At 37.8% G+C, this 285417-nt stretch overlaps 5 protein-coding genes across 12 annotated transcripts; 3 read left to right on the plus strand and 2 right to left on the minus strand.

The window, feature by feature from the left end:
• Window positions 1-34006: 34006 nt before the first annotated feature.
• supt3h (SPT3 homolog, SAGA and STAGA complex component) lies at window positions 34007-164719 on the minus strand. Of its 4 annotated transcripts, none has more exons than XM_079631901.1 (12): window positions 156559-156683; window positions 151314-151420; window positions 92217-92301; window positions 73543-73629; window positions 72738-72831; window positions 67910-68037; window positions 59335-59410; window positions 56473-56585; window positions 56074-56184; window positions 54448-54615; window positions 52122-52232; window positions 34007-34479 (listed from the first exon to the last, which is right to left on the minus strand). In XM_079631901.1, exons 2-12 carry the CDS (start codon window positions 151418-151420, stop codon window positions 34438-34440), a joined length of 1122 nt encoding a protein of 373 aa, XP_079488027.1. In that variant the 5' UTR covers window positions 156559-156683; the 3' UTR covers window positions 34007-34437. The 4 variants fall into 4 exon arrangements, with proteins under 4 accessions (XP_079488027.1, XP_079488026.1, XP_079488028.1 ...); XM_079631900.1 differs by lacking the exon at window positions 156559-156683 and adding an exon at window positions 164568-164719 and having other exon boundaries at window positions 34012-34479; XM_079631902.1 differs by lacking the exons at window positions 52122-52232; window positions 156559-156683 and adding an exon at window positions 164568-164705 and having other exon boundaries at window positions 34019-34479.
• Window positions 134782-205878, plus strand: runx2a (RUNX family transcription factor 2a). Of its 2 annotated transcripts, XM_079631898.1 has the most exons (8): window positions 134782-134898; window positions 135054-135168; window positions 164603-164850; window positions 166350-166506; window positions 173022-173126; window positions 192313-192489; window positions 194958-195119; window positions 204845-205878. In XM_079631898.1, exons 2-8 carry the CDS (start codon window positions 135111-135113, stop codon window positions 205339-205341), a joined length of 1404 nt encoding a protein of 467 aa, XP_079488024.1. In that variant the 5' UTR covers window positions 134782-134898; window positions 135054-135110; the 3' UTR covers window positions 205342-205878. The 2 variants fall into 2 exon arrangements, with proteins under 2 accessions (XP_079488024.1, XP_079488025.1); XM_079631899.1 differs by lacking the exon at window positions 192313-192489.
• Window positions 205879-224582: 18704 nt separating this feature from the next.
• LOC307008771 (chloride intracellular channel protein 5-like) lies at window positions 224583-257180 on the minus strand. Of its 3 annotated transcripts, XM_079631916.1 has the most exons (9): window positions 256506-257180; window positions 253937-254796; window positions 251177-251347; window positions 245595-245818; window positions 236085-236194; window positions 230513-230638; window positions 230324-230430; window positions 229922-230100; window positions 228343-229174 (listed from the first exon to the last, which is right to left on the minus strand). In XM_079631916.1, the coding sequence occupies exons 2-9, from the start codon at window positions 254760-254762 to the stop codon at window positions 229010-229012; spliced, it is 1908 nt and encodes a 635-aa protein (XP_079488042.1). In that variant the 5' UTR covers window positions 254763-254796; window positions 256506-257180; the 3' UTR covers window positions 228343-229009. The 3 variants fall into 3 exon arrangements, with proteins under 3 accessions (XP_079488040.1, XP_079488042.1, XP_079488041.1); XM_079631914.1 differs by lacking the exons at window positions 245595-245818; window positions 251177-251347; window positions 253937-254796; window positions 256506-257180 and adding an exon at window positions 238856-239068 and having other exon boundaries at window positions 224583-229174; XM_079631915.1 differs by lacking the exons at window positions 245595-245818; window positions 251177-251347; window positions 253937-254796; window positions 256506-257180 and adding an exon at window positions 238565-238638.
• Window positions 257181-257278: 98 nt separating this feature from the next.
• On the plus strand, window positions 257279-266131 carry fam167aa (family with sequence similarity 167 member Aa). Of its 2 annotated transcripts, XM_079631919.1 has the most exons (4): window positions 257279-257387; window positions 257545-257584; window positions 261408-262094; window positions 263351-266131. In XM_079631919.1, exons 3-4 carry the CDS (start codon window positions 261714-261716, stop codon window positions 263609-263611), a joined length of 642 nt encoding a protein of 213 aa, XP_079488045.1. In that variant the 5' UTR covers window positions 257279-257387; window positions 257545-257584; window positions 261408-261713; the 3' UTR covers window positions 263612-266131. The 2 variants fall into 2 exon arrangements, with proteins under 2 accessions (XP_079488045.1, XP_079488044.1); XM_079631918.1 differs by lacking the exons at window positions 257279-257387; window positions 257545-257584 and adding an exon at window positions 261222-261293.
• A 174-nt stretch (window positions 266132-266305) lies between these two features.
• Window positions 266306-271710, plus strand: LOC307008772 (ras-related protein Rab-39B). Its single transcript, XM_079631917.1, has 2 exons — window positions 266306-266642; window positions 269570-271710. The coding sequence occupies exons 1-2, from the start codon at window positions 266422-266424 to the stop codon at window positions 269991-269993; spliced, it is 645 nt and encodes a 214-aa protein (XP_079488043.1). The 5' UTR covers window positions 266306-266421; the 3' UTR covers window positions 269994-271710.
• The last annotated feature ends 13707 nt before the right edge of the window (window positions 271711-285417 follow it).

Raw genomic sequence — 285417 nt, forward strand, 5'->3', positions numbered from 1 at the left:
TGTCTGCAGAGGGACGCGTCTCGATATTTCAGAAACTGTTTCGAGGTGTACAGAGTCCCTGAAACCAAACTTGTAACGTGTAATGGACTCATTTTACTCAAGTCGCCAATTCCAATACGACTTGAGTAAAAGTCTTAAACGTCTACAGGCACTCACAGGGTTTCGGCAGGTCTTAAAGTCTTATTTTGCCCTTTACACAAATTAAAAAGTTCTTGTATTCAACATTTACCGTGACCTAATGAATTTATTGCAAAAAACTAATAACCTCTGAATATCTTCCTGTTTTCCAATACAAATATCTAAACATCTTTAAATCAAGATACGTTTAAGTCACATTTATTGATATAGCGCTTTTTATAATACAGATCGTTTCAAATTTGCTTTACAGTGATAACTAGAAAATAATGCAACAAAGTTTGTTTCTGCTGCACAGCAGATCTAAAAGGAAATAGCGTCATAGTCCAGCTTAAGTAAGTTCAGTGATGGTTATTTTTTAAGTTATTAATTTAGTTCATTTATATATACAGCCGCTCTGGAGAAAACCTTGATGTCATCGTCCAGCTCATAACAGTCATATAATTGTCAATGCAGGCAGATCAATAATATTGTTGAATACTAAGTGTACCCATAGACAGTATATAAACTGGACACAGCGACCCCATAGGTTTCAACGGAGAGCAGTGAAGTCAATTAGAAGCACTTACTTCCTGATCGCAAGGCGAACTGCGCAGGCTCAAACTGAGCTTGACGACGTAGATGTGACGTGAGCAACCTGTAGGTCTTCTAGTAGCTGTGCCGAGAGAAATCTGAATCATTCCCTTCCGAATCTCGCAGAGACGGAGAGCGTGAGCATTAGCTGTCCATGAGCTAGTAACGGGAGCAACTTTATCACTCTCCATGGGCTTCTCCCTTGACTTTATGCCTCCACGTCCTCCCGATTGCTTGCGAGCTTCTCTGCCTGTCCATACGGTAATTTTTCGACTTGTGCGACAGAGTCGCGCGGGTATGACGCAATCGTTAGCCTGTTTTTACAAAAACTGCTTCTACGGGGCCATAACGTAAGATACAAGGTAATGGAGCTTTTTATACATTTTCGTGTTTCTTTAGAAATAAACAATGGACAAACGGTGTCTTTAAACGCCTCAGATGTAAAGTTATTCGCTGTCAAAGTGACGCCAAAATGAATGGGAGTCAATGGAATGCTAACAGCAGGTGGGGGTCCGCTAGCCAATGGCGGCGCCCAGGTCGGCTTCAATATCTTTCGGAACACTGCCCCCCTGAGTGTACCCAACTAAGAAAGGCAAGGCAACAGTGGCAAGGACCAAAACTCCATCAGGAGACAGATTGGAGAAAAAACCTCGGGAGAAACCAGGCTCAGTCGGGGACCAGTCCTCCTCTGGCCAACGAGCGAACAGTATATGATTATGATTCGGGCAGCATTACAGGTCAGAAGTCAGATTGGAACATTCAGAATATTATCCAGTTCCAGCTGGTTTAAGATCAGAGTCATCACGCCGGTATGGAGACGGGTTTGTTGAGGATCGGTGCCGACGAGGCCTTCACAGGGGAGAGTCTAGTTGACACAATCTCTGCTGACACTTCAGGCGTTGTGGTGTCTAGGTGCAGGTCCTCCATCTCATCTGGATACAATCATTCACTTGAGATGCAAATGCAAAATAAAGTCTTGAAAAATTAAGTGAGTTTATCTTTAAAACAAAAACAAATATCTCTCAGTGAGTTATGGAAACTTCCCTTTGAAGTCAGTTGATTTTTCCGAGCCCATTGGCAGATATTTGTTCTTGTTTTAATCATAAACTCACTTCATTTTGATCAGTTTCACAGAAAACAAGACTCATTAATAGTAAAAGTAATTTTCAGAATTGGTTTAAGAATCTTTAGACGTTTGCACTGATAAACAAGACAAAAGATCATCACTTTTTGTTGCAGTGTGATCAGCAGTAGAAGTTATTTCCATGTTGTGAGCAGAGCGATTTAAGCCTTTTTTGTTAAATTAATTAAAAATGAATGGTTATCTGCAAGTATTTTCAAACACTAAAATGTTCTCCCGATACAATTACATTTAGAGAACATACTGATGTATTGAGTTTCCTTCAATTTATTCCTTAAATTTTAAAGAAATCTGAAATGTACCTCCATAAATCCTGCAGAAAGTCCCAGTTAAGGTCAAGTGCTCAAAAAGAGCTAAAAGTAAACCAGTAGCCTTCAAAAAGGTCTCTTCAATATAACAGATAAATAAAATAAGTAAAAATGAAATGGTCAAAGCCTTCTTGCACTGTATGCTGGTTTCGGCCTCATCAGCGCCTGTGGTCATGTCCTCATCTCATATATAAAACACTGATTCACAACTACCTGCTAATAATAATGCACTCGCAGTGTTCTAGCCTTGTTGAGTAAGGGTAAAACGCACAAGATATAGTTCCTTCAATGACCTGTAGATGGCGATATCATTTTTTGTAGCAGAAATAAGCTGCTGCAGAAAAAGTTAATGACATGCAAAACATATGACGTGTTTCTCAAACGAAAGGCAGCATATCTCTTATCAAACGTCTCAGTTTGAAGGATCTTTGGAAGGCAGCCTTCGTTTCGGGTCCTTCATTCAGCTCATTTTGAAGGATGCATCAGATGTATCCTTCACGGCCTTAAATCACCCACAATCCTTTGCACATATTCCAATTCACGAAAATGAACTGATGGAAAACGAGTCGGTACTGAGCTTGTCTGAGTTTATGATGAAATGTAAGAAATAAATAATGTTTTCGGACACGCAAGCATAGATGTTATCTTTAGTTTTGGTGTAAAGTAATAACACTAAACTAACAACCCACTGGGAGACACAGACGCCTGTCATTCACTGTATTGCGATAATAAAAGCCAGTTTAAAATGAAGTTTTAATAGTATTTTCGTTGAATGGGATGACCACACCTGTGTGAACTTTGAACTTCATATATCAATTAAAAATCACCAAATCAAACATACTACAATGTCAAAAATGGTAAAGAAAAATGAAAAGTGAAGAGAAAAGATTCTGCAGCATTTGAGAATCAGATCTAATCATATTCACACGTTTATCCAAATACTTTTGGGTGTTTCTGTTCTCGTCCTGTGATTGGTTCCCGTTCTCTGCTTGTTTTCTTTAATAAGCGGTTGATTTGAAATTGCTGAAATGAACATGAAAGAATATAAATGAAATTGTACCATGTTCTTCTAGCGCTCTTGAGGGTCCGTGAACTCATGCACTTTACTTCATGTTGTTCACTTCATGCAATCTGACATTTATTCACTTTTAAGTCTCATTGTTCAAATAGATTGAAAAATATAGAGGAACACTTGAGTTGTTTTGGAAGTGAACCGGTCTGAATGAAAGTCGAGTGATTAGAAACAGTTCTGCCTGGAAACGACACAACGCTATCAGATGTCTCTGAGACTCCGCTATTGTCTCAATGCCATTGTTTTCAAACGTTTTTAATAAATGTGGAGGGCATAGACATTGTTTTTCCCGTTCAGTGCGATATGAATATTTTCAACAATCTCTTCACCTACAACCCACGAGCTTCATAGCATGTGCTGGCATTTAGAGGTTCTGGTGTGGCATTGAGTTTATTCAGTTAAAGTATACAATTACAATCACTCTAAAGCATTTAATGACCACATGTTTTGCAAAAGAAGTTCACAGTGAGCATCCTGCATTTTTCTTTGTAAGGAAAAGAGTGTGACATTTACATTTATTCATTTAGAAGACGCTTTTACAAATGAGGACTACAACAAATCTATTCGTCCTGAGGCAATAACATGAACGTGCTTTCAACATTATGTAGAAAAGCAAGGGGAATAAGAAAGAGTGAAAAACATTTTAAAAAGCATTACTCTGATAAGAACAGAAAACATTTTACGTTTTTATAACTCAGTTTGTGTTCCATGGGGCAAATTAATCCCCGCATTAAATACGTATTACATATAAAGTAGTGGCCAAAAGATATGTCTGGCCTATGAAAATTAACATCTTCACCCTTTATTCAAGTATTATTAAAAATGTCTACATATGTATGCATATTGCGTGATAAGGCATTGAAACTTTAATCATTGAATCATTGGATAATTTTTGGCCAGGCTGTCAAACAAAGATATTATGAACACATGCAAAAACAAGAGAGAACCAACGTAAAATTGATAACTGATTGTTGTATTCAATGTATGCTTTTTCCTATAAGCTTTTTGTTTTTCTATGTTTTAAAATAAAACCTGTATCTGTAGTTTGCCTTTTTTTTTGCCAAATAATGTGATCAGATAGCCTACCTTAACCAAGTTTAGTGTTTTGTTCTTCCCTCATATTTAAAATATTTTAATACTTTTTCCTCATATTTTGATGGTTTAATCAAACTAGTAGAACAACAAACATCGCTAACACTTTATTTCGATAGTCCACTTTAGACATTCTACTAACTATAAGTAACTTTGCAACTACATGTCAACTAACTGTCATTAGAGTATTAGTAGAGTATCTTAATATCTGATATCACTTTATTTTGATGGTCCCCCAACAGAAATTCTACTGACTAACTTGGCAACTACAAGTCAATGTATTCTCCTAACCCGAACCCTACACCTAACCATAACCTAACAGTCTACTGACAGTCTATACAGTCTACTAATACTCTAATGACAGTTAGTTGACATGTGGACTATCGAAATAAAGTGGAACCCAAACATCTCCTCCAGACATCACTTTTGGCCACTACTGTGTGTATACAGGAGTGTGTATATGTTGATGCAGGAGAAATGGGCAGGAATAAAGATCTGAGCGACTTTGACAAGAGCCTAATTGTTGCAAGGTGAATGGGTCAGAGTATCTCTGAAACGGCAAGGCTTGTGTGTTGCTCCCGGTCAGCAGTGGTGAGAATATACTACCAACCGTTATCCAAGGAGGGACAACCCATGAACCAGTTACAGGTGTGTTGAGTTGCAACCCAACGGCAAGGAAGGCTATCCCGTCCGGCCCGAGCCAACAGAATGACTACTGTGGTCACACAAAATTTAAATGATGGTTACGAGAGGAATGCCACAACACAGTGCATCATTCTTCTGTGTAGACGCAGACCTATCAGAGTGCCTATGATGACCCCTGTCCACCGTCGAAAGAGCCTACAATGGGCACGCGAGCGTCTGAACTGAAACTTGGTGAGGTGGAAGAAGATCGCCTGGTCCGATGAGTCCTGCTTTCTTTTACATCATGTGGACGGCCGTGTACGTGTGCGCCGTTTACCAGGAGAAGTGACGACGACAAGCCGGTGGAGGGAGTGTGATGCTCTGGGCAATGTTCTGCTGGGAAACCATGGGTCCATAATGTGGTTTTTGACAGGACCGATCTTAAACATCCGATCTTAAGCAGACCAGGTACACCCCTTCATGACAGTAGTGCCTCTTTCAGCGGGATAATGCACCTGCCACACTGCACACATCGTTCAGGAATGGTTTCAGGAAGATGATTGTAGAAATGAAAGCTTTAGCATAAGTTCTGCTGGGAAGACTCAATCGTTACGTCACTTATTACCTTCTCATCTATCCAAACAATACTTGTGTTATAAAAGATCAGTACTTACACACATCTGAGTTCGCAGATGCTGACGCTTCCATTCACCTCCATCCTCCCCACCAACACCAGGATGGTCTCTTCCCTCCATCCATCCACCCCACCACCAACACCAGGATGGTCCCTTCCCATACCTCGCAGGGGGTCAGCTGCGCCCTTGCCTTCGTCTTCAGGAGTCTGGACCCTCGGATTGCAAGCTACGGACGGGGCCTACGCCAAAGAACTTGATTGCTTGCTGGGCTGTTAATAAATGTTTAATTGTCACAGTATTTATTCTGTTTCCCTGGTCTAAAAATTCCCCAGATCTCAATCCAATCGAGCATATGTGGGATGTGCTGGACCAACAAGTTCAATCCACCTCATAACCTACAGGACTTGAAGGATCTGCTGGTAACATCTTGGTGCCAGATACTACAGGACACCTTCAGAGGTCTTGTAGAGTCCATGCCACGGCGGGTTGACACTGTTTTGGCATCACATGGACGACCAACATATTAGAAAAGTGGTCATAATGTTTTGGCTCATCTGTGTATAAATCATGATTCTAGTCACATTGCATACTAAATAATCACACCACCAGACTGTCATGTTTCTCAGTCATGTAAACATCAAAGGACATTCAGAAACAAGACCAAAGCAACCATTAAAAAAAAAAAATTTGACAAATGAGGCCATAAATGTATGCTTGCCATAATGAGTTACTGTGAATAAAACAAAGAAATAAAGTAAAAGAAGATGAACAAATGCACTGTTTAGAAAGCTCTTTTTGTCTGACCAAGTCTGGCTCCATGAGTCGGCCATGACCAAAATCAAATCCAAACCATAATAAGTCTAAATTTAAACATATTGCATATGGCGACATCGAAAAGCACACCAACACTGTATAACATATGGTAAATGTCTGAAAAACATTCTTACAATTGCTCATTAAATGACTGAAAAACTATACTTTTTTGTACCACCATACTTTGTGTAAAGGAGTTAATGACCGGTATCAATTGTATTTTTATTCTTTGACTACAGAGACAGATCTGTTTTACTCCTGAGATTTGAAGAGCCTCAGTGAACAGAAGGATAGTCTGTTCCCGTATGGTCGGGTTTGGTTTGGACTCTGCTGAATAGCATTGTATGATGCATATAGGAAATTAAAGATGCAGGGTTGTAATTTACAGGAGAGTGAGATGGATTTAAAGGCTCGTTTTGCTGCTCCACTTCCAAACTTCCAAATATGTCACAGATGAACGAGAAGCAGCTTTTTCAGGCCGGCCGCTGCCAGCTCCCCTCTGTGCCAGTGTCAGATTGACCCGCAGGCAACACCGTTTATCAGATCCAAGTCCTGCATTGTAGTTTCAGTGTGTTTTATAAAAGCGAGGGCCGGGGTTACTGAACTGATCAAGGGTTTGCTGAATGTAATGCTCAATTATATCATCCGATCCTTCATGTTCAATATCGCAAGAGGCTTGAGTCTGGTCAAGCAGGTTATATCACATCTGTTTCAATTTGTACTGTCTACTGTGCTTTCTTGGAGGATTTTAGTGCTTTGGCAGGATTTAAACAGACTAAATGATTGGAGAAATCGTGCATATGTCACTACAGTTTGTGGTTTTCACCCGAGGATCCAGTTATGACTTTTTGATTAAAAATTAAGATAAATTTTGATAAAAAAAAAAACTATGGATGAATCATTCACAACAAGATATATAACATGCATTTAGATGGAACATTTTCAATAGATGAAATAGACTGAAATCAACAGACAACAATGTTCAAAACGCATTTACTGCAGAACATCTCCACATATCCCAGTATTAACATTATTATTTAACCTTTATTACATTAATGTTGACCAGCTTTAAATTACTACTAACAAGTACCAATATTTGCATCACCTGCTACAGATATTTGACTATTGGTAAATTAACCCACATTTTTGGTGTTGTCTGCCAAAAAGAAGTTATTTCATTTTGATGTAAAATTACGACAAAAAATAAAAATAAAAGGCCATTTTTGCCACATAAGGTAAAAAAATCTTGTTTTTGTAAATCATAATTATGAAATAAAAAGTCAAAATTATGAGATGAAATGTCAGTTGTGCAATAAAACGTTCAAAACTGTGACAAAACAACAACAACTAAAAAAAAAAAAGTTGTAATAAGAGATTAAAATCAAAATGATGACAAACAGTCATAAGTGTGACAACAGTTCAAATTGACAATGACACGCAAAGTTGTAATTATGAGATGTGACAGTTGAAAAAAGTCACAATTTTTGACATTATAAGATCATAACTTATTTTATAATTGGGACTAGCATGTGATCATTTCAACTTTATCTGTTGTAATATTTATTTCTACTTATCTAGAGTAAAATACCTTCCATAAATGGAAGCAAACAAATAAAAATGCTAATCATTATCATAAAATAATATTATAACTGCTTTTTTATTACTATATCGGTATATTTAATTGTATTCTTATTTCCAGATGCATGACATATATCAAAATACATGTTCTGGAAATAAGTTTGGTGCAGTCAACTCAAATGTCATTCTCAGCAGCAGAGCGCATGTTTTGCACAGAGGTATTAGTGTATTCTGAACACACACCGCCTAGCCATTTCATGAGCACTTTGACTGTGAACTGTGTGGCCGTGACATGAACCTGTAAGCCCTCGAGTGCTGTTGTGCAGTGACAGCTCGACCTGTCTTTGGCCTATACCTGGCCTGGGACACGTGCCGGAGAGGGTCAGTGGCCCGCGTCTGGGGACTTGAACCGCCTCTCATTTGTGGTCTCTGTGGTCTGTGGAACGAGTCCAGAACTATTGGGTTCCTCTCATGACCGCCAGAGCCTGGCCCGCCTCACCTCAGACCGCTGCCAGTAAATAATATCTGCCTGTTACAATCACGAGACACGCTTTGATGACGCTGAAACCTGATGCCAGTCAATAGTGATGAATTGCATTTGTTCAACTAGATTTTTACATTTTCCACAAGGTGAAAATTGTATGTTTGATCACTTAGAAAAGTAACATCACACCTCGCTTTAACCAGCTGCATGATTTGAGAAATAAAACCCCCCAAAATATGAGCTATATGCATTATGATGCTTTCCGCAGAAAAAGTGCCATGCACTAATAAAGCACCATCAAGTTTAGCTCAGTGTGTCCAATAGGTGGCGCTATTGTCCTAGTCAGAACATCCTGACATTGTCCCTCAATGCATGTGGTAACTGGGTTCAGCCAAGCTCTTAAACTTTATCTGTGTGTAAAATATCTCATGAAAATATTATTTCACCGTGTCAGCAATGTATTATGTTAATTCTGAACAAAAGGAAACTGATGGGCAACGTTTCAACAGCCATGCAGCGTTTTTACGAGTATTAATTAAACTTTCAACAAGCAGTTTAGTTGCTTTTGAAGACAATAATCTGAGTGTGTTCCAAGTCAACTGTGCTGCTGGTTTGATTTTGATCTCATAAACACAGACGCTTCAGTAGTAAGTCAAACGGGCTTTTAGGGAATATACAGATACTTTAAAATGCTTTTAACATTTTCAATGCAGTCATTTCATGTTTAAGGTATTTCTGAATAAAAAAAAAATCATATTCCTGGAACAAGATTTAAATAAATCAGTCCAGTATAGTTTTTATGGTAACACTTTACAATAAGGTTTAATTTGTTAACATTAGTTAATGTATTAACTAACATGAACTAACCATGAGCAATACATTTGTTACCGTATTTGTTCATCTTTGTTAAAGAGATGGTTCACCCAAAAATGAAAATTTGGTCATTATACTCAACGTCAATTTAAACCTGTATGAGTTTCTCTCTTCTGTTGAACACAAAAGAAGATATTTTGACAGTTGACGGCACCCATTGACTTCCATAGTATCATTTTTTCCTACTATGGAAGTCAATGGGTGCCGTCAACTGTCCGGTCACCAACATTCTTCAAAATATCTTCTTTTGTGTTTAACAGAAGAAATAAACTCATACAGGGTTGAAACAACTCAAGGGTGAGTAAATGATGACAGAATTTTCATTTTTGGGTGAACAATCCATTTAACAAACATTAATAAATACAACTTTTGATTGTAATAATGTATTAGTAAATGTTGAAATCAACATTAACAAAGATTAATAAATGCTGTGGAAGTGCAGTTCAGTATTAGTCCATGTTAACTAATGTAGTTAACTTATGTTAATGAAACCTTATTGTAAAATGTTACCGTTTTAATCTACATCTGGAATCTGTATTATGAGGTGTTGTGAAGCCAAATACAATTTGCTACATTGTGGGCAAATAGTTCCTACATTAAATAAACACAAATATGAACTCCAATCATTTTGAAGGACTCTTAAAGATCAGCACATCCAGAATCACTGGACTGGTTAACCAGCCTGGAGCATATATACAAACAAGCAATAATCAGCATTCTGATATAACCAACCACAAGCCAGCACAGGCAGTGAAAACACAGTTAAACCCTCAACACAGCTGTAAAATAGACTTAAAACTACTTAATGGAAGTGTTAGCCTCAAAATGACATTCCCCATTTTGGGAATAACATATACTTGGTGTCGTTGAGCTGTGTGGTCTTTGCTTCCTGAGCCCTTACAGGGCAACATTTGGGTTAGTCGAGAGGGTCTGTGGCCAATGCTGGTCAGAACTGCAATGGAAACGTGCTCCGTTACACACACACGCACACACACGCACGCGCGTCCTCGCAGAGAGACGCATAGATTTGAGTCTGTCTGTGCGCGCTTCCTCCTCCGCCAGCACTGGCAGATTTACCAGCTTTAATCATGTAAATCACCTTCATCACACTCCCCTGATTTGAATATCTGAAAATATTGTCTGCGTCGTAATGGATCTTCAATATGTTCACACTATTTTATGGCTGCATTTGGAAAGCGCGCGCGTTTTTTTGCTGGAAGTGTCTTGATGTATTAGGTAGATGAAATGAATACAACTCATTCACGGGACATGTAGACTCCAAGATGTGAAAAACACACTGTGTTCGAATGTAAACACGTGAAAACATATATTTGTTCTGATATGAAATATGCTGAGTCTACATGGCTTGAACTCTCATTGTGGGTATTTAAGAAAACAGCGTCTTAAAATACACGCTCTCTGTTTCTGCTTAAGTCATCATCGCTGGGAAAGCGCGAGTTTCACTTGCCATTTATAATTACTAAGATGTAAATCTAATACAATTTATCTGCGACAATCAATGTAACTGTATTTAACAAAATGTCAAAAGCCAAAATATGTCCACTGGAAACCAGATGGGCCTTTTTTTTCTTTTTACATTTGATAGCTATTGTCAACCCATGTGTCATCGTTAAAGATCTAATAAATCAGAACTTACGTTTTGTTTATGTCTATTAGCTTTGGACTCATATATGCTTGTATAATCATAACCGTTCCCTTTTAGCAGATATTCACATTTCAAATAAATAAAACCTATCCATTCATCTATCTATTGGTCTGCCTGTAGGCCTATAAATGCATTTAGTATTAATCAAATACATTTAATCATATAATAATTATACTAAATAAGTATTATTAAATTAAATTAACATACAAATATAAAATGTATTTATAATAATTATTAAAAAATGTATTACAATTAATATTATTTATTAAATATAAAAAGTATGCCATATATATATATATATTTCTGAGATAAATTTAGTATTTTTAATATTTAATAAATTATGTATGTATATATATATACATATATATATATATATATATATATATATATATATATATATATATATATATATATATATATATATATATATATATATCATAATCTATTGTATATGGTAGGCTATTGAATATTATAAATATTTTTATATTTTATATTAATTTAATAATTGAATAGAATTATTATACAAATGCATTAATAACAGACAGAGATGATAGCTTTATTAAATTTTGATTTTATTTGAATATTTTTTTACATTTTATATTATTTGAACGATACTTATTTACTAGAACTACTTAATTATATTTTACAAATAATACATTTAATTTAATACGTTTTATTAGTATTCTAAGAAAACATATATCTGATATATATCTGATAATATATTAATATATAATTTTTATAAAAGCAACTGTTCAAAAATCAGAGAAAAAACTATACAAATTGAATGCATATTGCTTCATTAAATATTTTGTTCTAATAATGAATAGCATATAGACAACCATCAGCTAATGAATCAATAATGACATTTACTTAAAAAAATATTTCAAATTTCTCAAAAAAAAAATTGTAATAATAATAATTAAGTATAAGCTCCCAGCAGAGACAGTTCAAACATGTGTTTCACATCCATCACATATCTGCTGAGGAGAGGTATTGATGCTAATGATGAGTGGGGTGGAGTGTGAGCTTGGCTGATCTAAACACTGAAGAGCCAGAGCAAACAACCGCCTGTCATTACAACAGCCAGAGACACAGAGGACATCAAACCGGTGCCCTGTCTGAGAATACATCTAGGTAGATGCTTTAAGCAAACAGTTAGTGGTGAATGAGGGACACAGGCCAGAATATCAGAGACTTGATCATGGGAAACTCTCCATAGCAACCATACAATAGTAATGTTGTTGAGGAGGTGGGGTATTTTTCCACATTAGGCCTGTCATCAGATAATCTCATTAACAACTGCTGTTTTAAAACTACAATGATGATGATGAAGATACTTTTCCATCTTTTTTTGTTCCATTCATGATGAGTAACCCATTCACACGAACCAGTGGATGGCTTATGTAAAAGTAAAACAGACACTGTAGCCTATATATCCATGTTTTTATTGTTCATCAGCTGGAAAAAAATAATAATTCTGACAGTAATTACGATATGGTTCCTCTTTCATGATTATTGTTAGGCTTTAGTGTGGACTCCCCTATCACCATATATGGATTAGAACAATTATTACAACTTTGTATAGGTAATGTTACAGTTATGGCCTTTGGTGTGAACTGTGTTGTGTCCCAAGCGGATGCGACTTCAATCGGTAAAGAACAAGAGCTGTTAATCTTACGAAAGAACGCATGCAGTCTGAAGACCGGGAGAGAGGAGAAATCTCCCAAATGATTCACGTTACTTTCTCTGATTCATATGTTAATTTTTTAAACATCTACAGATGAGTCATTTCATTTTCACTGATTTTAATGAGGAACATTTCATTATAATGAATGCAGTGTGTTGTGTGTTTCTTTGATGTTCATAGTAGAGAAACTATCATATCACACGTGCTTAAGAGGAATCACTTTAATGAACACTGTTCTGTGAAAACAACATGAATAATAAAAAACCTATTAATATCCATATCAGATGTGGTAGTTAAAAATACAAATAAACATCAGCATAAACTGACAAACATATCATTGCATTTGCTTATTAACAAATTAGAGTTATGAAATTCTTATTCATAAACTGTAACTTGTAGAATTTTAATATGCAACATTCATGACCTGATTTATTTGGATGAGTATTTTAAAGTGACAAGCATGATAACTATTGGTCATTGCAAGCATTTGAGGTTTTTGTATGATTTTGGATAGTAATTCCCTTTGAAGGATTTGGTAACACTTGAATACTTACTATGGGTTACCATCTTCACTTTAGAATTCTGATCCAAATAGTTTACAGTGACTTCTGTCGTTATTATCATACTTTCCATCTAGAATGCTCCTCCAAACCATTAGTAATTCCTTCTGAAGGATTTAGTAAAACTCCAAGTCATTATAGTGAGCTGATAAACCATGATTTATGATGTTACTCCACTCTTCTACAAAGGCACTTGCAAGTTCTCAAACACTGGAGGACACATGGTAACACGTGGTTTGGCAGTTCAGGAACGATCAGATGTCCTTCTTGTCTCCCTGTAGCACTGTCGTCTTACATTAAGGACATTGCAGTTTATTTCACTGTTCACATCTGCAGTCCTCATGATCAGGACTATGGCACGTTCACACAGGTTGTCCCAGACCAGAGTCAGCAGAAAGGTCTCTTTAGTGTCCTAAGTTATTGCAACTGTGACCTTAATTGTTTACCGCTTGTAAACTGTTAGGACTCAAGTTACTAACAGCTTGCGCCAGCACAAATCTCTTTTGGCGTAAACAAACTACTGTCAGGATTTACTGTACTAAAGATGCAAACTTTTAATGTAATGAATTACATGATGTGCCGATTAACAGTTGTGTGCCGGCTCTCACTGACTAGTTCATCTACTGAAGGAGTTCTCAACATCACTTTAAACACGGCCTGTCCCGAGACCACCTGTTTAAAGAAACAGAGGGTTGCTGAGGGCTTTTTTCTTCTTCTTTAGGCTGTGGTCTGTTTCTTGTCAAGCATTAAGACACCCAGGTGCTCAGTGCTGTATTTGTGCTCTGGGCTTTTGGACGCGGCTACGGTTCAGTTTGGCAAACTACTTCTCAGAGGTGTCAAATATCGAGAAGCCGTTTCAAATGCCAAGCTAAGCAAAAATCCTCCTTCTTTCTGAAGAAAAGGTATGCTGTTCCATCTTGGCTGTTATTTTCGTATAATTAGTCAGGCTGTGGATGAAAAAACATATTCTTTGCCCCACATGCTTTGATAGTACTGGCTACCTCCAGGGTCCGGTCATTAGCGTGAGAACGGCGCTGTGTCACTATATACGCGTCACCCTCTTTGTTCAGTTTGCAATTAGCCGTGTTCACGTTCGCATATTTTTACAAATCACTGATCCTTAAAATTAAATCAGTACTAAATCCTTTTCTTTGTTAGTTTCTAAAAGCTTAAAGGTTAAACACCAGGATAAGCTTGCTATTTATTCAATTTTTAATGTTCATAATAAACACTGTTCAAGCTGTAGCTACTTGACGTAATATTTCAGTCACGCAAAACCAAGCGACAACCTCCCTGTCTCTCTCTTGAAACCAACACGGAAGTGAACTAAACGGCAGTTCATCGACTGGCCGCTTGAGGCTGGCTGCAGAAGTGAGTCAAATCTGTATCTCCCCCATGTTAAAAGGCCCAACTTTACAGCAGAAAAAAACATGTTTACAGCCTGGTTCTCTCTGTGGCTTTGGTCTATACAGCTAATTTTGCCCTTCATAACAACTGTGAGGGGGGTGAATTTTTTTATAACTCACCCGTTTAGTTGATTAATATTTAAAGTTCTGCAAAATTAAGGGTGTGTCCACTTTTGAGTGACAGACGGATTCCCAATTATGTCAATGCTAGCCGGTTAGCTGTCACTTCACCTCAGCAAATTCCAGCTGCTGAACTTGCTATCTCTGCCGTGTTTGTGCTTTTTTCGGGATTATTTCATATAATTTAATACGCCCACGCCTTTGGATTCCGTCATTGTCGTCGAGTATCGTTCGAGAGAACAACCAGCGCTGTATCCAGTTGTTTTCCTCTGTGAACATGCATATGGATTGCACAATTGTGGGTGTCTGACAATTTCGTTTTCAGATTTAAAAGCGTCTATAGATATAAGTCTACACTCGTTCTGCGGTACCGTTGCACTGGAAAAGATTATAACATGATTATATACCGTCAGACGAAATCCTGCAGGTGTCTGTGTTTCTCCGTCCATGCAATAAATGCACATCCTTGAATGAGCGCGGATTTCTAGCGCATTTACTTGAACTTCATAGGTAATATATCTATGTTTTGACCATAGACTGTAAAAAAATACAGTAGGTTTCTGAAGAGCATTTTTGAAGCCTAAAGTGGGCGGAGTGGGCGCTCGTCACTCCCGGATAACAGAATATGGGCAAAGAGGCGGAGCTGAGGAGCCTGGCTATTTGAAACCACGCCCACCTAGCGCGACGTTATGGAGTTAGCGCAGGCTTGGGAGCTAATGCTATTTGCTACTCACAGTAGCCTACCAAGTCTGCGCAATTCCACAGGGCCTCGCGCTAAAGTGACAGTTGATGATTAAAATCAGAATGCCAATTTAAAAAAGCTTCTGTTTTTGCCCTTTGAAATATTATAATAGTTAAAAGACATAGCTACAAGTGAGACTGTGTATCTTTATTATGTACAGCTAAGTTATTCTGCTAGTTAAAAATGTATTATGCAGTAACTTTACAATATTACTCTGAGAGTGTGTGTGTGTGTGTGTGACCGTGATTTATGTGCATACATGTCAGTCACTCTTTATTACAGTCTATGGTCCGTCAGCGCGGCATCGCTCGTCAAGTTCGTAGAGAGCTTTATTATTCAGTCCATTTTAAATTCAGATTTTGGCCGCATCTCAATTCTCTTACAGTCTATGCGCAAAACTGGATTTATAAATACAAGCACTATTAAAGTTTGCTTCACTTCGCAAACACCACTAATAATCAAATTACACTCATCCAGGTGTAACATGTTAAATAACTGGCAGCATAATGCATGTTATGGAAACGTAATATATCAATATGAAGAATTCCCGAGAATTAGAATTCACTTATGTGGTAATCGTAAGTTAGATCAAACCGTAAGTTATGAATGGGATACCTATATGTGGACTCTGATTACAACCAAAATATTAAACATTTAATTCCCCTCATGCATAATCAAAATAAAGCTTTTCCAAAGACATCAATCTAGATGGTCATTAAACATTTCAATGGCATCAATGTGTGTTGGTCATTGAAGATTTGAGCCTGACACAGATGGCCATATGCTCACATATCCCATCATGCACTGGGGCTCCACGCTCTTGCCTGGACTGTTCTCTGTGTTTATATCAGCACAGTCCGTTCTGCTCCGAGATCCTTATCAATCCGAGCTCTGAGAAAGACGGCTTTATTCAATAACTTCTGTGTAAATCACTCCACTATCGGCCACATCACTTCAAAACAGAGAGAAAGTATTTTAAAAGCCCGTTCTCATCTGTGACTCTATTGAGACATGTTTGGACATGTTTATTAGACGGTCACATGACCCACCATTGGCTAAAGAGTGGAGGAATCCTCCGAAGGGAGTCTCTCCTGGCCTGTTCCTAAACTAAGACAGAAACATATACAGTATGCAAGTAAGCAAGTTCAGAATGCTTTGCCAATGCATTGCAAGTGGACAGTCCTGTTGTACATACTTTTGCAATGCAACAACACATTGCATCAAACTAGCATTACTTAAAACTGTGTTCATGTACTTACATAAGTAGTTCTCTACGGGTTTTGCTCCATAATCCAGATTTTACAGCATGCATTTGATTTAGGGATGAACAGATTTTAAAATTCTGCCCAATACCAATAAGTCATAATAGTTTAATGCTATGGTTACTAAGAGAAAAATGGCTGAAAATGTGCTAAAAGTTATACTACACTGCAAAAAATGTCTTTATTAGTATTGTTTCTAACTATCTAACATTTTAAAATGAAGATACATTTACGGTAATAAATACATTTACAATAAGGTTTCATTTGTTAATATTATTAATGTTTTAACTAACATGAACTTATCAATACATTTGTTACTGTATTTGTTCATCTTTTTTAATATTAGTTAATAAAGATACAGCTGTTCACTGTTTGTTCATGTTACCTAGTGCATTACAGTAACTAATGTTAACAAATACAACACAATACAAAAACCTTTTGATTTTAATAATGTATTAGTAAATGTTGAAATTAACATTAACAAAGACTAATGAATACTGTAGAAATGCAGTTCATTATTAGTTCATGTTAACTAATGTTAACTAATAAAACCTTATTGGTAAAGTGTTACCACTTTTCAAAATGACAAGATTTCTGAAAAATGATAAAAATGAATTGAGTTTAAGCTTGAAACAAGAAAAACAAACAAACGGAAATAACTTTTTTTAAGCTTAATTGTTTTTTTTCAGAAAACAACTCAATGTAATTTTGCTTCACAAGTTAATGTATCTTGATTTAAGAATGTTTGATATTCATAAAAAAAAATACTAAAAGAAAATCCATTTCGCAGTGTATTTTGTTTAAATAAAATAAACAATAAATTGTATCAATATGTTATATCAACGGGGATATTAAATTATGAGTGTTTTTAAAGGTTAACAAGGTGAGATGCAATTGCGTGTATACAAATAAATATACAATACCGACCGATGCTGATGAATAAAAATTGGGTCCCATTTTATGTTAGGTGTCTTTTACATTTAAATTAATAATTTGTTACAATGCACTCATTATGTACATACATGTTTCTGCATTGTACTTATTATTCTAATTATACCTGCATGTAATTACACTGTTGACCCTTCCGTTACCTTTTAAGCCCTTAAACCAAACCGTATCATTAAACCTGTCCCGAACCTTACTGCACCTGTATCCCAGCTCAGTAGCACCAGAAGTGGTTTGTAATACAACATGAAGACAATAAGTACGCTGTACTAATTTTTTGATGTAACAATTTTTTTTTTTTTTTTTTGAGCGTGACCAAATTCTCTAATACTGGCCAACAACTAATATGGTAGAGATCATGCCAACGCTATCTCACGACCAATTCATACGAATTCGTCCAAGTGAGTAAAAGGTGGCTAATTCGTACAACCTCACTCTTACATTCTAAAAAATGCTGGGTTGTTTCAACCCAAATCTGTGTCAAATATGGACTAACCCAAACGTTGGGTTAACATTTTTTATAAAAAAAATTTAACCCAACGGCTGGGTTTGTCCATATTTCACCCAAATTTGGGTTGAAACAACCCAGCATTTTTTAGAGTGTACGGATTCTTACGATTTGTCTAAACCCCAGTGATGGGTATAGGTTTAGGGGCAGGGTCAGGGGCCATTCATACAAATTGGGCAACTCGTAAAATATGTACAATTTACCAAAAATCATACAAATTCTTGAGTGAGGTTGTACGAGTGAGGTTGTACAAGTGAGGTTGTATGAGCTAGGTTGTATGAATTTGTACGAATTAGCCACCTAATTGCTGTGAGATCGGGTTGATCATACACACTTAATTTAATGTACTCAGGGTCATTTTGTTTTAGTTGAGAACCACTGAATAGGGGCCCTAATAGTTGACCTTCTTCTCTGCCAACCGCTGCTAACAGGAATCATGTGGAACTGTGAGGATGGAGACGTCAAAACCCTTTTCACTTTTCCCTGCACAATGCTCAATTCAGCCAGTTATTCTTACGGACCGGACAACATGACCTTACACAGAGCTCTGGTTGTGTTTGTTCGGATTTGATATGTGACAGCGAGCCTGGAACCTGCAGATCGTGAACTCTTTTGGGACACAACGTGCTTGGAAACGTGAAAACCCAGACACCTGCTCAGGAAGTCTGTCCTTCTCCCAGTCTGCCAGTCGCACAAGCCAGTTGATTTAGCCACTGAGGTGTGAAGCTCCAGTTGTCTGCTGTTGCTGCGTTCCTCTACGTGAGTCACTTATGGGAAACTCGCACCCACATTGGGAAGAAGTGCTCGGGTAAAAGTGATTGTGCAGAACCAGGCAGCGAAGAAAGGGAAAGGCCGCCCCTTTTCAAGAACTTACTCATTTTACGAGCCCATAATTAAAGTCTTTGCAGCTTTTCCCAAACAGCTTTCCACCCCCCTTTGAGACTCCATATTAGTCAATACCTTTCCCAATGATTTATGAGGTTGTTGCAGGAATCTGCTTTGTGTTTCAAAGCTGAGCTGGCATTTAAAGACACTAGTCATAATCATGACCTCAACAACATCAAATGGGAATGTTCAAGAAATTATATTGCTCACTTCGCTTTGAGAAAGAGCATTTACTGTTGCCCAGATGATTGTGATGACTTCATGGCATCGTGACGCTCCCGATTCAAGGGGCCAGACGCAACTGGAGACGACGTTCATCATCTTTTCTTCCCCAGCTTCTCACATCTGTAGTCATACAGAAGTGCATAAGATGTCTTAAAACAACAACTAATTCGTAATCAGAATGGAAACTGACCCGTGCAAACCGTGCGGTTAATATCTGGCAGGCTGCAGTAGTCGTGATGTCCAAGGCTGACGGGAGCCACGGAGTCTACTGAACATGGAAACGGATGAAGTTCGCAAGAAAGTCATGGTGAGACTTGGTGCATTTGAGCGCAACCTAATAAAAGTCTGGTGCAGGAAGTGCTCTGTTCATTACTCAAAGCCTTTATTGGGTCCCTGATGGAGATCATCCAAATCTGGGATTTCAACTCGTCTCTGCAGTCCAACCACTCTGAGCTGACGTCCCTGAAAATGAACAGAAAAAAAGTGAAACGCACACACATCCATTAAAAACCCTTTTGGCAATGATATTCTTACTAAATGGCCAAATAAAATGTTCTTGGTTTGAACAAACTTTTATCCTAAAGTATTTACAATATCTGAAATTGTGCAGCTTGTTGAGGACTTAAATTGACACATGGCAGACAACTTTATGTATATATACAGTACCTTGTGAAAGTATTCAAACCCCTTCATTTATATTTTTTGTTTGTTAAAACCCCCCCAGATCTGTTACAACTGAAAAACTGAAACAAGTATATTGCATAAGTATTCAAACCCTTAAATGTACACTGTGTAGAAATATCTCCCATCTAGCGGTGAAATTGTATTTTGCATTTAAACGAATAGTGCTCTCTAGCGCCTCGCTTTTTTTCAAATGCGTGTTGCAACTACGGTAGCCGTTATGTACCAAGAAGCTATGACAACATGTCTTCCAATAGCACTTCATCCAGTTTTCTTTCGGGTGATGAGGTTCGTTCTTTATTTCAAACAAACTGCAACCTGAAACGAATGTTACCGTATGAATCACAGACTGTAAAAAGGTTCTCCTGTAGCTCGGCGATGAGTATGAACTATGAGTATGAGTATGAAGTATGATCCTTCTTTATGAAGTACCGTGAAGTGCAGCCTTTCAAATTTGCCGGGACAGTGACAAGTGCCTCTCACTGATCTCCTTGTCCGCTTCTGCTGGTTTCAGTCACGTGATGCTGGCTCTGAACGAAAATCGCGTTGTAGAAACGCATTGAGGTAGGTTAGTGCTTTTCGTCCCTCTCTGCTATTATAGTTTTTCAAAATGGCGGAACGACATGGAAACCTCCATGGACTTACCAGTCCAATGTAAATAAAGATAAGAAATTCTTCGCTTATGAGGATAAGTCAGATCATTGGCAGAGGTAATTTTACACCAATGAGGACATATTTATGTATAAAGACATTGATTTCAGCTAATAAAATACTTTAAATTACCTTTAACTCAGTACTACCTACCCCTACCTTAACAGCCTCAAGTATTTTTGGGTATGATGCGACAAGCTTTGCACATCTGCATTTGGGGATTCTTTGACAGATCCTTTCAAACTCTGTCAGGTTGGATGGGGACCGTCGGTGGACAGATATTTTTAGGATTCTCCAGTCAAGTGAAGTCACCTTCATTTATATAGCGCTTTTAACAATATAGATTGTTTCAAAGCAGCTTTACAGTGATAATAAGAAATTAAAGTAACAGAGATTGTTTTGGCTTAACAGCAGCTCTAGAATAAAGTTATTGTCCAGCTAAAGTTAGTTTTGATTGATTCACTTCTGTTGCAAAGATCATTAGTTATTAACTTAGGGGCCGCTTACACGACACCGTTCTAACAGAAAACCCTTAACATGCTCCGACTCACTCATTCGCGCGACAAAAGTGCCGGCAGCTCGAGAACGCAAACCCCGAAATAGGTTCCGAGGTGCAAACCCTGAAAATAAATAAATAATTTGAATCTCTGTGCAAGCTTTAAAAACGCAAACCTGTGAAAACGCTGGCAGCGTGCACATGCGTATTACGTGTTTAGTCTTGTATGTACGTTTGAATATATGTGTATGTGAGCAGGCGTGTAGTCTTTCTTTACAACTTGACCTCAACAAATTACTTGTCTGGCCTTAAAATGTAATAATACAGAATTTTTTATCGCTTCCGCATAGTCAATTATCCCGACAACGTTTTATCTGTACAGAGGTAAAGGGAAGGGAGGGAGGCCTTCACAGGGGAGAGAGTAGTTGACACTTCAGGACTGCGTTGTCGTCGTGTCTAGGCGCAGGTCCTTCATCAGATCCGGATACGGCCTGGATCCGGCGGACTGCGGTAAACCTCGGGATAAATAGAGAGACTAATATTAGCGTAGACGCCATCCATCTTATAATGTAACGAGTACATCAGGATTTATGGGAAGTGTTCCCGGTTCCGGCTGACCTGATCTATGCAGCCTAACATTGAATTAAAGAGGTTTATAATATGTACGCTATTATAGATGCATGTATGTGTTATGTGTATGCTAGGTCAAAGTGGTGTGTTTTTAGTCTAGATTTCAGAGTCTAGTTTAGTCCAGAGATGTTCGTTTGGGTTAAAGCCCAGACTCTGGCTGGGTCACTCAAAGACATTAACAGAGATGTCCATAAGCCTGACATTGTCTTAGCTGTGTGCTAAGGGTCATTGTCCTGTTAGAAGGTGAACCTTCTGCCGAGTCCGAGGATCTGAATGCTCTGGACCAGGTTTTCATTTAGGATATCTCTATAGTTTGCTGTGTTGAGCTTTCCTTCTACCCTGACAAACCCCCCAGTCCCTGCCACTGAAAGCACACATGATGCTGCTACCACCACTTTACTGTTGTGATGGTGTTGTGCAGGTGATGAGCAGTGCTGGTTTCCTCCAGTACATGATGCTTTGAACTGAGCTTCAGCAGACCTTTGTGTGCTTATTTGCAAATTTCCAGTGGGTTTTCATGTGTCTTCACTGAAGAGAGGCTTGAGTCTGGCCACTCTGCCATAAACCCCATTTACATGGAGTGTTGTGGTGAAGTTTGTCCTTCTGTAAGTTTATTTCGTCTGCATACTGTATATGATCATGGAGCTCAACCAAAGTGACCCTCAGCTTCTTGGTCACCACTCTAACCAATTCCCTTAAGGTCTCAGTTTGCAATATGTCGATTTGCTCAGCTCTAGGAAGAGTCCTGGTTGTTCAAAACCTCTTCCATTAAAGATTATGGAGGATACATGCTTCTGTGAACCTTCAATGCAGCAGTTTTTTTTTGTTTGTTTGTTTTTTTGTAGTCTTCCCCAGATCTGTCTTGACACAATCCTGTCTCTGATCTCTACAGGCAGTTCTTTTGACCTCATGGCTTGGTTTTTCCTCTGATATACATTTTCAGCTGTTAGACCTTCTATTGAGAGGTGTGTGCCTTTCCAAATCATACCCATTCAATTGAATTGAAGTTTGTTTAGCTATCCTTGTGATAATCGCTTTTATATTTTACAAACTGTATATTCTGTCCCCCTACTCTGCCCCTATCCCTAAACCTACCCATCACAGGAAACATTCTGCTTTTTTACATTTTTAATAAAACATAGTTTTTTAGTTTTTTTAAGCTATTTGAATTATGAGGACTCATGAAATGTCCCCATGAACCACGTTTAAGTTGTAATACCAGTGGTGGCGGGACAAAAAATAAATAAAAATAAAGTTGTAATACCAGTGTAATACACATGTCATTATACAAATTTGTGTCCTCATAAATCACACACACACACACACACACACACACACACACACACACACACACACACACACACACACACACACACACACACACACACACACACACACACACACACACACACACACACACACACACACACACACACACACACACACACACACACACACACACACACACACACACACTATATATATATATATATGATCAAAAGTGACAGTAAAGAAATGCCGTTCTTTTGAACTTTTATATATATATATATATATTTCACAATTGTTATCAAATAGTATAAGACAATTATCTTAAAACTCATGTACAATATTGAAAAATCAAATGATAGTTTATTCTTAGTAATTACAAACATCTGAAAACCATTACTTGGGTGGATTTTTCAGTTTTGCTACTCAAATTTCTGGGAGGGATAGCTGGATAATTTTTTTTGTTAAATGAATAAAAGATGTAGAGAGCAGAAGAGAGATGCTTTCTACATTCTTTCACATTTCAAAACAACAATTACACTGTCTCTACTGGAGTCGTGCTGTTCTGTAGCCAGTTAAAGATTTCCATGTAAAAATGCAGTCTGTTTGCTGCAGGACACAGGCAACATTCCTCATTTCACACAGCGTCCAATAAATCAAACGCCCAATCGCTGCGATCACGACCCTTTCCTGCTCAGAAACACAGACACAGGGCTTTTGATGAGTGCCGGCGCTCCCCAAAAAATTACTGTCTCCAATTTTATAGCCACTGCCGTCTGTGTGACGACACAGTCCCGATCAGACACACACTGAGCGCTTATGACAGACACTCATCTGAATAGAGCAGATATTCATGGAATGAGAAAAATGCAAAAAAAGATGAATGTAATTATTACCATGCATCAGCCAATCAGTGTGTGTTTAATGCCTTGTATTCTGGATGATGGGACACAAAGATCCTTCCAGATGAAATTAAACTAATCAGTAACTCAAGACTGTGTTCAATTATCACAACATCATCCAGACCAGAGGAATAAAACTTGTGACATTTAATAACATACCGAGGAAATTGCACATTATCTGATACACTGGTGAGATGTTTTCAAACATGAACTGGCAGAGTGTATGAATATTATTTGTTTTCAGACTCACCAGAAAGATCATCACTGGAGATCAGATCAAATCCATCATGCACTTAGATGATGAAAAGCCTGTGAATCACGTGTGAGATCATCTGAACAAAGAACAGAGGTTAGTTAAAGAAGCCCAGCTGAATTTGACCAGTGAAAGTAGTTGAAAGCATTAAATAAACATTTCAAACTCAAATTATGTTATATCATTTACTCACCATCATGTTGTTTCTGTCAAACACAAAAGATGGTTTGAAGATGTTCGTTTCCCAGTAAAATGGAGATGAGATTTCACAGCTGTGGTGGAGACGATTTTTTAAATGCATTAAATGTTTGCTTTTTTTTAAATAATATAAATAAAAATGAATGCATATTAAAGTATTAGTTCGCTTCACAATAAAAATAAAGTAATTTACTCACCCACAAGTTGTTTCAAACCTGTATAAATGTCTTTCTTCTTCTAAACACAAAATAAGAGATTTTGAAGAATGTCAGGAACCGAACAGTCGATGAACCCCATTGACTTCCATATTATTAAAGGAACACTCCCACTTTTTGGGACTTTAGCCTTATTCAACTTATTCAACTATATTCTCTGAAGGCAAAAGCACTGCTACTTGGGCGGAGTGATAACCGCAGCACCTGAGACGCGCCGTGGTGAGGAGCAGAGAGTTTGTTCAGAGCGCGTCTCAGGTGCTGCGGTTATCACTCCGCCAAAGTAGCAGTGCGTTGCCTTCAGAGAATATAGTTCCCAGTATTTATACGGTTAAAATATGTCTGTGTCTCATGTGACTTTGTTTTTTGTACACTCTGTGACTATACAAATCACAACATGTAAATAGGAAAATGTTTGCGTTATTTTGTCACTTATTTGGATTAGTATGCTAGCTGCAACCATTTACATCCAGTCTTTGTGCTAAGCTAGGCTAGTGGTGGGTGCGTCAAACAGACTTATAGCACGCACGGAGATGAAAAAGGTATGTATGGACTTATCTAACTCTGGGGGATAAGTTGAATAGGCTAAAGTCCCAAAAAGTCGGAGTGTTCCTTTAATTTTCCACTAATCATTGGTGTCCATCAACTGTCTGGCCACCGACATTCTTCAAAATATCTTCTTTTGTGTTCAACAGAAGAGAGAAACTCATACAGGTTTGAAACAACTTGAGGTTGAGTAAATGATGACAGAATTTTCATTTTGATACAGATTCATTTTGTTCAGATGTCTATTAGATGTATCCAGAGCTGGGGTTATAAGACCTGAATGGATAAACGGGACGTAAGCTCGCCTATTTTAAATACCCCCACCCCCTTTTAAACACACAAGATGCGTTTAAAAGGGGGTGGGGGGTATTTAAAATAGGCGAGCTTATGCTTAAAACAAGAATAAGCAATTCAAAGGAAAAACTAGTTTATTTTTTTCTGACCCAATACATTGGGAGATGTATTTCTTGTTTTAAGCATAAACAATTAATTTGTGTATAAAACAAGATTATTATCTCAAGTCATTTTCCTTCTCAGAAAAATGTACACTGTAAAAAATAATCCTGTAAAATAACGGTAAACTACTACCAGATGTGGTAGCCACACTGTAAAAAATGTGGCTGCGATTATTTAAAATTTGTTGAGATAACTTAAATATCCAACTTAACCAAACTAAACTTAAGTTAACTAAACTTAATATTTTAAGTCAAGCTTGAACACATACTTTTTAAAGTTGAAACAATGTTGGATTTTAAGTTGTGCTAAATAATCGCAGCAATTTTTTTTACAGTGGTAAAAATACATTGTGTTACTGTTTTTGAAATTAACAGCTAAATAGCTTTTTTTCTCTGCTATATACTGTTAAATTTTCAAAAACTGTAGCTGACAAAACGATATTTAGTTGTTCATTTAAAAAAAAGAGTGACACATTGTATTTTTACGGTATGATGCTGTAAACCACCACTGTAAAAAAAATATTTTGATTTAACTTAAAAAAGCAAGTTACCTTGTTGCCTTACAATTTTTAGTTTGTTGTAATTAAAAATTTGAGTTAATACAATGAAGAACAAGATATAATAATGTAGATGTATGAAGAATAATGTGTGAAGATAACATACTATTTTAAGTTTCTGTTTATTAAACAGAAACTCAAAATAGTATGTTATCTTCACACATTAGTTATCTAAGTTGATTTGACAAAAGATAAAAAGTTGTGATAACAAATCATGAAAATATATATATTTTTTTACAGTAGGCTACCGTTTTTCTTACAGGAATGTTTAGATCTTTATAACATAAGACAAGACAAACTTTTTTTTTTTTGCAGTGTAATAAACCTCCAGCCACTGAATTTAATGAGTAAAAGTTTGAAAAACTGTCAAAGGATCATATAAAAAATGCATATCAAACAGATCCCCTCAGTTTTCAGTGTTTGGTCATGAAGGTATCCTAATGGGATTATAGGTGATTAAATGAACCGGAGTCAGAGAGCTTGTGTTTCTGTCCGTCTCTCATGTGCAGCAGTTTATTTTCACAGTTTCTTTCTGTCCCGTCTGTCAGCTCTCATTAGAGCGCGGGCACTGCCACTAAACCCATCACGCCAACAGAGATCCAGCGACGCATGTCTTTTATCACTCGCGCTGCTCAATGCTTCGTTTGTGTGTGCACATGCATGCGGCGCTCAGATTGCACAGTTTACATAACGCTCATGTTCCCCTTCACACGGGACAAACCTCACAGCTCATGTTCATCCATGATCATGTACATTCAGGTTCACGCTTTCTGAGAGGCCTGCAACTTTTCCGAAATAACTGTATTCACGCGTACAACACATTAAAATACTCATGGGCATCAATGAGAAACATTCCAGATCCCACTGTGCTGGAAAAGCCTCTAAAAGAACTTCCCGTGAATGCTTGATGCAGCGTGCATGTTATTGCATCATAATTATTAAAAGCATAACTATAACTAGGCCGAAAATTAACTTTGACGTTCCAATGAAACATGGCAGCTGTAATTTCATGTTTATTCACATTTGACAGTAAAAGCTCAAAGTGTGGATGCTAGAAAACAGGTCCGAATGTCTGTTAATATAATACATCTGGCAGACGCGTATGAATAATAAACAGTTGTTGAACACTGCAAACACACAATACAGCGGTGCCATGCTTTATTGAGCTTGAACAACTTCGCTTTACTTGCGGTTGATAACCATAAACGCTTCAGGTTCGGGATAAAAAGGATCTGCTTGAATGGCTGAAAGGTTTACAGAAGAAAAGTAATTTGGGAACGGGGGAACATGATGTAAAGCAGGTGCTTATGATTTCATATTCATAAACAAGCAATATTTCTTCAGTCTAAATTCTCCAGTGGAGCTTCCTGAAAAGATTGCATTACAACACTAAACTCATTACATCTTTAATGTTCTGTGAAGCCTGTATATAATGCATTATAACAAACACTATATTTATATCATAATCAGATGTTATCTTAAATTATTGCAATCACAGACACCACAAATACTAGATTAGATTATACATTTTCTTAAGAAGTGTTGCTTGCACGTGCAAAACTCACTTAAAAAGTTTTTAATATTTTCTTAATGTATTTTTCACATTCATTAAGCTTGACTGTAAACAAAACATTCACAGTAACATTATAGCTGATTATTTGCAATAATCTGACTGTCTGCACTATTGTACGGCTTTCTCGGCGATCTGGAATGAGAATCATGGCATTACAGAAGCAGACTCCGGTGTCCTGTAACTCACAGCAGCGATGACCTGACGAGCCCCGTATCCGGCCCGTGGAAGCACACGCTGTGACAGGACGCACCCGTGGGGTTCGGCCCGCCAGGGGTCCGGGGTCACAGCGAGAGCACACACTGCTGGGGAACAGGTGCTTTCATGGTTAAAAAAAGAGGACTGAACCAAAAAGGAGATTTCAGTGCCACAAGTGGGGACAAATTGCTCTAATAAAACAGTAATCCACAGGAGGCTTGTTACAGTCATTTTATTTCGCCTGAGTAAAAGCATGCGGCCAGTAACTTACTAAAAACTGCTTAACGTGTTAAAAGTCACATATGTTCCATAAATCATTTGGTGTCTTGTAGTTGTTTACATAAAAGTAATCAATCAATCTTAGGCATAATCATCTTCATTATTATATAATCATCATGATCATCATCATCATTATTAAATAATAGTACACTCTAAAAAATGCTGGGTTGTTTCAACCCAATTTTGGGTCAAATATGGACAAACCCAGCCGTTGGGTTAAATTTTTAAATTACATTTTTAACCCAACGTTTGGGTTTGTCCATATTTGACCCAAAATTGGGTTGAAACAACCCAGCTTTTTTTAGAGTGTAGTAGTAGTAGTAATAATAATAATAATAATAGAACAAATAATATTTATAATAAACTAACTATTGAACATTGGTGTCTTGCAACATATTGTGGTTGTCACTACTAGATCCACTACTAGCCTATTAGACTAATAATAAGGGGAATGGGAAATTATTTTAAGTGCATTAACCCTATAAGAACCTGCAATGTGTCAAACGTGTCAATAGCTATTGATATTGATTAATATTATATATTTTGTTAATATATTGAACTTTGATCTAGGCGCATTGTGTGAATAAAACCATGTTAAAAATGGCATTTCTGCATTAAATTGTAGACCTGTCACAATTGAAGACTACACTCTAAAAAAATTATGGGTTGTTTTAACCCAATTTTGGGTCAAATATGGACAAACCCAACCGTTGGGTTAACATTTTTAATTAAACAAATTTAACCCAACGGCTGGGTTTGTCCATATTTGACCCATATTTGGGTTGAAACAACCCAGCATTTTTTAGAGTGTAGTCTTATATAGTCCTATTATAAAAATGTCCCATCTCAAATGAAGACATGACAAGCTAAACAGAACATATAGATGTAAACAGACAGGACCGGATCCTGGAGTCGGGATGTTCCTGGAAGTGGAGGAGCGGTAACTCAGTCAGCAGACGTGAGCGAGTATGTGAATAATAAAATGAAATAAAAAGCAGGCTGTCAGATCGCTTCAGCTCCCATAAATCTCTGTCCATCTCCTGTGAGAAAAGCTCTGGGATTTCACATGGCCGAATTTACGAGGATCTACACATCAATACGTCGAGCTGACGGCGAACACCTTGAAATATCATAGAGGATTTTACCGTGGGACGTTTATAAGGTGCTGACAGAAAAGTGTGCACACATTAAAGGCATTTGGGACGGGACATCAGTATTATCTGCTTAAACGCAACAGGTCAATACATCGAGACATCAAACTGGATTAAACTAAAGCAGAGTCGATGACAGATGAGTTAACAGGCCTGTATAAGTCAAACCAGCAACTTCTTGTATTGCCTATGACTACCGTATGTTCACTGTGGAATACTAGAATACTACTGCCTACTTCAATAGGATAATACAAAATACATTTAAAATAAATTAATGAATGGAATGAATCAAATAAATGGATTCACAGTGAAACTATATATATATACACACACATAGTGAAACACATAGACTATACAGTGGGGAGAACAAGTATTTGATACACTGCCGATTTTGCAGGTTTTCCCACTTACAAAGCATGTAGAAGTCTGTAATTTTTATCATTGGTCTTCAACTGTGAGTGACGGAATCTAAAATCCAATCCAGAAAATCACATTGTATGATTTTTAAGTAATAATTTGCATTTTATTGCATGACATAAGTGTTTGATACATCAGAAAAACAGACCTTAATATTTGGTACAGAGACCTTTGTTTGCCATTACAGAGATCATAGGTTCCCTGTAGTTATTGTCCAGGTTTGCACACACTGGGGATTTTGGCCCACTCCTCCATACAGACCTTCTCCAGATCCTTCAGGTTTCGGGGCTATCGCTGGGCAATACGGACTTTCAGCTCCCTCCAAAGATGTTCTATTGGGTTCAGGTCTGGAGACTGGCCTGGCCACTCCAGGACCTTGAGATGCTTCTTACGGAGCCACTCAGTTGCCCTGGCTGTGTGTTTCGGGTCATTGTCATGCTGGAAGGCCCAGCTACGACCCATCTTCAATGCTCTTACTGAGGGAAGGAGGTTGTTGGCCAAGATCTCGCGATACATGGCCCCATCCATCCTCCCCTCAACACGGTGCAGTCGCCCTGTCCCCTTTGCAGAAAAGCATCCCCAAATAATGATGTTTCCACCTCCATGCTTCATGGTTGGGATGGTGTTCTTGAGGTTGTACTCATCCTTCTTCTTCCTCCAAACACGGCGAGTGGAGTTTAGACCCCCCAAAAAAGCTCTATTTTTGTCTCATCAGACCACATGACCTTCTCCCATTCCTCCTCTGGATCATCCAGATGGTCATTGGCAAACTTCAGACGGGCCTGGACATGCGCTGGCTTGAGCAGGGGGACCTTGCGTGCGCTGCAGGATTGTAATCCATGACGACGTAGTGTGTTACTAATGGTTTTCTTTGAGACTGTGGTCCCAGCTCTCTTCAGGTCATTGACCATGTCCTGCCGTGTAGTTCTGGGCTGATCCCTCACCTTCCTCATGATCATTGATGCCCCACGAGGTGAGATCTTGCATGGTGCCCCAGACCGAGGGAGATTGACCGTGATCTTGAACTTCTTCCATTTTCTAATAATTGCGCCAACAGTTATTGCCTTCTCACCAAGCTGCTAGCCTATTGTCCTGTAGCCCATCCCAGCCTTGTGCAGGTCTACAATTTTATCCCTGATGTCCTTACACAGCTCTCTGGTCTTGGCCATTGTGGAGAGGTTGGAGTCTGTTTGATTGAGTGTGTGGACAGGTGTCTTTTATACAGGTAACGAGTTCAAACTGGTGCAGTTAATACAGGCCATGAGTGGAGAACAGGAGGGCTTCTTAAAGAAAAGCTAACAGGTGAGAGCTGGAATTCTTACTGGTTGGTAGGTGATCAAACACTTATGTCATGCAATAAAATGCTAATTAATAATTTAAAATCATTATATATATATATATATATAATGTCAAATTGAAAACATGTTCAATTCATAAACAATTTGAGTCACTCTTCTTAAAAGTAATTTTAAAAATAATTAAAATACTTCTAATCTTTATGCAAAAATAGCTCATTTAAAATATTGACATATATTACAATTTAAATATGGTAAAGCTGACAAATGATTTCCTTAAAAGTAATACCATGGTATATTTCAATATTACTGTATAAATGAATTTACTGTATGCATTTTAGGCCAATTGAAAAACACACTCAACAATTGTAAAAGTCATAAATAAGATTGATATAGTTGCATTGGATTTTAAATCGATGCATCAAGAAAATGAACATAATAAATCATCACACCACTAATATGCAATAAACAATACACTTTAAAACTAGTACTTTGATGCATTGTTGTCACATGGCCTCGTCACATTGCATGCTTAATGAAGCGAGTCATCATTTGTCACATTGCACATGGAAGGTCAAGTATTGCATGCTGGGATGCATTGCTATAGCATGACATGCGGCACTGCATATTATTTAGCACCACAAACGATTATATACACATAATACACAATGCAATGCATACTAGTTTCTTTCAAAACCCGCTGTAGGCACTATGCAGCAAGACATTCTGAAGAAAAAAGCAGTCTGTGCACAAATCAAGGCTAAGAGAAGCTGACAATCCTCAGATAGGCAAACCCTTTCCAATGGGCCATGTGATTAGATCAGTTTTCTGGTGAACAGAACAGCTGTGATCCCCCAGAGGGCATTACCATCAAACACAACGCAAACCCGTGGCGGGACACTGACCCCTGAGGTCACGACAGTAATCTGCAGTCCGCTCGTTCATAACTGTCAGCGGGAACTGGAGAAAGAAACAATATGACTGGTGTTTATTTGATACCTATGCTGGGTAAAGCTCAAAGTCAGTGCGTCTCACTCGAGGAACTGCTGGAAAATTAGGTCATGTGCTCGAGTGCTTTATTTATGTTGTGGTCTTCTAAGAAGCTGGAGCTCTGATGTTCTCCAGTTGATGCAGGGCAACATGTGACGCCCACCTGAAGCTGGCATCTTCAAAATTACTTACTAAAATAAAAAAAGAAACCAAATCTATCTATCTATCTATCTATCTATCTATCTATCTATCTATCTATCTATCTATCTATCTATCTATCTATCTATCTATCTATCTATCTATCTATCTATCTATCTATCTATCTCAGAATACCGTTCAAAAGGTTTAGATTGGCAAGATTTTTTAATGTTTTTAAAGATTTGTTTTAATGTTTCAAAGGTATTTCTTTGTATTTTGGATCAAATAAATGCAGCCTTGGTGATCAGGAAAGACTTCTTTAAAAAAAAAAGTATATAATAGTGTGTGTGTGTGTGGGTTAGAAAACAATTGAATACCATTAATTTTTCTTGTAGAAAATGAGAGATATAATTTATAAAAAATATAAAAAAAATAAAAATAAAAAAAAAACTATATATAATTATTATTTATAAAATAATTTATAACATCTTACTATCACATTAGGAATTTATAATACTTAATCACAAAAAATAAAAACTATATATGATATATATATATATATATATATATATATATATATATATATATATATATATATACAGTCATGGTCAGAATTAATGGCACCCCTGGTAAATATGATCAAAACTGGCTGTAAAAAATAAATCTGCATTGTTTATCCTTTTGATCTTTCATTAAAAAAATTGCCAAAATTCTAACCTTTCATTGAAGCAAGAGAATTGAAAGTGGGGCTAAATCACAGTCTGTTAGGCACAGTCTGTTAGGTTTCGATTTTTTATCTGTTGGTATTTGATCCAATACATGATGCCATGTATCTGAACAAGATGTCCAGGACCTCTGCTGTATATTTAATGCTCTGGGCCTAATTTTCTGCCAGAGTATTTCATTTTACACATGGGGTACTTTTTTTATCCCTGTGTGCACCAAACCCATCTTAAAATGAAATACTCTGGCAGAAAATTAGGCCCAGAGCATTAAATATACAGCAGAGGTCCTGGACATCTTGTTCAGATACATGGCATCATGTATTGGATCAAATACCAACAAATCTAAACCTAACAGCCGGGGCTAGAAATCTTAAAACGGGCCATGTTTGGATCTTCCAACAGGACAGTGATCCAAAAACAAATATCAAAATCTAAACAAAAATGGGTCACTGAGCACAAAACCAAGATCTGCAATGGCCATCCCAGTCCCTGCCCTGAACCCTATAGAAAATGAGTGGGCTGAACTGAAGAGAAGCAGCACCAACATGGATCTGGGAATCTGCAGGATCTGGAGAGATTCTGTGTGGAGGAATGGTCTCTGATCTCTGGTCAGGTGTTCTCCAAACTCATCAGGCATTATAGGAGAAAACTCAGAGCTATTATCTTGGCAAAAGGAGGTTGCAAAAAGTATTTAATAAAGGGTGCCAATAATTATGGCCGACGTGTTTTGGAGAAAAACATTTATTTCATAATGTGATTTAGCCCCACTTTCAATTCTCTTGCTTCAATGAAAGGTTAGAATTTTGGCAATTTTTTGAATGAAAGATCAAAAGGATAAACAATGCAGATTTATTTTTTACAGCCAGTTTTAATCATATTTACCAGGGGTGCCATTAATTCTGACCATGACTGTATATCTCGCTTTTTTGTGATAAAGTGATCTATCAGCTAATAGACTGAAATAGGAATTATTAAACGTTCTTTTTTCTTCTTGACAAACAAACAAAACATGGTTTTCACCATGGTTTTGTTCTAAAAAATAAAAAATCTATAAAAGTAAATACATAAAAGTTTAAACACAGACCATACTTTATTTGAAGGGAATTTGGAACCTCTAAATCCAAACAAAGATGAATACAAAAGCAAGATATTACACTTGAAAAATAAAGTTTTACAGCATCATTGATGATGGGTTTCCTTATCCAACATTCCAGATGAAGAAAGACAATTCAGGAACGGAACTTCCTGAGCTTCTACACATCATCTTAAAAAAAAACAAAAAAAACATGAAATATTTTTTATAACCAAAAAAATAAAAAAATAAAAAAAATTAAACCCGTTTACAAAAGAGAACACTTTCACTGCTAGAGTTTACATGAACACAAACAAAACATAACACGTCCAATCCAGATCCAGATTCCTGCCAGTCCACAGTGTTTCCCATCTAAACGACCCTGCAAACACACACACACACTCGCTCCTCGTTCTTCACGTCAGCAGGCCAGGAAAGTCATCCCGTTCCTGCGGTAGGCACTCTGTCGGGGAACAGCAGAGAAAAGGAAATGTGTTATGAATTATCCCGGAGTTCCACAGAGCTCTTGTTTTCCGGTTTCGTAGACGACACGGGCTGGAATGTGCAGCCCGTTTTTTCTCTTTAATGTTTAATCGAAGTATTTCTGGTTCTGCGGGTTACGAGACACCGTCCTCGTCTATTAGAAACGCAGATACAAAACAAATGTGGTTAACAAGTGGTTTATGAATCTATTTGCGGAAACGGCATTCTGATCTGTTGAAGGCTTGACTTTAAAACTGTCACAGGGGTGTAATTGTGAGGGTCCACAGAACTGCAAAGTAGTTGTTATATGGTTCACATATTTTATTTCGGAACTGTATAACAACTAGGTTGCAAATATGTTTTATGATTTAAATATTTTGGCCTGAATGTTTAAAAGAGACTGAAATATTAAAATAATCATGTAGAAATATACACTATCATTCAAAGGTTTGGGATTTAAAAAATAAATACATTTGGGGATGTTTTTGAAAGAAATCTTTTATGCGCACCAAGGCTGATTTATTTGATCAAAAATGCAGTAATGTTGAATTTTCAGCATCATTACTCACATGATCTTTCAGAAATCATTATAATATGCTGATTTGCTGCTCAGGAAACATTTTTATTATTTTCAATGCTGAAAACAGTTGTGTTGCTTAATATTTTTGTGGAAACTGTAATAAAAAAACTATTTCCAGGACAAAAAAAGCATTTATTTGAAATATAAATATATTGTAACATTAAAAATGCCTTTGCTGTCACTTTTTTATCACTCGATTGAATGTGTCTTTGCTAAATAAAAGCATTCAATTATAAAAATAAAATAAAAAAATCTTACTGACTCCAAGCTTTTGAACGACAGTGTATTTTGCAGAAAATTGGTTGTGAAGGACGGCAAAAGTACTATATGGGTCAATGGGCTTCATTTCTTTTGTGTTGATTTATCTATTATAATTCTATTCAATTATACAAAATACAAGACATGGTTAAACAATAAATTGCTCATGATGACCATGACCATTTTTAATATTATCTCATTAAAAAATATTAGTTTGTGTTTACATAATATATGTGTGTACTGTGTACAATTATATTGTGTACACACACACACACACACACACACACACACACACACACACACACACACACACACACACACACACACACACACACACACACACACACACACACACACACACACACACACACACACACACACACACACACACACACACACACACACACACACACACACACACACACACACACACACACACACACACACACACACACACACACACACACACACACACACACACACACACACACACACACACACACACACACACACACACACACACACACACACACACACGAAAAATGTTCTATAGAATATAAATATTTATATATATATATATATATATATATATATATATATATACACATAAAAATATTTCTTATTATATACATGCATGTGTGTGTATTTATATACTCAGTACACACACATATATTATGTAAACACACTTTTATTTTGGATGCGATTAATCGCGATTAATCATTGCACAGCCCTAACAAATATATATGTTTACTTCTAAATGAAGGATTTCTTTTATTTGGATAACCATGTCTTTTTTAGAGACATTCAAACAAACCTTTGTTAAAAAAACGGTATAAACCAACATGAATGTGATGTTCTCAGTTAGTTCATATGAGGCGTTTAATGTTTAACATCATCTGTCATTCGAGTTACCATAAGCACTTGGTTGGATGGTAACAAGCGGTCACACACAAACATCATTTTAATTATTTAAGACATGTTTCTGCCAACAGAGATCTGTATTTTATGAACGAAACCATCAGATCACCACAACCCCGGGGTGAAAGGCGGACGCAGTCACGGGCAACATATAAAAATAACAAGAGTCTTCATGAACTCAACACGGCAAACTCCTCTGACAGTCGGTTATAGCACTATTAATTATGATTATTCAACCACAGGGAGAAACCATCGCAAGAACAGGACAATACAGCGCACACAGCTGCATTGTGGGTAAAAAAAGGAAGGAGCCGACAGAATCCAAACCCAGTCTGGGTGGCAGATTATTATATATGTCATTTAATTTCCTCGTCATAAAAGAAAAGGAGAACTCAAACCAGATGTTGTGCTGTTTGGCCTCGTCCTCCATGCGATACAATTTGTTTTTTCGGATGCGTGTGTTTTCGCATTCGTACTCTCTTCATTTGGCTGGCATTTTAACGGGACACAAAAGCGAAATGGAGACGGGTCCCAGACGGTAGAGGAAAACAGACGACTCAAACTAGATACAGGCCTAGAAACATGAACTGACTCGAAAAAAAAAAAAAAAAGAGATGGGATATTGTGAAAGCTCTCCACATCGGACAACCTGGAACTTATAAAGCGAGATTCCCGCATATCAAAGCTCAAAGGTCGAGGCTTGATTTGCTCGCGACTTCTGTTTCTCCGGGTCATTATCTCGGATCAGCACACTGGGAAGCGGATTGCTAATCAGGAGAACATGCGATCCTCCGGTCAAGAATCCGCTTCTGCGTTTACACCTGTATCTGTTACACTGGATGTGGGAAAAACTGCATTCAAATTGAACTTGATACATCGACAATGCCGTGATAACCATTTAAAACATAACATATATGAACAAGCATTTCAAACTGCAAATGTTTGAATGAAATACACAAGTTTTGGCTCACTGAACTGATCGATTTAAGTTTCAGTGAATTCGGTTTCACTCAGCTTGACGGATCGAGAATGAATGGCGCTTTATTAAAAGCTGGATTTTTCCAGCATGGCGGAATTCTCAGTTACATTCGGCCTTGCACAACATCCCAGGCTTATTTTCCAACATAAAAATACACATCCTCAAGGAAGCTGACCAAGAGGAGTTCCCTAAAGATCCTGAAAAATAAATAGCCATGAAATCCACCCTGATATATGTATATAATGTGCATGTTTCAAGGGGAAGCAATGGAGATATATCTCAGGGAAGAGTTCCTTCCTGTATGGAATATATTTTCATCCTGACGTCTGCACATGAGTCCTGTCGCAGCGGCTCAAGCCCTGTCCTCCCCTCTGAGAATTATTTATTTACTTTGCGAATGGAAAACAGCACAAATTCGACTCGTACAGTGTCTGAAATGATCTGTATTTGAGAAATGTATTTGTTAAAATTTTAACCAAACATATGCAGTTATTGGTTTTTCTCAAATATTTCTCAAACTGCATTAAAACAAACGAAATAAATTACAACTATGAACAATTATGGCTGTTACCAGTAAATAGAAAAGAAAAGAAAAAAGTCCATAAAATCTAAATTTAAAAAGAAAAGAAAAAAAATATTTATACACACGCGCATACAGACACAGACACTCACACACACACACACACACACACACACACACACACACACACACACACACACACACACACACACACACACACACACACACACACACACACACACACACACACACACACACACACACACACACACACACACACACACACACACACACACACACACACACACACACACACACACACACACACACACACACACACACACACACACACACACACACACACACACACACACCACTATATGTTGTTATTCGCTATAGAAAATGGTATTAAAATATGACAATAACTTAAAAGTTAACAAGAGTTATCAAATCAGTTGATATTTCACTGGTTTTGGCCATTCTTCTGTTAGACTGTCTCACTCATGAGTTAGGTTGAATATCTGTCAGCTGATAAATTTAAGTATACAATTAGATAATAACTTTTCAGGTCAACAAATTACCAAGCAATGCTTAATTTAGTTCAGTCTGTGGTGTAAAACGGTCGCATTAACAATTAAGCAAAAAAAAAATGCTTAAGTAAAATATTGTCAGGTGTCTGAATAAGTGTCTGAATAAATTTTGGTCCCAAATTTTTATACATTTTACTTGTAGTCTTAATTTTCCCGTATAATATGTCACAGTTTAATTTATTTTGCTATCCTCACTTACACATATTAACTATAGTGTCCTGAACCCATAGTAAAAACATAAATCCCAAATTATATCCGTTGCCGGATTTTTTTTTTGCTTTGACTGTATATATAAATGTATAAATACATTTCGAAACAGCTATTTCATCTAACATAGAGACCAGAAACTTATTAAACATGGAATTTTTTTTTTATCATAAAAAGCCCTGATTGTACAAATTTAGAAAAAAGCCATGATATATATATATATATATATTTTTTTTTTATATATATTTTTTTAAATATATATTTTGCCATTTCCGTTGCTTGATTAAAGCACTCCATACTGTCTAATGTCAGAGTAAACTGCAGTTTCAAGTCTTAGGAGTGTTTTCTTCATGTTTCAGTGTTTTCAGAGCTGATTTTAGGTCAGTCAAATATCCCATTATATTAGCCCCACATTTAACAACACTCAAACTGAAACAGCCGGGGACTTTTAGTGGCATTTTTGTGCTGAATCCGACTGAATTTCTGTTGAGGAAGATATCTCACAACTTTTTAACCCACCTAAAAAGTCACATCTGTTTCTGTGAACAGAAATTATGCTGTGAAAGAGGAAATCAAGGAGTGAATTCCCCAAACACACTTGCACAATGCGTTTTAGCACCTGCAACTTATTCAAGCTGGGAAACGGTGCGGTGCAAAGAGCAAATATAAATGACGGAGTCAAATTGAAAAGGACACTGATGAAAGGGAGGCAGAATAAAAGAGCGCTTCTGATCTCATTCTGTCCTCTTTAAATTCCATTAACTGCAATATATAAACACAGGGCTAACTCAAACGCGGGCGAAACATTCCGCCTCAAACTGCCTCTGCTCGACCATTCATAAATCTCCATTTTTGCAGATAAATAGTGCTAAGTAAGACCTGCGCTCCCCCCTTATGGAAACACTCCGCGGAGGTCTCCGGGTTCAGGCCGGGCTCATCCAGGCCCGTGGCCTTGGCAGTGGGTGGCACCTCTGCCCACGGGGTCCAAGAACAACTCACGGAGAAAATATCTGCAACATGGGCAGAGGAAGCATCTGTGTGGAGAGAGGCTTTCTGATGAAATATCGCCTGCTGACAGTACAAGAAGGAAGAGAGCGTGCGGTTTCAGAGTCCTCGTACAGAAGCGCCGCTGTAAAAACGCATTCCAGTAGCCCAGCAACTGACCCTCGCTGCTTTTATTGCCTGGATATATATTACGGGCTCTGCTGACACCCATGGCGTATGGATCAGAAATCTGGGATCGGTGGATACGGAAGGCTGGCAGGGGTCTGGAAGGCTTTATTGGACGCGCGCTCGTGTCCTTCACTTCTGTGAATGAATGGTCAACACATGTTGGCGGTTATCCGCGCAAGCTGTTAAATTTGCATTGGTGGCATGATGTGAATTAATGATTTTCTCCAACCGTGTGAGCCTGACACAATATCTAAAGAGAAATAACAGTGTGGATTTTATATTCATGAGCAAGATTATTTGCTCTAGGATTGGACTTGTGTACACAACGGTCAAAGGGGTCACACACACACATTAATTGCTTTTTTATTTATTTACAATGTATCATTACAGACAGCCCACTGTCACAGAATAAAAAAAAAATATAATGATTTACTCGCAGCGGGAGAAATTACCTATTGTACTGATATAAACCGATAAAGTATATACACATTAAATAATATATAAATAAACCTATTCAAAAGTTGCAATTAAAATTTTGTATGTTTTTGAAAAAAGTCTCTTCTGCTCACCAAGGCTGCATTTATTTAATCAAAAATACAGTAAAAATAAATATTAAGGAGGCGTAATAAAGTAATATTGCAAAATATTAATACAAATTTAAAGAACTGTTTTCTATTTGAGTTTATATTAAAATGTAATGTATTCCTGTGATCAAAGCTGAATTTTCTGCATCTTTACTCGAGTCTTCAGTGTCACATGATCCTTCAGAAATCATTCTAATATGAGGATTTGATGCTCAAGAAACATATCTTATTAATATTTGTGCTGTTTAACATTTTTGTGGAAATGGTGATACTTTTTTCAGAATTCTTTGATGAATAGAGAGTTCAATGAACAGTATTTATTACATTTATTTAGTAAATGTATTTAAGCATTTATTAAATAGAAATCTTTTGTAACATTATAAAAAAAAACATTTTTTATTGTCAATTATTGCATCATTGCTGAATAATATAATTAATTTCTCTTCTCTTTTTTAATCTTACCACAAATGCAAAAATTTGTTATCAACATTGATAATAATAATTTTTAGTCCCATTAATTAAAAAGTTTGGAGATAATAACTATTAGTTCCACTTATTCATGTTTTTCTTAAATGTTACTATGTGTCTTGTTATAATTATATGTGTGCACTGGAAACACGTTGTGCTTTCATGTTTTATGGGGAATTTCCATAGACATAATGATACTGTATAAACTGTATTCTACCTTCTTAACTCTACCCATCACACAAAACTTTCTGCATTTTTACATTTTCAAAAAAAAAAACATCACTCATTATATTTAAGCAGTTTTTCTCATGGGGACCAAAAAGGACAAGAAAATGAATATATGTGTATACATGCAGTATATATATATATATATATATATATTTGGTATATATATATACACACACACACACACACATTAGTTATAAAGAGGTGAATTACTCTAATATTAAACACAGCGTGATTGAATCGCCATTACAGGGAGAGAGCAGCTCAACTCATAAAAGAACTCTCCAGTGCTTCGGCCGCTTTGGCAGGCAAAAACCGAGCCAAGTTGAAAGAGAAGCTTCTTTGGTCGTCTTGTTTGCGTGAGGAAGGAAACTGTTTGCACTTCTCTTTTCTAGCCTGTTAAGCTGCATCTCTGCCAGGATTGTGCAGAAAAAAGAAGGATGACCCCTGGAGAGAGGAGGTTTATCTTTGATCAGCGCCGCGGTGTCCTCTCGTTGGCCGTCGAGTCTCAGGCGGACGCGTAAATGTGAGAGACAAACTGTCTCCTCTCCGCTGAGAGATGACACTCCAATTATCAGTCCTGCACTGAGAACTCGCATATGCAACTCATTAGCTAGAATATCATTCTGTGTTCCTCTCATTTTTATGCCAAATATAAAAATGGTGGCCATCAGGCATTGTTTACCGCGTGTCATAAACAATGTGCCACGGGTCTCGTGTGTGACCGTTTCAGACAGTCATTGTTTTACGGTGCCTGGCCGGTTTGACGAACACAGAAACATTGTTAGTGTCAATAAACAAAAACCGAGTCCATCGCACGCACCATAAAACTGAGTGGGTGCATATTTCAGCCTCCAACACCTCCAATAGTTCGCTTCTTGTCATTTTTACACAAGGTTCGCAGGCCAAGATACACATTAGACAAAAGGTTCAGGAATACATTTAAACACTTCGGTACAAAAAGAACATAAATACCAGCAAAGAAAAACAAAGATCTGTCACAGACTAAGCCTGGGCAAGGAACTTCACCCCAAAGACTGGACGAGAAAAAGACAGGGATAGTTCACCCCAAAAACGAAAGGTCTCTCGTCATTTACTCACAACAATGTCGCTCCAAACTGTATGAACACTTTCTTCTGTGGAACTAGGGCTGTGAATCTTTGGGTAGACAGTGAATCGATTCGATTCACAATTCATAGGCTTACGATCCGATTTTTACAAATGCAGAAAGTTTCTGTTTGAAACGATCCACAATAAGATTCAATTAATTCTGCATTTTTTAAGTTCATTCATAGAATTATTTAAATGCTTCCCCTAAAGTCCAACGTTAGTTCATGCTAGTCCTTAATGATGTAACATCACTTCAAATTATTCAATGTTTTATAACCTTGACCATCACAAGTGCCTTATTAGTGCCTAACCCCAACCCTTCCCTAACCCTAACATTAAACATCTAATAATTTGACCAACAGTTTTTAAGTTTCTACCAGCCAATGATGATTCTGAAAGAAAATAACACAGCCATGCAAATTGTACGCTATATTTTATGTCCTCTAAAATTAAACGATAGCGTTGCGAGGAAAAGGCTGTTGAAAATTTCCCAACAGCTTAGCTCTTAAATCTCATTCACACTTTTGTATTTTTAAACTTGAAAGTGAGAGCAAAAGGGATTTGAGAGTTGAAAAGGCACGATTTTCCAACAAATGACTTTGCTCTTTTCCTAAAACAAAGATATCGTTGGCTCTATTTTACACCTTGGAACAATATGAGGGTGTGTAAATGATGATGAATGACAGGACTTTCATTTTTGGGCGGACTAACCTTTTACAAACGTGTGAATGAAAGGTCTGAGAGGCATGTAAAGACAAGATAGCAGAAAGCTGCATGATTGTGCATTTCGCTGACCGTAATGAGACGTTACCATAAGTGTAACTCCTGCTCGTGCATATTCATGAGCAGCATAAGACAGATGTGGGAATGTGTGCGAGCTCTGGTGTGAGTGTGTGCCGGCGCCGAGAGCTCCGGGAGGAGGGAGAGGACAGGGATACGCGCAGTGGTCCTGTCTGCTTGGAGCCGACTGAATTGGATCAAGGCTGCGGTCCGTACGAGATGGCGTATGACCGGGACTTCCCCACCGTCAGACTGCCAGCGCTCAAGTCTGCCTGCAAGTTCAACTGTATCAATGTACAGTCGTCCCGGGTCAGAACCTCCTTCAAACGCCTTCGATCTGAAATCCAGAGGGCTTGGGAAAATAGACAAGGCTAAGTGTGGGTTTTAATGCAATAACGAATTTCAGACCGTCTACCCGCTCTCTCTCTCGAGCGTATCTGTGTCTGTAAAATCATCAGGTCCAGGTTTCATGGGTAGAATGAGCAGGATGGTGTGGATGCCGATTACTAGTAGGGTTCTAATTTAACACAAATCAAAAATATATTATTAATATATAAATGAACAATAATTATATATAATCTTCCGCCATCCAACTTTTATGTCAAATAAAAATAGTGATATATATATATATATATATATATTTTTTTTTTTACAAACACACAATTTCTCTTTTTGAGGACCCTACAACCTTGACCATCACAAGTGCCTTATTACAACTGCCTAACCCCAACCCTTCCCTTCCCTAACCCTAAACATCTAATAATTTGACCCTTGACAACTCTTTAAATGTTTATTCTGATGAAAGTCATTTTAAGGCAGATCAAGTATCTGACTTTAGTCCAGTGACAGTTTTAGAAGTTAATATTTATTTATTTGGTTAATATATTTCATATTTTTTTGAAGTTGGCAGTTGATTTCATTGCTCCACCATTAACATATCTTTTTATTCTTTCTTTATCTACGAATGAAATCTTCTATCTGGAGATAGCTGCTTATGTTAACAGCTTATGGTCTGCCATTATTCAAAGGGGTGATCCAACTGTACTAAATAACCACAGGACTATCTACAAATTGTCTATTTTAATTAAGGTTTTGGAATCAACTGTGAAAGATCAATTAAAAGAGTTTCTCCTCAAATAAGGTTTGAGGAAAAAATATAGTACAAACAAAGCGAATTTAAAAGTATTAAATGACCTAATGGTTTAACTAAGAAACGCTGCGTCACTCTATTTTAATCACATTATCTAACGCTTTTGATATTTTAAATCATGAAATACTGAAGCAGAGGCTTATCAGTGTAGGTTTATCAGTGAAAGCTGTTGGATGATTTGTGAACTATTTATCGGGTATAACTCTATGTATATATATTGGGGGTGGGATCCCTTTGGAAACCTTGATTGTGACGAAAGGCGTACCACAGGTATCGGTCCTTGGACCACTCTTATTTATTTTATATATTCATAATATTGGGATTAACATTAGACATTCATATTTTAATTTATATGCTGACGATATGGTGATTTATTCCTCTGCAACAACACTAGATAAGGCCCTGAATGATCTTCAATACGTTTTAATGTACTGAAGTTCAGCATACATTGAGGGATTTAAAACGAAACTAATGATGTTTTCAAATAGGAAGTCTCTCTCAAGTCCATGTTCAATTTTCTAAGGTTCAGTGATTTAAATAGTTTCTCAATATATATTTGGGGGATTTTTAATTGATGACTCATTCGGCCCTATGTTCAGCATCTTGTAATGAAATTAAAGTTGAAATTGGGCTTTTTCTTTAGAGTTAAGTCATGTCTTTCGTTTGAAGCAAGGAGGAGATTGGTAGCTGCTACTTTTTTGTCAGTGTTCGATTATTATGATATTATCTATCTGCAGGTACCTAAGCATTGTTTAGGCATTGTATTCAGTTTATCATGGAGCTTTAAGGTTTATTACCAATTCAAAAGCCATCACAGCACTGGTACATCTTTATATATAAAACTATCCTGGTTTTGCTTCCCCTTTATTTTACCATTAAAAGGTGTAAAGATTTATGGTCTTCGTTCACAAGAATATTATCTTTTAAACATCCGAAAGTCCAAATATGGGTAAAAAGGGCGTTTAGTTATGCTGCTCTGTCTGATTGGAATACAAGATAAATTATCCTTTAAAGAGTTGGTCTCTCTAAATGAATTTAAGAGTATTTTAAAGGTCCTGTTCTTCGTGATCCCATTTTTTAACTTTAGCTAGTGTGTAATGTTGCTGTTAGAGCATAAACAATACCTGTAAAATTATAAAGCTCAAAGTTCAATGCCAAGCGAGATATTTTATTTAACAGAAGTCCCCTTTCAAAGCATAGAGCGAACGGCCGGTTTGGACTACATCCGTCTACATCCTGCTTTAATGACGTCACTAGAACAGTTATTTGACTAACCTCCGCACACAGGAATACACAAAAAAAGGGGGCGTGGTCTTGTTGCGCTCCTACAGAGAAGAGGAAGAGTTGCGTAGAGTTTTTGTCGCCATATCGTCGAGAGGCTGTTATTTTCATCCCAGAGTCAAATCACCTTTGTTTGGCCATGTTAACAATAACTACTGAGCGCATGCATCTCCACGTTATGGTAAGAGGCGTGACCTTTCCGGGCAACATGCGCTAAGCTGCTGTCGAATCACAACACAGGAACCGCTGGCACAATCAGAACTCGTTACGTATTTCTGAAGGAGGGACTTCATAGAACAAGGAAGTCATCAGCCCGTTTTTAGGACAGTGAAAACAGCGGTATACAGATAAGTACATTTTGTGAAAAATACTGAGTTTTTTTACACGCGAAACATGAACATGTTATATTGCACACTGTAAACACAATCAAAGCTTCAAAAACGAAGGAAAAACAGGACCTTTAAATGATTTGGTCACAGGTTTACCTGACTGTAATTGTTTTCAATTATATTGTATACATTTTTCATATATGTAATTCATTATTTTGTTTTCATGTTTAAATGATTTTTCATGTTTAACTAGTGTGCTGCCTGTCTTGGCCAGGACCCTTTGGTAAAAAATAATTTAAATATCAAGAGTTTTTCTTGTTTAAGCTTATACAAATAAATAAATGAATAAATAAACCTAAAACTAAGGCGTAAGATAGTGAGAACTGGTCAAAAGGTCCTTAATTTACCCACTTCGTCCTCAATCCAATGGTCTAAACTGGTCCACAGAAGTACACACGCAGCCACCCACCCCCCCTCCCCCACTCACACACACACACGCACGTACACACACACACACACACACACACACACACACACACACACACACACACACACACACACACACACACACACACACACACACACACACACACCACACGTGTATGTAAATATATATCTGTGTACATTTACTTACTCCACATCAACTGTCAGTCTGTTCTTTCTTAAACATGTATATAACATCAACATAATGTGTATAACATCAAGAACAGACAGACAGATATACTGTAGATTATTTCTAGTAAATATATGAGGTCAAAGGGTTCAGCTGACCAAGCAAAGTTTGGGAATCCCTGATCCAAGTCATGGCATAGCCACAATCAGTAAACATAAGTGATGGCATCATAAAACCCAATAGTAATAAATTATATTGCTTAATTTCTTTTGGAAATACCCAATGAGGGTATGTTGTAAACAGCGCTATTATAATCAGAATTTGAGCTTTATCCTCAAGTCTGAACAGAAGAAATGCTAAAAGTGGCGTGATTTAGAGTAAAGCGGCACCTTCGAGAGTTCTGGGCAAAGGATTAGAGTTGTTATTGTGCTGCGGAGCCCCGTTATTTGGGGAGTCGAAACGCAGCCAGATCCAGCACACTCCAGCGGGGAAGTGCATCCCCAGAACTCTGACTTAATGGGCCGTACTGTACACCACCTCGCTGTGAAGTGGGATTTGGGGGTCAGCATGTGGAAAAACCCAACGTAAATCAATAGCATCTGAAACAGCCAGGAGGACTCGCAGGCAGCACTCCGCTCTCTCGAAGCCTGAAGATGAGACTTTATTCAAAAAATAATAGCCAGTCTGTTTACTGCGCCACGAGATGGATTACATGGCACTGAAATAAATACTTCCAGATGCGGCTCAACAGAAATTATACTGAAGGAGAGGGGGGAGAGAAAAAAAAAGCGACTCCATAAATCTAGAGAGAGAAATAGCAAAGCGTTTTCTGGCACCAAACACTCAGCTTCATGCTTCTAATGGCATAGTATTTTTATATCAATGCTTCAACAAATAAGAAAAGATAGGCCGCCATTGCCAACACTTTGGCGTAAAATAAAAACAAATACAGTTCTTTGTGTTCAAGGCTCATAATCCAGGAAGTTGGACATTACTGTAGAGTGCTGTTCTTTCTCTGATAAACGTATTTCAAAGACAAATATTACGCTTTACTTCAAATGGCGCCAGTACTTGGGCTGTATTTCTGCACTGGGAGGTTTGAATATCATTTCGATAAAATATTGCCTCTTTGGAAGACTACCGTATGCCGTTTTCCCATTCCAACTGACCCACTTCTGTACGACTCTGCCAGTCCGACTGTTCACTTGACATCCACAAAGCAATTTCATGGAGTAATAACAAGCGATTCAAACCACAGGGAAGAATGTCTCTACTTGTAAATGTGTAATTGTTAGGGAAGGTTTTCAATGGCTCTGTAGACACTGAGCGCAGGAACTGGCGTCTGATGCCAACACGAGGGACGCAACTGGAATTCAGGGATGTAAAACCTGGTCCAACGGGCCGTTTATAGAGCAGCATTTATGAGGCATTGAAAAGGGCACAGAAACAGAGAGTTCTGTGGATGTCAGCAGCCCGGTACAAGACGTCCATCCTCAGATATAGAGACGATGGGGCAATAAACAAGAGAGGAGACGCATCACTCCCCCATTTGTTGTCTCTGGCAAAAAGTCGTACGTAAAGCGAGGCCGGTGGAAACTGTAAGTAAGGCACAAAATATTGCTTTCACAGCAATTTCTAAACATGCATAATGGCCAATGGAATTTGAACACATCTAGCAATGATGAACGTATCTCTAGCTCTTCAGGATACACTTTTGTGCTTGTCTGAAGCTTTTGTTTAGGCAAGATTTACTATTTATATCACTATCAACCTAAAACAAACATGCAACCACATAGCAACATGCTAAACCACTTAGAAAACCTTAGTAACCACCCAGAACCCCCTAATAACATCCTAGCAATGCACTGGGGAAAACTGGCCATCAAACTACCTTAGTAATGGCATAGCAACGCCCCAAAAATCAGCTAGAACTTCATAGTAACCGCATAGTTGCACACTAAAAACCACCCAGAACACCCAGCAACCACATAGCAACGTGCAAGGTAAAAACACTCAAACCACCAAAGCAACAGCATAACAATGCTCTAACAACCAATTAGAACACCTACCAACCGCATAGCAATGTACTTAAAACCACCATGAACACATAAGCAACCCCTTGCATAGCAACACCTTAGAAACCACATAGCATTGTGCAAAAGAATTACTCGAAACACAATTGCAACTCCAAAGCAACACCATAGCAAATTAACTCAAAAACACTCAAACCTCCTCAGCACTGGCATAGAAACGCTGTAAAAACCAGTCAGAACAGCCTAGCAACAACATAGAAACACCCTAACAAGCACATAACAACATGCTAAATAAAAACACTCAAAACATCACAACTAGTTAGAACACCTAGCAAACGCAAAACAATGTACTAAAAAAACACCAAGAACACATTAGCGACCACATAGTAACACCCTAGATACCAAATTCCAATGTACTAAAAACTACTTAAAAACACCAACACAACATCATGGCAGTGAGTTTCACATGGGTTTCTCGCAGTTTCTTAAAGGAGAACTCCGGTCAAAAACGGAAATGAAAAATGAAAAAATTTCTCGGAATTTTCAAGAAAATGAAACGTGCCCCATTCAAGTCAACAGGGTGCAAATTTTAAAAAGAGGATAACACGGTGTAGGCAACACCGATTTTTGTCGTTGTTCTCTGTATTGACAGCACTCCAAATTTACTAAAAATTGAGCTCAATGTTAAAATTGACCGGAGTTCTCCTTTAAGAAAATAAAAAAAGTTTTAATTATAAAAAAGCAGTGATACAGTGCTTTATAATTGACCACAATGTATAACAAGTCTATCGAAAAAATTGTATTTTCAACAGATGCAACGCTTTGAAAATGACTGACAGGTGAATTTCTGTGTACTAAAATGAAATCCCTGTGGATATTACATTTACACGGCATGTACTGGTGACACAACAACGCACTAGAAAGTTCTCCTCGCTAGCTTCACATTAGTAGGTCAAAGTAAAGTGTTAGTTCACCCAAAAATTAAAATTATGTCAGTAATTACTCACCCTCATGTTGTTCCAACCCCTTGAGACTTTCGGTCATCTTCGGAACACAAATTAAGATATTTTTGATGAAATCTGAGAGCTGTCTCACTCCTCATAGGCTTCTATGTAATTTCATTCTGCCGGTCCAGAAAAGTTATTAGAAACATTGTTAAAATAGTCAAAGTGACTACAGTGGCTCAACCTTAAGTTTATCAAGCGACGAGAATACTTTTTGTGTAATGCAATGTTTATAGTCTCAATGTAATGTTTAAAATGGTTCTAAAGTGTGCATTTCCTGGATGTCCGAATCGTGAGAAACCAACGAGAAACCGTAAAAGTGCCTTACCAATGCCGCAAAATTAATGGCTTACCTTTCACACTTTCCTATCAAATGATCGTGAGCGTCATCTTCTTGTGAACTCACTCAGAGCCCCACACAGAAGGAAATTAATAGTTGAATAAAGTCTTTATTTTTATTTTGTTTTTCACACAAAAAGGATTCTAGTCGCTTGATAAACTTAAGGTTGAGCCACTGTAGTCACTTGGACTATTTTAACAATGTTTTTACTAACTTTTCTGGACCGGCAGAATGAAATTACATAGAAGCCTATGAAAGAGTGAGACAGCTCTCAGATTTCATCAAAAATATCTTAATTTGTGTTCCGAAGATGATCGAAAGTCTTACGGGGTTAGAACAACATGAGGGTGAGTAATTACTGACAAAATTTTCACTTTTGGGTGAACTAACCCTTTAAGCATCAGAAAAGGATGTTTTCGCCAGGCATCTTCAAAACTGGCAGAAACAAACACAAAAGGAAAAACAATTCCATCTGATGAGCCGATTTTCCACAAGAGCAGACTCTGGAATCAAATAAAAGTATACTTCTTCTTGGCCGGTGACTTACTGTCCTTGCGGACGGGGGAGGTAATCGCGTTGCCCTGTGCGTGAGTGTAATCTAATGATCTCTGAATGATTCTAGGTCTTGCATTACCCTCTTAATTCAATTTCAAAGTTAATAATCTCACAATGACTTGATTTTGGTAATTTGAGGCCGATAAAGCCTCCAACAACAGTCACTGGGGCAGACATTTAAATTACATAATGCTACACATCCACAATGGTGAAACTTGAGTGAAAGTGAACCGTTTCCAGATTGGCTATTTCTCTTCGTTTCAAGCTGGGGGAGTGTTGAGAATCTCATATGCATTTGAAGTCAATACGTCGACTTAACGGTTGGCTCATATGTACAGCGCAATCTGGAACGTGACCGCACCACCGAGCGGCCCAATAGATAACCGTACACGTTAATGAGAAATTGCCTCACGTCTGTCAGCGACCACATATACGCTCGACCTTCCAAACAAGGGCTTACTTCTACCTTTGTTTTTTTTTTAAAGACCCAGAGTGAAAATTGCTTATTGGTGCAATTAATCATGGGTTTAAACTGGCTCCAGTCGCAATAAAACCAAGCCAATTACATGATAACTCCGTTCTGACGGCACTCACTCAGTCACTCGCATCCCCCCGTCTAATTATTCCAGTGCCATTCCCAGTAAGGAGCTGAGATTTACTCATCAAAGGCGAACGCAAGTGGCACTAGAGAACATCTGGAAGTCTTCACTCAGCATCATACCCTGGAAAACCATATGACACCTGTTTTATATATTAAACAATACACTGCGTCCCTGAGCAACTCCCAGTTTCCTACAGTTATACATGTCGTCTTCGTGTTCATGCCATGGAAATGGCCCTATCCAGTCACAGTTGTCCTGCGTTGCTTGGTGACACTGAAACTGTAGGACTTTTAAGTTCATTTAGAGATGTAATAAGAAAGTGCTTTGATCACACTTTGGTTTGCAAAGGCCTCTTCAACAGCAGAGCAATTCTTAATGAATATTTGGCCAAACAACATGGAAGAGACGTGACGGAAATATCCCAGGATGCTGTGCATTACCATGGAGGTCCTTTGGTAAAACACGAGTTAAATCTGCTGTAAAATGAAATAAAATAGGAATGCCCTGCCAGCAGCTGATGGTATTTCCATGCCAAGAGCTGTGTTGTACATTTTCTACCATTTACACGGTTGTATGAATACAATACAATAAAACCAAATAAAATAAAATTGAAGAATACAACAAATTAAGCGCAAGAGGTTTTGCGTGTTCTTGAAGGATCTTATTGAACAAGTCCTCAAGAGAACAAACAATCGTTGTCTACTAGCATTAAAAGCAGAACGGCCCATGATCTAGTGCTTTGCTATGTGATAACTGTATTACATCATAATGAAAAGTAACAAATATCAGTATTTAAAACACAAAGCAGCCCTGCAGAACAGATTTTGCCAGGGCTTCTGGCGGCTGTTGGCTCGGGAACGATCAAGTAGGCCGTCAGTGGTAAATTGCTCATTACCTGTGAATTGCAGATTGACCACAATAGCAAAAGCCTCCAAATTGGCTGTGAGAAAGCCTCCAAAAGCCATTTCTCAAATGCAGACTAGCACTTAAGACTCCCACACTTCTGCGCCTGATGGAAAATTATAACTCGCAGCCGGCGAGCTGCAAAGTCGCATACGTAAGTGCGCGGAATAAGCAGGCATTTCTCAGCCGTAAACAGAACTTACGGAAAACAAAACAAAATTAAATCTCCTTTGTATTTCCAAAAAGGATCGAAATTCCGCTTATTTAATTCTCCAGTAGAATTATGTGACTTTTATGAGGAAAATTACACTAACCACAAATTGCGCTAAACAATTCCAATACTTTAGGGCTTGACCACTTTAAAATGGGGCTGCGCTGCGATTATAAATATAACTCTTTTACGGCTCTGTTATTACGTACTGAGAAGGGGGAGAGCGGGCCAATCTTGTGGCTGTAGCGCCTGATGGCCTCTCTGATGTGGGCTGGTTGGATGGCACTGCTCTGAGCCTCCGCGCCACAGGCCGCCGCGCTCTGCAACCAAGAAGACAGAGAAAATACAGCTCGTATTATTGCTAATTCAAAAACACTGTGGGAGTCCTGCAGTTTAATGCACAAACACAGCCCGGCAAGGACACGGCACACACACACACACACACACACACACACACACACACACACACACACACACACACAAATGCACGCTTTTCGGAATCGAAATCGGAGGATGGGCCAGAGCTTTACCTCCGGAGAGATTTAAATGCTATGTGTCATTTGATGCTTTATGAACTTTCAGCACTGATATATAGAGGTTTGACAGTAAACGTTAGTGCTGCGTGTGATTGGCTGTAATTGCAGTGTCTCTGAAGTCACTTGGAGGGAAGGGAACAATTTCAACTCTGTATTAAGTCGGATGGGAAAACAACTTCCCTGTTTGGATGTTTGCAATAAAGATCAGAGAAACTGGAGTCAGTAAAACAGGGTGAATAGGAACATATTTAATATTTAGACTCATTCCTTGCTAATGTTTCTAGTGCTTATGAAGAGGCTGGAATCTATAAGAAATATTAGAATAACCTAAGGGTTTCTTCTAGTGTAAAATAAACAGTGTCAGGGTGTTTTCTGAGTGGCCCAATGCTGTGGGTTGGCGCAGGATTATCGGTTCGTCTGACCAATGGAAGTCAAGGGATTTTTACAATGCAGTCATAGGTTGGACCAGCTTAAAATGGCACATGAAAGTGAGCAAATTTAACATTAATTATAATAATAACAATAATAATAAATAGTGTATGTAACACACACTCTATAAATGTATTTATTTACAATTTATTATTAATGTTATTATTAATATTATAGGTATAGGTTTAATAGACACTATAAGGAATTAAATATTATAAGGTATAATATACACTATAATATATTATTATTTATGATTTATATATATATATATATATATATATATATATATATATATATATATATATATATATATATATATATATATATATATATATATATATATATATATATATATATACACACACACTACTAGTCAAAATGTTTGGATCTGTAAGATTTGTAATGTTTTTATAAGAAGTCTCTTCTGCTCACCAAGGCTGCAGTATTTATTTATTTCCTTCAGAGATCATTCTAATATGCTGATTATTATAATCAATGTTGAAAACAGTTGTGTACATTTTTTTTCAGGATTCTTTGATGAATAGAAAGTTAAAAAGAACAGCATTTATTTGAAATAAAATATATTGTAACATTATAAATGTCTTTACTGTAACTTTTGATCAATTTAATTCATCCTTGATGAATAAAAGTATTGATTTATTTTATTTCTTCCCCCCCCCCAAAAAAAAAATCATAAAAATTCTTACTGACCCCAAACTTTTGAACAGTAGTGTTTAATGTTACAAAAGCTTTCTATTTCAGATAAATGCTGTTCTTTTGAACTTTCTATTCATCAAAGAATCCTGAAATAAAAATGTAAATAACCGTTTCCAACATTGATAATAATAAGAAATGTTTCTTGAGCAACAAATCATCATATTAGAATGATTTCTGAAGGACCATGTGACACTGAAGACTGAAGTAATGATGCTGAAAATTCAGCTTTGATCACATGATTAAAATACACTGTACTATATATTCACATAGAAAACAGCTGTTTTAAAAAAAACACAATATTAATAATAATAAATAATAATTCATTACATTTATATAGCGCTTTTCTGGACACCCAAAGCGCTTTACATAGAAGGGGGGAATCTCCTCAACCACCACCAATGTGCAGCATCACCTGGATGATGCGACGGCAGCCATATTGCGCCAGAACGCCCACCACACACCAGCTTATTGGTGGAGAGGAGACAGCGATGAAGCCAATTAGTATATATAGGAGGATGATTAGGACTGTTACTATTACTGTTTTTTGTTTTGTTTTGTTTTATCAATAAATGGTGAGAGGAGACTTCTTCTAAAAACATTACAAATCTTACCAATCCCAAACTTTTGACTGGTAGTGTTTGAGTTTATATATAAATAAATAAGGGAATAATTAAAAAATATAATAATAATAATGGTTGAGCCACTCTTGTTATGTCCAATATGTCTGCAATTCCATTTAAAAACCACTAGTGGTGCAGTAATCATATATCATAATAATGTCTGTAACATATAGTTAGGACAATATTATCATAAATAACAATAATATTATATAGATGCTAAAATATTTGTGTACCTTCTTCCTTTTCCTCTGTTTAACCTTACTGCTGCCATCTTGGTTCGGCCCACCGTTGCCCTGGGCCATGGAGTGCATCTTCCCCTGGTGTCCTGCCGTCAGAGGGCCGCTGGGAGTGGACGGAGGGGTGTTTTCTGGAGAGTCCGTTTCCTTTTTGGTGCTTGCAGCCTTAAATTAGACCAGAAAAATCACATGTACGTGAACATAAATTATTGATAATTTTTCTAAGAGTGATGTTAGACGACTGCAACTCATATGAAGATCACAATGTGCTCAACCTTCTCACAACACAACACTCCTTTTAGGCAACACAAAAGTACCAATCACGTAAAAAGGTCACGGCTACAAAACATTTCAACACAACCCTGAAAAACATCACCTGCAAGTCTTACGACACGTCTCAGTCCTATCGCTCAAACCACAGGGTCATTCTGTCACTCTCGCCACATGGGAACACCATCGACCCCCAAGGTTTAGGAGAAAAACAATACTGGAATTCAGGCTTAAAAAATACCATGTGCGCTTCCAGACCCGGAGTGGCCTTGGCTGAGTCCGAAAAAAAGAGAGTAAGAGAGACAGATGAGGTTTTTGTGGTTTCAGTGACAGAGAAGTCCATCCATGGAACGGATCCCGCAGCTCAAAACCACCTTGGACAAACTTGGCGGCCCTACTTGGCGAGAGGTCAAACCCACGGAGCGGGACAGTCTTGTTTTCTTTTCTTTACCAATGGACAAGCGCTCGGAGAAAGCTGTTGACACATCCCTACACATACATTTACGCCACTTAAACTATTCTATAGACTCACCAAACTGCAACTAATCTGATAAAACACATTTTAACAGTGGATTACAACATACGAACGCATTGGTGAAGAATATCACTTGCATGCAGCTTAAACCAAATAAAAAACACATTACTGGCACAATAACTGGCTTTCCTCCTGAGAAGAACTAGAAAACAATGATCGACTGTCATTCTGTCATCATTTACTGTTACAAACAAAAGATGTTTTGAAAAATGTTCATGGTGGTCTTTACTTTTATTGCACAATGCACATGTATGGTTCTTTTGTGATTTTAGCAGCTTGACCGCATCCGTTGCCATCCACTTTCATTGTTTTTTGCTAAACTTCTTCTCCACAAAAGAAAGTCAAACAGGTTTTGAGCGTCATGAGGTCGAGTACATTATCATTTTTGGAGGGAACTGAACCTTAAACAACAGCTTATAATTTCCAAATATCATTCACTAACAACAATGTTATTTTAATATTATGTATATACTGTTATATTATTTAGAGAAAAAATATTTTGAATTAGCTTTTATTTTTTCAGTTTTCTTTTTAATGTTATTTTATATTTTAATAATTTTGTTGTCATTTTTATCAGTTTTTGCTTTTTATGTATTAATATTTAGCTTTCATTTATTTTCATTTGAGTTTAGTTTTAGTCATTTTAGTATTAAAACTTATTTATTTTAGTTAGTTGCCAAGCCAACATCTCATTTTCATTTAGAAAGTTGTTCAATTCTCTTTAAAAAGTTTAGAAGTTTTCTTAAGGTTTCATCTCATTTTAGTTAACAATAACAACAGTGACTAACAGAGAGTCAACTAAAAATGGTTTTGTTTACCTCAGCCGAGGAGTTGCAGTACTGGATGAAAGTTGCTGATATGGCGTGTTGAAACGGATCGCCCGTTTTGGGAGTCATATCTTGTTTAACCAACAGGGCAAGGTCGACAACCTAAAATATAAAACCATATCAGCTTATGAGCAATGTCACTTGATATGAAAAACAAGATGATGATCTTTTTTTTTTCTCCAGGAAACATCATATTAAACAATCAAAGCACTGGAACGCTTCAAAAGAGGTTATTTTCAGGGGTCTGATTTCATGTTGGCTTTCTGGGTTTATTGCATTGGAAACAGAAATGGAGTGAAAGTAAAGTTCCAATTTACCAAATGTTAGAGTGATTTCCTAAAATGAGACAGTAAGATAAAAAAAAGAAAATACAGTGTGATGGCGGCTCACCTGGGCCACTGTCTCGTAGGCCAGATACGACAGGATCTCCATGGACATGGCGTTGGGCTTCACATCCAGACTGCTGCAGTCCAGCCACTCGCGAAATTTCGAGGCCTTTTTAGCTAAACAGAGCAAATCGTTTGAATTATTTTGAGTGAGAACATACAAAACTCATAAAGGGACATGGTGGTGGAAAAATAATATGAGATGGGACGAAAAATAAATGCTTTTGCTCGCGAAACCTTTGTGTTCCCCCAAAAAAACTTTGCATTCGCTTGCGAAACCTTTGCGTTCCTGCCAACCTTGCGTTCGCTAATAAAAACCTTTGCGTTCCCACCAGAAACTTTGCGTTCGCTCGCAAAACCATGGCGATACCCCAAAAAACGTTGCGTTTGCTCATGAAACCTTTGCGTTACCTCAAGTAACTTTGCATTCACTCACGAAACATTTGCGTTCCCCCGAGAAACTTTGTGTTCACTCGCAAAACATTTGTGTTCCTCCCAACTTTACGTTTGCTCGCAAAACCTTTGCGTTCCCCCGAGAAACTTTGCGTTCACTCGCAAAACATTTGTGTTCCTCCCAACTTTACGTTTGCTCGCAAAACCTTTGCGTTCCCCCGAGAAACTTTGCGTTCACTCGCAAAACATTTGTGTTCCTCCCAACTTTGCGTTTGCTCGCAAAACCTTAGCGTTCCCCCGAGAAATTTTGCATTTGTTCGTGAAACATTTGCGTTCCCCCGAGAAACTTTGTGTTCCTCCCAACTTCGCGTTTGCTTATGAAACCTTAGCGTTCCCCCATGAAACCTCTGTGTTCCTCCTGCGTTCCCCCTGAGAAACTTTGCGTTTGCTCGAAAAACCTTTGCGTTCCTCTGAAAAACTTTGCGTTTGTACGTGAAACATTTGCGTTCCCCTGAGAAACTTTGCGTTCCTTTGCGAAACCTTTGTTTCCGCGAGAAACTTTGCGTTTGCTCGCGAAACCTTTGCGTTCCCCTGAGAAACTTTGTGTTCCCTCACAAAACCTTTGTGTTCTCCCTGAGAAACTTTGTGTTCGTTTGCGAAACCTTTTTTCCCTGAGAACTTTGCGTTCCCTCACAAAACCTTTGCGTTCCCCCGAGAAACTTTGTGTTCGCTCGCAAATCCTTTTGAGGTCTTTGCGAGAAAAATCCAAAGTTTCACGGGTGAACGCAAAACATTTGCGAGAGAACGCAAAAGCATCGACAAATAATTTGTAAATAAAACGAATAAAGAAAATAAAAAATGTCCTTCACCATGTCCCTTTATGGGCTCTGTAAGAACATGATGTACCAAAGTGAGGAAATAACAAGCAGTTTGTCGTAAGAGCAAATATTTTCGTAGTACACAATGGCAAGATTTATAATAATTTTTTTCCAAAATGTGCAGTACAGAACGTGAGATGCTATAACCTACTAAGCAATACACTTGACTTTCCATTTTAAAAAAACTTCACAAAATCAACGATTTCTGAGAGATTTCTGTCCCTCCATTGAAGCTGTATATACAGTATACTGTCCATGTCCATAAAGGTAATATAAACATCATCAAAGTAGTCCATGTGACATCAGTGGGTTAGTTAGAAGTTTTTGAAGCATCAAAAATACTTTTTGGTCCAAAAATAACACAAAATAAAACTTTATTCAGCATTGTATTCTCTCCCGGGTCTGTTGTCAATCCTTCACAGTTACGCTGATGGCGTAAGACGCTGATGACGTGTTATCTGGTGCGCCCGAGCTTCATTTATAGACTGAGGGAAACGCACGCTGTAAAAGTGTCTCATCCGCGACATGCACATTTACGCACCATTAAAAAAATGATATCCACGCAAACAATGTAGAATAGCTTGAATATAGCGTGCGTCTTCCTCAGACTGTAAACGAAGATCGGGCGCACCAGATAACACGTCATCAGCGTCTTACGTCAGCAGCGTCACTGCGGAGTCCTGAACGCAGATTGACAACAGACCCGGGAGAGAATACAATGCTGAATAAAGTCTTATTTTGTGTTATTTTTGGACCAAAAAGTATTTTCGATGCTTCAAAAACTTCTAACTAACCCACTGATGTCACATGGACTACTTTGATGATGTTTATATTACCTTTATGGACATGGACAGTATACTGTATATACAGCTTCAATGGAGGGACAGAAATCTCTCGGACTAAATCTAAAATATCTTAAACTGTGTTCCGAAGATGAACGGAGGTCTTACGGGCTTAGAACGACATGAGGGTGAGTCAATGACATTATTTTCATTTTTGGGTGAACTAACCCTTTAATTCCAAACATATCCTATTAAACCAAAAACACTTTGTTGTGTTTACTCAGCATCAGTGTTATGTAACAGGGTTATTCAGACACATTTACTGCGCTGTTGTCCCAACCTGCAGCTCAATGCCAGTAAGACATCACAGCTACTGGAGCGGCACAAAGCCAGCGAACATGTTATTAGTGCTGAAATGTGGCCTTCAGAAGCCAGTAGTGGTGTGTTCACAATCCCACAGCTGCGTTCTTACAAGCCCTCGGGCGCACAACTGCCAACCGAACAACTCATCGGAGACGATTTCTGATGCAGGAGTTCTTCTGAGGAGTGATCTGCTTTACATTGATACTACAAACCACACCTGACCTGCTCCTGGAGCAACACAACGGATGCTTTCATGCAGTAAACCCCAGAGAAAATAATTATTGTAGCTCTGACACTATAGCATGTCACTAGCAACGCCAATGTCATGGGTTCGATCCCCAGGTAACGCATGAACTGATAAAATGTGTTCCTTCAATGCAAAGTAAGTCACTTTCGAAACGCAAAAATTAAATGAAAACAATCGTGTACAGAATGTAAACGATTACTCACAGAAACTCAGCTGTCGACTTTCACAGAAATCACTGTACAGACTGGAATCCATGTTTCTTGTCATCTTCTCAATTCTCTGTATAAAAAATTAAAAGAAGAACATTAACTATTTTCATGAAACAAAAGTCAAGAAATACACGCCCGTGCAAAACTCACTGCCACTTTGCTAGCTAGGGTTTTCCTGTCTGTGATATTCTGGTTTCTAGAAAGTTTGGGGTCAGTAAGATTTTTTAAGTGTATTTTATTCCTTTGATGCAAAAGCTGAATTTTCAGCATCATTACTCCAGTCTTCAGTGTCACATGATCCTTCAGAAATCATTCTAATATGAGGATTTGCTGCTCAAGAAACATTTATTATTATTATCAATGTTGAAAACATTTGCAAAACATTTTTTCAAGACTATTTAATGAATAGAACGTTCAAAATAACAGTTTATTTGTCACTTTTGATCAATTCATCCTAGCTGAATAAAAGTTTACATTTCTTTAAAAGATCACCCGTCATAATGAGCGTTTGAAGGTGAAGTGTTGGGTTAGGGATTTGCTGATAGGAATTTTTTGGATCCCATAATACTCTCTTAAATTAAGATATTGTGCAGCTCCTGTTTGATGTCATGTTTTAAACCACAGTTTTATCAGCTACTAAATAGAAATTTTAAGATAGAATGGCATAACATTAGAGAAGGACGGTCTCTGTAAACTTTAAGAGAGCCACGCACAGTAATGAACCCTCTTAATAGCAACCCAACAGGTTTCACTTGGATTTACAGCTGAGCGTGTTAAGTTGCAGGTCAGAACCTATAATTAGACATTTCCTCATCCTGGACCAATTTCATACCTTCACATAACAGTCAATTTGAGCTCTCTACCAGGCTGTGTGTCATAAAAAAAAGGTTCAAGGTTTATGACCATAACCCCCCCCACACACACACACACACACACACACACACTCCTGCCGCAAAGAATCTGTTTTACAGTCTAGAGAGAGACTGGTAAGCGGGAAGCGTCAAGTTGGAGACTGAGGACAGTCTGACATGACGCTCGGGGCTCCGGGGCCCGATGCGAGGCCGCCTGGATTCGTTTTCAGGCCACCCAAACCAACCGGAGTCTTTTTATTTAGTTAGCTGGCAGTCATTGGAAATTCCATCTTTGAAAATACATATTAATGATGCCGAGCGCCTTCTCGTTACACAGCGCTGGAACTGTGATTTCTATTAGTGTCGTTAAGAGCCGAACGGAGGTCTCGTTTTGCAGCTCGGAGGGGGAATTCGCAGCAGCCTCGGTGTCTGGGTCCCGCTCCAAATTGGGCCGCGAGCGATACGAGACTGGAGCCGCTGCACTTTTAAATAACTCTTGTCAGCCGGGTCGGCCAGAGACAGGAGAAATGTTTTGACTGTGGCTTATTGACTGAAAAGAGCAGCGGGGGGATTCGATGTTTGAATACTATATGTATAGCCGCTGATTAAATCAAAACGTTGACCCACCTGCTAATAGCCAAATTATACCCACAACTGACGCGGCGGCCGTAGAGGAGGACGTGGGCAAATATTTGATTTGGCCCGCTCGCGACTTTCATTTCATGCCAGTGTGGTCTGGATAAAGGGAATCTCAATTTGTAGCACTGCTAGCGATGAGATTTCCATAGGCTGAGGCCCAAGATATACTTTGGCTATCTAGTATATTTCAATGCGCGTCAACCCGCGCATCGGTGATTAACAGCCCGAGGCAGGCTATAATTAAATTTGTGGGGCATTTCATTCAGACGCACGGCTAAGTTTAGACGATCAAACAGAAATGAATTTAAAGTGCCGCTCGTTTTGCTCGTAGAAGCTGCTTGAAAGAGAGTCAGTGATCGCTGAGCAGTCATACGCGCTGGTTTAAACAAACCGTGACAATTACTTTCAGGTCGAAGAGAACTGAATATGACACCTGATGCCACTCACAAATCCCTGAAAGAAAGCAAAGAGCAAACTATTAACTTCCTGGACCTTTAAAGGGTCATAATCAATAATAAAGCATCCTCAGTTCATGTTCAATTGTCTTGCGTAAAGGGCTAGGCATTTTTCTTTATTTGTGAACCATTGTTTTTATTCAGTAGTCAGGTCAATATATGTAGAAATTATATAACATTTAGAGAGTGGGCACATCTACCTCCCAGGTAGACTTAGACAGTGGAAAAAGTAAAAAAAAATAGAAAATATACATAAATACGAAATACATTTTATATTAAAAAGTCTAAACAGGAATTAACATGGATTTTCTAATGCAAAACACAAATGCTGGTGCAGTTCATTTGGTCTGAGATCGTATTGCATTCATTTTGGTGTAAATGTGAACGCTCCGAACAATCTCAGACCACATTGAAGTGAACGAAGACAATCTCTGTGAACGATTCAACTATAAAATGCATTGTTAACCCAGTGCTCCAGGTTCACTGTAATTTCCCCATGCATGTCATTTCAAATATTTTTCACTTTTACGTTACCATGAAAAAAAAAGAAAGAAACTTAAATGTTTTTTTTTATTTTGTTTTCCAGACCCAAGTGGAATTTAGATTAAATATATTATATATTAAAGGGGCGGTTGATTATGATCACTTCTTCTTGAGTCTCTCCATCTTTGTTTGACTCATATGAACATAAAATACTAAAAGTTTTAGAAATTTTCAGTGCGTGTCTGTGTGAGGTAATTGAAGATGCTAACACACACAAGCTCTTGAAGCTCCGCCCCCTGTGCCGGGAGCAGCAGCTCATTTGCATTTAAAGGGACAGACACAAAAACAGTGTGTTTTTGATCACCCTCAAAAAGTGACAATTTTAACATGTTATATAAAAATATCTGTGGGGTATTTTGAGCTAAAACTTCACATACGCACTCTGGGGACATCAGATATTTATCAGTAATTTGCTATGATATGCTAAAAGTGACATTGCTCAAAACAAACAAACAATAAAAAATAAATAAATACTGGATCAAATTAACTAAAGCACTTTCAAATTCAGAGGCATTGATTTATGATATATATTATATTTTATATAAGTATGACATGTAAGGTAAAAGTGGTTTTATAATAATTAAATGAGAATAGAAAGTAAAAATTAATGAATTAACAAACAAACATGTACAAAAAAAGACTTTCAAAGCCAGGCACATTGTGAATTCATGCAAAAAAAAAAAAATCTATTTCACTCAAGTTCACTAAAAGACGTGTTTTTAAAGAGAGCATAACATCAGAGATGCTTTTACATTGTCTTCAAACTCAAAAACATCTAGTTTATTAACTAGTTTACTGATGGCATTACTTTCCTTTAAAGAAAAAATCTAAAGGTGAAAAAAAAAAAAAGTTTTATGAAGACCCAAGCAAGCGAAAGTACAAGAGTTTACGTAGCCGGTTTCAGCGTTTGCGATTTCCAAGGGAATTTGCAAAAGACAGATCACCAGTGTCCCAGAATAGCATCCTGCTGTCATCATGGCATTAAGGCAAAAAACAATGCGGATCCCACACATCATGACAAAAACACTTTTAAGCATTCCCATCTGAATGTGGCCGAGAAAATAACAGATTGTCAAGAGATCTTAGAGGGTCCTTGGGAAGATGGATGATCTGCCTGAGGAAATACAATCCACACACCACTGACAACAGAGAAGCCTGCATCGCCGGCTGATCAAGTGTATTATACCGGCTGCCCTGGCTGTTCACACGGTGTTAGAGGACTGGACATCTGACAGATGTTTGACCTGTAAGCTGTGGCTTTGGAAATCCTATGAAATAATGGCCTGAGTATTTACACAAGTGTTGTAGTTTATTCACAGCAGCGAGGAAATCTAGTAGCGAGTAAATGGACGATGCAAATGAGGTCATTGAAATAGTCAGATTTACTGTAATAGAGAGCTACTAGTATAGTGCTAGACTGATATACTGACCAGGCCAACGAAGCAGACGATATTTGGGCACTTTGCGCTATTTTGGCTATTGTTTTCAAACACAATTAGTCACAAAAAATGTGTTTGGTAAAATTGTATATATATATTATGTAAATAAAGTTATTATATGATATATGATATGATAGATATCATTGTATATAATGAAATACTACTTTACAAAAAACATTTGAATAATAAATAATTTATATAAGAAATATGATATAATAATAATTTATATAATTATTGAGTGCGCTACCTTCCAAAAGTTTGGGGTTTATTTTTATTTTTATATATAGAAGTCTCTTATGCTCAACAAGGCTTTATTTACTTCACAGATCAAAAACACCAGTACACAATATATATAATATTGAGAAATATTATTACAATTTAAAATAGCTGTTTTCTATGTGAACATATTTTAAAGTGTAATTTACTCCTGATGCAAAGCTGAATTTTCTGCATCGTTTCTCCAGTCTTCAGTGTCACATGATCCTTCAGAAATCACTCTAATATGCTGATTTGCTGCTCCAGAAACATTTATTATTATTTAAAATGTTGAAAACATCACATTTTTGTGGAAATTGGATGCCTTTCTTTCAGGATCCTTTAATAAATAAAAAAAATATAGAACAGCATCGATATGAATATATATTTTTTTATTATAACATTATAAATGTCTCTACTGTCGTGTTTTTTTGCTTTATTTTATCCTTTAATGTTTTTTACAATACAGATTGTTTCAAAGTAGCTTTATGGCGATAAACAGGAAAATAATGATTCAATGATGCTAACATAATTAAATTCTGCTGTAAAGCAGCACTACAAAGAAAAAGTCTCATTGTTCAGAGGTCAGTTAAGTATTGGTGTACATACATATATATACACACACATATACATATACATATACACATACACACACACACACACACACACACACACACACACACACACACACACACACACACACACACACACACACACACACACACACACACACACACACACATATATACTATAACTGTCTGTAAAGTTCATCAATTATAAAATGAGTTCAAGTATAAAAAAACAAAACAGTGTTTAATATATTTTTACATTGTACTAATTTCACATTTAATCTTTAAATTAATGTAGAAATAACAAAGACAGTAGCCTATATTTAAATATTTGTTTAATGGCATCTTTATGAAAGAAGCAGGCCAGTATCACAGATACCAACACTGCTACAGATGTCTCTGTTTTCTCAATTTTAGCCTTTCAGCATTACGGTATAATCAAAAGCTGTCTATTTCAAGTTCAAGCGCTGCCTGACACTGCTTCTGTGCGCACGAGTGTGTGTGTGTGTGTGTGTGTGTGTGTGTGTGTGTGTGTCACACAGACAGGAGATTCACAGACACACGTCAGCACTGCACCGCGTTCACTTTTGTCTTATCGTGTTTAAATGTTAAACGATAAAAGTATCTGCGTGATCACATAATGGAACACTAGCCAAGGAATAATGGTAAAAACGGATGCTGCTTTAATTGCTTTAAATATTTTTAACGTGTTAAACTGAAAAAAATCAATTGCATGCGTTAACACGTTAATTTTGACAGCCCTAATACATACATATATGTAACATTGTTAAAAGCTCAGGGAAGGCGGCGGTGGGAACTGGCAAATGGTGAACGTAAATTTAACGACAAGATAAGGAAAACCAACAAAAGTAAAGTAAAGCGGCAACCCCTCACGGACAACTGCCGCATAAACTAAAACAAAACACCAACATAAAGTCCAGGCCTGGCCCTCTCTCATCTCTCACTGTCGTCACTGCTCCTTTTATCCTTACGGAGCTCCTCTGTGAAAATGAAAATGTGGCGCGCAGGTAACGCTCATTAACACTTGCACCACCGGACTTGCTCCGCTCTCATGGCTCTCGGCCCCGCTCTGCTTGCCACAATACACTAACTATTAAAAAAATAATAATAATAAAGCTTTCAAATTATGAAAAAGTTGAGCAAAATGAAGAATGAAAGAACAGTTTAACATTATGCACTCATAAAATGCACATTTACAAAAAGTAAACTTGTGACAGACAGACACAAGTCGCGTTTCCATTACCCTTCAAAATGCGCAAATTGAAATTGCGAATTGAAAATACGCCCAATGGAAACACGTCAATTTCGTAAAAACTCCCATTTATCGCAAAAAGTTTTTACGCTTTTTGGTTTTTCAGGCAATTCGAAAAAAGTATATTTTGTAAAACTGCAATGGAAACAGTTTTTGCGCATTTACAGGTCACCTGACGTAGATGACGCGATGTGTTTGGACAGAATACGAGACAGAGATGACGCGATGTGTTTGGACAGAATACGAGACAGAGATGTTTATTAAATTCATAAAAGACAAAAGAATTACAGGGATACTGGATTCGAAACCTCAAAGAACTGCCACAATCAAGACCTCGAAGCAGATATGAGGGAGAAACACTCCCAGTATAAGGGTCTTTCCTTGCCATTAATGATTGGATAACACAATACGTCTCCTTTGATTAATAATAATGGCCAGTGCGGTGACTGGGATATACATAAACCTACCAACGTCCATTGCCATGATTTTTGTAATGAGAGAAAAAAATTCAGTTTTAGTCGCATAACATCGGTTAATGGAAACGCCGTCATTTCGCAATAGTTTTTTGTCAACATTTAGAAGAAGAAAAAAATAGCAAAAGTTTTGCGCAAATCTGTAATGGAAACGTGCCTACAGATGCTTCTACACTGGATATTGAAAAATTGGGCGGCCACTAGCTAGCTACTAGCAAAGAAATATAAAAAGTCAAACATAAATTTGAAATATGAAATCTGACAACTACATGATCACCCCACAACGTCTATATGCAACCGGTAAGGCGAGCAGATGGAAGAGCACAGGAAAAGCAGACATGTGCTCTCAGCCACTAAAAGAGCTAGTTAAAGAAGACAAGGGGGTGGTGGCGGGGCGAACAGGGCACTAGATAAAGCAGCACAGTGCCGTGTGGTTAAACCATAAAGCTCCTCTCTCGAGGACTTCATGAGAGGGGCAAAGTGGGAGGCCCAGAAGGATATGGTTCCTTATTCCCAAAAGGTTGTCCTGATAGCTAAAACATACCCATTAAAACACTCAGTAGGAACAAAGTTTTGGGGGAAACCGCAGGCTTTCTTGGCCACATCCAGAACAGACTGGTGCTTGGTTTTTAATTGAGACGGGACGTATAAAGTCTCATGGTAATACCCCCTTGTCCACGGTTCTTGCTTCAGAACTTTAATTACATCTTTCGGCTGTAATTTATTTATTTATGGCCATTTATTTCCCTTGGCACAGTGAGAACAAAAGGATGTTACAAAGACTCCTGTGTGTGTGCCACAAGAGGTCACGTTCATATCGCAGAGACTCATCAATGTCTGATCTGGACTGATAAAGACTGAAAACGCTCCTGTTGACTTCATAATGACGTTTTCCAGGTCAAATTCCCGCTCTCTAGATTCACTCGTGGCTTATTTGACATCACAATGGAAACCCAGATGGGATGTTAATACTATTGGAGGGGATGAAACCCAGTCGGACCTTCTGACAGGAGTTTGATCCTCGGTTTCTTGTTTTTTAAGGAACACGAGTCTCAAAACCACATTTTTCAGTGTCGTCTCAATATCAGTCTCTATGGTGCATGACTATATTCAACATGTTTAAACACCTTGTGTAAGTCAAACTTCTGTTACACATAAACTGCGCCTGTTCATAGCGTTATTTAAGGGCACATGTCTGCGTAGTTTTAGCTTCTGAGTCACTAAAGAAATTATACTGGAAATTAGTACTGATCAGTTTTTTCATGGATGTTCTATACAGAAACACATAAGGTTATTATGCACAATGATAAAAAAGGTTACACTTTAGTCCACTTTAGAAATTCTACTAACTATAAGTTACTTTGCAACTACATGTCAAATAAAAAAAATATTAAGACTGTCTGCTTAATATCTGCTAACACTTTATTTTGAAGGTCCCCCATGAATAGTAACTACATGTCAACTAACAGTCTATTAATTACATGTTTCTAACAGTCTATTAATACTCTAATGAGAGTTAGTTGACATGCAGAGTGACTTATAGTTAGTGGAATACCTAAAGTGGACCATCAAAATAAAGTGTAACCAAAAATAAGTATCCAATTTAGAAAAAAAAATAAAAATATATATATAATATAAAAAAGTATCTGATATCCTTAGCCATCCAAAAATAACTGTATATATCTTAAGACTAAGCACGTGAATGTTTAGGTTTTGACGTCACTATCAGAGACTTTAAATTCTTTCAAAATCTTGTGAATTCTTGCATTCCCAGTTTATTGATTTTATAGATTATTTGTATAATAAACTTGATTTTTGAGAGTTATTACATTTCTGTGCATGTGAGCACGCTTAAAATCTAATTTTAAATGTACATGACAAAGTGCTAACTGAACTGCAGGGTTTTAGTTAGTTTGGCAGTCTTTATCATAGAAGAATGAACCGAAGATTCCTCTCTTTCTCTTTCTTTGACCGCAGGATAATCCCCTTGAGTTTCGGTGCCGTCCACCCTCGCTGGTGTGTGAGCTCTGGGTGTTCAGGCTGAAGCACATTTTTAGGAGCCTCCTACTCACCTCCAGCCGTTCCTGCTTGACTTCATCCACCTCCTCTTCCTCCACCAGAGACAAGAATTCCCCCGTCTGGTCGATGGAGCCCAGGAAGTCCTGCGCCAGACGCTGCCTCTTGTTGCTGCTGTATTTGTCTGCAAGAGGACAGAAACAGGCACATTTGCTGACTCTCTGTCCTGAACACATCTGCAGGCCAGCTGGGCTTGTTTACACCTGACTCGAGATGCAGCGGCCCACTCGCCTACAGTGCTTTCTGTTCTTTACCTGAGTCATCTCGGCTCAGAAGCAAGCCAGACCTCTGAAGGCCAATAACTCTTGTATATATAACTCCAGTCTTGTAACTCTTAAAAATATAGGAAAACGTTTATTTGAAATCTGCTATTGAACAAAAGTATACACACTGTTTAAATAAGGAAAAATAAGTGCACATTATCATCAGAGGGATCTGAAGATTGCTGTTTAGTCAATCAGAGTTCAACGTCCAAATTAATGGATTTGAATGATTTGTTGGATATTATAGAAAAAAGTGAAAAAGAATGTTCTTCATGAAATAGTGCTCTTAAAGGGTTTATTCTTTGCCATAATCTATCACAATCCCTTTCAGATAGTGAAAAGTGATGATCTAAATTGATCCGATATTGGCAGATAATTATCCATATATGACTGATATAGTTCCAATATATTGTGCATCTCCAGGTAAAACTGTTAGTTGACAATAATAATACATTTTTCTTGAGCATCAAATCAGCATATTGAAATTATTTGTGAAGCATCATGTGACACTGAAGACTGGAGTTATGATGCTGAAACAGGAATAAATTACATTTTAAAATATTTTTTAATAGAAAATAGGTATTTTAAATTGTAATAATATTTCACAATATATATATTTTTTTTTTAAATCAAATAAATGCAGCCTTAGTGAGCAGAAAAGACTTCTTTTAAAAAATCGTACCGATCCTAAACTTTTGAACGGCAGTGTATATATACACCATATTGCCAAAAGTATTGGGACACACCTCCAAATAATTGACTTTGGGTGTTCCAATCACTTCCATGGCCACAGTTGTATAAAATCAAGCACATTGCATGCAGACGCTTCTACAAACATTTGTGTAAGAATGGGTCGCTCTCAGGAGCTCGGTGACTTCAAGCGTGGTACTGTGATAGGTTGCCACCTGTGTATTAAGTCCATTCGTGAAATTTCCTCACAACTAAATATTCCACCGTCAACTGTTAGTGGTATTATAACAAAGTGGAAGCAATTGGGAACAACAGCAACTGGCCATGTAAAATCACAGAGTGGGGTCAGCGCATGCTGAGGCGCACAGTGTGCAGAAGTCGCCAACTTTCTGCAGTCAATAGCTACAGACCTCCAAACTTCGTGTGGCCTTCAGATTAGCTCAAGAACAATGCGTAGAGAGCTTAAAGGAATGGGTTTCTATAGCCGAACAGCTGCATCCAAACCTTACATCACCAAGTGCAATGCAAAGCATGGGATGCAGTGGTGTAAAGCACGCCGCCACTGGACTCTAGAGCAGTGAAGACTTGTTCTCTAGAGTGACGAATCACGCTTCTCTGTCTGGCAATCCGATGGAAGAGTCTGGGTTTGGCCTTTGCCAGGAGAACGGGACTTGCCTGACTGCATTGTGCCAAGTGTAAAGTTTGGTGGAGGGGGGATTATGGTGTGGGGTTGTTTTTCAGGCGTTGGGCTTGGCCCCTTAGTTCCAGTGAAAGGAACTCTTAATGCTTCAGCACACCAAGACATTTTGGACAATTTCATGCTCTCAACTTTGTGGGAACAGTTTGGGAAAGGCCCGATTCCTGTTCCAACATGACTGCGCACCAGTGCACAAAGCAAGGTCCATAAAGACATGGATGAGCGAGTTTGGTGTGGAGGAACTTGACTGGCCGGCACAGAGTCCTGACCTCAACCCGATAGAACACCTTTGTGATGACACTGCAAGCCAAGCCTTCTCGTCCAAAATCAGTGCCTGACCTCACAAATGCTCTTCTAGAAGAATGGTCAAAAAATCCCATAAACACATTCCTAAACCTTGTGGAAATCCTTCACAGAAGTGTTGAAGCTGTTATAGCTGCAAAGGATGGGCCAACTCCATATTAAACCCTACATATTAAGAATGGGATATCATTAAAGTTCATGTGGATGTAAAGGCAGACATCACAAAACTGTTGGCAATATATATATATATATATATATATATATATATATATATATAAAACAGAGCTGAAAAATAGAAGCTCAAAGAGGAACCTCGAATACGAGTGATTTTTTTCACTATGTACATAATTCCCACAGCAGCATCATTTCAAGCTCTACCACAGCGAACGACTTTCACTTTTTCCAGCATGTTCATGTGGTTCAGCGTCAGTGGGCATTACAGGCATAAAGCTCCAGGGTGGGAAAATGAAAAAAAGAAGGAAAATGTTAATTAAATGAAAGGAAATACACTGATTAAACACACTTCTGTGAAGTAACGTCTGGTTGAGAATGACAGAAATAGCCCCAGAAAATGTTTAATCAAGGTTACTGAATTTATGACACCTAAATAACAGCTTGTTTTATGGGCTTCAGGTTCGCTGGTCCTGGCACGGCACAACCTTGAACAGACTGTAATTGTGGAGTTCCCATGTAAACGGGGCAATTCAATCAAACGGTAAAAAAGTCACTTTGTATAAACTCACTTTTTAAATGATACAAATATGTCGACGCACATAATTAATAGTGCATTCTGGCTTTAAAGAATCCTTCATTTGACATTTGATACAATATTTGCATGAATACCAGGCCTTGAAAAATCCTGGCTTGGACGAATAGTTAATCTAATAATGATGAAACGGTGCATTAAAATCTAATTAAATAAACACTAGTAAAAACATATTTGATTTAGTGGATTCATCCTTCAAAATTAGGAAGTACAAGTAAAAAATGGCTTTTTAAATGTGACTGTACCAGGGTGAGCAGAAGTGTTTCGAACACAGCAGATCAAAAGATAAAACTGTGAATAAAAACACATAAAGCTTTTCATATCACACATTTTTTTTACTTGACTTACCTACCTTAATTTAACTGAGCGTATGTTTACAGAACAATATGTCTAAATGTCTAACCAACCAACAGCGCTTGCAATTTGCTTCCATAACTAGGTAGTATTTCTAAGGGAAACAGGATATTAAACTCGAAAAAATGGGCGAGACTTAATATTTTAAACAGAGAATTGAAAAAACGATGAGACAATTCAACTGGACAAGTCAAATTAGGTGATCTAATAATGATGAAATGGTGCATTAAGATCAAACTAAATAAATACTAAATACTAGTAGTTAATTACTCAGTTAAATTAGTATACTTAATTTAACTGAGCGTCTGTTTACAGAGCAATGTGTCTAAATGTCTAAACACGACTAACCACTCAACCAACAGAGCTTGCCACCCAATTTACTTCCGTAACTATGAGTATTTCCGAAAAAGGATATTCAATGGGGAAAAAAACATGTAAGACCAATTTCTTTACACTGAGAATTGAACGCATGGTGAAAAGTGTCTCTAAATGGAAAATAAAAGAGAAATCATTTCAGATTTAAAAAAGGAACTTCTCACAGTAAGACCATATAGGAACACATAGTAAGAAAATAAACAGGATTTCACAATGACAATCTCAGGCTACACTATATCTCACCCCAAATCTGCTGAACAACCCAAAAAAAGACAATAGCGGTTGAACAGAAGGTCCTCATTTGCAGCGTAGTTTTGTTGTAGGGGTCACTCCATGAACACTGTATTGTATGGAAAGATATCAAAAACCCAAACTGCTTTACGTTGCCCTCTTTTGCAACCCTCCGAACACACCACAGCAGAGTAAAACCACGTCCTAACATAGGCCGGCTCCCACCGCAGGCCTCCCAGGACAGAAAGAGGCTGTTCTCTCCTCACAATGAAACAATTCCCTCTTATATTTGATATCGCATGCAATAACACAGATAATAGTCAGGGAACAATAATCTCCCGATTGAAAGCGTCACGGATAGGGTCACGAAGCCAAAACAGCACGCAAGAAGAGCCACACGTTAAAAAGAGTGAGCCATGGAAAAGCATCTGCGTTCAGACACAGAGACTCTCGGAGCGCAGCATTTCAAAGTTCTTCCATCTCTCAAGTTACACTCTAGATGAGGAGCAAGAGTCCTAATGATACTCCGCATGACATTACACGGGACGTCCGCCGCTTCTGCGGATGGTTTTCCTCCCTGGCGCTCAGTTTTCGGTGGTATTGATGAGGGCGGCGGAGCGCTGTTCAAAGCAGATTGATGCCAAAGCTTCTGTCTGCATTTTGGTTAATGACTCTCGCTGATTGACTGCGGCGTACAAAATGACCTCGCTCGACTCTGCTCATTATGCACGGCTTCGTCGTTTAAGGCAACGGCCGTTGACGGGGGGAAAAATGTTTTAAATATCTTATGGAGAAAATCATTCAAAAGGAAAACATGCTAAGCTGCAATATATATGAAAGTAGCATACGTTAACTTGGGTTGGGAGGCGCAAACTGGTTCTCGTTCAGAAATGGTTCCATTTTTAACCGGTTTTGGAAGCGAGTCATTTTCATGATGTTTGGATCCTTTAACGGTTCTAAAAGATTTGAATTCCTCCAAAATGGCGTAATAAAATACGCCGTGATGGCGATCTTATTTTCTCTCAGCAATACACGTGATTTAACATTAAAGTGCATGATTCATTGTTTGTTGTTATCAAAAAGTCAGGTTCAAAATATTTGTAAAAAATGAGCGGATGAATCAGAAAATACTACACATCTCATACCTGAATCCAGCGGGTCCTCATCGTCGATGGTTTTTAGGACTTTGGATTTGTAGTCTCTGAACTGCATGTACTTGATGAGCCGCTGTAATTTTTTCTAAGAGAATAAAATAAAAGAAGAAAGAAAGAAACTCAGGCTCAGATTTTAAACTAAAACAATGTCCATCCATCCATCCATCCATCCATCCATCCATCCATCTCACAGTGATATTTGAGTTCTTTTTCCTCTATTACATTCAAGATATTCAATTCTTTCTAGCTGGGTGATACATCCACAATTTTGCTGGAAATACTGAATTAATCAGCATTTTGCATATCGGGATATTGCAAAAATGAATAAACCTCAGTAGAAAAAAATATGTACGGTAGTTAATAGTGCTAAGTTGGATGAATTTCTGTGAATCAGTTCAGATTGTCCATTTCAATGAATCAAATCAAAAATTCCTGTGCATAACCATTCAAGCAAGTTCATCATGTACATTTTATTCAAACGCTTCGTAAAATATCCAGTGTAAAACCTTTATTTGATTGATTGATTCATTATACTTATAAATGCTTGTGTTTTAGTTTTTTCCAATAAACTTATTGAATCTACTTGCCTAATTCACTGAAATCACATGCATATCAAAACATAGGGTTAGAAAAGATTATGAACGATGTTTTATTATATCACCCAGCCCTGATTCTTACTTCCAACCTGTGATTGTAAAGCAACAGAACTACAAAAGCAATAACCAAACCAGTAGTTCATAAAAAGGAAGGGTAATGATTTATGTTGCGGTAATGTCTCATATTTGTGTGCTTTTACCTTGTCTTTCCTCATTAGAAAGATGATATCCTCTGGTGAAATGACCCTGGCCCCTCTCAGGAGGGCCACTTCGGCGGCCTGGTGGAGCTGAGGGAGGAAAGAAAGGCAATTCAATCAGCAAAGAAACAATCAGCGCTCGCTAACATCTACCGAAATATGTTTTTAAAATCAGCGCATTGTAGGCGACTGACTCACTGCATGTGCAGCCTAAAGACCTTGAGGAAACTGATAAGGGCTTTTATTTTGAGAGCAGGACTTATGGCGTGATGTGAGCTTCAGGTCTTGTGCAAGAACGTATGACTATTTCACTCAAATGTGACAGAAAATGTCCTTGTCTGCAATGTAAACACAGAGAAATGCATCAAAACAATGGATAAAAATGACCAGACCACAGCAAAATACCACGTGATGTTGGCCTGGATATGGAAACAGGATAAACAGCCTAGAAATAGGATTGATTACTTGTAGCAGTGTTTTTAACGTTTGTTGTGTGTGTCCTGGTTTAATGTAAAGATTAAAAAGACATCATCATCTCGACCTTTTTATCAGCCAGTGCATGAGAGGTTTATGCAGGAATGTCTAAATCACATGCAAATAAATCTTGAGAAGGACAAAAAAACCTGTAATGAAATATGTCTGGTGAAGTGCTATAATTTCACTTTGTTGCCAAAAGAGGAAAAACAGCTCATCCATCATGGTGGAAATGATAGCTGTTCTTATGTAAATCAACATATCCCATGAATGCTCTAGAATTATGGCAAATCTCATGGAAGGACTGTAGTGTTAACTTACTGATATTTTTAAACCCATTCTAACAAAAGGATAAAAAAAAGGAGGATTGAGTTTAACAAAACTATTCTTTGTAAAACTGCTTTGGAACCGTATATGAAAAGTGCTATATAAATATACTGAACTGAAATAAACCACAACTAATGATCTGTGACGTATATAATAACAAACACACAAAAATAGCAAGATTTGATTACTTGTGCACATGGCTTCCTTAGTTAAAAAGTTGATTTCATGTCGAGGACGCACTTATATATGAGAACAAAATACAATCTGAAAAATGTAAAACAAATACCTTCAAAGTAGGGTTGCGCACCGATTAATTGCGATTAATCGCATCCAAAATAAAAGTTTGTGTATATACTTACACACTGTAAAAAAAATATTGTCATGATTTGTAATCACTAATTTTTTTCTTTTGTCAAATTAACTTAGATAATTTATGTGGTTCAGATAACAAAATATTTTGAGTTTCTGATGATTAAATCAATCTACCTCATTGTATTAACTCAATTTTTCCATTTCAATGAACTTAAAAGGCATTTTAAGGCAACCAGGTTACTTAGTTAAACCAACTATTTTTACAGTGCATAATATCTTACATAATATACTGTGTATAATTATTTTGGATATATAAAAACACACATGCATGTATATACTTGAGAAATATGTGCATGTATATACTGTATACTATATATATATATATATATATATATATATATATATATATATATATATATATATATATATATATATACATATATATACATATATATAATATAAAGGACACATTTTTCATGTGTGTGTATTTATATATACAAAATATTTACACACACTACACACACATATATTATTGTAAAGCAAACTTTTATTTTGGATGTGATTAATCATGATTAATCGCGATTCATTGTTGCAGAGCCCTACTTCAAATAATAACTTAAAAGATTACATTAAGCATCAAAAAATATCTGGATGAATCACACAAAAACATGAAGCCTAAGCACAGTTAAGACTTTTTTCCATTTAAAAAAATCTAATTGTGATTGATTATTTATAGGATTTATATGCGTTGGTTTATATTTGAAAATGTGCACCTACAAATAAGGTTCATTTCCTTTTAGTTTGGAGAAATTAGTGAGGTTGGACTAAATAAAACTCTTTTTTTTTTCATTTTAAATTTAAACTGAAAAGGCAATGGAAAAAAACCTATCGACATGCTATCCTCAATAAAGAGCTCTTGTTGGTAAAGCCACTGAAGGGCCCTTGAAATATCCTCGACTCTGGAGTGTGGGGCCAATTAAACTCACAGAACTGACTACAACTCGTCCAAAAAAGAAAAAGATGCTATTCTTCATGAAGAGGTACAAACTTAATCCACCTTGAGTCCTGGAATACACACAAGCAATTCTCAGCGTCTGTAAACATTTGCTGGTCATAAATATATTTGCTCGCGAGCGTACATGTGAGCGTGAAGTCTGCGAGCGGAACGGACCCCACACATGCACACACAGGGGGAGCATTTACCGGCCCGCGCCAGAAGAGTTTAATATAGATCTCTCTGGCCTGGCATCACACCAAGGTTGACATACCAACTGCCATGTCTGTCCCACCGTTTCACAGAGGAATAGTTTTTAATAGACAAAAATGGCCGTAAGTATGCAAAATCTCATCCCTCACTCTCCGCACGCATCCGAGCCAAAATTCCCATCGTCCTCGGAAACCAGAACCAATTTCCAGAGGAATTATTTTTATAAAGGACAGTATTCTGATGTACTCTGCATTTTGACGTTGTACATTAACTTGTATGACCTATTCGACTTAATCTGCACTAGAAAACCAGGAATAAAAACACATTTTAATAATCTTTTATTTCCTTAAATGCACACAAATCCATTTTTAAGGAAAAGTTTATATTGAGTTTGGCCCAAACTGAAAAAAAAAAAAAAAACATGATCCCTTAAAAGTCTCACAGTACGGCTCTTTTCAGGCTTAAGGAAGGTTTTTCCGTACCATTTGCAATTCCTGGCTCATAAAACGGTCTTCTGCAAAATATCAGATTAATTTTAGTAATTGCTCTAATTTTACAGGTTGATCAAAGCCGTGAGGCTAAATGAAGTCGGTCCGGTTATTCCATTCGGGATGGCTCAGAGACTCCACGAACACTGGGATCTCTGTGGACTTTTTCCAGGCTGTTGACAGTTTACTCGAGCGCCGAAGGACTGTTTTACCATTTCTGAAATGCCTGAGTTATCACACTGCAGAGGTATTCATAAGATTGGGGGTGTTTTTACCCATCTCGATATTATCGTTTATGGTTCCGCTGAAAACACAGAAGGCTGAAACCGATATAAACACAGGAGTGGAGGGAGGGGCCAATGATGGTTTGATTGACAGCTGGCCCTGTTTTCACTAAAATCGGTAACACTTTACAATAAGGTTCATTAGTTAACATTAGTTCATGTATTTACTAACATTAACTAACAATGAGCAATACATGTGTTACAGTTTTTATTCATCTTTGTTAATGTTAAAATACAGCTGTTCATTATTTGTTCACATGTCAGTTCACAGTGCATTAACTAATGTTAACAAATACAACCTTTGATTTTAATAACGTATTAGTAAATGTAGTTAATATTAACTAAGATTATTAAATGCTGAAGTAGTATTGTTCATTCTTAGTTCATGTTAATAACTAAGGTAGTTCACTAATGTTAACTAATAACCTCATTGTAAAGTGTTAACCTCAAATCAAATGTATATTCTTGTGGGCAAAACCAAAGTTTGTTATCATTAACTCAAATGTAAGTGATTTTCAATCGCTGGAAGGGAAGAATTTCAGAACTCAAACAAAATGTTTCAAAAGAGAAACGTGTGCATATAATACAAAGGTGAGTAAATGAAGATCAGAAATATGATGCATCTTTATGGTACAGTATACAAAACCCCCCAAAAAGCCATATAAGAGCAGTCCACTGAAAGAGCTCAACACGACTATGAATTCAGTGCCAATGACTTCAGAGACAGATTCCTGGCCCGTGGAAAGCACACAGGTCTTGTTCCTTAATTAGACAGATCAATTTTAATTACAACACGTTTCCAAGCGACACTGGCCTCCGCGGGTCTCTGGTTCATGTCATGTTACAGTGCAGAGCTTTCATGCAACAGAATGGCAGAAGTCAAATAAACAAGCCTGCTGAAGATAATTTCCTCTCCTCTGCTACTGCGGCGCTCTGAAACCAAATCCATTATTTGATTACACTGGAAAAGGTAACAGGAAGACTGGGGAGAATTCCACTCACAGCGTCCTTGTAAAGATCAATTACACCATTTCCTTTTGAAAGACGACAAAATAAAACAAGCGCCGATATTTTTCAGAACTCACCTACAGCAGACGGGCAGATTTTAGGTTGCTTAAGCTGGAAAGCTCACTCGCGGCTTGATCACATCACCTGAAAATCGAATGTGATGGCTGAAAACTTCATTATACTTTCAACACAAACCTGAGGGCCACTGTTACGGTTTCTAAGGAATATCGCGATGGTTTAAAAGTGAGTGACATGGATAATCACACAACACCTGTCAAAAACACTCTTGGGTCATATTTTATCAAGAATTAAGAGAGTGAAATAAGAAAAAATATTTTGAATAAAGAATATTTTTGTATGACAATTAAGAACATTTCCCCCATATATAAAAAAAAAATGCAACAGAACAGAAATTTTATATATCATGAAATATATATAAATATATATAAAATGAGATGTATGTATGTATGTATATATATATATATATATATACAATAATATATATATATATATATATATATATACACACGTATATATATATATATATATATATATTATTGTATATATATATATATATATATACATACATACATACACACACCGGTATATATAATGAGAATAAGAGGGGGATGTGATTAAGTCAATAAAATGTCACAAACATTTTTTTTATATTATATTAGGTAAATAGGAGTGTTATTTTATTTTCACTGATATACTATTATAGGTTTTGTTAATATTTAGAATTTTTTTTTGACTTACATTGTAGTTAAAATGTTTAGTAATTTTGTAGTTTTTGTCATTTAAAAAATATGTCTATAGTTTTATTCATTTGTATTTATTTTTTAGTTTATTATTTTAGGTTGAAATGAGACAATAATGAGAAATGTTGCCTTTGCAACTGATTTTAAACAAGATATTTTTGCTTTATTTCAGTTAATGTTTATAGTAATGTTTTTTTTTTTCTTCTTTACAGTTTTAGTTAACAATAATAATGCTGGTGAATAACCCTAATAAATAGTCCTACATTTTTAATATTTACTCTAACATATAATTACTTATTTCTTTTTATTATTTTGGGGTTGAAATGTGACTGGCTCGTGTTTTCTTGTGATTCGCCCAATTACCAAAACAACCCTTCAATGTTGGTCTCCAAGCAACCTTGTGTCCTGCTTCCAAAGCAATGAGAAATCAGAGGGAAAACATTTGTCAAAAACAATTAGGGAAAAACAGCAACACGGCAGCATTATCGCCAGAACACAAACCCGTCCGGCTCGACAAGATGGAATGTTTTGCTTGTGTTTTGCGGTTAAATGGTGATGTCTTTATCAATGTTTACCGAAACTCAGAGTCCCTGTGAGATGGGCAGTTCGAGAAATAAAATAAGTGTTTCCCATTTACATCAAAAACAATTCCTGGTCTCTAGATATGGCTCGGTTCACCAGCAGGTGAAAATCTGAGGTAGAAAAGTAACCGGACGGGACAAGTTGTGCCAAAATGTAATGCTAAAGGGTTTATTCAAACTGCATCTCTTCTTTGTTCCAAAATGGTCCCAAATGACAATTATGCAGATGCCTCTTAAAACAAAACATGAACTTACAATATAAAAACCCCATTATGATGGATTAAAACGTCACTTTCCACAATCTCCAACAGTGCGGCCACAGCCAGGAGGTCTCGGTTTATGGTTTTGCTACGGTGTGAATAAGTAAACGTGTTGTCAACGGACGATGCTGCAACGACTTATTTCTAAGAACGATGAGACCACACATTCCTTCAAGCCTCGCTCCCCGTGGAAAAACTAGACCAAGGCCATTTATTTAAACAAAACACTTTGCCAATTTGTCCTCCCTGCTCGACACGACAGAAGCTAATTGATTCGGGCACCCGAACGCTTCTGACATATGTCAACCGTGAGCACCTGGACTGGAGGTGGCAGCCGTACTTCCACATCCCAACCCATTTCAAGCCCAAACATCCTGCAGGCGTCTGGGCTTCGGGACAGGTCTGAGTCTGGCTCTGGAAGACGTCTTCTAGCCAGACTCACTGCGGATGAATGGACGTCTCTTACATTAAAACCAGGCCGAGCACTGACACTTCTTCAATGGCTAAAAAAAGAAGTGAACGGTGAAATGTATCTCACTCATTATTAACAGAGACCACCTATCACGACAGAGTCCGCAAAGCAAACAGTGTAAACAAAATATAATATTTATAAAAGAGATTTATAAAAACAAAAACAGGTCTGGGAAGTGGAGTTTGCTGAGGGTTTTCTGGCAGAACGCACTGATCTGGTAAGATTAGGTTCTAGACCTCTCATGAACGAAAAGTGAAGTGGATAAATGAACTAGGAAGGTTGTGCACATCATAATATATTTAGTTTACTTATAATAATTGTGTTTGTTGACTATTAAGGTCCACGCAACTATGTCTCTTAACAGTTAACAGTACTTAACAGTACAAAATCCTAATGCGTTGTCTAAAAGCAAACCATTTATGTTAAGTAAAAAATTCTTACATCCAGAGGGTGGCAGTATAGTGCGACGCCAACTGCCATTTTGCCCTAACTTAATTTGATTGTGTCCAATCTGCTTAGATACATGTAAAATTTAAGTTTACTTAATCCATTTGTGATGGATTACATGATTGATTTGTGTCGCATTAACTGAAACTGGGCGGTGCTTGCTAGTTCCCAGCATGCTTTGCATATGGTTGAATTAAGAGAGAATAAATGTTAAAGTTAAGTGTTATTTTATGTGGGTTTTTTTTTAGAAAATGAGAAGACTTGATAGTGTGTAATTGTATTTAATGTTTAGTAATCTATATACTGTATCTATCCATATCTATCTATCTATCTATCTATCTATCTATCTATCTATCTATCTATCTATCTATCTATCTATCTATCTATCTATCTATCTATCTATCTATCTATCTATCTATCTATCTATCTATCTATCTATCTATCTATCTATCTATCTATCTATCATCTCCACAAATACCAATAGCCAATTATTCAGATTAATGATATGATTTTATTAAGGGTAAAAAACTAAATCTCTCCCAACTAATGCTGTAAACTCTATAGGGAACCCTCTAACTTCGTGCATTACTATAATATTAAAGATTAAAGTTAACAATAGAGCCCAAACTGTTATATTACACTGCATTTTATTTTCAGAAATAATAATTCAACTCGGTTTCAATTATAGTATACAACTCATTTGCACATAAGGTAGTTTCATAAACACTTGTCTTCATTTCTTCAAACATACATATATAATTACCAGTAAATGAGCTCATCTCTAGTGTTTTTGCTATAGTTAACTAACAAACTGTGAGGTAAACGTTAAGTGACATAGTTCACAAGCTGGTTTATTGGCATCTTTACGCGGTTGAAACAGTGATCGAGTGATTAGATGAGTTGTACTGTATCTTTCAATAAACCCTTTGATGTTCATGCATTTTTTTTTGTGCTAGAACTTGTATTCAGAGGTCAAATTGTAAAGAAACTTCAAAAGGGAGGGTGCGGGGGAACAGTGCTGAACAGTAGTTAACCTTACAAATGGTTTAAACATTTTTAAAACATGTTTATTTATAGGATTAAAGAGTAAAATAAAATTCTGCATTGACATTATTCACAAGATAATTTATGTGACTGTAGTATCGTATGACTAAGCACCAGACTCTCTCAAGACTCTCTATGCAGCGTCTGGCGTGACGCAAGTGTTTTTGCTAGTTTCAGCCCGACGCAGTTATCATTTTCACATCCTGCGCCACGTTTTTTAAAAAGGGAATGCATTTGCGCCCATCTGTGCGCCCATGGGTGTGCTAGTCTGAAAACGCGGTGTGTTTAGGCCCATTGATGGCGCGTTGCTATTTTGAGGCAACAGAAATAAACTGCACCATTTACCAACTGAAACCTGGTCTGAAGTCAATGGTGCAATATTTTTTTTTGTTATTTAAAGAGTGCGTTAGTAATATGAGCCTATAAGCAGGTCCACAATGCGCGTAGTGTACGCTGTGTTGTAAGGTGTGTTGTAAGTTTGTGCGTTGTAGTGTACGCGTAGTGCTTATTACACACACAGGGCAGCAGCACACAAACAAGCCAAATAAAAATAAAAGGATTACAATGTAAAATATTATTATTGTGTACATAAAGATATGGTGGAATCCGGCTTGTCCCGTAGATGGTCTGCTTGCACACACTTTAACCTCGCGCACGAGCAGACCCGTTTACATTCTGGAGAAGCGTTCAGTCTTTCCACTATCAAATTCCGCCATGTAAATAGCGAATCCGCCATGGCACGAGTGCAACTGGCTTTTAAAGGGAATGGGAGATGAGACTCTGATTGATTTATTGCACGTAAAGCCCAAAACACACCCATTACTCAAGAGAATAGGGACAACCCTTTTAGACCATGCGCCGGGTGTGCGGACCATTTTTCCCGTCGTTAAACTAGCAAAAGTGGAATACACTGTCCGAATTGGACAAATCCTAAGTGTGCTTGTGCCGTGCGCTTTAGACCATGAGCTTAGATCGTTAAAATAGGGCCCAATAACTTTTTGTTCATTTTAACAGGGCATGTAAAAATCTGAACATATCTGACTGGGCCAATAGAAAAATCGAGCCCTGATTTTGTTAATTTGGAGAATTTCTTAATTTGGAGATTAAATGTGAAATAATTACAATATAAAAAATATTTATATAAAAAAAAACATTTATTGTTAGGTGTGATATATATAGTCTTCTAAAGTACCTACAGGGACATCAATGGGAAAATATTTCCAACTTCTGGGAGACCAAAATAAATCCCTGAACTTGACTTCACCAGCTGGCTACTGGTAATTAAATTGATTGGTACACTGGACTCGTAAATATATTCATTAGAAGTACAGACTAGGGCAATTTTCATATGCACTAATCACATTTACAATGGTGGTCCGTACTGAAAGAGTAATACAGCAAAATAGCTGTCATTGCAAAAAAACAAGACCCTTGAGACTGATAGAAAGACTGGAATCAGGAAAAACTCCTGGGGAATAATGGCCTACGAAAGCCAAGCCTGCCAACATCTGCACCTGGTGCTACAGGAAAACGCCAAGTGAACTCTGTTTCACATGTCAGAAGAAACGTGAAGGCTTTTCACAGGCATGTTTGGTTATTCTCCAACCAGTCATTCCAGTAGGAGGAAGTCTGATGCTGGATTAACAATTTCCCACACAGATTACAGAACCTAAACTAATAAAACCCCATCATCTGTCTCTGCAAGAGTCATACACAGTCTTTAACTGAAGAACATCTTTAAATGTAGCTGAAGCTTCAATGGAAATAAATAAATGGAACTTCAGTTCTTCTACGGAACACAAAAGAAGATAATTTAAAGAACGCTAGGAAATGGAAGAAATAAATGGAAATATACAAACAACCCGACACCCACAGTACAATCATTTTTACAACTCATAATTAAGATAATCATATCAGCTCAAAACACCCTGATAATCTTCTCATCACTTTATAATCATGTTAAAAAACTGTCTGAGTTTAACCAGAGCACATTTATCAAAGTCTGTTGTACACTTATATAGAAATGCAACCTTAAATTACAACACAATCATATTTGTGTTTTAAAAACACTTGCAGAATGTGAATGACGCAGCTTCTAGAGGTAACATGACAGTATCTCACATACAGTATGGAGTCGAGCACTAGAGGTCACTGTAAGGATCCCGTAAACATCAGCTTGTACGGCACACAATGGAGAGATGCTCCACAAAAGACTGACTCATGGGCAGCGTCATCATTCCTGACCGTCTGTCAATGTACAAGCAATCAAAGTCCTTTAGTGAGTTAAACAAAAGGTCCTGACCAATCTGCTTTCAACTAGCGGCCGTCCTTTCTGTTCACAGAAACCTTCGCACATGCATGACTGGCATCGCAGGAGACTGTGACTCAGCAATTGAGTCACAGTCTCCTGCGAGCAAAATCGATGGATTTTGCTGAATCACCGTCACTCAGTTCATATTCTGTCCCAACTCAAGCTCCTGAAGATGGAACATTTCAGATCAGTGTTTCTCAACTGGTTTTACTCCAATAAATCAAGTACCAAATCTGTTTATTATAAAAAATTAATAAAAACTCAATATTCCTAGCACAAAGCACATTTTGTATGAGAGTTTGAATTGACACACAACTTCAGCAAAAAGATCTGGGAAGAGTTTTCTCCTCCTTTTAAAAGTAGATGACGCATTTTTATACATGATTATATTGTTAGTTGCATTTTTTTTTATGTAACATTGTTTTACATAACTCTTAAACTTTTTTAAGTTTAAGAGTTTAACTTCATACAAACTTACAACACACCTGTTGAGAACCACTGATTTAGTGGACAAACATGCCTTTCCTTTATGATTTATGCGTGACTTCATGAATAAATACTTCTTTTTTATTTACTTAAAGGGATAATTCTCTCAAAAATGAAAATTATGTCATCATTCGTGACCGGTTTTGGCACATTTAGTCAGAATGACCAATTTTTCAGAAATGAGTTTGGTTATTTTAAGGTGTCATTGTAATTATACATTTAAGTACTGAGTAATATTAAGCAACTACATGTACTTACTAAAGGGTTAGGGTAGGAAGGTTGAGGGTTCGTTGCATGTAATTATGCATAATTTACATAATTTTACTATGGTAAGTATACAGTATATATATAGGTATATATATAGGTATATGGATACAAGGATGTAACAAGGACACTGTAAAATAGAGTGTTACCATGAGTTCTTGTTATTTCCACATTCTCCATTAAAAACCTTCAAAATTATGTATAATTTGTTGGAATTTTGGACGCCATTTATTTTTATTGTACAGACAAAAAAAAAAGCGAGGCATTTTTCAAAATACCTTTTCTGTTTCACAAAATAAATTAAATATAATCTGTTCATCATATAAAGTGTAAAACTCATTTTACAATCTCTTAACTTTTTGAAGTGACAAAGTGGTAGTTGCGTGGACAGTCAATGGAGGGACAGAAATCTCTCAGATTTAAATAAAAATAGCTTCATTTATGTTTCTAAGACAAACTAAAATTATTTCAGTTTAGAATGACTTGTGAATAATTGATGACAATTGTTTTATTTAATTTTGTGGGTGCAAACTAGCCCTTTAAGTTCTTGTCAGATAAGAATGAATCGTCTATAGAACAATTTTAGTTTGATTGGACACATGACCTCTGGCATCAATAAAGATATAGGAAAAATTTATGTTAAAAGTATATTTATCTCTCATTACATGATTAGTTGTATTGTATTCATTTACTTGAGCATTGTTTCTCTACCAGAACAAACCTGTTACACGAAAGGTGAGATCCACAGTTGTACAGGACATAACCAGTTAGAAAATAATGTACAGCTTGAACACAATGTACAGAAGTGAGAAAATATTATTATTTATGTGTATAAATACTTTGGTGAAAAATTATTTAAATTATATTTTATGCATTAGGCAGCATGCTTTAATCCACAGTGACTTACAATGCATTCAAGGCACACATCGTATCAGTTCACGCATGACCTGGGAATCAAACCCATGACCTTGACGTTGCTAGCGCCATGCTCTACTGTTTGAGTAACAGGAACTATGATTAATATGATTTGAAATTCATATTAACTACAAGCCTAAAAATACAGTTTCTAACTGTTTCAGGCAGCAAACTGACCCGAGACACCATAAATCACAAGGCAGTAAGTCACAGACACCCGAGAGAGTATGTGAGGTGTAAAAATGTAACTTCATGTCTTCTGTCACACACACACACAGAGAGACTGACAGAGTGGTGTGCACTGTTTTGCAGGCCATCTGGGAAGGATTTATTGTGCAATTTGGTTTATTACCGCTGTGGTCTTCGACTAAGTAGCTTGCTCACAATTACAGTCCGAGCAGCGCAACACCTGGCCTCTCCTAACAATAATAAATCCACGAGGGAGGAAACCCAAAATTAATGAAAGGTTATCACCATCATGCCCTGTTTAGTGCTCACTGCTGAGACGAGCCGGTTATTTATAGTGCTGAGAAAATAAACACGAAAATAGTGCCGTAATGCCAAACAGACCGTGTCATTCTGAAGAATGAAATGAAGAAAACACAAGAAGATCGGCCACTTCGAGGAAATTACAAGGTGCTGAAGGGCGGATATGTGTGAGGCGTTCTTCAAAGCTCGATGTCTGGCGATCTGAAACATTAATCAATACTTTCTTGAGTTCATTCATTTAAAAAATATGCTGTAAATTACATGCAACACAATGTATGTCACAGCTTTATCATCTATATCTGTAGTTTTACATGATGGCATGTGGGCTCGATTTAGATTTTAATAACGTGATTTATAATACAACCAACTGATTGGTTGGTTATTTATTGTGCCTTAACATCATGCCAGCTTCCTTGGCTATTTTCATGGCGAGTAACAAGTTAAAATGCTATAACCTATATAATTTGCTTTGGATTAAAAACTCTGAAATGGTCTCAGGGTGGACTTTGTTTTCATCAAATATGCTTAAGAGATGGCATGAGGAACATAGCGGAGGATCTTCATTTGATATTAAGAAGTGAGCGAGTGATTCCGGGATGTCATATTCAGCATCATTTACTTATGATCTGATTCCAGCACTTGGTAAAGATGCTACTTTAACCCACATTAGAGTTCATTTCATTCAGTTTGTTGTTTGTACACTGATCCTCAGTGTTGGGGAAAGTTGCCTTTGAGAGTAATGCGTTACAATATTTCGTTACTCCCTAAAAAAGTTACTAATCACATTACTTAGTTACATTTTATAGAAAGTAATGCATTGAGTTACTTTTGCGTTATTCTTTCTCACCCTGGGCTGGGCTTGCTTATTTGATTTTAACAACAAAAAAGAAAAAAGAAATATATTTTTGCCAAATGTAAAGGCCCTTTCACACCAAAAGTAAAATGAATAAGCCTCAGGCTGAAGGAAATGCAAATGCACACCAGTAGAGTAAAGGGCACCACTTAAACAAACCTGTCAAGCTGCCATTCTGGATTACAGAAGAATAGAACACAGGAGAAGAACGTTAAACACTCTTAAAGGATTACTTCACCCAAATAATAAAGGATCCCATAATATACTCACCCTCAGGCCATTCTAGGTGTACAGTATATGACTTTCTTCTTTCAGCCAAACACAATCAGAGTTATATCAAAAAATGTATTTCATTTTATTTATATTGCTTGTCCTTTGTTATGTGTATGACTATGTACACATATATATATATATATATATATATATATATATATCCTGGCTCTTCCAAGCTTTATAATGGCAGTGAATGGTACCGTTTTTTTTATACATCATGTCAATACGCCATGCGTCGGATCAGAGTTCACTCGTACGGGCGTAACTGGAAGCCAGTGAATACAGTAGGGGTGTGCAGTGGGAATATATATATGTATCAATCGCAAAATTATTCGTATCTGTATTCAAATTAAACCGGAAGTGGGCGGGGCTTCACCGGGACAATTACTTGAGAAGACCATTGTGTCTTTGGTTTTACAGCTGATTTCTTCGTAGTTATCACTGAACAAAAATATAAAGTATATACCTGCATAAATGCCTTCTCCAAGAGAGAGTGAGACAAATAAATATCATGTAGCTTATATCATACAAAGTTTAAAACATTAAAAGAGATAGTAGAAGAAAATGTATATGAATCTTAGTTGATTATAGGCTACTAGAGCTGGTTTGGTTTCTTGCATAATGTCGTACTTTTTACTGCACTACGTTTCATATTGAATTGAATTTAATACTTAATTACATTGGAAATCAGTATTTTCTTACTTTTAAAGGTTCTCTGAGAGATCCTGGGTGACGTCACTTCTTGTTGACGTTCGAACTATTGTCAAACAAAACGGAGGCTAGCTAGACCCTCCCTCCTCCTCATCCGCGCTCTAACCCCCCAAACCCCACCCCCAAATCCTTCTTGTCGGTTATTGGCTGGAACACTGTTTGTTAAGTTTCGTGGTGCGGGTTAGCCCAGTTTGTTTTTGTTGCTGTTTGTGGAGCCTGGGGGGTCTACAGAGACCGCGTTTTTTTAGAGTGTGTTCAGGAGACAGACAGCTAGCGGATAGTGAGGAGATATTTGCTGTATGTGACAAAAAAAAGTTTGGCCTAAAAAATGCGTGACTTCGCTTAGAGCACCTTTAATCAAGTAAAAGTAATTCAAAGTTTTACTTGAATACAAGTAATAAAGTACAACATTTCTAATGTACTTAAGTATCAAATGTAAACAAAAAAAATGGACCATGGTCTTTTATTTATGAAATGTAGTGCAGTAAAAAAGTATGACATTGTGCTTTCGAATGTGGTGAAGTAAAAGGTTTCCAAAGAAAAACACTCTGGTTAAGCACAGACACTTGAAAAATGTACTTGAGTAAAGTAAAAATACTTCACTACTGTCCACCTCTGGGCTTCGGGCACAGCCCTAGAATATAGTTTAAAGGTCAAAGCTTAAAAGACATTAGTTAATAAATTGAGATAAAATACACAGCGCACACAACGCCTCTGCACTTACTCCCGATTTCTCTCAACATGGGGACAGCAGAGGTGTCAGTCAATAAATGGGAAAACAAAGTAACTTGTGTTAATTCTTTGAAAAAGTAACTCAGATATTTTGTCGTAAATTTAAAAGTAATGCGTACTTGAAAAAAGTAATCTGATTATGTAACTTGTGTTACCCCCAACACTGCTGATCATATCTGATAGGAAACGTGTGCATGTAGTCAGTGTCAGATATTAAGGATGTGCAGATGACAGTCAACATAAATACATAAAGTGAGCAAGACAAGAGCTTGAGAATCTGGTGGTGGGACGTTTCCTTTTTAGCCTGAACACAGCTGCTTTCTACAGCGGGAAGGGGAACATGAGGGCCCTCGTACTGCAGAAAGCGTCAGAACAGACTGCATTGATCTTCACAATAAAATGTGGGGCCTTTTGCTCTGCAAACTGCAATCCCCAAAGCGGTGTCAAAGAAAAATGGGTTGATTTTAACATTCTGGTAATAACAGGGTCTGAAATCTTTTGTTGCCAAAAGCGAACCAGCGTTGCGCAAATATTTAGTTTGATTCGGCATTCATATTCCGGCTTCTATATGACAGGCTCAGCCACTGTGATGGTTTGGCTCCGAGAAGAGAAACAAATGTACCACGTTTAATTTGAGCATACGAAATAAATGCATGCAGAACCTGAAGACCACCAGCTCGCCTGATTTAAGAGCTCTCCAACTCAACGGGCTAAAGGTTAAAACAATGAATGTTAAAAGCTGCTTTACTCCTTTTGGCGAGAGAGGGCACCGTGCAGCTACAGGGTGAAAGGTTAAAACCACCGCAACGTGTCAGAGTTTGCTACGTGACCCCTACAAGATAATTCTCCGAGTGAGTTTCCAAACTCAAGGCGCCCTCTGAGCGTAACCAATTATATCTGGAGTCAGCGTGCCAGTAAAGCGCAGGCTGCTTCCCGGTGATATTTGTTGGGCTCCGTTCAGGGGAATTCTGGTCTGTTACAGTCAGTGTTTTGATTTGCTTGTGGTAACGGCATGACAAGGTGTAAGCCGGGGAGGAACGGTGTTTATCCAAGCAGTGAAAGCAATTGGCTTTGTAAGCACAGTTATTTACTTAACTCGGCGCAATTCTCATATCGCATTGCAGCGGTCGGACTGAATGCGATCCATTTCAGAAGGCTGGAAAAGCCGAGGAAGCATTTGAAGAAGGTGGTGTTCCCTTTGGAGGGAAAACAGGCTGCCTCTGATGATGCTATTTATACTTAATTACAGATTTCAGTAAAACCGTTTTCCAGATGCAAATGTCTGAGCTGTGCACCAGGGTGTCATGCTAGTTACCTTAAGCTCTTATCAGCGTTCATGTTTGACCCCAAATGACCTGCTAAATGACTCTGGTTAACCCTATAGGACCAATTAGGTGTTTTCTGAATCATTATTATTCACGCCAATTAGGGCTGTGACGGAGGCAGTTTTTTTTACCATCGGGGTTTTAATGGACCATTTACCGGCAGTGACACAGTAGTGTTGGGCGGCTTAAAGGGAATATTCACCCAAAAATTAAAATTAGCCCAAGATTTACTCACCCTGAAGCCATCCTAGGTGTATATGACATTCTTCTTTCAGACGAATACAATCGTAGTTATATTAAAAAATGTCCTGGCTCTTCCAAGCTTTATAATGAGTGTCAATGGGTATATTTTTTTGGAAGTCAATCGAAGTGCAGCCATCCATGATTAAAGTGCTCCACACGGCTCTGGTGGATAAAGGCCTTCTGAAGTGAAGCGATGCGTTCGTGTAAGAAAAATATCCTTATTTAAAACTTTATCGACTAAAATAACTAGCTTCCGGAAGACGGCCGTACGCATCGATTTACGGCGAAAGAGTAAACCCTTGAACTTTACGCACAACGTAATGACGAACACGGTTGCCCAGCCCTGTTTCTTTGAAGTGTGTATTGATGTGTCAAAGCTTACGCTACTCCTACATCCTACGTCATACATCGTCAAGTGTCACTCTTTTGGCGCAAGTCTGCCGGAAGCTAGAACTATCCCTTTAAACCTCTTTTGTAACAGACGTGCGTGTTTATTTTAGCACTTCCGTCAGTGCAACACCACACTACAGCCAGTAAATATTGAAATAAATATCAGCAAATATTGGTAAGCTAAATAATATAAAAAAGTTACATATTATTTAAAAAACATTGATTTTATATTTCCCGACAAAGATGCGTCCTATAGCTTACCACTCTGCGCTTTGAGAGGGATGTGGGACACGAGCGATTTTTATCTTCCACAGTGTCAAGACATTTAGGCTATGTTTGATTTTGTGCTTGCTAGAGAAAGCGAAACTAAAATCCCAAGCGAGTGTGAAATGCGCTATACAAATAAACTTGACGCGCATTACCATAATAACCAGCACAAACTGTGTTAAATAGAATTTGATGTGCAAGCAAAAAAGGTATCAGGTCTATTACATGCACATTTTTACTGTGGTAAAGTAAAAAAAAAAAAAAAAATGCTATAGGACAAATTAAAAGTGACCCATAGGAAGAAACGTTTATAATCCTCTGCGAAAATGGCCGAGACGTGAGTGAAGATCTGGGAAAAGTCTAATGGAATATTGTTAAAGGGATACTCCACCGTTTTTTCATATTAAACTATGTTATTCCCTTAACTAAGACGAGTTGATACATACCTCTCTCGTCTCAGTGCGTGCACTAAATCACTCTGTCTTGCGGCGAAACTTTGTTAGCACTTAGCTTAGCCCAGTTCATTCAATAGGGGCCAAGCAGAGAAGCTACCAAACACCTCCACGTTTTCCCTATTTAAATACAGTTACTCGAGTAGTGTAACTCGACCTAGGACGGTGACACAAAACAAAACGTTGCGCTTTTCTAAGCGTGTAAAATGGATAACTATATTGGATGGCGAAATACCATAGCAAGTGCTTGGGAGCACTTCGACTTGGCGCAGTAATATCTTCACTCGTGAAAAATCCTCTCACCGGCCCCCGCTCACTCTCCTCCTCCCTCTCATTTCCGTCAATAGAACTAACGTGACTTTTACCACCTGTGCTATTAGCAAACTGCAAGAGATCATTTGCAATGGCGGACTTTGTAGATGATTATGATTTGTTTGTAGAAGACCCAGAGCCATATCTGTTTGAACCCGAGTACACGGAGGAGGAATTAGTTCTTATGGACCGTGAGCGGGGGCCGGTGAGAGGATTTTTCACGAGTGAAGATATTACTGCGCCAAGTCGAAGTGCCCAAGCACTTGCTATGGTATTCCGCCATCCAATATAGTCATCCATTTTACACGCTTAGAAAAGCGCAACGTTTTGTTTTGCGTCACCGTCCTAGGTCGAACTACACTACTCGAGTAACTGTATTTAAAAAGGGAAAACGTGGAGGTGTTTGGTAGCTTCTCCGCTTGGCCCCTATTGAATGAACTGGGCTAAGCTAAGTGCTAACAAAGCGCCGCAAGACAGAGTGATTTAGTGCACGCACTGAGACGAGTATCCCTTTAAGTTCAATGATAATCAGATGACCAGATCGCAAAACATAATACAAAGCTTTGTGCTTCACTCGTGTCATAATATTTACGTAAATCAGCGTTAACGTACAAAAAAATTTGTTTTGGCGGACCACCGCCGCTGCTACCCATGATACGGTTGTAAAGTTGCACGCCAATACAATATGTGTAGCCACAAGCTAATGTGCTCAACCATAAAGTTTATATTGAAATTATGAACAACATGAAACCAAAATAAATTCACTTCATTGCTTCAATGGTCTGCATATTTACTTGAGTACACTGCATTCTTCTAGAAAATGAAGAAAAGAAAAAAGAAAAAAAAAGTTCTCATAAATTCATACAAATAAAATAGAACTGCATAGCAGGGAAAATGAATATTATTTTTGCCTACTTTTCAAAAGCTAATCATATCCCAAAATATCTGTCACATAGTGGAAGTACAAGACGACTGATGTTTACACTTACGAGGTTGATGAGCTGAGTGTGCACTATGTCTTCCACCAGGGCGGCGGTCTCGTGCAAGGGTCTTCGAGAGTCCCCGAGGGCAAACCTGCAAGTCAAAAACATTTCAGGAAAATTATAACCCACTTTACCTTTCATTCTACGGATAGCACATGCCAACATGTTTCACAATCGCTATAAGTGAAACCTCATAATCTTTAAAAAAATAATCTAAAATAGATTCTGTTATTGCCATCCCAGCGAGTAAATGTTCATAAAATGGCAATTAACACACAGTTAAGCCCTCAATTGTGTAATAAAAAGGCATCAGTCATTCATAGCAAAAGCTGACATTCATTACAGATGGCTCGAGTATCCAATGCTAGAGAGCTATTTACAAAATCTGAAGGCCTTTATTCACAGTTTTTCCCACACTGCAGCTGCCAAAGCTTCCCACATTGTGCTTAATATCGACACAGCGGTTTCATCCAATAGTAGCGCAAACCACCGGGATGGCCACAGACTCTCGCCTTTAAAAGACGAACTTCCATGAGAAGCTCAACACTTTCGATGGAAGAGGCTTCATCAACCAACATGTCTGGCTAGAAACAGCATTTCACAAAAATCTGTGACAAATGATTTACACTTATTTCATTAGAAGAAGAAAAAAGCCAGTTTTCTTCAAGAAGTGAGATCATTCTGGTCGAAAACCACACAAGTTACGTCTAAAAGAGTTTTATCATTGGCTTTTATATATTTGGCCGATTGATTCCCCTCTACAAATTACACTTACCATCTTTTAAGAGTATATACATGGGCAAGATTAAAATTGCTAAAAACTAGTGTCTAATTACATTTTCATTTGCTTTATATGGTTGGGAGACACTTACTGTATAGTCACCTACTGCTCAAACTCTGGCTCCATGTGTCCGGTTAATAGATATCTCAACCATAACAGTCTCAATTAAATTTTATTGCACTCCTCTTTCTTTAACCTACATGCATTTTAATCCAAATGCCTCCCAGAGGAAAAACTGTAATTTACTGCAGAGTTGTAATTTATTCCATTTGTTTAAGCATTTCAGCTCAGAAACAGGACACCAGTAAGACAATATTGAGAGCATCAAGATGCTTCAGACAGAACCGTGAAAAAAAAAATCGGTCCCACTTTATATTAAGTGGCTATAAGTACTATGTACTAACATTGAAATTAATAATTTGATACAATGGACTTATTGTGTACATGCATGTTTTTACATTGTACTTATATTTTAAAAATACCTGCATGTAATTACAGCTGTAATTAAGTTATGTAATTAGATTTGTAATTACACTGTTGATCCTTACCTTTATACCTTAACCCACCCTTAAACTTACCCATACCAGCACACCTGTCCCTAACCTTACCAGTATCACACCGCAATAGCAGCAAAAGTGTTTTACAATAAAACATGAACACAATAAGTACATTGTACTTATTTTTCGATGTAAGTACATAGTACTTAAAGCCACTTAATATAAAGTGGGACCAAAAAATCAACTCAGATCTGGATGGAAGCTTAAAAACCCTTTAAACACTTAAAACATTTATAAAAAATAAAAATAAAAAAAATAAGAAAATAAGAAAACTAATAAAAAAATAAAATAAAACGTTTAAAAAAATGCTTTAGACTACACCATAATAAGTAGGGACATGTTTCTGTCATCCCTATGAAATCTTCCCAATATTGGTATTTTACAAATACATTTGATACACTGATAAATTTGATATATTATATACCACAAAATGGAGCGCAACTGGAAGAAAACAAAACTAGAGGTGTTTCGGATTTCATGGAAGGAGAGCTCGATTGCTTACAGAGAGGCTTTAAAAGCTGCTAGATCTGCTTATTTTTCAACCCTATTAGAAGAAAATAAACATAATCCTAGGTATTTATTTGAAACAGTGGCTAAACTAACGAAAAAGAAAGCTTCAAGCCCAGAAGTTTCCAAGCAACACAGCAGTAATGACTTTATGAACTTCTTCACTTATAAGATCGATAATATCAGGGACAAAATTATAACTATGCAACCGTCTAATACAGTATCGCATCAGGAAGTGCATTGTAGTCTCCCTGAGGGAAAATTTGATTCATTCGTTGCTATAGGAGAGGAAGAATTTTGCAAACTCATCAAATCATCTAAATCGACAACGTGCATGTTAGACCCTATACCAACTAAGCTGCTGAAAGAGATGCTTCCAGATGTCATAGATCCTCTTCTTAATATCATTAATTCATCTTTGTCTCTAGGATACGTACCAAAAACCTTTAAGCTAGCTATGATTAAACCGCTTGTTAAAAAACAGCAACTTGATCCTACAAAACTAGTCAATTACAGGCCGATCTCTAATCTGCCATTTCTGTCAAAGATAATAGAAAAAGCAGTATCCTCACAACTGTGTTCCTTTCTTGAAAGAAATGATATCTGCGAGGATTTTCAGTCCGGATTTAGACCGTACCATAGTACCGAGACAGCTCTCGTTGGAGTCACAAATGATTTGCTCTTATCATCCGATCGTGGTTGTATCTCTCTATTAGTATTACTTGATCTTAGTGCTGCATTTGACACCATTGACCACAACATCCTTTTAAATCGACTCGAACATTATGTTGGCATTAGTGGAATTGCACTAGCATGGTTTAAATCATACTTATCTGACGGTTATCAGTTTGTAGCAGTAAATGAAGAGATGTCTTATCAATCACAAGTTCAGTATGGCGTACCACAAGGCTCAGTACTAGGACCGCTGCTGTTCACTCTGTATATGCTACCATTAGGAGATATCATTAGGAAACATGGAATTAGCTTTCACTGTTATGCCGACGATACTCAGCTGTATATTTCTTCAAAACCTAACGAAACCTACCAATTCACAAAATTAACGGAATGCATAGCTGATATAAAAAATTGGATGACTTGTAATTTCCTACTAATAAATTCAGAAAAAACAGAGATTCTAATTATTGGACAAAAAACTTCCACACGTAATAACCTAGAGTACTGTCTAACACTTGATGGCTGCTCTGTTAAGTCTTCGTCGTCGGTTAGGAACCTGGGTGTGCTCTTTGAAACCAATCTTTCATTTGAAAATCATGTGTCTAGTATCTGTAAAACCACTTTCTTCCATCTTAAAAATATATCTAAATTACGTCATATGCTCTCAATGAATAATGCAGAACAATTAGTTCATGCGTTTATGACCTCAAGGCTAGATTATTGTAATGCTCTACTGGGTGGTTGCCCTGCACGCTTAATAAACAAACTACAGCTAGTTCAAAACGCAGCAGATCGAGTTCTTACTAGAACCAGGAAGTATGACCATATTAGCCCCGTTCTGTCAACACTGCATTGGCTGCCTATTAAACATCGTATAAATTTTAAAATATTGCTGATCACTTACAAAGCACTAAATGGTTTAGCTCCGCAGTACTTGAGCGAGCTCTTAACGCATTATAGTCCTTCACGTCTACTGCGATCTCAAAATTCCGGCCAGTTAATAATACCTAGAATATCAAAATCGACTGCTGGCGGTAGATCCTTTTCCTACTTAGCACCAAAACTTTGGAACAGTCTTCCTACCATTGTCCGGGAAGCAGACACACTCTGTCAGTTCAAATCTAGACTAAAAACACATCTCTTCGGCCTAGCATACACATAACACATTATAGACTTCTATAATTCAATGTTAGGCTTCATAGTTTAGAACAGCCGGGACCGGGAACACTTCCCGTAAATCCTGATGTACTTGGTACATCATAAGAAGGATGGCGTCTACGCTAATATTAGTCTCTCTGTCTATCCCGAGTTTTACCGCTGTCCACCGGAACCAGGCTGTATCCAGATCTGATGAAGGACCAGCGCCAGGACACGACGACGCCGCTGACCTGAAGTGTCAACCAGTCTCTCCTCCTCTCCACTTCGACTTCAACCAACCGGAACTGGACAAATACTCTGATTCATTCTGAACTTCATACACTGTTCACTCATTGGCCAGAGGAGAACTGGCCCCCGACTGAGCCTGGGTTCTCCCAAGGTTTTTTTCTCCATTCTGTCACCTGATGGAGTTTTGGTTCCTTGCCGCTGTTGCCTTACCTTCTGGCTTGCTTAGTTGGGGACATTTAATATTCAACAATATTATAGATCTGCCTTAAAGGTGGACGATGATGAAATTGTTTTTTGTATTTTTTCATGTAATCACTGTGAAGCTGCTTTGATACAATCTGTATTGTAAAAAGCGCTATATAAATAAAGGTGACTTGACTTGACTTGACATTAATGGACATTAATATGGATTTTGACATCATATAAATATGTATCATGCATCTTTCTGGTATGTTTAATTCGGATTCATCAATGAGTTTGTTTGTTTCCTGGTTTTGTATTCGTTTCTCCATGCCAGCCCAATGGCTATTTATTTTCATGACCAGAAAAAATTATGGATATTAACTGACAAGTAAAAGCTTGTTAAAAAAAAAAAATCCAAAGTGTTAATTGAATAAAAAAGTTTTTTTATGGGGCACAGTCTAATAAAATATGCTTTTTTTTTAAAGGATTTTGACAACAACAAAAAACATGTTGATGGATCTTCTAATATTAAAAGTTTCTGTGCCAATTGGTCAATCAGTCTCTCATTATTACAAAATAAACCCGTGTGTTTTGATGACCAGTGATGCGTTTCCCAAAAGCATCGTGAGCTAAGTTAATATAAAATAGAGAACATTGGTTGCAATGCTCTTCACAATCAACTTCGGCTCATGATGCTTTTGGGAAACGCAGCCTTGTGCATTAATCATTATTTCTTACACAGTTTAGATTGTTTCTACTCAGTTAAAAGGAATGATAAGCACAGAATGATAAAGATAAAGCACAGATAAGTTTGATAACTTCTATAGAAATGCTAATATTACTCAATATCTCCAAATTGAGTTGCACAACCATGATCATGCAAGCTGGATTTCAGTGAAACTTCCTGCATTTGAAATACCTTTGACCCCCCAGTGCTGTAACTAACATCAGAAGCGCTAAACCGAGCCCAGCCTCACGATAAGAATCGAGTCCTTTTCTCTTTCTAAGATGCCAGACAGCATCATCAGTTTTGCAAAAATAAGCTGAATGTTTGGATAGAGATTTTGTGTTGAGAGTGCACCGCCGATGTTTACACGCCTGCGGTGCGCTGACGGCCTCCTCCGCCTCTTTCCATCTCTCCAGCTGCCCGGGTTTGCTTAGAAACAGAAAGAGCAATGTGACTGATGTAAACACATTGATTTGACAGTCCTGATTCCAGAAAACAATCAATGTTTAAATGCAGTGCAGAGATCAGAGATGGTTACAGTAAACATCTTGTCCACAGGGACCCGGGGCCAGACGTCTCTTACACTCTGTGACCAACGCGATACAGTACTGTATGTCAACAGAGGAAACTAAAAGGATTAGCTTGAAAGTAAAACTAAAAAAAGAAAAGTTGAACCAGTTTACTTTCTCAATACTCCTCCATAGGCTTCTATTGTAATTTAAACTTGCCGGCCAGAAAGTTATTAAAGACATTGTTAAAATAGTCCAAGTGACTACAGTGGCTCAACCTTAAGTTTATCAAGCGACGAGAATACTTTTTGTGCGAAAAGACTTTATTCAACTATTCATTTTCTTCTGTGTGGGGCTCTGAGTGAGTTCACGTAGTGTAACAACGCAGCGCTTCAAAGCCAGATTAAAGACATCTCTTTGACCTAGCATACACATAATGCATTATAGACTTCTATAACTCAATGTTAGGCTGCATAGATTAGGTCAGCCGGAACTGGGAACACTTCCCTTAAATCCTGATGTACTCGTTACATCATAAGAAGAATGGCATCTACGCTAATTTTAGTGTCTTTGTTTATCCCGAGGTTTTCCCGCAGCCTGCCGGATCCAGGCCGGATCCAGGCCGGATCCAGGCCGGATCCAGGCCGGATCCAGATCTGATGAAGGACCTTCGCCTGGACCCGATGTCAATGCAGTGCTGAAGTGCCAACTAGCCTCTCCCTATGGAGGATCCCTTTACCACTCTACAGATAAAGCACTGTGGAAAATTTGCGTATCTCCCCCGTAGTGATAAAATAAAATAAAATACAATTCTGTATCAAATTTATAGGCAGGACAAGTAGTTTGTTTAGGCTTGGTTTGTAGAGAATTGCAGACATGCGCACATATATTCAAACCCACATAACTATATAATTAATTCTTGATGCGCACGTGAGCGCCATCAGCGTTTCTCACAGGTTCACATTTAAAGTCTGTGTAGAGAGAACGGTGTCATCTTAGCGGCCCCTAATTTAATAACAAATTATCCTTTCGACGGAAGTGAATCAATCAAAACTAACTTTAGCTGGAAAATAACATTATTCAAGAACCGCTATAAAGCCAAAACAATCTCTGTTAACTTAAATTATACGTTTATCTCTGTAAAGCAGCTTTGTCGTATACACGTCCAAGCTTGTTGAGCACACACCAGTGCAGAAGCTCGTACAATATATTTGAACACGCATAATTAAGCATGTAATAACTGATAATTAAGCACGTTCATGCGACACTAAAAAGTAATGATGCTGAAAATTCAGCTTCGATCAAAATGTATTCAAATAGAAAACTCATTTTAAATAATATTTCACAATATTACTGTTTTTACTACATTTTTGATCAAACAAATGTAGCCTTGATGAGCATAACTTCTTTATCTATATTCCCTGCCAACTTTAATCCTTAAGTGTAGGAGTTTGTATCAATCACAAACTCTAGTAGAAAAACAATGATAGTTACAGGATCACTAATTAAAACAACACAACTATTCGCTTACTCATTTGGTGAGTGGCCTCAGGTTTACATCTAATGATTCTAAATTTGAAACATCACAAAATCCCCAAAGTTATTGTTACATGGTTAACCGACACAATTATGATTGTGAATTCATTCAGCAGACGGCTGGGATAAATCTAATTAGGGTTGTAACCAAAGTTGTATGGCTTGTTTTATATAAAAACAAATTGTGCTCTCTTAGTTGCATGTGCTCAGCCCACGGGCAGCACACGCTGACTACACTAGCGTGGGCAGAAGGATAATATTTTCCTTTCACAACGGTAGAGTGTGTCTTACTTAGGTAGATAAAGAGAGTGGCTTTATCCCTGTTCAATCAGCAACTACTGTTATCCGAACCAAAGCACTGAATCAAGTCAATGAGGCAGTTTTAAGCCCAAGATAAACTGCAGAACGGCAAACTCTGTTTATATTTCAGGCTCTCTCGTGGGCCGTGGAGACGAGTGCAAGATCTGCACGGGGAGGAAGGAGGAAGTTTCTAGACTGTAACATGCCGTCCTTAAACACTGTCACGCAGTCTGGCTGTCTCACCTGGGCTCTGACATCACAACACCGTGAGAAAACATCCTCGTATCCTGGAAACAACTTCAGAACTTCACAACATAATACACTTTTGTAGATGTCCAGACCATTGACTCAAACTAACCACAGCCTTATTCTTCTGCAAAACAAGAAAAATAAAAGATAATAAAAAATTATAGAATAGAATAAAAAATAATCAAATAAATAGAATAGAATAGAATAGAATAGAATAAAAATAATAATAAAATAAAATGAATAGGGAAAAAATAGAAACAATAAAATAAAATTAATATAATATAATAGAAAGAATAATAAAATAAAATGAATAGGAAAAAAAATAGAAACAATAAAATAAAATGAATATAATATAATAGAAAGAATAATAAAATAAAATGAATAGGATAGAAGTATATAATAGAATAAATAAATACAATAAAATAAAATAGAATTAAAAAAAGAATATAATAGAATAAAATTAAATAAAAAATAAATGTATTTAAACAATATAGTTTTGCATTACAGCAGATAATTTGTCACATTCTTAATGGTCTGAAAAGTAGGCCTAATTTTCCTTGTGCTAAATATAATTTCTTTTGATCCAGGGTGAATTGTGGTCTGGAAATATACTGAGATTCACGTCTAGATTTTGACTTCCAACTGACAGTTTCAGCAGTATCTGCAATTTTCATCAATGACTTCAACATTGGGTGGCTTTCACATGAGATCACAGCACAAGGAAAGCATCTAAATATTGTGGGTCACTTTAAAGACACTGAAAGAAAAAAAAAAAAAAGCCAGTGTTTAGCTACAGTATAAACCGGAAAAAGTGAATATTTCCTGTGTGTGTGTGTGTGTGTGTGTGTGTGTGTGTGTGTGTGTGTGTGTGTGTGTGTGTGTGTGTGTGTATCTAATTTTGGCCTTAGAAACCTTTTAGTCCTTCTCCGGACCGTTCCATAACACTTTATGCAGGATTTTTCCACTTTGAAATGCATTTACAGCGTGTGTGTCTGCCGTGGAGTTTTCCAGGCTCAGAGGCGTTTATAGTGATAGGGTGGGGTTGTGCTGGACCTGGGCTATTTTCAGACAGAGGAGACGGCAAAACAGACGTCGAGCTTGATATGAGGGAACTCGAGTTTTATGAGCTCTGAATTAGTGCAATGAGAAAGTCCAGATTATCAGCATGAAGCATAAAAGGGACACACTTTAAAATCAACAGGAAGGCAAAATCGACATTATTGACTTCATCAGTGCACGCTATTCTATTCTGATTCTGAAATCATCATCCCTCTTACTTTTCAATCAAACCCTTTAACTCCATTTATCTTCTCTATTTGCAATCAGATCATTTTAAGCCGCTAAACTCCGGGAAAGTTTTCAGTCCAATAATCCAGTAAGTGAACGCATTCAAATCAGTCCAAAACAGTGCTAATGTAAAGAGAGAATAGAGACTCGCATTGCCTTTTCAGTGAATTATTCATTCCAGTGTGTGTTTCGAGCTCTGCCATATTCTATGATGTTACCGAAGAGCACCAGCCCTCACGTAAAAACAGACTAAACATCCAAACATCCCACCACTGTATGACCAGCAGTGTGCATAAATGTATGAATTATATGGGCTCCTTATATCATTTGGTAATCTGATGTCCCTTTGGAGTCTCCAAGAGTCCTTTTTTGGAAAGACACCTAATTTACCTTTAAAAAAAAAGCTTGCAGTTTTGTGAGAATCACCTTTTCAATCTGATGGTTTACTTTGCTGGATATAGCAAATGATGACAAAATGAACATAATGAACCAAGATAAATTCTCACCAAACTCACTCATCCATGTCTTTATGGACCTTGCTTTGCAGGCTTTACACCACTGAATCCGATGCTTTGCATTGCACTTGGTGATGTAAGGTTTGGATGCAGCTGTTCGGCTATAGAAACCCATTCCATGAAGCTCTCTACGCACTGTTCTTGAGCTAATCTGAAGGCCACACGAAGTTTGGAGGTCTGTAGCTATTGACTGCAGAAAGTTGGCGACTTCTGCACACTGTGCGCCTCAGCATGCGCTGACCCCACTCTGTGATTTTACGTGGAGTTGCTGTTGTTCCCAATTGCTTCCACTTAGTTATAATACCACTAACAGTTGACCGTGGAATATTTAGTTGTGAGGAAATTTCACGAATGGACTTAATACACAGGTGGCAACCTATCACAGTACCACGCTTGAATTCACTGAGTGCATTCACACGAATGTTTGTAGAAGCGTCTGCATGCCAATGTGCTTGATTTTATACAACTGTGGCCATGGAAGTGATTGGAACACCCGAAGTCAATTATTTGGGCTGTCCCAATACTTTTGCCAATATAGTGTGTATATATATATATATATATATATATATATATATATATATATATATATATATATATATATATATATATATATATAGACCGATCACACAAATTCACAAGTTACTAAACTCAACCATCAGTACACAGAGAGACAAAACTTCTATGAACACGCTTAGATTTGAATGGATATGAATGGAGCGCAAAGTCTAGTGTGACCTTTCATCTCGTCTCAAATTTAAGTGAAACCTCGCTGACTGCTTCTTTATGGCCGTACACACATCACTCTAATGGACACACACACACTCCCTGCTCTGTTTCTACCCGTCAAATGACACAAAAGCTCTGAATGTCTGTTTAAAAATCTGTGAAGTTGCTGGCAGACACTGTCTGGTAAAATAAACAGTTGTGGCAGCTCCAGTCGTAAGTGAAAGCACAGTTTGTTATTTTGTTCAATGCATTGGCAAGCGTTATTGAGACCTTCAACACTTATTACTGACCGCTTATTTGACTTCGTCCAAACAAATACAGCCATTTCATGTACGATCGAGGAACACGTTTCTAAAATATTCACAGCGGACATGTTTCAACACAGGTCAAATAGACAAAAGTAGAATGTTCTAGAATCACTCAGATGCTACTTTAGATCCTTCATTAACCATCAAACAAGTTCATGTTCAAAAAGCTTTGTATAGATGTTTTGTTAGAAAAATATATATTGTACAGCTATTTCTTTGAAGCACAATTCTGAAGTAGTCACAATGTTTGAGTACAAAAATGATCCACTTCTTTTAGATCCACTTCTTTTAAATCATTATGAATCAAACACATCTAAGGCTCAATCCCAATTCACCCCTTGGTCCTAACCCTCCGTTTTGCGCGTTGACGTCTAGGGGTAGCGTGTCCCGATTCTTTTTGCGATAGAAGCGTAGGCCTACATAGCCCTCGAAACTGAGATTTTTCAGAGGCACACTCCGAACGGAGGGCTACGATAAAGTTCCTAGAATGCATCGCGAATCACCGGCGAGATGGCTTCACAAACGGTGAAAGAAAGTCGCTAATTCAGCTGCTAGCATGTTACCTCGGTAACCAGGCAGTGTTGCTTGCTTCGTTAACGTCAATGAAGCTAAACTAAAGTAAAAAGCATTTGTTGTCACATGTCTTTATAAAGCGAGTGAATCAGTCCGGCATCGCGTGGTTATCGTGTAAACACAACAGTCAATAACTCAATTATAGCCATGTATTTCACATTGAAACATTTACTTTCGCTTTACACTACCAGCAGCCCATACGACAGAGATTTCCACAGTGGAGGACGGCATATTGGTATCGTTGTCAGTCGTTGTCATGGAGAAATCCTGTAAACCCTCGGCGCTTCCATAACGTCAGAGCCATCATCGACGACTGATGACGTACCTGGTTTATGAAGGGTTGTTCCATTTCATAGGGGAATATTTCAACACCTTGGCCATTGTAACTCTGTTTTAAGGGCCAAGGGGTACACTCGAAAACAAGGGGTAGGGGCAAGGGGTGAATTGGGATTGAGCCTTATAATGAAAAATAAAATGTGCAATGATGACAGTATAAAAAAAAGAGACCAGGGTTAAATGTCCTATGTATATTGGACAGAATATTTTGTATTGTTAAACTCAATTCTGCAGATTCAATGGCATTCAACATGCCCAAGAAAGACTGAAAACAGCAAAACGAAACAAATGGCACAGTCTACGATTCCTGTGTCTGAGTGATCAAGAACTCAGATCATTCATCCTAAGAAACCCAAGGCCAAAAGAAACTGGCAGGACACTTTCATTTGAGGTAAAAGTTGCTGAAAAGCACCTGGAGCTGAGTGCTGGACAACACGTGAACCCCGCTGCACTCGGCACAAAGCCCCGGAGAGTTCCTTTATCACAAACACATGCGACCCGCAAATCACAGTTTCTGCTGCCACCACGTAATGAAGATAAGTGAGTGATTATTGACGTGTGCCTTTTCCCTCGCTCCTAATCACATTTAAACCTCGTAGGCTTGTGGAGAGATAGGAGCAGGAGTCTAAGTTGAAAGGGGTTTGTGCTAATACTGAGAGAGTGTCATGGACATTTTTTGGTTCCCATTAGACTTTGTTACTCTAGAGAGATGCTCAGTATGACAGGTCTATTTTTGAACAACTAAAAACTTTTGAATAGTTTATTTAACAATGGAGATGATGGACAGTCCATGGCTGCCCCAGAATTATATCTAGAGAGCAAAATTTCATCTGCAGTTCCTGGACAGGAAGAAAGGAAACATAGGAACATATTGCAGCGTTAAGTCATTAATCAATAAATAGCATTCCAAACGTAACATTTAAACATTTCATTACATTTAAAAAAATACAATAGTGCACGATGAATGGAGTTATTGTCTCCTAAAACAACGAATCGATTCTAAACTGCCGAAACGAGTTGTCATTATTTCCAGTCTCACTTCCTGTTAAATGCCTAATGTAACAAATTTCCATAATGCCAATGTCATTGGATGCACACACCCTACTTTGACCCGCCCTCAAACACTGTAGCTGAGGCTGGAAGAGTTTTCATTCATGTTGGCGACATGTCAAGAATATGTCGTTTTCTGCGCTACAAATCCACTTTCAAAAGGATGAGGACTCGCGCTGGAATTGATAAGGGAAAAACTGATGCCATTGTTACTGTTCGCAAAACTGAGTATACAACGCTGAAGAAGCCTCCGGAGCTGAAATTCAGATATATTAGTTTCCGACACGCGCTGTAAGCAGTAACCAATCACAAGAGACCCGGCCATCCCACCAATCAGAGCAGAGGAGGCTCGGGGAACAGAGGGGTTTAGAGGGACTAAATCTACGAACAAACCGTTTTCAGACTCTTTGAGAAATGAAGTGATGTGCAATGTATATTATGAGAAAAAATTTAGTTTTTTGACCTTGGATAAATGTAAACCTGTTGTAGGAGAATGAATGAATGAATGAATGAATGAATGAATGAATGAATGAATGAATGAATGAATGAATGAATGAATGAACTAAAATATGAATTGAATGAATGAATGAATCAACTTAAAATGAATGAACGAATGAACAACAAAACAACTAAAAATGAATGAATGAATAAATAACAAAACAACTAAAAATTAATGAATGAATGAACTAAAAAATGAATGAACAACAAAACAACTAAAAATGAATGAATGAATGAATGAATGAATGAATGAATGAATGAATGAACACAAGGTGCGCCTTAATCAGCTCCCTATAGCCCCCGAGCTTGTGAATCAGTGTATCGTGTGAATCAGAATCAGAAATGTGACGTAATTTCCGGGAAGGGAGCACAGTGAACATCGACGCTCCCTGGTTTGTGCGGTGCATTGTGAACACTAATCACACACACCTGCATCTAATCACCTGCTCATTTCGACTTCCATTTATACCACTCTCAGGGGCTGTTTACACAACACCGTTTTCAACAAAAAAAAGTCAAAACTTTGTATGCGTTTCGGACGTTCGTTTACACGATAACGCCGTTTTAAGTGAAAGCTTTTGAAAAACGGTCTCCATGTAAACAACAAAAACGCGAATCTCTGAAAACGATGACGTCATGCACATGCGTATTACGTGTTCAATCTATAGTGTTGCATCGCCATCTAATGGCCTGTCAGAAGAATACAGTGTTTTTAGCCATTTTCGGTGGGTTCCATGTGACCGGGGATGGTTTTGAAACGGAAAACTCAAAAGCAAAAACTTCTCTGTTTTACACAGTCATTGTCTAGCCTGGTTTGTTTATGTTGGGAGTTATGTACACTATGCATGTACTCCAAGAAGGATTTTCCTGTGTTTTTGGATTTCTTGTCCTGTGGAGTGAGATAAGTAAGTGTTGACTGTGTTTAAGGAACTCTCCTGAGATATTACCTTTTTAGTTTTGGCTGAGAAATCCTGAGTTTTCCTGTGAAGTGAGCGAGTGAGAGAAAACTTTTAAAAATAATAAATAATAGTAATAATATAATAATAATAATAAAAAATTAAAAATGAATGAATAAAGTAAATGAGTGAATAAATAACTGAATGAAAAAAATATTTTCATAAGATAACTTAAGCAAACATAGAGCACATGTGATCATGAGTTTCCATTGGCTGTAAGTATTGTTGGCTCCTAGCACATGTAATGTGTTTGTTTTCCGACATGTCAAAAAGCAAAACTTCTTTGTGTGCAATGCCAATTAAACAAATATAATCATACCTATTGGAAATGTCAACCTCAGTGAAAGCTCTGGATCTCATCTGTTTGCTTACATTCTGGTGCAGCGATGTCAAAATTGCACTGTAAACCAACATTTGCAATATAATTCAAATGCATTGCTGACTAAACTACTGTAAATACTGAGAGGAGACACTGACACACTCACACTAACTCAATGACAGATGTGTCTGAAGATGGCACCAATAAAACCCAACAGCAGACAGCATGAGCTCATGGTGTTTGCTGTCGGCCCACATGCAAAACACAAAAGAACAAGAGAGATTAACCAGCAGTCAACTACAAAATAACAATACAACCCTAAAAGCAGGTGAAAAATCGCTGAGGGAAGTACAGTATTCCAAAGAATAGTCTCAATATGAGTCTGGTATAAATCACAACAGTTACTTTACCTCGAAATTCAGTGGCAATAATGACGTATGAATTAAAGGTGAAGGATCTCATTTCTGTGCCACAAGAATGACCAGATTTGCAAAAAAAATAATGATGGTTTCAAACTCTGCCATTGGTCAGCCAAACAGATAGTCCAAACAATACTATAGCATATACATAGTATACAAACCATACTATAGCATACTATACCATAACATACCATACCAGATAGTCACACCATTGGTTGAATCAGAATTGTTTGGTCTTAAAATATATAACACATGAGATGAAACAAAACTGTTTTAGAAAAAAGTCAAGTCAAGTCAAGTCATCTTTATTTATATAGCGCTTTTTACAATACAGATTGTATCAAAGCAGCTTCACAGTGATAACATGAAAATAATACAAAAAAACAATTTCATCATCATCCACCTTTAAGGCAGATCTATAATATTGTTGAATATTAAATGTCCCCAACTAAGCAAGCCAGAAGGTAAGGCAACAGCGGCAAGGAACCAAAACTCCATCAGGTGACAGAATGGAGAAAAAAACCTTGGGAGAACCCAGGCTCAGTCGGGGGCCAGTTCTCCTCTGGCTAATGAGTGAACAGTGTATGAAGTTCAGAATGAATCAGAGTATTTGTCCAGTTCCGGTTGGTTGAAGTCGGAGTGGAGAGGAGGAGAGACTGGTTGACACTTCAGGTCAGCGGCGTCGTCGTCGTGTCCTGGCGCTGGTCCTTCATCAGATCTGGATACGGCCTGGTTCCGGTGGACAGCGGTAAACCTCGGGATAGACAGAGAGACTAATATTAGCGTAGACGCCATCCTTATTATGATGTACCAAGTACATCAGGATTTACGGGAAGTGTTCCCGGTCCCGGCTGTTCTAAACTATGCAGCCTAATTATATAAGTCTATAATGTGTTATGTGTATGCTAGGCCGAAGAGATGTGTTTTTAGTCTAGATTTGAACTGACAGAGTGTGTCTGCTTCCCGGACAATGGTAGGAAGACTGTTCCAAAGTTTTGGTGCTAAGTAGGAAAAGGATCTACCGCCAGCAGTCGATTTTGATATTCTAGGTATTATTAACTGGCCGGAATTTTGAGATCGCAGTAGACGTGAAGGACTATAATAAGTTAAGAGCTCGCTCAAGTACTGCGGAGCTAAACCATTTAGTGCTTTGTAAGTGATCAGCAATATTTTAAAATTTATACGATGTTTAATAGGCAGCCAATGCAGTGTTGACAGAACGGGGCTAATATGGTCATACTTCCTGGTTCTAGTAAGAACTCGAGCTGCTGCGTTTTGAACTAGCTGTAGTTTGTTTATTAAGCGTGCAGGGCAGCCACCCAGTAGAGCATTACAATAATCTAGCCTTGAGGTCATAAACGCATGAACTAATTGTTCTGCATTATTCATTGAGAGCATATGACGTAATTTAGATATATTTTTAAGATGGAAGAAAGCGGTTTTACAGATACTAGACACATGACTTTCAAATGAAAGATTGGTATCAAAGAGCACACCCAGGTTCCTAACCGACGACGAAGACTTAACAGAGCAGCCATCAAGTGTTAGACAGTACTCTAGGTTATTACGTGTGGAAGTTTTTTGTCCAATAATTAGAATCTCTGTTTTTTCTGAATTTAGTAGTAGGAAATTACTAGTCATCCAATTTTTTATATCAGCTATGCATTCCGTTAATTTTGTGAATTGGTAGGTTTCGTTAGGTTTTGAAGAAATATACAGCTGAGTATCGTCGGCATAACAGTGAAAGCTAATTCCATGTTTCCTAATGATATCTCCTAATGGTAGCATATACAGAGTGAACAGCAGCGGTCCTAGTACTGAGCCTTGTGGTACGCCATACTGAACTTGTGATTGATAAGACATCTCTTCATTTACTGCTACAAACTGATAACGGTCAGATAAGTATGATTTAAACCATGCTAGTGCAATTCCACTAATGCCAACATAATGTTCGAGTCTATTTAAAAGGATGTTGTGGTCAATGGTGTCAAATGCAGCACTAAGATCCAGTAATACTAATAGAGAGATACAACCACGATCGGATGATAAGAGCAAATCATTTGTGACTCTAACGAGAGCTGTCTCGGTACTAGGGTACGGTCTAAATCCGGACTGAAAATCCTCGCAGATATCATTTCTTTCAAGAAAGGAACACAGTTGTGAGGATACTGCTTTTTCTAATATCTTTGACAGAAATGGCAGATTAGAGATCGGCCTGTAATTGACTAGTTTTGTAGGATCAAGTTGCTGTTTTTTAACAAGCGGTTTAATCATAGCTAGCTTAAAGGTTTTTGGTACGTATCCTAGAGACAAAGATGAATTAATGATATTAAGAAGAGGATCTATGACATCTGGAAGCATCTCTTTCAGCAGCTTAGTCGGTATAGGGTCTAACATGCACGTTGTGGATTTAGATGATTTGACGAGTTTGCAAAATTCTTCCTCTCCTATAGCAATGAATGAATCAAATTTTCCCTCAGGGAGACTACAATGCACTTCCTGATGCGATACTGTATTAGACGGTTGCATAGTTATAATTTTGTCCCTGATATTATCGATCTTATAAGTGAAGAAGTTCATAAAGTCATTACTGCTGTGTTTCTTGGAAGCTTCTGGGCTTGAAGCTTTCTTTTTCGTTAGTTTAGCCACTGTTTCAAATAAATACCTAGGATTATGTTTATTTTCTTCTAATAGGGTTGAAAAATAAGCAGATCTAGCAGCTTTTAAAGCCTCTCTGTAAGCAATCGAGCTCTCCTTCCATGAAATCCGAAACACCTCTAGTTTTGTTTTCTTCCAGTTGCGCTCCATTTTTCTGGCTGCTCTCTTAAGGGCCTGAGTGTGCTCGTTGTGCCACGGCGTTGGACTATGTTCTTTAATCTTCTTTAAGCGCAGCGGAGCAACTGTGTCTAAAGTGCTGGAAAAGAGAGAGTTAAAAGTTTCTGTTGCAATATCAAGTTCTTCTAAGCTATCCGGGATGCTGAGATGATGAAACTGATTAGGAAGATTATTGATAAAGCAATCTTTAGTAGCAGAAGTAATCGGTCTAACATATTTATAACACGGAGTCGGCTTTGCAGCCTTGGCTAAATGTAATTTACACGAGACTAGATAGTGATCTGAGATGTCATCACTCTGTTGCAGTATTTCAACGGCATCAACATCTATTCCATGTGATAGTATTAGATCTAGAGTATGATTACGACAATGAGTCGGTCCTGACACGTGTTGTCTAACTCCAATTGAGTTTATAATGTCTTTAAATGCCAATCCCAATGCATCTTTTTCATTATCTATGTGTATATTAAAGTCACCAACAATTAGTACTTTATCTGCAGCCAATACTAATTCTGATAGAAAGTCCGCAAATTCTTTGATAAAGTCTGTATGGTGCCCTGGTGGCCTGTATACAGTAGCCAGCAGAATTTTCAAACGTGATTTATCGTTTACACTATATATTTTTACATTAAGCACCAACACTTCAAAAGAATTATATTTACAACTAGATTTCTTAGTGGTTTTGAAAATATTACTATAAATTACAGCAACACCTCCTCCTTTGCGTTTCAGACGAGGTTCATGTTTATAACCGTAATCTTGTGGGGTTGACTCATTTAAAGCAATGTAATCGTTTGGTTTTAGCCAGGTTTCTGTTAAACACAGCACATCTAGGTTATAATCTGTAATCATATCATTAACTATTAGCGCTTTTGAAGTAAGAGATCGAATATTCAGCAACCCAAGCTTTATCATTTGCTCATTTGTATTATATCTATTTTTTATTTGTTGAAGATCAATTAAATTTTTAACCTTAGATGGGTTTGAACGTATTTTTGATTTCCAAGTTCGGGGAACAGACACAGTCTCTATATGATGATATCTAGGTGAAAGAGGCTCTATGTGATGGGATTTATCTGACCTTGGTGACGTGAGGCCGCTAGCAGACGGTCGGTTAAGCCAGTCTGTCTGCTTCCTGACCTGAGGCCCAGATTGTCATGTTTTATCTCTAAGACTATGAGCCAAATTACTAGAGAGAAGAGCAGCACCATCCCAGGAGGGATGAATACCATCTCTTTTCAACAGGTCAGGTTTGCCCCAAAAACTTTTCCAATTGTCTATGAATTCTATATTATTTCGTGGACACCACCCAGACAGCCAGCCATTGAGTGAACACAATCTACTAACTATCTCATCACTCCGGCGAACAGGAAGGGGGCCAGAGCAAATTACAGTGCTTGACATCGTACTTGCAAGTTCACACACCTCTTTAATATTAATTTTGGTGATCTCCGACTGGCGGAGTCGAACATCATTAGTGCCGACGTGAATAATAATCTTAGAGAATTTACGTTTAGCATTAGCCAGCACTTTCAAATTTGCTTTGATGTCAGGCGCTCTGGCTCCCGGCAAACATGTGACTATGGTGGCTGGTGTCTCTATTTTCACGTTCCGTGTAATAGAATCGCCAATAACTAGGGCACAATCAGAATAATTCTCAGTGGGTGTTTCACTGAGCGGGGCAAATCGATTTGTTATCGGAACGGAAAAGTGGTTTTTTGATCCGCGACTAGAGCGATCTCTCACTGTCACCCATCTGCCCTGCTGCACGGGCTCTACTTCAGCCGGAACCGACTCATGTAAAGAGTTCACTAGGCTAGGCGCATCCAAAATAGTATCTAAAGCTCTAGCACTCTTCTTACTATTCTCGATTAAAGTTTGGATGCGTGTCTCTAGTTCTGAAATCTTCTCCGTCAGCCTGACTGTCTCCTTGCATTTATCACATATAAATCCTATATTGCCGACAGAGAAGGCTATGGTAAACATGTGACATGAAGTGCAGGTGACAATAACAGGAGAAGACATTACTCACCGTGTTTGTTGACTGATTCTTACTCACCTGGGCTTTTATGAACTCAAAGGCGCGGGCGCGCGAGAGAAAAATAAATAACTGAGCGCACGGGTGGTGCGTTAAAAGGCTAGCGAGTTAGCGTGTTGTGCTGACAATAACGGAAGCTAGCAATGTCAGGTTAATCTGAGATGTTGAGTAAGCTGTATTTAGTAGTATAAACAACTAGAATTTATAATAAATGATGGTTCAAAACAGAAAGAAATACGAAGCTAATACGAGGCTTAGACGCAGCAAACAAACTCACAGCAGCAGCAGTCACAGCGAGGCAGACAGGAGCAATCGATCCAATTTGGTCAGATTGAGTTTAAAAAAAATCAAAAAAGTTAAAGAAACAATATAAAACAGGACTTAAATTATATCCTTAAAAACACACAACCAAACCCCTTAAGTTTGCATAATGTAAAGTAACACATTTTGTTACAACTTTTTCCTATTTAATTCATTTTATTGTGTCTGTTTATTTTGCTACATTGTTGTTGCTTTGTTTCTATTCCTTGCACTGTATACTAAAAATATAAAAAAATATATAAAAAAGTCAAAGGTTTGGCCACAATGACTGAATTTGTTTTATAAAAACTTAAAGGCCCAGTGAGATGCCTTGGAACGCGCAGCTTTGTTTGATGCGTTGACATAATTTCCACTGTAAACAGGAAGCTAAGGCGGGACATATTGAATGGCTCCTCCCCCTTTTCAAATAGCCAATAGTGTTTAGTTCACCTCACAGACTGCAAGTTGTACATGACAGCACCATGGAAGCGGGCGCAATGATATTACAAACTTAGTGACGGTCACGTTGGAAGTTTTCTAGCTGGGGAGTATTTTCAGGCGCTGCGTAATATCATTGCGCTGCTTGTACGGCAGCAGTTCCTTGATTATTATGCAGGAATGAGAGTATAGTTCCTAGTCATATTGGCCTAGAAAATCGCAACTTTTCATTTTCTGTCGGTCTTAGTACACGATGCAACTACAGAAAAGTCAAGTTTTAAATAGGAAAAATATCGAAACTCTTTGGTCATTTTTTTGAGAGAGATGCTAACGTTCTAATCAGATTCAATGATCTATGCTAAGCTATGCTAAAAGTGCTACCACCAGACCCGGAGATCGGCTGAATGGATTCGAAAACGGTAAAACTCAACTGTTTAACTCAAGGGGAGTTGGAAAATGAATTTCCAAAAAAAGTGGAGGGTTCCTTTAAGGCTAACATATTCATACTAAAAGCTAAAACACTTTAAACTCCTTTTGATCTAATGGCTTCTGCTTAAATGCTTGAAAGTAGTTCTGTAAAATAATAATACATTTCATAGAGCTGCCTGCATAAAACACACACACACACACACACACACACACACACACACACACACACACACACATATATACAGTATACATATATATATAATCATAAAATATAATCAAATGAAATCAGACTTAATAATCATTCTAATTTTGTGCACCTAATGAATATGGTTATGGACCTTATGAATGTCCATAGTGAGCAGAGCTAGAAACCAGACAGTGAATAGTGTTGAAATGTGTAGCTGTAACTTGCTGTATATAAACGGTTTAGCAAAATCGGTGGACACATTTCTATCACTACCTGTATATACAGCTTCATCCGGCCAGCCCCAGTCTTTCCTGCTCTGACAGCTGGGCTACTGATCGTTTGACACGTCTGACATCAGATGGGTTACTGATGGCTGCTCTGTGAATCAAGTGAAGGCCCTGGACAAACTCAACATGCCAGTCTTCAGCTGCGATCTATTTTGCTCTTGGCACGCACAATGTCTTGGCTCTTTCCGGATGGTCAGACTGCTGGTTGTGAATCAACATTTACATTAGAGCATCTGGGCATAGCTGTCTCAAATGTGATGTGCATTTTGTGTGAGGGAAAACGGCCAAGAACTGCAAGACGGCCTGCAGGGTGCTCAGGCTATTCAAAAAAAAAAAGAAAGAAAGAAAAAGAAAAAACACATTGAATCCAAACCGTTATTTAAGCAAAATTGCACCAACAACAGACCGCAGCAAATGGTAAAATTAGGGATCGAGCCACACCCACTCAACCGCCATGTCAAAAATACAATCCCACTAATAGGGTGACACAGTGGACTGTTGCGTTCGAATGCGTCCAGTCATGCTTTGAGAATGACGAGCGGAAATCTGTGTGTTACTCATATCAATCAGCTTCAATAACAGGATACGGTTGATATTGGTAATTTTGAAATACAGAAAAACAAGACTTAAAAAACAACCACAGCTTCTGTTGGCGCAGCGTTCTCGAGTGCTTGTTTAAAACCGCCCACCTCGGGGGGGAATTCGCAGATGTTTAGCTGCTTGTTTAACTATTTTCCTGTTATGAAGTTTGGGTTGCTTAAAATTGAACTTGTAAATCTCAAGAATGTGCTTAGGTAAATGAGTGGATCGTAAATGTGAAAAATGGCCATTTAAAATGATTTCACACGAAAATGTCCCAGATACAGCGACAAAGCGAGCGCTTCTGCGTTCACCGCGGTCATTAGAGCTTTAACAAGTGAATTTAAAAACACAGTAACACAACCACACCCGGCAAAGCCAAACATACTGCAAACATCTGTTTGACACGGTAGTCTGTGTGAAATCTAGGTGAAAACTAGCATTTCTCCAAAGAATAAATCATTTGGTGGGAGAATAAGTAAATACCAAAAGCAGTCAATTTGTATTATAAAAAGATGCCATTCAAAGCCAGTTTACAGAAAGCTTTAACCAAACATTAATTGAATTCTACAAGAAACTGATTAGTGTCAACACCAGTATGTGTACATGTATGCTAACCAATGCTTACACATCACTGAATGAAATTATTTTTACATTTACCATTGTTTCATGGTATGAATGAATGAATGAGTAGGCCTAAAAGCTGAAAGGATTTTTACATTGATAAATACTTTAGGGTAAGAATGAGAAGAAACCACAGCAGAAGTCACGGGTCAGGCCATAAGCTCACCGGACTAACTCACAGTCCAGGACACATTTGTACCAATTTGGGTAAAATCAGATCTACTGTATAAGGAGTTCACAGATTCTCTCCATTTCACATTTCAGATGCTTCCATCTGTACAGCCGAAACAAACTTTGTTGCATTATTTTCCTGTTATCACTGTAAAGCTGCTTTGAAACAATCTGTGTTGTAAAAAGCGCTATATAAATAAAAGTGACTTGACTTGTAAGTAAACTGAAAATGGCCAGAGAACTGTGTACAAGAGATCCTTTGTGCCATAATAATTGCAGTAATTTGAATAATGTCAATAGCTATGTTTCCATCCGCACGTTTTCATCCGAATTAAGTGATATCGAATAAAAAATGCCTTATGGAAACAGTAAAATTCAATTGAATTTCATGAATATCGACTCAAATGAAATGCGTTCGGTCTCATCTGACTTTATCTTGATCGATATACGGCTTATGCGATAAACGCTGATGGAAACGTTATTTGACGAATAAATAATGAATTGCATTTCGTCTAGCAAAACTTTGTTCGCAAATGTTGGCTTGAATGTTGTGCGATTCAGTGCGAAAATGAATGGAAACACCTTAAAATGTCTCAAATCAATTCACTATACCAATTTGATCGCAAAACAGCACGTGACTTCATTACGCACAGGTCTTTATTCGCTTTAAAGCCGTTGGATGGAAACACACTTTCACCGGCTTTATTCGCATGAGTTTTTTTACCGAACTTCAGATAATTCGATTGACAAGTGGATGGAAACTTAGCTATAGTCAAACACAAAGTTCCACGAATTAGCAAATGGAACGGTTAAAAATGTATATATAAAATGTACTAAAATAAATACTACAATTATGTATACTTATTTTGAATAACAGTTTAAATTACTTCACTGTAATCAAAATAATAACGGCCATAAATAAACCATAAAGCCACCCTCCCCACCCCTCAATTTTTTGCTTCCCTCCTATGACCTGGACTATTGAAATTTTTTTATAAAACAATGGTTTATTTCATTATATTGATGTTGCCATAAATGCAATAAGCCATTTGAAGAAGCACATGACTGATCATTGTGCTTCACCGTGAGTCTAACAAAACCCCTTAACCATAGTAAAATCACTGTAACGTATGGCCCCACAATGAGCATATCAATTTATTTTGCATTAATTGGAAACAATGAATGTCCAAGTATTCAATCAAACCAGCGAGAACAATTGTACAATAGTGGTGTGCATTAAAGCACGCCTCTAATAAGAATATAAGAACACGTGAATGTAAATCACTGTGACAATGGCATGGGAAAAGCCTCACAACAATGACAACAAACTCCAGCCTGTCGTTCTAAAGAGCAAAGAGACTCGCTGGGTTATTGATGAGAGGAACGGTCCAAAGTCAAACAGCGACAACACAATACGAGCTTCCTGTGCCATAGGCCACCTGTCTCTGTTGTTTAGAACAATCGCTCCAGCGAAAGCCACATCCTAAGCCGCAGATCCCCGAAGCACCTGCTGCTGTGTCCCGCTCACAGGCCATCAGGGTCACATCCCATTTCATTTGAGTACTGGATTTTCACTAACAAACATGGGGTCAGGGAGAACACACGCGAGAGTCTCCAACATGAGCTCAGCGTTTCCACTGAGGAAAATGACATTGCTCTTTCTAGACTCGTTTCCATGCCATGTATTTCAGATTTGTGAACCAATCATTCTTTTGCAGCTGATCTTTATGAATGAATCGACTGACCACTAATCTGAAATGGTTAATCCATTAGAGGAGAAGACTGTAAATGATATTGAGTTTGATTTCATTCTGGTCCTCACTCAAAGCTATCATATGACTTCTGAAGAGTTTGATATATCAGAACACAAGCTGTATGGATTACTTTTTTATGACACGTTTATGGTGCTTTTTGAGGCTTGACAACACTGCAATTGCAAAGAGCAACCAGTAGATTATTCAATCTCAAACTCCTTCTAAGCTCCATGTAAGAATATCACGTGGGTTTATTTATTTATTTGTTTATTTTTATTCTTGAAGGTGCAATACATACAGGACGTAATAAGTTAAACAATATACATATGGAAATACATACATAATTATGCATGACCACAAGATATCCATACACACCACTATACCATATATTGCTGGATACAAAAACATGACAAGTAAACAAATCTAAAAAACATAACTTAACTCAAAACTCACAGGGTCGGTTTCCTGTTCAAGGTTTACATTAAGCCCGGACTAGACCTTAGTTATATTAGGACTTTTCAGTAGTTTTTACAAACATACCTTACAAAAAACATTTCTGGTGTGCATCTGAGACAAAATGCAAATTATATATTTTAAGATATGTCAGTGCAAGCTGTTTTAAGTTAAGACAGCTCAAACATGCATTTTAGTCTGGGACTACACTTAAACCCTGTCCAGGAAACCACCCCACATTGTTTAACATCTTAAACGTTGCTTATATTTTGATTATTTCATGTTACATGAGTTTAGAATGACATGAGGGAGACTAAATGATGACAGAAGGTTTTCGGGAGATTTTTTTCCCTCAAAAAAGTCATTATAAATTAATACACACACACATAGTATTTAATAAATTAGTTCAATTTTGATTGAAGTTTGTTATTAAAAAGGCAGTAACAAGCAGACCAGAGAAAAAGGAACTAATAAATGGTTGCATTGCAAGAGAATGTGCTGTAGATTATAAGCGTTTTTAAAGGGGAAACAAGCTTCTATAATAAAAATTGGACATGTTTTATTCGTACAATAAGAGTTAAATATATCTGAATAGCAGCCCAGATCATGTTTTTCTCATGAGTTTTCTCAGCTTTAGGAGGAACAGTTGCTACAGCATGTCAAAACAATCTTATTCCGGTAAATGTATCAAAAGAATTACTTTTAAATGCCGTTTAAAAAAAAAAATACATATTGAATTTATGAACATGATAGGGAGTCATGTACAACAATCACTATCAGTCCAAAGTTAATTATATCCCTCTCTCTACGGCAAGATGACAACAGCAGAAAGCCGATACCATCTCTAATACCAGCTTAGTCCTGTTTATAAAAGCTTCTGTCGAAGTCTGCCGGTCTTGAGTTTCTGAGTCCTCAGAGTGTTTCCATATGTGTGATGCCCACACCGAGTTAGCCAACATGATTCACTCCAATCACAGTCCCCACCAAAACGGCTTCTGTTCCCCTGCTCTGGCGACTCAAACATATTACATGTCCCATACATTTCATCGGCACTCCAAACTGCCGTGGACAGGCGTCTCATCCGGACAAAAAGCAGAATCATTGCCAGGTCAGGGGATGAGGCATGAAGGGCACTTTGAGCGATTCCTGGTACCTTCCAGTGGAGCCCAGAAAATGCATGGCTCGTTTGAAAATGGTATTATTTTGCATGATGCATCTGCTACATATTGTTATTTTTTGCCCATATAGACTCCTCCAGATTAGCTCCGAATAGTAAGCTGTAATTATGTCGAACGGGAACTTCAGGGTACTGTGTGAAATCGCAGATCTTCACAAACCCCCCCAAAAAGTCCCTCTGTGCCTAAAAGCATATCTAAAAATACTATGGCACAGCTGGATGAAATTTATTTTCTAGGCCATAGCAACAATGTTTGGTTGTTTCCAATTTCTAAAAACCGCAGATTGTAAAACGCACAGAGAATACGGCAGACGTAAATAGCGCGTGCATGCTTCAGCACTTTTAAGGACCGTGTGGGGGCAGAAAGTGAAATGTTTGTCAAAAGGTAAATTCACGACTTCTCACAACCATAATATCGTAAAACAGCCAGGGAAGTTTCCAATCATGAGGAACGGAGAACCTTATGAACTATGAGTGGAATCAATCTAAAGAGTCAAAAACAAAACAAAAATACTGATGTTCCATCAACTACTTCTGCAATTGAAAGAAATCTGGACTAATTTATATGAGTGAAAGTTTAACACTTTAGGGCTTTGTTTATATCGCTAACCCTCAGTGTGAGCAATATAACAGTGATGCTTGATTTGGTAAACACTACAAATATGTATCCTTTATTCATTCCATGTATCCATTACATCTCAATGCAAGTATTTTTTGGACACAGAATCTGACAAGATTACACTGTTAAAAATAAAAGTTATTGTTTGGTATCTAGTTCCATTAAGAACCTTTAACATCAATGGAAACATTCCATTGCACACTAGGTTCTTTATAGTTAAAAAGTTCATCACACAAAAACGGTTATTTTAAATGGTTGAAAGGATCTTAGGGAATCCCTTTTTGGAACCCTTATTTTTTACAAGTGTATAACTACTAGTTAAGATCAAAAAGCAGCAGTAACGTACAGTACAGCATACAGTCATAATGCATTGAGTAATATTAAACAAAGAAAGTTTTCGAAGAAGCCTCTTACGCAGGGGCACAACTGCACATTTGCTGTGAAAGTCAATGGGGCCCATCAACTGTTGGTTACCGACATTCTTTTGGGTGAACTATCCCTTTAAGTGAAATATTTCTGCCACAAGGTGGAAAACAACCTCTTTTAAAGTAAAATTTACATAATATTACCACTATAACCAGTAGATTGGCTCATTTCCCATTACCACTCCACTCCATTCCATTTCATATGTTTTGCTTTTGGATTTATATTTAGATATTATAAAAATCACTATTAAAGTTCAGCACTGTTTTGTAATGAATTATGGAGTAGCAAAAGTTTTCAAGGGTCTACGTGAAATCGCGCAAATGTCCTATTTTAAATTAAAAAAGTGATTTTCAATGAAGGGCGACTAGTTTGCATCCCTGTTAACAATTTCATCAGTTTGTCTGGAATGTAATGCTGACTTTTTTTGGGTAATAGAGATACAAGGTAATGCATTTACATTAACATTAATCAATTCGCTCTCTCAGACAACAAATGTTAAATGTTGATTGACTTCATGACTTGCAATAAATGTATATAAGTTATCTGTTTGTTCACTGACATCATTTTTTCATTTTCCCTTTGTCTTTTTTGTCTTTTTTCATGTGTCTGTGTAATGTTGAAGGGTGAGGGGTTGATATGTACTCACTTGATAAAAAAAAAACATTTTTAAAATACTAAACAAAAGTTAAATACAATTGTTTCCTTTCATTATTTTTTTAACAAATAAGCATTTGATTATTTATCACGTTTTATTAAAGAAGATTTTCACAGAATGAGTACAGAAAAATGGCTGGATGGATTTTCAACATCATTACTCCAGTCTTCAGTGCCACATGATACTTCAGAAATCATGAATACGCTGATTTGCTCAATTAATAACAAATTTCTAATTGAGGAATCTTCAAGAAAGTCTGCTGAACCTAAACCATTAGAACTATTATTTAACCTCAGCTAGTTTTAATACATATTCCTGCCCAAAAGACCAGCATATGAAGGTCCATTTTTGGCAAAAACAGCATAAGATAAACAGATAATCAAATAGTAATATTTAATGATCTAACTGGTCTGTAGCTGTCGGGTGAATATAATAGAATTCAAATGATGAGCTATTCAGATGAAGCTATTTGAAGTGGTTCATCCAATCAGATTGTAGTGTTTGGAACTACACATAAAAGTAATTTAATGGACTGTTTGCACATATTTAGTCACATACAGAACACAACCCAGATTAAACTACCAAAATCTGATTAAATCCCGCGGTACTAACAAGGTTTCATCTGTTGGATCTTACTAATAAATCCAGGAGCTTAACTTCATTATTTGGTAAATGAGCTCCATTGAACATTGTCTGGCATGCATCCATCAGGGCTTTTTAATGCCGATTCTCTAAATAATTTGTGTTTCATATGAAATGATTCCTGATGAGCCATGCTTCTGTTACCGTTATGCAAGACACAGACGTTTCAGCGCATATGATGACAAGCTGGTCCATCGCTGATGAAAAGAACCAATCAAATCCTCAAGCCCCTAAAGACATTGGCTAATTGCAGTAATAAGGCAGAAGCAGAGGTTAGGAAATAAAGATGCTGTCTCGCTGCTGAAAGCCGGCACGCTTCTTTGGCCAGTTCTGTGGGCTTGTGGTTTTCTCTGATCTTCCCGAGTAAATCTCCCCCATTACCCCCACAATGGTCACTGAACTGTCGGATTATCTCCCAAAGCACGCTTCTACCATCAGGGTTTGTGGTTTTTGCCTCTCTGGAGCTGCAATTGATTACAAAGGTTGATATTAAATTAAATTAATCTCTCTGGTGTCCAATTTTTACTTTAGAAGCTTGTTTCCTAATAGAAAACACTTAAAAACTACAGAACATTCTCTAATTTACAATGAAACTGAACGTTTATTTGCTACTTTCCTCTGGTCTACTTGTTTGTGTGTGTGTGTGTGTGTGTTGTATGTGTGTGTGTGTGTGTGTATAACATTGCATATTTGACTGTATAAATTAAAGATGAATCCTTATTAAAGTTACAAAAGCTATTCAATCTAGAGCAGTGCGTTTTCCTTGTCTTTTGTTGTTTGACATTAAAAACACAGACAGCGGGAATATTAGCCGGCTGTCACTTTCAGATATAATGCACAGATCCAGTACACACTGATACTGATACACAAGCCTGGACTATGTGTGCTAACCTAGGATATACACCAAGATGGGCATGATGACATAATGTGTGTGAATTTGTCTGTTGAAGCGCAGGACTTGAAAGAGAACTCAATATCTGCGCGCTTCAGTTAAGTGCACACACACAATCTTCTCACAACGCGTGCAAGTTCTCATTCGCGTCTTCTCAAATAGCAACGTGTGCTGTTCAGTTCTCATCTGCGATTGCACGCTATCAACAGCCGGGTGACGACAGAGTAAATGACTGCTCATGTTAGAGCATACGGCACTCGCATTGAACAAAGTTCGTCCACTTTTTTTTTTTTTTTACATCACTGTTAATGTATTAGGAATGTGTATCCATCGTTATTTTTAATAAACATGCGTCAAACTTTTTTTTCCAAACATGAGAAGCATATGAACCTCTTGTCCAACACAAGACAACATTTAATAAATCAATCAAAGCGTTTCAATCTTCTGTTTATTCCGCTACAGCGATAGTATGACGCCCATAGGGATTTCGTGGAATGACGTGCGTTATCTACTTCTGCGGCGGGGTATATTTGGGGCCCTATTTTAACGATCTGAAGTGCAAGTATCAAACGCGAAACGCAAGTAACTTTGTGGGCAGATCTTTGTTGCTATTATACCGGCGGGATAAATTACTCTTGCGCCCGACGCAAATCTAAAATGGGTTGGCCTGAAGTAGCTTCATTATTCATAGGTGTGGTTTGGGCGTAACGTGAACTAAACCAATCAGAGCGTCCTGTCATATTCCCTTTAAGAGCAGACGAGCTTTTTCCATTGCGGATTGCTATTATAACGGCGGATTTGCCAGGCGCACGCCACTTACATGATGGTAAAGGTGATTTCGCAGTCATTAGAATTTTGTTAACTGGTTCTTGAAGGACAACCCACTTGTCAGATGTCCTTATATACCGATGTGTCTGGCCACTATTGATCAAACAGGTTTGATCCGTCATTACTACAATTAGCCTGAATAATTTGGGTAAATAGATTTATGCCTATTTTTTCACATCTTCATGGAAACCACAATGATTTACCTTGTGTAGTAATACCTTGTACATTTTTTTCCTTGCAAAAATGGGAACTGCTGCGTATGTGTAGATGAGAGAAGCAAAGTGTATGCGCATATGCTACATTATGGCCAAGCATGCGCCCTTAAAATAGCATCTGAATAATGTGCCAATGACTTTAGACTGGGTTTTTCCTGGTCTGTGGCGGAATTGTTTTTTGAAACCGCAAAATAGCAACAGGGAACGTTTGCGCCGGAACACGCCTCCTCTTTTCGCTGAACTGCCCCCCAAGCGCAAGTTCATTCCCTAATTTACCGACGTGTGTCGGTAAACACGGAGGGAAAAGTCCGCTGTGCGTCGGGTGCAAAATAGGAATGATACATGTGTCGGCATTAGGGATGCATAACGATTAATCGCAATTAATCGTTTGCAGAATAAAAGTTTTTGTTTACATCATATATGTGTGTGTACTGTGTATAATAATTATGTATATATAAATATACAAACATGCATGTATAATTTTAAGAAAAAAATATATTTAAGTATTTATAATTATATATATATTATAAATTATATTTAAATATAAAAATGTATATAAACATGTAAATATTTTTTAAATATATACATGCATGTGTGTGTATTTATAAATACATAATTATTTTTCACAGTACACACACATATATGATGTAAACAAAAACTTTTATTCTGCAAACGATTAATTGCGATTAATCGTTATGCATCCCTAGTCGGCGTACAAAGTCATTTGCGCTGGGTGCAAGGTAGGGCCCTAGGTGTTTCTGTGTGAGAGTGCCCTCTATCTTTCAGATGGAGCAGTGTTTATTACTGATCACAGAGTCGTACAGCACTAGCAAAGATGCGCATAACATAATCGCAGACAGCCAAATCGCATGCGGTTTCATTTCGATTAATCGTGCAGCCCTAATATAAATATATATTTGATGTGTGTGTTTATACATACAAAACACAAATAATATGGAAATAACTAAAACCAATCAACTGCATAGCAATGCCCTGAAAACCAGCCAGAACACTCAGTATATCTTTTGCATGATCAGACACCAGATACACTTTATTCAAAAATGTAACAATCTAATTCATATTGGCAGTTTAGCTGAATAATGTGCAAACGTCTTCATTACATCAACAGAACTCAATGCTGGATAAGACAATGGATACACCCCACTGAGACATGAATAACAACTCTATCGGTCACACAGCCAAAGAACCCCAAGCATGCATCTGATAAAACTGGATATTATTGGACATGAACTGAAATGGGAACTGTCTTCGTGAGGAGGCAAGAGGGCTGAGTTCTTGTAAGTCATGCCACGCACGCAGGACTCAATATGCTCATAAAAACAGTGATTAGAGATCTAACGCTCAGGAAAACAGGAACACCTCACTGGCATGAGCAGAATACAGAGGTGATGTCAAGACAAAAGAGCAAATGTTTCCATAAAACATCATACTAAACTCAAACAAGGCATCAGTCCAGACATAACAGTGATGTAAAAAAAACATCAACCCATCAGATATGCAGAAGAAAGAGTCCTCCGCTCGTGCGCTTCACAAGTTTGAACGTTCATACTAAATAAGCGCTCTTCAATTAAACACATTCTCGAACGTCCATCCTTTCCTGAACACGTGTCCATGAGGGCGGCATTTCATTTAATATCCAACAATATTATTGATCTGCTGCATTGACACCATTATATGAGAACTGAACTGAGCTGGACAAAAAAGAACCATCACTGAACCATAACCAGAACCATAACCATAACTTACTCAAGCTGGACTGTGATGCTATTTTCTTCTAGAAACAAACTTTGTTGCATTATTTTCCAGTTATCTGTGTAAAGCTGCTTTGAAACAATGTGTATTGTAAAAAGCGCTGTAAATAAAAGTAACTTGACTTGACAGTTTCCATGCGATTAACTCTGTAATTCAGTAAAGAGACTTTTACTGCCATATCTGCCAGCAACTCTCAGTCCCTACAGTCCCAAACATTCACTCCGTGTCCATTAACAATTCCTCCATTATTCCAAATCAAACACACTCGTCTCTTTGTCTTTTGACACTCGGTACATGTTTAAGTAACGAGTATCACGTGCAGCCATATTTATTCTAGTTCCTGAGCACTTTAATCATAACATCAATATATTTCGTAAGTATGTTTGGAAACATCACAGTGAGAAAGACGTGACAATGACTTCCATTGTGCATTTAGCTGTTTGTTCATGTCGTGAAGATGATTTATCTTGTCACTGTTGTTAATGCTCAGTCTCAACAGTGGCGTTGTGTTTCATGTCATTTAAATGCTTGTTTGAATACAATTCATATTGGATTTTGGCCTGAGCGATGACCAGTTGCACCGCGGATTTGAATTCTGCTAACCACTCGCAATATGCAAATATGACTAGTGAGGAAAGTCATGAATTTACACACCCTGCCTGCCCAGATTTTGACCAATGTCACACTGGGCAGTTTGGCCGTTACAAATACTGCGAGTACAGATGCACTGATGAAGAAATTTGATCAGATATAACATTTTGGCCATTATTTTTTATTATTATTTACAGAATTTATACTAATCTAATCATATATTACAAGAAAAATCAGAAGTAAAAATGGTTTTATTACTTTAAAAAAGAACAACACTACACGGTTTAGAACATGACAATATGAGGATTATTATATAAATTGTTTAATATTAATAATAACAACTTGCAGTAGAAGAAGACATTGGAAAATAACAGCTCTATACTGTTAAATTAAAAAAAAAATGCCAATGAGTGTGTTTCAATTTGTTTAGTTCTAATATTACAGACAGCGAGCCTACGTTTTTGACGGACATAACATCCATGAGGGCTGAACTGTTTGATTTTTATAATGTGGATAATTATAATTTGTGCTGAAGATGTTCTAAATGCTTTTTGTGTAGTTCACTATACTTTTTTTAACTTAGGTTAATTTATGGCTTAAGTAAATTACATGTTATTCAGAAACTGATATGTTTGGCTTGTCAAAAATGTTACATTCAGCTTTCGCAGATTTGTTGACCTTTGAAAATCAACTTCATTTGTTTAAACCAGGAAACAAGTGGTTTTGATGCACACAGTTGTCTCTTATAACAAAAATATTTTATTTAAACCCATGAAAACATATTGTGTTGTAAATATTAGTGGAAATCACTTTTTAAAACATAAAAAAAGCATAATTATTTTTTACTTTTTAATATAACACACATTATAGGTATACTACATATATTTAAACAACGGAAATACAAAAGTCGGCCTAGCTTAATATAAAAAAAATCTCCAAAAAAGCCCATCGACGTCATATCAGTGAGGCTACCTGGTTGTCCAGTGTTTACCCGCTATCTGCAAACCCACTATCCACTCTCATTTAGAAATGTTTTTGGCATCACACATGAGGAAGAGCTGCCAGAAACACAGTCTCTGAAAATGATGAGAGACCTGCCAAAAAGCTTGAAGTGCTCCCAGACCCCGCTGTAAGAGGAAGAGAGACCTGAATTACACTGAAGTGTGGTCCCTCTGAACACTACCACATGTTAACACAAGTCTCTGTATCGTATTAGCTCAAACCACTGGTAGAGAGACACGATCCACTGAACTCAAGAGCGCACATTCAGAGCAACGTCTCGAAACCTCATAAAGCAAAACTCGCCTCACCAACAGCACATGGGCTCAGGAAATAACGGGGTTTTCTTCTTACTGGAAGACAATTGTGATTTGCCTAAAGCAGTGAACTCTTATGACCAGAGTTTGAGGAAAAAGATCATAATAAGGACAAAATTTGACTTCAAATCAGAAAGTACGTCTAAGTCTATTATAAAGTCCTGCGTTTTCTATGGCGGCTATATCTGTTTAAAGTCAACATGAAATCAAAATTGATCTGAACTGTAAATGATTCATCAGTGCATACACTGAACTGAACTGAACTTTTGAAATTATATAATGAAATTAAATAATGAAATGATTCATCAGTGCATGAAACTAAACTGAAATGAAATGAAATGAAATTAAATTAAATGAAAAAATGAAATGAAATAATGAAATGAAATGAAATGATTTAATTAAATTATGAAATTAACTGAAACTGAAATGATGAAATAATGAAATAAAATAATGAAATGAAATGATTAAATTAAATTATGAAATGAACTGAAATGATGAAATGATGAAATAATGAAATAAAATAATGAAATGAAATGATTAAATAAATGAAATGAAATAATGAAATTAAAATGATTAAATTAAATTATGAAATGAACTGAAACTGAAATGATGAAATGATGAAATAAAATATGAAATGAAATGATTAAATAAATGAAATGAAATGATTCATCACTGCATAGATCTGAACTCAACTTATGAAATTAAAAGAAATGAACTGAACTGAAATGAAATAATGAAATGAAATAATGAAATAGTGAAATTAAATGAAAAAAAAATGAAATAAAAATAACTGAATTAAAAAAATAAAATAGACTGAAATAAATTGAAATAAAATAAAAACAATAAAAACAAAACAAAAAAATAAATAGGCTGCAATAAAATAAACTGAATTTAAAAAATAAAATAAACTTAAATAAAAGAACACAATAAAAAATCCATCTTTGAAACAACTTTCAATTGAAAAAGTTATTGACTTTTTTTCCTCATTAAATATCCTGATTTTTTTCTTCATAAATAGTCAATACGGAGGTAAAATGGGTCACAAACAGCGTCTCATGTTGCCTTCCAGCATGAACGTATGAATTGGATGTCAAACTGAGGAAGATCAAACTAGAAGATAGGAACAGAATGTTGTGCGCTGTAGTCTAATCCGGAGAGCTTCTCTCTGTCAAGTCTGATTTGAGAAAAAGCTTGAGATGAAACATTTCCCTCAAAGGAGCAACTCTTCTACTGTGACCAATCTTTATTTGCGGCTGTGTTTCATGACCTTACAGGACCGCACGGGGAAAACACTGCAATAATGTCATCACGCTTTACAAAGACAAAACACACGCGTTAAAACGGTTCCTAGAACGCACAGCGGAGGTGTCAAAATAACACAAACATCTATTAATAGAGGAGAGGAGAAGAAACCAGATTCCTGATATTAGACTACACAAACTGCCGTCAAACTTGAAATCAAAATGATGATGAAATAAAAGCAAACCTGAAGGACTTTTTCTTTAGAAAAAAAAAAACTGTTTTTTAACTCTCCAGGAAATCTGTTTAAATTCATATCATTAAAAAATGACGACTCACTAGATCTGTTGTTCTTCAACGCCAAGATATCGGAACAACAAAGAAACGCTTGGTCATTTTAGACAGTTAATGGACAAAACAGACAAACGGCACCAGACTACACCAGCAAAGCTAGTGATCTAACTCCCATATATAAACAGCATGAGCACTGTAATGCTTTCTTAAATATTTTTGAGGCTGATGTGATTTGCATCATTTCCCTTCATCCTTTTTAAGCTCATTACCACAACCGAGCGGAGGAAACACTGGGAAGCTCATTAGACATCAAAAACATTTTGTTTGTGTTAAACATGCATTTGTCTCTAAGATCAATGAATGAAATGAATGAAAAAAAAAGTGGTTTTATAATTAAGAATGACGCTAATTCTAAGTATGGTAAGATTTTCAAAAGATGTATAAACTAAATGCGCGCTTGACACAAATTGCAATAAACAGCTTGTGAAGCTGCACGAAAACAGAATAAATAAAATGAAAGAATAAATAAATACAAATGCAATCTAGCTGGTACTTTTTTCACATTCTCTACAATTTTTGAAGCTCTATAAGCTCCAATAAACTCCAATATTTTTGTGGATTTTACAGTGAAAGAATCGAGGAACAAAAGCACAGGCTGTTTTGTTTAAGGCTGTTTTTTCTGTGAGCCACAAGTGTGTACTGTAAAAAGTGTTCAGTTCACTTTTAGTAAACCCGTTGCCTTTAAATTATTAAGTAAATACACATTTTTTTTTTCAAGTAAGCATTAAGTTTATGTACTTAAAAATTTTAAGGCAACGGGTTTCCTCATTTTTTTTAAGTTATGTCAACTAATCACTTTTTACAGTGCGAGAGAATCTGATCACAGCATTAGAATAAGAGACGGTTTATCTCAAATGTTTTGCAAAATCTTAAACACTAAAGGTAACAGTACAAATGAAGCCCACATATGCTTCAGTCTCAATTGTAGATGCTGCAAATATCATAAATATATAGCCTAACAGTATTATATTCTGGAGCAACTTTTCTATCAAACAGCAGACATTTAACCAGCAACAATTCCTCATTGGAGATCTATATTAAACTTTGATATATGCTTTGACACACATGCCTTTATCAGGGTTAAAAGAAAAAAAAAAACTATTATATTTTATGGATTGTTGCTTGAAATGAGTTAAAGATAAGCTCTCCAATCAACAAGTGTCATTGGTCAACCTTTTCTACCCTTAAACATAAAAAAAAGACTAGTTCTCAAATTAAGGTTTAAGTGACATTGTGACGTTACGCCACACGCGACGTCATGTGTGTGTGACAGTGATGAGTCACGGGCCGCTGAAGCCTCTTCAAACGTCACTCAGCACTCAAAAGTGCCAGTTCCAGACTTGTGATAATTGTCAGAAATAACAGGTTCTTCTCCTTTAATTGCCATTCTCACGATGTGCCCATGCCGCAAGCGAAAGCCACTGGGGTTGGCGAGCCCTGCCAAGCGTGATCTTGTCATATCCCAGAGTTCTGCACTGTGCTGCGTGGTAAACAGCAGATCACAGCTGTGGTTCAACTCGTCCTGACCTTTGCCAGCATCAATCTACAGTGTTTTGCATCACCAGGTCAATTTGGCCGTCAACACTCGAAAAAAGGTCCTAGGGACTGTAAATTATGGAATTATATTTTATTACTAGTTATTATTAGTGAGACTGTAAAAGGCGACTGTGCAATAAAAAAAAATCTGCTTGGTTTGCAAAAAGGTAAAAATTACAGACATGATCGCTATTTATTATTGTGAGTGAGTGAGTGAGTGAGTGAGTGAGTGAGTGAGTGAGTGAGTGAGTGAGTGAGTGAGTGAACGAGTGAGTGAATGAGTGAGTGAGCGAGTGAGTGAGTGAACGAGTGAACGAGTGAGTGAACGAGTGAGTGAACGAGTGAGTGAGTGAGTGAGTGAGTGAGTGAGTGAGTGAGTGAGTGAGTGAGTGAGTGAGTGAGTGAGCAAGCAAGCGAGTGAGTGAGTGAGTGAGTGAGTGAGTGAGTGAGTGAGTGAGTGAGCGAGCAAGTGAACGAGTGTGAGTGAGTGAGTGAGTGAGTGAGTGAGTGAGTGAGTGAGTGAGTGAGTGAGTGAGTGAGTGAGTGAGTGAGTGAGTGAGTGAGTGAGTGAGAGAGAGTGAACGAGTGAGTGAATGAACGAGTGACTGAACGAGTGAGTGAGCAAGCGAACAAGTGTGAGTGAGTGAGTGAGTGAGCGAGCAAGCGAACGAGTGTGAGTGAGTGAGTGAGAGAGAGTGAACGAGTGAGTGAATGAACGAGTGACTGAGCAAGCGAACAAGTGTGAGTGAGTGAGTGAGTGAGTGAGCGAGCAAGCGAGCGAGTGTGAGTGAGTGAGTGAGTGAGCAAGCAAGTGAACGAGTGTGAGTGAGTGAGTGAGTGAGTGAGTGAGTGAGTGAGTGAGTGAGTGAGTGAGTGAGTGAGTGAGTGAGTGAGTGAGAGTGAACGAGTGACTGAACGAGTGAGTGAGCAAGCGAACAAGTGTGAGTGAGTGAGTGAGTGAGTGAGCGAGCAAGCGAACGAGTGTGAGTGAGTGAGTGAGTGAGTGAGTGAGTGAGTGAGTGAGTGAGTGAGTGAGTGAGTGAACGAGTGTGAGTGAGTGAGTGAGTGAGTGAGTGAGTGAGTGAACGAGTGTGAGTGAGTGAACGAGTGTGAGTGAGTGAGTGAGTGAGTGAGTGAGTGAGTGAGTGAGTGAGTGAGTGAGTGAGTGAGTGAGTGAGTGAGTGAGTGAGTGAGTGAGTGAGTGAGTGAACGAGTGTGAGTGAGTGATTGAACGAGTGAGTGAGTAAATGAAAAATACTAATATTTGCATTAATTGCAAATAATACCAGGAAATTTATTTAGCATAGTCTTATCTAAGCTTCTTAAAGATCAATCTTAAATTTCATATTTCAGTTTCAAATCAAGAGTCTGTTTTAACCTGTCTGACTTGAAAAAAAGGTATATAATTTACATTTATGCAATTAACAGTTGCTTTTATTAGAAAAGAGGAGCAAAATTAATTCATCAACAATAATCGTAATATACAATGCCAGGTTTATTAGACAACTAGATTAGGAAGCAATTTATAGCAGAGGAGAAATGCAGAGAAGAATATTATACATTTTGGAGATTGAACTTGTGACAGGGAAAAAAAAAGATGCAAAAGTTTGAGGAAAAAAAGTTACTGGAGGAGGGGGGGGGGGTGCATGTCAACACTAGTGAACTGCACGATGCACACTTGTATTCACAATGAACGACAGTTCCCGATTAACAATTTCATGCCCTCCAGGACAAGCCCAATTGACGGCAATGATTGAATTTAAACTAACAAACGTAACCTCTAATGTTGTTTAAAGCAATAGAGCATGGCTTTCAACAGTAAACTCATAACAGCTCTAATTTATGAACGTGTGAAATCGTGCAGGGTGTGATGTCTCCTGGAAGCATTAGTCCGCACTTCCTCTGGCAGCCAGGAATAAAGTTCTAGCATCTAATGCCCGGTTTATGCCTGTGTGGTCCGTACTGAAGCGGGCCAAGCTAAAGCCGGGCCTTAGAAGGGGGCACACACACACACACACACGGACCACAGTGAAACCATGCTCGCAGGAAGACCACCAGGGCTCGCCCGACAAAGAGCAGATATTCTCCGCGACGCTGACGTGTTCAGAGACAGCAGAAACTCAACGGCATGAATGAAAATACAGTCTAGAATTAGCAGAATGTGCAGTCAGGAGTTTCTCGTGATCTTCAAGTGTGAAAAATCACTCAAATACATTCACCAAGACTGAATTGCGCTCCCTGCTAGCATTTATTTGCACATGCTGTCTGTGTTGTTTTAGCATCTGAGTCACTAAAGGAACTACACAAATCACATAACTGATCGCAATGTGTGCCCTGTTCACAGAAGCGTGCTGAATACAGCTAAAAGACAGTGAGCGACAAGCTCTCTAGATCAAGAGGTTCTTCCATGGATCCGCGGAAGCGACTAGAATTTCTGCATTATGCAGGCCGGACAAGAAATTTGCCGATGTCACTTTGTAAAGAAAGACTACGCCTGCGCACATAAATATTGAAACACGCATACCTATATAATATGCATGTGCACGCCGTCACAGTTTTCACAGATTCACGTTTTTTTAAGTTTACACGGAGATAAGAAATTCAAAACTTGAAACCTATTTTAAAGTTTGTGTTCTCGAGCCACCAAACACCGTTGTCGTGCAAAAGAACGCCCAGAACGCATTAATTATACGTTTTCTGTTTTTAGTTAAAACTGTGTCGTGTAAGCGGCCCCTAATTTAATAACTAATGATCTTTGCAACGGAAGTGAATCAATAAAAACGAACTTTAGCTGGACAATAACTTTATTCTGGAGCTGCTGTAAAGCCAAAACAATCTGTTACTGTGATTTCCTATGATCACTGTAAAGCTGCTTTGAAAGTCTATATTGTTAAAAGCGCTATATAAATGGTGACTTGACTGCCACACAAAATTTAAAGTGCCCCAATAATGATAATTTAAAGGTTCCTAATTTTTTTTTGGACAATAGGTCAATGTAAAAAAAAACACTTTTCTATTCTCACGGTGTAGACGTTGTTCAAGGGCAGCCAATCAAGGCCATTTGCTGGAATTATGTAAATTTGTTATAAAAACCTACGTAGGTTCGCTGCACAAAGTACAGTAAGACTGGAATTACTGACGACTCGTTTCAGGAAGTTCAGAATAGCTTCTCTCTATTAGTAGTCAATAACTCAAATTTCTGTCATGAAAACTCTCTGAGAGAGTGGCATGGTTTTAAAATTAAAATGAATGTATTTGCTCTAGGCGGAATAGGTCTGCTACGCTGCTGCAGAGCAAGTACAGAGACTTGCTACACAAACATTCACAGACATGCTGCCGCTGCTGCACATACCATACATGAAATAACCCCCTTAGCAGATCCATACAGGTGGAGCTGGGGGAGGTGGAGGGTTTCTGAAAGCGCACTGCAGACTGATGCAACAGCAACCAATAGATAACGATGTGATCATACAAATTAGGTTAATGACCTATCAGCCTGCACCATCTAGGCTACGTCTACATTAATCCAGAGACATTTGAAAACGGCGTTTTCGTTTATAAACGCTCTCCGTCCACACTAGCGTTTTCAGGCGTTTTCGGACGTTTCAGAGTGGATGAGAAACTTTTGAAAAACGCCTGAAAACTTTAAATTCACCTTTACTGCGCATGCGTAAAACCCCACAAAAGATCACTGATATGAATAAGATGGAAAAATAAATAAGGAAGTTATCGCGCAATTCTTCTGACAGGATCATTTTATTTAGTCAAATATCTCTATCCACTCTATACACTCATGTATTGCCACAGGACAGCAAATGTGAGTAAATTCTGTCATCTTTGCAGGACTGTGATATGAAGAGTGTGCAATGTAGAATATTTTTAGCAACAGTGTGAAAGTGAATAGCACATAACAGGCACAATACTGATATAAACATTGGTACAATATGCGTCACATGACTAAATTTACGTCATCGCTTTTAAATACCACCGGTTTCACAGTCCACACTACAACGTGAAAACGGCGTTTTCAAATGTATCCACTTTGGAGTGCGTTTTCAAAAAAGCGTTGTTTTTATTAATAAAAACGCCGTCTCAGTGTGGACGGAAGGCCAAAACCAAGAGAAAAATATACGTTTTCAAACGAAAACGTATTAGTGTGGACATGGCACTAGAGTTTCATAACAAAACTTGTTATTTATCGTGTACTTTGACGCTTAAAAGCACACCTCTTCCATTCACAAACACCTATATTACCCACTACATGAAAGGTAATATACGAAAAAGCATAATAGGGGCACTTTAATGTCATTATCATTAGGTAATATACACAAACATCCCATCATGATTCATGTGGGCGGTAATAGTGTTGAGATAATTGTGTCAGGAAATCAATAATAAGCACTAAAGTTATCCACTCTATAATGAGCCTCATTATCATACAAAGGAATGACAATAACATTGTAATATACGATGCAATACCAGCACTGGATTGTGAACTGAAATTAAAGAAGTGCGACTCACTGTTTGAATAAAAATGTGTTGGGTTGACTTACTAATTGCAATAAAAGCACAGATCGTGCTTACATTTGTTGTCCCTCATCACCCTTGTTCTCAGACGCCCCCTCCGGAGAAGACGTTTAGGGAATGGCCAGCTGTGGGCGAACCATTTCCTGTTATAACCACACCACATCCTCTGAGCTGAGATTTTCATTATTTTCATACGCACCACCATTTCATAATACAGCAGTCTAGGCAAACTTGCCACCGGCTTCTAGGGTGTTCTGAGTGCTTTAGGCTGTTATGAGTGGTTGCTAGGTGCCTACTTACTGGTCCACCCTCGAGTAATATTCTGGTCAGTAGCTAGAGCTCAGTCCCTCCTTCAACTTAGTTGTTGGTCTACATACTAGGAAGTGTAATTTTGAGCACACTCAAGATTCAAAGTAGCACCTAACATGACCCCAAAACGGGAGAGAGAGCGAGAGCACATTTTTTCCACGCTTACACAAACACCTGAGCCGCATACTCCGTGCAGAGCGCTGACCGCGTGCCAAAATCCAAACCTGCGAGGCGCGCAAAACAGACGGATGAATCACGGCTGCTAATGCGGTCGTTACGAGAGGCAGACGTGATCCAAGAGTGAGCGCAGGTTCCCCTTCCAGACTGTCATTTCTCAAAGAGACGATTATGCAACTTATGCAGAGACACACCTGGAGACTAAACACCACCCGTGCGGGAAGAATGCAGGACAGAGAAATAATAAATACAGAAATGTACAGGAAGATTTGTGAGAGCGTGACAGCAACGTAGAGACTGGGAGAGAAAGAAACGCTCCCAAAACCACACAAGAGGAGTTGAAATTGATATAAAGCACAAACTGGCACTAAACAGCTGTTGCTCTGGCATCAAAATGGAAAAATCATTTGATTTCTTGCATCCCACTGAGCTAAAAAAGCACTTAAACATGCAAACCCTTTCATTTTCCTCTTTATCTCTGCATCTACATGCAAAATGCCAATTCAAATTGAGCTTTTTTTTGACAAAATGCACTGCAGAAAAGGAGTTGAAAGAGTGAAGAAGTGCTGAAAATCCCAGCCCCTTCCTTTCGGATTCACAGGAGCTGAGGTTGCATCCCGCTGGATGAGAGAAGGAAACGCAGGACCACTGACAAGAGGGCTGAGCCCTCTTCACTCCTCTGATGTCACCAAACACATGACCCAGCCTCTCCAGTAACAGCCCAACAGGAGGGGGGGAAAAAAGTGTGTTTTAAAGCTTACACGTTTTTGGATTGTGAGAATGTCTCATTCCCCTCACAAACAACCACAGAACCACAAGTGCGGTGCACGAGATTTCCCCAGGACGATAGGAGGGAGCCACTGGGGCGTAAATGGTTAATCGGAGTGGGTCAACCCCAGTCACAGAGACCCAACAAGTCAGTAAGTATGCTCTAACCACACTCGTATATGCGTTGATATCTGTGCCTGAGCGCTCTCCTCGGCTGCAGGCTGCAGGGGACCGTGCGGACTGCTTTAGTTTGTTTGTAGCTGTGTGTTTTCCCCTTCAGATGCCTTGATATGATTTGTGCTCCCAGTTTAGGACTTCGAGGGTCACCACGACCTCCAGAAGAGGAGAGAGCCGACGCGTGGCTATGGCGTCTAACAGTCTTTTCAGCTCGGTGACTCCATGTCAGCAGAACTTTTTCTGGGGTGAGTGCTGTGAAAAATTATTTTCATTTCTACTGTGGTTCAGTGTCGGGTCACACAGGAGTCAAGCTCCGCGAGCGGGTCGATAACCAACGGCGCACGCGCGCGCACGATGCTCCGGGAACGCTAAAAGTCACCGTGTTTACGTTTGCGTTGCATGCTAAGTTGCTGACATGTTTGTGTAACTTAAAAACACTTATGTGGGACGACGAGACCGAAGAAAGAGAAAAACCCTTCTGGATGTATAAACATTCGCTCTGTTTCAATTTACAGAGGTACATTAGAACAAGATGTGGAAAACTTCAGCTCAAAAATGGGATGGCTGGATATTATGTGTAGGATTTGCGGGGGTTAATGGTAATTGATAAATGCACAAACCTGGTTAACGAGGGAGCTTATATTAATCCTTATGAATGAAAACATGCAAACTTATGTGTTCAGCTTAGTTTAGGCTTTTTCAAACATGCAAAAGAAAAGAAAATGCCAATTGAATGCTTTTAATATGCACTGCAGAAGGGGTATATACAATTATTTATTTTTTTGGTCCTCACATATTGTGAGAGCAAAACCGGGAGTGTAAATTGAGTCCAGCATTATACAGCACACACACAAAAAACCACATGTAAAAATCAATCTATGCAAAACCTATTTGAATACCTCAGCTATTCAAAATATACTAACATGTAAAATCCAAACAAATCCTGATCTTATCGCACAGTACGTATGGAAATAAAAATACAAAACACTGTTGACAAAGCAATCACAGAATGTACTTACAGTATTTCCCTCATCAAGTGTCTCATGTCGACATAATCGGAGCCCTTTAGACGAACGTACGGAGATGGAGTCAGACGGCGTGAGCTACATGGTTTTGTCATCACTGTCGGCACACATGAAGGCGTTCAAGGTGGCGTCTCCAAAAACACGAGGCCGCAGACGAGTGTTATACATTGAACGCTCCGAAAGCACATCGGAATATATACGGCTTTATATTATAGCGTACTACTAACAATAATAATAAAATAAAAATTATTCACACTTTTAGCTTACAGTACATACAAATATCTTCTAGAAACTTTATAAACCTTTCATAATCTGGAAACATCCATTTCAAGTGTCTTGCATTGATTTAAAGCACAAACTGCCAGTATCTGTTGTTCCAGCATCAAAATGGAAACAATTATATCTTGACATAAGCTAAAAAGCACTTAAACATGCAAATGCTTTAACTTTTCGCTAACACTTTACAATAAGGTTCATCAGTTAACCTTAGTTAACATGAACTAAGAATGAACTGCACTTCTACAGCTTTTATTAATCTTAGTTCATGTTAATTTCAACATTCACTATAAAAATCAAAGGTTGTATTTGTTAACATTGGTTAATACACTGTCAACTAACATGAACAAACAATGAATATCAGTATTTTATTAACTAACATTAACAAAGATTAATAAATACTGTAACAAATGTATTGCTCATTGTTAGTTAATACATTAACTAATGTTAACCAATGAACCTTATTGTAAAACGTTACCAATTCTTCTCTTTATTTGCATTCAGCTTAGTTTAGGCTTTTTCAAACATGCAAAATAAAATAAAATGCCAATTCAATTGAGCTTTTTGACTAAATGCACTGCAGAAGGGGTATATAAAAGTTTGTTGCGAAAAAAAAAAAAAAAAACCTTGATTTCCTATAAGCAAATAAATATCTCAAAGTAGAAAGCATCTTATTTATAAAGACTTTTAAAATAAACAGGACTGTCATTTACAAAGACACTGAATGGGGGACAAATAGCCAGCAAAATTCTGATTAATGTCTGACTTTATTAATTACATTTTACAGTCATAATGGCATATTATATTTGGTTAAGGATAGGGTGAATAGTTAAACAGGGTTAACAGGGTTTAAGACTGGATTTAACCCTTTAACTTAAAGTAGGATACATTAATAGCGTTGCTTGCCTTTTCGCAGTGGTGGTCTAGATAATAGGAAGCTGAAAAACGTCCTACAACGCTTATTAAAATCACATTAACAGTCACAATTCAATGTAGCACCCAGCATGACCCTGAAAAACGAGAGAGCACTGCAGCAGCACAAACACCCTGTCACATTTCCACGTTTATACAAACACAAACATCATTTTACGAGTAGAAACGCTCAAACTCCTTCAGGTGACAAACGGCCGTCACATGCAACACGTACAGATGTTAAACAAGCTCTTGGCACATTTCGTAGAGCGTCGCTAATCAATTAGCAGCGTGTTGTTCGGCTCAGAGGTGACATGTGCTTCTCATTTACAGCGAGCGCTGATACCCTGGCCTGGATTGAGCGGCTTCAGTCGGCTAATTGATAATCACATCTCTCGTTTACGCTAGAAAAACAACATTAATGGACGAAACGCGACCTGGGTAACCAAACCCCCGAGAGAGAGAGCAGTCAGAGACGTCCAGCTTATGCAAAAGAAAGCTAAACGTTAATGAAATGCAATATCTACAGCCAGGCTGAGGGCTTTTTTATTTGAGAAATTAAAATCACCAATTTTCAAGTCAAGAAAATTCTCAAATGAAAAGGCAACTAGAAGTCTGATGTAATATGCACTGATTGACAAATGATCTCTTTGATGAGTGGTTTATGCTTTTTGCTTTCATATCTGCATTGTTTTAAATCAGGTCACATAAACTTAATTTGTGAGGGGGGGGTTAGCATTATCTTGGCTTCAACATCAAGGACATCTATCAGCCGGACGCGTTTTTATACGGGCGTATTGGCAGCAGAAGGCTTGAAATAATTTACGCCATGTGTGACACGTTAGGACCAAATCACCGCATCTCTCTGAACATGTGCATTTCCTTAACGTGAGTTTGTCACAAGCGTAATGCGTGCGATAATCTGTCTTAAAAACTATAATTACCCGTTCAAGACCGGACAGCTTCAAGAGACCAAAATCAATGATAACGGACGGTGTGTCAGGAAAAAAAAGACATGAACAAGTAAAGGAAACATAATTAGACGTATTACAGACTGAATGGTGAAGAAAAATGAGCCTTGATTCCTCAGAGGACGAGGCTGTAATGTGATATGAGACAAAGTGATGCAGAAGTTCAATTCTGCTGGAGCTGCTCAAAGCAAACAGAGAAACGAGAACAAATTATAATCATGCTGCTTTTTTGTAATGCTTTCCTCAAAGCCTGAGACCAAATCTTGACTTTGCAAACAAAGAAACGTCACGGTGTACAATGACAAAGAAATGTTTTAAATTGCACCCTATAGGTGACAAACTTTACTTGAGTAATTGAGTGACATTGATCCGCTCTTTGGAACATCTGAAATCATGATTATCAGGTTTTGTTTAGTGCCGATGGCATTCAAGTTAAACAGAAACATTGTCAAAATCGTGTGCGATTTTTAAAACAAAACATTTTTATGCTCATAATAATTTGCACTGAAAAAAAACGTTGCAATGAAATAACTGTTTTATAGTGATCTTAGACTAAATACCACTTTTTTAAAATCACACATGATGAATTTTAGTCTTGTTTCATTTCCATGCAACCTGAAAAATACTTTAAAAGCATTGTCGAAACATGTACTTCTTTAAAAGAAATTCAGTGATGTTCGATCGGGCATGACTTTACCAGGTGCGTGGAAGCAGACGATATAAAAAGTGAAACACTTTATAATTAGAAACTATTAAAGTTGCCCTTACCACAAGTGTTGCTGGATTCCCTTTTGTACTTTTTAAAAGAAACTCAGCTTAACATAAAAAATTTACGAATTTCATTTAAATTTAATTGGCTCAAAATCTGCAAGACAAAAAAAACCCCGGCAAGGACAACATTTGTTGATGTTTCATAGTAAAAAAAAAAAAGAAAAAAAAAGTGCCACTTCTCCCATGGAGCTCCTGTGCCACACACCGTATCCAATATGCTTCTCTACATGACAAAGAGCGGCATTGATGTCTCATACAAACTTGGATGGAGCTTCTTAGAAAATAATCAAACACTTAACCATGGAGTCTCAGTCAGCCAAACATAACATTAAAAGTGGGAAACAATAAATAGTCCCATAACACGAAGAGACCCGACTTCTGTAACGTGGAAACCCAGTCAACAAACCATCAGAGTGGCCACAAACCATCTTTAAATCATAGCCAGCCAACCCAGCGCCTCTGATATATCGCCGTTTGAAGCCGTCGCTGATGGAAATATACATGAAAATACAGAATTCATAGGCAGCGGATTGTGTACGAGGGACGGAGCCAATGGTTGATGTAAGTGTATTTAAAGAGGAGGATTATGGAGCTGGAATCCAGACAAACAGCTCCGATAATGAATGGCCCCCTCATACCATGAGCTCGAGACGCCTTTCAGACCACCTCAGCAACCAAAAGAAATAATAATAATGAAGACATTTCAGATTCAGAGAACAGTGCTTTACAAATATCTATTTCAAATAGTAATAATATATTTTTTTTTAAATATGACAGCACTAGTGAGAATGCTTTTATTTTCTTTGCAAATTATCATTTTTGCATGACAATTTACATGAAAAGATGAGCTGGCATGGAGAAAATCTAATGATCCATGTCGTACAGCTTGATTTGAGACCTTTTGCATATAAAAAAAGTCACATGATAAATGTCACTAATTTAATTACATTACAAATGGTGCTGAATCTTATTTAACATACCTCAACTTTGTTAATTATTTGAAAATACATTAAAAAATTAATTAGAAAAGACCACTGTACAGTATATATTCAATATTCCACTGTGTTTGTGTATATTTAGGCTCCATTGGAAAATGTACAAAATGTACGTTTTGCAGGACTAAACACAATGTTAATTCTGTAAATCAATAACACCGAAGTTGCATTCAACTCCAACCTTCACATCAGAAACACTCGTTCGCCTGCAGACACTGGCACGTTTTGATGTAGAAGTATATTAAAATGCCTCCTACATTTCTTATTTGCTTTTTTAGAGCAATTGGCAAAGCAGAGGAAGAATATTGCAGGAAAAAAAATATACTGTATAAACAGACTAACAATCCAAAGCAGCTATTTCTTTCAAAAAGAAAACAACAAAATCCTTCTTCATGTTCTAATATTGCAACATTTATCAGGCGATTCACGCGAGCCGCTTTCTGCAGTCTGCAGCCTCGGGCGCTTTCAAGGGTAACAAATATGAAACGTTCAGATAAGTGCACGTCGACTGCTCGGCTGTTTTGATTGTGCCGTAATGAAGTGATTCCAGCAACTGCATTTAACAAGGCTTTACCTGTTCGCCACAGCCAAAAAACGGCCCGGCGTATTGATTTAACCTCGACAGGAATGCAACATTTCCATAAGCCAGAACATTACTTTAAAATATTTATAACATGATACGCACAAGGGCTATAAGGGAAAACAGAACGTAAAAATGCCCGGAATGAGAGCAGGAAAACTGGACGCGCTGCATTGGCGCTCTTCCTCAACCTTGGCTTCCTTTTCCAACTGTGGCTCCGCAGCTCACCGCAGGAGAAACTGAGTGTTTTCCAATAGGCCCTTGTAATGCTTTATTTCCCCTTAAAAATTTACATTTCTGATATGTAAACAATAAGCGAAGAAGCTGGGAGTCAAACTGTCTGTCTCCGACCTGGCTCCGAAAGCAGCATCCCAACAGCTAACTGGAAAAAAACACGTATGCATTTTGTGATTACGGTTTTAAACGTTCAAATTTGAGTTAGCTGATGTAAACACGTCCATGAAAATGCAGAGAAATGCTTAAACATACAAAAAAAAACAGGGATGAAATGACATCATGCGCCTGCCAATCGTGCTTTCGTACCAGCAAACACGTCAGGGCTAGTTACGGAAGCCGCGGCGTGAGTGTGAGCAGCGTGCAGAACACGTGGAAATACAAACATTAGCTTTAAAGGACAAAATACCCCTCTCTAACTGGCATGGTAATCTGACCACAGCAATCACTCGCTACAGAAGCCATCGCGCACACCTGCACGTATCGCATATCCAGCGGCTCTTTACATGCCGGGTTTGATTCTATAGTATCCAGTTCTCGTCTTCTGTTACAAGTGTTTTGAGACCACAAAAGAAACACTTTGTCATCTCACAGATTTGAAAGGTCTTTAGGCCATGTCCACTGCGCTTAAGGATAATGCTATAGCGCCGTGTCGAACATCTTGACCCGGTTGGAAGTGGAACTGAAGAATTTGGAGTACTTTTAGGAGATTCAAGTGAATCCAAATGAATCTTGCATTTAAAACAAGGAACCTGGACCTTCACACTATACAGAATTTATGCTTATTTTCTCATGAAAATGGATAGTTCAACCAAAAATGACTTACTCACCCTCATGTTGTTCCAAAGTTTCTTCTGTTGAACACAAAAGAAGATATTTTGAAGAATGACGGTAGCCATTGACTTCCATAGTAGGAAAAAAATACTATGGAAGTCAATTAACTTTATTCTTCAAAATATCTTATTTTGTGTTAAACAGAAGTAAGAAACTCATACAGATTTGAAGCAACTTGAGGGTATGTAATGACAAAATTTTCATTTTTGGCCGAACTATCCCTTAACTTTTAATTAGCAGAATACAAGAACACACTAACCAGAACATAATCACCGTGTGCCATTAGTACTAAATAATTCATGTGGGTTAATCAAGTGCTTCTCGACTGGTTTTGCTTCAGGTCACAGATTTTACAATGAACATCATTGACTGCATGTCTCTAATAATATGCTAAATCGTTAACATGAATGAATTACAGAAATTGACTTGTTTGTAAATGCAAAACAACCACAGAATTTATTATCGAGCCGGAAATGGGGGGATTCCCCGAAAAACTGGGATAATGTAGTATTACTTTAGCAATGATACAATCAAATTTGCACCAAAGGAAAAAAAAAAAGAGCAATATCAAAATCAATTTTTCTATCCTAATTAAGCACTATTACATGATTAGTTGCATTTGATCGTTTGCGTTCAGCAGTTTTTCCCCTGAGACCCGACATTTAACGGATGCCTTCAACCTCCCTGACATCGGGACGCGGCCTAAATTAAATCAATTAGCGATTATCGGCGTGCCGCAAATGGGCCGAGACCGATTTCTGGAGAAGTTGAGACTCCAAACACGAGGCATGTTAAAGCTCAGAGGAGAAAAACAGTCATTAAGAATTAACCCCACAACCGAGCACGTCGTCAACAACACTGTTCTTCTGATTGGGACGGCTGTCGACTCATCCTCTGACGGCATTCGGCAGGCTGCTATAGTTACTGAACTAGACATCACGGCTCCCGTTTCATTGTCTCGTGTGTTCACTGCGAGCACAAAACTACTTGTAAAGGTGTTTCGGTGTATCACTGAATCCTTTGGGGAAATAACAGCCACTCAGTGGAGTATAAAGGCCAGGCCTTATGTAAAATTTATCAGAAAGACTCCCTCACCGAGGTTGACACTGTCTATTAAAACGTTCCTCCTTGCTGTTAAATATGCATTAGACGTCCAAAGGCGAATCTCCAAAGAAGTTGTTTTCCACTGAAAAAATGGAGAGTAACGCTGGAGTTTGATACACTTGGAGAGGTTTGAAAGCGACGTGAAAAACCCGGAGCTTTCCACGGACTGTCATTTTTGCTGACAAAGACAACAAGAGATCTCTCTCGACGTTCTCACGACGTCTAAATCTTAACAAGGCATCTTATTAATAAACATGATTCGTCTGGATCTGGGGTAAATGGCGCTACAATTAATGTGAGAGGAAACAGAAAAAGACATGTAAATGCACAAACAATACTCGGCTAAGGTAATTTGAAGATGCTTAAATATTGATGCTACGACTGGGATTTCGAGTGAAGAGTTTCTACGTTTGTGTCAAAGCAAGGTTGGAGTCTCGTCCTAGTTTGAAGGGATTTGAAGGCATCGTAAATCAATGCCAAACTTCTTTCTATAGAACGCATGCTTTAAATAAGCAGATCCTCGATGTATGCTTTTAATAAGGAGGTTGCAAAACATTCTTCTCTGATTTTTGTTTTGCGCACTTCAAGCCATCGATCATTATCGCTCCAGCAGTCCAGCATTCATAAAAACCTCAACCGAGAAGAACACAAAGAATCTATAGCACCTACTTATTCTGCCTCGACTTCAAAACACGAGATTCATGTGCGCAGGAATCTCTCCCATTGTTCCGAGCCTTTTCCCAGAAGTATTGCGAGATGTGATGGGCGAGACTGCAGTCGGCTTTACTGGCATTGTGATGTAGGGAGTTCATTATGAAGTAAATAAAGGCTTCCAGAGCATATTGTTCTTTAATTTTACTGCTGACAGCTGCTTCGAAAGACAAAACGAATATGAAAACAAGACCTAGAAGTCTTATTTGTTGATATTACCGTCATGTTACAAATTTAGTCAGAACAAATGCAGTGGCTCTGTTCCAAAATCTAGTAAGCAAACTACACAGGCAGCTTTAGGGCATCCCAGGTAGGCAGCATTATTAGGATACCCTTTTGAACAACTTTTAGGGTACAATTGTATTTATCATGCATAGAGCAGATGTATTGTGACATGCAAAAACTCGGATAAATGACGGATAAATGTAATGTTGCCTTTAAATTTGGCCAAAAAAAGGTTCTTATTAATGATGTTAATTAAGAAAAGAAAAAAATCCGGGCAAAGCAGAGGGAAAAAAGTTGATTTTTCGGAGTCTCTTATGCTCACCAAGGCTGCACTTATTTGATCAGAAATACAGTAATAACAGTGATATTGTGCAATATTACTACAATTTAAAATACCTGCTTTCTATTTGAATATATTTTAATTTATTGATGTGATCAAAGCTGAATTATCAGCATCATTACTCCAGTCTTCAGTGTCACATGATCCTTCAGAAATCATTCTAATATGCAGATTTGCTGCTCAAGAAACATTTCTTATTATTATCAATGTTGAAAACAGTTCAACATTGATATTCTTAATTTTTGTGGAAATCATGTAGCCTATACATTGATACGTTTATAAGATTTGGGACAGAATTCTTATTTGAAATTAAAAATCTTTTGTAACAACATTATAAATGTCTTAATTGTCACTTTTGATCAACTTTAATAAATATTTTGCTGAATAATAGTAAAAAAATATATATATATATTTTTTAATTTTATGTAATGTATATTTAGAGAGTAGTAGAGTCCATTCAATTGCAAAAACAAGTTGACGATTTGATCGACTTAAAAATGTATTACTTTACCCAATATTAGTTTTTTACTCTAATTGCAGTATCACGTCAATAGTTTAGCAACATTTTAACGCCTAACTTGATTCTCCAGTATGCTTTGCACAAATACAGTATTTGTGGAATTGTGGAATTGACATTCCATTTCTATGTCGGCAAGACCGCTCACTAGGTTTCACAACTGAAACTATACGATGGCATAAGTAACGACACGTGCGTTTAATTTAAAGAATCAATGACAGAATATGACAAAGATCAGAACAGCAACAGTTAACGCGTCTTTCAGAAAGAGCCTCGGTGCAGAAACACTAGAGTTAAACTGTGGTAAACAAATACTCAATAGTGATGAGAGGTTCTTTTCAGTCCCTAAATTACAGTCTGGTTAACCAGAGAGTCTGTGTGCCAGCTCATTACTAATGTTTGCTTCCAATGCGACTCGTCTCCATCCAAGTTTACGAAAACATTCGAGGGGCCTTGAAAGCACAGAGGGTTTTATACAGGCTGTAGCCCAGGAGACAGAAGCCCGAATTAGACAAATGCCTACACGTTGCTAGTCAACGGGCCATGGTTTCACCCAGGTCCCGTAGCAGATCGCTGTAAATGCGGTTAGGCGGCTGAAAGCAATGCCACGAGAGGACAGTGGGCCGTCCTGCCTGGGAATGCCACTCGATGCTTCCCGACAACTCTGAATCTTAATGCCTTATTTAATTACAGTAAGTGGCTGACGTTCACCTAATTGTTGGGAGTAAATTAAAGTGCTACGTTCACTCAGTCTCATTACGTTCCCACAAAGACACATAAATGGCTTTTCCATCAGCAACTTTTTCCTGAATATAAAATATGATTGTGTTTTTCTCCCAGATATTATATGACCCTTTCAATGGAGATTTATTTCACAATGCCGATTACACAAACGAGAGAACATTGTGGGAAAAAACTAAATCCTACTGCAAACTCAAAATAAAAAAGGGAAAAATCAGCCCATGGTACAAATGGTAAAGTATTTCAGAGAGTGCATGCAATGTTCTCAAGATAACTTCAAAGAATATCATAGTGCTAGCATGGGCCGTGTCCAAAAAAAGTTGTTGGAAACATTACAACTTTAGAAAAACAGTCTATGTTATGTATACACTACAATTCAAAAGATGGATGGTAAGACATTTAAGCGTTTTTGGAAGAAGTGCCTTATGCTCACCAATTATTTGATTACAAAAACAGTAAAAACAATAATATTGTGATGTCAATCTATTTATAGGATATATTTTCAAATTAAATGTATTCCTGTGATGCAAAGCTGCATTTTCAGCATCATTAGGTTTCAGTCACATGATCTTTCAGAAATGAAATGTTGAAAACCGATTCATGTTTTTGTCGTTTTTAGGATTATTTGATGAAAAGAATAGCATTTATTTGAAATATAAATATTTTTGTAACATTATAAAAGTATGTACTGTCACTTTTGATCAATTTAATGCATCTTTGCTGAATAAAAGCATTAATTTCTTAAAAAATATATATATCTTACTGACCCAAACTTCTTGCTGTTCAACAGCTCAACAGTATTGAGTTCTGAAACACAATGTTAACTTGCTAACCATTAAAGTAAACAAGCAAAACATTTCAGAAATAACAACTGCACTCCACACACTGGATGGCAAACGGCAACAAGAAAAAAGCAATTACATAGTGTATGATAATAAAGGGACTGACATTACAAACCGCTCAAGGCGTATAGGGGCCGTACAGTTCTCAGCTCATAGCCACTAATTACTGATAGCGAGGCAAAAACACGAAACACGTCACATTTAATTGAATAACAATACGTCTCTCAAAAACAGCATATTGACATGCAACGGGTTTTAGAAGCATTAAAAGCTCTCAAGTCTCACTTATGTGTTTACGTCATTAGTGTTCTGCAATGTAAAAAAAAATATTGATGTTAATGGCTGTATGAATAGTCAGGAAATTTCCCTCAAGGCAACCAAAAAAAAAAGCTATATAAAAGCCACAGTTTGCGATTTCCACATTTTTGTGCTCTAATATTTCCATATTTCAACAATGCATTTCAGATCTACTGTAGTAGCTTTTTCGTGGTCTATATTGTATCGCTCTTGCAGTATAAAAGAAAAAACATGCAGGACTTTGCAACCCACAAAAATGCTGGTGTGGGTTTCGTCTGAGTACAGTAGTCCTCCTAACACCGTGCCACAAATAATTGCGGCGAAATAAAATAGGTGCTAAAATTTATCATCAAAACCGTAATAATGACTTCAGGTATTTTTAAACACCGTTTGCCAACATGATAATATGGACTAGGTTAGTCTAAAACTTCTGACGCCACAAAAATGCTCTTTCAAATCACTTAAACAGAAGAGGTTCATGCATTTGGCACAGCGGCAGTGATGAACCCTGGAGTTCACAGAGGACTCGCTTAAAAACACACTTTGATCAGGTTACAACCACAGGCCGTGATACACTTGAAGTCGGTGACAGTTAAAGGGAAGAAGTCGGAGTGCATCGCCTCAGGAACGACTTCTGCCGTGATAAAACACACATTCAATATGAGCTGTCAGTGGAGAGACAAATCTGTCCTGAATGAATCCCACCAGAAGCATATGATTTGTTTTCCCTTGTTTGTTTAATTTGCCATTTGTGTTTTTTTTTTGTTTTTTTTTATGATTGAAGCTGACAGCAAATTAGCATTTGATGGCAATGGATCGAGTAAACACGCTAAAAATACATGTTTAAACAGCTTTCACAATGTTTTTCTAATTAAATCTGAATAATCAGTGGGAAATAATGTCTACACACTGGAATTTAGTTTAATATTACGTTTAACTTAATAATAAACGTAAAAATTAAGTTCCAGGGTACTTCTGAGATCCTAGACGTGCTCAGCTCAGCTGTGGTGTTCAGTGTCCGATATTTTCTCGTCGTCTCACTATAAAATCATCCATCATTACAGACACTGCTTACCTTACTGAAGTACAATAAATGTGTTTTAATTGGACAGGGCTTTCAGAGAGAAGGATGAAGGCTGGTCGAATCCACGGAGAACGGAATAGCAGGACGTTGGCCATATTAAACCGTCTGTGTTATCTTTAGCACCTTATGCATGTATCATTGAGATTCCTGGCCAAAGAAAGCACTCTTTAGAGCGCACCGGATTATAACACGACTGAATGATTGGAAGAATGCATTTTACCACACAATGCTTCAGACAGAAGTCAAAGAGAGATATTTTGCTGTCAAAAAGCAAATTAGCAACATGTTACTGCACTAAAAACCAGTACAGTCACTATTGTTTTTGTAATGAGATGGTTTCACAAAAACAATCCGAGCAAAGATGTAATTTAGCATTGTAGACATCACCTTTACCTGACCACACTGTAATCATGGTCATGTTGTCATTTCAAAAAGATCTGCTCATAAACATGACAAAAATAGTGTTAGACTGTCGAGGGATGTATCGGCGAGGCTATTAACCTACAGTATTATTTTATCAGCCAATAATTATGATATATTTTGCTTTTTAAACACTTAAAGCTCTTGATCTGATCTCGATATAACAACTGATAATGCACTTTTTTCCTGTTTTTATATGTTCTGCCCTTTAGATATCAGTATCTGCCACTAAATGCCCCATATTGGTCTGCCACTATTAAAAACGACTCTGTTAAGATGAAAAAGCCCCAAAACGCCTGGAGAGGGACGTATTTAGCTGATTAAGAAAGTTAAACGGTAGCCTCGTTTTAATTTTAAGAGGCACACACTATGGTTCTAATGCGTCTCTCATTGAACCACAAAACTTCCTACCATTTATAAGTACAAGTGATCTCAATTAGAGACCTCCATGAAGGCACGGGGCGGCAGACAGTCACGGCAAGAGGCGGCAGAGGAAACTGTCTTTACATTTTCCTCCCTCACTTTTCCAGACAGCCGGCGTGCCCAGAGCAGACAGCGTCAAAAACACCCCAGAGTCTGTTTTACAGTACGGCACAGATGCCAAGTCCCAGCTGACTTTTTACAAACCTTATTTCTCTTCTTCGCCATTTTTACACATCGGTTTCGGCTGCAAATTAAAAAAAAAAAAAAAAAAAAAAAAAAAGCAAGAGGCAAATGCATCGCTGACAACAATTGTGCAGTGTGACACAGATGAATGCAACAGATTGTTAGACGCTGGAATATAATATCTCCAAATCATCACTCAACGCAAGCGCCTGCCAAAAGAGGAAGAAAATCTTTGCAATTGGAGGCCATTTAGTCTCCATCAAAAATGCCTTTGACTGCAAGCTATAATTAAATGTCTTTCAAAAAGTATAAGACTGCAATCCGGAGCCCTTTATGGAGTCGCAGGGTCATGCGATTTTCTTTTCTCAACTAAAGGAAATGTTCTAAAATGATATGACCGTGTGCAGATTAAGACGTGAAGTGAGATTCAACGGTCAAGGAGCATTTCGTATTTATGACTCGAAGAAACAACGACTAAAATAATTAATCGGCTCTGAATATTTTTTTTTTTTACATGATGTTACTGATCACGGCAGATATAGGAGACGTGTATCATTGTAGGCTGCTGTACAGGCCAAACAAGCTATTAAAAACAATATTTCCTACAGTAATATTTTTCATCTTGGCAGGGATGATTTCATTACACAAGAAACATTTGTGTAAGAAAAACATCAAGAAATGTCAGGGTCACTTTTCACTGTAAAATCCACAGAAAGAAATACTACTATATCTTGCATGCAGAAAATGAAGCTTGTTTTTTGCAGTGTAACATTATTTTAATGACAATTATGCACATTCCGCAAAAAAAAATGCTGTTATTTTTAATTGTATAAAAAATGAAGTATACTTTTTACTATTTTTGTACTAAATTTAATTTATGCTGATTTCTATTCATAAACACTTATTAAAAATGTTGAAATAAATAATATATGTATTATTATTTAATAATGTGGACAGTATTGCATAGTTTATTACTAGTGTATGTAATAAGAATTTGGGATGAAAATGTGCTTCATTTTCATAGAAAAACTATGAAAAAAAAGTTAGAAGTCTTTAAAATGCCTCATTTTATTCATGCAAAACAAAACTTTACAAAAACCTTTGTTGACCAGCTATTGTCTCCAGTTTTGACTAAACAAAAAGGGGAGGTTTTATTTTTTTTCTCGACAAGCTGTTGTGTGTTTCCCTGTCTGCCCTCAGAATCACCCTCCCCCCCACACACAAGGTAAACACACAGTAAAACAGTGGTGTTGTGATTTGCATGAGTTTGAAGGTCTCCTCAGGTGGGATTCAAAGCAGAACGACAGGATGAATTTCACTGTGGCTTTCCTAAAGAATATCTCTCACTAGGTCAAACCGCAAGCGCTCTGTTGGAGGGAAGTGAATGGATCGGCATGTAAATTTACTTTATGACTCCTTTGTGCTTTCGGTGAAGCAGTTTTGTAGACCTGGACGCTTGCTTTATAGATTGAGCTAAATATTATTCACTCCAAGATCAACTACACTTAAGATTTTCGACGGGAAAAACAGGGTTTCTGAAAAAAATGCTGTCGTGTGCCGGAGTACATCCACGGAACCGCAAACACCGATGTGGTTTCCAATAAGCAAACCCTCCTTATTTCTGACGGATGAAATAATAAGCATTAATTGATACTTCGGTAAACCGTAAAGTGGTCTTCTGCCGAGTCTCGGTGATGGAAAATCCAGACTGGCTCTTCTGAAGGCCACGGCTTCCATCATTGGCGCTAGGGCCGTCATTAATGCTTATTTGGACGGTTAATCGTGTAATTGGATATTTTTTGTGGTAATAAATATAGACCTAAGTGAACAAATAGCCTTTAAAATGACTTGGAAATAATAGTTGGTTCAACTACTGAGTTTGTGTGGAGCAGCATTTACTGTGAATGAAGCCGCTCTGAGACTCGGGAAGAAACGCGTAACCTGCACGCATGTAAATAAAGCGCCACGCTTCACTCTGAATCCCACCGCGCATATATATTTATTCAATTGAAGGTTTTGTTATTTCACAACAGCACTATGCTATATTATGATATTTAAATGGTTTTAACATATCGTGCAGTCTTAGAAAATGGTGCGGTTCATAGATTCTCGTCCGTGGAATGCGCAACTTCCAGTTTCGCCGGTTAATCGACACGGGAAAATTGCAATCGAGGATCTTTTAAAGACGAGCAATTCATGACAGCCCTTATTGGAGCTTTATAAAATTAGCAATGAGTATTGTATTAAAGTCCCCCTGTGGTGTGGAGTTTGTAATGTTGTTTATATGTCTATGTGGCGTTTTTAATATGCTTTAAGACAAACCATGTGCAAATTCATAAGTCAGCATAATTGCTGAGTATTTTCTCCTTTAAAACTGCAGTGAACCAAAGACAGTCTCAAAAACACAGTTTCAAATCGCTGGTGTTTCTGACGTTACAAACTACCTTGTAACCAATCACGTCAACGTGTGATCATCAATGAGTGAATCTGTGAGCTGGTGTGAGTGAGTGGAGGCGGGGCTAATTTGAATATTCATAGAACCGCGTATACTAAATGAGGCAAGGGTGTAGAGTCACATTCAAGCTATTTTAAGGCATGACTTTTTTTTTTCAAGGAAAAAACATCTAAATATGTCATTTTGGTGATCAAAGATGAGTTTTAAGGGAGACAATGATTGGACTACAGGGGGACTTTAACCTATGGGGAAAACCATGTACCAAGGTAGCAACCATATTCTTCTCTGAATTATCTTGGAGTATCACGTAAATGACATATGAATATGTTAAACAGTCATCACAATGTCAGGGTATCATCATCAACGCAACTCTACTGTGCTTGTTGTAAGGGCTGGAACACATCAGAGTTTTCCGAATGATTTTAGACGGGAAAACTTTCATGCACTTACATCATGCTCTGGAGCTCAGGGATGAAGCTGGTGGCCTTTCCGGATCCGCGTCCGGCCCCGGTGCTGCTGCTGCTGGCTGCCATCGGGCTCGCAGCACTGCTGCTCATCTGTAACACACACACACACACACTTTACACAACGCCCACTCAAAGCCTGAGCAATTATAAAGCCACTTCACATGGAAAACGCTTCCTGATGCATCCACCGACAGGAGGGGAAACACGCCACATGTTCAGAGCCGGACACGTAAACCAGAGTCAGTGACAAACGGCACTCACAAAGAGATGTCAGAGAGACGGACGCAGGATGCTTTTTTTTAGCAAGTGAGACTGAACTATTTTTAATGACCAAAGCAAGGCTGCTTAAACTTCTGTAGCCAATGAGAGCTGATAAATGATATTTTAGTTCAAAGGGAACGGCAGACATGTTTAAAGTCTGTTTTTGTTCTAATGTTTACTAAACGTTTGATCTTGCCAGCATTACATGGCATGATAAAAAGTGCATATTTAATTCCATATAACATTTTAGAGTTGTGCTCATTTGGCACTAAATCCCTGGAATCAAAATGAACCAACGACCTCTGCAAAAAGCATTTAAATATGTACATATAGGGGCCAATATATAAAATAACCGACAAAAAACATTACTATAAAGTAGTGGTCACCAATTATGTAGGCCTAAAGCCTATTTAAAATGCTGATGCCATTTAGTCTCTCTCTCTCATGAAGGCCTATGTATTAATTGCATGCCAAAAGTCTTATTTGTTTGTTTGTTTTTAAATCTTGAAATCATGACATGTTTAGGTTTAAATTTAATTTTGAATCAGAGATTCTCAATGTGGATTTATAAATAATAATATCAAATGTGTATACCTTTTATAAAATTACAGTAAAAATGATGTGTATATTTTACACATAATTCATAAAAATAAATGAATACAATTAATACAATTTACACATATTAATACACACAAAAAATCTATTAAAATATAAATATCTATTATTACAAATAATATCAGATTTTTAAACTTTTCGGTATAAATTGAGTACCGTATATAGCTATTTTATACTCACAACAACAAAGACAACACCATTAATAATAATACCAAATATTTATACTTTATATATATATATATATATATATATTCAATATATCCTCAATTTACAAAAAAAAAAAATACTAATACCAATCATAAAAATAATTTGAAAACAGAAAATGCGCACGAGGCTGTTTTTAGATACTATGAGGCCTGTCTCATTAATCAGCTGATATATTGCCATTATGAGAATCTGCATTTTATATTGTGATTGGTCTGTCACTCAAATATACTGCACCCGTAAAGGAATAGTTCACTTCAAAATGAAAATGTTGTCCTCACTTACACATTTGAAACAACTTGAGAGTGAGTATGAATTTCTCTCTTCTGCTGAACACAAAAGAAGATATTTTGAAGAATGTTGGTAACCAAACAGTTGATGGACTCCATTGACTTCCATAATAGGAAAGAAAAATACTATGGAAGTCAATGGAGTCCATCAACTGTTTGGTTAATGACATTCATGACTATATCTTCTTTTGTGTTCAGCAGAAGAGAAATTCAGGTTTGAAACAGCTTGAGGGTGAGTAAGTGATGACAGCATTTTAATTTTGAAGTGAACTGTTCCTTTAACATCATGGTGGTTCTGACTGCATCTGCCACTCTCAGAAACAGAGTCAACGTCACTATCAGACTCAGAACATCATTATTTGCTGATGTACCTGAATTATCCGAGCACGTGCCGTCGAGCAGTTAACATTTCTCACACAGCTATCTGCACAGTTTGCAGTTAGACTTCCTCTAATACAAAAAAACACAAATTAACAGGATGCTGACACAACCCCAGAAATGGAGCTTGTCGAATTCAAATGTGCTCATTGTCGGCCTCGTCACGGCCCAACAGGATTATTTGAGCAAACCTTGGTCTGTTTGAACCTGAAGCTGACATGAGTGACTCAGAAACCACAGCCTTCCTACGGCATCAGACTATCAAATCTCACAAGCGGACGGCCCTTTTCTCACGTAATCCCTGTTAATGCTGGTGTAGTCTGACAAACTTCTGTGCACTGATCAGTAAAGAATAAAGATAGCATTATTGTTTGCTCACCCTCGTTCAAAAACAGTTTGAAATGTAGGGTGTTCACACTTGTCTTGTAGTTCGGTTCACTTGGTTACATAAATAATATATTTAGTCCTCGCTTAGCATTCATAATGTCACTTTTAATACTGGAACTAAAGATAGCTAAAAAAAACGGGTTTTCTGACGTATATTTTGCGACTGAACTTGTCAAACATCCAAAACAACGCTGTGTGCCGGGCTAAGTGCACTCATTGCATGTGCATGTGCGTAGCCTACATGTGATGGTATATGATAAAGCCGACAACTTTACATGTTTCCGTTCCGTGTTGCGTTCATATTTCAGTCGAACCGCACCAGAGTTTGTTTGAGTTCACTTGTTTGGTACGCACCAGGGTCCGGGTGGCAGCGTTCACACACTTATTCAAACCAATTGCACTAACAGAGCAATCGCACCAGAGTTCGTTTTAATCTAACCAAACCTGCCAAGTGTGAACACACCATTAAAGTTGCCATGAAATGAAAATTGACAACTTTTTTCTTTTCTTTTTTAATAGAATATTGGAGTATTTCTTAGACGTGACATGGTTACGGCCTTGGTTTACTGGCACGAGTGCAGGATAACCTGACACTCATTTCACATGAGGTCCACCAATAGCAAACCACAACCATCCAATCAATACCCCATAGACAAAATCAAGTCACGCCCTACATTTTTTCTTGTTCGCGAAACCGTTTCACTCAAATGTGTCACTAGTGTTGTCAAAAAGTTACTGAAATTTAAAAAATGTGACACTTTGGCCGCTGTTGAGCAGAATCGAAAACACCTCTGATTGGCCATTGTGTTTTCATTGTAACCGATCATCATACAGACATATGATGATCGCGTGAACACAGTGGCCAATCACGATTCTGCTCAACGCATCACATTTTTTACATTTCAATACCGACTTGACTTTTGACAACACTATGCGTCACAATAGAGCAGAAAAAACTATCACAACTTCCGTTTCATGCCGACTTTAAGCCATTAATCACAGATAATCTGCGGCTCTCAAATCGAATTCATGCTCACATTCAATTACTGTAAAAAGAACAGTAGTTTCAATACAGAGAATGAGATCATTTCAGAGCTATGACAAAGCACAGACAATCTTGTCACATGGCTTTAAGTTTAAAAGACTCAAACAACAGCACAAATCACATGGACTAGCTTTAATCATTCTGGGGGTTGACAGCACACGTCCCGACTGGCTTCAAAGAGCACCCAGGATATTTTGCAAGATTTCATGTTCCACAAGAATAACAACAGCATTTGGGTTTGGAACGACATGAAGGTGAACAAATAAAGGCAGAATTGTCATTTTTCAGCGACCTTCTCCTTTAATCAGAACCAATATGAATCTTAATTCGGTCTCCGAGGGACACGAAACTAAATGTTCCAAAGTGTCACCGAAAGCAAACGCAGGGCCCTTTTCTTCAATAAACACATCGCGGCGTACAATTTCCTTCTGTTTTCGCCCCCTCTGTTGGATGAAAGATAAAGCTTTTTGCTTTGACTTGTGAAGGCAGATGGTCGCCATACTGGGCAAAATGAATTCAGATGTGGCAAATGAATCAAGATTACTTCAACATGCAAAAGGCTTTGAAAGAACAGAAAAGGGAGCCATTCTATTTATTGCATTTTTCCTCTATGTAATTAAATAGTCAGGACTTTTATGTAACTTCCACGTCTTTTTTTTGTTGTTGTGTGTTTGTTTTGTTTTTTTCTACAGACGCCTAGTTAATTTCCTCATTTAGCCTAGTCGTGGGCGTTCGATTTGTGTTCTGGTCGATTTTGCCAAGAGCAGTAGTCCTACAGCGTGTAAAGACGAAAATACGGATGACTCTTGGTGACATAAAATGGTTTTGAGGAAGGGCACTTTTACAACTGCGGCTCTAAGAAAGCCCACAAATATCAGCATTCAAAGACCTCCAACATATTTATTTCTTCTTTATCCAAGACATCCCAATCCAACCTTCCGCCACATGCTGTTTCAATATATATTCAACTATATTTTTCATTAATTACAATTACCCCAACTCAGCTGTCTCATAAATTTTCAGACGATCATCATAACAGGGGGAAAATCAGAAACATATTTGGCACTCGCAGTCGCCGAAGAAGGAAATGTAACTTAATAGCGCGTCTTTCTCGAGGCCCTAATGAAGTGGCAAATGCGATTCAGAGCCATTGGATGTTTTATTTCCCTCCTACATCCTCGCCGGGCCGCCACACACAGCTCCCAGCGTCTCCACAAGACCTGCAATCATGCAAAATCCATTTCTCTCACACCGAAACGTGTAGATTAAAGGCTCTTGGACGTGTACTTGGACAGGAAGGAGGAGGAGAAGAAACGAATCGCACGTTCAAATCTCCATCATCTGTGTGTGTGTGTGTGTGTGTGTGTGTGTGTGTGTGTGTGTGTGTGTGTGTGTGCAAGTTTCCACAGAGTCAGACTTCATGTCGAGTGCTGACATCACTCTTCCTACGGTCTTTCAAACAGCCAAGGTTTTACAAACAATACACATGGGGGGAAAGTCAGGCTAGACACAAGAGTGAGGATGTGATTTTTTCCAGAATAAAACACAGAATTGACTGTGAAGGAAGAACAGAGTATGAAACCTCAACTAACCACAGGCTCACAACTGGAGTCTGGAATAAGAAAACGGGATCAGCACTGAGATTTGTTCCATCTAATTGTGATTTTTGCATAAATAATGAGCATATTTAATTTGCATTCGACATAAGCAAGCTCATTTTGTCTCAGTATATTATTTAATGCTTATGTATGACTTATAGATGCTGAAATAACGTGGCATGTCAAAAAGCTATATAACTGTAACTATAACTAACAACTTTAACTAGAATACAGAGAATCCAAACAATTAAAACTATATCAAATAAAATGCTTGTCAACATTATAAAGACATGATGCTTGTAAAAGTGTTGTAACACACTTTGTGAACATACAGTGTACTGAACTGAACAAACAGAACATTTCGAGTCTCGTATCAATATCGGTTGACTTTCAGACTACATAAATAACCGAATTTTAACCTTACACAATAAAGTAACTGATTATTTTTACCTTATGTATGGTAAAATATATTCAATCCATCCACATGTGCTCTTTCAAACTGCAAGGCACTTGACTCTGATGTAAACACACTGTTCAGCGCGTGTCTATTTGACGTCACTCGGTCTGCCAGGGATTGTGGGTAATGAAGTTTTTAATGGTTATCTAACGCAATAGCTCGCATTGGTACGCGAAAACGTACTCGGTTACTAACGTAACCTCGGTTCTCTCTAGAAGAGGGAACGAGTACTGCGTCGAAGAACGCTACGGGAAAGATATTTCTTTGTCGAGATTGAAGCCTAAAATTAATCCTTAATTTTGTAATAATGTAAAACGCTTTTCTGAAGCATACAACCTAGGCGGAGCAATACAGCTCACCCATTGGCTGCTCTGCCAGAAAAGCACAGCCTATGCGAGGCCAGGACGCTGACCAATGAGGACGCTTCGCGCCCTTCTGCGTCACCTCCCGCCCAAACAGGCGTGGCCTAGGCCTATAAATACGAGCATAGCTGTCTAACACGCCGATTTTCGTCAATGAAGCGACGCAGCGCGGACACGCACGGCCATGAGACGCAGTACTCGTTCCCTCTTCTAGAGAGAACCGAGGTTACGTTAGTAACCGAGTACGTTCTCTTACGTAGAGTTCTCTCGTACTGCGTCGAAGAACGCTACGGGAACCCCATGTAAAACGCCGTGCGTGCTCTTGGACCGACACAGACACCTAAGGGCGCGCGCGCCCTGGTATACAAGTGCCTACCCCAAGAAGTATAGGGAGAGCGGCTAAATTAGCATCATCCCTTTATAGTAGTGCCTCTTAAGGCATAATAGCATATATATGTAAATATAGATATATATGAGGGGTAATAGCATGCTCATGGGACACATTGTCAGTGAGTGATGCTTAAACATTGAAGTGACCTGGGCCGCACAGCGGGGCAGGAACACATATACATATTAACACTGAAGTGACCTGGGCCGCAGCGCGGGGCAGGACACTAATACATAGTCTTCTAGACCGAGAGCAGTTTAGCCTGCAACGCAGGAACCTCTAGGTTATAGAACCTAATAAATGTAGACGGGGAGGCCCAGCCTGCCGCCATACAGATATCTTGTAACGAGATTCCGCTATACCAAGCCCATGAAGAGGCCATGCCTCTCGTGGAGTGTGCTCTGATGCCCAAAGGGCATTCCAAACCTCTAGATGCGTAGGCTAGCGCAATGGCGTCCACTACCCATCGAGACAGACTCTGTTTCGTCGCGGCTCGCCCCTTGGAGCGTCCGCTGAACGAAACAAAGAGCTGCTCCGTCTGTCGAAAAACAGCGGAGCGGGACACATAAGCTCTTAATGCCCTGACCGGGCAAAGGGAGCTATTTCCGTCCTCTGAAGCCGGCAGGGCCGACAGGGAGATGACCTGAGCCCTGAACGGTGTGTTGAGGGACTTAGGCACGTACCCATGCTTCGGTTTCAATACGACTACAGAGTCGTTTGGCCCGAACTCCATACAAGAAGCTCTTACTGAGAGCGCTTGCAAGTCTCCCACACGCTTCACTGAAGCGAGAGCCAGAAGAAACACGGTCTTGAAAGACAGGTGTTTCATGTCAACTGAGTGAATAGGCTCGAAAGGGGCCCCTTTCATAGCGTTCAACACTGTAGAAAGGTCCCAAACGGGGACTGAAGGAGGCCTTGGAGGGTTTAACCTCCTGGCGCCCCTCAGGAAGCGGACCACCAGGTCGTTCCTGCCTAGTGAACGGCCAAGCGTTGGATTAACGAACGCTGATATGGCAGCCACATAGACTTTGAGCGTGGATGGGGTTCTTCCCTTATCCAATAGCTCTTGCAAGAAGGAGAGAATCTCCGGTTCTCCACACTGAAGTGGTGACAGACCTTGATCTGAACACCATCCAGAGAACACCGACCATTTGGAAGCGTAGAGCCGTCTAGTAGACGGAGCCCTAGCTTGCTCGATCGTGTCTAACACTCCTCTTGGGAGGTTAGCGGGTACCCGTTTATGGCCCATACGTGTAGGGACCAAAGCTCGGGGTGAGGATGCAGAATCGCGCCCTTGGCCTGTGAGAGGAGGTCTCTCCTCACTGGAATCGGCCACGGGGCAGTACTTTTCAGTCGCATCAAAGCTGGGAACCAGGTCTGATTCGTCCAGTATGGAGCAACCAGTAGTACCGAGCATCCGCTCTCCTTGATACGCTCCAGCACTTGAGGCAGGAGTGAGACAGGAGGAAAGGCATAGAGCGGACGGCGGGGCCAGACTCTGGCCAGCGCGTTCGCGCTCTTCGAAAAGAATTCTGGGCAGTGAGCGTTCTCCTGGTTTGCAAACAGGTCTATTTCCGCTCTGCCGAACCTTTTCCACAGCAGACGCACTGTCTGTGTGTGTAGGGACCACTCTCCCGTAGGAACATTGTTCCGTGAGAGTCTGTCCGGGCCTACGTTCAAGTGGCCTGGCACGTGTATTGCTCTTAACGAGCGCAGGTTGTGCTGGGCCCACACCAGTATGCGTTCCGCTAACCTGAATAGGTTTCGGGACCTCAGGCCACCCTGGTGGTTTATGTAGGCTACTACCGACACGTTGTCCGAGCGGACCAGGACGTGGTGTCCTTTTATCCGGGGACAGAAACGCCTCAGCGCAAAGTCCACCGCCATCATTTCCAGGCAGTTTATGTGCGGTAGTTTGGCTCGCTCTGCCCATTGGCCAAAGAGCGGTCTGCCGTCGAGCAGTGCTCCCCAGCCTGAGGTGGACACGTCCGTGGACACCACCTTCAGGCTCGAGGAAGTCCCCAGGCTTACACCTGACCGGTACCAGTCTGACGCTCTCCATGGTGTCAGGGCTGAAATGCATTCCTGAGTGACCTTGAGGCGATAACGACCGTGTAACCATGCTCGGCGCGGTACGCGCGTTCTCAACCAGAACTGTAGTGGGCGCATGCGCAGCAGGCCCAACTGCAGCACTGTAGAGGCTGAGGCCATGAGGCCCAGCATTTTCTGAAATCTCCTGAGCGGCACTATGTGGCCGCTGCGGAAGGATTTCGCCATTTGCAGGGTATTTCGCCTGCGCTGTGATGACAGACGTGCTGTCATAGACAGTGAGTTCAGATCCAGTCCTAAAAAGGAGATCCTTTGACTGGGAAACAGTGAACTTTTCTCCCAATTGACTCTCAGACCTAAGCACTCGAGGTGATCGAGTATTAGCGTCTTGTGGTGAGCGAGTTCTGACGGCGATTGAGCTAGAATCAGCCAATCGTCCAAATAGTTCAGAATTCGAACGCCTCGGAGTCTCAGGGGTGCCAGCGCCGCGTCCATGCACACTGTAAATGTACGAGGTGCTAGGGATAGGCCGAATGGCAGGACTGTGTACTGATATGCCCGGCCCTCGAAGGCGAATCTCAAAATCGCCTGTGACGTGACGCAATTTGTATGTGAAAATACGCGTCTTTCAGATCTATCGCCATAAACCAGTCTCCTCGGCGAATTTGCGCGAGGATTTTTCTGGTCGTGAGCATTCTGAACTTCCGCTTTGTTAGCGTTTTGTTCAGACGCCTTAGATCTAAAATGGGTCTGAGACCCCCGTCTTTCTTCGGTACCAGGAAATATCTGCTGTACAGACCCCCTTCGCTCTGAGCTTGAGATAAAGGCTCTATGGCCCCTTTGCTCAATAGCTTCGCTATTTCGGCTCGAAGTAGATGTGCTACTTCTGTTTTTACCGTGGTTTCGACTTTTCCCGTGAAACGGGGAGGGCGTCGATGAAACTGTAGCGAATAGCCTCTTTTTATAGTCTCTAGCACCCATTCTGAGACCCCGGGAAGTCTTTCCCATGCATGTGCACGTGTGACTAGGGGTTGAATGTAATCTGGGCCCTGGTCGCGAAATGGCGGCGACACGAGAGCAACCGTGTGCTGTAACATGGACGCCGTGGCGTCTGAGGCGGGGGACATGTTTAACACAGTATGCGTCCCGCGCGCGCTCGACTCTCTGAGTTGAGAGAGAGCACGCGGGGCGAGCCCTACGGGGCTCGTTATGTTTGTAAATAAACGTGGGCGCTTGGTGGCGGGCACATTTATAACACCGGGGACACTGTGTTCGTGTACTGACTGACCGTTCGTTAGTTTCGTTTTTACAGAAACCGCGGAACGTGCAGTGTGTAGTGGTTGTGGGCACTGGATAGTGGGCACGCTCACTACATGTAAAGCACAACCGGCATGAGCCGATTTTATGTGTGCAAACCCTGTGTTGAACGGGGCTGTGCTTGTGTGAATGAATGGGCACTGGGTGGGCATTGCAGTTACACACATTACACCATCGGCCTTGGCCGGAACACCAGAAATTAAACTCTTTTTTAGATTTATCTGGGTCGCCGTGAAAACGGCGTTTGTGTGCAGGCAAACGGGCTTTACGGCCGGTTTGTTGGCTGCTAAATACACTGGTACAAACACGGAACTTAGGGCTGTACAAGCGAAAATCTTTGGTGGAAGTCCGGCCGCAGCGGGACCCGAACACCGTCGTTTTCCTAGCAGGGCTAGGATGGCGCCGAGGCCTCGGGCTTGAGTGAGATCTTGGGCCGAGGACCACGCGGTGGCGGGCGGCGTCCGGCGGAGCGAGACCGTGGTCTCTCTCGGGCCTGTTGCTGCTGGGCCGGTGCGGCGGGCGCGGGGCGCTGCTGAGTTCGGGCAGGCGGCTGTTTAGGGCGGCCTGTTGCGGAACTGGAGCGCTTTGGCAGAAAATGTCTCATGGCCTGCGAAGTCTTCTGTACCTCGGCGAATCGGTCCGCGAAGTCCTTCACGGAGGATCCGAAGAGGCCAGTCGGTGAAATGGGAGCGTCGAGGAACGCAGAGCGCTCCGACTCCGCCATTTCGGAGAGAGTCAGCCACAAATGTCTCTCGGAAACAGTAGCTGAGGCCATAATCCTGCCGATGGCGTGTGCGGCGGACTTTGTAGCGCGAAGAGCGAGGTCTGTGGCGCTACGTAAGTCCGGAACACTGATCGCGCCCGGGCCTTCCTCGTCTAGCTTGCAGAGGAGGTTAGCCTGGTGGATTTGGAGCACCGCCATGGTGTGCAGCGCCGATGCAGCTTGTCCGGCGGCGGAATACACGCGGCCGTTCAGAGCTGACGAAGTGCGGCAAGCTTTAGATGGTAGGACTCCCTTAGCCCGCCGTCCAGCAGAGGGTGGGCAAAGGTGAGTCGCTACAGCCTCCTCGACCGGGGGGAGAGCGTGGTAGCCTCTGTCGCGAGCACCGTCCACTACGGAGAATGCTGACGAGGCAGAAGTACGTACTCTGGCTGAAAATGGCGCCTTCCACGATTTCGCTACCTCTTCGTGAAGCTCAGGAAGAAAGGGTGCGTGTCTGGAGGGGGGCGCAGCGCGGTCTCCAGCGAGGAAGCGGCCATCCAGCCGGTTGAGTGCAGGTTGTTCGGGCGTCGACCACTCGAGGCCGAGGCTCGATACGGCCTGTGTGAGCAGACGCATCAGCTCTGCTTCGATGCTGATCTTCCCTCCTCGACGTTCCGGAACGGCGGGGGAGGGGAGGTCCACAGAGCTCGCCCATCCCTCGCTCTCCGAAGTGAGAAGCGAACAGCAATCGTCATCCCCCTCTGATACGGCTTGCTGGTCGTCCTCCATAACGGACAAAGCGGCGTGCTGCGGCTGTTGTCCGTCGGTGAGCGACTCAAGCGACACGTTGAGAGGAGCTAGCGGCGGTGGCGGCGGCGAGCTCCTCGTGGAGGGAGGTTCCGGGACCCGCTGAGCGCGGCGCTTCTTACGGCGCGGCGCTACAGGGGGCGGTTGAGCAGTCTCGGCGAAAGATGCAAGGCGAGTCCGCAGAGTCGCGATTGGCATCATGTCGCAGTGATGGCAGCCGCCATCACCGAGAGCGAGAGCTGCATGTTCCTCGCCCAAGCAGGAAACACACAGTTCGTGGTGGTCCCCGTCGATGAGCGCGGCTCGGCAGGAGCCGCAGGAAACGCGAGACATCTTTAAAAAGACACTCGTTGCTCTTTTGTGAGGAAAAAATGTGTGCCGCGGTAGGCGAACACACACACAAAACACACACAAAACTGAAAGGATATTCCACGCCGGAGAAGCGCAGCAGGGAACGGCGGCTGAAGGCGGCGATGACCAGCGGCTTCAGGTAAGGGCTCATCCTGCTGAGGTGCTTGTTCCAAACGGCTGTGGCGGCTCGAATCAATCCAGCGATGCGTGCAGCTTCGTTGAATTTAAGAAAATCGGCGTGTTAGACAGCTATGCTCGTATTTATAGGCCTAGGCCACGCCTGTTTGGGCGGGAGGTGACGCAGAAGGGCGCGAAGCGTCCTCATTGGTCAGCGTCCTGGCCTCGCATAGGCTGTGCTTTTCTGGCAGAGCAGCCAATGGGTGAGCTGTATTGCTCCGCCTAGGTTGTATGCTTCAGAAAAGCGTTTTACATTATTACAAAATTAAGGATTAATTTTAGGCTTCAATCTCGACAAAGAAATATCTTTCCCGTAGCGTTCTTCGACGCAGTACGAGAGAACTCTACGTAAGAGAACTGCTGTAGTTCTGCATTTAATCTCGTCGCATGATAAAAGACGAATTTAAACGTTAAAGAGCTTTTCAGATTTATCTGGTTTAAAACCACAATAATAATAATAAAAGTATTATCAATTGGCTAATAATAATAAAATACAAATCAATAGCCCAAATATTAACATAACATTTGCATAGTAGCTACATTTCAACAAATAATTATTAGAAAATAATTAATATGATTCAAATTATGATTTTAAACTTATTATTACCTTCGAATGTTATTCTTTGACCTTGTATCTAGTTGTTTCCCCATATCTTTTTCAGATAAAAAAAGAATAATAATAATTAGCCCGAAAAATATGAACACACGTCATATGCATTAACATTTTATATATAAATATATATACATATATACACTTCTTCAATGTTGTTGTCATGGCTTCTGTGCTGCTATTGTATAATATTAACTTTAGCCGGGCTCTTTATCTGTCTTTAGAAATAGGAAATGAGTCACTTCTCTTCTTTGCTTGTTTGCTTTCTGTCTGGTTTCAATGAGTTGTGTTTATGTCTCTTTATGAGCTCTTTATGTCTCACGTGAGTGAACAGTGAAAGAAAACTTGTTGTTGCCATAATAAGGACTTTACTGTTGAATGTTTCACTGTTAGTTGCTTAATAAAGGTCTTTCCTTGCTTTTTTTTTCTTTTATACAGTCTTTACATTTCACAACTGTTCTGCAGTTTATTTATAGCAACAGGGTCTCTATGTAGTATTTTATGGATTGCTTTGGTATATGAGTTAAAATAGCTCTAAAAAACTGATATCAAACCTCTGAATTGCTGATTTATTTTGATGCCGTGAAACGGTGCTTGGAGACATGACGTGCTCAAGACTCATCAGCATAATAATCCTCCTGCTTCTGCATATATATATAAACCACAAAAAACCTGAGCTCACCCAAGTCCCTGCCTCCTAAGACAAACCACACAACGAGACAAAAACACTGCGGCTTTGCAGCGCCTTCATCTTTATAACCACAACCTATGGAATCACCTTTTTAACCCTTCACAAAGACCGTGCATGGACCAAGAAAGGTCTTGAGGACTTTTGCAAAGCCGTAAACTTTCTTTTTACTACTTACATGGTGGCACGTTTTAAGAAGCGCGGTAAAGTGAACTCTCCGATCGAGCGCTGCGCGTAACGCGAGGTGGCTCGCTCTTATTCCGGATTTTGAAGTTTATTACAGCAACGTTCAACATTGGAGAAGCAAAAAATCGCCTCGTAAATTATGTCTGCGTTTCTTCTGCGTGTAACTATGAGCTCGTGCGCGTTAATTTCAACGCGATTAACCTGTAGGAGCGCGTAAACCTCGCGCGTAAAGCCTGAGGGGAACCGATCTCATCCAACTTTTTCGGTTTGTGGAAGGCGCGTTACTCAGCCTAACGGACTTTATATAGATCCTGGCTATTTTGGCTAAAACACTGACTTTCTTGCTGGTTTAAAGTGCCCTTACCTTTGCTGACATTGTTGTGATGCGCATTCCGGTAGACCCGAACACCAGCCGCAGGTTCAGTCCGCCGTCCAGCAGCCTTCAGCCGGTGGCGGGGAAGATGAGCGATGTGCAGCAGGAGCCGAACGCGGCGGTGCCGAGACTCCGACAGCACGACAACCGAACCATGGTGGAAATCATCGCGGACCACCCCGCCGAGCTCGTGCGCACGGACAGCCCCAACTTTCTGTGCTCAGTGCTGCCGTCTCACTGGAGGTGCAACAAAACTCTCCCGGTGGCGTTCAAGGTCAGAAACACTTACGGATTTAATAGTGATTTACAAACATTAGTATTTAGGCTACATTAAACTACATATATGTTTTTTTTCTTCTTCTAACTATTAAGATGCACATTAACTCGCGATGTGTTTAGCATTTTAGACATGAACAGTGGATCAGTTAATACGTTCAAAAATCAATATATTGATTATTATTAATTTAAACCAGCTAATTATTTAACCAGACTGGTTCCATTGAGATTTAAATCTCCTTTACAATATACCTGGCCAACATCCAGACAACATTAAAATACATAACTTAAAAAAAAATAAAAATAGTAGGAAAGAAAAACGCAGCAATTTATAACAGTTACAATAAAATAATTATATTTAACTTAATTTTAATGTTTATGTAAATGTAAACTCACAGGCCTTGACTTTACATATAAGGTTATAAATACTTCATATCTAATCAAACTTTTATTTAAATGTACATGAACAAAAAATCTGCACTGTTGGGTTTTTCCTGTAATCCAGTTCTTTAAAGACTTATTGATGGACACGATTTATGATGTTTACCAGTGTTTCTTTTCCACATCAACACATCATCATGTGCTTTAATGTTAATAATAGTATGCAGTTGTTATTGTTTTAATTATTGTTCGGGGTTTATTTTGTGGGCGATGTTTAAAATGAGAAATCCTGCCGTGCTTGGAGAGAAGTGAAATCTGAGAGATTTGAAGCTATTCATAGATACAAACACATGCATGTTTAATCACGCGGCCTGAATTACACACAACTATTAATACTTTCACCAAAGATAGAGTATTTCATATACAAAGGCATAAAGTATCTGTAACCCAGGATGATTTCAGAGTCATTTTGTTCTGTAAACCTTTGCTCGTTTCTGTGAGCTTGTAGAAACTGAACCAGCTGCTCCTGCTCACATTGAACAATAACATCAAAAACATTCACCTGAATTTAACATACTTTTTACAGTTTGTTATTTTAGGGAAGAAACTGTAAATAATAGTAATTTTGGCAATAAGTAAATGTGTGTGTGTTTTTATTTACATACATTTTCTAAGTGCCTTCAATGGACTTACTTTTATACAAAAGGGGATATTATATATATATATATATATATATATATATATATATATATATATATATATATATATATATATATATATATATTCAAATTTGCTTCAGACATTTTGTTCATTGTTTATTGCTGAATCAATAGTAATGTTTAAGTCTTGGTGTAACTCATATTGTGGACTCACTGATATCACCTGATGTTTTCCAACCAATTTAATGTGATTTTGTTTTACATACAATTTGAAAGCTCACCTTAAATGACAATATTTTTCCTAATGATATATTTGCATGTTTGAATTGATTTATTGTGTTATTATTGTGCAATACAGCGGTTTAGTTTCAAAATGTCACCTAAATCTGGATCACAGCAGGCCTGTTTTGATCCGGATTGAGACAGTATATGAATCAACAGTGTGTTTTCTGCTCAGGTTGTTGCTCTGGGAGATGTTCCTGACGGGACCGTGGTGACAGTTATGGCAGGGAATGACGAGAACTACTCGGCAGAGCTGCGAAACGCCTCAGCTGTCATGAAGAATCAGGTGGCGCGTTTCAACGACCTGAGATTTGTTGGCAGGAGTGGAAGAGGTTGGTACTTCCACTTTAATTTTATTTATTTTTCACTGGCCGCTTCGTTTGCTTTGGCTGAATCATAAAAAGGGTCAAATCACGTAAGACATTCGTTTACAATAAATGACATGTTGGAAATAAAAGTTTGGCATTCGGTGCACGATCCAAGTTGACAGGAAAAGTCCAGTTTTGCCGCAAACACCCAGATAAAACGGATTTATTGCTGTTTAAGAGTGTATGGATGGCATCTGTGTAACTTGTAAAAAGAAATGTAAATATGATGCAAATTATGCATATTTTACATAAACACAATAGGATACTGTCCAAGATTCCTCACTTACGGATAACACTGAAAAGAAAAGAGCAGAACTGGAACCGGATCACAGAGAGGACTCAGCATTATTATTTTCCACGAGCGTCCAACATTTTGAGTGCTTCCACGTTGAGGATAAAGAAAAAGGGTGTGCTCCCAAAAAAAATAACTGTCATTGAAGTGTTCCCGAAGCTTAAAACACTAAAAAATAAAACTTACAGCATGTAACTGTTGCAAAGTAAAAATGGTATTTCCATTTAATATTTTTCTGTTACCCTACAACCCCCACCAAAAAAAAAAAATCTTTATAGCACATGAATGCGGGCTCAAAGTGCTCACAGACTGCTTATGTGTGGATGAATGCTGCTTTTGATATGCTTGCAATTATTGTCAAAGACAAAATCCTGCTCTTGTGATCCTGTCGGAAGAAGGCATTGAGCGCGCGGGGCTTTGAAGAGAACGGGACAGGAGATCACAGGAGCGCCCGTCTGCTGCTGGAGGCTGCGTATCCGAGGTCTAGACTTGCCCTACTAATCCACACGGGCACTTAAAGTGAAGCACGTACGTGTGCAGCAGGGAATCCCTCGCATGGCGCCCACAAACTACACACTGAATCTGGATGAAAACAACTCCAGGTGTTTTGGGGAAGCGCCGCTCCACTTATATGGGCTTTTTCAATGGCTGATGCCGAGATATATAGAGAGCAGGGTGTAGCCGATGGCTGATGTGTGTTGTGATGAACTGATTTTGTCTGATATTTGGTTACTTTTGAGATTTAAGGATAGAAGTGGTTGGTCTGCCAGTGTCAATTCAAAAATCTAAAAAGAAATTATATAAATATGTATAAAATATACAATATAGAATTTAGATTCAACAATTATTTATATCATACTTGCTATCACTAAATTCTATTGTGAACACACACACGCAGACACACACACGCACACACTCTCTCTCTCACACACACACACACACACACACACACACACACACACACACACACACACACACACACACACACACACACACACACACACACACACACACACACACACACACCTATATATATATATATCACTGGGCCAGTACATTTTGAAAAAGTACTGCCCCAGGTACAGCTTTTGTACCTTTTTTTTACACACACACACACACACACACACACACACACACACACACACACACACACACACACACACACACACACACACACACACACACACACACACACACACACACACACCGTTTAGTTCATGTCGGTAAGATTTTTCAATTGTTTTTGAAAGAAGTCTCTTCTGCTCACCAAGGCTGCATTTATTACATCAAAAATACAGTAAAAACTGTAATATTGTGAAATATTATTACAATTTTAGTTAACTATTTTCTGTGTAAATATATTATATAAGTGCAATTTATTCCTGCATGTGACGCAAAGCTGAATTTTCAACATCATTACTCCAGTCTTCAGTGTCACACGATCCTTCAGAAATCATTCTAATATATATTAGAATGATTTCTGAAGGATCGTATATATATATATATATATATATATATATATATATATATATATATATATATATATCAGGATTATTGTCCTATTAATCTTTTTGTCTTATAAGAAAAAGGTCTTAAGGCCATTGCACACTGAGTCCGAAATTTTCGTATGCGTTTTTTCGTATTCGTGATTCGGTGGCTCTGAATTGTCAAAGCACCATTCAAACACCATTCAAACTGCTTGTTACGGATGCGAAAAACGCAGAAAATCGAACCCGTTTCGATTTTTTTTATGACGGACGAAAGTTTCGGAGGCAGTGTGCGAGCGTGATTGACATAACGTGAGGTCGTATTTATTTTTTAACGTGCGAAAATTTCGGATGCGAATTTCGGACTCAGTGTGCAATGGCCTTTACTTTGCAAAACACATGCTCAAAATATTTGAATATTACTGTAACCAATGCAAGGCTGTTGGTAGATTCTGGAAGTGATTTAAATGGGATGGATAAAGAAAGCTTGAGTTATGTAATCGGCCAAGTGGACATAAATATCAAATGCAATAATCGACTGCTACTCTTTATGTCTGTGGTGGTTAAATCAGTGGCATTTGCGTGTGTGTTGAAGACACCAGAGATCCAGTCCAAGAGGACACGGACGTGCAAACAGTAGTTTGTGGAGCATTCGGGCTGGTCACTGGACGTCCTCACACACCCCCCAGCACGCCACGGGTGCGCATCCGTGTTATCTCCTCACAGCTGTCACAGTGAACAAGGCTTGGCCCGCTTGGAGACCCACACCTTCACGGGCTAGAGTTTCCTCTATCTATGACACGGGATCTGGAAGAGGAAGTCAGGGAGGAGATAGCACAGCATAAGGAAATTAAATATGGAAAACGATACGATGCACTGTGTGGAAGATTAAAATAAGATCGACCGCAATCAAACAAATGACATCAGGAAAATAGCGCTCCTTGAATTACCGTATGCAACGCCGTCTCCTGGGGCGAGACATAATGTGTTTAACATTTCATTTATGCAGGAACACATTTCTGTCTTCAGAAGCGCTTATGAGTGGATTTGGCTTTGCTGGGTTGGTTAGGTCAGGGCGGGATGTTTGTTGTTGATCAGGAGTTGTGCATTTCACATGTCTCTTTCTGTTTAGGAAATCATTTGGAACAGAAAAACACTGCTGGATAAGCCATGCGTTTAGGATATTTTTAGTAGCTGGGCACCAGGCGTTGGATGGATGGCAGATGCCAGGGTTGGTGGAGCGGTTAGACGCTGGGCTGGGCCGTGGTGTGTGTTGGGTATCAGCTCGCTGGGAAGGGCTCGGGTGGGTCCAAGAACGTGCTTTTGGGGGCTTGTGGACAGATTCCTGTGGGGGGAAAGAAAGAGTAATTACATTAGCAAGACTTATTGCGTAACGTGTACAGAAATGTTGGTGAATCAAAAATCTGGCAGTCCTAAAAACTGCTTTTTACAATAATATATGTTTTACTCTTTCTAATTAAAGGTAGAAAGTGTAAATTCTTTAGCAATACATGTTGCAAATCCAGAAAATGCATGATGAATTGAAATGTTGCAATTCTAGATGTGTTTATTCTGTGAAATATATTGTTGAATGAGATATTCACTCAGTATTTTTGAAAACTGGACTATTTTCATTTTATGAAGAAAATTTGCCTCACCTCTACAATGTTTGCATGATGTGGATGGTTGCCAGGGTGTTGCTATGCAGTTGCTAAGGTGTTCTTCTGAATGGTTGCTAACTGATCATACCCAAAAGCTTGTTATACTTGGAGTTGGAGTATTACAAGTAAATCCTATTTCAGTCTTTCATCTTCAAAATGTAATGTTTAATTCTACTTGAAGTTTCTTTGTAATTATTTGTGCAATTTACTAGCAATTTCGGAATAGGGTCAATGGTCCACTTTAGACATTCTACTAACTATTAGTAACTTATGTCAACTAACTGTCATTAGAGTATTAGACTGTCTGCTTGATATCTGCTAACTCTTTATTTTAATGCTCCCTCAACAGACATTCTACTTAATATAAGTAACTTTGCAACTACAAGTTAACTTATTCTACTAACTCAAACCTACTAAACCTAATGACAGTTAGTTGACATACAGTTACAAAGTTACTTATAGTTAGTCAACTAAAGTGGACCATTGAAATAAAGTATAATCGGAAATTGTTTCAAGTAAAACCAATATTTTCAATGTATGAGCTATATTAAAGCTTCATACCGATTTTTTTCTTCTTCTGTGGTGTGTTTACAGTATTTTACAGTTAAAATTACACTCGTTGTTTTTTTTTTTTTTTTTTACAGTGTAGCTAGTGAAGCATAAAACTCAACAAATGGGCTTGGTGACCTTAGATTATTTGTTTGAAAGCTTTCCATTCCAAGAGTTAGTCAATTAAACCTAGTTTTGAAGACATGCTGCCTGATGCACGAGCTAGAAGGCAAAGCCAAGTGTAGCTGCCTGTTGTATTGTGTCAGTGCCTTTCCACCCACTTCTTCCTGTCTTACTTGCAGATCGCATCTCTGAGAATGTGTCATGCTTGACTTCACAGCATGCTTCGCACATTACACATTACTGCTGAGTCTGCCTCATTAGAAGTATCTTAGTATTTCCTGTCCTCTACCGACAGAAAGGTTCGCCTCAAAGCACGTTTTAGCTGAACAATATCTTATGTCGAAGTTCATTGGAAGTGAGCTCACACATTTATGAACATTTAATCTGAATAAAAAGAGAGAAGTTGTTCAGTAAAAGATGAAAGATCAGTGAAAGATCAGTCACCACAGGACCCCACCTTGACACCCAACCCTTGTTTTTAATCACACATGAAAGAATTATAACTAATTACAGCACTTCTGTGGAAGTTTATCCGTGGCTGAATTTTAAAATGGAAAATCGAAATGGAGCATGAGAACATGCTTGAGAATGTTAGCAAGATTCTGTAGTTTTTTGCAACAGTTGAGATCTAAAAGTAAAAACATTTTCTTCATTAAGAAATCCTGTAAGTATTCTGTATTCTGTAAGTATTTTGCGGTAAATTATATATATATATATATATATATATATATATATATATATATATATATATATTAAATTGTTTAAATATAGAAAAATAATACATATGAATAAAAATATCCAATTTATATTAAATATTATTATATTTAAATATTTCAATATTAATAATAATAATAAAAATAAAAAAACGAAGAATATATATTTAATATATATATATAAATATATAATAACTTTTCTGATTATCATATGCTTTTATATAATATCATTAAACTTTTTCTTGGAGGTGTTAAGAAAAAAATTAAGTGCATCAATAACTTCAATACCCTGCATTTATTGCATTATACTTGTTTAATTTTCCATATTACCTTAAATTATACATTTACAAGATCCCATTGTAAAAGTGTGCCCATTTATGAAGCTCAGAATCAATTTCGCTGGACATTTTTATTATTACATTATCAGCCCTTTAAATCAATAATGGTTTATTGAAACTTGTTGACTTGCTGTCCCATAAACATGCCTGTGTATTTATTACGTCTATGTACTGTCAGTTAATGATTATCCTAAGTATATACAAATGTTATTCATTTAAGAAGTGCGTACGCAACACATTAGTGTATTATAAAACCAATTGAACATAAGGTCTTCTGATTAACTGTTAATTAATAAATAAAAATAATAGCCTATTATAATTGAACATCATAAATTAGTTTTTTTCATAACTGAAATATTTTGACATTTAACACTTAATTTAACACACAATTACACTAAAGATAATTGAGAATATATGTAGGGTAAGTGCAAATATAAGCGAGAAGCCGAAAAAGCAGACGATGCGCAAAAGAAAGAAAAAATGCCTGAACAAGATCGACAATCTTGTCAAGATTGACAAACAACATTTGCTCTTTTTCATCACCACTAGGTTAGGGCGAACAAAGAACAAGATCATGTCAAATAATTATCATTAGAGGATTAGAAGAATGTCTGCTTAATATCTGCTATCTCTTTATTGTGATGCTCCTCTAAGAGACATTCTAGTACTTTAAGTAACTTTGTACATGCCAACTTATTCTAACCCTAACCCTAACCTACCAGTCTACAAATAATGTTGTGCTAAGCACATTTCTGGTGGGTCTAAAGCCCCAGCAAGCCCAACAAGCCCTGTATGCGTGTTCATTCTATTAAATATACTGTTTAATGAGTTATATGTTCACTTAATATTCGAAAATTGGACAATATTCATTTTTTAAACCTCTACAATGTTTACATGATGTGGATGGTTGCCAGGGTGTTGCTATGCAGTTGCTAATGCGTTCTGAGTGGTTGCTAGGTGGTTGCTTACTGGTCCTACTCAACCAGTAACAGTAATGACAGAGGCCTAGCGCAGTCATTAAGCCGTTTGCATGTACTGTACGTTATATAACCTAATATGGCCTGTTTTATGCATTTCTGATTTGTCATGTTCAACAACTGAATATTACAAATTCAAATCTCAGCAAGGCTCACTTTCCGAACCAATCCCATTATTGTCCGTTGCGCCCAGGCCTTTTCAATGGCTCGAGTTCCTCGCAGTTAAAATCCCACAGTCATCACCGTCACCAGCAGAGAAATGCAAATGACCGCTGCGCAATGAATGCGACACATTGTCCGGCGGATTAATCGGGTTTGAACCTTTTTTGTGTTTTGCAGGAAAGAGCTTCACGCTGACAATCACAGTATTCACGAACCCACCGCAAGTGGCGACTTACCATCGAGCCATAAAGGTCACAGTGGACGGACCGCGGGAGCCGCGAAGTGAGTACCAAATATCACACGTCATGTGATCAGCACGCGCAAAGAGCGCACGAATCCAGAGATGAATGATTTTGTGCAGCATCGTGGCATAGCGCCCAGCCAGTGGGACGGGACGTGTGGCCCGATGCATGAATTGATGCATAGATTGTGTTACGGTACTGTTTTAAAAAAAGGATTCAGCACGCCTCAATGCACAAAGACGGCCTTTGAGGAGCTGCAGGCACGGTCAGCGAGAGGCAAATACAAACACGTGCTGTCAAGGCCGCTTGACTTGTGAAAATGTTTACTGTATTGGCCTCTTGTGTCTGTCCATCAACGTGCTCTTAAGAGCGAGCCGCTTGACCTTTGACCTGTGCTCTGGCTCTGTTCTGAATGGAATAATAGTGTACCGCACACTGCTGGTTTTTTATAAACCTCCTCATCGCACACTTTTGTACAAAATTGCACAAAAAAAAAATGCTTTTTCACAATTTCACTCAGAAATTGCTTACATTTCACAATTAACTGCAAAGAAATGGCAAGCAACACGTTGATTTAAAACGGGAACTTTTGAAGTAGCAAACCTTAGGATTTTCTTGTAAAATGTACTCCAATTATCTTTTTTTATTAGAAAAAAATATTTTTTACAGCCACATTCTGAATAAAACATTTAGCATAATGAGGTCATGTGATTTAAAATACAGTTTACATTTTATTTAAATAAATAAATCAGAAATATTTATATATATATATATATATATAAATTGGCTTTCAAAGTACACAGTAGTATTCAATATGCAGTAAGCAAATATTCCATTCTCAAAACAGCCGATGAAAAATCGAGCACATTGCATTGTGGGATACAAGGTTTGCTCAAATTGCGGCAAATGTTGTATGTCATGCTGGAATTGAAGCCATGCAGAAAATTCACACTCATTAAAGGAATAGTTCACCCAAAAATGAAAATTATGCCATAATTTACTCACCCTCAAGTCATCCGTATATGACTTTCTTCTTTCAGGCGAACACAATCAGAGTTATATTTAAAAAATATCCTGGCTCTTCCAAGCTTTATAATGGGAGTGAATGGTGCCCAAGTTTGTGAAGCTCCATCCATCCATCATAAAAGTAATCCAAGTTGACTCCAGTTGGTTAATGAATGCCTTCTGAAGTAAAGCGATGGGTATTTGGGTATTTAAATCCATATTTAAAACTTTATAACTTTTTTTTGCTTTCGGCAACGGCCGTATGTGTGTTCACGAGAGTCGAGTTCTGGCCTTCCAGGATATTTTTTAATACAACTCCACTTGTGTTCGGCTGAAAGAAGAAAGTCATAAACACCTTGGATGGCTCGAGGGTGAGTAAATTACGGGCTAATTTTCATTTTTGGGTGAATCATTCCTTTAAGAATAGTTTACTAATCTGAACAAAGCCGTGCTCATACTTCTGTATATGAAGCATTGAAAGAATAATCCATCCTTTTGTTGGGTTACAAAAGAAGGTCAGGATGTATTTCCAGAAAAGAAAAAACAAAAGCCATTTTATCCATCAATATTGGGTCATTACAGGATCAGCTAGATTTATAGGAACCATTGTGACATTTCTCAGACAGAAAAGAAACTTTGATGCTTTGTTTTACCGATACACTGAACAGATACTTGTCACGGAAAAGAGAAACAGCCCATGTTCTCTCTCTCTCTCAGAGGAACCCGATCTGGCAAAAAGCTCAAGTTTTGCTTCAATTATGAAAAAGCCACTTCATCCGAGTTGATGTCTGGACTTGAGTTGTGTGTGCAGTCCTCGCCGTTCTCGTGCCTAAACTTCTCAGTTGCTCTCACTACCTGAAAAAAGCCAACTGTTAGAAGACGCTGCCAAATTTCATTTTTCACACTGAGCCCCAGGACCCGTAAACACACACAAGCTGTCATGAATTACTTTCATGTGGCAGAGAATGGAACCAGGAACACACAGTGCTTGACTTTCTTTAGTACATGTTTATATTAAAGTCTGCTGCAATCTGACATTACGGCCAAAGTTCTTCACAATAATCGAATAAAAGCAGATCGGATTCTGTCGACAGTTAGCGGTGACTGACAGATGTTTCTTACGTTTAAGTTTTAGGCAAACTTTTTCCATTTTCGGTCGTGAAATTACTCAAAGCGTTCATGACATGACAGCAAGCTTTCAATGTGCTGTTACTATGCGTTTCTAAATGATTGCACAAAAAATCCCATTAACTTTCAAAGAGGGAGCTGAGATATATTTAAATACCACGTATCATAAAAAAACTGATTTGGATTAGTAAGCAACCACATAGAAAGGTGTTAATAAAGTGCAACAGTGCCCACCCGGAAGTGGGTTTTTACAACAACAACAAAAATCTCAAGGGGAATTTTGTACAAAAAAAGTCTTTGTTAAAGAGCCATAAACCAAGCAAACCAGCTATGAGGGAAATCACATTTGACACAAACTTTGATTTGAAACAAAAATATAAAAAAATCTGACAAAAAGGCAAAAGTACAAACCTGTGAACTCTACATGAGAGAAAGAACTACAATCCCATGAAACACTGCGAATTAACCGAATTAAAAATGTATTTCAATTAAAATGATTAATTTAAAGTTGTTGATAGAGTATGTATGTATGTATATATATATATATATATATATATATATATATATATATATATATGTATGTATATATATATATATATATATATATATATATATATATATATATATATATATATAGGCCTATATTTACTGTAAAAAAGTCAGTAAAAATAGAGTTTAAAAATATTAAGTAATTTTCTGTATAGTTTTTTGTAAAAAATGTTTTACAGAACTTTTAGAAGAATAATGCATTGCATTGTGTTGTGTTTTTGGGTTAATGGAAATTTCTATAAAGTTACTGGATAATGTCTTGGCAGGAAATGACCAGTACATTTTCTGTTTTCGTTTTTTTGCAGTGTACATATACAAATATGTAAGTATTTAGACAGCGTAGGGACCGTCTCGATGACCTCGTTCGTCTTCATGGGAGTGGGCGGAGCTAAAGAGCACTTTTAGATCGATTTGCTCGCAACGTCTGATGGAATTTTCTTCACAGCATCATTAGTTGTTTTTCACCACTGTTAAACATGATTCTTTACAAAAATAAGTTGAAATGATGCTTTAAACAAAAGCATATACCATTAATTAACAAAAGGTCAGCGAATCATTTACTGCTAAAAATGTCCCTATGGTGAAAAATGAATTGACCCTTTTCACATTTCCAGGTTTCTCAGAAGTGGAAGTCATCATAGTTGGGTAAAATTAAATAGCGGTGAATGAGCGACTACATTAATAATATTTTTTTGCGTTCCAGTTTGCTCAAATAGCAAAAGAAAATCTCCACAATAGTGTTTTCACAACTTTCAAAAAGAGTGAAAAAAAGATTGATAATGGTAGCCGCTGCGTTAGAAACACCCTCACAGCAGCGTTAACTAGTTATTTGCAATTTGATGCAAAGGTAATATAATACTAGACATAGTGTTATAGTACATACATATTTTTTTTTTTTTATATAATAATAATATATATATATATATATATATATAAATAAAACCTTGCAGGATTTATGATGCCTATGACGCTAAAACGCATCTTCAGTCTGTGAAAAGTGTCCATGGAGTTTTTAAAATCTGGAACCGCACTCCTATCAGAACACCTTAGCAACCCCTTAGCAAAGCGCTGGTTACCAACCCAGAACATCTGAAGCATCAACATTTCATCTCGCATCGTCGCACGCCATCATACACATAAACACAGTCTGATGTAGATCCAGCCTTGGCGCAATATCCTGGCACATTTGTAAAAAGAACATGCCAACCTGCCTGGCACACATCTGTCGCCACTGGCCTCGTATTCACAGATAACTTTCTGGCGGCTAAACCAACAATATCACTTCTTAAAGTCTCGTTTTTCCCCTCTTTACCTCCTCATCTCAATTAACATCTGGCAGCAGCGTTTTGGAGCCGCTTTATGCCAGTGTGTGATCTTCATTCATTAGCGGATTAATCGTGCCCTCGGGCATCTCTGATGTGACGAGGCTTTCATCTCGCGCAGCTCATTCATCTTCAGGTTTTCTTTCTGGCTTTGTGTGCATGTGTTTATCAAGGAAAATACCAGCCGATGACACGGCTTCTGTTGGTGTAAACACAGACTGGGTTTTTTCTTTCAGATGTTGCGTAATTACAGAATTATATAGTTGGTTGATGTCTTTTTATTTCGTTAATTAGTATAAACGGGAGTAGATACCGTATTGTTGACTAACGTTGAAAAACGTTTTCATTACTTAAAATAAAGTAAACATTACCTGAAATAATATATATATAACATATAATAATATAAAAAGACATATACACTTTTTTTCTTTGTAATAATAACATGCAACAATGAATCACAAATAAGACCAGGACAATTTTAATGGAATTAAATCAATTTTGTTTTTACATTCTTAAAAATAAAGTTACAAAAGAACCATTTTGCTTAGTGTGAAGTGTCTAAAGAACCTTTTTCCACTATAAATAACCAGTCCAGTGGAAAAGTTCTATGGATTTTAAAGGGATAGTTCACCCAAAAATGGTAAATTAAAATGGAAAATTATCCCATAATTTACTCACCCTCAAGCCATCCTAGGTGTATATGACTTTCTTCTTTCAGACGAACACAATCGGAGTTATATAAAAAAATGTCCTGGCTCTTCCAAGCTTTATAATGGCAGTGAATGGTAACTAAGATTTTGAAGCCCAAAAAAGTGCATCCATCCATCATAGAAGTAATCCATACGGCTCTGCAAGGGTCAATAAAGGCCTTCTGAAGTGAAGAGATGCATTTTTATAGGAAAAATATCCATATTTAAAACTTAATAAACTATAACCACTGGCTTCCGGTAATGGCCGTACGAGCAGTTCCGGCAGAAGAGTGACCTCTGACCTCTGCATGACGTTTTGAAGAACGCGAAAGCAGGTTATAGCAAAACAAAACACCGGTCATGAATTAGAAGAGAATTCTCTAAAATGAGAATTTTTAAATTTGAGTTTGTTATTTGTTTGAACCGCGAGAGGCATCTATTCTCACCGAAGCTTACGCCACGTCATTTGTCATGCGTCGGGTCAGAGGTCACTCTTCTGCCGGAACTCAACTCTCTCGTCAATGCGCGTAAGGAACCGGGAGCTAGTGATTACAGTTTTTAAAGTTACAATTATGGTTATTTTTCTTACAAAAAGTCATCGTTTCACTTCAGAAGGCCTTTATTAATCCGCTGGAGCCGTATTGATTACTTTTATGATGAATGGATGCGCTTTATTAGGTTTCAAAATCTCAGTTATTCACTCCCATTATAAAGCTTGGAAGAGCCAGGATATTTTTTAATGTAACTCAGATTGCGTTTGGCTGAAAGAAGAAAGTCATATACACCTAGGATGGCTTGAGAGTGAGTAAATGATGGGATCATTTTCATTTTAGGGTGAACTATCCCTTTAAGGGTTCTTCACGGAACCACAGATGTAGACCTTAGACCTTTATTTTTAAGAGTGTATGTTGACCTTAAAACCCATATTAGCCTCTCTGAGGTTTGCTGGGGTCTTTTATGATATTGAACAGCTTTTATTTAGGCGAATAATGCTTCAGGTCAATCTCCTCCCCTACATGATCTATCTGGAGGTCTTTTTCTCATCCTCGTCTGCTGTTGAGCGGAAGGCAGGTGGCCATGCATGACACATTCAGAGGCATTTAGAGTTGCGCAACGTCCTGTGAGTGTGTCGTGAAGCTGCCTCTGCCTGTTTACACATTCCTCCTGCGCTTAAGAGAGGAAAACTGAGAGAGAGACACAAAAACTCTCATTCAGAGAGACAGACAGACATTCAGGCCTTTAATTAACTTTCAACGTCATACAGTTCTTTTCCAAAGGACGGTTTTATTGGTCCGAGGTTGCTCTTTCATTGCTCATGCACAAGACTTTATTGAGTTCGCCGTTAGGTTTATGTATCAAATTTGTCTTGGATGTTTCTCCTGAAATTCCGACACAACTGAGACGATTGTTTACACACTTCATAAGAGGAGGTTAAACGGTGTATATGTTTCTTCTTGTGAACTTTTTTGTCATTAAAAGTGTTCACACTTTTAAAAAAAAATAATTCTTACTTTCTCATTTACTTATTGTTCAGATTGCGATGATGCGTGTTACTGAATCTGTTTTTTTTTGTGTAAGTGAGATGAGTAAATGCACACTCACATTTAGGTCCCTATTTTATCGATCTGAAATGCAAGTATCAAACGCGAAACGCAAGTAACTTTGTGGGCGGACCCCACGCAAATCTAAAATGGGTTGGTCTGAAGTAGCTTCATTATTCATAGGTGTGGTTTGGGCGTAACGTGAAATAAACCAATCAGAGCGTCCTCTCACATTCCCTTTAAGAGCAGGCGCGCTTGCTCCATGGCGGATTGCTATTATAACGGCGGATTTGCCAGCGCATGCAACTTACATGACGGTAAAGTTGATTTCGCAGTCATTAGAATTTAGTTTCCTGGTTCTTGATGGACAACCCACTTTGTCAGATGTCCTTATATACCGATATGTATGGCCACTATTGATCAAACAGGTTTGATCCGTCATTACTACAATAAGCCTGAATAATTTGGATAAATGAGTAAGCTATTCAAGGAAATCTAGGATTCACATCTTCTTGGACACCACAATGATTTCCCTTGTGTGGTAATATGTTTCCAAGTAATTATGTATGGTTTGCAAAAATGGGAACTGCTGTGTAGATGAGAGAAGCAAAGTGTATGCGCTTATGCTACATTATGGCCAAGCATGCGCCCTTAAAATAGCATCTGAATAATGCGCCACTGACTTTAGACTAGGTTTTTCTTGGTCTGTGGCGAAATTGTTTTCTCAAACCACAAAATAGCACCAGGGAACGTTTGCGCCGGCGCAAGTTCATTCCCTAATTTACCGACGTGCGTCTGTGGAGGGAAAAGCCCGCTGTGCGTCGGGTGCAAAATAGTAATGATGCATGCGTCGGCGTACAAAGTCATTTGCGCTGGGTGCAAGATAGGGCCCTAAGTCTAGAACTACAATAATCATTTAAGCATTTACTCATGGTTTCTCTTAACATGGGGACAGGAGAGCTGTCAGTCAATACATGGGAAGACAAAGTAACTTGAATTACTTATTTGAAAAAGTAATAGTTTGTTGTAAATTTAAAAGTAATGTGTTGCATTACTCATTACTTAAAAAAAGTAATCTGATTATGTAACTTGTGTTACTTGTAATACGGTACCCAAAAAAAACGGACTGATGCGTTTCTAACAGCTTGCGCCAGCGCAAACCCTCTTTTGGTGTTAAAAAACTACTGTCCGGATATGCTAAAGGCACGGGGGTAAAAATTTGTGCTGAAAAGGCGTGGACAGGGTTATTTTAGCGGGTTTCCCTTTCAGACGCAACATTTATGGGAGGAGAGCATTTAAATAAATCACGCAAGGTGATTTACTAAGGTTTGCGCTAGTCAATTTACTCTTTGCTCCTTTATTTACCACCCAAAAAAAGCACGTCTTAAACCAGACGCTAATTTGCGCTGGTCTTGGTCGACTGCGTTGGTCATTATGGAAATGATCCGGCTGTCTGTTCTTTAATTTGCATGTCGTCAGTAGATCACGCGCAGAACTTTCCACTCCCATCGGCGCTAATTTGCTGTGTTTAGTAAATCTGGCTCACTGTCTGTTTTCATTGTTACTAAGGTGGTCTACACCTTGCCCTAACCATTTAAGCCATTGAGAAAGTGCAGATATATTTTGTCTAGCATGAAATTCCCCAGAAACGTGTACTCATTTGTAAAGAAAATATTCCTTGCGAGATTCAACCCGGAGACGGATCCAATGTTCTTTAGCCAATGGGAGCCAAGACACACAAGAAGACAAGCATCAATATTGTTGCTCAAACTAAGTGCGTAACTCAAGCGAATGCTGCGTCGAATCGTGTTGTTCTTGCTGTTGCTTTATGAATTGATCAGATTTATGGCTTTCGTTTTATGTCGATTCTGCTCTACACAGCAGCTCTTGACTGGTCTCGTCGCACAGGGCCATGAGTGTGAACCGCACGCTGCTGTAATCATTTGGCGGGTCTCGTGTAACTGTGGTTATTAAGAGCAATTTGGACTAATAGACTGGGAGGGGCGGCTCAGACCGTTCAGAGAGGGCCCTGTGTTACTTTTACCACCATGACTGCCAGTGTTCCTCGCACACCATCATAATAGCAGCATTCTTACGCCGATATCTGATCCTTTAGTGCTGGTTTGTTGGTGGGCTTGACACGTGAAAGACAGTCTCTATAAGCATGTGAGAGGGAAAAGAGCAAAATCAATATACATTCACGTCAACTGATTCTTGTTATGTCATATAAAACAAAATAAGTTATTACAAAAGTTTGCATTTTAAAAAAGCAGATAGATACAAGTACAACTAAGAACAGTAGCACACGTGAGACATATGGACTTCATCTTTAAACTGTTTAGGGAATGTTGGCTTCACTCGGTTGGTTTATAAACCATTTATTTTACTATGGCATATACTTACAGATGTCTAAAGCCTAAATGTAAAAATATAGAGTGTAACTTATCTTGCAGAGTTTGTGCTATGAGGTGTTATTGTAGTATCAATGCGATACTAATGTAGTTTTTATTAATATTTTGAATTATTTTTTATTTTTTATATGTTCTGTTTTCATTTGAGTTAAAGTTTAGATGTCTATTTAGTTGTTATTAATTTTATGTTAAAGGTGCAGTAAGCAATTTCTGAGAAACACTGTTGATATTTGAAATCAACCCAATCAAACACACCCTGACTTCATTGCTCCGCCTCCAAAATGCACGAACACACAATGCAAGAGTGAATGTCTCTTTATCATAGCAGAAGCGAAGCAAAACAAAGCTTTGCGAAAACGGAAGAACAAAAAATTAACACAGTACACAGTATATAAAAGCAAGAATTGTTTGGTTAGTCGCCAGCAGCACAGCCGCTCCAGACAAATAATGACGAAACTTTTATTTAAAGGCTTAATTAATGCCCCGTAGACCGATCCTTTGCATTACGATTGCAAACAGAACCAATAATGTCAGAAATGTGATGTGTAGTCAAATGTCCCTGTGTGAATGCTGTTTAAACAAGTGTTCTTCTCAGCCATACGCTTGCTGTACTTCGTGGAGTTTTGACATGTTTTAAAGACCTTTTAGTTTTAATTAACTGTAATAACCCTGGTGCTATGAATGATTCCTCAAATATTGTGTGTCATTGAGGAGAGCTGCACTGTAACTTTACTAAGCAATCAGATGTACCATTTTCACCCGCTAAAACAAGCACAAAATCAAAAATACCACGTAGTTATCTAGACACCAGAATATTATTTTAAAAAACAAACATTAAGCAACCACCAAGAAATGGGCCAAAAATGATCAGAACAGCATAGCAACCCACACCCATTCATATTTTCTTAATTAAAAAGTAATTTTCTTCAAAAATATATACAGAATCATTCTTTACTAGACTGTATTGCATATTTTTTGGTCCAGTGCTGTGATGTGGTGTCACTGGAACGTCACTGAAAAAAACAAACTAGACTGTATTTATAAAGGTAAATCCATGCAATTTTTGTGCATGTGAAAAGTGCACATTAAAGTTCCCTGCTTTGCCTGTGTTGGCTCTGTTAATTAATGCCACCTCGCATTGGGGAGATGGAAAACATGGCTTGTTTTTAAAAAGGTATTTGCCAAGATGATCCGTGACGCTGTGTTTTGACTGCCATGAAGACGGCTGGAAAAGAGTTATTGTCTCATGCAGAACTTAGCCAAACACGTTTCACAGAGCAGGACGGTAAACGGTGTAAATGTTCTTCAGATGGAGTCTGTCCGCCACAATCGAATTTTCACACATCTTTTTCATTTTATCTCACACTTTTTTTTCCTCATTCAGTTTGTGGTACACCGAGGCTAAAGGATCCTGTGGTAAAAGGGACTTTTGATTGCACTCACATAACAACCAAAAACAACAAATTTAAATGTTATTTATATATATATAAAAAATCTGATTATATATATATATATATATATATATATATATATACATACAGGTGAAACTCAAAAAAATTGAATATCGTGCAAAAGTTACTTTATTTCAGTAATTCAACTTAAAAGGTGAAACTAATATATTATATAGACTCATTACATGCAAAGTGAGATATTTCAAGCCTTTATTTGTTATAAGTTTGATGATTATGGCTTACAGCTTATGAAAACCCCAAATTCAAAATTAGAATATTGTGAAAAGGTTTTTACTGTAAACCCTAATGCTGAAAATGATTAATTGGTTTGAGTAGGACAAACTTAAACTAATTAGTTCAGTCAAATGAACTTTTATGAGTATTTAGCACTTTCTTTTTCTTTCAAGTTCACAGAACTCATGTATTTTAAGTAAACTGAACTGTTTCATTGTTTTGAGTTTCATGAAATTATTTCTTTTAATTTAGACGAATTTAAGTTTAACTGAAACGGCTGGGATGTCTATTTCCCAGCATGCTTTGCCGATGGCACTCGAAAGGTAGAGTAAATGCTAAAATTAAGAGTAATATTATGGGCTTTTTTTGTGTAAGATTAATATTAAGTGGGAGATTTAGTAGTGATTAATGTTTTGTTATGCTAATTTAGAATAATTTCTGTTAATGTTGCAGGATAGTTATCATGGTGACAAGTAGTGCATGCGCTTAATTTGAGAGCAAATAATAACTTTATATTGTTGTGCTCATACAGCAAGTGCTTCTGTATAACATACTATTGCTAATATGTTAGCAAATTAGTATGTTTATCTTGTTAAAGCTAACTAAGTTTATACTAATAAAAGTGTTCACATTGAGATTGCATGAAAGTTTTAAGTTAATTGTATGAATTAATGCACTCATACATTTTAATTGTTCTTAACTTAAAATGTTTAAGTACAAAATAAAAATCTGCTAGTTCTGCTTACTTAAACTTTGAATTTCAGAACTTAAAAAATTTTAGGCAATTGATTGCCTTAAATGTTTTGAGTTCTGCCAACTTATTCAGGTTTACAGTAAGCCATAATCATCAAAATTATAACAAATAAAGACTTGAAATATCTCACTTTGCATGTAATGATTAAAATCTAATTACATAATCTGTAATAAAAATAAATACATTTTCCACTTATATAATATAATACTCGTTTTTATAAATACATAAGTAACATTTCCCTCATGCAGGTTTGTAGCCCTGTTTTCCCCTATACTGTAAGAAATCCTTTAATGCTTTCACCGGCCAATGAAACAAACAAATCTTTCTTTTGCAGCCTCAGTGTTGTGCCGCCACATGTTTCAGTGTATTGTTTGCATAACAGCTTCTGACAATCAATATGTTGCACATAAAATCTTCCATTGAGCCAGATTGTTTACGTTGCGGTTTGCGCGGAGCCGCTCTAATTGCTCAATGCCGAAATGAGCATTAGCCGTGAACCTGTGATGTTTCTCTCTCTCTTTGAACGTCGCTCTGCGAGTCCAGACAGGTAAATGCACACAAAACGCATACGGTAGGGCTCTCAGACAAAAGCCAACACAGGCCATTGAAAATAAACCTATATAAGGATGGCTTGCATAAGAAAGATCTGCTTGTATTTACCTCAAGAACACTTTCAAATGAGAAGTGATATAAGACAAGTATGTGACTGTTAGTGTTGGCACAGCAACTTGATGTTTTCTATCAGCAATAGACGGTTACACATGGCTAGCAATATATTTGGCTGTTTTAGGATCATGCATGCTCAGATATTTTTAAGGGATTTTGTGCTAATATCAAACTAATATAATTACAACAGTTTTTGCTCTGTTCCAGAACAGCCATTCTGCCTACTAGCCTTTTAAGTGAAAATTAACTTCTGCATAACGGTGTTTTTGATAGAAGCCATAAAGTGTTTCTACCAACAGCAATAACCATATTTATATACTGCAATTATCACTATATGATGAATATCAAAATTTTTAGGAACAGAGCCTCAAATTATGTCTCTAAGCAAGCATTAAAGGTAGGGTAGGCCATTTTGTTTTATAAACACTTTTTGTCATACTGGTTGAAACTGGTCTAAATATTAAAATATGCAGACCAAAAAATATTCGTCCAGTCATTGCATTGGTTCCGAACAAAAACGGCAGACAAACAAACAGCAGTCGCCTTTTACATTTCCTCCTGAACCCAAACAACGAGCTTAAGCTGCGTTCACGCCGTGTCGTAACCGTAATTACAAGATTACAACCCGTGACGTTCTGCCCAGAGCTGTTCACGTCCTCAGACTCGGATATATGCGTTTCTATGTCTGTGTCTATCAACGCCGAAATGAATCTGCAGCAGTCAGGTGGTACAACTAAAGCTCTTTAAGTTGTTTATGTTCATTATTATTGTAATGTTATGTGCTTTGAGACATGAGGTAGTTTAACGCCGTCTCTCGTGACGTTTTTGTTTGCTCTGGCTGTACGAGTTCATGTGTTTTGAAGGAGGCGTGGATTTAGAAGAGCGCTGTGAAGAGAGGGTGGGATATCATGCTTTCAAAGCTAACTTGCTATTGGTAGCCTCTCCGAAATTACCTACCCTACCTTTAAAGGAACAGTTTCCCCAAGAAGTGTCATCATTTACTCACCTTTGTGTTGTTCTGTTACATATTGCCTAGTTGTACTTGTAGACAACTGTTTTATTTGTGATTAAGCAATGAAACATGCCAAATTGTCCTGTCATCCTTTTTGGCCAGGCTGTCATACAAAGAAATTATGAACACATGCAAGAACCAGCAAATTATGAATGTTGTAGTCATATGCTTTTTCCTGTGAGCTTGTATTTTTTTTCTGCATGGTAAAATAAAATCTGTTGCTTTAATATAATTTGTTCTTCCCTCGTATTTAAAAAAATAATAATAATATTTTGATTACACTTAATTCAAGGTGATGTAGTTGCATTGTACTTACTCAAATAAGTACTGAGTAATAATAATTAAGTACATGTACTTACTATAGAGTTATTAGGTTTTAGTTACTTGTAAGTATACATAATTTACTGTCATTACTATAGTGTACATGTAGTAACGTGTAACCTTAAAATAAAGTGTTCCAATATTGTCCTAATATTTTGAAGGTTTAATCGAATGTGTAGTCATTGAAAACAAATATTTCCTCCAGACAAAAATAGTTAATAGGTAAATTGTGAAATATTATAACAATTTAAGAAAAACGTTTTCTATTTGAATATACTTTAAAATGCAATTTATTCCTGTGATGAAAGCTGCATTTTCAGCATCATTACGTAATCCAGACTCTAGTGTCACATGATCCTTCAGAAATCATTCTAATCATCCAAGATTTTCTACTCAAGAAACATTATATTTGATCAGTGTTGAGAACAGTTTTGCTGCTTTATATTTTGGCTGAAACCATTCTTTGGTGAATTTAGTCAATTTAATGCATCTTCGCTGAATAAAATGTTAATTTCTTTAAAAAAACAAACGAACTGACCCTTTCACGTACTAACTTTTCAACAGTAACACACACACACACACACACACACACACACACACACACACACACACACACACACACACACACACACACACACACACACACACACACACACACACACACACACACACACACACACACACACACACACACACGCACACACACACCAACAAAACAGAAGCACTCTGACCTCCACTAGAATGTGTGATTTTTTGGGACCATGGCAACTAATCTAACTAGATAGATTCCGGCCCTAATGCGCATGTTGTATGAGGCACATAGAGGATTTTTTTGTTAGTTTACATCCAATTACTCTACGGCACCGAGCCGCTCTGGCCCCGATCACCCCTCAAACAAATACGTGTTGGGCCTGAAAGAAAAGTTTGGTTGTTTGGTAGTGGTACGGGTGCATGGTGTCTGATTGTTGCAGTCGGCCCATCGATTTCTAAAGCTGTAGTAGCATGTGTGCCCCTTCTTGGCGTAGTTCACTTCCTGGAGCTCGAAACACACGGACCACACAGGCGACTGGCAAAACTCCAGCTCTGCTTGGCTGCCGTCAGCTTTCTCCATTTCTCTCCCCCTCTCCGTCTACTTCTGATCCTTCGACGGAGCAGGCGTTCGGCCCCGTCCTGTCCTTAAAAATCCTTTTTTTTTTTTTCTTTGCTAATTTCGCGAGATCTGCCATGTGAAATAATCCATTGTTTCACTCTTCAGAGGAGTCGGCCCTCCACGGCACAGCAATTAAAGAAATGAAATCTAGACGGATGTATGTTTCCCTTTCTTCTTCCATGCGTTTTATTCCCTGTGTCGCCGAGGCGTGATTGATGCTCTCTGACTGATATTTGATGTTGAAAGCGTGCTGGTGTTTAACGAGCACAGGGTGTTATTGTGGGTCACGCCACTATCATATGGCAATTTAACATAGCATTGCTGGCACACGGTGTTTATACACCCGTATTATTTATCAAGGCGTTTTTGCATGAAAACAAAGAAATAAGACTACTTCATTTTTTTCTCCTTTGTTTCTCAGCCTTAAATAAAATGTATTCAAAATTTTCGCCATAACAAGATCCTTTTACTTTATTGGAGACGTGTTTATTTGAATATTTGAGCTCTACCGTTGAGAGATGTTTTTAGCACTGATGTAAACATAAGGGGATTCTGCATGTCTCATAGGATATGAGCATTAGGGATTTTCCTCTCGTTCAAGCTGAATCATTCACTTCCTTTTTTTTCATCCTGGAAATTTAGCATTGGACTTCAAATCCCGAAGTATTTTGCTTCTGTCCTCTTCAACGGTGCTCAGAACATGTTCATAAGACACACTAGCAGTGATGAAAGTGATTTCCGTTTCTGTAAGCTGTGTTGGATAAAAGCGTCTGATAAATGCTATAAATGTAAATATTTGGGTTATCAAACATTTCTATATGTGTCCCCTCCAGAGTTTCAGAATAACCAATGTCCGTAATCAAAAGTCAGAAATCTAATATTAACAAATGAGGCCTAATTGTAAAGTGTTAACAAAATCTTATGATAGACATTTCTTATGAAAATCTTAAAAAGACCTCTCTTTAAAAATGCCATACTCTTACTGTATGACAATGTATTTTCCCAATAAATCATCTTCGGTGGTCTGCATTAGGCTATTAAAGAGCAATATACTTTGAATTGAACTGACTTGAGCTGAATAAGGACAATATTGTCTTTTTATGGCTGTTTTTACAGCAGAATTTGAACCATATTTGATGAAGATGGCATCACTGATTCTGTTATTTTCCTGTTTATTACCGAAACTGCTTTAAAACAATGGCTGCACCTTAAAATTGCAAACTTCCCTACTATATAGCAGCCGAAAAACAGTGACAAAAGAAGTATGTACTCATAAAAGAGAAGGCAAAAAGCACATGTATGACTGGGAGATTGTGAAGTGTGCATGCAATAGACACTTTACTATCCCATGAGGCCACAGGAGAGGATTTATGAATGACAATGAAATGACGTATCTGACGCTGGTAGGTCACATGATAAGGGCAACAGGGCTGATGTAGTAATAGAACATGTTTTTTTTATTAGTGGTCGTGAATTTCTTACCTACTCAAGAGAGTATGTGATTTTAAATGCAGCCAAACAGTGGTTCTCAACCCTGGTCCTGCCCTCAAATAATCACACACCTGACTCAGGTCATCAGCTCACTAATAGACAATTCAAGACCTGAGATGGGTCTGTCAGACAAAGGAGATACCCAAAATATACAGTGTTGGAGGGCCACCAGGACCAGAGTTGAGAACCACTGCTGGTCTATATAAAGCGCTATAGGAAATACATTATGTATTGATGTATTTACATCAGCGGTTTGCATAATGTAACCCTTGCTGAATTGTACAGCCACAGCAACATAACACCTGTCTTAAGCTTATATCCTAAAGTATGTCACTGCCATTGTTTTGTCTCAAGATGCACACCAGTAATGTTTTTTCTAAGGCACGTTTATACAAGCTACTTAAAGGTAGGGTAGGCAATTTCGGAGAGGCTAGCAATAGCAAGATAGCCTGGGAAAACCCTGACGAACTTCCTGCAAATTTGAGATTTGCGCTGCAAGTCAGTCTGGCCAAGAGCCCATTCAAGCCCATTTCCAATTTTTCCAAATTGAGGCACCAATCACAAACATTAAGGCAGGCTTTACACGACGACGATCGCTCTGATTGGTTTTAGGTCTATCCAATTGCGCCCAATTGGTGGCGGCCTTTTGGAAATGGGCTGTGAATGAACCTTCCCCAGACCCACTCTCAGTTACAACTGAGAAGGGTCTGGTGTCAACCAGGCTAATAGCAAGCCAGCTGTGAAAGCATGTGATCCCACCCTTTCTTCAAAGCATCTCCACTCTTCCACGCCTCCTTCAAAACACATGAACTCACGCAGCAGAGTCTGCAAAGCATCACGAAAGACTTTAAAATGTTAATTTAAAGAATTACCTCATGTCTCAAAGCACATAACATTACAATAATGATGAACAACTTAAAGAGCTCTATAGTTGTACCACCTGACTGCTGCAGATTTATTTAGGCATTGATAGTGTTGCCATTGAAACAAAAAACTCAAGACAAAAAAGTTAGTTTGTTCGGGTTTGGTGTCTCGTGTCGCAAATTTAATGACGTTGGTACAGTAGTGATGATTCTCTCTGACCAATCAGTGATCTGCAGTGAGACATCTTAGTATCGGTACCTCAACCGAGGTGGTAATATTTAAGTGAGCTGTACCAAGACCTACTATGCAGTGGAAAACCATCATAAGCATTGTCTGTGAAACTGCACCTTCATATCTCTCGTAAATCTTAATTTGGGCAAAATATTGGCAGATTTGGTCACTCATGGTCGCTCACCTTCATGCACACACACACACACACAGACGCCAGATTCATGTCGGCCCCTTAAACTAAATGAAACCAGTTCCCTTGTATTGATTGTTTCTTTTATAGCGTAGTGAGAGGGAATACTTTCAGGGAATTACTCCCGCTCCCAACGCAAAGTGCTCTCGTGTGCAGCTAACATTGGCCTGTGAATGAGGAGCTGTGTTTGCTCAACTGAACTCCAGAGCACAATCAGGTTTTGCGAGATTGGAGGTAGCTCTGTCTCGAACCAACTGGAGAGCGGCCAAGCTTTTGCAGGAGTTGCTCTTTTCTTCTGTGCGATATTTACTTTACAAGCTATTCAGGGCAACCAACCAGGACTAGACAGACAAGCACGGAAAAAAAGACTCACAAAGTCCCTCTTTAACACATATTCATCTCAGGTATTGACACAACAGAGATGTTCCAGCGAAATGAGTAGAGATGTTGAGCTCGGTACGGACTGGAAAGGGTGGTTCATGTGTGATCGGTCCGAGCCGGGGAGGGGGTGGACGTGGGGGCATGGCGTGACTCGTACTCTTTATTGCAGGATAGAGGATTGAGTCTGTCCTCTTTTATGGGAAATGAATGAATAAACATTGGCGGGTCATTCTTTTGTCGTGACTCACAGACATACTTTCAAGCATGATAGGTATAATAGGGAAATAAAGCAGTTGTGTAATTTGACTGTGAATTCTTTTGGATGGATGCCACGGTGTAAAACAACAACATGTACGGGCAGGTAGAAAGTCGATTTACTTCCCCTCCTTTTGTGTGCGGGTCGCTATTGTGAAAACTGAGATCTCTGTGATTAGAGATGCAGAGATCGCTGATGCATCTGACCCAGACACTGATCTGCACATTTATTTTGCTGTGTTGTTTGGTAAATAATGAAGTTTAATTGTTGGTTGTCCATTAAAGGGACAGTTAACCCAAATGTGGAACATTTACTCACCCTCATGTCGTTCGAAATTTTTTTTTTCTATGGATGTACCATAATATTTATGATACAAGCATAATAATGTATTTTATTCAACCTGTGTGCTTTATTTCATGTCTTCTGATGCCATACAATAACTTTTTGTTATGGGAACAGTACTTTTAATCTTGCCTTCGGCTGTAGATCTCATATCTCAATTACACTTCAAAAAGCAGAAGAGTAAATGTTGATTTCTAATGATTTTTTGGTCTGTTCCTCTCACAAATCTATCAGGTTTCACCAATTTGAGGTTGTGTAGATGATGACTGAATGTTCATTATTTGGTGAACTGTCCCTTTAAGAGAGTAGTTCACCCAAAAATGACAGTTCTGTCATCATTTATTCTCTTTGTCATTTTAATATATTTTGGGTAATCTACAAACTGATCTTTTTCAAACAATGAATGTAAACAGTGTACAAAACTAATAAAAGTACCACAGAAATAGTCCATACTTCACATATGAAGCCATACGATTGATGTTTGAAATTATTTGACTCCTGAAATCTCAATGGCTCATTTGCATCTCTTCAAAGACTTAATATATATATATAACATAAGCATAATAATATAACATTCATTATTCATCCTAATGCCATTCCAAGACATTTTGGAGAATCTTTAAACTTCACTTTTACAGTACTTTTACGGTGCTTTTTTTGTGACACCAGTATACCCGTTCACTTTCATTGTATAAAGAAAGAAAAAACATATGTTTGCAACAACATGAGGGTGAGTAAATGTGAACTATCCTGTTAAAAGTTAAATGTGCTCCAAAATGATAGTTCTGTCATTATTTATTCACCAAAGAAACCATAAAAGTACCACTTTTGTGCTTAAATTCAAGTGTTCTGAAGCCATACGATAGATTTATGTCCAAAATGTACGTTTTTTATTTGAGTTTATATCTGTCCGTCACACAAAACGTTGATATCACTTCAAAAATACTTTAAATATGGAGCATGGACTAGTTTTACAGTACTTTTACAGTGCTTTTTTCAATGCTATACATCCCCATTCACTTTCACTGTATAGTAAAGAGCAGCGTGAACATTTTGCATAACATCTCTTTTTGAGTTTCTTGAAAAAAAAAATAAGACAAACATATTGATTCGGAACGACACGAGGGTGTGTAAATGATGATAGACTTTTCATTCTTGGGCAAAACATCCCTTTAAAGTTGGACAGAATCGAGCAGTAGGTGTATTAACTGCAATTTCTGTCTGATATTGTTCGGTAGGACACAGACAGAAAATGGAAGACCCCCCAAAACCGCCGCTGTTCTCCGAGCGCCTGAGCGAGTTAGAGCGTTTACGCCAGACCACCATGAGAGTTGCCGTGCAAACCCAGAGTCCCCGGCCGTCTCTCAACGCCACGCCGAACTCCTTCAATCCACAGGGGCAAACTCAGATCTCAGGTAAACCGGCCCAGGCATTTTCCTTTCCCTTTAACGCAGATATTTTTAGTCTGTCTGGCCGTCGGCCTTCCTCTGGCGTGATCTTTTATGGCGAGTCGCTTGGTTTGTGTACTGTACAAACATCTGTATTTGGAGAACAGGTAGGTTTATTCAAGGCATTTGCCGAAGATAAGCCTGCAGAGATAAAAAGAGAGTGGGCTAGAATGATGCAAGAAATAGAAATATCATACAGTGGTTTTCAGAGTGAATCAGATTTAAACAGGAGATACTGAAGGACGTGCCAGGTCTGACAGTCTCAGATCCTTTTGTCTACTTTTACTGGAACGAGGCATTATCTTTGTTTGGGATTGCCTGCTTACATCACCTTAAAGGGATAGTTCACCCAGAAATGGAAAAGTCATTATTTACTCACCCTCATGTCATCCCAAAACCCGAGTTTCTTTCTTCCATGAAAGACAAAAGATGTTTTGACGAATTTGTATGCTTCTCTTGGCCAGACGACAACAACAAAGCAGCATAAAAGAATGATATTTACAACATATTTCAAGGCTTCAGAAATCATATGACAGTTTTAAGTGAGGAACAGACCCACATTTAAATCTTCCCCTCCGTTGTGCAGCTCTCAAATCACACACAACAGGTTCTGGCGAAGATTAATGAAGATTCCTCTTTTTCTTTTCTTTTTGTTCCACGGGAAAAAAATAACAGCTTACGGGTTTGGAACGACATTAGAGTGAGTAAATAATGACAGATTTAATTTTTTGGGTGAACTATTGCTTTAATTCCATTACATTTGTCCAAATATTTTCATTAGTTCCTGCTTCACTTTTGGCATATTGGAGCTTAGGGTATTTTTTTTATTTCACATATGCGCTCAGCTTTAGAGTTTGCATAATGTTTGCCATTCTCTTGGATGGTCTCCAGTCCCACTCCTGTCGGAGCAGACGCTGTGTTTACTAGAATACTGTAGAAAGCAAACAGGAAACCCTTCTTGGCTCTGAATGTGATTAAGCTATTTACATACCATGGCCTTTTATACTAGTCAGCTTGGTCTTGGACTTCATATTGTTATAAAAAGAAAGGTCACCCACTTTGTGTGCACAATGAGTCTTTTTACATGTGGCTCATAAAGAAGGACTCTTCTACGGGTGAACCTCAAAAACATGTCCTAGTTACCCCAAAATATAAGAAATGTATAAACTATATGTAAATTGAATTATATATATAACATTAAAGTCAATAAAAATGTATTATTATTTTATTTATGTCATTTCAATTGTTTTGAATGATGAATATATTCAATTATTATATAAAAAAATCAATATTCTATATTTAATAAGAAAAATAGAATAAAAAATATTAATAATTAATTACGAATTGATTAATTAAATGTATACTTAAATAATTAAAAGCAGTATATATATATATATATATATATATATATATATATATATATATACACTACGTCACACATGTTCCCGCCCCCACGGTCACGGCATGAAAATACTATTAAAACTTAATTTTGGAAAAATACTTTGTATTACAAAATTAATACAATTAATAACATTAATGGAATACAGTGAATGACAGCCGTCTGTGTCTCCCAGTGGCTTACATTATTCTCAGTTTAGTGTTAGCGATTCATTTATAGCAAAACAAAAGATGACATCTATGCTTTCATGTCCGAAAACATTATTTATTTCTTACATTTCATCACGAACTCAGACAAGCTCAGTACCGACTCGTTTTCCATCAGTTTATTCTCGTGAATTGGAATATGTGCAAAGGATTGTGGGTGATTTAAGGCCGTGAAGGATATATCTGATGCATCCTTCAAAATTAGCTAAATGAAGGACCCGAAATGAAGGCCGGATTCTTCATACTGAGACGGCCTTCAGCGACGTACGATGACGTGGCAGCCGAGATGCCACTTTCGTTTGAGAAACACCCAATGGCTCTCTTTATGAATGGGCCATTGAATCATTGGTTCACCCGATTGATTCGCTCAAACCGCGGATTCATTCAGAAAGGAAGCACTGTTGTGTGTCTCTCGGAGACTCACAAAAGTTCTGCTCTGGCTTTATGGGTAATATTTTCGTTGGCAAACATATGCAAAAGCAGACAATATTGTGTCTAAAATATACATATATAATGAACTGTTGTATAAAATCAATATGACATTTGAACTTGTGGTATTCGGGACAGAAAACATCACTCGCTTGTTACTTGTGTGATATTGCTTAACTATATCATGATATAAATATGCAGGGGCATGAGTAGTTGCACTGCTTCATGTTTATCACCAATGTTTAACGTTATTTTTCCCCATAGATAATTAATTAAATGAACGCGTTAAATCGACAGCCATATAGCCTCAATCACACTCACACAAAAAAAACATATTTGATGCTATTGCATGCAGATCGTGGCTCTGTCTCTGACTGGTGTCTCATTTATCATCTTCACAGATCCGCGGCAGGCACAATCCTCTCCGCCTTGGTCCTACGAGCAGCCGTACACTCCTTACCTGAGCCAAATGACATCTCCCTCCATCCACTCCACCACCCCGCTGTCCTCCACCCGCGCCACGGGCCTGCCCACCATCAGCGACGTGCCAAGACGCCTCTCAGGTACACAAACATAAATCACTGATAATGCCTTCATTATCTCAACTGTTTCTTTTAGACAGCAGCGAGATTAATGGCAGAACAAATGAAGACTTCTGCTTAAGTTTCCTCCTGAATTTCAGAACAGATCTTAACAATGTCTCAAACTGTGCTCAGAAACCAACGGCAGTTAAATCAGCTATAAACTCAAGCATTTCTCAACAAGATCAAATAATCTGCTTAGACTTTATTATGGAAGCTTGTTTTAGCCAGAGAATAAAAATAAAAAAGGTTTTGCGACAATTCTGACTTTTTATCTCTGAATTGCTTGATATAAAGCCGCAATTGTGTTATAAAGTCAGAATTGAGTGACCCTTTGCAGGGAGCTTGATTGACAGGTGATCTGACCAATCATACTTCGCCATCCGCCGTTTTGTCAGACAAAGCAGTCAGCAGAGTTAGTAGATTAACATGGGAGGATTTGAACTTGGAAAAACGGAGTGTACTGACGCCTTTCCGCGGTTAAAACAACATTCCTTCTTATGTTCATTCATGTTTATTTGATGCTATAAATTAACTAGAAGGAAGAGATGATCGGTTCACAAGCAGCTTTACCTGAGGCTCTACAGCGATCTGTCACGACACATTAAAGAGCCACAAAACTGTATTTTTTGTTTACATTTCTTTTAAAAAATGACAAAAATTTTAAGGTGAGACTTTGTTTAATATCATAAGTAGCCCAAAAGTAACCTGGTCTGTCCTGTCTGTCAGCGTGTTGTCAGTCTCCTCTCTGCTCCACGATGTATTTTTCACTGCGTGAGAACATGGTGTGGCGTGAGAGTGGCGTAGCTTGTCGGACATAGCAACAGTAACTAAAGGGGGCGGGTATTTGCGTCGGTCAATTGTGTAATAAAGTCAGAATTGATGATATAAAGTTGCAATAGTGTGTTATAAAGTCAGAATTGGTTATATATAGTCGCAATTGCGTGTTTTAAAGTCAGAATTGTGAGATATCAACTCGCAATTGCGATATGCTCGCAATTTGCGAGATATAAACATAAACTCGCAATTCTGACTTTATAACACAATTGTGAGATATAAAGTCAGAATTGCATGATATGAAGTGAGTGTTATAAAGTCACAATTGCGAGTTTATGTTTATATCTCGCAAATCTGACTTTATAACACGCAATTGCGACTTTATATCATGCAATTGGGAGATAAAAAGTCGCAATTATCTATTAAAAATGTTTTATTCTGTGGTGGGAACCGGCTTCCATACTTTATAGGTTTCTTTATACTCTTAGGGTGTTGCAATAGTGTCTATTTTTGTTCCTTATAAAGGTATTGTATGACAAACATTTGAGTCCAAATTGATATTTAAAGTCAAAATGTAGTTTTTCAGCCTGGACCTGTGAACATCAATGTTATATAGACTAATTTTTATTACCAAATCAGAGATTTTTATCAGATAGGATCAAAAACAAGCCCCACCCTACCTTTTTTAGCATTGGATATCCTGTTTCACACAGATTGCAGAAGTAGTGAAGTGAAATGGTGTTTCACTTGTTGATGCTACATGAATCATAACTGAGCTATTAAAGAGCACCCTCGGAGAAATACAATTCTCCTGAGGGCCTTATCACTTTCTCAGCCAACCTCTCATTTGAGAAATGTGGGAAAGAGTGTCTCAATGTGTCTGTATTTACTTTCTCAGCTGATCGTGTTAGCCGTGAACATTTGTCCAAACACTCATTCGCTTCTTTCTCCACTGAAGTCAAATCAAAGCATTTTTCCAGCGTTAACTTTCTGCTTTGTAAGCGTTTGTTACGTCGCCTCTGGGCAAATGTCTTCCGAGCAATAGCACCTTTAAAAATAGAGAGCATTTGAAAGAATATCTCCTCTAACCCCCGTCCTCTCCAATGGAGTCTTTGAACTCAACTCCCTTTTGAAATGCCTTTAAAAGGAACACGAGTTTCTGACTCATGGAACTCAAAAGGGAAGCGTGTAGCGCATAATGTGTCCGTGGACTTTGGGATTTTAGGTTAAAATGTATATGAATGCAGGGAAAGTCTATGGCATACGTTCTGTAATTTGTCCTCACTAGATCACTACAGTGAAATGCTTTTAAAAAATGTATTTTTTTTTAGGATTATGTTGCTCCTCAGTCATTTTTGACTGGAACATTTTTTTTTATATATATATATATTTTTTTACTTCATCGGAATGGTACAAAACTTGGTAAATGTTTTGGCGCTATGTGAACACAAAAAAAATCATCAACATGATTCGAAAAGGTTAAAAGGTCCTGAAAAAAATAGTCACACATGGCTCCTCGAGGTCAAAAATTACGAATTTCATCTAGTGAAATTTGGTACTGCGGCCAAACAAAATCTTACTGAAAGCTCATTTTTTTTAGATATCAAGCTCAAATTTTGACCACAACTTGTTTAGATTTATGGCTTTGACTTGGCAATAATTTTAAAAAGAGATCAAACTTAAGTCTGTGCTTTAAAACATTCAAGATTTATGATAGTTTAAGTTGGAAATGTAATTTTCAGGTCTATGCATGAATAAATTGATTATAACTACTGCGTAAATATAATGTAGTACCGTAAAATCCCCTACAAATATTAAATAAAAACATTATCAGACTAAAATATAGTTAATTCCTTTCATTGATTATTTTTTTTTTTTTTTGATAATTCAGTCATTTTTTGAACGCCACGAGCACCAGAGGGTTAAAATGATCTAGGAAAGACAAAAAAATAAAATAAAATAAAATAATCAAATTTCATTGTTTTACAATTGCATTTCAATACATATGAGCTCATAACAGTTTTAGATGGGGAAAATACTTCTCGTCAGTTACACAAACGCTCTTGAGTCCAAACCTTTGGAAGAGTTTGCTGTGACTGTGCCTTTATTAATGAAATAGGCACCAGATTGTGGTCCACCCACCCTTTGGGGGTTCATTTAGAAACAAACACACGGCGTGGACAATTTCTTTAATACACCTGTTTGACTCTCCGCCAGGTTGGTTTTTGAACTCTTTTTTCTTTTGGCTCCCCACCCTAACTGATTTCTTTGAGCCTGAAGCGAATGTGAACGTTTAAATGACTTCTTGGTGTGGCTGCTTTTTGAACCCCGGCCAGCTGCCTCGTTGGGTTTGATTAGTTTAGATTTCACCCGGCTTTCATCTTGGAGATGTCAGCCTTTGTTCTTTCCTCAAAGAGACACACGCACCTCTTGGTCCTAACGCCCCCTATTCTTCCTCTGAGCGCCGCTGAATGGCTCAGCTTGGGGAAGACACGTCCCGAACGCATCGCACCCTCTGCAGCTGCTCTGCGTGGCTATTCTTCTCTATCCTGGGCTCGTGTTACACCTTTCAGACAGAGAGAACTGGTGACTGATAAGGACGCAGATGAAGGCATGAATAATATTACACAGAGAGCGATGAATTATTAGATTGGGATCACAGGACACTGGAGGACCGTAAAGAACTTTGGTTTTCCCCGGTTGTGAAAGTATGTTTAAGGAGGGTGATTTAAAATTACAGTACTTTGAAATATGCAATAACACAGAATGCATACACTCTAAAAATTGCTGGGATGTTTCAACCCAATTTTGGGTCAAATATGGACAAACCCAGCCGTTTTTAAATTACATTTTTAACCCAACGTTTGGGTTTGTCCATATTTGACCCCAAATTGGGTTGAAACAACCCAGCATTTTTTATAGTGTATACAGATCAAATATATACCTTGATTTAGAAAAAAAAGTGGCTTTGGATAAAAGCATCTGCCAAACAAATGTATTTTAAGGATCTAAGGATCATGGATCAAAGGTCCACGTCTGCAAAACATGCAAAACTACACGTTGTGGTATTCTTCTTGTATGGTACAGAATGATTACCCTTTAAAAAAATTATGATGATGATTTAGAAAGATGTCTCTAATGCTCACCAAGGTTGAATTTATTGAATCAAAAATATAATAACAGTAATATTTCGAAATATTATTAACATTTAAAATATCTGTTTTCTATTCGAATTTATATATTTAAAAAAATGTTGCAAAGCTGAATTTTTAGCATCATTACTCTTCAGTCTTCAGTGTCACACGATCCTTCAGAAATCATTCGTTTGGACTGTGTCTTAAGAACTAGTTTGACCAACTAGCAGTTAGTTACCAGGTAATCAGTCTTACTTTTCCCATTCAAATAAGAACGATCTACCTTTTATGTAACTTAAGTTAGGATCTAACTTAATGACTAACTTTTAAGACTAGTAAGTGGTTTATGCAACCGGCCCCAGATTTTAACTAGATCTCCGTGGTTTCAGAACGCCGTGTCATGTGCGAGACTCAAGACGCGAGCGCAGCGGTTATACACGTCTAGTGAGTGTACACTCTAAAAAATGCTGGGTTGTTTCAACCCAATTTTGGGTCAAATATGGACAAACCCCAAACGTTGGGTTAAAAATGTAATTAAAAAATTTAACCCAACGGCTGGGTTTGTCCATATTTGACCCAAAATTGGGTTGAAACAACCCAGCATTTTTTAGAGTGTATAGAAAAGCAACGGGAAAGTAGCGTATTGGAATGGAAAAACGTGATGTGTCCTCTCAAAGTAAGCAGGCGGCCCTGAAGCAACCTGAGGTCATAGGTCAGAAGATCACTGGTGATAGTTCACAGTTTAAACCTCTTGGTTACCAGCCTTGAGCTTCAGCTAGACCACACCATCCCTGTGATACAAAGTTATATTAAGTTTAGCCAAAAAGGGTCTGGCAAGAGCTGATAGCATAATGGGTTCATTCCCGTGAATGTCTGCAGCGAAGAGGGACTTTAATGGTGATTGAAGGTTGTATATGTGAATTTCTGTCATTGTTTTGGAAAAGTGACTAGGGTCTCCTCTCTTCTGCACTGTCTGCCTGAAGTGTCTTTTTTTGTTTGGTTTGAAATGTCAAGAGTTGATAATGTGGAGAGGCAATCTGCTCATAATTGGCCACACATGTTCTGTAAAGTTTGCCGAGCTGTCACTCATAAAGGCGCTCGCGAACGACATGCGACCGCTCCTAATCCAGCAGATCCTCTGACGCGAAAGACGCCGCTGGATTTATCGGAGTACTTTACCTCAGCAACACGCTGAGAGGAGAGATGAGATTAGATTAGATGAGAGAGTGTTTGACGGAAAGAAAATTAGAAAAGGAAATGGAAATGAAAAGGGGAAATGGAAACGGAAAGACGGGGAGAAACGGAAAGAAAAAAGATTTTGGTAGTGGAAAATTAAAGGAAAATATCTTGGTTTATAGGAAAGGAAAGGAAAGGAAAGGAAAGGAAAGGAAAGGAAAGGAAAGGAAAGGAAAGGAAAGGAAAGGAAAGGAAAGGAAAGGAAAGGAAAGGGTTTTGGTTTGTTTTTTAAAAGTAAAGGAAAAAAGGGGAAACTGAAATTGTAATATTATATTTTAGTTTGTTTAAAATAAGGGAAAGGGGAAAGATTTTGGATTGTTTTAAGTAAAGGAAATAAAAGGAAATGGGAATGCAAAGGTGCAATATAAAGCTTTATATTTTAGTTTGTTTGAAATAAAGGAAATAAAAGGGAAAAAAAGGAAAATATTTTAAGGTGTAAAGGAAAGGGGAAATGGGAAAATAAATGGAAAATAGAAAGGTAAGAAAATGGGGAAAGGAAAGGAAAGGAAAGGAAAGGAAAGGAAAGGAAAGGAAAGGAAAGGAAAGGAAAGGAAGGGGAAATGGAGTGGAAAGAAAAGGAAAGGAAAGGAAAGGAAAGGAAAGGAAAGGAAAGGGGGAAATGGAGTGGAAAGAAAAGAAAAGAAAAGAGGAGAGGAGTTTAGGATTGTTTATTTCCGGCCGCCGACCCAACGCCGGCGATATGTTATGCCCTAAATTTCATGATTAACTAACTGTATTTTTGTATGTATATTTTTGAAATGCATTTTCTGTAAAGCTGCTTTGAAACAATGTGTATTGTGAAAAGCGCTATACAAATAAACTTGAATTGAATTGAATTGAATTGAATTATTTATACCCTTTAATTTAGCAGGCGGCTCCATTTGAAAAGCAGATCATGATGAATACACAGTGCAGAAATAGACAGATGTGGAGATGATAAGATGTTCCTCTGGGATTCTCTCTCCTGGGGTTCTGGGAGTCACAGCCCATTAGTGGTTTATAATTTAAAAACATCTTGTGGTTCTAAGAGAGAAGATCGGCCCTTCTCTTTGGCTAATCGCAGACATGCCACCACATCTGACACTGCTCATTATGCATCCTGTGGAAACTGTTTTTTCCTCTAAGCGTTTCCATGTGCGCTCCCAGTTTATTCCGACATTTCTCTTTGATATTCATATAAATGCGAGGATGCGTGTGTTTGTGCATGCGAGCGTGAGCGCACACGACGCATTCACATACAAACCCCTGGACAACCTTCAGTGAAGAAACAAACAGCCAACAGTGAAACTCAAAGCCTTTCAGAAGCCTGTCAGCACCGGTTGACAGTTAGTTTGCATATTGATATTTTATGGCCCGGTGACATTTTTGCAGCATTACTCTTCATCTTGACCTGGAATCAACCCAGGCATTGTGTAATTCAGGTTGCAACTAAACATTAAATTTATGTTGATGTTAATTAAAAGCCTGACAGACAAGATGAGCCAGTTACTTCTGTTGGTCAGTTATGTATTTTCCTTGATTACAATTCCTAGGACTGAGCACTTGTTCAGAGAATCCATTCAGTACGAAATGTGCAGTTACAAATCAGTTCACCTGTTAGTGTTTAATCCTGTTCTGTTCACACACACTTTAGTACAACCAAATTAACTCCCAAAAAAAGGCAGGTAGTGACAGATTTACACACACTCTGTGCAGTGTGTACAGAACAAAACTGAACAACTAGTTAGTTAGGGATGTAGGCTCTATCTACACTTACCTGTGTCTGTATGTGTTGTGCAAAAAAAAAAAAAATCACAGGGAAAGAGGTACGAGCGTTGAAAAACAGCGATCAAGAACAAGACCAAAATATTGCGACTTTATTTCACTTCATCCTTTACCATAAAGAAAACACGACGCCTCTGCTCTGTAGAAGAGGGTTTAAAATCTGAGAACATTTTGAGTCTTTGGTTTCTGTAATATTAACTTATTATTGGGAGATACGAGGATCGAAAGCGCAAAGTCTAACTTGGATCACGTGTGCCCTGATAACCAATCACACAACAGCCTGGTGTCATTGAGTTTCTTTCAGAATTGCACAACATCCATAGAAATGAATGAGAAGTGCTCTAAACTTACCCCTGAGGCAATTACTATTATTTTTTTTCAATGTAAGCTTTAAAAATGGACCAATCCAAAATGAATAATGGCAAACATTTGCCATTAGGTTGTCGATTCGTTAAATTTCCCACAAAAGTAGTTCATTCAGCGTAGTGAAGCCTCTCTTCCATTGACATCCATTAAAAAAGGCCTCTGGTGTCCTTCCCTGCAAGTTTATACAGCGCTTTATACAATACAGATTGTTTCAAAGCAGCTTTACAGTGATAACAGGAACATTATGCATTTCGGTGTACAGAAGCTCTAAAAGTCATTGTTCAGATGAAGTCAGTTCAGTGTTAATTCAGTTTTGAAATTAGTTACGTTACAGTACGTTTTTGTTTGATAACCTTTGAGGATTTGCTTAAAGTGGCTTTTGTCAATTGCAATTTCAGAGTCATGGTCCGTAAACACACGGAACAATAATTTAGGGGATTCACTCCCGTATTTAAATACGGTTTACTGTGTGAACTTTTTTCTTGCACTGTGAAGAGTCATTTTACACAGATATGACACTTTTATATAGCATTTCTCAAACACTGAATCTGGTTATTTATAATAACGAAGACAAAGTTGTTTTCACTCTAACCAAATTGTTTGGGAAAGCCTCGTCATCATTACTTCCTTTAATTATTGACTGTTTCATAATTTTGAAGCAAAGAGAAATTCAGTTTATAAAGGGAAGTTTTGTGTTAGGCTGGTTACTTTGAGTTGTGTGTAAATTAAGTTTGACAGCGCCCTCTTCTGTCTGTTTTAATGTCCCTTTGTTCAGTGCAGTCTAAATTGGTGTGGGTGAAGCTCATTTAAATTACGAGTAGCTTTAATCCCGAGTTTCAAAGCGGTTACAGTCAAGATAGTCTTTTACAAACTATACTAACAAAAAGAAGCAAACTATTTTGATGCTATTCAAAGGGGGTATATCTGTGCACATCTATAAATATCAAATGATATAATTAGTTTTTTAATCAGGATATTTATCTGGTACAAAAATGAGTACCTAAAATAGGATGTCAAAGGTGAGCTAATGAATTTACACTATAGTTGAAAAGAGTTTAATTACCCATAGCAGAATTCATTATATGTTTAGCTACAAAAAAAGAGACAATAAAAAAAAAAGAAAAAGTATAAAATGACCCACAGAGACAGAAAGAAATTAGTGAATAAATCTATTTTGTGAACTGCCAAAACAAACAGAAATTACTTCTGAATCCTACACTCAATGGGGTCTAAAAGTCTGACATCTCATCAAATATCTGGATTTTCTTTTAAGATAAAAAAATAAAACGAAATAAGAAGAAAAATTTCAGATTCTGCACTTTTCCACTTGACAATCACATATATAAGGCACAATATAATAAAAATAATGGAAACTTTAATGAAAAATGTATACAAATCTATAAATATCAGATTGTTTTATTTACTTTTATAATCAGAGCATTTACAGTCAAACCAAAAATTATTCAGACATCAGACATCATTTTTTATATTGTTTTAGGTGCAGGACACTATAGTTCATTTATGTAAGTGAGGATAGCAAAATAAAGTAAACTGTGACATATTATACCCAACAATTCCAACATTTATAAAAATTTGGGACCAACCATTATTCAGACACTTTGACCTGACCATGTTTTGCTTAAGTGTTTTTTCTTTAATTATTAATGCGACCGTTTTACACCACAGACTGAACTAAATGAAGCATTGCTTGGTAATTTGTTGACCTGTATTGGTTTTACTATTATCTAATTGTATACTTAAATTTATCAGCTGACAGATATTCCAACCCGATCTCACGGCAATTCATACAAATTTTACGAGGTGGCTAATTCGTACCAATTCATACGACCTCACTCGTACAAATTTGTACGTTTTTTGCTAAATCGTACATATTTAAGATTTGCCAAAATCGTATGAATTCGTACGAATGACCTACCCCTGACCCTGCCCCTAAACCTACCCATCACGTGGGTTTAGACAAATCGTACAAATTCGTACGAGTGAGGTCGTACAAATTTTTACGAATTAGCCACCTTTTAATCACTCGTACAAATTCGTACGAATTGGTCGTGAGATAGCGTTGGATATTCAACCTATCTCATGTGTGAGACAGTCTAACAGAAGAAAAGCCAAAACCAGTGAAATATCAACTGATTTGATAACTCTGAGTACTTGTCATATTTTATTAGCAATTTTCTAAACTATAGCGAATAAACTATAATATTAGATAATGTGAGAAATGTTGAATGTTTCTGAATAAATTTAGGTTTCACTGTATCTAGTTTGTAAAAATGAGTTAAAAAGCACACTACAATGAATATAATGGAAATCGTATTGAAAAAAAAGTATAATAATTACAATAATAGCATTTTCCCTAGTGCTCCCATATTTCCCAAAAATCACTGAAAAACTGTTCTTTCTCTCCACCAGGCACGTCGGATCTCAGCCCGTTCTCGGCCGACCCTCGGCAGTTTGAACGTCAGTTTCCCGGTCTGTCCACGCTCACAGAAAGCCGTTTCCCCAGTCCCAGAATGCACTATCCCACGACGTTCACGTACACCCCCACTCCGGTCACCTCCGGCATGTCTTTGGGCATCTCCACCAACACCCACTACCACACCTACCTGCCTCCCCCATACCCCGGCTCCACCCAGAACCAGAGCGGGCCCTTCCAGACCAGCAGCACGCCCTATCTCTACTACGGCGCCTCGTCCGGGTCGTACCAGTTCTCCATGGTGCCGGGGGGAGACCGCTCCCCTTCCAGGATGCTTCCGCCTTGCACTAGCGCGTCCACCGGCAGCTCCCTCATCAACCCAAACCTGCCCAACCAGGCGGACGGGGGCGAGGCGGACGGCAGTCACAGCAGCTCGCCCACCGTGCTCAACTCCAGCGGCAGGATGGACGAGTCCGTCTGGCGACCCTATTGAGGCGGCCTGGTCGAACCGTCTCAATAGGCTCAATAGGGTCCAATAGAGACCTCAACGCAGCACTGTTAGCCTTAAAGACAGAGTGCGAGAGATAGTTGCATTTAGGCATGATCGGATTTGAAGCACAAACTCGTTGGTACTCATTGTTGAATGGTTGCAGTGTATTTTATGACTACACTGATGTTGTTTTGATTTTCTAATACAGATGTGACGATTTATGGCATTAGTCTGATTCATCTGACATTCCACATCGGCTATCGGTGATATAGCAAACTGAATTTAAAAGGACTAGTTTACTCAAAAAAATGAATATGTACTGCCTCATATCGTTTTAGATAATACAAAGTTCTTAAAGAGATAGTTCACCCAAAATTTTAAACTCTGTCATTAATTACTGACCCTCATGATCTTTTTGATGAAATCTGAGAGATTCCTGTCCCTCCGTTGTCAGCTACGCAACTACTACTTTGTCGCTTCAAAGAGTTAATAAAGAGATCTTAAAACTAATCCAGATTAATTGAGCGGTTCACTCCAAATTTGACTCTAAGAAGAGACACGATCGCTTTTAATGTTGAACAGATCAGGCTTTTATTCACATATTCATCATTCATCAACTGACACAACAGTTCATTCTGGTGTTACGCAGCACATTTGAGCTTCAGCAAGAACCAATGAGGTTCATTCTCGTGTTACGCAGCACATTTGAGCTTTAGCAAGAACCAATGAGGTTCATTCTCGTGTTACGCAGCACATTTGAGCTTTAGCAAGAAACAATGAGGTTCATTCTCGTGTTACGCAGCACATTTGAGCTTTAGCAAGAACCAATGAGGTTCATTCTCGTGTTACGCAGCACATTTGAGCTTTAGCAAGAAACAATGAGGTTCATTCTCGTGTTACACAGCCCATTTGAGCTTCAGCAATAACCAATGAGGTTCATTCTCGTGTTACGCAGCACGTTTGAGCTTCAGCAATAACCAATGAGGTTCATTTTCGTGTTACGAAGCATATTTGAGCTTCTGCAAGAACCAATGAGGTTTCTTCTCATGCTCAATTCATTTGGATTAGTTTTACAATCTCTTTATGAACTTTTTGAAGCCTCAGAGACGCTTCTTTAGATCTTCATTTGTGTTCCGAAGAAGAATGGAAGTCTTGCAGGTTTGGGACGACATGAGGGTGAGTAAATTATGATAATTTTAATTTTTGGGTGAACTAACCCTTTAAATAAAGATACATTTACTTGAGAAGCAAACTTACTTGAGGTATAAAGTCTTGTTTCCTTAAAAATTATAAAAATTAAGTGAGTTATAGCTATAGGGTAAGAAAAATATTTAGGTATAGGGTCCGCTTTTTTTTGACCCCACTGGGAGATATTTGTTATTGTTTCAAGTCACTTGATTGTATGAATTTTTCAGATAAATAAGACTATATTATCATGTCATTTTGCTTCTCAAGTAAATGTATCTTGATTTAAGAAAGTTTTGACATTCTTTCTTTTGACGAACACAAAATTAGATGTTTTTGCACAATGTTAATGCTGCACATTTTAAACAATGAAAGCATAAAGCTCAAAAAAGAGTCTCTAAAATCCTATTTAATGTGGTTTTTGAAGCTTGACAGCTGATCATGGGGCTTTCACCACCAAAAAAGGCAGATTTTGCGCTATATATTCTAATTATTCTGAAGGCATTCAGTAGCTTTGTGTAAAGAACAGACCAATATTTAAGAGTAAATGTTGCCAGAACATACATTTTTGGATGAACTATCCCTTTGCCTGTCCTAGAGTAAACTTTCATTGCAATGGGAATGCATACACACTTTTGGCTCAGAATATTTTATACTAACTCGGTCTAATTTAGCATTTCTTAACACTGAAAGCAATTTTTTTATTTATGCGTGTTAGAAGTCAGCTTATTGAAATTCCCTCTGATTATTTTAATTTATGTATGAAATGGTAGCAAACGGTACTGATTGAGAAGCAATATAAGCCATATAAACTTTAAATTATGCAATGTGTTTAGAGGGACAAAATTTAAGATGTTTGAATATTATTTTTGGGACATCTGTTAATAACTTAATGAAATATTTACTCGTTTTGTAATTTAAATGTTTTTTTATTATTATTGTCATTATTGTAAAGCAACCAAAAAGAAAATCCAATGGTACGCAAGCAATGAAGGAAGGATATTTCATTGTAAGATTATATCCACAAGCAAACGTTTGTGGATTTTTCTCAGAATAACATCTCAGTCTGAAATGTTTCATATTAATAACATGAAGTAGCAAGCATTAAGACATCCAGAAGACTGAGTAAATCTGAGTAACGTCTATAACAAAAACAATCAATAAATGTACAAAGATATGTTACGAGAGGTGACGTCCTGCACTCTCCACTTGTTTTATTTTGGTATCCAATGTTTAGCAAGTTAATTTATTTTAGATGTAATTTTTATTTAATGTTTTTGGTGACTACGAGAACGACCAAACTCTTGCAGCAGTGGCCTAAATCTCTGCATCTTCAGATACAGACATGATCAAATCTCACGCATGCACTTGCAAAACAATCAGTTCCAGTCCCTTGTGCAGATATGAAATCATAATCAGCAATCATTAGCCTTCTCTTCTATAACTGGATAGTTAACTGCACTTTGTAGGTTGGTTAAACACTATGCAAACTGTACAACAACAATCAAACTCTGAAATGTCTCTGCTGTGTGCTAATGTTCTTGAGGTACAATACAATCGAAATACTTTAATATTACTGGCTTTTTAGACAACACATGAAAACAAGGAAATCTCCAACGCTATCTCACGACCAACTCGTACGATTCGTCTAAACCCACGTGACGGGTAGGTTTAGGGGCGGGGTCAGGGGTAGGTCATTCGTACGAATTCATACGCATTTGGCAATTCGGAAAATATGTACGATTTAGCAAAAAATCGTACAAATTCGTACGTATGAGGTCGTATGAATTGGTATGAATTAGCCACCTCATAAAATTCTTTGAAATCGGGTTGAAAATCTCTGATAGAAGTACTGGCAAATGAACTGTTTAAGAAGAGATTGGCCGCAGCCAATACTGAACAGACAATCAAATGTAATTATTTACCGGGAAAGCTTATCATCTCAATTTCTAGAATTTATTTATTGGTCAACAAACCATAACGAGATGGGATAAAATAATCACTGACGAGAACACATGACCAATTGTGCAACGATTATATTTGTAACGATGTGATTTTTCTTTACACTTTGTAGTTGGCATCTTTCATGATTAATGTATGTATCTCTGGATTCAACAACAAGTGGTACTTGATCAAATGTTTGTCCAAATGTATAAGTTAACAGGCTGCTGGCGGCGCCCTTCTGAAACAAATGTCACTTGTCTTTTTTATTTCTATTTTTGTGTGGAGCAAAGCACTTCTTTTTAAAGGGATGTAAAACAAATGAAGCCTAAATGCCAGATATAAAGAACACAAATAAATGTCTGGGTTATATTTTACTCAAGACGTTATATTTTGCATGAAGAAAAGGAAGCATTTTTTTTTTTTTTTTTTGCATTATGACAATTATGATAAATAAGTTCTTCCCAGACTAACTTTTCTGTTTGGACACAATAAATCAGCTTCCATTAAATCCAATGTTAACTACAAAATACTTTTGAATAAATATGAATATGCATATTTGTAGAAACAACTAATCTGAGCTTAAAACAAGCCTGTATGTGTCCGTCACCCCGGCTATTTGTTCTGTACAGTATTAAACCCCATTTCTTTGAGTTCACTTACACTGCTGTCCTTGACTGCCCCACTATTTGAGTTTGCCTTTTCTTTACCATGGTGTCTTCTGGTAGTTAGGAGAGCGTTTATGTTTACAGAATGTTTACAAAAACTGCAAGCAGGGAACTGCTTATGTAAAGAACCTCTGCACTGTTAACTTTTTATGAATCCATGTTTAATTGCTTCAACATGCCTGATAACACAAGAACAACATTGGTCTGTCTTAATCAAACATGTCACAGGGCCAAAATATTGATATGCTTTTGGGCGTTTTACTGTTTTTCATTCACCCTTTTTTTTTTTATGTATACCCTTGCAAGAGTCTTACAACTTCTGGGTCAAGTAGCTGAGATTCCTTCCATAAGACTATTTATATCTGTTCTGTATATTAAAACAAGCATTGAGATTTCATTTACAAACGTTTTGTCATTTTCACAGACATTCAGAGAGTTTTGGGATTCTCCTATAGAATATCTATTTTGCAAATTTCATTTATATTGCCAGTACGCAAGGGTCAATTTTAAACATGAAGAAAACCAAATGCTTCTGCAACATATTTTGCGCTTTGTTATTTTCGTTTCTGGACCCTGGAAACACAATGCTATTGAAATATGCATTATTTTGATTCATCACAATGCTTTGTTTGTAAAAAAAAAAACTTCCTTGCACATACTGTACAGATGTTTGAGTTTCAACAGTTCTGCTTGTGAAACTTTCACCTGTTTGTATGTGTTTGTATGGGACAAACAATCCAGTAAAAAAAATATTGTGAGATTTTCGAGCGTTTCTGATGATTGTATAATTTGTCTTCGAGAATAAAAAAGGCTTTTTGTTATAACTTGTCGCTTACCTGGTTTTTTTACATTTCATTAATGGGAAACATAAGAGTTTGATGAACACAAATGTGCAGTTTTGAAACTTTATGCATTTATGAAGTCTGAAGGAATAGATCAAGTGTGTCCTATTCGCAAGACATTATATGAAAAATGATATAGGCCAAATATTATACAAGTGCATAAAAGTTATAAATGTACATTTACTTTCCACCCCTTTCAAATAATAAAAAGTCTTGCCATCATGATTGACTTTATTAAAAACACATGAGAGCAGGTGCTTCCTAGAAAACTTGAACTTGTGTTGGAAGCATCAAGGGGAGCAAGAAAAACTTCTTTCACTGCGCTAAAGTTAAAAAACATCCCGGGGCACTGCTGGTTTGACAGTTCTCTGTATTATACGGCTGCGATGGAAAAAACCCTCGACCAACGAGAGCTAATCATCAAGGAAGTACTTCATTAAACGTCTGTATCCGAGTCACTAAAACATGTTCACAATCACAATATTACATTTACAAATGCTGTTCAGCAGCCAGCAGTTTCATGGAACTGAATTAAACTGAGCTGAACGCAACTCAACCATATTGAATTGAACTGAACAGAATATTTGAATTCAATTTAAGGGAACTAAACTTAAGGTAAACTGAAATGATCTTAACCAAACTGAGTGGAAATGAATAAATGGATAATCTGCACAGTAAGAAATTACTAACTTAACTAAACTGATCTTAAACTAACTGAATTAAGCTGAATTCAATTCAAGTTTATTTCTAACGCTTTTCACAATGGACCATTTGAAGTGTAAAAAGGGTCTATACATTGTTTAAAAGCAGCTTTATAGAAAAATGACATTAGCCTAACATGAACTGAACTTAACTGAATTGTGTGTTGTGTTGTGGCATGTTTGGTTCGATTAAAACAAACTCTGGTGCGATTGCTCTGTTAGTGTGGTTCGTTTAAATGGTTGTGTTCACATGTAGTTCGGTTCGCCTGGTTTGTTTGGTCTGGACCAAAAAACAACAACATTTAGTTCTTGTCCGATTAGCGTTCAGGTTGGCATTTTTATCTCCGAACCAAAAGATACCTAGAGCCTAGGGATATATTCACAACCTGATTGGTTGGCTTTTATGACGTATTGCCAGACAGAACTTACTGAACATCCAAAACAATGCTGTGCTCTGGGAAAAATGCACTCGTTGTACGTGTGTTGCCTATATATGATGGTATTTTGACCAGCTGAGAACTTGTGAAGAGATTGTAAAATGTGTAAATGAGTCAAAACAGCGGCAGGAACCCCTCCGTCACACACACAAATGAAGATCTGCGAGGAGACGCGGTTCTGATCCGGGCGGACACTATGTTGCTGTCTGAGATGCCTGTTACTGAACAGTGATGGGCAAATTCGCGACTATGACGAGAAAAACTAAATGTGTGAGCATTCTGTCCTTTTTAGTGTCTCATCTTCCTGTTTTTGGTTCTTGTACATGTATTTGGTTTGCGTTGCGTTCATAAATAATTCGAACTGTACCAGACATCGTTTGGAAGCGGAGCGAGACCCATCTTTTCAGCGGTCTCAGCCCGCTTATTTGGTGCGCAGCAGGGTTCTGATGGCAGCGTTCACACATGTTGAACCGCACGGACAGAAATTGCACCAAACAATCCCTGGTGCGCACCAAACAACCGGGCCGAGACCCGCAGACAGTCTCGGTCCGCTTCCAAGCGAACTCTGGTGCGGTTCGTATGAAATATGAACACAACACGGACCAAAGACATGTATACGAACCAAAAACTGGACGTGATGTCACAAGATTTGACCCTAAAAAGGACAGAATGCTCAAGCATGCCAGTTTTTTCTCATCATAGTTGTGATGTTACCCATCACCGTTTGGTACATTTAGCAATGCACACAGCATTGTTCTGGAAGATTGGTAAGTTCTGTCACAAAATATACGTCATAAAAGCCGACCAATCAATTTGTGAACATACCCCTTTGCCTTTAGGTTCGATGTGAAGTCAGTGTGAACGCTAAGTGAATTTACAATTCAACTGCTTACACACAAAATCTTTTCATGTCACACAATTTTTTAAACCTCTCGCTCAACGTGCAAAATACACACCAAATCTCCAAAACCATAAGCTATTTCTCAGCCTTTGACTTCAATTGCAATTTGACACTACCCATCAAAATGCTACACTTATTCACCAGGTCACACACACTCCTCACATGTGCAAACACTAATTGCTTAAATGATCACTAACCAATCACTGCTTTACCGTGATAAGCCTAGAAATAGGTCAAAGGTCAGATTGCCTGTTTTCAACAATGGATGCCAACAATGGACAGAGACTCCACACACACAATTGTGTTCTTTACTGTATTCTAAAGAATATACTTTTGGTTTACATGTTTATGATTTTGCTGTATGCTACTGTATACAACAGTAATGTTTGGCCTAATAAATATTTTCTGTTTCTACATTGCCTTGGTGTTTACAGTGTTACTTGTTACCCCTCTCATCAGATTACTGTCACTGTAGAACACTGTATTGAAATGTAGATATAAGCCTATGAAAGACCAAAGAGCTTTAGATTTAGAACAACAGTGTGTAGCCACTTGATGCAAATGCTTCATTCTGACATTGTGTTTATGGCATTTTGTAAGCAGTGTTACATTTTGAAGGAGATGTGAGGCATTTTGCATTTTGTGTGTGCTGTTTTGGGAATTGTGTGTAGACTTTTGAAAAAAAGGTGACAGGTTTGAAAACGTGTGTAAGAAGTTGGAAAAAACTGTAATCGAGCTGAACAAACTTGAACAACAACACCAAAGAACTTTTTCTCTTCGGTCGCCCTACAGGTTGGAAGCGGAATTGTCCATTACCGCTGTCGTAAATAATTTAGCCTACCGCAGCCTAATGTCACACACACACTCGCTGTTTATCACGCACCGGCTTTGGAATGAACAATGTCCACAGGCAAGGTAGAGTATGTTGTATTATTTCATGAAAGTATGATGTATTGCGACATCAGAAACAAAGAAAAACTAAATAATGATTATAGTAATGCTTGATGTAAAGTAAGTCAAATTTGTAGTTTTCTTATGTCTCATTCGAACTACAGAAACGCCCCGGTCTGGCAAACATGCATAGTGTGGTTATAGCAGATATAGGGCTGCAAAAAATCTTCACCCTGTTACGACTCGATGAACCACTGATACGATTTTGGAAACATTATTTTAAGGTAAAAAATGTTTTTAGTGTTGCTTTAACATAGCTTAACTGACTGAAAACATAATGGAACAACTGCTTCAGTAAGAAATTACATTTGCCAACAGTTTTGTTGAACTTAAAGGATTAGTTCACTTTTAAAAAAACTTTTGCTGATAATTTACTCACCCCCATGTCATCCAAGATGTCCATGTCTTTCTTTCTTCAGTCGAAAAGAAATTAAGGTTTTTGATGAAAACATTTCTCCATATAATGGACTTCAATGGGCCCCAAACGGTTCAAGGTCCACATGACAGTGTCAGTGCAGCTTCAACGGGCTTTAAACGACACCAGACGATGAATAAGGGTCTTATCTAGCGAAACGCTCGCTCATTTCAAAAATAAATAAAAAAGTTTACGTTTTATAAGCACAAATGCTCGCCTTGCTCTGTTCTGTGATGCGCGTTCGTGACGTCACGTAATACGCAGTTATGTTGAAAAGGTCACGCTTCACCGAGTCAGTGTTTACAAATGTGCGGAAGGAGGACCATATACACATATTCAAATGTCTTTGTGTCAGTTTATCGTTTAAAATGCCCATTCCGTGTGCGTATCCTGGGTGTTGTAATATTAAAAAGCCTAAAAGAAAATTTTCGTCAGGACAGAATTTTTTTACTTTTCATATAAGCGTGACCTTTTCAACGTAATTGCGTATTACGTGACGTCACGAACGCGCATCACAGAACAGAGCAAGGCGAGCATTTGTGCTTATAAAACTTTAACTTTTTTATGTTTTTTTTAAATAACCGAACGTTTCGCTAGATAAGACCCTTATTCATCGTCTGGTGTCGTTTAAAGCCCATTTGAAGCGGCACTGACACTGTCATTTGGACCTTGAACTGTTTGGGGCCCATTGAAGTCCATTATATGGAGAAATGTTTTCATCAAAAACCTTAATTTCTTTTCGACTGAAGAAAGAAAGACATGGACATTTTGGATGACATGGGGGTGAGTAAATTATCAGCAAAAGTTTTTTTTAAAGTGAACTAATCCTTTAACTACATTGAACCAAACAGAATTTAACTGTAGCTGAATTGAACTACTGTACATATAAATATATAAGAAGTATTATTTTTAAATTTAGCCTTAATTAGTTAACTGAACTGACACTAAAAAGGACTGTACTGTGGTTGTCTGGGTTCTATGCGTTTGCACTTAATCTTTTCAGAGAATGAAAGATCTAGCTGGTCTGCATTTTACGTTACACTTCCCCGTCATACACGCTGAAAACAAATAGGGCTTTCTGAACAGCTCTGATGAAAATCTGAGATAATCCATGAGAGGTTTTCGTCCCTGGCGCATTGTGCAACGGCACTTAAACTTGAAGAGCACAGCAATGTTTAAACTTCTTCGAGTCGGTTTGTTGAACGGGCCTTATCTGTGCATATCTTGCCAGAATATGTAGGCCCAAATCTCCAGGAGATTTTATATGATTTCCTGTCACTTTTCCTGACTATATTCTAAATTTCCACCAAAGACTTTCATAACATACACTTCAAGACAGACAAATGCTCTATTATACAGCATGTGATGATTAATGCACGTTAATGTGTCAGATGAAACGGATCGGTTAATGCTGTGAGCTGTTCAAACACGGTGCCAACTGTTTGTCTAAACCTGCACTGAGGGTCTTTAAACGGCCCTATCAATGAACGCAAACATCCATGAGTTCAGCTTGGATCAATGTTTGGTTTGGATCACCTCAGCCAGGAAACGACTCAATGGGCTTATTTAGCGCTACTTAGAGCGGGCTCGACACTATTACATTGTTTTAAGACAAAACACGTGTGTTTCCTTTTGAAAATGAACATTGTACTCAATGTTCTGTCATCTTTATCAAGGCTAATTGATAAAAGTTCTCTGATTCTGTTTTCATTTGTGGGTTGGCATGTTGCCTGATGGTTTTGAGTTCAAATAAATAAGTCGTGACAGTGCAAAAGCCAAACGCTGAGAAGATCTAAGAATAAGGAATCATCTTTTTAACCTTTTTAAGACAAAACTCAAGAGTGTATACTGATAAATGGATCTCACAGTTTCTTGTTGTAACACAATTTTCCACCTCAGAGTAAAAACTAAAACAGGTAAATGTGAGATCAAGTTTAAAATAAGTCACATGACATATACAATTATCTCTTTTTTTTTTCTTTTTTTTTACACTGAGGCGTGAATGTTCTTCCATAGAAAAATATTTTGACTGCTTGTGACAAAATACAAGAGTTACACAAATGAACAATTTCGTTGCAATTTAATTTGTAACATTGATGTTTACTAAGTCAATTTGCATGAAAAAAACAGAACTACAGCAATAATGTATAAATTAAAATAGTTTTGAAATGGGTTTCAATTTCATTGAGGTAGGCAGCAAAATCATTTTAATTTTTAATTTTTTATGTTCATTCAAGACTTTGTTTACTTTTTTCATCGGAATAGTAAGAAACTTGGTAAAGGTTTTGGCACTTTCTATGTGAACAGGTAAAACATAGCCACACTTGTGCTCCTCGAGGTCAAAACTTAATTTCATCTAGTGAAAACTTTTGGTACTGCTGCCAAACACAATCTGAAAGCTCAACACATCTTGTTTAGATTTTCTCACAGTTTTGGAGTAAAACATGTTTTTGAAAATATATATTTCATATAAAAAACTGAAATAGTTTTCTTGCACATTTTTCATTACAATAAACGTAAAATTCTGTAAATTTGTTTCACTTTTAAAAACTTTTTTCACTTCAGCAAATAATCTGAAGAGTGTTTGAAAAGAGATTAAACTTAAGTCTGTGCTCTGAAGCATTCAAGATTTACGACAGTTTAAGTTGGAAATTTAATTTTTAGGTCTATGCTCAAAACGTGAATAAAATGGATTATAAATACAACGTAAATATAATTTAGTACCAAAAAATTTCCCTTAAAAATACAAAATATTAAATAAAAATTAACTAAACTAAAATATAGTACATAAAAGCAGGGCTATGCAGTTTCGTGAATTTCTTCGCTGTATTCTCGCTTTTTGCTCGCAGGTCTCTCTATAGAGCTCCCCCTACAGCTTCGGAATAGATATTTGACAACACTGTCGAAAAACTCGTTGGCGACTCGCAGATACCAGAGGCTAGTAGATCAACGACATCAAAGCAGACGGGGCATCCTTTACAACGTCTTCTTCATTCGGGTTCGAACATCGTGAGGGAGCGCAGACAGAATTTTAGCAGATTTTTTTTGCTGTAAAGCAATTCGTTACATCGCGAGACCTGATATCACGCGATTGGCCCGCCGGCCCGAAGTTGCACGGGTGGGTTTTCCGCTCACAGGCGATAGGGGGGTGCGAGACGACCACCATTCAACCCCAAAAAAGTAATATAACCATTCCAATGACTCCGAAGCTGTTCAGTTTAGGTAAAGAAAACCCTGCATAGTTCACCTTTAAATTTCATTGAAACATTTTTTTTGTCATTTTTGACCGACACGCAAAGAGCACCAGAGTTTAAAAAAATAATCCGTAATTTCATTAGGTAAACGGTTTCATCAATTTAATTGAATTAAGTTTATTGAACTTTTTTTTTTTTTCAATGCAAGAACTGAACAGAAGTCTTTCTTTGAGGCACACTGATTTACGCATCATTTCCTATAGTCCTCTCTGGATGAAATAGGAGGCTTCTGGTTTCACAGCGTGTTGTAAGGGTCACTCATTTCTCATACGGTTAAGCCCCTGGTTGCTCCAAATCACTTCACAAGCAATCAAATCTGCATAGTGCTGTCCCAGTTTGGCTGGAGGTGTGCCAAGGACAATGCCCCGACGCCTTTAACAGGGCGAAACCTGCGGGACATCTGAAAATAGAGACCCTTTAGTGTCCCATGGCTGTCTGAAGGTTGCAGACTGGCTTGTCGGGCCTGATGATTTATGCTGGCAGCGCTCGTGAAGTATTTGCTGCCGCTGGGAGGTTTCCGTACAAATGAAGTGTGAAGCTCACGGGAACACGCAATCTTTAAACACCTCCAGTCAACGAGACACTTTATAAGAGGAGGGTGGGACTGATGTATAGAGATGTTATCTAAAGCTGATCACACCGGTAAGATCATGATTCTATGATGCTAAAAAATAAGTGACCGTGAAGTTGCCAAGTAGGTTGTGCTCCTGGATCAGCGTCTTTTGCTCATGATCAACAAATGCTGTCACACAAACAGTGTGAAGCATAACCCTAACCCAAATTGAATTCATTAGAGGGAAAAAAATACATGTGTGTGTGTGTGTGTGTGTGTGTGTGTGTGTGTGTGTGTGTGTGTGTGTGTGTGTGTGTGTGTGTGTGTGTGTGTGTGTGTGTGTGTGTGTGTGTGTGTGTGTGTGTGTGTGTGTGTGTGTGTGTGTGTGTGTGTGACCTCAAATGCAGCATCACCTCATTCCCAGTCCTCTTTTACTGTAAGGTCATGTCTGTGCCGACTGCCGAGCCATGGGCAAATTTTAAGAAACACTGCCCTCATGTGGGTAATCTTTCTTCCAACTTCCTGTTAAAAACATGTTTAAACACCAGATAACAGTGGGAATACAACAAAAACACAACATAACAATTAAAAGAGTTGCAGCATCACAATGATGAGCTCCTTAAAGAAAATATTTCACTAAAACTTGCATGCACACAACAGTAGTAAGCATGATAAAAAAGGATAAATAAAAAAAGTTGACATGAAGTTGCAAGGGTGTTTGTGGTGGCCGCCCTGTATGGTGTTTTGATGGAAACCATACGCCGTGGTAAACTTGGGATTCCCTTCAGCTAAGGAGAGGCAAGGATGGATGGAGGAGGAGAAGAGGAGATATGAGTGCAAGGAGCCAAAGCTCAGTCATTCAGTCTCCATTAATACTGCTATGAGTCACAGACGGTGGACAGAAGCCCTCAGAAACCATGAAATAGCAATTTTCTGATGCGCAAGCATAAATCTTAATCTGTGTCTGGTTATGGATGTCTCTAATCACAGTCTCTGGTTTCGAAATCAGTCCTTTGGAGAATGAGGTAAACTTCTGATGAAGTTTATAGATTGTGTTGAGATGTAGCAGCCAATGGACAGCCAAAACAGCCAACATACACATTCGATTTAATATAATTATTTATCTCAAGTTAGAAACAAAAGTCTAAGATCTCAATATGAACTCACTTTGCTTAATTCACTTGAGAATCATCTAGTCAGTTGGTTTATGAAGCAACAGGTTTAGGACAAAACTATATATAAAGTGTAAATTATAATTATAATTAATTTTAGAATCAATTTCACAACTAATGTGCATGCTTTGCACATCGCTCTCAAGCAACACGTCCATTTAATCGTAACATATTAAACGCAAATATTAGGGATGCATGGATATGAACATTTTGGCCTATACCCATAACCGATAATTCTTTATATTTGAAAGCCGATGACCAATACAGGTATATTGGCCGATAAATCTAAATCCAAATTTTTATATAATTTTTGAGAGCCTGATTTCAAAAACAAAAGTCTCACCATTAAAAGCCATAACCCAAACAGAATTGTAATGTCCTCATTATAATTGTACGTATGACAGACTTGTGCTGCACGTTGCACTGAACTGTATTTTCCTTTTTGAAGTGATTTTCAATCATATTTCAAGCAATTTAAAAGCATCATGGTGAAAAGTGCGCATCTGAAGTGTCTCATCTGAAGGAAAAATACATTATTTATCGGCTTTATATCGGCAAAATTTTCTTATACCAATAACATTACTAATACCGGTAATCATATATAGGCCGATACCGATCTGGTGGTATATATTATTTTTATTTTTATTTTTATTTTTTTTGTGTACATTATTTTTATTTAAAAAAACATTGTGGTCATATTGGAATAATTCTATTTTACTGGTAGTTTGATGTTATGACAACACGAAACGTAAGAACCTGCATCAACACTTTCATCATTATTCTCGAGCCCTGCTTGACGTGGACTCTAGTTTCAGAAAAAGGACGTGTGAAACAGAAGTGAGGCTCATTCTGACACCTTGGCTGGAAGCTGCAGAGTGCCAAAGCCTAAACAAACACACGTGTGTGAGTGACACTGTTCCACCTCATCACTCTCACCCTCTCAATCTTCCCAGCATGCAGCGGGGCCTGACCGGGCTCAGAGCAGGACGGCTCAGATTAAGACCACAGAGGGGTCATCCACGCTCTTCACAGCGAAGGTGGCACATTGACTGAAAAATATGATGTAGATCGAGCTGTTAAGATGATATCACAAGCATTTTGATTAAATGTTTTTGTTTCACATCAGAAAGGACATAAAAAGCACTATAAAAGTATATTTGTGCTTTATTTCAAGTCTTCTCTAATTAGAAATATAGCACACAAATTGTAAACTACTGTTATTGTGCTTTTTGTCTCGTTCATGCTTTCGTTTTTTTGTGTCATTGTTGTATTTTTTTATTAATATTTTGAATTAATTTTCATTTGAGTTAGTTTGGCAACACTTTGCAATAAGGTTCATTAGTTAACATTAGTTAACTACCATAGTTAACATGAACTAAGAATGAACAATATTCTGCAGCATTTATTAATCTTTGTTAATATTAATTTAATATCATTTAATATTAATTTCAACATTTACTAATACGCCATTAAAATCAAAGGTTGTATTAGTTAACATTAGTTAATGCTGTGAACTAACATGAACAAACAATGAAAAGCTGTATTTTTTTATTAAAGCTCCAGCCCGTAACTTATTTGGCTTAAAAATTATCCAAAATATTTTTTTTGAGCAAGTACATAACCAGCCAGTGTTTAAAATGATTTGCTTGCCGTAGCTCGATTCAAAACGGTAAGCTTGTAATAATGTTTTTAATTCCAATACTGGTGGATTTCCGCGGGAAATTCGAGCATGTCTTTTGCGTCATTAAGTCACATCTGTACACATAAAGGTGTCTCGGCTAGCAGGCTATATTGCGTGTGAGGATGTTGGAGGTGGAGATGTATAGCCTTTTCTCACAGCACTTGATATAATAAACGTATTAATTTGATGGCGGATCCAGAAAGGCTCAAACGACAATCACAAGTGACAAGATTCACCCATTGTAAAATGCAAAAGACTTCGTTCGGACTTCGGAGTGGCTACAGAAAAAAAGATCACGCAATGCTGATGTTGTTAACATTACAATTTGAGAACAAAGTATAATTTGCACGGTTTTACGTGATATGAAGCGATCGTTAGATTTCATCAGCGCGATTTACTGCAATGGTTTTTTTCCCTTAGTTGGTCAGAACAAAGTGGATGTTACTTCCAAAAAGTGGATTCTGTGATTCTGAATGACAGTATCCACACATTCTCCTTTAAACATTGTGTTCATCCGCGCTGTGCCGTGTCGAGGCACAACTCACGTAAAGTTGATAATTCCGCGAATGACTGCAATTGCAGATTTCAAACAGAGATGGCAACAAAGAGGATAAGCTACGTACTGCAGCTTTAACTAACATTAACAAAGATTAATAAAGTGTTAGCGTTAGTTTTAGTCATTTCTTTTTACACATTTTATTTTTATTTTTTATAATATATATATTATTTTATTTCAAGTAACTTTTTATATGATTATAGTGTTAGTTAACTGATAAAGAAAACAGAGGCTTGAACATTTCACAAAATATCTCCTTTTGCATTCCTATGTAGAAATCAGAAAGTCATACAAGTTTGGCTCAACATTAGACTAAGTAAATGTTGACAGAATTTAAATTTTGGGGTGAACCATGCGTTTCAAGCTTTCCACTGAAAAAATAAATGACATTGGGATGCAGATCTAAACACTGAGATGGACAGATGGAGAACACATGAAAGCATAACGTATATACTGTATATAAAGCGAGATGGAAACTTTAAGTAGACAGAAGAGTGTGTATGCAGCAATTTCATATCCCAAAATCCCAAAGGCAAGTTGGCGATGGACAAAAAACATATTTCTACCAAAGCAAACAATACCAAACAGCATTTCATACACTCTCAGCATGCAGACTTTTTAATTTTCCACCATAAAATGTGAAACTTCTTGGATCTCTTCATGAGGTGCAGACAGACAGCATTGAAGTCTAAATCAAGATCTGACTGATGCATACCCACAATTACCCTGCTGTTTGAAATAGGGGCAAACTTCAACATTTGGTATCATTTAGAGCCCAGGCGATGTCACTGATGCAAGACCGATTCACAGTCACAAATCCAACAAGATCTCAAAGGATATTACTGCGCAGCGATGCTTGAATCCAACTCTGTGCGTTAACCTATAATTATAAGACTCAAGCAAACGCTTGTTTTGATAAAACGGTCCGAGTGAACTACAGGTTGCCTTGACTTTACTGCCCTGAAATCCTCTGATGTTGGTGATCCAAGCCGAGTTGTGGAGGAATCGCATGCCTCTTGCGTGGCGTGTTGGCAGTGTCCATGGAGTGGGCTCTGCTTTAGATTACTTTTTGGTTTTGAGCTATGAAAATGCAATTGCCACTTCAGTGTAAGTTAAATCAGGTGGGAAGTGAGTAATGAGGTCGGTGTCTACCGCTGCTTTGACACCCTTCAAGAAAGGTAGAAGCATTCAGGAAAAGACTCATTTTCTCACACGTAATTGCCGGTTTTAGGATATATAATGTGATTCTTCCAGTACTGTAATGGTATCATTCTTGCTTTCTTCCAACCAAACACAGTTACTGGAGTTTCTGTCAAAATAAAATATACTCCAGTTAGTAAACACTGTAAAATCATTTTAAAATTAAGATTTTCTATATTTCCTGAAGAACATCAAGCGTAGCGTTAGTTCTGGCAGGTCACGTTATCTATCGCGTTTCTCAGGAGCGAATTACCCTCCTCCATCCCCAGCTCCTCCTCTCACCAGTCAGGATTTGGCAGAGGTGATCTGATTGGTTGTCAGTGCGTTGATGTGCGGATACTAGGTGGTTGTGTGCGGTTACTAGTCCGAGGTAAAAGAGCCCACCCAAAATTCTCTATAGCCGCGTTTCCACCGAAATTACCCGGAACAATTTGTCCCAGGAACTTTTTTTGCCCCAGACCGGTTGCTTTCTGCGTTTACACCGCGGTCTAAAGTACCGGGAAGATTATAAAGTGCGCGCGTCCGCTCCTCCCAGTCTGGACGGACAGTAATCAGTTTTGAGCGCCACATTATAATAAATATGGAGGAGATTCAAACTGTGCTGAGGTTGTTTGTGATGATCATCTATTGGTTTACTAATGAGGTAATTAACAAAACGGCAGAAAAGAGACGAGCACTGATACTATATGTGTTCAGAAAGCTCGTAATGCTATAAAATTAGACGATCCGGACATTGACAGTGAGATGGCTGGGACGAACGCGCAGAAAATTTCCTGTTACACAAATACGCTTAATAAAGCCCGAACCTCGTCGTCGGTCCAGCTGTATTTTTTTTTTAAATTAAATTCCATATTTCCAGACAGACAACTCTTACTGCATGAAGCCACGAACCGCAATACATTTTTAAAAATGCCGGTTAAAATCATAGACAGTATATACACGGTTAAAATAGAATGCTGCGTGGAGTCATCCAATCAAAATGCGGCGTGAACACAACCAATCAGCACGTTCAGCGCACAAGTCCCACCCCCGAAAGTTCCTGAACTTTAAAAAAGTACTACCTCGCCAACAGGGACTTTCGGAGGGGGAAATATTTACCCGGAACTTCATTTAGACCCTGGTTCCTGTGGTGTAAACACACCGAGTACCAGCCCAAAGTTCCTAGTTCCTGGGGAAAGTTCCCGCGGTGGAAACGCGGCTTTTGGTGGTATTTAAGCACACTTCATGAATTTAACATATCAGACAATTGTCTAGACCTGGACCAAGTGTAAAGGCATTTGAGATGAAATGCAAAACAAGAATCAACTGGGCCGAATTTAAATGCACACTTTATTCAGGCCACATATTTAAACTTTACTCTCCCTATTGCTATTAATATTAGATAAGATAAAGGGGTCCTATACTGCCCTTTTCACAAGATGTAAAATAAGTCTCTGATGTTCCAAGAGTGTATGTGAAGTTTTAGCTCAACATACCACAGATATTTTATAGCATGTTAAAATTGTCACTTTATGAGGGAAAACGTTTCTGTGTGTGTCCCTTTAAATGCAAATGAGCTGAGAACGCGGACCTTCAAAAGCTGGTATGTTAGCATCTTCGATTACCTCACACAGACCCACTCTGAAAATTGCAAAAACTTTTAGGCTTTTATGCTCAAACCGGATTCAGGCAAAGATGGAGAGAATCATAAAGTGACTACATGTAGAATGCAACAGGACATTTCTAAATGGTTAGTTGATGAATGTAGATTTCTGTGAAATGAAATATCTCCCTTTGCTTTGAACTTTGAGCGTCGTAACTTTGCATATGTGGTTTTTGCTCAAACAGCAACATTACATACTAACTAAAGTTTAAAAAAGTAAAATCATAATGAACTTTAATGGTGTAAACTGTTATAGCTCGGCTAGGCTATTTAAAGTGATGCTATGGAATCAATGCTGATTTGTGTTTTATTTTGGGTACTGTTGCTTTCACTTTTTTCTTGCAAACTCGTTTTGGCTCAAGGTTGTAGTTTTGAGCTACAGTACTACGACACCTTCCACAGAATATTACCTGATCTTCATTCCTTTATTTATGGGTATGATGACACAAACACTCACAACGGAATGACAGAAATACATTAGGCCTATGCAGTTTCTCTGGAAAAAACAATCCCAAATTATAAATAATTATTATAGGCTTACCATAGTAATTTAGGGTAAGGCAAAACCAGTTTGGAAGATTGATTTATGATAATATCACTTATTTTTTAAAGGGATCATAAACTGCATTTTTTTTATAATGCTCTCTGAGGTCCACTTATAATGTTATCAAGATTTTTATATTAAAATAACATCCTAATTTAGAAGTAATAGGCTGTTTTCTATCCTGTTTTTGACCCTCTCTTTCAAACACTCTGTTTTGATAGGCATGCTGCATTCAAGACTTGGAAGTAAACGCCCACTGCTATGATTGGGTAAGTTGCAGTTTAAAATAATTTTAATCTTCCCCACCATTACATGTGTAGAATTGTTTTGAACATTTCTAATGTTGAAAAATATCTTGTTACATACCACATATTCTTTATGAGTAGCACTTGGAATTACCACAGTTATAGTTGACATGATACCTTACAGTGTTTTGTGTAAAAGGGATTATGAATGAATGTACCGGTACTGTCGTTCTTGGGCTATTCATCGTTCATCCTTTTCGATAAAGTGAAAAAAGTATACATTGTCATTTGCAGTGTTGTGTTTTAAATAAAATTAAACATGTTGTAATGGCATACTCATGAAAAAACAGAAGATGTTGCTCACTGAAGCTTTTATTCAGGATAACAGAGAAAGGCTTATGGAAACAATAACAAAAGCAGCATTCTCTATGTGCTTTCATCCGTATATGATAAATCCAACGCATTAACCACATTAATGCAGAAGCAAAAGAAAGAACAGCAAATCACAACTAGGATATTCACAGTTTGACTGGGGAGCAACAGCATACGTAAATACTCAATACATATCAAACGATCTGTAACAAACAAAGCAATAGTGACACATGGTAAAAACATTGTCACTCACACTTGTGTTGAAACATAACTCTTGGATCCAATATAGTCGGCTCTGCATCATCTTTTATTTTTACTCTCTCTAAGGGTATGATCACACACACTTGTAGTTTGGTTCACTTGGTCAGGACCTTAGCGCATTTTAGAATTAGTTTGGAAGCGGAGCGAGACCCATCTTTTCCAGCGGTCTCGGCACGCTTATTTGGTGGCTTATATCAGGGTTTGGTGGGAGCGTTCACACTTATTCAAATGAACCGCACTAATAAAGAAATCGCCCCAGATAACGTTTTAATCGAACCAAACATGCCAAGTGTGAACACACCCTAAAAAGCCTGGGCCAAATTGTGTCTTGTTTAAAAATGAATCCGCGGTCAAATGAAGCGAACATACGAACAGTGTCTAACTGACGTGTTCTGGAACTGCGTTAAAAGTTCATCCACGCTTTCTTAATGTTAGGATCACAAGTAAGGCAATGCAAAGACTGTTTTTCCACAACTTGGCACTTCAAAACATCTTGTAATCCTCAGAGACATCTCTATGGTCTTGTTGCTGAAGTAATCCTGTGTTTGCATCTCTCTCGTATTTACTACTACATGACATGCACAAATAGGCGATGAGAGACGATGTAGATGTAGGCATACATTTTCTTCTGCAGCGGCAATCTTTTGTCGCACTATTACGTCATAATGTGACACAATCCAAAACGAGACGTTTGGGCAGATGGGTTTCAATAATAGGTGTTTTTGGACTAACAAGGAATTCTTGAGTTCTGAAACGTTCAGGACATTTTTAAAGTACAATGACGTGTTATGTCAAAAGATCAATGGAAGATTTGATTTCTCAATTCATGACCCCTTTAAATTGTGTCCATTTTAAAAAATGTAAAAATAGTGTCGCTTTAATGATGGAGAAACTGCAAAACTCCAACATTAATTGTAAATTGGAGTGGCATGAGCATCATCATGGTAAAGTACAATTTTCTGTCTACTGTATATCTATACAGAAGTGACTAATTAAAAATAAGCCAATGCAAGTCAGAAAAATGAAAAATACATTTGGAAAAAAAAAAACTGATTTTGACACATGTTGAGAATACTTTTTTTGGGGGGAAATAAAAGTATGTTGAAGGATTTCCATCTGAAGACAGATGATTGGGTGTTTGGTGCGTTGATGCTTGGGATGTGAGCGAGTCGACTCGACCTTGTATGGACATTTCATCCAGATAGGTGCAAAATTTATTAAAACAATCAAGGAAAGAAGCAAAGCGCATGTTTGACCGGCCCTTTGCCCCACTGCCCAAATAAAGACTTCAGACATGAATGCAGATGGTTTAAATTTGCAGTGAAAGAAATGTGTTGGACGGCTCGAAGATGGTGAAAGGGCTTTCTCAACAGGACGTAGGGTAATTAAAACCCATGAGGCCGAGCGGCCCTGAGCTACTAGAGGAAAACCTCTCCTGTTTCGGCATGTGTTCCAATCTGATCTCCATGCTTGTTTAATACTGAAGCAATATTACACTGCTGCCAGCTAAACCTGACATACAGACATCGCATGTGCTGGAAATCAGATGGAATGACAGCTTTTTTCACACATATTTGACAGTTTGATAGAGGGTGACCATTTGGTTTTCATGAAATATTATCTTAAGCGTCTCTATTGTATCCAGTTGTTGGAACTCAGCAGATGTTCGGTTGTAACCACGCCAAGTTACTTATGCCATATGAATATGTTACCAACTGCAGAGTTATTCAAGGTAAGGTGTGTAAATGAATATTAATTAATGTTAATCTTTATCCTGCTGGGGAAAATAACAAAAACCTTCAACTTAACATGTTTTAATGTGGTTTACTTTTAACCTGGCAAGGCTGGTGTTCGACTGGTTTAGCTAGTTATATGATCGCCCAGCCTGACAAGTGGCCAAAACACCTCTAAAAACATCAAGACAGTCATCTTGCCAGAACAACAGGTTTTAGGCTGGTTCAACACAAAATAAACTCTACAGAACATGTAACATATCCATGCCACTGAAGATAAATGGTGACTAAACTCAGATAAAACAAAAATAGCGTTTTCTTACAATGAAATTATATGGGCCAATACACAAAGCATAAAAATGGTTTTGAACGTAGAGCTACACAACAATTAAAAATGCACGTGTAACTCATGACCACGCCAAGTCGATAAACGTGGTAACTGTCTCACAAAACGGGGGAGGATACAAGACAGGAGCTTCATTAAGTGCGAATATCCGACTAGAAAAGAAGTTCCACAGCTACAAGGACGAGTTCGGTTAACTTTACAGATCACATGAGACACATTTTTGTTTTGAAAAAATAAGCTATTTTCTTATTTGAATTCCATCGTAGCTGAGGGACAAGTCGTCGAATATCTGTGGTAATCGACGACATGTTATTTTCACTTTGAAATATTCATCTTGCAGTACAACACATGTGTGACCAAACAAAAGAGGCATCACAAGCTTTATAAAAAATATATATATTTCTTATAAGAGACCATGAGTTCAAGTATATGAAAATTCCAGGCAGGGCTAGAGATACCTGAGACCTATACATGTGCCTATTTTGTGTGATGGCTTTAATTTGATAATAGAAACAGATTCATCTTAAATATTATGTAATTTTGTGTCAGTGTCTGTACACTGCCTGGCCAAAAAAAAAGAGGGGGGATTTAAATGGGCGAATGCTTAAGAGTCTATGATTGGATCATTATTACAGTGATTATTATGTTTCTATCATGTTATATATTTGACAACAGTTCTTCTAGCCCTAATTGATGGAGTTTGTAGCTTTTCATTTCTCAAGCAAACATGTAGGAAGACACATCATGGCCATATTCCCGGATGACGATGTCAATTTAAAATTTATCAGACTCAAACTGTGAAAGAAATGTTGGGAGGAGCATGAAGAATAATTTCCACACATTAATTGGTGGAAATAATATTGATGGAACCTCTTGATGGAAATAAATGTTGTGATTTTTCCTTTAAGAGGTGCATCAATCTTTAGTCAAGATCTTGTATTGAGAATGCAAGAGTCCAGCACTCTGTAAAGTCTCCTCCAGCACATCCCAAAGACTTTCAATGATTTAAAGGTCTGGATTCAGAGATGCCAATTCATGTGTGAAAATTATTCTTCATTCTCCTCACAACCGTTCTTTCCCAGTTGAGTCTGATGAATCTTGAATTGACATTGTCATCCTGGAATATGGCCATGATGTGTCTGTCTTCCTACATGGTTGTTTAAGAAATGAGAAGCTACAGAATCCATCAGTTAGGTTTAGAAGAACTGTTGCCAAATATATAACAGGCTAGAAACATTATAATCACTGCAATAATGAAGCATTTGCCTATTTAAAACCAAACAGCGACTTTTATTTGGTCGAGCAGTGTATATCATCTGCAGAATTAGGTCAATTTAAATAGCTCAGTTGTATTAATTTCACCACTAGGTGGGGCTGTGTACCTAAATAGAATTGCTTCCAAGTCAATTCTAAAGAAATTTAATTCTTTCACTTTTTTTCTCTTTCAGAAATTTACAAACATCAACCATAATATGCAGCTTTGAAACAATCTGTATTGTAAAAAGCACTATATAAATAAAGGTGACTTGACTTGATAATAAATACTAAGGTTACATATAATACTCTCAGATAAAGCACAAATTTATATCAGGCTACTGTTTCAAAAGCTAGCAAAAATAATTTATGCAACACAAAAACGCAAAGGGCTTTACAGAAAGAGTTTGACTTTAAATGAATAGAATCACCATCCAACCCTGAAAAGTTTTAGCAACAGTGGCACAGTGTTTTTTCTAGACCGTCATATATAGCGACACTAATAGAGCAGTTTATGTCACTTACAGTCAGTAAACATAATGGCAATAGTAATGGAAGTACCAACCCGATCTCACTGCAATTCGTACGTATTACTACGAGGTGGCTAATTCGTACGAATTCATACGACCTCACAGATACGAATTGGCCGTGAGATAGCATTGGAAGTACTCACAAGCATGACGAGGGCAAGTAACAGTTTAGAATATCACAAGATTGAGCCAATATGGCAAATTCTGCTCAAGAACTGCTGAAGGAAAATCATTTTCTCTTTCACCAGTTTTGCATATGATTATTAGAGTCATTGCTTGGTGCGTGTTCATTTGCCCGGCCGCTTGGCCACGTCCTGATAGGCCAGTTCAATCTCTCTGTCTGCCGCACAGGTGTTGGTGAATTCATCACGTGCATAGGCGTTCTGCAGGTACCTCCAAAATCCACTCAACTCTGATGGAATCTCAAAGTTACGGAATTTCTTAGAAACCACCTGCATAAATGTGGGAAGAAAAATTATGATGAAACCAAACAACTGACACTGCCAGTTTATATTCCGAACAAATCATCCTAAAAGTATTTTATTAAATGTCAGGTTTGGGTAAGTTGTCACATATGTTTAAGTTATATGTTGTAATTTTATGGAAATCCTCAATTGCTGTATATCTTTGCATGTTGCTTTGCTTCATGAATTGTTTTAATTTTGTATATGTATTGTTTTAATATAATTGTATATGTAGATGTGATGTGCACTGCAAAAAATATTATTAATCATTTTCTACTCAGTACTTTTGACTTGTTTTCCAATACAGAAAAATACAATTGTTTTCCCTTTGAATTAAGTAAATTTTTCTTACTTCATTGGCAGATAGAAAACAAAACTTTATTTTGCTTCTTGATTTAAGAATCTTTAGATATTTTATTGAAAAACAAGTCAAAAATACAGTGTAGAAGATGACTGCTTTTAATTTAGACAGTATTTCATATTTCAGAAAAGGTATTCTTCTCAAATCAGTGTTAATAAATTAACAGGATCCCATTGTGACAACGAAGTGTGACAACTTGCCCCACTATATCTTTTATTCCTGGCAATAATGGTGGGAATGTTCAAAAGACTTTTAACTTTAAAAAAATAGGATTCAGTTCAATAAAAAGTCACTCCTAGAACGTTTCAGGAATCACCAGTATGTTATCTTGCACTAAGTGATCAATTACACCAGATTTCCCAGCGGTACGTCACCTTCACTACATGCAGTTTAGGGAGGAGGTTGCAGTCTGAGAGCGTTAATTCATTGCCGTCCAAGTACTTTCGGTTGGAGAACTTCTCCCCCGTACCATCGGCATCAATCTCATCCGGGAGAGGGGAGTTAAGGAAGTTGTCCAGTTTCTTCAGAGCTTTCAGTAGCGCCTTCTCCAGACCTACACAGCCAAAAGTTTGATATGTGCTTGAGCTGAATGTTTTTATCTGAAGAAATATAGTGACTTTAAGTCAAGACAATCCCTGTAAAGGCCTAGCGGAATGTGAATGAGCTTTGGATAACATGTGGCTCCATATTTTTCCGTTGACAGCAGAGCATGCATAAAGAGCTGTAGATATTCCTTCAACCTGTCTAATAAGTTACAGAACAGACGTTAAACTCACTTGCGTTGGCTTCTGGCTTTGTGTTCTTGATGTAGGCTGAGAACTTTGCAAAGATGTCATTTCCTGCTGTATTTGACTCCTTGTTCTTTGCAACCAGTTTTGGATACCTTTGGAAGAGAAAAAAATAACAACAACGCTGTTCACATTACATAAACAATCAATCCATCTATCAGCATCCTGTCAACCTACTTGGGAGGTGCTAGCATCTCTTCCAAGTACTCCTCGATTTTGTTGATGTCTGTTCGCACTTCTCCATTGAAGGTAAGGAATGGCGGGGGAGTTCCAGGAGCGAGATTATGAAGATCAGCTGGTTTCCTTGAAGAATAATGAAAAACTTTTGATTTTTCTGATTTCGATTATTACACAATGTAGAAGAGAATGTCTTTTCTGCAGACCAATTAAAAAAGCAGTTTTCTTCTCAATGTTAATAAAACAGCGTTAGGGTATTTTGGTGGGACAAACATGTAAAGCAAAGGTTCTCGCCCAGGGCCCACAAGGGTGCCTCAACAAACTTTCAAGCGGGCCTCAAGATTACTTATGACGATTTAAAATAAGATAAAACAAGCAAATAAAATAAGCTGAAATAACAAAATTCAAGACATTGAACTGTGCTCAATAGGTTTACACATACAGAGCACAACAATGGTCTTTCATTAAAGAGACTATTTCTTTAAATGATTAAATAGTTTTGGTTGATACAATATGACACTTTTGGCTGTGGCCAAGGTGAAACCGAAAACCCTTTGACATAAGATTTTAATTTCTAACTTATAAGGTAGCTCACTAAATGTAATTAAATATTATTGTGACAGTTTCTGATTTTGTTTGTTGCTACAGTTAACAAGGAATGAAATGCAAATAATGAAAAAAAAATTGTTAGTTTTCTTGAAAGGTGTTTAAATAATGCTGGCCCTCTTTGGCTGAATGTGTTAGATAAAGCGGGGCAGTGTAATTCGGGTAAAGTGGGTGACCTTCAACCTTCAGTAATTATACTAAAATTCATCAAATAAATTGACATTCACTGGTTATTTTATAGTTAGTATTTATTTTTTAGAAACAGAAATGAGTGTGTAGTCAGGAAATTAAAGTCAGAGATGGAAGGAGGAAAGAAAGAGCAGAAAGGAAGGTATAAGACATATTTAATCTGTGAAGTGAGAAAAGGATGAGAGGAGCAACATTTAGATGCAGAGTATAAAGCTTTAAAATATGGACACTATCACTTGCTCGCTGTTAGCCTGGGTTTTGACTTCTCGTCTGCCTGATTCTCCTTGCTTTCCCCTTGGACCAGACGCTTTACAGACTGATTATCTGGTTTTTGACTATTGCATGGCCTGCGATCTATTCTCTCTTCTATTGTGTTTAGCCTGGCCCTGAGCTCTTCTGCTCGTTGGCAGTTATTTTAGCTTAATTAGATTATATTGAGCATGTCAGATGGATCTCTGCTCCGCGGAGCGTTCTTCAGTGGGTCTTGAGCTTTCTCTCTTCCTCCTCATTGGCAATATGACTGTGCTATTTACCTCCTTCCCGGCACCTATTCCTCCTCGCGGACGCCTTTTCTCCCTGTCTGCTCCTGAACGGTTATGTCTACAGCCTTCGAGGTCCTGCAAGGTTCTTCACGAAATTGAACTTACACAATGCTTAGCATCTTGTTTCGGATGAGGGAGGGGGACGAGTGCAAGACAGCTTTTAGTACCCCTATGTGGCATCTTGAATATTTGGTTCGACCAATATTTACCCTGTCCAATGCCCCGTGCCCGGCCGTCTTCCAAGCACTCGTCAATGACATACTGAGAGACATGATCAGTAAATTCGTCTTTGTGTTCCTGGATGACATTTTAATTTTCCCTCGCTTATTTCAGGTGCACATCCAACATGTCAGGCAAGTGCTACAGCAGCTGTTAGAGAACCAGTCGTTTGTGAAGGTTGAGAAGTGTACCTTTAATGCACAGTTGGTTCCGTACCTGGGGTCCATCATCTTAGTGGAGGGGATTAGACCCTGCAACGGGAAGAGCTGTCTCTGACTGGCTCTCGTAAAATGATTAAATTATTTCCAGTAGGCAGTCTGTGGTGGAGGTGGACGCATCAGAGGTGGGTGTCAGAGCAGTTCTTTCTCAAAAATCCCCTCATGATAATAAGTTGTATCTGTGTGCTTATTATTCACACGTCGCTCTCCCACAGAACACCGTTACGTCACCGGCAACAGAGAGCTGCTGGTGGTGTGTCAGGTTTTGGAGGAGTGGTTTCACTGGCTGGGGGGATCCGAAATCGTACTTACAGGGGTGGAAATCAACCCGTGGAATTTTTTATATGCAATTTTCTTAACTTAAAAGTAGCCCAATTCTGGCAACACTGCTGATGATGTGGCTCTTCCCGATACTATTCTGCCTTCAGGGCGAGTGTTGGGGGCTGTCGCCTGGGGTGTCGAGGGCCGGGTCAGGCGAGCCCTAGCCGGAGTCGAGGTGCCTGAGGGGTGTCTGGCGGGTCTGTTATTTGTGCCTGAGATGGTCCGCACTGCCGTCCTCCAAACTAACGTGGCACCCTGGTGTGAGGAGGTCGCTAGTAGCCATCCGTTAACGTTTTTCGTGGCAGGCCATGACTGAGGACATCCGTCGGTTCGTGGGTGCTTGCAAAGTCTGTGCTCAAAACAAGTCTTCCAATCAACCTACCGTTGTGTCTGCTGCAACCCCTTCCCCTTCCTTCCCACTCCAGGTCACATATTGCCCTTGATTTTGTTACCAGTCTTTCTCCATCCAGCAGCAATACTGTGATCCTTACCGTGGTTGATCGATTTTCCAAATCATTCCCCTTCCCAAACTCCCCTCGGCTAGGGAGATGGCCCGGGTGGTCGTTGACCACGTCTTCTGGATTCACGGCCTTCCGGAGAATGTGGTGTCTGACAGGGGGCCCAGTTTATGTCCCACTTTTGGAGGGAATTCTGTCAGCAGCTGGGTGCCTCCGACAGTCTGTCCTCAGGGTCCCATCCATAGACGAACAGCCAGACCGAACCTCTACCTGGAGCAGCTTACTTGGGTATGCCCATAACTCCTTGCCTGTGTCCTCGACTGGGTTTTCCCCATTCATGCGTTGTCTCAGTTATCAACCTCCTCTGTTTCCTTCCCAGGGTGCCGAGGCTGTTGTCTCCTTCGTCCAGGCGTTTATCCAGCACTCTGTCATACCTGGAGGAGGGCCAAGGAGGCGTTTATCCAATCCAAGGGGTGTACTAAAAGAGCTGCTCACCTCTGTTGACCGCTGCCGAACTGTAGCACCCAGGTATATCTGTGTGCAGAAGTTGTGGCTTTCCACCAAGCACTTAAGCTGGCACCCAGGTTAATTGGGCCATACCTCATCTTTAAGGTCATCAGTTCAGTAGCAGTGCGGTTTCAGATACCCCGCCCTCTCCATTGTGGGTTTTGACTTCTCGTCTGCCTGATTCTACTTCATATTTTCCCTTTGGAACAGATGTTTTAATGACTGATTATCTTGTTTTTGACTATTGCCTGGTCTGCAATTTATTCTGAGCCCGGAATTTATTCTCCCCGAGGGGAAACCCACTTCGTACGATCAAGATCACGCGGCGGTGTCTCCGCGCCTTGGTTATATGGAGGAAATACTGGTTCCTTTCCCAGGTTTCGGTGTTAGGAGCTCTTTGCCATCGAGTTGCTATCTGGGGAGGCTGGGGATCGTTAATGGGAGGCCGCTCATCCCAGGGCCTGTGGAGGAGTCATCATATTTTTTGGCACATAAATTGCCTGGAGATGATGGCAGTCTTCAATGCGTTGAGACATTCCTCCCAGACCTGAGAGACCATCATGTGCTTGTCCATACAGACAACACATCGGTGGTCTCTTACATAAATATGTAGGAGCAGACATCCTGTTGAGGCAGGGGCTGAGGCCCGGGGAATGGAGGCTCCACACCGAGGTGGTGGAGCACACTTGGGGGGTTTATGGCCAGGCACAAGTGGATCTCTTCGCGTCTCAGGATACGACACATGGCCCACTTTGGTTCTCCCTCACACACCCAGCTCCCTTTGGGCTGGACGTTGTGGTATGGACATGGCCAAGGCTATGTCTGTACATCTTTCCCCGATTACTCTGCTCCCTGGAGTTTTGGACAAGGTCCCCCGGGATGGAATAATTATACTACTAGTAGAACCGTACTGGCCGAGCCTACTGGCCTACAGGGGACCTTTGGTTGTTTCCTCCGTGGTGCTTTTAGACCAGGACGGGAGTATGGCGGCTTAGAAGCCTTATTATATATGTAGATATCCCTGTAGGATGTGGTATGCGGCAGGCTGGTCCTCTCCACTCACATTCATAAGGTTTTGCAACTTCAACCTGGGCGCTTCCCCAGGTTCTCAAATGCTCTTGTCTTAGTTGTGCAGTATTCACACAGACAGGTTCTGTTTCGTATGGCGTATTGGGCATTCTCATTCCCAAAGCGTCATTGACGCATCGCGAGTTCCCTCGAAAGGGACCGTCTCAGGTTACGACTGTAAACCTAGTTCCCTGAGAAGGGAACTAGACGATGCGTCACTTTGCCATACTTCCTACATCCCTGTGATCGACTTGCTTTGGCCCTTTTCGAAGCTAGCGTGGTTCTAAACCGGATGTCCTTAATCCTTTCCTGGTCGTCACGTCACCCGCCCGTGACACCCACTCTCGCCATTGGACTAGTTGATACAAGTGCTTCAGATGCAATCACGCAGGAGCGTTCCCAAAGTGATATCGACGCATCGTCTCGTTCCCTTCTCAGGGAACTAGGGTTACAGTCGTAACCTGAGATGATTTAAATAGGTTTGGATATTGATACAGATGTCCCGAATCAATTAGATTCCAATTTGCAAGATCTCAATTCGATTCAATTCAGTTCAATGAATAATTTTTCCAACCACAAAAAAATAAATATATGGTTATTGTTTTTGAATTTGTGCATTTATTATTGTACCCACACTTTTTAAAACAAGTTATGCCACTGTATCTAACTAATAGGAATTTTAAATATTATTAAAGACTAGTAAACATTCATTAATAAAGTAAGAACAAATAATAAAAATGCAAGCAAAAGCACAAATATAAATACAATAGAACAATGCTGCATATTCTATATAAATTAAATATAGATTAATCCTTTTTAAAGTTACAAAAGTTATTCAGTCAAGAGCAGTGAGTGATTTTTTTCTTTGTCTTTTGTTGTTTGATTAATTAAAAACACTGATGGCAGCAGGAATCTATTGTCGCTTTAAGACTAACGCACAGATCCATTATACCGATACTGTCCACATGTGTTGTCTTTCTCAACGGTTTACGTTGTTTAAGAAATAACCAACTATGTTTACTAGAAGAACACTCGCCAAAAGTGGCGTTTTGATATAATTTTGCGTGAATTTGTCCGTTCAAGCAGATGAAGACAAGAAAGAGAACTCAATTGGGTATTCTTATTCGCGAGTTGTCTGAAAACGAATCGGCTTTCTGGGCGCATTGTTCGGATTGGCAAGGCTTAAAACATGGTGCAAATGATCATCTTTCGTGAACATGCAGCACTGGCCTGATCGGGACAGTGACGGATCCTTCAACTGTCCGGAACTGAACATATTATGTTTTCGCAAATAAAAACGGAAAAAAAATGATTGATTCAAGGCTTTTGAAAACGATATCGAATTGACCGCATTTTAAAAAACGATGAATTTTATTTTATTTTTATTTTTTTTGCCCAGCACTAAAAAAAAAAAAAACAATTTAAAAAAACAATATTTAATTACCTTTTCAGATCGACAGTGGTGACGTTGAACACAACTCCCTTTAGCCACAGGATCATAAAAAGCCTTTGAGAGAAAGGACAGTTTCCGATACTTTCACCATCACTGCCAGCCTGAGGAACACAAACCAGACTCAATACAGTAATATACAGTAAGATATAAATAACAGTAAGATAATAAATACAGTAAGATACTATAAATAAATAGTAATATAAATAACATAATATACAGTAAGATATATGAATATGATAATCATGACACATATCAAAGTACAATAGTACTGTACCAGTATTTTGATGGCAGGATACATTTTTGAAAATGTTTTTTTGCAAATCAGCAATATAAAGATTCTTGCAATGAATTATGTCCTAAAAATGTGTATAATAGATGATATTATGGTTATACGTTTTGAATATGTTTTAAATAAAAGATTTCCTGTATCATAAATTGATGAACTTTTGCACCTAAAAACAATGAAAAATGCCCTAATTCCTCGAAGTTAAAAAAAGGTCACCCCAGATAAAAAATTGGAACAACCATACAACAAACTTTACTGCTTGTAGCACTTCCTAAAACTTTCTAGAACTGTTTAGAACTTTCTGGAACTTTCTAGAACTGTTTAGAACTTTCTAGGACTGTTGAGAACTTTCTGGAATTTTCTAGAACTGTTTAGAACTTTCTAGGACTGTTGAGAACTTTCTGGAACTTTCTAGAACTGTTTAGAACTTTCTAGGACTGTTGAGAACTTTCTGGAATTTTCTAGAACTGTTTAGAACTTTCTAGGACTGTTGAGAACTTTCTGGAACTTTCTAGAACTGTTTAGAACTTTCTGGGACTGTTGAGAACTTTCTGGAATTTTCTAGAACTGATAATTACTGAAGATCTTCACTAGAAGAAAAATGCAGAATGACCCTCCAAATGCAAATTTTTGGAAGGTACCAGTTTTTTGGAGCAGAAATCAAAGGAAGAAAGGAGCGAATAGTGAATATTTCCAAGTCACAAAAATGGAAAATTCCATTTATTCTTCAATAATTAGAGCAAATGTGAGATTAGTAAACCCCTGAAAGTCATTCACCATTCAGTACATGATTTGTAATCTTCAAAACAATAGTACACAATACAAAGAACCAATGGGATTCAGTGCCAATTTTCCATATCTGAAATTAGACAATCAAGCTATCCAATAGCGTCCTTAAACTGGGCCAGTAACCTGAGCTGGACATCAGATCCGCGCTCGAGCTGAATTATACATGGAAATTCCATTACCTGCCCCATTAGCCCACAGCAATGGGGTTTTGGGTCATACTGTACCTGTCAACAGAACTTGGTAAGACATTGTCCTAGCCACCTAAATTAATGTGTTTATCACTTGCTAGGATAAAATGCAAAGAGGTTAGTTTTCAAACACCCGTCTGAGTTAAACGCTCAACGCTTGATTGGTTCCGATCGAATGTCCAACTTATTGCTCATGTTACACTTGTGGTCATGCTCACACAGAGACATTTACTGTACGTGACTGGGAAGTTTTTTTAATCTGACATTACTCAATACACCCAACTTTATACCTTCCCATGGGGTAAAAGATCTTCAGAGCAAGGACTAAATATAATTTTAATATTAAAAGAAGTTATTGGATTTCTGAGTGGCCCTTGTCCTCTTAAAAATTAAGGTTCTTTATTGATATGTTAGTGCCATGAAGGACTTTTAACATCCATAGGGCATTTCCATTACACAAAAGGTTATTTATAGTGAAATACTGTAGGTTCTTTAGATTATTCAAATGTTCTCTACACAAGACAAAAAAGGTTATTTTGAGAACTGTTCACTAAAAGTTCTTTGAATGACCCAAAACGGCTTTGTGTTTTAAAGTGTGAGTAGTTAAAGCTGGTTACCAGGGCATTTCTATGCTGTTGCTATGGTGTTTACTGTTTAGAGTGCTTTTTTGCATGTTGCTATATGTGGTCAAAAGAACGTTCGAGGTGGTTACCTACTGGCTCAGTTTAAAAGAGCACTTCTAAATCTCTGTGATCAGTAACATTTTTGTGCTTGATTCATTGTCCAGATCACAGCAAAGTAACAGGACACAACAAGAAGACACATGATTTAAGGAATCATTAATGTCTGTAACACAGTATGTGAAAGTTTAAAACTAAGAGTTAGGGGTTTTGTCAATTCACTAAGCAAATAAGCAACTTGGCAAACATCACAAATAAGGACATATATCAATATTCAGCAACTCAATCAAGCAGTAAACACATGCCAGTCAAAGTTTTTCTGTCACTATTAGCTCTATTTATAACCTTGACTCATGCAATAAGACGCCACATGGAATAAATACAGTATCTGACCTTATGCGATTGTGATGGTTCTTTGATTTATAAATGCTTTTAATAATAATTTCTTTCTCAACATTTGTATTCTTTCAGCAATTTCAAATGTTCTCTAAATGTCACCACATCTGCAAAACGTAATGCAAAACTAACCACAGTAAGCAGCAGAAGTTCCCTTCAGCCCTTCAGAGGAATTAGAGCATGAGGTGTTGATAGAAAGAAAGAAATAATTCAAGAGGAGCCCAGAGTTTCTGCTTTGAAATGTTACCTGCCCCCTTTTGAGTCCTATCCTGAGCCAAACGCCCATCTGAACCTCAACCGTAGCCAAGAAACTTGTCAGATTGCATACAAAGGTAATGCTGCCAATGATTCCTGACTGCTGACTATTGATTAAGTGCACAAAACACAGTAAAATAGCTCATTAAAGGTTATCTTCATGCTTACCTTCACAAAAAGCTCAATATCAGGATCTTTGTCCTCCTCATTTGAGGTCATATCGCTTAAGCTCACTCAGATTCAGAGGGTGACAGAGAATGGTGAATATGAAACCTCCTTTCCCTCGGATGTGAGTCTTGTATGTGTCCAGCAGGGTGTTGTGCTGGTCTCAGCGCTGTAACAGGTTGGTGGCTGTGCTGTCGTTGTTTTGATTTGGCCCCTGTGGTCAGCTGTCAGTGAGAGACGCTCCAACGGTCACAGGAGGGACAAAAATAGCCTCCACGCAGCACAGGAGCAAAAGGGAGGTGTTCAGTGTCACCTACACCATCATCTGGTCTCCAACTCACTGTAGATCGGGTCCTTTAAAGAAATATGATGAATCCTATATCACACCTTCCTTTCAAAACCTGAGTCACGAAATACTGACCTCTCGCAGCGCTGGTGTGAAAATCCAGACAGGGCTTAGGAATGACTCAAGGGTCATTCTATCAAATCAACCACATTTCAGAAACTTTTTAAATGTTTGATTTTGTTGAGTTTTTTTCTGATGAAAGACGAATATAAATAGTGATGAAAGCCAATATATTAAATGCCATGGATGAATATTTACTTGGTAATAAACTATTGTGTAGAGGGGTCAAAATTATATACTGTAGGTCTATTTTCATACTGTATGTAATTTGGAACCAAATTACAGGTGGAAGAAAATGACTTTAGAAAGATGGCAGCATCTCTACTTTACTTTTACACAAAGATGGGTAAAATCGGTTGACGTTAGCAATCCTTGTTGCATTGTGTATACATGGAGAAGGTTCAAAAATGGGGCAAAGCACCCCCCCCCCACCCCATCCACCACCCCCACCCCCCCCAAGTTTGTATGCCTGTAACTCAAGCACCTTTTTAGATTTTCTTTTGGAGTCTGCATTTTTATAACCCTATTCAATTCCAGAGAAATTGGGATCTCAATGTGGCTCCATTAATACATTGTTCAATTTTAATGTTAATTTTAGGGACCTCTGGTTAGGGTTGCCAGGTCTGTGTAACAAAACTAGCCATGGCCAATAAAAAAATAATAAAAAAAAGTAGACCAATCGCCATATCGCAAAGATCAAAACTCAAAATATCCCACTCCCATTCCTAAAATACATATTTTACAGTGACTACATTGAAAACCACTAAATAGCCGAGTAGTAATCACAAACAGAGCTTAAAGGCTCCCTCCCAGCCCTCCTTCACAAAACTTAACATCTAGCACAGTTTTATCACTGGTAGAATATAAAATATTTCAATACAAGCATTTTAGTGAAATATAATTTATGCAATGTCAAACCTTTAACTCGTGGGGGTAAAAATCAACCATCAGCAATTCTGTGGGAAAACCCAGTACTTTTAAGTCATACAAAAAAAAAAAAAATTCTCCACACATTTTGTTTTTCCCTCATAACTTTTGCCTCAATGTCTTTGAATCAGCTGGTGTTTAGGTGACAAACACACTGCAATGGCATTCTTACATTTTTAACTGTGGCATACAGGTGTCCTAATGATTTTTAAGGGGTCAGTCACTGTCTCTCAGACCCCAGTAATGCTCATAATCAACTGGCGGTTGTTAACGGATGGTGTTCAGTGTGTCTGGTTATGGGTAAAACATTCCAGTAAGTTCTCTCTAAATATAGAGCTGTAACCTCCCTGAACACTCACAGGTACAGTAACAGTGACAGTCTCACACTAAACTGTTGCTTCAACGCCAACTAACCAGATAAGTATTTGTGGTACTTCATATTAGACTACGCAGATTATACAATTCTAACAAGACTATATATACACACTATTACACACTATACTGCCTGGCCAAAAATTAAAAAAACGTTGCTTTTTGGATTTAAATGCTTAAGAGTCTATGATTGGATAGTCATTGCAGTGATTATTATGTTTCTATCATGTTATATGTTTGTGAACAGTTCTTCTATAATAATAATAATAATAATAATAAACTTTATTTTCTATAGCGCCTTTAAAAGTAGCATCTCAAAGCGCTTCACAAGAATAGAAACATGATAAAACATACAATTATACAAACAATGCATTAATGACAGAAAAAAATAAAATACCAAAAATTAAAAAAATATATCATGAAATGTTCGATTAATAATAATAATAATATGGCAATTACGAACAATTATGTAAAAGCTACCCTAAACAAATAAGTTTTAGGGGATGATTTAAAAACACTAAGGGATTCAGCTTGCCTAATCTCAACTGGCAGGGAATTCCAAAGTTTCGGAGCATTCGAAGAAAAAGCCCCTTCACCCATGGCTTTTAAGCGAGTAAGTGGAACAATTAAAAGGCCAGCTTCCAAGGAGCGGAGCTCACGTGCTGGTGTGTAAGGGGTTAAAAGCTCAGAGAGATAATGAAAAGCCTTAGGTAAGTGTAACCCCTCCACCCGGGTCCTTCTCACCCCGCTCCGTGCGGGTCTCCGGCATGAGAGTCAGGTGCTCTAACAAGGAGACTGCAGCCTCTAGCGTCACAGCGCCTACTGAGATCAGAGGAGTTAGGTTTACTCGCACAGAAACTACTAGCTGGCCACTGTTACACTCACCCCCCTAAACCTCACTCCCATCTGGGTCACGGCACCAATATAACCCCTCCACCCGGGTCCTTCTCACCCTGCTCCGTGCGGGTTTCGAACCCAGGTCTCCGGCATGAGAGTCAGGCGCTCTAACAAGGAGGCTAAAGACTGCAGCCTCTAGCGTCAGAGCGCTACTAGCTGGCCTGTTACATTCACCCCCCTAAACCTCACTCCCATCCGGGTCACGGCACCAATGTAACCCCTCCACCCGGGTCCTTCTCACCCTGCTCCGTGCGGGTCTCGAACCTGGGTCTTCGGCATGAGAGTCAGGCGCTCTAACAAGGAGGCTAAAGACTGCAGCCTCTAGCATCTGTCGCAACTACTAGCTGGCCTCCGTTACATAAGCATAAGGATTTTAAAATCAACACGGAATCTGACAGGGAGCCAGTGTAAAGATACCAATACAGGAGTGATATGATCCCTTGTCCTGTTTCCAGACATGATTCGAGCGGCAGAATTTTGAACCAACTGTAGTTTGTTGAGCGTAGCTTTTGAAACCCCGGCCAGCAAAGCGTTGCAGTAATCAATGCGAGAAAATACAAAGATGTTAATGAACTTTTCAGCCACTGGGAGTGACAACATAGGACGCAATCTGGCTATGTTTGTTAGATGAAAAAAATATGTCTTGACAGTGCTCTGAACATGAGGAACAAAAGTTAAATTAGTATCAAATATCACCCCCAAATTTTTTTCTTTTGTTTGAAATTGAAGTGTAGAACCATCTACACTTAAAGTTGGAAACCCAGCCTTACGTAGCTGGTGTGGTGAACCAATGAGCCTAATTGATGGAGTGTGGATCTTTTCATTTCTTAAACAACCATAATAATCCAGGATGACAAAGCCAAGATTCGACAGGCTGAGATTGTGCACGTCTTGATGGAAATAACATCACAACATTAATTTCTATCAAGAGGTCAATCAAGATTTTTGGTCAAGATCTTGTATTGAGAATGCAAGAGTCCAGCACTCTGTAAAGTCTCCTCCAGCACATCCCAAAGACTTTCAATGATTTAAAGGTCTGGATTCAGAGACGCCAATTCATGTGTGAAAAAGATACTTCAATCTTTCACAGTTTGAGTCTGATGAATCTTGTCATCCTGGAATATGGCCGTGATGTGTCTTCCTACATGGTTGTTTAAGAAATGAGAAGCTACACACTCCATCAATTAGGGCTAGAAGAACTGTTGCCAAATATATAACATGATAGAAACGTAATGATCCAATCATAGACTTTTTTGAGGGGCTGGCAGTGTATACATGTATGCAGTCTATGCACATTACAAAATTTGGGGTCAGTAATTAAAAAAAGAGAATAAATGAATAGTTGTGGATGCATTAAATTGATTAAAAGTGACAGTTAAGACATTTAGAATGTTACAAAAGATTGGTATTTCAAATAAATTTCTCTTCTATTCATCAAGGAAAAAGGAGTAATAGTTCCACAAACATAAGCGGTTTTTAACATTGATAATAATAAGAAATGTTTCTTGAGCAGCAAATCAAATCATCATATTAGAATGAAATTTCAGCTTTGCATCACAGGGATAAATTATATTTTAACATTCAAATAGAAAAAAACTTATTTTAAAACGTAATTCTGTTTTTACTGTATTTTTGATTTTAAAAAATAAAAATCAATGTAGCCTTAATGAGCATAAAAGACTTCCTTTTTTTTAAACACCCCCCAAAGTTGTGAATGGTAGTGTTTATATATAGTAGGGTGATAGTGCATTACTGATTATTATTGCTGCTAATCTACCAATAGGCAAGTATCAGCTGATTAATTAATGTCAATTCTGCACATAAAAACCTTGAAACATCAACTGATTGTCTTCACAGTAGTGTCATGATATACAGTGAGTACAGTAACCTGTAGTTATACAATAACACGAGAGACCTCTAGTGGCAGCTTGACATCTACAAAGAACTGATTATGCCTGATCACCATAACAGTCACACTAAAAAAACAAACTCTTTAAATATCTGAAATAGATATTTTATTTGATGTTGATGACAAATGTCGTCATTGTAGAGTGAGAAAAGGTTCCATTTAGTTCTTGCTTTGCATAGATTCACAAAGATTCAGAAAGCTCCGACCACAAATATTTGACAGCCAAAAATAGCACAAGCGATGTTGATTTCCTTTGTTTCAGTAACTAAAGACGGGTGCAAAATCATTTTTTGACCATTGCTAAATGTACAGACAAATCAGCACAAAATACTTTTATGAAATGACGAGCCTTGGATAAAAAGTCAAAAAGAAAAACTCAATGTCATTTTAAGACAACAGTATTAAAACCAGCATTAAAAGTCAAATTCACAAATTAAAAAGCAACATCCTTTTGCTATTTTCCACTAAACTGAGCAACGCCATTTAAAAAGGAACAACTAATCTCTTAAATAAACAGTCATTTTGAAGCTTTTTCGTTTTTAAAGCAGCAGTGGATTCCCTTCCCCCAAATCTGAACACAGATTATAGTGCAACAAGCAAAATAACTTTACAGTGCATTTACACATACAACAGTCTCTGAGAAAGATTCAACAACACTCAAGATCATTCTACTTTACAAGAAAACATTCGATCTTCAGGTAAAAAGCCCTCTTAAACCCTACAGAAATATTCCTCATATGAACAAATGTGAGATTGATAATTCCTTTATAGACAGAGCAACACAGATCTAGTTGCATATGACCTAAATGTGTCTCTTATGCAAATAAAAAAAGACAAAGCAACCTCTAAAAAAAGAAATAAATATTCAAATTGAGCCGGTTGTGTATTTCCTGGCATGCGAAAACAGACGTAACAGACTTAATAAATAAAGTTTCACTACAGGCAATATCAGCATTTTCAAGTAACCTCAGTATCTTGTTTACAAACCTTAAAAGGATAGTTCACCCAAAAATGACAATTCTGTTCTCATTTACTCACCCTTATGTTGTTCCGAACCTGTACGAGTTTCTTTCTTCTGTTGAACACAAAATAATATATTTTGAAGAATGTTGGTGACCGGACAGTTGATGGACCCCATTGACTTCCATAGTAATTTTTTTCATACTACGGCTACCGTCAACTGTCTGGTTACCATCATTCTTCAAAATATCTTCTTTTGTGTTCAACAGCAGAAAGAAACTCGTACAGATTTGGGACAACTTGAGGGTGAGTACATTTTTTGGGTGAACTATCCCTTTAAACACACACACAAAAAAACATAGACAGACCATAGCTAGTTCATAATTATTATTGCTTATGTTCTGCATTTCTTAAAAGCATGGTAAGCCTAAGGAGATCACAGAAACCATTGCACTGCACACTATGATCTACTTACTGTAGGCTTACGATGCTTTTGGGAAGTGCAGACCGGTTCAAGAGTATAAACCATGGTGTACCTCAGTAACCTGACTGGTAACATATAATATGCATAGTTATAAAGCAACATTTATATGCTTTAGATAATGCAAAAAAGCATTATTGGAAGTTGCACAATTGAATCATTCCGAAATCGGTGTTAAACGTGACGACAGCATGCTTGTGCGTGTTAGGAAATGATCTAACACATTCAAAATATATTTAGTTTTTTTAGTTTTTCTTTTGTAAATATTGGTGTTGTCCAGAGATCTCATAACCTGGTTAAGAACAAAGCACTAAACACTTTAAAACTAAAGTATTTCTAGCTCAACAGCTGATGTTGAAGACATGTTTTGTCATGTTTAGTACTAATGATGACTAATCCTTATTGTGCCTACAGTGTATTTTACAGGTTCTACAAGAGCTACATTTCTCCCTTACAGTTTCGATGTGATTGTCATCTCTGCACCATTCCAGCATTTAAAGGAACCGTTCACCTGAAAATAAAAAAGATAGTCATCATTTGCTCAACCTCATGTTTTCCCAAACCTGTCAGACTTTTTCCATGTGTGGGTGAACTGTTCCTTTAACATTTTGCATGTGTACAATAACCCGCGTTTAGCACTTCATTCAAGTAAAGGTTCATCATCAGCGTCGTCATCCTCTAACTCCAAGCGGGCGAATGGACGTGAAGACGAGGCATCTCGGTTCTTCATCAGCTTGAATAGGCAGGTGAAGGTGGTCAGGATTATTAAAACGCCAATGACGATGCCCACCGCTAACGCTAGCTCTCCGCACTGCTCGTTGACTAGCGCACAGCGCACACGAGCGAAGCTGCCGTTGTTGGCCTTTGGAGAGATGCCGACGAGGTGGCACATGAGTGGGTAGAGATCCACGCTGTTAAAGCTCGACATCTTGTAGCCTTTACGGAACGCAGGCCCATGGGCGGCCAGGAAGGGGTGCATGCTGGGAAGCATATTGTCATAGCCATGATCGCCAACTGCAAAAGACAAGAAAAAGGTGAAAAACACTTAAATGCTCCTAATTTTCAGATATTAACTTTGATCTACTGTGTAATATAGCAGTTTGTGAATGTAAGGCTGCTTTCACATCTGTAGTTCGGTTCATTTGGTCCGGACCAAGGGTGAAAAATTATACTTTGTAGCATTTTTCAGGCGTTTTGGTTCCCTTTCACACCACACTGATTGCTCTGGTCTGAATCAGTTGATGAGTTGATAAAACGAACCAAAATGCAGTCACGTGACAACATCCACATCACTCGTTGGCCAGATGTGTCTTGAACGCATTTGTGGACTTCGATTGGTCAGAATTAACGTGCGGGAAAATTCCAACAGAATCTATGAAACCCCCTTTCCCTGAGCTGTTTTCTAAACAAAGCGAAGATTTCGCTGTTCTTGTGAATTTTGAAAGTTGGGACCTAATATGGTCAACAGACCAAATTTCTGAGGCTCCGCACCTCCTCACAACTCCAAGTTTGCCGCGAGCTGCCATGCTAAAAGTGCAAACTGTGATCAAACATTAGTCCTCATCCCATAATGCACAGCGCCGTTGACTACGGCAGCTGGTTTAGTCCAAAAATGCTTAGTTCTTTGGCAGTTGGGTCTGTTTGAGGTCAGATCACGTTCTCACCACAAACGAACCGCTCCAGAGTTCGCTTGAAAGCGTACGCTTATTAGGTCCACTTTTGGTGCGCACCCGAGTGCAATTGCTGCATTCTCCCCTGCCCAAACGAACCGTGTCAAGGGGGACAACGAGCTCTAGTGCGATTCAACCGAACTAAACGAGGCAGGTGTGAAAGCACCCTAAAATGTCTGCAAAGTTTCAAAGATCAGAGTGCACAATAAATGGAGTTCTTGGCTGTGTCTGAAATCGCCCCCTATAACCCTTAAATACGGCACTATTTGAGGGGACGACCATTTGTAGTGGTATCCGAAACCATAATGGACATTATCGAGTGCACTCATTCAATCCAACAATGCACCGCAATAACGAGTGTACAACTGTTGTACGCTCAAGAATACCCATAATGCAATGTGACCATCGCGCAGAATAAATTCCCTGAATCATCTTATCCATCCAATTTCTGGTAACACTTTACAATAAAGTGCATTGGTTAACATTAGTTAAAGGATAATTCCGGTATTTAACACCTTGAGTCTATATTGTAGTTTGTTTTGGATGAACAAGAGTGGTGGACAACATTTTTTTGACAATGGTTCCTCTCTCGAGTTTTTGACTATAAAAGAATTGGCCATGGACCCATTTAACATTGGAGTCAATGGTCATGTCCGAAAATGTCATTAAAACAGCCAATAATGTTCGTTTACAAAACTGTGCAACTCACAGAGTGGTTAGTGGTGTTCGTTGATGATTATAAACAATATATCGTCGCAATATATGATTCCAATCCGTTTATTTTGCTATAGTGGAACTATTTTTTTAGACACTTCACAACCGTGTAACTTCCGCTCCATATTTGAATCTGAAGCGTTAGCACACTCCCGACCACTTGATGGCGATAACCGATGTTTATGTCTCGCGGGACACTCACGGTCACAGTCGAGTTCAACTTCATATTGCACTGGTCAGTGGTCACGTCTTTCAATATGGTTAGAATTTGTGCGGTCAAAAACTGCGGTAAAGAGCTCTGCTCGCTAGCCTTATGAGAAACGGAAGCGAGCAAAAAGACTACATCGACCAAATGTAAACAGCCCCCTTTCCGTTAGCGCATTTATATTAACGAGCACTCAGTCCTTCAACAGAATTCAATGGGATTTTACAAAATGACGAATAAAACACGACAGAAACTGTATTTCGCAACACTTTTTGTTTCTGGAACATCAACTAACATCACTAATCACTCTGTGAGTTGCACAGTTTTGAAAACTAATGTTAAAGGCTGTTTTAATGACATTTTCGGACATGACCATTGACTCCAATGTTAAATGGGTCCATGGCCAATTCTTTTATAGTCAAAAACTCGAGAGAGGAACCAATGTCAAAAAAATGTTGTCCACCACTCTTGTTCATCCAAAACAAACTACAATATAGACTCAAGGTGTTAAATACCGGAATTATCCTTTAATGCATTAACTAACATGAACTAACAATAAGCAAAACATTTGTTTTTTTAAGTATTTATTCATCTTAATAGGAATATGAATCTACAGCTGTTCATTGTTTTTTCATGTTCACATACATTAACTAATGTTCACATTAATATTAACTCAGATTAATAAATGCTGTAGATGTATTGTTAACTAAGGTAGTTAACTAGTGAACCTTATTGTAAAGTGTTACCCAATTTCCAAACCACTGGTCCAATGTGGCTACAGCGTAATATCATTCAGGTAAAAATTCCTTTGAAATTGATTATTAAATTGTTTACTTAAGGTTTAAACATGCCAGTTTCCATGACAGAGTTTTGAGCAATGAGCATTAAATAAAAGTCCTTAACTTTTTTCTGTTCAAAATGTACAAAATGTATATAATGAGCGAGTTCATCATGAATCCATTTTCCAATCTGTGTTTTTGTCTAATCCTGAACCACTATGGTACTCCTATATTAAGTGTTACATTGGGACTATTTTACACTGGTTTGGATTGCTGTCGCTGTGGAGTAGCCCAGTGCCTGCGTGACTTGTCATAGACGTACACAGAGAGAAGTAGTTCCGGCTACAATGTTCTTCCGAAAGACGCATTATTCTGTTAATAAACGCAAGTTTATTATCGCTCACTATAGCGCCAAAAGCATCAAAAATAAAGCCTCACAAATAACATGCAAGTATTGAGGTCCCAGACAGCAGTCATTTAGTAATAGCCTATTCTTTCTTTTTTTTTACCTACACACCAGTGTGAATAATGTTATTGCATTTCAAATAGGGCCAATTTATAGGCTACTCCTAGGCTTACGTTTTTAAATTACGAAGGGCCTACTTATGTTTTTGTTGTTGTATTTTCAATATTATAGGCTATTATTTGTGCATAAACATATCTGGTTATAGTAAACATACCGTTTGTTTGAAAACAACATATTTTGTCATCCTTGCTGCAAGCTTACAAGAGCGATAATATCATTTAATGTATCATAAAATATTTTCTTGGGAAAAAGGGGGTCTCAGACAAAAAAAGGTTGGGAACCAGAACCACTGATGTAGGGGATAGTGAGTGAGAGTATAGGGGGTGATTAAAAACATTGCCTCTCAAAAGAAAGATTCTGAACTGCCAGAAACGAGTCGTCAGTAATTATAGTCTTGCATCCTGCTCGAACCTACATAGGTTTGTAACTAATTTGCATAATGCCAGCCTATGGTCTTCAATGGCTGCCCGCGAACAATGTCTATTTTGACCCTTACGCTGTAGTTGTAGCTTGAGTTTATTTTGTGTTGTCGACATGAAGACGCTGTGTTGTGCTTGCGAAAGCAAATTCACTTTGATCCACTTCCAAAGGATGAGGACTTGCGCTCAAATGTATACGTTAAAACCGACACCATTGTCACTTTTCATAGCATTGTGTATACAAGCGCTGAGGAAGAGCTAAAATTCAGATTTGGTAATGTGTTTTTCATTTCCAACACGTGCTGTAAGCGATAGACCAGTCACAACAGAATGGGCCGTCTGACCAATCAGAGCAGAGGAGGCTGTCGGAAAGGAGGGGTTTAGAGAGACTGGATCCTTGATTGAATTAGAAACCTTTAAAATGGCATAATAGGGTGTAAACGCAATCTTGCCACAATAACAATGCAATACGTGATACTTGCCTTTGCAAAAACCATTAAAGGTTGGGTAGGTAAGAATTGTCTAAAGAACTTTTTTTCAAATTGGCTTAAACTGTCTTTATATACCAATACATAATTAAAATGTTAGTACTTTGAAAAAGAGAGTATAAAAAATGAGTGACTATAGTGTATTTAATCTTCAAAAAACACAGCTCATTAATTCCACAGCTCACAGCTCATTAATATACTGTATTTGTATATAAAGACAGTTTAAACAAATTTGAAAGTTTTTTTTAGACAATTCTGACCAGCTACCTTTAATTCAATATTTTTTTAAGAATTAAATAGTAAATATATTTTAACATCAAAATAAGATTTCAAGGCAAATGCAACCTTAAAGGGCACCTATTATGGAATTTTGAAATGTACCTTTCATGTAGTGTGTAACATAGATCTAATTGAACAAAAACATCCTGCAAAGTTTGAAATATGAAAGTGCACCGTATATAAAGTTATTGTCTTTCAAAAGTAAGAGTCGACTCGGAGTCATTTTTATGAATCGTTAGAAGACCGAAGCTTTTTCTCTGACTAGATGACGTCAACTTGTCAAGTCATTTGAATACGATACGCCCACTTATTGCGCTCCAAGGCCAGGGAAAATATCATGGCGACGAGACGCTGTGTTCTGAAGTGCGACTCTAAAGCCAACTTTTTTCATCTGCCCAAGGAGGAGCATTTGAAGACTAAGTGGTTACAATTCATACAACTATACCACAGAAGTATAGTCCGAGCCTTGTGCTTTGTTCGCGCCATTTTGAAGACGATTGCTTTTTAAATGCAATCAAACTTGGATTCGCGAGCCGGGTGATATTGAAGGAAGGTTCAGTTCCAAGTGTATTTGCATCAGCTTCCTCCTCCGTATCACAACCTGTAAGTGTTATTAATAATTGTTGCTTTTATGTTTTATGTAGCATGCTTAATTATTATTTTGTTTGTTGTGTAAGCACCGTTTAGCTTCTAGGTCTTCAATGGCAATTGTATTGAGATATGTGAAGTGTTTGTCGTTGTTTTCGGAGTTTTCTTAAAGAATAGAATAATACCTCGTAGTAACGTAACTGCATTTTTTTTTTGTAAAAACGTTATGTTTATGCATCGGGCTAATGCAAACAAAGACTGATTGTGCTTTTACAATATGAAGTCTGGGCTATGCTCGCTAACATAACATTAAATTCTTTATCTTATTTTTCGTTTTTTGCTACAAACTACAAAGCAGTGGACTATAATCATTATTGTAACACAATTTAATTGATAAAAGCATCATTGTACTCCGTGTTAAACAATAAGTATTATCTCTGTAAACACTGCTGGGTCATCTGACCAATCAACGCAGATTAGCGCAAAGGAGGGGTTTGGAAAAACGAGTCGTTGAACGAATCATTTGGGAGTCGGTGAGCAAATCAGGTAAAAATAAATGCATATTATACGACAACAAAAGTGTTTTTTGTCATTGCATGCATGTAAAACTGTTGTTGGGGACTCCCTAAACAACATTAGGAACATTTTAAATGTCATAATAGGTGCCCTTTAAAAATGACTAACTGATTTCGAGGAACACTTACGTCGAGGGAGATTTCCATGTTTTACAATCGTCCAGCCTTCATCTGCCACCAAAATGATTGGCTGAATCCTTTCGTTGTTTTTATAGTGCAGCCTGTCAGGAACATCATTCTTCAGGTACACCTTCATGTGCTCGTGACAAGTGGACAGGTTTTTGTATACGGTGGAGTTATCTGTAAATAAATGAAAAAATAAATAAGAGGGAAAAATGCAACCATGTGGAATCTGTAGACTTTCACATTTTCTGTGCTGATTTTGGAAGGGAGATGATTAGATAGATAGATAGATAGATAGATAGATAGATAGATAGATAGATAGATAGATAGATAGATAGATAGATAGATAGATAGATAGATAGATAGATAGATAGATAGATAGATAGATAGATAGAAACAAGCTAAAACAATGAATGGCAAAATGAAAGCAAAAGTAATCAAATTAGCATAAATTAAAAGGTTAAAATTAAATTAAAATAAAGTGGTATTCCTATAGAGGTCCCCGGCTCAAACATACATTTTGTTCCTTTTTTTTAACACAAACTTAGGGAAATTTGGAACTCAGACTGGTATGTTCTATGCAATTGTTTTGACAAGGAAATGAGATACATTTCTAGTTTCAACATTATTTGTTCTTCTGGAATTCCCCTTTAAAAGAAAAGGTATCAGCTGTGTGCAAAGTTGCCCACATTTGTTTTTTGACCACAGAAAATTTGCACAATTTACTCTTACAGCCACATTGAAATCCCCATATCTCTGGGAATTAACCATATAGGGCCTTAGATACTGTACCAAAATAAATGTTTAGGAAGCAAAATCTAAAATGATATTAAGATATCTTTAATTCTTCTTTGGTTACAGGCATGCAAACTTTGGGGGGAAACACACAAAAAGTGCAATTGTCAACATTGGCATATAATGCAACAAGGATTGCTAAAGTCAAGTTTTTCACGAGTAGACCTTCCAATCTCTGTGTAAAAATAAAATAATGATGCTGCCATTTTTGTAAAGTAATTTTAAAAGTAAATATTCATCCGTGACATTTAGTATTTTGACTTTAACCACTAATTATGTTTGCCATTCTTCAGAAAAAAACTATAATTTTTTCAGATTTGACACGGATTGGCCTCCATACAGAAGGAAGGTTTTTTGTAGACTTTTGTAGACAAGAGTGTGATGGAGTGCGTCACTTTTAATTTCTTAAACAACCATGTCCATGTAAGAAGACATGGCCAAATTCCAGGATAACAATGTTAAGATAGCTGACAAAGCGAAGATTCATCAGGCTCAGACTGTGAAAGAATGGTTGTGAGGAGCATGAAGAATCAGTTTCACTCATGAATTGGCACCACTGAGTCCAGACCTTTAAATCATTGAAAGTCTTTGGGATGTGCTGGAGGAGACTTTACAGAGTGCTGGACTCTTGCATTCTCAATACAAGATCTTGACCAAAAATCTTGATGGAAAAATATCAAGTCAAGTGAAGTCACCTTCATTTATATAGCGCTTTTAACAATACAGATTGTTTCAAAGCAGCTTTACAGTGATAACAGGAAATTAAAGTAACAGATTGTTACAGCAGCTCCAGAATAAAGTTATCGTCCAGCTAAAGTTAGTTTTGATTGGTTTCACTTCCATCGCAAAGATCATCAGTTATTAACCGCTAACACGACACCGTTCTAACAGAAAACCCTTAACATGCTCCGGGCGCTCATTCATTCGCACAACAACAGTGCCGGCGGCTCGAGAACGCAAACCTTGAAAAAAGAAGGGTAAAACATTTGTTTTTAATGCAAAAACTTCAAAACTGCAAACCTGTGAAAACGCTGACATGCGTATTACGTATTTAGTCTATAGGTAAGCGCGTTTGAATATATATGTGGGCAGGCGTTAGTCTTTCTTTACAACTTGACCTCAACAAATGACTTGTCTGGCCTTAAAAATGTAGGTCCCACTTTATATTAAGTGGCTTTAAGTAGGCCTACTATGTACTTACATTGAAATTAATAATGTGATACAATGGACTTATTGTGTACATGTTTTTTCATTGTACTTATATTTTTAAAATACCTGTATGTAATTACATTTGTAATTACACTGTTGACCCTTCCCTTATACCTTAACCCACCCTTAAACTTAACCATACCAGCACACCTGTCCCTAACCTTACCAGTATCACACCGCAATAGCAGCAAAAGTGTTTTACAATAAAACATGAACACAATAAGTAGCCTACATTGTACTTATTTTTCGATGTAAGTACATAGTACTTAAAGCCACTTAATATAAAGTGGGACCAAAATGTATAATACATAATTATTTATCGCTTCCGCGTAGCCATGTGAGCTGGAATTATTTTGACAACATAATTTCCACAACATTTATTTCCATCAAGAGGTTCATCAACATTATTTCATGTGTGAAAATTATTCTTCATGCTCGTCCAAACCTTTCTTTCACAGTTTGAGTCTGATGAATCTTGACATTGTCATCCTGGAATATGGCCATGATGTGTCTTCCTACATGGTTGTTTAAGAAATGAGAAGCTACACACTCCATCAGTTAGGGTTAGAAGAACTGTTCACAAATATATAACATGATAGAAACATAATAATCACTGCAAGAATGATCCAGTCATACTCTTAAGAAGCATTTGCCTATTTAAATCCAAACAGATTTTTTTTACCAGGCAGTGCATATTTATATAAATCAGTTCATGGTGTCAGACTTTTTTTAATTACAAAAAAAATAACAGACAAATATTACCTTCCAAAGGAATGATGGCAGCCACAGGCGTGAGATCCACTACTGTATAGCTGCCCGGACTGAGGCATTTATCCAGTTCAATAAGACGCTCTGGAGAACACTGGGTCATACCATGATCGCTAGTGATGATAACATTTATTTTCCCCCATAATCCCGTTTTGTTGAGATGATCCATCAGAAAACCTATGTGACTATCCACCTCCTTCAAAGCTTTGGCCATCTCAGTGGTGTTTTCCGGGCCATACCTGTGGCCGCTCCAGTCGGGCTCTTCCCAGTACAGAGCGGCAAACTTAACAGACTTGTCCTCCGTCATCCACTGTGTGAGGTTTCTCAGCCTTGCTTGGAAGCTCACCTTCGAGTTGTATTTAAATGTGTATTTTAATGTGTGGTTATGAATATTCACATCCGTTCCTGGCCACATAGCAGCCGCTGCCCTGTAGCCGTTCTCCTCCACCGACACCCAGATGGGAATGGCTTCGTCCCACCAGAAAGGGTCACTGTCATTTTGAATAGAGAAATGCTTTTTCGACACTGGATCATACATAATACTGGCGAGCATCCCGTGGCTCTCCGCGTACAGCCCCGTGACGAGACTGTAATGATTGGGAAAGGTTTTGGTCGTGAACACATTGGTTAGCTCACGTACAAGGACACCATCGGAGAAGAACTTTTCGAGATTGGGAAATGAGTATTTGTTTAGATAGTCTGCTCGAAAGCCATCAAAAGACACCAGGAGGAGTGCCGGCGCGTCACTGCCATTCTCTAGTGCTGAAAGGGTTAATCCACTACAGGCGATGAGAGCGTACAGATAAACGCTGATCTGCATCCTGTGGCAGGGAATGTGGAAGTCACTTTCTGCACTGCAAATATACAAAAGCAAGTTATAACAGACAGACTATCTTTTGTTAAAGTCCCATAATTACATGATTTTTTACCCACAAACGCTCTTTTCAGCAGTCTACAATGCTATTTACCTTGTGACTGTTACCAACCCACCCTGAACTTTACTGACTGCATACAGCGCATGCAACACTTAAAATAAAAAATAAAGCATGTTAGGGTTAGTAATAATGGTGCAACAACTAATCAATAAAATTGATAATGAAAGGATAATGTTTAATTGTGCATAGTCCACAGATACATTCACTTTATTTGTTGCATTTAAATTGCACGCTGTTTGGAGGACAACAAAGGGTAGGTTTTGGTATAATTTCGTACATTATTAATTAATTATTTAAAATATATATTTTTTAATAATTTGTTATTTTTCGTCTGATTTATTGAATAATCAAAGAGATTACCAATACCAACAGATTAATCGATTAACAAAATAATCATAATTAAGCCATTTCGTTTTATTATTATTTTTACATCCAAAGTTAACTGACTAGCCTACTGTTGTGCTAGTGTTGTTAAACCATCACAAAATTAAAACCTACTTTATTTCTGGACATGTGATTTCACTTTTCACAATTTCCAGCAGTCAAAAGTGCTTTTTATTTGAAAAATCATATTTCAAGAATCAGGAATCAAGATTCCTTGCAACTCTAAACACAAGGCACTACACCTAATTTTGGATTTTACACCTAATAAATGTTATTTTAATAACACTTTCCATACTTTAACTTAAAGTCCCCCTGTTGTTAATCATTTTATCCCTTAAAACTCACATTTGATCACCAAAATTACATATTTAAGGAGAAAATACTCAATGCAATGGTGTTGACTTGTGAATTTGTACATGGTGTGTTTTAAATCATATTAAAAACACCACATAGACATATAAACAACATTAAAAACTTGTTTTTCACCACAGGGGGACTTAAAAAAAGTATAAATAACATATATAAGTTAGTTATTAATTATAAAATTAATTATAAGTCAAATAAATTAATATATAATAAGTTTACAAGTGACAGATATCAGTGACAGTTTGTACATATTTGTGAGGCTCAGGCATTCTACAGCAGTAAATCCAAATACAGACAAATACAAAGAGCAAATTAAAAGATAATAAGAATAAATTCACAATATTTACATGTATGATAATAAATATATTAGTGTATCCATATGATAGGTGTGCAAATATGTCAAAGTGCAGACGCTTATGTAAACCATGAGAGAATATGTAGAACTTCTAAATAATTTCAGTGTTTAACTTCTATGTAATGTATGTAATGTAACTTCTATGTAATGTATGTGTTGAATAAGGAAGTGATACAGGAAGCGCCAGAGGTGGTTCTAAAAATAAACACTAACGTTAATGTTGAGCAGGTGCCGAATCCTGGATCACACTTACTGGATCTGCATATCAATAATCAATACAGGATTAAAACTCATTTATAATATAATGCAAATCTGTATGACGTCTATCGGTCCTTTCGATAGAAAATAGTAAAAAATAAATAAAATAATAAACTACAAAAAGAGCAAACAACAAGGGAAAATGTTGAGTCTAGCAGTGAATACCGCTGATCACATTAATGATTTTGACCACATTACGTTTTTTTGGCCAAACTTAGCAATCAAGGAATTCAGAAAAGCTGAAAAGGACGGAACAATAACGTACCTTTCGACTCGGGACGTTGGAAAGCGTTTATATTAACTCCAGTCACATAAACTTGTCGATGATGTCGAGGTGTTGTATAAAGTCAGATATATTCTGGATGCAGTTTCTTTCTTGCGCTTCCTCAAACACAATGCCCACATGACGTCATTGCATGACTGACAGATCCATCAGCCAATGAGAGCGAGGGACGTCCCACTGCAGGTGCTCTTCGCTCTCAGCACCTTGGTTTTTGTTTGTTTGTTTGTTTGTTTTTTACACTGTTCTGAGCCCAAATAATAACAATTATGCATCCATTTTAGAACGGTCTTAAATCGGAACAATGCATAATATTTTTTCTCCTTCAAAAGTAAAATTGTCATATTTTTAGCTTTTGGATAATGTTAACACAATAAAAATCACACTGAAATCTTAAAAGTTAGTGTCTAAGCAACATTTGACTTTCAAAATAAATATTGCACTTTACTGGCAACTTGTGTTCGCCTAAATTTAGATCTGACAATTGCGCACTTTTTAAAAAACGCGTCCTGTAAGCCGCGTTCGCTGACAGAAATACGTGTCGAACCGCTTTAAAGTGGTGATTGCGTTTACATCGCGTTTTTCAGGACGCAAAAGCATAGGAACATTAATTTATTGTCTGTATGGACACCCTGCGTTTGACGCACAAAACGTTCGTGTGACGCGACGCTCACACTGCAAGTGATGGAATCCCGAGGTTGACCAATCAGAGCGCTCGTATTATAATAAGCGAAGCGCGACGCGTCTGTCTGAACTGACATCAGAACCCAGTCGACCAATGAAAGACCTCGTTTACGCGGCGCGGCACGTTTGCGTTCTTTGCAGCAGAAGGGGCTTGACTCACTCACTAAACGCGGTTTGGTGAAGGTAGGTTGTTATTCAAACATTTTTGTTCCTCATATCTCCATAATAACATAACGAGGGATCACTAGGTGGTCTTCACGAGCGCTGTTATTGAAACGCAGTTCTAATTGTGTCTTGTTTTTTGCTCCCCTCAATATTTCATCTGTTACTGGATTTGTAGAAATGTCGTCACGGCTGCATTCGAGCTTTTCACCCTGTAAGTAAATATGGGTTTAAGTTTTTAGAGAGATCTGTGTATGAATTAAGGCTGTTCTTTGAACTAAAATGATCTTTCGTAAATTTCTTCCTAAACTACACACATAGAGATCAGGTGCAGGTTAGTTATTCTTTCCACCTGGTTAGAATCAAGGGACCATAGACAGAGAGAGAGAGAAGCAGCCTTCTAAATAATGTCACTGTCATGTCTGTATTATTTGTATGTTTTTTGTTTTGTTTTTAATGAAAAATATTGTTTTTAAAAATGTTTTATTATTGCAATTATATTAATAATAAAATATTATTAAAATGCAATGTTAATATTTAAACTTAAATCATATTTACATAGCACACTTATGATGTTTTAAATATTTGTATAATTATTTAAAATATTTGTTCCATTTATAATGCCACTGTCATACTCTGGATTGATGTATTTTTTATGAAAAAAATATTATTTTAATAAAATATTAGTGAAATAATTATTAGAATATTATAAAATGGTAGGCTACTATTAAGAAGTAATTTTTATATTTTAAACATTCAAATTTACCTGTAAAATAATGTATGGTTACACTTTGTTGTAAGGTGTCTTTGTTACACTGAATGTATACATTCAGGTACTGAGTAAAAAAACTCAAATGTAGGGTTAGGATTTGGTTTGCTTTAGTTGCATATAATTATGTATCATTACTATAGTAACTAAATGTAACATGTAACAACGACACTGTAAAATAAAGTGTTACCGAATTAATAATTTATTTATTGTATACGTATTATATACAAATAATATTTTTATATTTATATTTTTTTGGTATATGAATTGTGAACTAGACATGTTCTTGGCAGTTTTGGTGAGATTCCCTCATCTGAGCGGTTTTGGCATCATGAAAAGTGTCAACACATTCTCAGCATGTTCTCATTATATTCACGCAGATCTTCTTTTTGATGGACAGCATCCCGTTGCTCAGTGTAATGGTGACTTTTCTATGAATCAGGACATCGAAAAAAACACTGAGCGGCGGGAAACGTTTTGTGGCCATTCCATCCATTACATTTCCCACATTTAGTTAGCCAACTTTTTCACCAGTTTGTCCTCCAAGCATCATGAAGAATTCCTAATATAGTGAGTTCCATAAACTCACTCAGCTTTGTGGACAGCCTGTCACTTTTAAAGGGCCAGGACAGAACGTACACAATGTGATGCTATGATAAAAGCTTAAGGGCCGATTAGGAGTTTGTTTGGTGAAGTGTGCGTGCTCTGGTTGATGACGAGAACTAGAATCGCACAGAGACAGTGGGACTCGAGGGGTTCCCAGTTTAGCCGTGTCCTAGTTCCACTGCTCAACCTCAACCACAGGAACATGGAGTCCAGCAGATTGGGACTGATATCACATGTAAACAATCTGCTTATATATTACATATATGTGAAGTATTAGATCTTTTATGATGTGATATGGAAAAACTTCAGTCCATAAATCTGGAACTAAAAACAATTCTAAAAGAATGCTAATTTAGTTTGATCATTATTTGGAACCAATCCTAAAATGTCCCTTAAGTGATACTGTCACTAGAGGTACACTGAATGGTGTAGGATTTACTTTCAAACAATTTTCACTCAGAAATTACTTGTAAATTTTGCAAATAATTACAAAGAAATGGCAAGTAACATGACATTTTGGAGTTGAAAAAACTGTTTTCTTGTAAAATGTTCTCCAACACGGCAAAAGAGTGTTTTTGTCTTGTTTTCCAGTACAAATATCTAAACATTCATAAAATAAAGATACATTTCGAAGAAAATGACTTGAGATATTAAGTCTTGTTTTCTGAAAAAAAGTATCAAAATGAAGCGAGTTTATTCTTAAATCAAGAAGAAATATCTGAAAAATAAACTTAATTCAACGGAAAAACAAGAATATTTCAGAAAGCAAGACTTAATATGTAATTGTGCTTCTCGAAAGAGATAGTTCACCCAAAAATGAAAGTCTGTCATCATTTACTCACCCTCAAGTTGTTTCAAATCTCTATGATTACCAAACCAAACAGTTGATGGACTTCTATAGTATTTGTTTTCCCCCATTCTGTGGAAGTCAATGGGGTCCATTAACTCTATGGTTACACACGGTCTTCAAAATATATATGTTTTATGTTCAACAGAAGAAAGAAACTCAGAGGTTTGGAACAACTTAGGGGTAAGTAAATGAGGACAGAATTTACATTTTTGGGTGAACTATTGAAACCCTTGAATTTTGAAGGAAGATACTTGTACTGGAAACTAAGTTAGACAAAAAAAGTTTAGTGAATATATTATACCGGTATATATTCACTACAAAAAAAAATGTCTTACTCAATTTCCAGTACAAGTATCTTCATTCTAAAATCAAGGGATAGTTCACCCCAAAAATGTAAATTCTGTATATATATACATTTTTTAGTGTTGGAATCTCCTGATCATAATGAAGTGATTGCACAATATAATTGTTCAAATCACCTGTGTAAAAAGCCACATTTTCAACACATATATTCAATCAATATGAAATATTCTGTGCAGTTTACAAAGAATCGGTTGATCTATTTATACAAAAAGCTGTTCATTCATGTTACGTCATATGATGGCAATTTGGGTTTCTTCTGTCCAATGCATCTAGAACAAATTGCATGTTTGTCTTCAGAAGTGTAGAGAGAATCAGAAAACCATTCTTGAGTAAAAGTACAGACACCTTACAGTGAAATTTACTCCATTGCAAGTTACAAGTCACCAATGTCAATACCACTTGAGTAAAAGTCTTAGAGTATCTGATTGTAACAGTGTTTTGCTTGTACTGAATGTAGGTTTAAAGATGCACTAGTCTCAAGAGACATGCCAGTGGAAAATAAGAAACGGTTCATTTGTGAGGAAAGCGATCACTTTTATTTTCTAAATATCAAAATAAAACTGAACACCTCAAAATTGCAATAAATCAGGGTCGACACAACAGCCTCTTAAACCTCTACAAACACTCAAGTCTCAGTTAAGCTCAAAAAGGGCTTAACTAAATTAATATAATTCAAAAAGTTCTCTTCAATATAACAAATAAATAAAATAATGTTAGGTAGAATTAAAGTCAAAGCCTTCTTGCACTGTACATGCTGGTTTCAGTCTCATCAGCGTCTGTGGTCATGTCCTCATCTCATTTATAAAACACCTGTGATTCACAACTACCTGCTAATAATAATGCACTTATGTTCACTTAAAGTAGCCGTATTGAGTAAGGGTAAAACACACTAGATATAGTACCTTCAATGCCCTGAAGATGGCGATATCACTTCTTTTGTGGCAGAAATAAACTGCTGTGCTATTGCAAAATGTGACCAGTATTGCTTTAATCTTCAGAAATGTATTGGAGTAAAGAGTACAGATACTTATTCAAAAATGTAGTCAACTTAAGAGTACAAGTTGTTAATATCCTTGATACTCAGTCAAACTACAAAGCAGCCAAAAACATACTTAAGTATCATCACTGAGTACATTTACTCAGATACTTTACACAACTGTTTGTTTCTAAGATATATCGACCCATTTACATTGACAAGGATTAGTGCTTGTCATTCCTCAAGTCAACGAGGAGTCAAGAACAAAGTAACAAGGAAGTAGATATTATGAAAGAAGACTAACTAGTAAAACAAGTGTTAGTGAACTTGTTGATAAACTCTCCTCATTACAGAACTGCACAGGTATGTTTCTTTTACAACTACAAGACGATTTGTAGATTATAAGATAGTTGATCACATTTAAGCATACAGTAGATTTCACTTTTTGCTTCTATTTGTGTTTCTATTATATTTCAGATCATAATCATAATTTCAAGAGTCTCAGGACTGAAACATCTGCAATTCTTGTTTGGAGAGCCTCCAGAAAGCTGCTAAAGAACATCGACACCATTTTTTAAAACGTATCGTCTTTAATAATGAATCGTAACTAATGTGTGTGTTATGAAAGTTCTCTGAAACAAAAGATATTTGCATTTTTGAACATCCATGAAATCTGTGCATATTTTGGCTTTAAGTCTGGGACAGTTGCTGGAGCCATCCAGGTTTCTGTAACAATTTCCAACTGGGATGTTGGTCTGCCAACTTTTCCCACTTTTCCAGTGAATGATTTTTAGTTTCCCTGCCAGTGTAGAGGAAATGTCCCTAAAGCCAATGGCAGTGTCACATGCAGATACGTCTTTGAAAAGCCCAGAGAGCCAGGACGACCACCTCTCCAGTTTGAAGGCTTTGACTGAGAAGCTGAAGCTCGAGACCAGAAAGCCGACTTCCCTGAACTGGAGAGCTCAGCTGGAGGAGATGCTCGCCCAGAGCCACAGAGTCTCAGAGACACCGGCTAACACGGACAAACTAAAAACATCAGGTCCTCTTCAGTGGGCCGAGCCGTCACTGGAAGCTGGTGTGATCCATGAAGGGAGGCAGCCATCGGGGAACAGACTGGGATTTGGAAGTATAGACCAAGCATTGGAGTGGCTCAAGAAAGAGCTGGTGAGTTTGTGAGTTTTTCACCTTGGTTTCTGTTTAAATTAATTATAATTAGGTAAATAAAACTGATTTGTTGTATTTGTGGGAGAAAAAAAACATTAAACAATATATAAACATATAAAACACATAGATTGTGTATAAACAGTACTTTACCCGTCAAAAGTTAATGGAGAAGTCTCTTCTCACCAAGGTTACATATATACTTGATCAAAAATAAAGTGGAACAGTAATATTGTGAAATATTACAATTCAACAGAACTGTTTTCTATTTGAATATATTTAATAAATATATAATTTATTCTTGATGGCAAAGCTGAGTTTTCAGCATCATTACTCCAGTCTTCAGTGTCACATGATTGACATGGTTGAATCACTAATATGCTGATTTGCTGCTGAAGAAACATTTCTTTTAATTATCAAAGTTGAAACCAGTTGTGCTGTGGGAAAGATGATTTTTTTTTTCAGGATTCAAAAGAACATCATTTATTTGAAATATATATATTTTTTAAACATTATATATGCCTTTACTGCCACTTTAGATCAATTTAATGTCCTTACTGTGAAAAAGTTGGGTACTATGTACTTACATTTAAATTAATAATTTGATACAATGACTTATTGTGTACATACATGTTTTTACATTGTACTTATATTTTTAAAATACCTGCATGTAATTACACTGTTGACCTGTCCCTTATACCTTAACCCACCCTTAAACTTAACATGAACACAATACGTACATTGTACTTATTTTTTCTATGTAAGTACATAGTACTTAAAGCCACTTAATATAAAGTGGGACCAAAAGTTGTGTGTGTATATATATATATATATTAAGCAGCACAATAAAAATTGTTTCTTGAGTACCAAATCAGAAATTCTAGGGACATTTTTAATTTATACATATCATAAAGCATTCTTTTTGATTTACTGTTTTCACAACTTTTAGTTCCATTGCTGTTAGTCCGATTAATCAGTTCGGTGAGGGAATCACTGATTTATAGACTTCCGTTGCCATCAACTGGTGTAAACAATGTAAGATCAATATAGATCTTCTGTACAGCAGAAACAAACTTTGTTGCATTATTTTCCTGTTATCTCTGTAAAGCTGCTTTGAAACAATCTGTATTGTAAAATGCACTATATAAATAAAGGTGACTTGACTTAACTTAAAGTGCCAGAGAAAGTTTTAACAGTGTTTCTCTGATGTATATTCAAGCTTCAGTGACCGTTTACCTTTTTTATTCCTTTTATCGCAGGCAGAGATGCGTTTACAGGACCAGCAGCTCGCACGTCAGCTAATGCACCTGCGCACTGACATTAACAACCAGAGAATCGTGCAGACGTGTAGCCAACATCGCGAGATGCTGAACGATGCCACGTTCGAGCTGGAGGAGCGAGACGATATGTCAGATTTGTGTGACGATCCCATGTCTCCTGGATTAGGCCTGTCCTCGACACTCAAGGTCATCGGGGTCACCAAGATGAACATCAACTCTCGGCGGTTCTCCCTGTGCTAACAGCAGGACACGGGACTGTCTTTTTATCTTAAAGGGGTCATGACATGGAATTGAGGTTCACTTATAATGTAATTTTTTTAGGCACAAAAAAATATATGCGGAAAATATTATTTTCAACCTCCATTCTGACCTTTTAAGGGACGGCTACTTTAAGACTTCCCAGTAAACGGACACTGTTATGATTGGCTAACGTCATTGCATAGGAAACAGTATCAACGCCCACTCGATATTGCACGGGAGTACGTGTTTTGAAAACATGATCCATATAAAACCGTCATTTACAGATAAATTATTAAATCATATACTTACGGTTTGTGATGCAGCTGCGGTCAGATCCAATACAGTTCGCTGCTTCATCTTTTGACAAAAGTTTCTTTGCAAACTCCATTACTCTGTGCCTCGTTTACGAAACAATCTGCAGTAAAATGCCCCGAACAAACATATAATCAGGGCTTGACATTCACTTTTCTGCTCACCAGCCACTGTGGCTTGTGGTTTTCCAGTTACTCAGCATTTTCACTGATTGCAATTTTGACATTGATAACATGGGGAAAAACTATAGATATTTTTAATATTATCTCGTAATTTGGCAGCAGACATATTAGGCTGCTGTCACTTTAAGACCTGACGCACAGATCCATTATACTGTTACACATGTGTTTTCTTTCTCAACTGTTTACGTTCACTGTCAGAGAGATGAGGGAGCGAGAATGAGGCGCTGGCATCGTGTATCTATTCTGTGGAAAATTGGAATCGGAAGCATTTCAGATATTTCAGTATCGGTATGTATCGAAAAATCTATATTTTTGACTACACTACATTGCACTAGTTTATTTCAGGTGCTTTTTATAAAAGACAACGATTCAAAAATGTGTATATTATATATAAAATTAAACCTGCGTTTGGCGAGTGGTGCAGGTGTTGGTGTCAAGCCCTGCATATAATCCTCTGACGCAATCTGGTACGCCAATAAAAATAAACCATTTACTTGTTCCTGACACTGGTATCCTTCTGAAGTCTCTGCAGAAATGAGCAAATGACTCGTCAAAGTGAACGTTCCTCATACGCTTCAATTTACTCTTCCATTTGTCCTGTTGTCGGCAGACTCAAGCATGTGGAGTTTGTCAGAAAGTAAAAGGGCATCTGTATACTGTATCCAGTGTAGACAGTGTCAGTGATTATAATGGGTTATATTTGCTTTTGATGCGACTCAGCGCTCGAATCCGGTGTAGGCAAGTGTCATGACTGACCGCCAGTTAAAGGTACACTGTGTAGGAATTTCTCCCATCTAGCGTTGAAATTGTATTTTGCATTCAAACGAATAGTGCTCTCTAGCGCCTCGCTTTTTCAAATGCGTGTTGCAACTATGGGTAGCCGTTATGTACCAAGAAGCTATGACAACATGTCTTCCAATAGCACATCAAGTTTTCTTTCAGGTGATGAGGTTCTTTATTTCAAACAAACTGCAACTTGACACAACGAACAAATGAATGTTACCGTATGAATCACAGACTGTAAAAAGCATCTCCTGTGGCTCGGCATAAGTATGATCCTGCATTATGAAGTACCGTGCAGTGCAGCCTTTCAAATTTGCCGGGACAGTGACAAGCGCCTCTCACTGATCTCCTTGTCCGCTTCTGCTGGTTTCAGTCACGTGATGCTGGCTCTGAACGAAATCGCGTTGTAGAAACGCGTTGAGATAGGCTAGTGCTTTTTGTCCCTCTCTGCTATTATAGTTTTTCAAAATGGCAGAACGACATGGAAACCTCCATGGACTTACCCGTCCAATGTAAATAAAGATAAGAAATTCTTCGCTTATGAGGATAAGTCAGATCATTGGCAGAGGTCATTTTACACCAATGAGGACATATTGATGAATAAAGACATTGATTTAGCTAATAAAATACTTAAACTACACAGTGTACCATTAATGCCTATGGTGTGATGATTAACCCGAGATGACTGGCTTGCATTAACGGTGGGGCCGACTGATCGCCAGTGGCCTACATGCAGGCATATGTAAATATATTTTTGCAGCTTGATTAAATGAATGCTTTGTTTATAATGTGGAGGACATTTTAAGCTATTAAAGTTGCAGGATGTTTTCATGGTAAAGATATCTTGTGTCAAAAGATCAATGCAAATTTAATTTTTCATGTTATGACACCTTTAAGTGAACAATTGTGAGTGTTTTTATAGATTATAGAACATTAGGATAAAGGTTTCAGACGTTGTGCTTTTATTGCCTTACAGCCATCATGAAAAACTTTGATTTCAAGTTGACTTTAAAAACATCTTAATCATGTGCATAGTCAGTGTAATTTGTGTTTGATATGACATACACATTTTGTGGAAAATTTAGATTTTAAATCTACAAAACAGAAAAATGTATCAATTTAGTGAGTTTATGAAAAAAAAAGTCAATGGGGTCAGAAAAATAAACTAATTCAAAGGGGAAACAAGATTCTTTTTCTTACCCCGTATTTATTTGAGTTTGCCTCTCAAATAAAGATGTTTAGTAAAAAAATCTTTGTTGCCATGTACATATCAAATTCTGTCAGTGATATACTGTATCTTACTGTGCAACAGTATGAGATTTCAGTTTGGAGTGCCACGTTTCCACAGGCCACTATTGTGAAAGAGGTGTGTATCTATAATTATACTGCAAACCTCTCCCTCTTTGTGCTTTTTAACCAGTTTGTTCAGTCACCAAAGGGCAAGGCCTATAGTAAAGACTTTAGCTGAGTTTTAGCACTTGTTCTAACACTAACACTACAGAGCTGCTTGTCATCGTAACAAAGCCATTCACAATGCAAGAAACAATACCGTGGAACTTCAGATTTGGGATAGTCATTCTCGGAGACTCGGCTGTAGGGAAATCTTCTCTTCTGCATCGCTTCACTGAAGGAACATTTGATGAATCCTCGAAATCTCCTCTGGGAATTGATTTTAAGGTGCATAACATGAACTTTGACCCTGATGTTGTGATCAAACTCCTTCTGTGGGACACTGCAGGCCAGGAAAGATTTAGGTGAGTTTTTGTCAACTAAACGCACCCAATATTATACAGGAATAGTTTAAACTGGTGGTACTCTGCTTACTCTGTTGATTTCTGCTCACTAATTCAATTGTCTTTTTTAAGACAAGTTTAAAGTTTATGTGAACTCAAAACCTGAAGGTATAGAGTTGAAAATAAAGTGTGAAATGTGCACTCCAAATGTTGGGGGTCACATTTTAGGATATGTAATCAGATACATTTTTCAAGTAACTAGTTAAATAATGCATTACTTTTAAATTTAAAAAATATATATCTGAGTTACTTTTTCAAATAAGTAACGCAAGTTACTTTGTTTTCCCATGTATTGACCGACAGCTCTCCTGCCCCCATGTTGAGAGAAACCATGAGTACGTGCAGAGGCGTTGTGTGTGTTGTGTAAATATGATTATAGATCTACACTAAATGTGGGCATGCATTTACTCATCCCACTTGCACAAAAACAGATTAAGTGTTCCTCAATATGAATAATATGAATGTATTATTTGTGTTTATTGTTAAAGTAAGAGGGTTGAACTTTCTTCTCCTTCATTTGTTTGAAAGGTTTGTTTGAGCTGCGCCCTCTACTGCGCCGGCATGAATTTGCATTTCCTTTAGCCGGAGGCTTATTCATTTCTGACTCAAACTATCTTTAAATCCAAAAATCCAACACAGTAGAGCATGGGGAGCAAACACAACCAAAATAACCATGACACCAAACAATGAACTCAGGGCTTAAATGAACAAAACCAGGAACAGGTATTTCTCATGAAGATCAGGTTGGGCAAGTTGTCACACAAGTTTTAAATGTTGTCAATATATTTTATGCAGTTCTTAACTTTCCTATTGGCCACAATTCGTTTAATACTTTTGTTTCCTTTCAGGGTTTCCTTAAATAAAAAATAAAAAAAAAAAAATATATATATATATATATATATATATATATATATATATATATATATATATATATATATTAGGGCTGTCAAAAGATTAATCGCATTCAAAATAAAAGTTTGTGTTTACATAATGTGTACTGTGTATAATTATTTATATATATAAAAACACACAATCATGTATATATTTAAGAAAAATTGGTTATATTTATATATAAAATATTTATATATAATATAAATTATATAAATGTATATACAGTATGTAAATGCAATTATTCCTTAAATATATGCATGAATGTGTGTATATATATATATATATATATATATATATATATATATATATATATATATATATATATATACATTCATTTTATTTATAAGTTATTACATGGCTTTCTCTGTGGAATACTTGATTGTGATTGGTCAATCGCACCATCCAGCGGTGTCTTATTCCCAGATAACAACCTCTGAAAACACATAACGCAGGCTCACTCCTGGTTACTGAAGTCAGCAGCGATATGCTTGCTACACTGTGAACCCGAATAAGTTGGCAAAGCTCAAAAAATGTAAGGCAATCAATTGCCTCATTTTTTTAGTTAAGAAAGTTTAAGTTTAAGTAAGCAGTACTCATACATTTTACTTGTTCTTAACTTGAAATGTTTCAGTACACTAATTCATACATTTAACTTATATGTAATATTTAATAAATAACTTAATATTTTCATGTAACCTCAATGTGACAATTTGTATTAGTATAAACTTAGCTATATCAAGCTAGTTCAATAAATGCAAACTAGCTGATTAGCTATCAAATTAAAAGAAATAATTTCATAAAACAGTTTAGTTTACTTAAAATAGTTCTGTGAACTTGAAAGAAAAAAAAAGTGCTAAATACTCATAAAAGTTAATTTGACTGAACTAATTAGTTTAATTTAAGTTTGTCCTATCTCAAACCAATTAATTATTTTGAGTGGTTTTTTTTTTTTTTGTGGAAGTTTTGCTTTTGGTGAGCAATATTAAAATATTATATACTATAAAAAATATTAAAACTCAGTCAAATCAATATTTTGTGTAGTTATTTAATTACATCCTTGCTCTCTCTTGTTTCATACAAACGCGTCTGCTGCCATTTTGTGACTACTTTTTTTGGAAACTGTTGGATTATAAGATAGCAAACAGGTACGATTTTAAAACGGTTTAATCTGAAATCAATATCTCTTATCTCCATAATTATTTATGTGGTGAAATTCTGTGCAATAAGCTGTATACCGTATCTCTTAAATGTCCGTCTAGTTTGAACTTGCCACACTGCTTTCTCCGCGAAATTTTTGCGTTTAAAGACCTAATAAAATATTTCAACTCAGATCAATATTTACTTATGTGGCAGGATACGTGTAATAAGCGGGATAATGTACATCCAGCCGGTTGTTAACTCAGAATAAACCCCCTGCAAGACCTCATCACCCTGTCAGGGGTTTATTCTGAGACAACAAACGGCTGGATGTACATTATCCCTTACTTATTATATTTGATTTTTTCAATATGAAGTTAAAAACGTTCTGCAGCTGCCATTAGAGATCTTTACATCTTTTGCTGAAGTATCACATTAGAAAAACACCCTTCTAACACCTCTGTTGTCATATTTTATCAGAGCAAAAACTCCATTACTGTATTGAAGTGTTGCCAATAGTTTTTTGCAGATTTTTTTTTTTTAAAAGTTTCAAGAAATGGTTTAATAAAAAAAAAATTAATTTATTACTATTATTTCAAAAGTCAGGCTTAACATGGTTAAATTATCTCTATATTTTTTTCCCTACAAATAACTGAAAATGTTCAATAGTTTGTTGTAGTGAAAATTTTAAAGTTTGTGTCGATGTGGAAACTTAACTATAAAAAAATTAAAAAAACGTCCTGAAAAATATTTCCTTGAGTTCAAGTGACAACTACTAAGTGTCTCCTGTACATTTTAAGAGTTGCTCAGCAGAAACTTCTTCAACATACATGACTTTGAGCATTTTTTTTTTGCTGCAGGTCCATCTGTAAGTCTTACATGAGGAATTCTGCGGGATGCATTCTGATGTTTGACGTCTCACAGCGACAGACGTTTGATCGTGTTGGCAGCTGGCATCAGGAAGTCCTGGACTATGTGAAACCAAACCCCATGTTCTTCTTGCTTGTGGGTCATAAGTGTGACCTGGCTGTGGGACGACAGGTCAGGAAGAGTGAAGGAGAAGCGCTGGCTAAAAAACTCAACATGGTGGCTTATCTCGAAGTGTCTACAAAGGAGAATATAAACGTCAGCGAAGCGTTTGAGACCCTGGCCAGAGGGATATATAACCTCTTCCTGAAAGGAAAGGTACACACTCGAAATGACTGGCATGGGTTAGTCGTTGGGGCCGCCCTTAAAAAAGAGACACCTGAGAGAAAAAAATCTGCCTGCTGCAACTTTGGATGAATTTTAGTGTGTTTTTAAGACTCAACTGAACTAAAGTATTTTATTTAAAAATATTGTTTTTTACAGTAACATCGATACCAAAATATACTGAACTGCACAACGGGCTCATGGGGAATACAATTTTAGTTTTCTAGAACAAATATCCAAACATGCCGAAATATACATTTACTATAGAAGCAAAATGGCACAAGACTCCTTTTTTCAGATATTTTTCTTGTTTTAAGCATAAACTGCACTTTATTTTGATATATTTTTTAGTAAACATTACTTTATATTTTTTCTTAAAGGGATAGTTCACTCAAAAAATAAAATTAATATGATTTACTCACCCTGAAGCCATCCTAAGTATACATGACATTCTTCTTTATGGGTATATTTTTGGGTCCATCAAAGCGCAGGCATCCATGATAATAGTGCTCCACGTGTCTCCAGGGGGTTAATAAAGGCCTTCGGAAGTAAAACGATATAAGGAAAATATCCATATTTAAAACTTTATTGACTAAAATTACTAGCTTCCGGCAGACGACGGTACGCAAGTCGACTTACGCCAAAAGAGTAACACTTGCTGACACTAGCACTAACACTTCGAGCACTTTTATCATGGATGGATGCGCTTTGATGGACTTCCCAAAAAATAGACCCATTGACTCCCATTATAAAGCTTGGAAGAGCCAAACTCCGATGACTTGAGGGTGAGTAAATCATGGGCTAATTTTCATTTTTGGGTGAACAATCCCTTTAAGTACTACACAATATTTGCAATAAAACAAATTACTAAACAGGAAAATCTTTTTGCAGTGATATAATGTAGCAAAGTGCTTATATTCAATTCACATGCAGAAAGAGTGTTAGGTCTTAAGGAACGACAGAAAGAAAACACGAAAAGCAAAATGAAAACTGCTCTTGGTGCAAAACAAAATGCATAGTATAAAATAAAATACAATTCTAAAAATATGATTTGAGCCCTTTAAGTTTCTGTGAATATGTCACAAGACTCTTTCTCTGTGCATGTGTGTGTTTGTGGTTCAGTTTGTGATTTAGAAAGAGGAAATGACAATTACAAACCTGTTCAGAGGAACTAAAACTGATTTTTATAGCATTTTGGTTTGACAAAACAGCATCAGGTGCAGACATCATCATGTGCTTTCAGTTGTTTTCAGCTTTCATTTGCACAGGCGAAAGCATGCTCATAAAACCCTGCACATTTATTATAAAATGCCTTATACTGATGATGGCTTTTCACAAATACTGTTTCCATAGAAAAAGGTCTCAAATAATATAGCATCATATGGAGGTCATGATAAGCTACTTTAAATTGTACACTGTAAAAAAAAAATATTTTCATGATTTATCACAACATGTTTTCTTTTTCAAATCAAGTTAATAACATCATATTTTGAGTTTCTGTTGATTAAATCAATCTCCATCATTGTATTAACTACATTTTTTTAATTCCAATGAACTTAAAATATTAAGGCTAACTAAAAGTTAAACCAAAAAATATATATTTTTACAGTGTAATAGTTTAATTTCATACAGAACAATGTATCTTTTCACATTAAGTAAAACAGCAATGGCGAATTTGCTTGAATAAAGTTTTTTGTATTTTATCAGCACTATTAAGCAGGTTCCCCCTTGAACTGTATTGCAGGTTTTAATTTGCATTAACTCTTTTTATGATGCATTTGGTGATAATAAAACTGATACAACTATGACTAAATGACCATTGAATGACGGTTTCTCATAGCAAGGTAACTAGGGTCCTCTAGTGGTTGAAAAACAAAACTGCATGCATTTTGTGGAACAACATTGTTTTGGTTGTGATTCGGCTCTGAGTGACTGCGGATGAATATGAATATATATATATATGAATATATATATATAGAGAGAGAGAGAGAGAGAGAGAGAGAGAGAGAGAGAGAGAGAGAGAGAGAGAGAGGTTTCAAGTCGACTAGCTGAAGACGTTACTATAGCATTACCCATTAATAGAACACAGTACACTCATAAAATTATTTTGTTGAGGTTAATTAATTAAAATGTGCTTCATTCATTTGGGTTAAAACTACATGAATAATTTTGTTGACTACTAACTGTGCAGTGGATCTGTATTTCCCAGCATGCTTCTCAAGGGGACTTACAACAGGGGACATTAGGAGAGTAAATGTAAGGAGCAAGTTATTTTAAGGAAAATATGTTGTAGATTATATTAGTGTTTTATGTGCAGTTATGTTGGACATTTAGAGGAGTTTCTGGTTTTCTTTCTGTTGTGGTTACCATTATGCAGAAGACTGGCACAAGCCCATCGACACATTGACGTGATTGGTTACAAGGTAGTTTGTGAAGTCAGAAACACCAGTGATTTCAATCCGTGTTTTTGAGACTGTCTTTGATTCACTTCAGTTAAGGAGAAAATACTCAGCAATTGTGTTGACATGAATTTACACATGGTTTGTCTTAAAGCATATTAAAAACACAGACATACAGCATTAAAAACTTGATTTTCACCACAGGGGGACTTGAAAGGGATAGTTTGAAATTAAATGTTGGTATGTTTCAGCTTACCTGAAGTGCATCCAAGATGTAGGTGTCTTTGTCTCCGCAGTAGTTTCAATTTTTATATTTTTAGGTCAAACCGTTCTTGTGTGTCATATAATGCAGGTATATACTGTCTCCAAAAGCATGCAGAGATGTCTCTAATAGCATGCAGAGAAAAGTCCAAATTAAAAAATTCCCCATCGTAAGTGCACATTGATGGCCAAAGACACGAAACAAGCGGTTTGTGTGATAAAACGAACAGTATTTATAACAGTAGAAACTAATCTAACCGCTTTCGATTGGACGTTGCATTTTTAAACTTAGCAGAAACGCGTGTGATTGGCTGTACGGCTCAACGTATGCCTTTGATTGACCTGAACAATGAAGCGAGTGTGTCAAGATAGAAGGCTTACAAATTGGGAATAAGTGAAAACTCAACACTCCCGGATGAGTTCGCGCGAGCTTAGGCCATCAATGTGCACTTACGATGGGGAATTTTTTTATTTGGACTTTTCTCTGCATGCTATTAGAGACATCTCTGCATGCTTTTGGAGACAGTACCTATATACCTGCATTATATGACTGACAGACAAGAACGGTTTGACCTAAAAATGTCAAAATTGAAACTACTGCGGAGACAAAGATACCTACATCTTGGAAGCACTTCAGGTAAGCTAAAACATACCAAAATTTAATTTCAAAGTGAACTATCCCTTTAAGACAGACGATGGAAAAAGGATGATGTACTGACTCATTTAAATTTAGTTAATTTTGAACAAAAAAAGTTAGCTCCATTTAGGCTAAATGATGTATTCAAGTACACTTTAATTGATTAGAAAGCATGCAAAGCAACTAAGCAAGTAGAGCAGTTTTCGTTTCAGTCACATTTTATTGTATTAAAATGACAAAGATACAAAAGTTAAGCATCTGTCCATGTGTACATTTGTATCTTGTTCATCAGTGGAATCTGTACAATACATATAAGATTTGTATCATTTTCATAACAAAACTTTAGATGTTGCATAACATTTTAAACAACAGAACAGCGATAAAGAGATTTGAACTCATAATGGCATGTCTCTTAAAAAAAAAAAGAAAAAAAAAAAAAAAAAAAGCAATGCTTGAAAATCTGGCACATTCCCTTAATCCATAAACACTGTGTAAAAAATAAATATCTGTACATCTCACTGCAGGACATATTTGTCCTCCGAGACAACTGTACTCTATTTTACAAAATAAAACACATGAATGCTGTTATTTACCCTGATCTGCCTTGTACACACAATGAACACGGTGTGTATCGGCCGGCTGATGTTAGTCCATTAAAATACAGTTTGAGGTTAAGACTGAGATGTAGGAATATTGCAAAACAAAACACAAACAGTTATCTTTCAACAATATTTCAGTTTCAGTATCATAAGACCTGCGTCAAATTGAAAACAAGAAAATTACATAGATTTTTTTTTTTTGCTGGTGATTATTAAAGAGCAGCCATGAAACCATATACTTTCACCATATGAGACGACGAGGAGTCGAGGACACAGAAAATAATTCACAATCTGACATGATAAACAAAACAATAAATCATTGAAATTATGAAAACACCAGACAAAATAAGACCTGATAACAAAAAAGGATGGATAACAAAACGAAATATACCCGAATCTTCATAATACCCTTTATGCTGTTAAATCATCAACTATGGCAAACCCATGCAAAATTACACAGACAGTTTTTTTTTTTTTTTTATATATCCTTTGTGGGCTTCTCTCACTTTTATTTTTTGAAATATAAAATCGTAAAAGCTACTGAAACACAGACGATTTTTCATATCAAAGATACAGCCAAATTAAACAGTCAGATATCTAAAGCGTAATATACCTTTTCGGATTCCGTACGTTTAGACAACACATCACAAAATTAAAAAATAAATTTATACCTAGATTCTGGAATCCATTTTAACATTCGAATAAACGCAATGACATTAATACAATCCATAGATCCAATCGAAAATAAACTATAATCAGTTTGACGAGTAAAAAACAGCCTTTTCTCTAAAAACATAAACTACAAAACTTTTCAAACACATACTTTAGAATAAAAACCCTGACCAGACAACTAATTTCTAAACTACCTTTCAAGTAAGAGAATATTCTTACAAACACATTTATGGGTAAATACAAATCACCCCTTACTGACAAATCAAATGTGGTCAGATGTCTTCTGTACGTACACATACTTTTGCTTGGGGTCGCCCTGCACAGCTTTGTTAATACATGGTTTTAAAAATATATATTAAAATGTCTCATATTTGGTCTCACAAAACTGATAATCTGTTTGTCCTTGGAAGGTATTTATAATTTCAGTGGTGACAAATTGATTAACAAACTGGAAATCATATTATGAACAAAACCGAACCGACTACATCACATTTTCGAGGAAAGTCCTACTGACAGCATCAGAAACTCATTAGAAAATGATTTGAATTCACAACAAAAATCATGTGTACAGTAATGCACTTAGAATGGAAGTCAATGAGATGAGACATTGCTCTGAATAAATTACACATTGTTTGGAAAGCACAAGACTATACCTGTGTTAACAAGACTATGGGCCCTATTTTAACGATCTGAAACCTAAGTGGCAAAGCGCAAAGCGCAAGTAACTTTGTGGGCGGATCCCGGCGCTGTTGCTATTTTCCCGGCGGGATAAATGCCTCTTGCGCCTGGCGCAAATCTAAAAGGGGTTGGTCTGAAGTAGCTTCATTATTCATAGGTGTGGTTTGGGCGTAACATGAAATAAACCAATCAGAGCGTCCTCTCACATTCCCTTTAAGAGCAGGCGCGCTTGTTCCATGGCGGATTGCTACTATAACGGCGGATTTGCCAGCGCACGCCAGAAGCGGTTCACAGCCAAGGAGACCGACGTTCTCGTCAGGGCCGTAAAACACAGAGAAGTGACATTGGGGATGATGGGAGAAACCCACCCAAATTAGCTTTGGTTAAACAGACGTATAATTTGGGTAAATGTGTAGCCTAATCTAGATTTTTTTTTTTTAATCTAGATAGATCTTTTTCACATCTTCACGGACACAACAATGATTTCCCTCGTGTGTTAATATTTTTCCTTGTAATAATGTATGATTTACAAAAATGAAAACTGCTGCGTCTGTTTATATTAGAGAATCAAAGTGGATGCGGCCAAGCACGCGCCCTTAAAATACCATATCACTAACGCGCAACGCGCCACTGTCTTTAGACTGTTTTATTCCTGGTCAGTGGCGCAATTGCTTTCTAAAACTGGAAAATAGCACCAGGGCAGTTTTGCGCCGGAACACGCCTCCTCTTTGCGCTGAACCTCCCCCGCGAGCGCAAGTTCATTCCCTAATTTACCGACGTGCGTCTGTGGAGGGAAAAGTCCGCTGTGCGCGGGTGCAAAATAGGAATGATACATGCGTCGGTGTTCAAAGTCAATTGCGCTGGGTGCAAGATAGGGCCCTATGTCTGAGAAAACTGCTTACTAATCATGTCTGTGCATATAACTTTATTTTATTGCGTGGTTATATCTCACAACATTTACTTTTTTCTCGCAATTGATTCTGACTTTATAACTTGCAATGAAGTCTACCCTTTTTTTCTCCGAATTGTGTGATATAAACTCGCAAATGTGAGTTATAAAGTCAAAATTGTGAGATATAAATGCGCAATTGCGAGAAAAAAGTAAATATTGCGAGATTAAAACTTCTGTGCCAGAAACAAGCTTCCATACATTATTGATGCCAGTGTTGGGGGAAGATACTTTGTAACGTGTTACAGTATTGCGTTACTACCAAAAAAAAATAACTAATTGCATTACTTTTTATAGAAAGTAATACGTTACGTTACTTTGGTGTTCATTTTTCTCACCTGGAATTGTTTGCTTGTTTTTTAATAATACAACAAAAAAAGTTTTGGCAAATGTTAAGGCCCTTTCACACCAAAAGTTAAAGGAATAAGCCTCAAAATTAAGGAAATGCTAATTCCAATCCGCGTCATTTTCGATGAAGCCCCTCCTTCCAAAATACGAGTGTGCTGTGATTGGTTAGTTGGCCCAGTGTGTTGTGATTGGCAGCACTTAAGCGGGAAATATCCCCTCCCTTCATAACCGCGAGCTCTACTCAGATGTAAATATTAACAATGGCGTCAAACCAATTTCAAACCATTTCGAGCCCGATTCAGACCCTGACAATGCTAACGAACAAGAGGATTGTGCTGAACGGATTTCAAGCACGGATTTCACAGGACGTTTCAGAGTGGCATGTTTTTTTTTCACCATTTAATCGATCACAAAATCATGGGATTTTTTTCCTAAGGGGCGTTGAATTACAAAAATTTACAAAAGCTAAAGTAAACTTTTTTTGGAGTGTAAAAAACAGAAACAATCTTCCTCTTCTCTAAAGCAGCCCAACATGGCCTCAACCCATTTGTTGCGTGTTACTGGTGGAGGGGTTTATGTCAATTTTAGGGTTTGTGATGTCACCAACCCAGGAAGAAGCTAGTTGTAGTCCCTACCAGCCGTTTGTTGAAGTCCTTAAAAAGCGATTTCTGTAAAAGAAAATATCCTTTGCATTGAACTTTGAGCATCATGTTGTTTATGCTCAAACAGCAATGTTACACACTAATTCAAGTTAAAAAATCAAGGACCCCTTTAACATTTAAATATTGCAGGTATCCATAATATTCTGAGTTTGCCTTTCACTGTTTTTATTCATTCTGAGAAATACTGGATCTGTTTTTGTGCAAGTGCGATGAGTACATTGATGAGTGCTCACATTTAGAACTACAATGACCATCACGTTCACACAACGCCTCCGCACCTTACTTACGATTTCTATCAACATGGTGGCAGAAGAAGTGTCAGTCGATAAATGGGAATTTTTCTAAATTCATCAGAAAAAGTAACTCAGATATTTTGTTGTAATTTGTTACTTTCCTCGAAAAAAGTAATCTGATGACATAACTTTGACTAATTTTAAAGTCTCCAGAATGTCTTGCCCCTATTGACTTCCATTGTTAATGCATTGTCGTCTTTACAAACTGAGATGAGTTTGAATCAATTTTCTTTAATTGACAACATACCACACTTCCTCTCCATAGAGCTTAAATGGTTTTGAACGTGTAATTTCTCTTAACACATTCCTCTCTTAACATATTTAACTACATTTCTTGACCCCAAAAGCATTTAAAATGCTTTTTGACTTTTGATGCAAAATAAAAATGCAACAAGAAACAGATGCAAATGTATCAAGTGGCTTTCCCTGCATGTGTCAACAGCCGGGAGTTTAGATGTGCTTCACTATCAAGACCGATTGATAAACACACAAAACATTCAATTTCACATTCCACAAGGATGCAAATAGCAAAACCTAGGATTCATTAATACATACAACAGAGATGTCTTTTACACACCACTTTTGACAACAGACAATTCAGACTCCGCCTTGGAACGACTACGCTGTCCGAGTTACACGTGTTGCATGAAATAAAAGTCTTATATATATATATATATATATATTACATTGTGATGTGTGCTGAGATTGAAAACGTGAAAACAATAATCCACGTCTTACCAAAGAACCTGAATAATTGTTTGAGGCCATAAGAGAGCTAAAACACTTTATATTCAATATCCAAACATAACCTGTAGTTCTGCTAGACGTTATTTAGATATTACAAACACAGTTTATTATTTATGCAAGTCCCAATATAATTCAAAGGCTACCATGAAATCGCAATGTTCATGCACTACAGTATATCACACTTCTGTTTGTCGAGGGCTATCAACAATTGAAATAAATAAATAAACATTCATCATGACAAATTTCAACGAATCTATATGTGGGAATGAACTCAACATGCAGTTCGCCTGCTGTATTTTCTAATTCTTTAGCAGGAACCTGCCATTATTGTGCTGTTCTTTTGTCCCATCAATTACTATTCTAACTTTTGAAGCAAGTGAATCAGTTTTATGACAAACATAATATTCAGTTTATGCATTTTCATTATATACTCGACTGGCATGGAATTACTTTGAGATGTACAGTACATAACTAAAAGTTTATCATGAACGAGATATTCTGAACGTACAAATTTGTCGTCATAAGAAATGTTCAGTATTGGTAAAATATATTGCACTGTGCTATATATATATATACATATATATATATATATATATAATTATACTATATTGTATAACAAGTTTTTATACTTTACGTGAATAAATCATACTGTGTGGAATAAAAATAAAAGTGACATTCTTTTTCAAAGCAACTTCACTCTTTGTACTGTTTGGATACCAAAGAATACGCTCTTGTGTTTGACATGACTAGTAGAAAAGCAGTGAATTCATCACCACAACAAGGGTAATATTTATCGTCTGACACTTTTGGTTTGTCATCAGATGTGACAACGTGGTCTTTATAACACTACAGGAGGAGTTTCATATCTGGATCAATGTTCAAACGTACACTGAAGCTGAGTATATACCCAACAGCTTAGCTTGCTTTGCATTCTACATTGAATAGTTTCACAGAAAGAAAAACAATATATGTTAGTTTGCTAGTAACTATAAAGCTTAACTAATCTAATACAAATGGATCAAATAAGAACTACACTGTAGCTTCTGTGCTTGAGTTAAACTGTTACTGTCCCACCAGCTGTACTCATAAAAACTATTAAAGAAACCTTTCAAAATGCACTATAATTGTCCAACGTAGTGGTAATGTCTAAAGAAAATGAAATAATCATAAACCAGAAATATCCAAAACTCAAAAATATACAAGAAACTTAAACCCGCCCAACAAGATGTTCATGCCCTGGCCTAACAATAACAAAAGGTTATTAAATCAAACTTAAAATAGTTCAGATCCTTTTGAAATTGCATAGTCTGGAATTGAGGAACTGCATTTTGATTGTTGAATTTGTACTAATTTACTGTTGTTGAGCATTGAACCTGTTTATATATATATATATATATATATATATATATATATATATATATATATATATATATATATATATATATATATATATATATATATATATTTATATATTTATATTTGACCACATAAATGTGCTTTGAAATGCTGTTTTGTATAGCAAACACATTGTGAAACACTTTCAAATTGAGAAAGAAAAGATCAAATGAATACGTCTTACATGAGGTGAACAACAAATCCTCTAATATGTCAGTGCCAAGGAGAGTTAAAAAAAATAAAATAAAAAGTAAATAAAAAAAGAAACATTTTGATGCCTATTCTAACTGCTAATGTAGCATTACAGGGTTACCAGAAACATTCTAAACAAAAGCAACACTGTAATGACTATGTCCTATTCATCAAGCAGTTCCCTCCAAATCACGAAAAACAAAACAATACAGATAAAAACATTTGTGTCTGTACATAACAAAAAGGTATTTCTACTGTACATTACATACAAGTCATTTCTGTTCTGTAATTTTTTTTGGATGAACAGTCTGATACGCCGATCAGTACAAGGTAAGGCTTTACAAGAACAAATCTATACATTTAAAACATAATATACAAAATATGGTTCAGTTTTAGCACCTTGAAGATATTGTTCTCAACAATGGTGAAGCAGTACTGGACATCACATACAGAAATCAACTTGAGCCCTAACATTTGCCTCTCACTATGGACCAACAAATATGTTTATTCTGTGTTTTTTTCATAAGGCCGATGTCTAGTATTGCTTCACCGCCATCTGTGAACTGTCTATTCCAATGCAGTCACACCCCAGAACCAGAAGCGCTCGCGCTGGAATGTTTACATCGCTCTGTCATGTTGCTATGTTACATGTGTTTATGTACAGTTCCATTTACTGCATTGGCACATTTGAAAGAAAAGAAAATAGAAATATACTGGCATTGTTGTTTGCTGAACTGGTTGCCTTGGCGGTTAGATAAGGCACCACAGGGTAAAATAAATGGGTGAAAAATGAAATAATGGCAAATGCACATTTCTATTTCTAACAACATCACATCCTAATGATGACATCTTTATGGATGCCATCTTTAAGATGTCTGTGGAAATCCCATAGGCTAGTTTAACATGACGGTATTAACCGAATGCTTCATTGTAATAATGCAATGTATAATAATGAATCTTTCATTATAATATACATCTATATTATTAACTGAACATTTTCTGTCCGTATCAAGGAAGCCCTTGCGTTTTCTGACGACAGCTGATGAATATTTCAGTCTGTCAGAGGAAGAAAAGAAAAAGCCTGAGTAAACAAAAAGTTGTTTTTGACTTCATATCATTGCAGGTACTGTTTAACAGGACAGCAGTAATATTTGAGGTGTTTTCAGCGTGGTTATATTTCAAAAGTCAGTCCCCATCAGCGGAAGCTTGTTTCTAATCCGTGAACTCAACGTTAACAAGCTGAATGCATTTGAATGTTTACTGCTTGGTTAGAAGGAGAACTTAATCACAGTGTATTAGCGCTCAGAGGAGGCCAATAGGTGACTAATATTTACAGCACAGATGTGCATGAGTGAAGCTGCACCAATGGACATACGCCACATCAAAAACGTTTAAAAAAAAAACAACAACCCACGCACCAACCATGAAAAGATGCAGGTTTCTCCAGCAAACAACAGTGGTCCAGAATGCCGAGGATGAGCGAAATCATAGGAAAACATGCACGCACACAATCACGAAATGAACGCTGGAGGAGGACTGTCCTAGAATACCTCAGAATGGCCTATTACTATAGATTTATACTTGAAAAGAAATCTAAAACATACATATCTGCACCAGAATACACCTGAGCCACACGTTAATGTGAGGGAAGGGCTAGCAGCAACCAGGGAGGAAGCCGAGTCTAGAGAAGCAGCGTAAAAAAGAGCTCTCAGCAATCCAATGACAACTTTAGGGGGGAAAAGCACGCCAATTAGTGATTATTCTCAAGCTCTTTTTCCAACCTGGCAAGAACCCTTTTCACCTGCTGGATGCACCTGTATGGCATCTGGTTGTTGGGATCAAAGCAGGCACAGTGGAGTCAAGCACATAAGTGATCTCCTGTGCATGTATGTGGTGCACCGAGCCAGCGCTGCTTTAGGTTTGCTCTTATTTGGAAAGAATTGCAATGGGTTAGTGTGAAAAGCAAGTGCCATGACATTGGAGACCATTCATAGTTGCACCAAGAATGTTTTGTTTATGTTTCACTGGCCAATGCAGCCAAAAAAACAGATGCTGATCTACTTTAATACAATAGAGTTGTCAAAAGTACTGACTTCGGTACCAAGTCGATACTGAAATGTAAAAAATGTGATGAATCCAGCATTTCTCTCTTGCATTTTGAGTGCTGTTGAACGGATTCCTAAACACCTCTGACTGGCTATTGTGTTGACGAGCTCAACATGTCATTGTTGATCATTGTAGCCAATCACAGACATATATGTTGAGCGCATGAACACAATGGCCAATCAGAGGTGTTTAAGAAACTGTTCAACAGTGCTCAAAATGCAAGAGGGAAATGCTGGTATCGGCACATTTTTAAATTTCAGTACCGAATTGGTCCTGAAGTCAACAACTCTATAATACTTTCTTTTTTTTTTTTGTACTTTAAATGCTGCATTGACAAAAAATAATCGTCAAAATGTAAGTCATTTTGAATATAAATCTCGGTGCCTCCTAAGATAATAGCTGCGTCCCAATTCAGAGACTGCATCATTTGAACTGCACCCGTCCTTCGGATGAGACGTTAAACCGAGTTTCCTGACTCTCTGTGGTCATTAAAAATCCCAGAATATGCCCAGTGGCCTCTGTCCATCATGGCCTCCTAATCATCCCCATATACTGATTGGCTTCATCACTGTCTCCTCTCCACCAGTAAAGCTGGTGTGTAGTGGGCAATATGGCTGCCGCCGATATGGCTGCACATTGGTGGTGGTTGAGGAGATTCGTTACTCATTATTTATATAGCGCTTTTTCTGAGACCTCAACACGCTTTACATAGAAGGGGGGCTTCTAAAGCGCATTGAGGTCTCAGAAAAAGCACTATATAAATGTAACGAATTATTATTATTATTATTATTATTATTGAATTCTGCATTCGAAGGCTGAATGCACCACAGCAGCGCGCGCGGTGAAAGCTGTCCTAATTCGAAGGCTCCTTTGAATGCGACCTACAAACCATTGCACCAGTGAGAATTGGATTTTTTTGAGAGAAAACAATTTTTACATTTTATGGATTACACTTTTATATGTAAGTATTGTTGGGTTTCAATTTACTCAAATATCTAACAATATTATTTTTTTCGAACAAAAAAACTTTAAAACGGTTTACATGTTGACATATCTTATCAATATGGGATTTTTTAAATAGTTTATACTCTTTATTATGTACATAAATGGACCAAGGTGGGCATTTTGTTTTCAGATAGTTGAATACAGCTGAAACTCAAAAAGTTTCATTTGATAATTTTGATGATTATGGCTTACAGCTTATGAAAACCCCATATTCAAAATTAGAATATTGTGAAAAGGTTTTCATAAGCTGTATGCCATAATCATCAAAATGATAACAAATAAAGGCTTGAAATATCTCACTGTAATGACTCTATATAACATATTAGTTTCACCGTTTAAGTTTGATTACTGAAATAAATGAACTTTTGCACGATATTCTAATTCTTCGAGTTTCACAACTTTCAAAACTTTTAATCCTTCGAAGGATGCAGCCTCTGAATCGGGACACAGCACAGCTATTGTCTTTTTTGGCCAAATTCAACAAATTCAAAGGCGGCATTTGATGCACTCCAACTGCAATGCATAAGCTCAGTGAAAATGTCCATTCAAGACGCTAAATGCAGATAAATATACTTAAAATATATATATATTTTTTACCTAATATTTGAGAGAGCTATTTATTTTATTCTTAAATTAGGCTATTACATATGGAAGCTTGTTTCCACCACAGAATAAAAATTAAAAAGGTAATTGCGACTTTTTATCTGACAATTCTGACTTTTTTTTCTCAAAATTGCGAGACGTAAACTCGTAAATTCAGAATTGCGTAATATTAATTTGTAATTGCGAGTTATAGTCAGAATTGAGTGATATAAAGTCGCAATTGTGTGTTATAGATATATATTCTGAGTATTTTTTTCCTTAGAATTGGACTTTATAACTCGCAATTGTGAGTTTATATCTCACATTCTGAAAAAAGATGTCAGGATTGCGAGATATAAAGTCACAATTAACGTGTTATAAAGTCAGAATCGCGAGAAAAATAAGTCTATTTCTCGCAATTCTGACTTTATTACATGCAATCGCGACTTTATATCACGCAATTCTGAGAAATAATGAGATGTAAACTCGCAAAAAAGGCGGAAACAAGCTTCCATAATTACATGTAACAATGTCAAGATTTAGTGAAATCAATTGAAATCCCATGCATTTTGTAACAGGAGCACTGTTTATTTGCATAATTTTTAACATTTAAATGTTTAAAATGCAGTTTAGTGCAGTTTATTTATTTAGGGGTAAAAGGTTTCAGTAAAAAAAAAAACTTAGTGCAACTTTAATAATTTGACATTTTCACATGGCAAAATAATATATATATATATATATATATATATATATATATATATAGCACCAATAAACAAACTGCATGCTTAGTTAGTAAGAAATAAATGCTTCCCTACAAGCGCCAATCAGCAAGGAGGATGACCGTGACAGGCGGCTTGGTGCACCAATAGCAGAGAGAGATTGTTACAGTAGAGGATGTGATTTGGCTTTGTTTCGCGCTGAGGGCAGCAGCAAGCCCTGTGTGTTGAGGCAATTATTATCCTCTTCTCAGACGATCGCAAAATCCTCTTATGGTGAGACACTGCCACGGTTACTTGTGTAAATACACTCAGGTATATTCAGGCAAAGATAACTTCAAATGCCATTAGCTTAGCATCTTTTTGCACCTTAGAATAAAATAAATGTTAAAAAACTGTCAATTAAGTCATTACACATAGGAAAAATATGTGGGCCAGGGTTCCTCAGGGAACCACAGCCACATTTCTGCACCTCACAAGTTTATTACTTGGAATTTTAGATGACGACACTAGACAAACAGATGAGAGCAGTAACCGTACACTATGCAGTCTAAATGCTAGAAAAGAGGTTGAAATAATGGAGAGGACCGTTCATACAACGCCACCTTGTCGAGGGTTTTCTGTGCTTATTTCTGCTGAGCTAAAACAGAAGGAACATGGGCTACGTTCACACCGCAGCTGAATCTAGGCCAAATCTGATTTTTTCAGTGCCGACCAATCGAATTTATAGCCTACATATTGTATCATTTAAAATTACAGAGTAAATTACAAATAAATAAAAATAAATAAATGTATTACAATAAATAAATAAGTATATTTCAACAACAACAACAAAAAAAAAATCTATATAAAAATAAAAAATAAAGAGCTTGAGATGAAAATCAGAATAAGGGACTTTGGCTCGCAGTGAGAACATAGCCAGAAAGCAAAAACATCCCAATAACCAAGAACAAATATTTTAAAAATCACCAATTCAATGTGCTACTCGAGACCTGTTCCTTCAAAACCACGAGTTATGTGCTTTAATTATTATTTTTAATTCCCACTAAACTATACAGATCTATCATGATTCTCAGTGCAAGGTTCATATTAATCATATTGTGCAAAGGGTTAAATGGATTTGAACTGTGCTATACAGAGTCAATGAGGTATTTCTTTAATAGCCAAAAATAAAGACACTTTAACAAGCTAAATACAGATTTTAAGGCAAACAGACAATGAATGCCACTTGGATTTTGTCTGACAGGAAGTAGATTCTTGCCTGCCGAGATCAGTC

The sequence above is a fragment of the Phoxinus phoxinus genome, assembly GCF_949152265.1.
Source record: "Phoxinus phoxinus genome assembly, chromosome: 13".
Taxonomy (NCBI): Eukaryota; Metazoa; Chordata; class Actinopteri; order Cypriniformes; family Leuciscidae; genus Phoxinus; species Phoxinus phoxinus.

Coding starts and splice junctions, on each gene's coding strand:
- fam167aa (XM_079631919.1), top strand. CDS start 261,714: ATGATTTTTAGTTTCCCTGCCAGTGTAGAGGAAATGTCCCTAAAGCCA. Junction 262,095..263,350: donor AGTGGCTCAAGAAAGAGCTG/GTGAGTTTGTGA, acceptor CTTTTATCGCAG/GCAGAGATGCGTTTACAGGA.
- LOC307008772 (XM_079631917.1), top strand. CDS start 266,422: ATGCAAGAAACAATACCGTGGAACTTCAGATTTGGGATAGTCATTCTC. Junction 266,643..269,569: donor GCAGGCCAGGAAAGATTTAG/GTGAGTTTTTGT, acceptor TTTTTGCTGCAG/GTCCATCTGTAAGTCTTACA.
- runx2a (XM_079631898.1), top strand. CDS start 135,111: ATGGCGTCTAACAGTCTTTTCAGCTCGGTGACTCCATGTCAGCAGAAC. Junction 135,169..164,602: donor TCAGCAGAACTTTTTCTGGG/GTGAGTGCTGTG, acceptor GCATTCCGGTAG/ACCCGAACACCAGCCGCAGG. Junction 164,851..166,349: donor CTCTCCCGGTGGCGTTCAAG/GTCAGAAACACT, acceptor TTTTCTGCTCAG/GTTGTTGCTCTGGGAGATGT.
- supt3h (XM_079631900.1), bottom strand. CDS start 164,594: ATGCGCATCACAACAATGTCAGCAAAG. Junction 92,302..151,313: donor CCTGAGCTCCAGAGCATGAT/GTAAGTGCATGA, acceptor TTTGACTTGCAG/GTTTGCCCTCGGGGACTCTC. Junction 34,480..52,121: donor GCCCGCTCTCCCCCTTCTCA/GTACGTAATAAC, acceptor GTTCCCCGACAG/AGTGCCTACCGCAGGAACGG.
- LOC307008771 (XM_079631916.1), bottom strand. CDS start 254,762: ATGCAGATCAGCGTTTATCTGTACGCTCTCATCGCCTGTAGTGGATTA. Junction 251,348..253,936: donor TGCCATCATTCCTTTGGAAG/GTAATATTTGTC, acceptor ATTTATTTACAG/ATAACTCCACCGTATACAAA. Junction 245,819..251,176: donor ACATGGAAATCTCCCTCGAC/GTAAGTGTTCCT, acceptor TGTCTTTTGCAG/TTGGCGATCATGGCTATGAC.